The sequence below is a fragment of the Theropithecus gelada genome, chromosome 4 (assembly GCF_003255815.1).
Source record: "Theropithecus gelada isolate Dixy chromosome 4, Tgel_1.0, whole genome shotgun sequence".
NCBI classification, from domain to species: domain Eukaryota; kingdom Metazoa; phylum Chordata; class Mammalia; order Primates; family Cercopithecidae; genus Theropithecus; species Theropithecus gelada.
This window is the reverse complement of record NC_037671.1, coordinates 131,729,431-132,017,788: the sequence shown is the minus strand read 5'-3', so window position 1 is coordinate 132,017,788 and position 288,358 is coordinate 131,729,431. Positions and strand designations below refer to the sequence as shown.

The 288,358-nt window shown below is 43.6% G+C and overlaps 6 protein-coding genes, 3 non-coding genes and 1 pseudogene across 24 annotated transcripts; 4 read left to right on the top strand and 6 right to left on the bottom strand.

Moving 5' to 3' along the window:
• Positions 1 to 131,741: 131,741 nt before the first annotated feature.
• Positions 131,742 to 175,418, bottom strand: SOD2 (superoxide dismutase 2). Of its 7 annotated transcripts, none has more exons than XM_025383713.1 (6): positions 174,920 to 175,020; positions 144,496 to 144,698; positions 139,916 to 140,032; positions 136,676 to 136,855; positions 135,088 to 135,252; positions 131,742 to 131,922 (listed from the first exon to the last, which is right to left on the bottom strand). In XM_025383713.1, exons 1-5 carry the CDS (start codon positions 175,009 to 175,011, stop codon positions 135,107 to 135,109), a joined length of 738 nt encoding a protein of 245 aa, XP_025239498.1. In that variant the 5' UTR covers positions 175,012 to 175,020; the 3' UTR covers positions 131,742 to 131,922; positions 135,088 to 135,106. The 7 variants fall into 7 exon arrangements, with proteins under 7 accessions (XP_025239498.1, XP_025239499.1, XP_025239503.1 ...); XM_025383714.1 differs by lacking the exon at positions 174,920 to 175,020 and adding an exon at positions 144,980 to 145,161; XM_025383718.1 differs by lacking the exon at positions 174,920 to 175,020 and adding an exon at positions 175,335 to 175,418 and having other exon boundaries at positions 131,742 to 135,252.
• On the bottom strand, positions 159,249 to 161,709 carry LOC112622140 (annotated as a pseudogene).
• On the bottom strand, positions 168,175 to 168,298 carry LOC112623993. Its single transcript, XR_003119324.1, has one exon. It is a non-coding gene; the product is annotated as a U4atac minor spliceosomal RNA (small nuclear RNA).
• WTAP (WT1 associated protein) lies at positions 174,319 to 204,918 on the top strand. 6 transcript variants are annotated; one of them, XM_025383708.1, is made up of 8 exons: positions 174,319 to 174,921; positions 184,244 to 184,281; positions 186,651 to 186,706; positions 189,714 to 189,772; positions 191,292 to 191,419; positions 196,181 to 196,359; positions 201,408 to 201,562; positions 203,634 to 204,918. In XM_025383708.1, the coding sequence occupies exons 2-8, from the start codon at positions 184,252 to 184,254 to the stop codon at positions 204,215 to 204,217; spliced, it is 1,191 nt and encodes a 396-aa protein (XP_025239493.1). In that variant the 5' UTR covers positions 174,319 to 174,921; positions 184,244 to 184,251; the 3' UTR covers positions 204,218 to 204,918. The 6 variants fall into 6 exon arrangements, with proteins under 6 accessions (XP_025239493.1, XP_025239491.1, XP_025239496.1 ...); XM_025383706.1 differs by lacking the exon at positions 174,319 to 174,921 and adding an exon at positions 175,066 to 175,402; XM_025383707.1 differs by lacking the exon at positions 174,319 to 174,921 and adding an exon at positions 175,527 to 175,758.
• Positions 204,919 to 210,576: 5,658 nt separating this feature from the next.
• Positions 210,577 to 225,199, top strand: ACAT2 (acetyl-CoA acetyltransferase 2). Of its 2 annotated transcripts, none has more exons than XM_025384240.1 (9): positions 210,577 to 211,465; positions 211,605 to 211,739; positions 215,194 to 215,375; positions 216,700 to 216,817; positions 220,946 to 221,089; positions 221,927 to 222,049; positions 223,451 to 223,605; positions 224,325 to 224,435; positions 224,805 to 225,199. In XM_025384240.1, exons 1-9 carry the CDS (start codon positions 211,324 to 211,326, stop codon positions 224,973 to 224,975), a joined length of 1,281 nt encoding a protein of 426 aa, XP_025240025.1. In that variant the 5' UTR covers positions 210,577 to 211,323; the 3' UTR covers positions 224,976 to 225,199. The 2 variants fall into 2 exon arrangements, with proteins under 2 accessions (XP_025240025.1, XP_025240026.1); XM_025384241.1 differs by having other exon boundaries at positions 210,634 to 210,828.
• TCP1 (t-complex 1) lies at positions 224,645 to 236,526 on the bottom strand. 2 transcript variants are annotated; one of them, XM_025384239.1, is made up of 12 exons: positions 235,596 to 235,938; positions 234,266 to 234,351; positions 233,950 to 234,078; positions 232,123 to 232,220; positions 231,610 to 231,720; positions 230,903 to 231,084; positions 230,186 to 230,312; positions 227,111 to 227,286; positions 226,609 to 226,732; positions 226,063 to 226,255; positions 225,796 to 225,959; positions 224,645 to 225,405 (listed from the first exon to the last, which is right to left on the bottom strand). In XM_025384239.1, exons 1-12 carry the CDS (start codon positions 235,657 to 235,659, stop codon positions 225,189 to 225,191), a joined length of 1,671 nt encoding a protein of 556 aa, XP_025240024.1. In that variant the 5' UTR covers positions 235,660 to 235,938; the 3' UTR covers positions 224,645 to 225,188. The 2 variants fall into 2 exon arrangements, with proteins under 2 accessions (XP_025240024.1, XP_025240023.1); XM_025384238.1 differs by lacking the exon at positions 234,266 to 234,351 and having other exon boundaries at positions 235,596 to 236,526.
• Positions 226,416 to 226,547, bottom strand: LOC112623977. Its single transcript, XR_003119312.1, has one exon. It is a non-coding gene; the product is annotated as a small nucleolar RNA SNORA20 (small nucleolar RNA).
• LOC112623983 lies at positions 231,816 to 231,955 on the bottom strand. Its single transcript, XR_003119317.1, has one exon. It is a non-coding gene; the product is annotated as a small nucleolar RNA SNORA29 (small nucleolar RNA).
• MRPL18 (mitochondrial ribosomal protein L18) lies at positions 235,379 to 241,855 on the top strand. 3 transcript variants are annotated; one of them, XM_025384244.1, is made up of 4 exons: positions 235,379 to 235,795; positions 237,126 to 237,312; positions 240,701 to 240,932; positions 241,470 to 241,855. In XM_025384244.1, the coding sequence occupies exons 1-4, from the start codon at positions 235,777 to 235,779 to the stop codon at positions 241,539 to 241,541; spliced, it is 510 nt and encodes a 169-aa protein (XP_025240029.1). In that variant the 5' UTR covers positions 235,379 to 235,776; the 3' UTR covers positions 241,542 to 241,855. The 3 variants fall into 3 exon arrangements, with proteins under 3 accessions (XP_025240029.1, XP_025240030.1, XP_025240027.1); XM_025384245.1 differs by lacking the exon at positions 235,379 to 235,795 and adding an exon at positions 236,638 to 236,826 and having other exon boundaries at positions 240,701 to 240,783; XM_025384242.1 differs by lacking the exon at positions 235,379 to 235,795 and adding an exon at positions 236,638 to 236,826.
• A 1,807-nt stretch (positions 241,856 to 243,662) lies between these two features.
• PNLDC1 (PARN like, ribonuclease domain containing 1) lies at positions 243,663 to 266,945 on the top strand. The gene is made up of 19 exons (XM_025383114.1): positions 243,663 to 243,794; positions 244,198 to 244,255; positions 244,534 to 244,607; positions 247,033 to 247,072; positions 247,729 to 247,852; positions 248,306 to 248,394; positions 249,742 to 249,842; positions 252,501 to 252,577; positions 252,770 to 252,913; positions 253,781 to 253,850; positions 256,151 to 256,236; positions 258,063 to 258,118; positions 260,414 to 260,478; positions 260,991 to 261,044; positions 261,511 to 261,553; positions 264,801 to 264,900; positions 265,207 to 265,382; positions 265,515 to 265,613; positions 266,698 to 266,945. The coding sequence occupies exons 1-19, from the start codon at positions 243,719 to 243,721 to the stop codon at positions 266,759 to 266,761; spliced, it is 1,596 nt and encodes a 531-aa protein (XP_025238899.1). The 5' UTR covers positions 243,663 to 243,718; the 3' UTR covers positions 266,762 to 266,945.
• Positions 266,946 to 288,358: the final 21,413 nt, after the last annotated feature.

The following is a 288,358-nucleotide window of genomic DNA, read 5'->3' as shown; positions in this document are numbered from 1 at the left end:
TGTAGTTGTCAGGGTGCTTGAAACCATACCCCAGCCCCTGACCTCCTTCCCAAGTCCTACTGAAATAAGAACGTTCTAACCAATTAGACAAACTTTACTCCTAGACAGTGTCTGTCTGACTCCTTACTTCCTTCAAACAATTCTCCTCATCTTCCTTGACATCTCATCACTTTGGTGCTTCTATTTGCTTTCCTTGACAAATCTCCAACTGCTTGATCCAAGAGCTACCTACTTTTCCCCCATCTCCTTCCTCTGAGCATCCCTGGGATGTCTATATAAAATGTGGTTGTATGATGCAGACTGTGTCAAAGAAATCAGAAGATCTTACTTGTATTGGGCATTTACTATCTGCACATGGCACATTTTATGTACATCTTCACTTTTTTTAGAGATAAGGTCTTGGTCTGTCACCCAGGTTGAAGTACAGTGGCACAATCACAGCTCACTGTAACCTCAAATTCCTGGGCTCAAGTGATCTTCCCACCTCAGCCTCCTAAGTAGGTGGGATTACAGGTGCATGCCACCATTCCCAGCTAATTTTGTTAAATATTTTGTAGAGTTGGGAGTCTTGCTACATTGCCCAGGCTGGCCTTGAACTCCTGGCCTCAAGGGATCCCCTTGCCTCAGCTTCCCACAGTGCTAGAATGACAGGTGCCACCATCCCCAGCCACACTTTCTCATTTCATTCTCCCAGTCGATCAGAGTGATTTGTAGCGATATTCCCATTTTAAAGATGAGAAAACTGAGGCTTTGAGTAGATAAGAAACTTCACCAGGATCATAGCATATACTAGAATTGGCACTTAAAACCAGGCTTATTTTATTTCAAAGCTAAGTAACTAGCACACTTCCTACAACACCATTAGAGATTATATTTGATAGTTATTATTTTTTATTAATTAATATTTGATAGTTATCTAAAACTACAATACAATTTATCTTACTCTGGATCCTTGGAATTAGGACAGTGAAGGAAACACTTTGTCTGACTTGGAAAAGATAAAGAAGGTTTTTTTTGTTGTTGTTTTTTGGTGTATTTCATTCTAAAGTTACTTCAGAAAGTAGCACACCAATTTTTACGACCAAGCCAAGAAATAAACATTGAAATCCTAATTTCATTTTTTTTTAGAAATTAAGAATTTCATTAAAGCCAAAACAGAGCTTAAGAACAGAGTCCAAAGTTTAGCTAGCTTGCATTTTAGGTAGAAACAATACAACCAAAAAGAATTTAAGTAAGAATATGGATAATTTGAGGAAACATTTTATATGTGATACAAATAAAGTTTTGCAACAGGAAGTCCCCATTTCAAATTTATGATGTCAGCATTGCCCTAACCACATCACTTTGAACTCATACTTCACTTTCTGCGGCAGCCCATTTTCTCTAACACCAACACTTAAGAGAAAGAAAAGAAACGCTTGCTTTCTAATATGTGCCTTCTTTGTTTAAAAGGAATGAAAGGAGGAGGGTTAACCTAGGTGAACATTTCTAAGATGCCTATTATGTAGAAAATAGGCCAAAACTGTCAAGAAACTGATTTATATAAAACTGGGAGGTCTGCAGGCAGGAATGACTGCAGATATTCTCAGCAGTTGAAGTCACTGGTTTATCTTTTTTTCAATAAATTTTTAATCTTCAGCTTTCAGCACTGTTGCCAAATTCCATGAGAATATACTCAAAGATATGTCACTGGGAGCAAAGGGCCTGGTTGTTTGAAAGCAATCTCCCTGATCTCCTGCCCTGTAACCCCCAAGGCCTTCGACAAACACATGAAATACATCATGTCCATTTCCGTATGTGGCATGGAATGCATACTGTCATCACACTGTTGTGTCTGCTGCAAACATTTGTGTTCTGGAAAAGTAACAACTTGCAGCCGCCTCAGAGGCACGGGAGACCCATGGTCTGTAGTCTCTTCCCATGAGTGTTATTATCACCTCCGTTTCCTCCCACCTCGAGAAGTGGTAGGATCGCAGAAAGCCCTCAAGTGAACAGATCTCTACTGTACCAGGGATGCAACCGGAAAACGCATCTCCAAGCTGCTACAGTTCGTATCATGAAAGCACGAGAAGTGCTTCGGCACAATTGCCCTTATTCAAGAGGTGATTAGCCAGTCGAGAGCTAGTTTAATCCTAGTGTCAGCATGAGTAAGAAGGGTAATGAAGTTCTGATAGATAAACAGTACATCGAACGCAGCCAAGCGTCGGTGGATGAATACAGCTACGTCACGGCCTGTCGTTCCCCTACAGTGTGCGAGATCACTGCCATCACCATTTGGTGTGTTCCTGTGGGAAAAAGCAGCGCTGAGTCTCCATCATTTGATCATTTGACAGCCTCTGTTTTCTGCTGTTTACATCACCGGTACCACATCATGAGCCTCAAAGAAAATGCCTAGAGATGCTTCAAGCTCATGTCAGTATGACATTTCTTAAAGCTTTATTAAAAGAATGAATGACATATTGCTGAAGTTTGGAAATTCGGTTGGGTTCCATGCTTTTTCTCCCATTCATGTTTGCAGTTGATGTGTGTGTCTGTGTGTGTGTCTGTGTGTGTGTGTGTGTGTCAGTGTGTTTTAATGTATCCTAAAAGACATAAAACAAAGTAACTTAAATATTGTTGATATGATATATAACCTAATAATTGTGTCTAGATTAAAATGGCAAGCATGATACTGCCACTTGTCAAATAAAAACAAAGAAAAAAACAAATAAATGTGGACTTTTTTTACATTATTATTTTGTATTTGTAGAAATCTACCTGATAAGTAGTTCAAAAAAATCTCTCATTAAACATCTTTAAAAGTAGAATGGTTGGTGAAGAATGACTCATTTCACATCTGTTTGCCAAGTAAAAAAAAATATTCACAGATGTTATAAGAATTTTCCTTCTATTACACCTATAATTGGTCTGATGAGATTAACGCCGAGCACCACAGAGTCACCAAATAACTGATGGCTGAAGTGAAGGGAGCACGAGGACAGGCATCCAGGCCATGTGTGCACTAAGCCTTCTCCATCTTCTGAGGCCACAATTTCTAGAAGATACTAGACAGGAGGAGATGGGAGAATAGATGGAGAAAGTTAAGGAGAGGTATCAAGATTAAAAACAGAACTGAAATACTACAGCTATCTTTGAAAATGACCAGAAACCTAAAAGCATAAAACCTTTTCAAGCTTGCAACTGAAAAGGAAAAAAAGAAAAAAGGATAGTGATGAGTGAACACCTGCCAGCTCTTACCTAAGCCTGTCCTGGGTGTCCTCCTGAGAGAGCACTGCAAGTCCCCGTGCTGAGAAAAGTCCCATCTGGACACTTTGGACATGTTCCTCCTGACCTCATGCTCTTTCACTGAGCTCATTCTGGACGGCTTCGCGGAGGCACAACTCATGTTTGATGTGCTGCTTTTAATTTCTGCCCTTGTTTTATGACTTCTTATTGTATAATCTCCAGAGCAGCTTCATCCCAGACTTCCCTGAAAGACTAATTCCAGGGCACTCTGATTTTGCCATTCTGATTGTTCATCAATAGACCCAGCAGAAGTCACTTATTTTGAGGACTTCTGCCGTGTAATATCCCCCTTGCCATGTCATATGTCCTCCTGGGGACACAGCCAGCCTCCCTTGCTGTTGGGTGCACCTGCATGCCTGAGTTCTAGCCAAAAGAATGTGGGCAGAACTATGCCTGCCATTTTCAGGCTGGCCCATTAAACCCTTCTGCAATGCGGGGATGAGTTTTGCTTTGGGTATGTTGAGTTTGATGTGCCAGTGATACACCCAGCTGTGTGCGTTTGGAGCTCATGAGAGAAGTCTGAAACTTGAGATAGAATCATCGATAGAGATGTGTTTGCCCAGAGAGACTGGAGAATAAGAAAACAACCGAGGATGGATCCATGAAGACCACTGGCACTTCACAAGCAGGACTACACCAGGAAGCGAGAGACGTATCAAAGAAGGAAGAGACATAGGAAAGCAGACTGACGTTTTCACAAAAATTAAGAAGGACAGAGTTTCCAAGAGGCAATAACCAATAGTGACAGCTGTCACTACAAGTTCTATAAGGTGAGGAATGAAAAACATTCCTCCCAAGGCTACCAACACCATCTGCCAACTTCTAGTCAGGGGCCGAGAGTGTGGGGGTGTAGAACACAGTTTTTAAGAGCCCGAGGACCAAATGAAATGGAGGAAGTGTCTACAGGACGTGTAGACTTTTAATGTTTTTGAGGGAAAGGAAGACTCTGCAAAGACAGAAGGAACACAGCAACAGAGAAAGATGTTCCCATGGGAAAACAAAGTAAACTAGAATTAGATCTACATTACCATTCTGTTGCAGGACAGGCAAGCCCCCAAAATTGAGGCTTAGCCCAGAAAGGTTCTTGGCATTGCCCAGGAAAGAATTCAAAGGCGAGCCAGTGGCGCTAACCAGTAACTTTTATTGAATCGTCAGTGGACAGCAGCACCAAGCGTACCCTTCAAGCAGTGTGCACAGAATAGCCGCTCAGAGGTAGCGCTCCACTCATATTTACACCCACTTTTAATTATATGCAAATTGAGGGGTGGCTTATGCAGAAATTTATAGGATGAGGGTGGTAACTTCCAGGTAACCAGGTGGTTGCCATGGAAATGGGTGGTAAGGTTCAGGAGTTGCCATGGCAGTGGTGTGGACGTGTCTTAAGGAAAGCTGTTTTGGCTGGCACCTGTTTTAGCTAGTCTTCAATCTGGTCAGGTGTCCAAGCCCCATCTCCACAGTCATGTCTTGCCTCCTACCATAATCCCATCTTTGTATGTAGGAAAAGGAGTGGATAGAGTGAGAGAGAACACACAAAATTCAAAAACAAAATTCAAAAAGTAATATGCAAAACTGCTAGAGGTGATTATCTTTTGGTGGTAGGTTTACATGTGGGTTTTATTTTTCTTCTTTGTAAAAAATGTGTAAATGTCTGTGTTTCCAAAACTTCTATACTGAACATTGTATTGCATTTGTAAGATGAGAGGGGGCTGTTTTTGTTTTTGTTTTTGAGATGGAGTTTCACTCTTGTTGCCCAGGCTGGAGTGCAGTGACACAATCTCAGCTTACCTCAACATCTACCTCCCAGGTTCAAGTGATTCTCCTACCTCAGCCTCCCGAGTAGCTGGGATTACAGGCATGAACCACCATGCCCGGCTAATTTTTGTGTTTTTAGCAGAGACGGGGTTTCTCCATGTTGGTCAGGCTGCTCTCGAGCTCCCGACCTCAGGTGATCTGCCCTCCTTGGCCCCCTAAAATGCTGGGATTACAGGTGTGAACCACCGCACCCAGCCTTTTTTGTTTGTTTGTTTCTTAATGGATTCACTTAAGTTTGCTTATAAGCAAGAGAGAAAAGAGCTGGTAGCAAGGCGAAGGGGAAGGAGCAGCTTGTGGGCCAAGTTCTCAGAGAGATGGGAGCACAGGAAAGGTTAGTGGAGAACATTCTCATCTAATACTTTATTTTCCCTGTTAAGCTGGAGGTAAGGATGCCTGCTGAGGAAGAAGAGGGGAGGCATGGTGTAAGGGGGTCAGAGTTGGGGCATTAAGAAACATACTGAAGCACACGGTCAGCACTCCACACCCCCACCCTGACCACCACCACCACTGCCAGGAACCAGGGCTCTCCTCCCAGCACCTTCCCATCTAGAGTGTACCTTGTTTCCTCAGTCTGGATGGCCTCTTGGGGCAGTGTCCCTTGTTCAGAATCTGTCCTCCTTCCTCCTATAAAATTAATTTTCTTGGCCAAGCATGGTGGTTCATGCCTATCATCCCAGCATTTTTAAAGGCCTATGCAGGAGGATAACTTGAAGTTAAGAGTGCAAGACCAACTTGGCAAAAAAAGCGGCAAGACCAGCCTGGGCAAAAGAAGAAGAAGAAGGAGAAGGAGAAGGAGGAGGAGAAGAAGAAGGAGAAGGAGGAAGAGGAGGAGGAGGAGGAAAAGGAGGAGGAAGAGGAGGAGGAAGAGGAGGAGGAAGAGGAAAGTAAAAATATGAGCTGGGCTAGTCATGGTAGCAAGTGTCTGTAATCCCAGCTACTTGGGAGGCTGAGGCAGGAGAATCCCTTGAACCTGGGAAGTGGAGGTTGCAGTGAGCCAAAATCGTGCCACTGCACTCTAGCCTGGGCGACAGAGTGAGATTCTATCTCAAAAAAAAAAGAAAAGAAAGAGAGAGAGAGAGAGAGAGAGAAAGAAAGAAAGAAAGAAAGAAAGAAAGAAAGAAAGAAAGAAAGAAAGAAAGAAAGAAAGAAAGAAAGGAAGGAAGGAAGGAAGGAAGGAAGGAAGGAAGGAAGGAGAAAGAAAGAAAGAAAGAAAGAAAGAAAGAAAGAAAGAAAGAAAGAAAGAAAGAAAGAAAGAGAAAGAAAGAAAGAAAGAAAGAAAGAAAGAAAGAAAGAAAGAAAGAAAGAAAGAAAGAAAGAAAGAAAGAAAGAAAGAAAGAGAGAGAGAGAGAGAGAGAGAGGGAGGGAGGGAGGGAGGGAGGGAGGGAGGGGAAGAGGGGGGGAGGGGCTGGGCACGGTGGTGCATGCCTGTAATTCCAGTTACTCATGAGGCTGATACAGGAAGATTGCATAAGCCCAAGGGTTTGAGGCCACAGTGATCTGTGATGGTGCCATCACACACCAACCTGGGTGACAGAGCAAGACCCAGTTGCAAAAAATAAAATAAATGTAATTTAGATTTACATTTAAAATTAATTTAAAATTAATTTTCTGAAGAAGAAAAAAAGAATAATTGTCCTGTTTATCCCTATGTGACCCCACTCCATCATTACCTGGCCCTGTCATAGAAAATACTCCATGAATTAACTCACCACATGTGGCTGACTGTGAGAATTAACTATTTCTTCCTTCTGATGAAAAGCTGCATTTTAATAAAAGACTTGTAGAACCATGTGCTTTAATCAGGAGGTGAACATTTCCAGCTCTGTGGTGCTTGGGACAAGCAATGGACAGGGAGGAATTGTTGCAGTTTTCTTTAAGCCCACCAGCTATGGAAGGGTCCAGCTTGCCTCCATATGAGGCCACCACACTAAGGTAGATTCTAAATGCTCATCTGTTATAGACAAACTTAATCTAACAGAAAGATAAATAATGGCATAAGAAAAGAAGATGGTATTCATCAAAAACATCTTTCAAGACCAGGGAAAAATACAAGCCTTTTAAGAAACGCAAAGACTGAGAGAGTTTATAGCAGCAGAGCTTCACTAAAGGAAATTCTTAAGGATGTACTTCAGGAAAAAGGGATATTATCCCAGATGGAAAGAATGAGATACAAAAAGAAATGAAAGCCAAAAAAAAGGGGGAAATATGTGGATAAATCCAGAAAAACATTGACATATAAAATGAAAAGAAGGATGAGATAATATGAATAATAATAACAATGTTCTTTGGGAGTCATAAGAAACAAAACAATTAAAATAAACAAGAGCACAATCTTAGATGGAGTAACGGACACAAGCACATTAAGGACTTCATATATTTGCTGAGAGGGTTTAGATGGTGATGAATTTTCTTCTTGCATGATTTAACTACGCATGTTAAATTCCACGGCAGTCAGGGAAAGACTGGAAGTGAAGTGCATAACTTTAAACTACTACAGAAAAAGATGAGGAAAACCAGCCAATTGGCCCAAAAGAAGACAAGAAAGAGGAGAGAAAGGAATGTGGAAATGGTAAGACAAGTGGAAATCACAACGTAATCAATGCCGTGGGGGCTGGAAACCCAGACATATCAGTAATTTCCATAAATGTATACAAATTCAATTATCCAATTAAAAGACAATGATTAATAGACGTTTTTGAAGATACACGTTAAAAATATATGAAAACAGAAACATTAAAAGGAAAAGGATAAACATATATGTACAGGTTAATAGTAGTCAAAAGAAAACCATGTAGTTATAGTACTTTAGGGAAAAAAAAGAACTTTAAAGCAAAAAGCGTTGCCAAAGGTAAAGAGAATCACTATTGGTGACAAAAGGTTTAATTTGCCAGCAAGTTTAAATAATTGTAAACTATTATACACCTAATCACAAAGCCTCAAAATACAAAAACATGTAAAAATAGATAAATCTACCACAATGGTAACAGATTTTCATGCACTACTTTCAAAAGTTGAGTGCCCAAGCATTCAAAAAGATCATTAATGACAGAGACAATTTGAAAAGAAAATAATTAGAATGCTTGACCTAATGGGCACAGAAAACATTGCACCCAATCACTACTCAGAATACACATTAAAAACTGACCATAAGCTGGGCCATAAAGCAAGTTTCAACATATTTAAAATAATTGGTATCACACAGAACACATTTTATAATATTATTCATATAAGTCAATAACAAAAATAACTAAAATCACCATATGTTAAAAGACAATGGTAATTTTAGTTAAATCACTATTAAAAAATTTTCTGAAATTAAGAAACACTTCCAAATAATGTATAAATTGGAAAATTCAAATTGGGAATTGAAAATATTTTAACAGAATAATGATGAAAAGACTATGTATCAAAACATTCTGGATGCAGATAAAGTAGAACTTAGATGGAAATTCATGACCTTAAACAGATTAGGAAAGAAGAAACGCTGAAAATGCACTGGGGAAGCATACATCTCCAGAAGTTAGAAAAAGAACTGCAAGATAAACTTCAACTCAGTGGAAAAGGGAAACTGTAATGAAGCAGGATATTTCCCTGATCCCTTCGTGGGCAGGAACTGGAGTACGTGAGCAGTGCTGGACTCTGCCAGCTGCTCCGTTCCAGCAGGGGCAGACTCCACCCATTCGAACCTGCTGCGTTCCACCCCTTGCTGGGGGGAACATGCAGGTGAGTGGGTGCCAGAGCTGGGGCAAATGCTTTTGGGCACCAGCAGGATGAACTCCATACTGGCCACACAGCAGTGTCTGTGCAGGGGGGTGCCCATGACCCCTGAAGCCCCAGAAAAAAAGTGTCACAGTGCTCCTTATTGTTTTTCTTGTTTGTTTGTTTGTTTGTTGTGAGACAGAGTCTCACTCTGTCACCCTGGAGTGCAATGGCACAATCTCAGCTCACTGCAACCTCTGCCTCCGGGGTTCAAGCAATTCTCCTGCCTCAGCCTCCTGAGTAGCTGGGATTACAGGCACATGCCACCACGCCCGGCTAATTTTTGTATTTTTAGTAGAGACAGGGTTTCACCGTGTTGCTCAGGCTGTTCTCGAACTCCTGACCCTGTGATCTGCCCACCTCAGCCTCCCAAAGTGCTAGGATTACAGGCATGAGCCACCATGCCCAGCCTACAGTGCTCTTTTAACTCAGTCGTCCATGGATGGCTTAAGTGTTAACAGCTCAGTGGACCATCTGCCTTTCGCATGAGGCAGCTGCCTTCCACCAGTGAGGGTGAAAGGTCAGTGTGTCAGCCTTTTGCACCTGCACTCATGGCACCTGAGTTCTTGTCCAGCATCCAAGAGGAATGAGGTCACATGAACAAGTTGAAGATAGTAAATGTGGGAGATTTTACTGCCGATGAAAGTGGCTCCCAGCAGGAAAGGGAGCTGAAACGGGGACAGAGTGGTAAGGTAATCTTCCCCTGAAGTCCAGCTGTCCCCGGCCAGACTCCTCTCTGAAGCTATACCATCAAGTTGTCCCTCTGAAGTCAAGCCGCTTCTCTCTAACATCCAACCATGTTAGATGTCTGGATGCTTCTCCTCTGGCTGCTGGCTGAGCCTGGAGTTTTAATGGGCACAGGAAGAGGAGCAGGGCAGGTCATGGGTGGTTTTGGCAACACTTGAGCAGGAAAACGGGATGTAAGTTCTCACTTTGGGGCATGGTATCAGGCTTTTTGGCTTGTGGGTGGGACCTTCACTGGGGCCCCACCCTCTTCTGCCCAGAATTTCCCTGCTTGCTGTCCCTATCAGTAAGATATGAAGAAAAAATAACAAAACTACAAAGAAGCAGACAGTAGAAAGGGACAAAGACTAATAAAATGGCAAACTTGTAAATGTGGTTGATAAAGAGAAAAAGAAAAATTCCAAACACAATTAGGGGCATAGCTTGTAGTGTGGCCAATAGTTTAAAAACACAAGAGAACATTAGGAACAGCTTTGTACAAATCAAAACATAGAAGATTGGTCAAATTCCTAGAGAAAAAATAACTTACCAAAGCTGAGTTAAGAAGAAATGGAAAAACCTTCATAATCCAATGACCATTAAAGACATTGAATCAATAGTTCATTCAAGGCACAGATAGTTATATTTTTGTACAAACTATACCAGAGTACAGAAAATGAGGAAATGCCTCCCAACCCATTGTGTGAGGTCAGTATAACACAGGTAGGTAAAAAACAGAGGAAGAATAGAGCAAGAGTGAGGATAACAGCATATTGTATGGTTAAGAATGAGGAGTCTGATTATTTGGAGTTTTTTGCTGTTGAGTGATATGAGTTACGTCTATATTTTGTATATTAACCCTTAATCAGATACATGTTCTGCGAATATTTTCTCCAACCCTGTAGGTTTCCTGTAGGTTTCCTTTTCAGTCTGTTGATTTTTTTCTTCCTTTGCTGTGCAGAGCTTTCTAGTTTGATGCAACCTCACTTGTCTATTTTTGCTTTTGCTGCCCGTGCTTTGGGAGTCATGACCAAGAAACTATTGCAAAGACCAATGTCAAGAAACTTTTCCCTATGATTTTTCTTTTAGTTTTAAAATCCATTTTGAGCTGATTTTTGTATATCGTGTGAAATAAAGGTCCAAGTTTCATTCTTCTGCATATGGATATCCAACTTTCCCAACACCATTTACTGAAGACACTATCTTTCCCTATGTGGAGTTCTTGGCACGCTTGTAAAAAATCAGTTAACAGCAAATGTGTGGCGAGGACATGGAGAAAAAGAAACCCTTGTGCACCATTGATGGGGCTGTAAATTGATATGGCCATGACGGAAAACAGCATGGAGATCCCTCAGAAAATTAAAAATAGGACTATGAAATGATCCAGCAGTCCCTCTGACAAAGGAAGTAAGTCTGGATCTCAAAAAGATAGCTGCCCTCCTGTGTTCACTGCAACATTATTCAAATAGCCAAGATGTGGAAACAATCTAAATGTCTGTCAACTGACGAATGGGTAAAGAAAATGTTACACACATACACATATGCACACATAAGCACATGCATGCATGCACACACACACACCCAGAAAGGAATATTATTCAGCCTTTAAAAAGAAGATCCTGCCATTTGCAAAGACACGGATGAACCTGGAGAACATTTATGTCAAGTGAAATAAGCCAGACACAGAAAGACGAATACTGCATGATCTCACTTACATATGGAATCTAAAACAGTCAAAATTAGAGAAGCAGAGAGTAGAATGGTGGTTTCCCAAGGCTGGGAATTGGGAGAAATAGGGAGATAATGGTCAAAGAGTACAAAGGTTCAGTATGCAGCATGAATGAGTTCTGGAGGTCCAATGTGCCGATTGGTGACTACAGTTGACAATACTGTATTATACACTTGAAATTTGCTAAGAGGGTAGATCTTAAGTGCTTTCACTTGGAAAACAAAAACAAAAAGAAAGAGGTTAGGCACACTGATGCCTATAATCCTAGCACTCTAGGAGGCCAAGTCAGGAGGATCACTTGAGCCCAAAAGTTTGAGACCAGCCTGGGCAACATAGCAAGACCCCATGTCTACAAAAAAATTTTTAATATTACCCAGGCATGGCTGCTTGTGCCTATAGTCCCAGCCACTAGGGACTACAGGTGAGGAAGAGATCCTCCCTGAGGTGGGTGGGTCACCTAACCCTGTAAATTCAAGGCTACAGTGAGATGTGATCACGCCATTGCACTCTACCTTGGACAATAGAGCAAGATCTTGTCTCTGAAAATAATAATAAAATTAAAAATAAAAAAATAAAGAAAATTGCAATGATGGTTTGGATGGCTAATTAGCTTGCTTGTGCTGATTGATTTACGACGTGTAAAATAAGTATTTAGGAACAACATACATCATAGTTTTTTTAAAGGAAGAAATGAGCTGTCAAAAGGACTTAGGAAAATAAGTATTCAATAATGTATAGCCATTATTAGTAGTACTAGTAGTTATTGATATCAAAACCTGACAAGAACCGTATGAGAAAGAGAAAATACAGGTCAATGTCAATCATGAAAATTGATGAAAATAACTCAAACAAAATATTATCAAAAGGAAAACAGGTGCATATAAATAATAATATCATAATCTAATTGTGCTTATTCTAAAAATTCAAGGTTGATTTACCATTAGTACACCAATCAATGCAACTCTCCACATTAACAACTTAAAGGGAAAAAATTACACATTTATCTTAATAACAATACAAAAACCTTCTGACAATATTCAATATCCTTTCATGATTTGAAAAAGCTCTCAGCAAACTTGAACAGAGCATGTCCTTCTTCTGACAAAAAAGTGCCTAAAACGAAATCAATGATAACCTAATTTTTGATGATGAAACACTGGAATTTATTTAAGGTCAAAAATGAAGTCCTGGGCTGGGCTTGGTGGCTCATGCCTGTAATCCCAGCACTTTGGGAGACCAAGTTAGGCAGATCACCTGAGGTCAGGAGTTTGAGACCAACCTGGCTGACATGGCAAAACCCCCTCTACACTAAAAATACAAAAATTAGCCTGGCATGATGGTGGGCGCCTGTAATCCCAGTTACTCGGGAGGCTGAGGCAGGAGAATCACTTGAACCCAGGAGGCAAAGATTTCACTGAGCCGAGATCACACCACTGCACTCCAGCCTGAGCGATAGAGAGAGACTCCGTCTCACAAAAAAAAAAAAAAAAGAGAAAAAAGTCCTAAGTCCTAGGTCTGCTGGGCAAAACAGTCCCTCCGAAAAACTGACCACCGATTCCCACATATTGCAGTTAACGCTCAGGCCTGGGCCAAGCTTTCTTCCCCCTAGTGAGTAGGCAGGTGTGGAACCAGACTCCAGAACAGTGGGAGAAGACTGGAAGGTATAAAACCCAGGTGTGGGTGGAACAGGAGCTTCTTAGAGCACCTTGACAGTCTCTTTCCCCTTCCCCACAGGCAGGATTAGCTACAGCTGGGGCCTTCTGGGGACACGAAGACCTGGCAAGCTTCTGCTTGTTCTCTGCCGCCCTCTCATTTCCACTATCCCGTTGTGAGTGTTTGCCTTAATGTAAGAAAGCACATCGCCAGGACCTAACAGTACTTTATTTACGCTGTTGCTAAGATGAAAAACGGCTTAGTCTTTAGTTGAAAGGAAACTTGCATATTTACAGCTAATGAAGTAAACAGAATCTTGGCGGGCTGGCTCATCCACTGAAGGAAGGTCCCGAGGAAGATCAAACTTGTCCGTGTCCTGTTCTCTCTCACGAGTCAAGAGGATTTTGTTTTTTCTCTATTGTATTTTCCTCTCTTGTTAAATTATTCTCCTATAAGATATTGTGTTTACCCATCTGAAATATAAACTACTTATAATTGGTTTATGTTGTTGGATTTTTCTTTTTTTGGGGGGGGGGTTTGTTTTATTTTTGGAGACAGGGTCACACTCTGTTGCCCAGGCTGGTTGACAGTGGCATGATCATAGCTCATTGCAGCCTTTAACACCACAGCTCAAGAGATCCTCCCACCTCAGCCTCCCGAGTAGATGGGACAGCAGGCACATGCCACTCTGCCTGGCTAATCTTACTTCAATTTTTATGCAGCAACGGGATCTCACTATATTGCTCAAGCTAGTCTCAAACTCCTGGCCTCAAGGGATGCACCCGCCTTGACTCCACAAAGCAGTGGGATGACAGGTATAAGCCACCATGCCTGGCCCAAACTATTTATATTTGAATGGATATTCAGGCTGGAGAAGCTTATTTGAAATAATTCTCTGGTCAAAAACAGAGTAAGAAATAGAGGTAGCTTATAAACCGAACTTGTTGAACAGTCTCAAAGAGTATTTGAAACTGCCGCCTAACCCCTGCGTTCCCCAGCGATGATTCAGTAAGAGCACTTCCGAAATTGTCAAGCCGTAGAGTTGAACACAAACCCCTGCAATTCCAGGGGTGAGTACATAGTTGGAGGGCTCCTCTGTTCCACATACATTATCTCTGAGACATGTTTTCCCTCTGCCTACGGCCCCTCTGCTCTTTAGTGTCACATTTGGGATTCAGTCGTGTTCAGGATATGAGTCTTGCCACATCACAAGACCATCCAGCTGTCAGAAACTCAAAGATCTCTCCCTGCTTTTATTCCAAGGCAATACCTGCTCCTCTTTCTCCAAAATAAACAGCTTCTTACCTCAAACTTTTTCCTCCCTCTTGTTCTTGCCACAGTAGATATTAACAGTCTATCAAATCTAGAGTCTTAATCATTAGCTACCCCAAAATAAGTTGCCTTATCCTCAAGGGCACAGAGGATTTAATTTCTTAAATGCTCCATGAGGCATAGAGAAATACTTTGCATTCCAACCTTCTAGTACATCAAAGAATGAACAATAAAGCAAAACTGTTTTATTTCCTATTAAAACAGTCTGAGCATTCATTTGGTATCACATAATGGGCATGAACACTCACTTAAATCCACGGTGTGGGGGCCATGGGGCAACCACTGGCTCTGCAGTCCATGATGGAGTGACTTGAGCCAGGGTACAATCACCACATGCCGGAGGCATGCACACCTCCATCGTGGGACTGGCGCTGGAAGGAAGGCAGGGAGAGGCAGGCAAAGGGGAGATTGTTATGAAGAGCACACTAAACAGAGTTTTGTAAACTTTTTTCACTTAAAAATACATTCCTAACATTTTCTCATCATTAAATAAGCTTCAACATTACTTTTTTTTTTTTTGAGACAGTTTTGCTCTGTCACCCAGGCTGGAGTGCAATGACATTATCTTGGCTCATTGCAACCTCCACCTCCTGGGTTCCAGTGATTCTCATGCCTCAGTCTCCCGAGTAGCTGAGACTATAGGCGCGCACCACCACATCCACTAATTTTTGTATTTTTAATGGAGATGGAGTTTCACCATTTGCCTAAGCTGGTCTTGAACTCCTGGCCTCAAGTGATCCACCCACCTTGGCCTCCCAAAGTGCTGGGGTTCAGGCATAAGCCATCATGCCCAGTCTGTTTAATTATAAATGTGCAGAACTTCATTTTTCATCCAGAAAGTTCCTTATTGCAAGATATGTTCATTTCGTTTGTTTGTTTCTGGCTATTATATGTGATGACTCAGTGATCATCCTTGTAAACAAATATAGCTTGCACTATGATTATTTCATTTGAACGCAGTCTGAGAAGTAAAATTGCTAGGCCAAAGGATGTAAGCTTTTTCAAGAAAAACTGCTAAATGTTACCAAAATGCCCTTCAAAGAGTTTGTGCCAATGTGCATTCTCTCTCTCAATACAGAGTGCTGGACAGTAACTCTCAAAAGGCAATGTCTTTTTGCTCATGAACTCTGTCCTCAGACTAATGGGATTTTCTTTGCAAACATCTCTTAAGTCGGTTTTAACACAACTTTTCATGCTTTCAAATGCTAGTGGTTTCTTCTTTTCAACATTAAAATACTCTGCTTATGCAATTTGTGGATTTTATAAATGCTAATAAACTGATATGTATTATGAAATTTTTATTCAAATGAGTAAGAGCTAACCTGTGTCAAATACGTTGTACCAGGCCTTTTTGTTTTGTTTTGTTTTGTTTTTTTCCCAGACAGAGTCCCACTCTGTTGCCCAGACAGGAGTGCAGTGGCATGATCTCGGCTTACTGCAAGCTCTGCCTCCTGGGTTCCTGCCATTCTCCTGCCTCAGGCTCCCAAGTAGCTGGGCCTACAGGTGCCCGCCACCACACCAGGCTAATATTTTGTATTTTTAGTAGAGACAGGGTTTCACCGTGTTAGCCAGGATGGTCTCGATCTCCTGATCTCATGATCCGCCTGTCTTGGCCTCCCAAAGTGGTGGGATTACAGACATGAGCCACCGTGATTGGCTGTACAAGGCCTTATTCTAAACACTATGTATGCACATATATAAATGTTCACAACTTAATGAAGTAGGTTCTGTTATTTTTTACAGAGGAATCAGAGACACAAAGGGCTTAAATGGCTGAGCTGAGATTAAAAGGCAGGCATTCTGGCTCCATAATCCATCCGTAGTGAGTCTAATCACTAACAGTGTTATACTATGTCTCTGACACCAAAATTAGGTATAAATTGGCCTCTCAGAAATAACACAAATAACCTTTTTGACTGCTTGTTTTCTAGACATCAAGGGTACAAAAATGCATCCAAAAGTGAAGTATGAGTATGCTGTTTAGATTCCCAGCCCAAAAAGCTCTTTCGGCCAATGAACTCACAGCCTAACATCAGTCCAGAGTTAAGTTTATTGCTCTATCTTAAACTTTGATTTTAATATGTGCTCTGTCTGGGATGGCTGTAAATCTTAAGAACCACATGAAATCTTGCCCCTTCCCCCAAGTGTACTAATAATTTCTAGTGTGGTTAATATATATTGGATAAGTTAAGGAAATTGAAGGGTAATCCCAATTTGCTCTAGAGTATGATTGGCCCAGTCCCTATTATATCCATAGAGGGTCTTTCTCTGCGTAACTGAGACAAGACAGTATCTGGAAAAGGCAGAGGGTCCTTCTCTATGGTATCGATTCCAGAGGAAGTATAAATAATCACCATCCAATAAAGGCACGTCGATCAGGACCCAGCAGGTTTGGAGGGTCTGGCAGGCAATAGGGACTCACCTTGGGACAGGCCTTGTAACAGCAGACTTGGAGACTACTTGAAGAAATAAACAAGCTTCACAATAAGCACCACATAACCTTAAAGGAATGCTCTAAGCCCTGGAAAGACAAAGGTCCTGTGCCCAGAAGAATCACGTGCCACTAAAAGTGAGTAGCATGGACTACTCAGTCTTGATGCTGGTGCACAAACTGCTGCCAGGGACTGTTGGCCTTCCCAGGAGGTCAACTGACCATGTCCCAAAAGCAGCAAAAAAAGCTCAGTCTTGGGGTAGCCTCTGTCCCCACTTCCATCGTTATCATCCCTGGCCCTGCATGGGTACTGTAACCAGAAGGGAGAAGGACAAGTGCTCCCTGGCAATTCCACATTAGTGGTCAGAAAAGAAACAAGACCCTGAGCACCATCTGATAGAGTGGGGCTCCTGAAATTGTGGACAGGACTTGAGTGACAGTGACAAAGTGATTTGTACTTGATATTATCCAGGATCAAAGACTTTATACCATATGTTCCATGTCATGCCAGTTGTTCAGGTATCCTAACAGTTAGAACCCTTTTTCACTCCCAGAGTTTCTCAGTTTGGCTGATAAATTATGCAATCAGACTTCCCACTCCAGTCAAGATGGAGCAGCCCAATTTCTTACTAGTCTTTCCTCTTACAACTTAAAAACCCTGGATGTAATACAATAAACATAGGAAAATTGAAAGATGGAAAAAATAAGAGCCTTCTAGGGACATCAAGACTTGAGGAACAACACAGAGGTGAGTTCCTGGGTTTTCTTTTATCCTCTCATATATCCTAGATTGGACACTAGAGAAGCCTGCAACCCGGAACTGCCAATAGGTACAGGTAAAGAAACCCATCCCTATAACCAAAGGATCAAGAAAAGGGCACAAGAAGAACCTTTTTGATAATGCTTACCCACCCAAAACACCAAAGGAAAAGCTGTCCATACCCGCCACCACCAGCTGTCAATGGGGCTAAGCAGAGAGCTGAATGTCCACCCACATGTGGTGGCAACAAGCTGGGGATGTAAGTGGGCCTTCTGCTTTTGCAGGAATTATGTCAGCCGGGCCCATCAAAGAACTAAACTTCCACTACTACACAACAGCAGGGAGGCCAAGTGAGACAGTGTGAGGGACTCGCATCAACATTTCCCTTCCCCTGTGTGCTTATGCCAATTGGTACTCTGCAATACAACTCTTGCACAAACCAGCAGAGTTCATGCAGACCCAGAGAGTTAAAGGGATCTCAACAAGACTACTGTCACTTCAGATGCCAGCTGCACCTCAGGGGTCCCCAGGTCAATCACACTTATGATCAAGTGTCTACAAATTCTAGAGGTCCCACAATCCTCTGATGTTTCATAATTCACAGAACTCAGTAAAGCACCTTACTTATGGTTACTGTTGTATTATGAAGGATAAAAGTCAGGACCAGCCAAGTAGAGAGACACATAGGGTGAATTCTGGAGTTCCCATGCCCTCTACCCATGAAATCAGAGTGTGTGAAATCAATGTGTTCACCAGCCAGGAAACTCCACTGAGCTTCAGTGTCCAGAGTTTTTACTGAGGTTTCATGACATAAGCATGGTTGAGTAAATCATTGGTCACATGACTCAACTCAAACTCCATCCCCCCTACTCTCCACAGTGTCAGGCTGGCTCAAAACCCACTCCTCTCATCTCAGCATAAACTAAGGTGTGATCCAAGGGGCTCATGAAAAACAAAGGCACTCCTCTTACTTGGGAATCTCCAAAGACTTAGAGTCTCCTTCTCAGGAACCAGGGACAAAGGTCAGTCAAATCCTTTATTACACAACAACACCGTCCCTTTTCCCCCTCCCCACTCCTGGTATCAGCAGTCCAAGCAAGACTTCCACCCCCACCCATCAGCTACAAGGCAGAGTAAGGCAAAGCAAGGTGGGGCCAGCTGGTACTCCACTCTGGCTGGGCTGTTATCAGTGGAGCCCAGTGAGAGCAGAACATCCATTCCCATCTGGACCCACACAGTACACTTCAACAGGGTAACTGCCTGCAAAAAAGAAGAGTAAATAGGATCAGGAGTCTCATAATATGATACCCAAATTGTCCAGAATATGACTGAAAATCACCTGTCATACCAAGAACCAGGGAAATCTCCACTTAAATGAGAAGGGACCATTGACAAAAACCAACACCAAGCTGACCCATATGTAGGAAGATATTTAAGTTGTGTGATTGACCCAACTATAAATGTAATGCAGATCAATCTCATACTGGAGAAAAGTGTAATTCTGGAAGCAAGATCATTGTGAGGAACGGTTTGCAAGAGGTGGCAGTGTCAGCCTTAGAGTTTTCTAGAATCAGAGTCAAGTTGGGAGAGGCAGAGGAAAGCAAAAAGCAAACAACTTGGACAGAGCTAAGACCCCTCTTGACAAGTAGAGTCCAGCCTCTCTTGCAATCAGGCCAAGGGGAATGAGTGACCTCCAGCTTAATTCTGCACAGGTCAGTCTCCAAAGCATCATCAATATGAGGAAGCAAGTGAGGGTTCAGATGTGGGGCCCAGGCGGTGCTCAAGGATGGTCCAGAGCAGGCAAGATGGTCCAGACCAGGCAGACCTGGAGAAGACGGTCCATTAGGGGTGATGAGAGATGAGGAGACTAGCCCAAACCTAAAAGGTCATTTGCTTGGAGAACAGGGGGATCTTTGGCAGTCAGTTATTTGTGGAAGTTTTCTTGACAGCTAGAATACAAAAATCTTTGTTCTCAGTATTATCCAACCTGGGGTGTGTGTGTGTGTGTGTGTGTGTGTGTGTGTGTGTGTGTGTGTTTGTGTAATTTATAGTGCAGTGTATGATAAAGGCTCTGGAAGGAAAACAGAGGTCAATGGAGACAAGTATGGCAATCCTAGTACTGGGAATGATGTGGGAAGGGAACCTCTGTTGCCCATAGACTTTGGATTTGAGGTTGATATCGAAAGTGGAGAGTTGCTTCCCAGGTGGAGTTTGGGATGATGCTAAGGACGATCTCAGTGTGGGAGAGCAGGGCTGATGATAGCCATGCCATGGCTTGGTCACAGGAGCTTGAAATGGAGCCTGTTCCATGGAGACACACAAACTACTAATTCTACAAGCTTAATATTAATGGGTCAGGTCACGAATCCTTCCTCTGTGCTCTCCCAGCTCATCACAATTGCTTTGAATCATATGTATTTGTGTGTGTGTTGTGACCGATAAATCGCAAGACACCAAGGAGGCACCATGACCTTGCATATTCATGCCTATATCAACCCCTTTGTCCATATACTATAAAATCTGAACACACACACACCAGCTTGGATCATGCTGAGAACAAAGACATTTGCATTCCAGCTCATAGAAAAACTTCCCAAACTAGCTGACTGCCAAAGACCCCTTCTGCTCCAACTGAGTGGCTCCTGAGTTTGGGCTGGGCTCCTCAACTCCCTTCACCCCTAATGAACCATCTTTTCCAGGTAGTCGCCTGGTCTGCACTGTCCCTGAGCACTGCCTGGGCTCCACATCCGAACCCTCACTTGCTTCCTCACATGAGTGATGCCTTGGAGACCAACCTGTGCAGAATTGTGTTGGAGGTCACTCACAGCCTTTGGCCTGGTTACAGGACTTGCTAGTCTCTACCTGGTCAATGAAGGGGTCTTAGCTCTGCTCCAATTATTTGCATTTTGCCTTCCTCTGCCTCTCTCAACTTTATCCTGATTCAGAAAACTCTAAGGTTGACACTGCCACCTCTTGAATACCATTCCTCACAACTATCTTGCTTTCATAATTAAGCTCTTCTTTAGTAAAATCCTCCTGAGTTGGTTTCAGTGTCTGCCATCTTGGTGTTGGTACCTGTTGATTGTCTCTTCCCTCTCGAGTGGAGATTTTCCTCGTCTCGGTGGGGTGGGTGATTTTCAGTCCTACATTGGACACTCTGGATCTCATGTTGCCAAGAGCATCTGATCTTGGAAACACCTGAAGGTGCTAAGCAGGACCTATGCCACACCCAGATTTAAAAAACTCCTTTCTCCCAGCACTTTGGGAGGCCGAGGCGGGCGGATCACGAGGTCATGAGATCGAGACCATCCTGGCAAAGACGGTGAAACCCCGTCTCTATTAAAAATACAAAAAATTATCTGGGTGTGGTGGCGGGCGCCTGTAGTCCCAGCTACTCGGGAGGCTGAGGCAGGAGAATGGCATGAACCCGGGAGGCGAAGCTTGCAGTGAGCCGAGATCACGCCACTGCTCTCTAGCCTGGGCGACAGAGTGAGACTCCATCTCAAAAAAAAAAAACTCCTTTCAGATCTGTATCGGTTTACTAATCACTCTCAGGGCCAGACATATCAATCTTCTCAGGGGATCTTCAAAGTGAGAAGGTCACAAAATTAGGATAATTTATTCTTCCCCTCCAAAGGGTGTCAAATATCATAAGGAAAAAAACTAAGGAAACACAACTTGAAATTCCCCCAAGCTTACCAAGTTTGAAAAACACATTTCTCAAAGGAAAGCCTCTGGTTTCCATATCTCCAACCTATAAAACAGAGAAAACACGAAGTCTGGCAGGCCCTGTGCTAAAGAGCTATTTATTACGGCACAGCCAGTTGTCACCGTCCACATGAAGTCATCTGGGCCTGAGCATGTGAGGCGGTTGGCTTGGAAGGCCGTGACATTCCTTGAGCTATGGAATATTGTTTTGGCAAAATACTGCAAGTGGCTGTATGTTGTCACCCTCAGGAAACCATCCAACGCCTCCCTCATCCAGTTCATCACAAGCCCACCATTCCCCTCAGACACAATCCCCTCTCCCTGGGCGTCCTCTGTGGACACACTCTTTGTGTGCTGGGAGGGGCACCACACCTCCCAACAGAACACAAAGGTGTCAAGGCGACCTGACCAGGGCCTTGAGAAGGAGCCTTTATCTGTGCAGCAAGACGCAGTAGGGACTCAGCCACAGCCAGCATTCCCTCAGAAGAGCTGATGGGGGAAGTGAGGAATAGGAGGTGTTCTCGGCAGGCGACCAGGACTCCAAAGCCTTCCTCAAGCAGAAGGGCCTCAGTGCTGCTTGCCAGGTCATACTTTTTCAGCTGACTAGATGTGAGAGAAAACTTTCCAGAGAAAATGGAAAAACACATCTTAGAAACAAACCAGTGCCAGTCCAAGTTTCTGTTGTATTGCTGTGCCTTGTGGCCTGCCCTGGCCCATGGTCATGTTGAGATGGCTTGCAGTGGCATGCCCTCCCAGCTCTGAGATGAGGCGTGTGACAGAGAGCTCACTTTCACCTGGGTGGGCAGTTATAAAATTGTCCCCTTTTAGAGAATTGGGATTTTAGAGCCGGAAGGAATCTTAGAAATCAACTAGGCTGGGCATGGTGGCTCAGACTTGTAATCCCAACACTTTGGGAGACCGAGGTGGGTGGACCACCTGAGGTCAGGAGTTCGAGACCAGCCTGGCCAACATGGCAAAACGCCTTCTCTACTAAAAACACAAAAATTAGCCAGACATCGTGGCACACACCTGTAATCCCAGCTACTTGAGAGGTTGAGGCAAGGGAATCGGTTAAACCTGTAAGGTGGAGGTTGCAGTGAGCTGAGATCACACCACTGTACTCCAGCCTGGGAGACAGAGTGAGACTCCATCTCACACATACACACACACACACACACACAATCAACTACTCTAACACTTCCTTTCACTGATGAAAAGATGAGGCTCACAGAGGTTAAGTAACGTATACCAGCTTGCACAGTAATCCAGCTGCAGACCCAGGAATGGTGCTGAGGTCTCCAGAAGATGCAGAACTCTTTCTACCTCAGCCATAGACTCTCTACAGTTTTTGTTTGAGCCTGATTTCCAAATTGACCCTAAATTAAAATATTTTGTTTTAAAATTAAAGTATTTTAGTGTAGATACCGAAAAACAATTCAAACCTTTAGATACCTTTCTAAATTTCTGTGCTTCTTTGGAGCAAATAACACATTGTTTTATTTATTTATTTATTTATTTATTTATTTATTTATTTATTATTTTTGTGATGGAATCTCACTCTGCCACCTAGGTTGGAGCGCAGTGGTATGATCTCAGCTCACCACAACCTCCGCCTCCTGGGGTCAAGCAATTCTCCTGCCTCAGCCTCCCAAGTAGCTGGGATTGCAGGCACCTGCCACCACAACCAGCTAATTTTTGTATTTTTAGTAGTGATGAGGTTTCACCACGTTGGCCAGGCTGGTCTCCAACTCCTGACCTCAGGTGATCCGCTCGCCTCAGCCTCCCAAAATGCTGGGATTATAGGTGTGAGCCACCATGCCCAGCCTCGATTTTAGAATTTAAGCCATCAAAATGCAAAGTGCCCAATGTAACCCTATTCAACTGAATCAAATGATTTCAGACTTTGAGATGATTAGAATGGTATTTAAGTCAACCTCTGGTTTGGGGCCAGTGCCATAAGTAAACATGCCATGTTTGCGATGTCCTGTGATTTATTTGGAACCTTTAATTTAGTCATGACCTATTCAACTAGTGCCTCATCCATTTTTTTTTTTTTTTGAGACGGAGTCTCGCTCTGTTCGCAAGCTGGAGTGCAGTGGTGTAATCTCGGCTCACTGCAACCTCCGATTCCCTGGTTCAAGCAATTCTCCTGCTTCAGCCTCCAGAGTAGCTGGGATTACAGGCACCCACCACTATGCCCAGCTAATTTTTTGTCTTTTCAGTAGAGATGGTGTTTCACCATGTTGGCCAGGCTGGTCTCAATCTCCTGACCTTGTGATCCACCTGCCTCAGCCTCCCAAAGTGCTGGAACCACAGGCGTGAGCCACCATGCCCGGCCAAACCTCATCTTTATTACAGGAATCAAATAATCATAGTAAGAATGGGATTGAGGCAAGATAGGTAGTCAAGGAAGTGACCATGTCCTCAAGACACAGCAACCTTGGTGACCACACTATCAACAAAAATGAGTCAGCGTTCACATTGTAATTGAGCTCATTCCAGCAAAGCTATCTTCAGGTGAGAATTTCCCCCGTAGAGGGCATGTGCCCTTTGATTTTACCTGTCCTCAAACGGACCCTTTGCTCATTTTAATAGTAAAAAACATAGCCCGGGTGGAGACATAAGATGCTAGTGAGACCTGAGATGTATGAACAAGCATGTACAGCTACTGTGTGTGTGAGCCCAGAGGACCACCTAGAACATGCTTACCAGCAACACCTCTTCCCACCTCCTTATGAATAATCATGTAGGACTCCCATAAAGGGAGCCTCCCTAGTGTCAGTCTCTGCTGTCTCATCCTGAATCTAATCTCTCTCAGGGTATACCGCCATGCTGCCCCTAACTTTCAACATATTCTTTTTCTTTTGCAATAAATTACTCTATGCTACACCTTCTTTGCAGTGTGTCTTTTTCAATTATTTTAAACTAAGAAGACAGGAACTGAAATATCTCAACAGTCATCAACAGGGTTAGTACGTCATACATGCTGATGACATTCCTGGCCAATAACACAAAGCCAAGAAAGTGGATACTAGGTAGGACATATGTTTAACCTAATGTAGAACATTCACAAACAATACACAGGCAGTTCTGGGGTTTGTATGTTTTCCATAAACCAATCATTGGTGAATACCTGTACTGAAAAGAAGATAGGGTTCATATTCCTTAGAGAATATGTTATTTAGATAAACGCCAGCTGCTCATTGAACAAAGTCTTTATGAGTCTGTATTTTGGAGACATCACCCATCCCAGACTTGTTCTCAGAGGCATTGGTATCTCCAGGTGGTTGATGATGGCCCCCAAAAGCTATGTCCACCCAGGACCTGTGAATGTAAACTTCTTTGGAAAAAGGGTCTTTGAAGATGGAATTAACTTAAGGATTTCAAGATGAAATCATCTTTGATTATCTGGATGGGCTCCAAATCCATTGATGTGTTTGTTTGTTTATTTATTTATTTATTGACACAGAGTCTCACTCTGTCACAAAGGCTAGAGTGCAGTGATGCAATCTCCACTCACTGCAACCTCTACCTCCTGGGTTCAAGCAATTCTCCTGCCTCAGCCTCCCGAGTAGCTGGGATTACAGGCACCCACCACCACACCTGGCTCATTTTTGTATTTTTAGTAGAGACGAGGTTTCATCATGTTGGCCAGGCTGGTCTCCAACTCCTGACATCAGGTGATCCCCCCACTTCAGCCTCCCAAAGTGCTGGAATGACAGACATGAGCCACCCTTGCCCAGCCATGATGTGTCTTTATAAGGAGAGAAGATAACATAGACATACACGAGAAGACACAGAGAAGCCCATGGGAAGGTAGAGGCAAAGATTGGAGTTGGAGAGGTTGGAGCTGCAGCAAGTCAAGGAATGCCCAGAGCCACCAGAAGCTGGAAGAGAAAGGATTCTCCCTGCAGCTTCAAAGGGAAGGTGGCCCTGCAGACACCTTGATTTGGGCCCAGTGAGACTGATTTCAGACTTCTGGCTTCCAGAACTATGAGAGAATAAACTTCCTTGGCTATGGCCACATCACTCCAGTTTCTGCCTCTAAGGTCACATGGTCTTGTCCGCTGTGTGACTAATCTCCCTCTGCCTCTATCTTATAATGACACTGTGATAGCATTTAAGGCTCACCCAGATTACCCAGAATAATCTCATCTCAAGATCCTTAACTTAATTATTCCTGCAAAGTATTGGATCCTTTTTCCAAGTAAAATAACATGTACAGGTTCCAGGGATTAGGACCTAAGATCTTTGGGGAGCCATTATTCTGCGTACAACAACTTCCAAATCACACTGACTTTAACATAGTTTAAGGCCAACATGGGTGGTGGTGGCCCCCCTCCATCTTGTGGTGTACCATCTGGAACACTTGGCTGCTGGGGTCACAGCAACAAAGAAGAGAGATGGGAAAGGACTCCGGGCTCTTACCTACCTTTGCCTGAAATTGACTAATGTCAATTCTGCTCACAGCTCATTGGCCAGAAGTAATCATGTGAACCTGAACTAACTGCAAAGAAGGCCAACATATGTCAGGAGGCAAGTGGGCATTTGGTGAACACTGACTATCTCTGCAACATGCTGAGGGAGGTCATCAAATTAGGTGGGGTCTGTGCCATGGCAGACAACTACTGCTCTCTCACCCAGCACCATCCCCTCTTCCTCCACTATAGCATCCCTCTCCTTTGCAAAACTGCTCCTCCCCACACAACTCAGCTCCAGTCTCAAAGTTGGCAGCATTACCCTGTCTGTCCAAAGTGTTACCATGGAGTTCTCCATTTGGATGCTAAGAGGAAAAGAGATCCTCTTCCTTTGCCAAGCTGGTGCAATGCAGTTCTGACACTCACTACCCTGTGCCCTGTGTTAAGGGCACAGTCCTCCACAGACCACCCTCCACAGACCGCCCTCCCTTCAGACAAAAGCTGGAAGTTCAGAAGTCCCAGGGTTACCCACGCTCCTGAGCAACTGCTACAAATTTAAAGTTTCCCACAAATTATCGGGAATAATCAGGTTAGATAATTCACTGGAATAACTCACAGAACTTAAGAAAACACTATACTCAGGATCCCAGATTTCTTATAGCACAAAGATACAAATGAGGACCACACAAATGAAGAGACACATGGGCTGATGTCAGGGAGGGCTCCAAACATGATGCTCCCATGTCCTCAGGAGGCATCACCCTCCAGCACATGGATGTAGGATCATCAGCGTTTTTATTGGAGTTTCCTTCTGTAGGTCTGATTGCCTCAGTCATCAGCTGTGTGATTGAACTCAGCCTCCACTACCCTACCCTCTCAGGAGGTTGGCTGATATCTCTGGCTCACAGCCCCAGCTCTCTAAAGGTTGGTTTTTCTGGCTGAGTAGCCTCCATCCTGAAACTATCTAGGGGCTGACCATGAGTCACCTCTTTGGTATAAATCAGGTGTGGTCTAAGCAGCCCACAGTGAATAACAACGGCACTCTTATGACTCGGGAAATTCTGAGAGTTTAGAGGCTTCTTCTTGGGAACCAGGGACAAAGGCCGGCCAGATTCCTTAAATAATAGCTGGGTGGTAAAAGTCTGTAGCCGTATGCAGCTGGGTCCACTCACTCCTCTGCCCACCCCACCTCCTACCATCTAGAGGAAACCACCTATAATAAGAGAGAAGAAAACCAACACAGAAGGAGAATTGGAGATGAGAGAGGCAGAATGGGAACAAGCCCTGGCAAACACAATTGGATTCCTTTGGGGCACCCCTGCCTTTCCCGCTCACAGGCAATAAGTTCGACCCTTGCTTAAGCCACATGCAGTTGAATTCCTGTCACTTGAAACCAACAGAAATGGATATCTCAGCCCTTCAGAAGCATACCGTCTCACTGAAGGCTGAGACATGCAAATGAGAAATTAATTAACAACTGGTAGGCAAACATTTAAGGATAAACACACAGCCATTTATGAGTAAGAACCCAAACAGGAGGACAAAACTTTTCCCTGCAAAGGCTTGAGAGCTATGAAATTCACCTTTGTTCCAGTTCTCCCTTTATTCTACAAAACGCCAGTGTGTGAAACGACAGGACAAACTATGAAACCTACCTACCTAAGAGTTGGCAGAAACAGAACACAAGGAAGAGAGGAATCCCCGCCATAATCCACCTTATCCATACTGCAGGCTGTTTTTCGTTATCTCCAAGGGAGTGGAGGAGGTTAGAAGGAGAAGCAGAATCACAAAATTCTAAAAATACATATTGATGTTAAAACAGAAATGACCATTAAGTTTCACTTGCTTTTAAAAAATATTAATTTACATCCACCAAAATAAATCGAACGGTGCATTTCAGCAAATCAAAGGTGGGGAGTGGTGATGACAAACCACACACGTGACGATGTTTCCTCCTTACGAAGTACTGGAAATCACTGCTTTATACAATAGGTGCGTTTTTGAGAATCTCTCAGACACTGGACGACTCGAAGCCTAGTTTACCACTGATTTCCAAGATGACTTCAGCACCGCAGTCTGCTCCATTCAACCTGGCAATCAGCTCTGTGCAGGCGATGGCCCCACCTGCCCCTGCTGGACCCATAAGTGAAGCAAAAACAAGTACTGAGGAGGCTTCGCTTCTCTGAGAAGTATGTTCCATGGCACCAGCAGAACCTTAAATCTGCTGTGGGTGTGCTGGGTGGAGATAGGCAGGCAGAGCTCCAGTCTGGGTGTATCTCACTAATGTCCTACAGAAAGCTCCCTTCCTCAGAGGCCAACTTGTCAGCTTCAGGGTGAACTGGTGGGTCCCCAAGGGCAGGTTCCACCTCCAACAGCAGTTCATAGACCTTTGGCCAGGAGTTTCAGTGTCCATAAACCTGAGGACACTGGTCAGGGCTGGTAAGAGTGTGATTATTGGCCAGGTGCGGTGGCTTACGCCTGTAATCCCTACATTTTGGGAGGCTGAGGCAGGTAGATCACGAGGTCAGGGGATCGAGACCATCCTGGTTAACACGGTGAAATCCCGTCTCTACTAAAAATACAAAAAATTAGCCAGGCGTGGTGGCAGGTGCCTGTAGTCCCAGCTACTTGGGAGGCTGAGGCAGGAGAATGGCATGAACCTGGAAGGCAGAGCTTGCAGTGAGTGGAGATCACCCCACTGCACTCCAGCCTGGGCGACAGTGCGAGACTCTGTCTCAAAAAAAAAAAAAAAAAAATTCGCAGGCTCAGGAACTGGTAGATAGTATTTGGCAAAATGGTCTGCTGAATAAGCACCTCCAACTACATGCTGAGATGTCCTTTTGTAGTGCAAAGCATGTCTCACACCCATAGGCCTATAATTTTGATAAATTTTGAATCCTAAGATAATAGATAATATACCTCACCTCTACCCAATTGGTGTATCAATAAGCCAAAAATTAGTTTCCATGGTAACCAACTACTTCCAAGGCTGTGGTTTAGAAAATGGGAGCTTCAGAACATAACAACAGCACCTAGGAAACCAGTATGAACCATCTGCCCAGCAACGGGGCCAGCTGAGACTTGAGAATTGAGGAAAATAAGGATCATTTATTTGTGTTCCCTATATGCCAGGTACAGTATTAAGAATTGTATACATGTTTTCATTAATTCTCACAGTAATCCAACATAGTAGATATTATAATCCCCATTTTCCAGATGAGGAAACTGAGGCTGAGAGATGTCCGATAGGTGGTGGAACCAGGATGCAAATGCCTGTCCAGCTCCAAAACCCACATTGCAAACTCCTGCTCCTGGGCAGCCAGCACGGCTGATTGCCTTCCACCTGCCGTTACCTGTCTTTTCAACATTTGCAGAACCCCAGTTTCATACTAGCCAGTAACCTCTCCCCAATTATCCAAGTACAGTATTAGTGCTCTAAGCCAGCGCTGTCCAAGAGAAACAGAATGTGAGCCACAAATGCAAGCTACATGTGCAATTTCAAATTTTGTGGTGGGCAAAACTGAAAAAATAAACATAAAACAATAAAATAATTTTTATAACCTATTTCATTATTTGTTTCATTAAACCCAAAGTATCCAAAATATTATCATTTCAACATGTAATCAATCTTTTTATATCACAAATGAAATATGATTAGATTATAACTAGGTAAGTACAGTAAAGAGGAGAAAGTAAAGCAAGTGGACAGAGGGTGATGGTTGAGGAGGGTGCTATTTTCACTGGACTGGTTTGCACACTTTGAGCAGACACCAGAAGGAAGAGAGGAGTGAGCCACGAGAACTGAGAGCACCTGGGAGGCAGCCTCAGTTGGGGGAAGGCAGTGCAAAGGCCTGAGCAGGGACTTCCAGGCAGGCGTGGGGGTACGAGGCATGCCACGGAGGGTCACGTTGCTTGAAGGAGGTGAAGGGAAGAAGGAGGGGCTGACGTCAGAGAAGCAGGGTCTAAGGCCAGAAGGGACTCCCAGCCTACTCCAAGGACTCTGGCTTTTAGCCTGAGCAAGGTGAGCAGCACGGAGGGTTTTCAGAAGGTTTTACCATGCTCACTCCTGAAGTGGGCAAGACTGGAGGGGGCAAGTGGGATTCTAGAGGCGAGTCCGGAGGCTGCAGCAAGGCTCCAGGTGAGACGTGGCAGCGCTTTGAACTGGAGTGGCAAGGAGCTGTCGGAATCTAGATATAATTCGAAGATTTGCTGGTGCTTGGGAAATGTCAGGGAAAGAGAAGAGTCGAGGATCCCTTCAAGATTCGAGGGTGGAGAAAACGAAAGAATGGGGTTGCCATTTACTGTGATGGGGACATCTGGAGGAAGAGCAGGTTTGGAGCAGAGAAGAAATCAAGAGCTCAGTTCTGATGTGTTAAGTTTAAGATACCAATTAGACATTTCATAGGCAGGCTGAATCTGCGGATTTGTTAGGTGGATTTGTGAGTCTGGAGTTTGGTAGTGAGGTCCAAGTGGAAGGTCTAGATTTGGGAGACAGCAGCATATAAATGGCATTTAAAGCCAAGAGATAGGATGAGACCCCCGAGAGAGAGAATGTGAACAGAGAAGAGAGGTCTGAGGACTGGCCCACTGGTATTTCCATCGTTGAAGTCCAGAAAATCAGAAGGATCCCACAAAGAGACAGAAGAGGAATCTGTGTGCTGCAGGAGGGGAACGGAAAGGTCACAGAGGGAGTGAGCAACTATGTCACGGGCTGCCAACCACTCAAGCAAGGAGCATTAGCCACTGGGCTTGTCAATGCATCTGGGACCTTGATAGGTGTAGTTTCAGCAGAGTATGGGGCACGAAAACTTGACTGGAGATGATCAGAAAAAAGCTGAAAGGAACAGAGGGGGAGTCAGCAAGGGAGGGCAACTTCTTGGAAGAGTTTTGCTATAAAAGAAATAAAAGAAATTGTGCTTTCACATGTATGTTCATTGCAGCACTATTCACAATAACAAAGACACAGAATCGATCTAAATGCTCATCACTGGCAGATTGGATGAAGAAAACATGGTGCATATACACCACAGAATACTATGCAGCCATAAAAAGGAATGAGATCAAGTCCTTTGCAGGAACATGAATGCAACTGGAGGCTATTATCCTTAGCAGGCTAACGCAGGAACAGAAAACCAAATACGGCATGTTCTCACTTGTAAGTGGGAGCTAAATGATGAGAATACATGGACACAAAGAGGGGAACAACAGACACTGGGGTCTACCTGAGGGTAGAGGGTGGGAGGAGGGAGAGGATCAGAAAAAATGACTATTAGGCACTGCACTTAGAACCTGAGTGATGAAATAGTTTGTACAACAAACCTCCCTGACACGAATTTACCTATTTAACAAACCTGTACATGTAGCCCGAACCTAAAATAAAAGTTTAAAAAATAAAAAAGGAAATAAATAAATAAGTTGTTTTTTCAGGTTGGGAGATGTCTCAGGGTTTTTGTGTGTGCCATCTTGCTTATGTATAACATTATTCAGCAGAATGGAAACTGGATTTTGAAGAAGGGAAAGGTGATAAGGGAACAAATGAAATCTTTCGGTAGGCAAGGTGGGAGCATAGGGGTGCACAGTCCGGAGGAGTGAGAGTTAGATAGGAACACAAACAGCTCACCCATTGCGCTCCAAATAACACTCCAAATAATAATCTGAATTAACAAGTACAAAGCTAGCAGTGAAGATTTGAGGTACTTTCCAAAAAAGATTATTGCTGTAAAATATAAGTTTGAAACCTCTTGTCATGCGAGGTGATCAGTCTTACTGCATAAGCCATTTCATTTGGGTTTTCTGCTGTCTACAGCCAAAACAACAGCCTAACAGAAACACTTCACTCAACCTTGCAAAAGTTTAACAGGTGATTTGCATGATCAGTCAAGGTGTGGGTTTTGAAAACAAAGAGGCCAACAGGCAAAGCAAAGATCTGGGAGCTTCAGAAAAAAAGAGACTCAGCTGCCTTATGAGGCCGCCAGATAGAAGTTTGAACCAAGAGAATTCCAAATGCTCTAAGTCTTTATAATTTCACTCTCTTACCCCTTTGTTCCAGCTAATGACCCTCTCCGTGAAAACGAAGGCCGACCCTCTCCCAGCACACTTGTCCTGTTCTGGGGTAATTTCCCTGGAGTGACCCACTCCTTCGCCGGAAGTGGAGGTGTCTGGCAGGAGACAGCAAGAGTCAGCAGAAGGCCCCGGACGCCTCCTACGCCTGAGGCATTTCCAGCATCCATAGACGCATGTCATTCTTAGTCACACTTTCATTTTAAAGATAGAGGAATGGAGGGAAATCTGTTACATACAGTTTCCAGCCACTTATTCCTGTGGAGCCATCCTGAGCATCAAGGGTAGAAAGAAGGCCTCTGAAAAACTTTGGTCTTGAGAACAAAAGGGGAGTGGAAGGGGAACTCATTAAAGGACCAGCTTTAGCATCTACAGTCTTTCCACAGAATTTAGCCCTGAACTTTTCAGTTAATGACAATGATTAAATTCATCTCCTCGGCTACAGTGCAAGTTCTTATTAGAGACCATTGTCTCCTGCCTCTCTGTTCCTCTAACGCCACTAATTGATTGACCAATTGGTTGGTTGATTGACTTATTGGCTGCCTTTGCTGGGCGATTGGTTGGTTGCTAGAAGGAAGGCCTTTTCTATCAACACAAAAGAACAGTTTAAACATGCCTGTATTTCAAGAAATTTGTACAGAAAACGGAAAGTGATTTTGATATTACACAGATGGAAGGTGGAGCCAGGCAAAGTGGTGATCAAAACTTTCACATGTAGGATGGAACTGTTATCTTTTTTCAAGTGGAAAAGAGAAAATCATCTGACAAAAGGTGAAATTAGGCCAGGTGCCTGCAATCCCAGCACTTTGGGAGGCCAAGGCTGCTGGACTATCTGAAATCAGGTTTTTGAGACCAGCCTGGACAATCTGGTGAAACCCCGTCTCTACTTAAAAATACAAAAAAATAGCCAGGGGTGGTGGTGCATGCCTATAATACAGCTACTATGGAGGCTAAAGCAGGAGAATCACTTGAACCCGGGAGGCAGGGGCTGCAGTGAGCTGAGATCATGCCGATGCATTCTAGCCTGGGCGACAGAGCAAGACTCCATCTCAAAAAAAAAAAAAAAAAAAAAACACTGAAATTAGGTAAATTGATCTATGTTTTTGCCTTAATAATAGTGACTCTCAAAGTTAACTTATGGAACAGATATTATTATTCTGAAGTAACAATAGTACTCCAAATAATAATCTGAATTAATAAGTACAAAGTTAGCAGTGAAGATTTGAGGTACTTTCCAAAATAGATTATTGCTGTAAAATGTAAGTTTGAAAGCTACATAAAGAGAGTTAATCATGGAAATTGTAAGGTTTTAGTTTTAAACATTTTATATGGAGAATTTCAATAGTATAATAATATATAATTTCAATAGCAGAAGAGTATATAATTCAAATAATGTAATAGTATATCATTTCAATGGTATCATGGTACATAATTTCAATCATATAATTACAATAATATAATGAACCCATCCCCCAGTGTCAAGAATTGTCAACACATGAAAATCTTCTTCCACGTGCCATCCCCATTTTACCTCATTCCAGCCACACTGGAGCAAACCCGGATACCCTATCATTTCATCCAAATACCTCAGTATGTGTTTCAAAAAGATCATGAGTTTGCTGAGGGTTTGTGGTTTGACATAACCACAACACTGCCCCCACATCTAAAAATTACTCATTTTTTAATATCACAGTCACTGTTTGAATTGAGAAGGAATCTTTTGAGAGGGTTCCCTCTAAGTAATGGAATATGTTTTACTTTAACATATTTTTAAGTTAAAATGAATGTAAACATTATGCACAAGCATAAATAGATAATATAGTAAAATGTAAACTGTGCATAAATTTTTTTGGTTTGTTTTACTTTCTAAAAATTTCTTCAAACATACATACATAGAATTTAACATAAATAAATAAGTGTGGTAATACATATGCTGTTTGGGTTGAGAGGGGAAATTTTTTTTTTCTTGGACTTTTTTTACCCATTTGTCCATATAATAGTAATCCATCAATTTAGTTGCTGCCTTTCTGATTTTTTCCTCCAACTCTACACTTCTCACTTCTTTTCTAGACATTGAGGTTCCTGTGGTGAACAATAAACAAAGTCTCTTGTTGCTTGAGCTTACTTTCTAGTGTTACAGGAATTTATGCATGTAAACATAGACTACACATAGAAAGAGTGATATCTAACTGTAAACATACTAAACATCATTTTCTGAATCTTGCTTTTCTTCCTCAACACCATCAAGTCAACTGGTTTAGTTCTATTTATCCTTTTTGATGCTTGTGTAATACTTTAATATATCCCATCAATTGTTTAGCCTTTCTCCTAATAATAAATCTGCCCTTTGTCTACAGGTTTTTTGCAGATGAGCCACCAGAGGCATCCTGACTCTAGTGTCATTACCTCTGGTGTTTTTTGTTTGTTTGTTTTCTTTTCCCTATGGATTAGATTCCAAGGAGTACAATTTCCAGGTCAACAGATATTTACATTTTTAATATATAAAGATCTGGTTTTTTTAAAAAAAGAACATGTTGAAGGAGAGATACCAAGAGACTGGCAGGCAGGAACAAAGGAAAGAATTTTCCAGGAGGGTGACGATCGCCTGCAGGGCCTGGGAGGCTCTTCTCATTCTTTCTGCTCAGAAACACTTAAGATTTTTCTCTTTCCGCCACAAAAAAAATGATAAGCATGTGAAGAAATACATATGTTAATAAGCTCGATTTACAACGTATACATATTTCAAAACACATGTTGTACAAAATAAACATATACGATTTTATTTGTCAATTTAAGAAATGAATAAATAAGTAAAATTTTTCCCTTAACATAGTTAATTTTTTTCTAAAAGGCAGGCTCTCAAGAGAATGAGAAGACAAGCCACAAACTGGGAAAAAATATTTGCAAACGACACATCCGAGAAAGGACTGTAACCCAAAATATACAAAGAACTCTTAAAGCTCAACAATGAGAAAATGAATAATCCAATTTAAAAATGGGCCAAAGATCAAAACAGACACCTCAGCAAAGAAGCTATATAGATGATAAACAAGTATACGAAAAGATGGGTCTACGTCGCACATCAGTAGAGAATTGCAAACCGAAACAATGAAATACCACTACCCATCTATTAGAATGGTGACAATCCATGACACTGATGATACCGAATGCTGGGGGGATGTGGAACAACCGGAGCTCTCATTCGCTGCTGGTGGGAATATGCAAAATGGCACAGCTACTTCAGAAGACAGTTTGGCATTTTCTTATAAAACTTAACATGCTCTTAAAATATAATCCAGCAACTACAGTCCTTAACATTTTCACAAATGAATTGAAAAACTATATCTACACAAAAACCTGCACATGGATGTCTATAGCAGCTTTACTTATAATAGCCAAAAGCTGGAAGCAACCAAGATGTCCTTCAGTGGGTGGAAGGATAAATGAACTGTGGTACGTCCAGACAATGGAATAGTGTTCAGTGCTAAAATAGAAATGAGCCATCAAGACACCAAAAAGACGTGGAGGAACCTTAAATGCACATTACTAAGTGAAAGAAGTCAATCTGAAAAGGCTACATGCTGAATGATCCCAACTATACGACACTCTGGAAAAGGCAAAGCTGTAGAGACAGTGAAAAGATCAGTGGTTTCCAGGGACCTGGGGAGGAAGGGCTGAGTAGATGGAGCACAGAGGATTTTTAGGGCAGTGAAACTACTCTGTATGACACTATAATGGTGGATACATTCCTTAAAACCCATACAGAATGTACAACAACAACAGGGAACCCTGGGTAAAGAAACTTTGATAATGATTAATGTAGGCTCATGGATTATAACAAATGTATCGTGCTGGTGAGAAATGTTGATAGTTCGGGAAGCTATGGGGGGGTGGGAAGGAGAATGGGTACATGGGAATTCTTCATTTTCTGCTTGATTTTGTTGTGAATCTAAAACTTGTCTAAAAAATAGTGTATTAAATTTGAAAAAAAGAAACAGAGGCTCAGGTTTGCTTCAGTTCAGGGAAGTGTTCGTTTATTGTTGGTATAATGGTCACTGATCCTCCGCTGGTTCTATTTTTTCCTTTTTCTGCAAGTCAAGGTTTCTCTATTCACCAGTCAAGGTTTTAGGATCCACCCCATGTTCCTTATCCATTTCTACTTCCTTCCCATCTCTTTCTACATTTGCTCTATACCACCCTTTTCATCAAGGGGTCTATCTGTTCTTTGGCCTTCCAGAGGGCTGACCAGACCTCCATGGTGATCTTCCTCTTTTTCAGTTAATCTACTGAACGGTATTTAGTTAGGAAATTATGATTTTCAACTCCAGAAAGTCTTTTTGTGCCATATTTGAATCTCCTTCAAGGCTCTGCTTTTGAAATTCACACTGTCTTGCGTCTCCTACACCAGCTCTGCCTGAGCTGCCTCACCGTTCTCTCCCCAGAGCAACGCCCCTCCAAGAGGCTGTCACTTTTCTTTGTTGGCTCCTGGTAGATGCGCTCCCGAAGGCAGCTGTCTCAAAGGTGGGAGGAGGCAGCGCACACTTGCCAATGTGGCTTGGTTTATGAAAGCACAGGTTTTCAGTCCTCCGCTGAGGATCCTGGACAAAGCCTCCATTTTCAGTTTCAGGGCCAGGAAAGACTCAGTCCACACATCCAGTTGCCTCTTGACCTCTTCAGGTCCAGCAAGAGCAGGTCCACTCGCTCAAGACTCATGTCAGACTTCTCCCCAGGACTCCATAGAGCCCCAGCTCTCCTTGAACCCAGCTCCCTACTGAGCTCAGCAGTAGCCTCCCTTAGAAGAAGGGAAGAGAGACTAGAGCCAGAGCAGAGGGTAGATGAGCTGGGTTCACTGAGGGAGCGCCAGCATGAACCCTCAAACAATCATGACTTCCACCCAAAGTCCAAGCAGGGGCAGCTTCAGGAAACACCCAAGCCTTCTGGTCGTCCACATTGTTCCTCCTTACTGTTGATGGTATTTTGGTGGAAACAGTTGAGAGAAACTGAACCACTGAAAGCTGAAAGAATAGGGAAGTGAGAATGACCAGGTAGACTGAAAACAGATGCTTAAAAACATGATGGTCTTTAAAAGGAGTTCTTAGAGCAGGACTAGCTGGTTCAACTGCACTTAGACAGTCATGCAGATTAATATGCGTTGCAGCTAAATGCCTGTAGCAGGCAAACCCCCAAATCTCACTGGCTTAACCTTGTAGAAGGTTATTTCCCACTTACATAAAATCTAGTTTATGTAACAAACCTGCACATTGTGCACATGTACCCTAGAACTTAAAGTATAATAAAAAAATAAAAAATAAAAAAATCTAGTTGGAGAGATGGTATACTCTACAGTCACTCAGGGGCCCAGGCTGACACAGCCTCTGCCTCCTTCAACAGCTGATACTCAAGTTTATTCAAGAGTCAATATTTAGTCAGCAGACATGGGGAAAAATCAAGACTTTTTCCTGGGAGGTGTTTCTGTGCCCATCATTGAGGTTACCCACATTAATTCCATTCATATTCTATTGGCCAGAATTCCATTACGTGATCTTACCTAGCTGCAGGGGAGGCCAGAAAATGCAGTCACAGGACGAAAGGAAATCAGGTCTGTTGAGTATGTGGCGCATCTTCCCAGAAAGCCCGATTCATGAAGATATATCGTGCTTATAACCCACTAAGATCCTCTATTTCCAAACCATATTAATTACCTAGACCTCCACAACTAACATAATTATTCAGATTTGAGCTTTTGACAAATCACGTGTTTTGTACGTTTCCTCATTATTGTCAGCTTCAAGGGAATTCTGCATTTATCCAAGTGATCTAATGAAAATCCTAAACAGTAAATGTTTTCAATAAGTAGGATATTACTTATGAAATGTATTAAAAGCTTAATAATATAAATGGACCTCCAGGCATGTTGCATTACTATTTTAGAAAGAAAAAGAAATTTCAACCGAATGTAGCAGCAGTCAGAGCAGCCAGCTTTCTCAGTCAAGTGCAGCAGGACCCGCCTGGCCAGAGGATGCCAGACCAGAGGCCACCTGGTCAGCAACCTTGTTGTTTTTTGACCCAAGATGCAAAAACGATAGCATAGAAGTGCCATGTTCTGGCAAATGAACCAGTGAGTCCACAAACACGAACCACACACCCCCAGGGAGGAATTCCTTGAATCATCCTTATCCATGGGAGCCAGCAGGGTGTCTTAATCCACATCCCTGAACTCTAGGGTATGCATTTAGATTTTATCCTTGAAATAGCTCTCGAGTTCATCCACCTCTCTCCATCTCTACCTCTGTCATCTTAATTCAAGCCACCGTCATCTCATCTCTCACCTGGACCATGCATGACCTTCTAAATAATCCCCTACGTTCATTCTGTCTCCTTCCAATCCATTCTGTCCCCTGGTTAAAACAACAGAACAGTTTCTCATTGCTCTTAAAATTCCAGAATCCAAACATGACCTATGAGAGCCTGCACAGCTCCTTCCAGCACCTGCAACCCCATCTCCCTCCATACCACACACTTTGGGCCCAACCTCCTGTTCCTTACACACATACCTGGTCTTCCCTTTGCTCACAGCACTTCTCCTTCCACTCCACCTCCTGATCTCTGCTTGAACCTCATTTTCCAGCCAAACTTTCCTAACATCCTTGAGTAGGCTGTATCTCCACCCTGCGCTCTCCTTACCCAGTGCACATCTCCCGCACAGCATACAGTGACCCGCTTAATATTCACAACCCCTATAGAGATAAGGTCCAAGGAGGCATTGTACATCCACAGCCAGACAAGTCACCTGGCACAGAATAGGTAATTAGTAAATATGTGTTGAATAAACAAAATGAAAACGGAAGTGCATGCGAATAGTTCTCAGTAAAGTCCTTTTGCACAGATTACGGCATGTGTCCCTCACACCTTTACTTTGAGTTCAATACTGTCCCCTCCTTTCTACAGATGAGAAAGCTGGGAGTACTCAGATTTAGTTTAGTTTTAGTACCCTGTGGCTTTTTAAAATTCTGTTTTGTTATTCCTGCTCTTATCATTATTACTTCTGTCCTTGTCTTTTTGGGTCTGCATTGCTGCTTTTTACCTTACTTTTTTTTTTTTTTTTTTTTTTGAGACAGAGTCTCACTCTGTCGTCCAGGCTGGAGTGCAGTGGCTGGATCTCGGCTCACTGCAACCTCCACCTCCCAGGTTCACGCCATTCTCTTGCCTCAGCCTCCTGAGTAGCTGGGACTACAAGCGCCTGCCACCACGCCCGGCTAATTTTTTGTATTTTTAGTAGAGACGGGGTTTCACTGTGTTAACCAGGATGGTCTTGATCTTCTGACTTCATGATCCACCCGCCTTTCCTTACTTCTTAAATTGAAACTCAGCTCGCTGTTTTATTAAACATTTAAAGTCAAAAATCTCCCTCCATATATTCCTTTAACTACACCCTATAATTTTTGATAGTGTATTTACAGTTATTTAGTTCAAAGTATTTAAATTCACTATTATGATATTTTCTTTGATTTATAAATTATTTAGAATTATTTATTTAACTTTTGAAACACTGATAAAAGACATGATCTTTTTTGGCTATGTTTTTAGTTGTTGCTCTTAAATTCTGCGCTATTGCAGTCAGACTTGTGTTATTAACAATATTAAATCCTTTGATTTTGTTGAGATTTCGTTTATCATCAAGTACATCATCAAGTATTTTTAAATGTTCCATGAGTGCTTAAAAGACTGAAAGTTACATTTGGTGGCCCATCTTGGGTTAGGGGCTGCTGGATTTAAAGCAACCTGCTATTTCTGAGGAGAAACATAGATTTAGAAAGCCTTTGCTTCCATTTTAATAACACTGCAATAAAATAGTAATACTTCCACTGATGTATATTTTTGGGCCGTTTTTCTCATTTGCTGTGTTAATTGCTTTACAAACATAACCTTAGTTAATTTTTACAATATCTTTAGAGAGTAGTGTTCCCAGTTTACAGATGAGCACATGTGGCTTATAAAGGTTAATCAACTTTCCCAAGGCAGCTGTGCAGTAGAGCTGGTTTCAATCTGGATTTGTATGACTCCAAGGTCCATACCTGTGAGTACAACACGCTGGACTGTCCACAGCAGTGAGCTGCCAGGTCTGCGTGGAGTTGGAGCCATGGGAAGTAGATAATCCCTCTTCCCTCCAACTCAAGGAATGTGGGCTCTGTAGGTTATGGGCATCCCAGATAAAAGAAACACATGGTTCCAGCAGGGACTGTTTCCCTTGCTTGATCTTACAATGGCAAATTATTTTCTCCTAATTGTTTCCAGTAGGGATTGAATCAAGTCTCAGCTGCTTATCAAAACCAGAAGCATCGTGTGTTTTGGAATGAGAAAGACTGGGCAAGAGGGCCTTGGAGCACCAGGCCAGGAACTGCCCACCACCATCATGGGCAACTCACTTCCTCTTACGCGCAAGGAGGTTTCTTCCTCACCTGGACTATCAAAGCAGTCAAGTGGAGCTTCCCTGTTTTAAAATGTATCCAGCTTAAGGCCAGGCACTGTGGCTAACACCCGTAATCTTAGCACTTTGGGTGGCCGAGGCGGGTGGATCACATGAGCTCAGGAGTTTGAGACCAGCCTGGGCAGCATAGTGAGACTCTGTCTGTATAAAAAAAAAAAAAAAAAATACAAAAATTAGCTGGGTGTGGTGGTGTGCTCCTGTAGTCCCAGCTACTCAGGAGGCTGAGGTGGGAAGATCACCTGAGTCCAGGAGGTGGAGGTTGCAGTGAGCCGGGATCATGCCACTGCACTCCAGTCTGGGTGACAGAGCCAGACCCTGTCTAAAATAAATAAATATATAAATAAATAAATATATTTTTAAAAATAATAAATAAAATGTATTCAACCCAGGATTGCGTGTATTGAGATACAGATATAATAATACCATTAAGACTGAAACAGGGTTGAGCACAGTGGCTCATGCCTGTAATCCCAGTCCTTTGGGAGGTTGAAGCCAACGGATTGCTTGAGCCCAGAAGTTCAAAACCAGCCTGAGCAGCATGGTAAAACCCTATCTCTACAAAAACTGCAAAAATTAGCCAGGCGTGATAGCGCACACCTGTCGTCCCAGCTACAAAAAAAAAAAAAAGACTGAAGCAGAATATATGTGAAAGGAGAAATAAATATACCAAAAAAATCTGTTACTACAGTTACTTTAAGTGAGCATTCAAATACACTGTGAGCTTTCTGGTCACTTTGGCAAAAAAGGAAAAATGGTGGGTTCTGTAATTTGAAATACCTGAGGAAGGAATGCAAACTCATTCAACAAGAGACGCTTTTTTTTTTTTTTTTTTTTTTTTTTTTTTTGGTAGAAGATCTCTAAAATCCCTCTGCCTGTAGGTTTTTTAAGAGCTCGAAGCACATGAAATTAATTCATCTCACTTGTTTAAACTTCTTCATATTGCTCACTATTATTGACTACAAACTTCACCTGACGCGAATATTAAACCAACCCATGTGGAAATAATAATTAGCTTTAGCAATAACTAAGAAACTAGTGAAGCAACTCTGAGCCACCACTGCATATGTAGGGTACTGGTTAACACTATGGGCTTTGTAGTCAGAAAGACTGGAATTGCTGTGAATATTAAATACATCTATAAAGGTTACCATAAAGCCTGGCAAATAGTTCTCAATAAACTATGATTTCTACATAATGGGAGATTTGTATTTGACTTTAGCATGCCGTAACGCTCGACCATTCCGACCATCTGTCTAAACGTAAATGTCACCAGTTACAACCTAATCATCTCACCATCTGTCTAAGCCAGGGGCTGAGCATGCTCTAGGTCTCGACTGCCTGGGAAGTCTTGGCTCTGCCTCTTACCAGCCATGTGTCCTTGGGCAAGTCTCTTAACCTCTCTGGGCCTCAATTTCCTCGCATATAAAATGACAATGATAGTGGTACTCACCCAATAGAATTCCTGTGATGATTAAATAAATGAATATATGTAAAGTGCTTAGGGCAGTGCCTGGTGCTTCATAAGGGCTGTATAAATATTAGCTATTGGCCAGGCGCAGTGGCTCATGCCTGTAATCCCAACACTTTGGGAGGTCAAGGCAGATGGATCACTTGAGGTCAGGAGTTCAAGACCAGCCTGGCCAACATAGTGAAATCCCATCTCTACTAAAAATATAAAAGTTAGCTGGGCGTGGGAGTGCACATCTGTAACCCCAGCTGCTTGGGAGGCTGAGGCAGGAAAACTGTTCGAATCCAGAAGGCAGAGGTTGCAGTGAGCCGAGATCACGCCACTGCACTCCAGCCTGGGCGACAGAGCAAGACTCTGTGTCAAAACATAATAAATAAATAAATATTAGCTACTGTCACAGTTATTTCCCAACAGAAGAGAAACTAGGCTAACAAATGAAATATTTGCCCAATATACATATTTTGGAAGCTCTTTACCACCAGAAAATATGCCAGGAACTGAAGTGGGAACTTGAGTTTTGTTTTTTGGTTTGTTTGTTTGAGATAGGGTCTTGCTCTGAGTCTCGCTCTGTCACCCAGACTGAAGTGCAGTGGCATGACCATAGTTCTCTGCAGTCTTTAATTCCCAGGCTCAAATGATCCTCCCACCTCAACCTCCTGAATGGCTGGGACTACAGGTGTGGAAACTTGAGTGATTTTTATGTTTGTGTTTCCACTGGAGTTTTGTGGAAGGCCAGATAAGATGTCTATATTCCAAATGCTGAGAGGTTGTATTCCGTAGCTGAAACTCTTAGTTCCATATTTGAATGATTCTTGAAGCAAATTTGGATCCTATGTGAACATACAGAGCTATTTTCAGTCATTAATTAACAGAGACTTACTGTGGTCATGTGGACATGGACTCCATTTTCTTTTCTAAAGAATTTACCTACCACAGTTTCATCTGGAAACTGGCCAGCTGGATGAGTCTCATGTGGTTAGTGCTTAAGCAGCAGGAATTAACCAGGGACCTTCACTAGAGTGGACCTACCCCAGTTTGGAGACCACTGGAACACAATACAATCTTCAGATTAAGTTTCTTCATCTTTCTGACTCTGTGTTTCTCCTTCTCTATAATTAAAATAACCATTTCTGCCTCACAGGGTCATTTACATGATGAAATAAGATGACAGATGAATAAGACACCTCCTAGCTCAGTGCCTGGCCAAGAGCAGACACTTGCTAACTATGCTTTTCATCTATTTTCTTTCCTAACAGATGTGGCCTCTGCCCGGAAGTGAACCTTGAGGTGACTGACCCTTCTTAAATAAGCAGGGAGCTGTGGTTCAGGGCAGGAGCCCAGGGAGCAGGGGTGATGCAGGGTGTGACTGAGCTCAGACCTCCTGAGTTTGTGAAGTCCAGGAAGCCCCAAGTTGGCAGCAGCCACACAGGCAATTGTCTGAGCAAGGGGAAGAGGCTTCTGGGCCACTCTCAGTACAAACAGGGGCTTCCTCAAGGGCATCAGTCACAGGCCGAGGAACGGGAGAGTAGGATGAGGCAGCGAGGGTCTTTGAAAGCTTGTCTGGGGTCCTGCTTCGTCTTTATTATTGTTACAAATTAGTTCCGTGAATCAGTCAGGTCATTCAGTTTACTCTGAAAGGAAGCATTTGAGAAGTGGGAGGATTTCTTCTTTCATTGTTGGGTGACTAATAAAACAATCTTTATTTATATATTAGTCATGGGATTCTGTGAGTATTTTAGGAAAGAATAGGGACCTTTCAAGTCTCTGTTTTTAAACTCCTCGGAAGGCCCTGGGAGGAAAACACCTACCCAGCTATCTTTTCCACCCAAGTAAGAAAACAAATGACGCTGAGAACAACTTCCACATGATATAGAGATGCTGAATTCATCCTTGGTTTTTAAAGCATCCACGGAGAAATTCTCAGAAAATGGAGCAAATGGCTGTTGTGTTCATCCACAGGCACTGGAAGAAACAGAAAAGGAACATTCTTTAGTGAAATGAAACCCTTTGAGTTCTGGGTGCTTCACAGTATTTGGGGAGCCCCCTGTGGCAGAAGCTGCAGTAGGAGTTACAGGAATTCAAGAGACAGAAGGAAATCACCGGTCAGGGGAAAACTGGGCAGAGAGGAGGGCAAAGTACCAAATACATCCTCACCAGACTGGGCGGACTTTCAAAAGCTGAGCAATGACTGTGGCATTGCTGCCTGAGCGCCCAGATTTTACTCACCCTCGTGTGTGGGGGTACAAAACATCATTTGTGGATCTGGAAGGACAGATACGCTCATGTCATGGTGAGAGTTAAGTTTAATCCTTCAGAGATACAATAACCCAGTGATTTCTAAAAACAGCCTTCATATCAAATGAGCCCCCTGCTGTAGAAATCACTATCTTCTGGCTGAAAAGATTTCTTTCTCTTTTTTTTTGAGAGGAGTCTCTCTCTGTCACCCAGGCTGGAGGGCAGTGGCGCGATCTCGGCAAACTGCAACCTCCGCCTCCCAGGTTCAAGCGATTCTCCTGCCTCAGTCTCTTGAGTAGCTGGGACTACAGGTGTCTGCTGCCACACCTGGCTAATTTTTATATTTTTAATAGAGACAGGGTTCCTCCATGTTAGCCAACCTGGTCTTGAACTCCTGACCTCAGGTGACCTACCTGCCTCAGCCTCCCAGAGTGCCGGGATTACAGGCGTGAGCCACCACACCCCACTTAAGATTTCTTTTTTAACTGTCAGTTTCTAATGTATCATTACTTCTTCCCCAAATCACTTAAGTCAGACTGTTGATTTCAGCCAATCAGTAGCTTCTACAGGAAGTGTGGCCTTAATCCTTTGCTTATTTTCCAAAATGTGCCCATGACACACCCAGTGTGTAATCAATACATATTTTTGCCTGTGTCTACCTGGAGACTGAGCCAAGAACAGAGTAATATAAACAAAACATAAACACACAACAAGTCAAATAACAATCCCAAACAATGAACGCTGAAGGTACTACAGAAAATCTATGTTTAATTTGCAAATAACACTAGAGAAGATGAAACACCAGGTTCCATACAGAGAACCAGCTCTGTGGTCCATAGTGGGCCGGAAGTCTTAGGGGAGAGATAGATGAGTCTTGACATAAACCTTAAAATATAAATAGAAGTTGAAAAAACATGAGAGGCCAAGAGAAGACATTCCAGGGCAGAATATATATATATGAATAAAGGCAAGAAATCTGAACAGTGTTGGTAAAGTTTCTTAAAGGGAAGCTTTATCGCCTGAGACCAGGACCAACCAGCAGAGAAAGTAGTAAGTAGAAGAGCTGATCTGCTCCCTACCTCTTTCATGAAAATGCAGAGCCTCAGTTGGGGACACAAAGGAAATCTCTGCTTCCCACGGGCCCACAGCCTCAACCCTGGGGATTGTGTGGCCCCAAGGGATTGCAACCTCAGCTCTTGGAAGTGCCCAGTACCTAGACTAGGAGCAGACAAGAGGCCCCAGAGTCGCTCACCATCCCAGGGCAGGCCGAGGCACTGAGGGCCCATGCTGCATCCGGACCATGGACCTCCCCACCAACACCCCTAGGCAGAGGGCGACAGGGCTCCGGAGGAGAGTGCAAAGGGAGGCTGGGCAGGGCCAGGTACCCCAGGAGGCTTGGTGCATGAGACTGAGAGCAAGTCCCAGAGAGGCAGTGGGAATACCTGGTGCACCCCTCCCATCAGACTTCACGTACAAAATGCAAATTCCACCAGTCACAGTGGCTCACGCCTGTAATCCCAGCAATTTCAGAGGCTGAGAAAGGCAGATCATTTGAGGTCAGGAGTTTGAGACTGGTTTGGCCAATATGGTGAAACCCCGTCAAAAAAAAAAAAAAAAATACAAAATTAACCGGGTGTAGTGGTGCATGCCTGTAATCCCAGCTGCTCGGGAGGCTGAGGCAGGAAAATTGCTTGAACTGGGGAGGCAGAGGTTGCAGTGAACCGAGATCACACCACCTCACTCTAGCCCGGGTGACAGAGGGAGACTCCGTCTCCAAAATATAAATAAATAAAACACAAACTTCAACAAGATTAAGAATCTCAGGATGACAAACACAGAGCCTTAAGCCCCAAGCGTAAAGCCCTTTCTGAGGTTGCAGCCCTGAGTGACTGCACAGGTCTCCATTCATGAGGGACTGCTGGTATTCCACGCGGGCTGCCCTCCCCACCCCAGGGACTCCATCTACTCCCCACCCAAATTTATATTATGACCACTTTCTAAACAAGCCTGAAAAGCTGCCCTGCCGATGGTTTACCAGCACACCCAGGGGTGCGTATGCTGCGCTCACCACGGGAGTCAGTCCCTGGTGGATCCAGATCTGGGAGCGAAGGTGGCCCTGCACCTTCCCAGGAAAGAATGAAGAACCTGCTGGGAAAGTGCCCTTTCCCAGTGAACTCGTGGACCTGCAGTGATGCACAGCCCAGAGAGAAGGACCTAGGGCTCACGGCAGCACCTCGAGTCAAGGCCTCAGCTGTCAGTGAAGGCTCGGGCAGTTTATTCTTGCACAAACCACAGTCAGCCTTGGAGACACCGAGAAATAGTCAGAGGACCCTGAAAGGAGTTGGAGTTTCAACAGTTCACTTGTCTTTACCAGAGTCAGAAAAATGCCATTTATGGTGAAAACAATTAACTTCTTCTCACTTCTTTGGTTCATGTATCCAAAGTTTCTGGAATGTCTTTTAGCTAACCCATTTATCATTTAATAAGGGCCTTCTAGAGACATAAGCTTCCTAACACCAAGAGGTGACCATTTGTAAGAACCTGAGACATTGTTGCATGTTGGTAAAAAGGATCTTTTTAAACAGAAGCCTTTAGGCTGGGCTCAGTGGCTCATGCCTGTAATCCCAGCATTTTGGGAGGCTGAGGCCAGCGGATCACTTGAGGACAGGAGTTTGAGACCAGCCTGACCAACATGGTGAAACTTCATCTCTACTAAAAACACAAAAATTAGCCAGGCATGGTGGTGGACACCTGTAATCCCAGCTTCTTGGGAGGTTGAGGCAGGAGAATTGCTTGGACCCCGAAGGCAGAGGTTGCAGTAAGCCGAGAACACACCACTGTACTCCAGCCTGGGCAATGAAGCAAGACTCCATCTCAAAATAAAATAAAATAAAATGAAAATAAGCCTTTATATTGCAACCCAAGAATAGCAGAAGAGTCCTCCTATCCCAGGAACATAGATGCTGTTCAAGTCTCTGTATGACACAAGAGACTCATCACTCACTGCCCTAGTGCGATTTCTCTCTGCCTCATAGATAAGGGGAGCAAACTCCAGCATAGCCAAGCAAGGGTGGGAGGGGCCAGGTATATTTCCATGACGCATTGTCGGCAGCCACACAGACGGGTTCTGGTTATTTATTCCTCATCATTCCAGAGGCAGCAGGGACAGTGACTCCCATAGCCTGGCACATCACATCTTGTTACTCTGTCAGGGAAAACTGTCTACATAAGAAATGAAGGACAGCATCAAATCCTTTTCATACATCACCAACTGACTCAGTTTGCAAAACCCAAAATAATAATAAAGTTACACAAAGTCAGAGTGTATGCAACTTCAAGAATTTTCCCATTTTTGCACCTCTCCTTTTTTTAGCCTACCAGGATCAAAGGTCAAATATCCTATCTGGAATAAGAAATTGTTAAGAAAAATGAGTATGGATCTTTTTGGGGTGCATCTATTGTATCCCTCCATATTTCATATCTTCCCAGAGAACTAGTGCTGGCTGTTATTCCCCACACCTGAGAGAATTCTAGAATCTCAGTCTGTTTCAGTTGTCCAGAGAGGAGAACTGAAGGCCCAATAGCTTCCTAAGAATGGGTCCAGGTTTAAACACAAACAAGGCTCAGCTCTCATGAACTTTATCACACAGCAGGAGGGGGGCAAATAATAAACTAGGATTTATTAGTTTATTTATCAGATAGGATTATCAGATCAAGGTAAATGCTCTGGAGGAAACAAGGTAGTATTAGGGGGACGGGCGGTGACTCCAGCCAATTCCTTTGGGGCCACAGGAACAGTGAGTACAAAGACCCCAAGGCAACCAGTCACATCATCCTTATTCAGTGGGCCGCTGATGCTGAGGATAAGGAACAAAGCCGAGAAAAGTATGGGATGAGATCAGAGCTAGCCAGGACAGGTACATGAGGCCTTGCTGGTGCTGGTGAAGAGTCTGGTTTTTATCCTAAGTTCAGAGAAAAATTGACAGAGGTTTTGATGCAGGAGGAGGAACACTCTCTGCATTAGGTTTGAAAAACTCCCTCTGGCTACTGTGTGAAAAAGTGGTTGTAGGGCCTGTGTGTTTTGCTAGAGCTGCTGTACCAAAGTACCACTACTTGAGTGGCTTGAAACAACAGATACCTATTTTCTCACTGTTCTGGAGGCTTGGACTTCAAAACCAAGGTGTTAGCAAGAGCATGCTCCCGCTGAAGCCTCTAGGGGAAGATCCTTTCTTGCCTCTTCCTAGCTTCTAGTAGCCCCAGGCAGTCCCTGGCCCGTGACAGCATCACTCCCACCTGCGCCATTGGCACATAGCGGTCTTTCCTGTGTGTCTCTGTCTCTTCTCCTCTTGTTGTAAAGACAGCAGTCCAATCGGATTTGGCTCCACCCTCATAACTTTGTTTCACCTTGACTATATCTGCAAAGGTCCTATTTCTACAAATAAGATTACATTCAAAAATCACCTGAGGGTTCGGACTTGAAGATAGCCTTTGGGGGGACATCTTTCAACCAATAACAGGGCCAGAGGAGCAGAGGCAGAGGCTTTAGGAAGGGAGGAAGAGGCGAGATTCTAAACACATTACATCTTGACTATGTTTTTGTTGTTGTGGTGGTGGTGGTGGTGGTGGTTTTTGTTGTTGTTGTTGTTGTTGTTGTTTGAGACAGAGTCTAGCTCTGTCGCCCAGGCGGGAGTGCAGTGGCGCGATCTCGGCTTACTGCAAGCTCCGCCTCCCGGGTTCACGCCATTCTCCTACCTCAGCCTCCCGAGCAGCTGGGACTACAGGCACCCACCACCATACCCGGCTACTTTTTTTTGTATTTTTAGTAGAGACAGGATTTCACCGTGTTAGCCAGGATGGTCTTGATCTCCTGACCTCGTGATCTGCCTGCCTCAGCCTCCCAAAGTGCTGGGATGACAGGCGTGAGCCACCGCACCCAGCCATCTTGACTATGTTTTCTAACTCTACCCACAAGACTTATGCACCGTGAAGGAAAGAGGACAATCAAGAGTGACCTCTAGAATTTTGCATAATGCAGCTGGGAAGATGGTGATGCCACTTACTGAGATGGGAGAGTAGGGGGTAGGTCAAGATTGGAGGGCAAGTCAACAGCTCTATTTGGGACAGGTTAAATTTGAGATCCCTTCTAAACACCCAAACTGCACTGTGAAGAACATGCTTGGGAATAACGTCTAGACCTCAGGTGAGGGTCTGGACTGAAAATGTAAATTTGGAAATTAGCAACATGCAGATCTTCATTTTGATTTGAATTCCATCGTGAGACTGTCGAGATTTTGAATAAGGAGATACTATTAAAACAAATGATAAAAATTATTTTCATCATCTCATGTTTCCCAGCAGAGTCATTACTTTACACTTCCAAGCGAAAAGAGAATATCATGAGGCCAGAATATTTTTTGGCCTTGGTTTATGTTGTGTATTTGAAAAAGTGACTGAACCCCGTGTTGCTGGCTTTGTTACTCAAGAACTTCGGAACTCCTGGATTTGGTTGTCTGTCAAGGATAGGTATATCTTGTCTGGCACCAATTTTTTCACATTTTGAACAAATATTTATAAATCTAAAATAAGCCTGTAATAAAGGGTCTGGTTCCATGGATTGGTGGGGCTTTTAAGCCTCACCCACCCCTCTCCCGCTCCCACATCTGAGCAGGCTGATAGGAAGCCTGGGTGCTCCCTCTTTGGCACCAGCAGGACACGCAAACCGTGGGAGCCCTTTCCCATGCACTGGAACCCTCACCCCAGCCCCACCAAGAGCCATAATAAAAACTTCAAGCCGGCCGGGCGCGGTGGCTCAAGCCTGTAATCCTAGCACTTTGGGAGGCCGAGACGGGCGGATCACGAGGTCAGGAGATCGAGACCATCCTGGCTAACACGGTGAAACCCCGCCTCTACTAAAAAATACAAAAAACTAGCCGGGCGAGGTGGCTGGCGCCTGTAGTCCCAGCTACTCGGGAGGCTGAGGCAGGAGAATAGCGTAAACCCGGGAGGCGGAGCTTGCAGTGAGCTGAGATCCGGCCACTGCACTCCAGTCTGGGCGACAGAGCAAGACTCCGTCTCAAAAAAAAAAAAAAAAAAAAAAAAAAACTTCAAGCCAGTCTCCTTTCCCTGCTCTCACAGGACATTTTCAGACCAACCCGGGAAGCTTGCCTTGCTCTCCCCAAAAGCTTGGTCGTGTGTGTAATAAACCTTTTTACAGTATCTTGGTACTTATGTGGCATTGTCAGTCTCAGTATCCAAATTTTGGGTGGAAGCCTATCCTGCTTCTTCAAAGCTAACCTCCCGGAAATCAGGGAGGAAGCATTGTCTAGGAAAGAAAAGACATGCCTAGCACTACAATAGAAAAGACAGAAAGCAGCTTGGGGGCCTGATGAAACAGCTGGATCCATGGAAGAGGAATCTCTTGAGCCTGGGGTCACTCAGTAAGACCCCCCGCCACCTCCCTAGCCTGGCTTTTCCATGAGGCAGTAAGACCCTCCCAACTAGCCACCGCTACAAAAGCCATCGGAGGCAGCCATTCTCCATAGAGCAGCCGCAGCAAAGCATGGGTGGAAAGAGGACTGGGGGCTGGCCGGCCTTCCTTGGGGAATTCTTTTCCAATACAAATCAAAATCTAATTTGCAAGGGCAGTGTTTATAAATTGTAGAAATTCACCTCGTGGTATGGGTGCCAGATGATGAGTAGGGGAGGAAAAGCGATGGAGAAAGGATTATGAAGCCTTGGGAAGCCTTGGCCAGAGCAAGAGGGCCAAAATGACACCCTCTAGCTGGTCAGAATAAGACAAAGGCTCGAATTACCTGGAAAGCATATGCGTCTGTGCAGTGAATATTCTTTCCTCTAAACCACTCAGAGTTTTCAGGGGAAGCCCTTGGAGAATCAGTAACCTCTATAACACATTACATCTTGACAATGCACCTGTTTCGTACTTGTTTGCAGGAAATGTGCACTCAGTTGCAGGAACGCACAGCCAGGAAGGAGGGGTCTGGGTCTGGTGCAAGTGGCAGATGTAAGGTCAACGTGGACAAAACCCATGGAGGTCGCAAAAGACACAAGAGAACACACCCTTTGGTCTGGTTCAGAAGGAAGCAGGAAGGAATACACGGGGAACTTTGGGTGCTATAGAAAGAGGACAAGATTGCTGGGACTGCACCCTAACAGTCAGGAAACTCAATGAACGACTCTCTTCCTTGATTTCTTTTCTTTAAAATAATGAGGTTAAATTGGATGATCTCTAAAGTCTGAAATCACTACCTTTCTGCAATTCATGGTCCCTAAATCAAAAGCATCAGACTTAACAATCCGAAAGGAGGCAGGAAGGGAATATGGCCAGATTCAGTCCCCTTTCAGCAGATCTTTATTACTATTTTCTCTTTTTTCTTTTCTTTTTTTTTTTTTTTTTTTTTTTTTGAGACGGAGTCTCACTCTGTCGCCCAGGCTGGAGTGCAGTGGCCGGATCTCAGCTCACTGCAAGCGTGGCCTCCCGGGTTTACACCATTCTCCTGCCTCAGCCTCCCCAGTAGCTGGGACTACAGGCGCCCGCCACCGCGCCCGGCTAGTTTTTTGTATTTTTTAGTAGAGACGGGGTTTCACCAGGTTAGCCAGGATGGTCTTGATCTCCTGACCTCGTGATCCGCCTGTCTTGGCCTCCCAAAGTGCTGGGATTGCAGGCTTGAGCCACCGCGCCCGGCCTATTATTATTTTTTCTTTAATCTGTGAGTCCATCTGAACAAGATGCCAACCCTCAGACCCCAGGAGTAAAGTAAGATCCCCCACTGAGTCCCGGGGGCCCTGGGAATCCACTGCCCTCCCTGGGGCTGGAGCGCTGGGTGCCAGTCTCCACTCTCCACCACACTCCTCTTTTGACCCCACCTCCAGTCACGAGGCCGCTGGGAAATAACTCAGTCCCTTCAGCTCCTGGAGATAACTTACACAGGGTTTCTCCACGGGAACTGCCAAAAACATCTAAGCTCCTTCCCGCAGTTGGGAATCGCTGCCCTGCAAATGAAAAAGGAGACTAAACAAGAGCAGGAAGGCGGTGCAGGCCCCCGGCAGCCCAGAAGTCGCTGGACCTGCAGCCGACTGAAGCCCACAAAATGCGGAGCAGGAAAAGGTTGGTTTCCGCTCCGTTTTTAGAGCATGAGAGAAGCTACTGAGAACTGAAAAGTGAAGTCAGAATGCTTTGAAGGATATATATGTTAATGTTTTTACATTATGCTTTTGGCCAGCAAGCCACCAGAACATCTGTTTCTAGCTAGGAAACTGCTCTCGGGAAACACTTTGGCAAATGTTCTCCTCCCACCGCGGCTGCCCCACCCTTAGGCCAACCCCTCCTCACCACCAGCTCCACGTGAAAACCAAGAACAAGGGGCACGAAGTCCAGGAGGTCTGCGGTCCTGGCTGCTGGAGCCCGCGCCTGGCTCTGGGTGCTTAGCGCTCAGTTTCCGTGAGGCTTCCCAGGTGAGGACCAGCCAGAGCACAGCAATGCCACATGCATGGGCAGGCACCTCCAGGCCTGGCTGGCAGCGCACTGGGAGTGGTTCTCTGGTCCCTCTGTGGCAGAAAGAGGATAACAACAGGCCTCACCCCCAGGTCGATGTACCAGGTCTCCAGCTGCTATTCTGACTGCCTCCATCTCCAGCGGCTGTGTGATTCCAGGAGCCCCTGTCCTCCACTGCCAGTTCCGGAAACTTCTCAGTGAAAGATACAAGAAACAGGGAGAGGTGGCTGTCTTATTCCGATTTGTGCTGCTCTGACGGAATGCCTGAGACTCGGTAATTTACAAAGGAACAGAGATTTATTTCTTACAATTCTGGAGACTGGGAAGTCCAAGATCAAGGGCCTGCATCTGGTGAGGGCCTTCTTGTGGTGTTACCCCATGGTGGAAGGTAGAAGGGCAAGAGAGCCAGAGAAGAAGGAGGCGAATTTATCCTCATGTCAGGATCCCATCCTTGATAATGGACCCGCTCCCTCAGGAGCAGCATTCATCCACTCACTAGACCAGAGCCCTCATCTCCTAATCACCTCTCTTAAAAGTCCTGCCTCTCAACACAATGGTGTTGCGGACTGAGCTTCCAACACATGAACTTTGGGGACACGTTCAAACCATGGCAATGGCTGTCCTCATGTTGAATATTAACGGAGATAAAGTCTATCTACTAGACTTGAAGACCCTGCAAGAGTTACCACTAATTCATATGTCTAAACTGCAATGTGTTATACCAGGAAATAAAATGGAGTTCCCAGGAGCTAAATGAGAAGATCTTATGAACACAAAGAAGAAAGCAACAGACACTGGGGTCTACTTGCATGGGGAGGGTGAGGGAGGAGAGGAGAAGAAAAGATAACTATTGGGTACTAGGCTTAGTACCTGGGTGATGAAATGATGTGTATAGCAAACCCCCGGGACACATGTTTACCTATGGAACAAACCCTCACATGCACCTCCAAACCTAAAATAATCATTAAACAAATAAAAATAGAAATAGGATAGAGTTCTGCTTTGCCTCCTTGACATTATGAGTTTTTTCATAATCTTTTATTTTGTGTGTTTAATATTTGGATCTTTGAAGTGTGTGATCATTTCAAACACCAGCTCTCTCTTCTCCCTCAGCATGGGAATCATGTTCTGGAATTTGCTTCCCCCTTCTTCTCTGCACACTTAAAAGTCTTTGCAAAAATGTTTAATTCTCTTTACCCCCTCTTGTCTATGAAGTTCTTCATCCCATAGAAGGGATGACAGGCTAGGAGGCTGAAGGACATCATGCATTCTGACACAGAAAATAACACTTCCACTACAAACTAAAAAATATACCCCTTGGTCAGTATTTCCCTCATGCTATTTACACAGTCCTACGAAATAATGAAACGTGGAAAGATTACTCCACCTTGAGGGCCCAGAAGAGTGAGCGATGGCCCTCTGGCTTCAGGGGAGCCCATGGTTAGCAGGCCACTTCGGAGGAGAAGGCCTTCCTGGTTTAAAACTTCATCTGTTTCATGTTACCTTCATTTCTTTCCAGACCATTCTTCACCCTCCTTGCCTTCTCCCTACTGGCATCTCAGGCCTGATGTCATGGCTGTGTGTGGGGTGTAAATGTGTGTAGTGTATGTGTAGTGTGAATGTGTGTGTGGTGTGAATATGTATGTGGTGCATGTGTCATGTGTGGTGTGTATAGTGTGTATGTGTATGTGGTGTGTGGTGTGAATGTGTGGTATGAATGTATATGTGGTGCATGTGTCATGTGTGGTGTGTATAGTATGTATGTGTATGTGGTGTGTGGTGTGAATGTGTGTGTGGTGTGAATATGTATGTGGTGCATGTGTCGTGTGTGGTGTGTATAGTATGTGTGTGTATGTGGTGTGTGGTGTGAATGTGTGTGTGGTGTGAATGTATATGTGATGCATGTGCCGTGTGTGGTGTGTATAGTATGTATGTGTATGCAGTGTGTGGTGTGAATGTGTGTGTGGTGTGAATATGTATGTGGTGCATGTGTTGTGTGTGGTGTGTATAGTATGTATGTGTATGTGGTGTGTGGTGTGAATATGTGTGTGGTGTGAATTTATATGTGATGCATGTGTCATGTGTGGTGTGTATAGTATATACATGTATGTGGTATGTGGTGTGAATGTGTGTGGTGTGTGTGTGGTGTGAATGTGTGTGTGATGTGTGTTTGTGGTGTGAATGTATGTATGGTGTGTATAGTGTGTATGTGTGTGATGTGTGTGGTGTGAATGTGTATGTGAGTGGATGGTGGGTGTGGAGTGTGTGGTATATGTGTCTGTGTGTGTAGTAGTGTGTGAGTGCATGGGTGGCTGTGGTGTGTGTGGTGTGTGTGGTGTGTGTGGTATATGTTGTGAATGGATAGTGAGTGTAGTGTGTGGTGTGAGTGTGAGTGGATGGTGGGTGTGGTGTATGAGGTGTGAATGTGTGTGTGGTGTCTGTTGTATGTGTGCAAATGGATGGTGAGTGTGGTGTGTGTGGTGTGAATGTGTGTGTGTGGTGTGTGAGTGGATTGTAGGGGTGGTGTGTACATGGTGTGGTGTGTGTGTGTTTGTGGGTGGGTGGATGTGTGTGTAGGGGATGTTCCTCTGATTCTCACAGCTGCCATGCCAATGTCTTGTTGACACAAAGCTCTGTCTTGGAAGTCTGCTTCTGTCTCCACTGCCAGGTTTCTCAGAGTTTTTAATATGCCAGTGTGCATCATGGAATGTAGTACTTGACACAGGTGCTTATTGGCAGGCAGGGGTCCTGCTGGTCCTGGTCATCGAGTTATCTCTTCTTCTTTAACATGATTAATACACTGCTTTTGGAAGCCCTACGTTGCCCTCAGAATCACCAAGGAACATGCAGTTAGTAAGCAAAAATTAAGTACCGGCCTATGGCAACACTAAATCCAAATATATCCCCATTACTAGGTACAGTATAGTTGCCCCACAGGCAAGGGATGGGACTACCTGCATATAAATAACCAGCTGTCTCACCCAGATTAGAGTGCAATGGCACAATCTCGGCTCATTGCAGCCTTCGCCTCCTGGGCTCAAGTGATTCTCCTGTCTCAGCCTCCTGAGTATCTGGGATTACAGGCATACGCCACCACGCTTGACTAAATTTGTATTTTTAGTAGAGACAGGGTTTCACCATGTTGATAAGGCTGGTCTAGAATTCCTGACCTCAGGTGATCTGCCTGCCTCAGCCTCCCAAAGTGCTTTCTATCAGAGCATTTTGCAACTTAAAAGTTGTCCTCACTGTTGAGTTGTAAAGATACTTGTCTCAATGGATTAGCATCCTACATGTTCTGCCCTGAAATGTAACCTTAGATAGAAATCTAAACTTGAACAACCATTGTTCTGCAAGTCCAGGACAAGACCTATTGCCAAAACCCTAGCTGAGTTTTCCAGAAAGAGCCCATCTGAAGACTAGGGATGTCCTATCTTCTTCTAATTGCCTCCTAACCTCTTCCCCATTCCACTCCACCAGCTCATTCCAAAATGGAGGAGATGAATCCTTTTATAATCCATTAGAGGAAGCCCACAGCGGCCTCACCCAAAGCATATCTGCAGTGAGCATTTGTGGCTAATAAAGATGCTAAAAACTGCCAACTCACCCTCATCAGAACCAGGTGAACAAAAAAGGGGGAAGGGTACTTCTTCAATGTGTGTAAGCAGTGCTAGGCAGTGACATAAGATAACTTGTTTGTACCACAAACAATTTCAAAACATAGGCTTTATTATCTGTTTTACAAAAAAGAAAACTCAAGCTCAGAAAGGCTATTAATTTACTTATTATTATTATTTTTAGAGATGGGATCTCACTATGTTGCCCAGGCTGGTCCTGAACTCCTGGATTCAAGTGATCCTCCTGCCTTGACCTCCCAAGTGTTGGGATTATAGACATGAGCCTCCGTGACCAGCCAAAAAGGCTATGTAATTTGTTTATGATCACAGCATTAAAAAAGCCATAATTTGAACTCAAGTTTATTTCTGACCTAGAAGGTTAAACTAATTCCACTATATCCACTGCTCTGTGTGGTACTTGTTTACGAGGCAAATGAGAATAGAAAAGATCTTTTGTACAGACACCTTTAATCAGGTTGGAGTTTCCTTCTATTTCCAGTTAACTGAGAAATGTTATCATAAATGAATACTGACTCTTACAGTGCTTTCTCTTGGTCTATTGCAATAAAAATATGATTTGACTTTGGGTTTGTTTTTTTGTTTTTGCTATTGTATTTTGTTGTTTTTGTTTTAGTTTGTTAATGTGGTGAATTATATAGTTTTATTTTTACATTTTAAGCTAATTTTGCATTCCTGGGATAAACTCCAGTTGGCTGTAACATGTCATTCTTGTTATATATTGTTGGATACAATTTGCTAAAAATTTGTTAAGAATTTCTGCAACTATGCTCATGATGATATTAGTCTGTAGTTTTCTTATAATGTCTTTGTCTGGTTTTATTATCCTTTATCATTTATTATAGGGTAATGTTAGCCTCATAGTGTGACATACAAAGTACTCTCTAATTGTATGGAAGAGTTTGGGTAGAACTGAAATTTTTTTTTTTTTTTTTTTTGTAAACAATTGGTATGACTCACCAGTGAAACCATCTGTGCTTGAAGTTTTCTATGTGGGAAAGTTTATAACTATGAATTCAATGTCTTTAATATGTACAAGAATATTTAAGTCATCTATCTCTTTTTGAGTGAACTTTGGTAATTTATATCTCTCAAGCAATGTGTCCATTGCATCTAAGTTGTCAAATTTATTGGTATAAAATTGTTCACAATAATCCTTTATTATCTTTTAATATCTGTGGAATCCGTAATGATATCACATCTCTCATTTTTTATATTGGCAATTTGTGTCTTCTGTCTTTTTCTCCTGGTCAGTATGGCTAAGATTTATCAATTGTATTAATTTTTCTCAAAGATAAATATTCTCTATTGTTTTTCAAGTATTTATTTTATTAATTTCTTTATTATTTCCTCTCTTCTACTTACTTTGAAATTAATTTGCTTTTTAAGAAATTGTTTGTTTCCTGAGTTGGAAAAGGAAGTCACTGATTTAAGACTTTTCTTCTTTTCTGATGTAATTTAGTGCCCTAACTTTCCCAAGTGCTACTTTAGCGGCATGTCACACATTGTTATATGCTGCATTTTCATTTGATTCCACTAAAAACACTTTTTAATTTCTCCTTTGAATTCATCTTTGATCTATGAGGTTTTTTAGAAGTGTGCTGTTTGATTTTCAAAGATCTGAATTTTCTAGACATTTTTCTGTTATTGATATCGAATTTAATTTCATTGGATCAAAGAACATTTACTGTATAAGTATACTTATTTTCAATGTATTGAGACTTATTTTATGGTTAATTATATGATCTATCTTAGTCAATGCTCTGTGTGCACTTGAAAAAAATGTGTATACTGCTATTGTTAAGTGGAGTGTTCTATAAATGTCAATTAGGTCAGGTTCATTAACAGTGTTGTTCGGGTCCTCCTCTATATCTTTGACAATTTTTCTGTCAACTTGCTCTTTTCATTATTAATAAAGAGGCCTTGAAATCTCTAACATGCTTGTGGTCTGGCTATTTCTCCTTGTAGTTCTATCGGTTTTTGCATTATGTATTTTGAAGCTCTGTTATTAGGCACGTAAGTGTTTATAATTGTTATAACCTCTTGAATTGACCCCATTATCTTTATGAAATGATCTTCTTTATTTCTGTTAATTATTTTGTTCTGAAATCTACTTTGTCAGATATCATTATAGCCATCCCAGTTTTCTTTTGATTAATGTCCCCATTAGCATAGTGTTAGCATCCTTTTTACAATAGTTTTACTCCAATTTGGTGAGAATTCAGTCTTCTGGACATTTTTTTCTCTTTTTCAGACTCTGATTCTAAAAGACAATTGACATTGCCTTTCCTTGGTCTCAGCTACATGGGATACAGTGGAAGCGGGAGGACTTTTCAGGTTCTTCCTAGCCTGCGACACTTCATATCAGTGGGCCTGGTGAGGCTAGGATAGCTCCGTAAGCTCCCATACAGTTAGTTCCCTACTGGAGTTAGAACATTTGACCTATGAACCCCATTCCACCTTTTATCCTATTTGCTTCTGAATCTTCGTATTCAGCCCAAGAAAACTCTCTCATTTTCCTGATTGGTCTCACTTTTCTAAGTGTAATCATGGTGTACCTAATTAGACAGTACCCAAAGGTAGTACAGGGAACAGGGTGGAGGCCCCCTTATTTGAAGTGGGCTTACAATCATGCAAGAAATTCAGCTGTGAATGCAATCAACTCTAAATGATCAGCTGGTTGAGATATAACATAAAAAATAAAGTGGCGTTTAATGAGGTAGTGAGGCTGGTGAGGAAGAGAAAGGTAACAAGGTGCCCTGAAGACAATTAGTTAATAACTACAGACATTTATCTTTCTGTCTTGAGAGAGCTAAAAGCACTACCCAGGAGTAGATATTTGTCAGATATTGGCATTAGCCAACTCTTCTTCTAAGCTCCTCTTCGGCCATTCATCAATGTGATGCAAGCTCTCTGGTAGCCATGGCTCCAGATCTTCTCTTCTCATTGGAACTCACTTTTCGCCTCACCTACTTCTACCCACATGTGCACTGCTGCATTTTCTGACTTCATCTTAAAGTTGTCTCTCATTCTTCCCACTTAAACTGCTGCAAACAGAGATAGTACAAACCTTACTCCCCAACGCTGAAACCCCAATGTATCTTGATGAGTACTTGTCCCATCCTTTTGCAAGGCCAGTGGGGCTCTGCTGCCACCTAACTTTTCAGACCAGCAGCACACCTTGCAGACCAGAGATTGCAAACTCATAGCCCCAGGCCAAGTCTGTCTTTCAAGGGTATATATTGGATGACGCATTGTACTTCTCTCATTAATTTCCAAAACTTGAAAACTCAGGAGATTTTACATTAAAATGTTAATTTCCAGCATATCTTGAAAAATCAGAACCTCTGGCAACACAGGATTGGTCTTTCTAAGTGGCAGCTCTCTTCAAATGGGCACTTGCTCTCCTGGTGGTCACAGTCACTACCAGCTGGCTTCCCTCACATACTTTATCTGCTTGGTCCCCATGAACATTTGGCACTGTTACTTCTGCTGCAGATGGAAACTTGTGCAGGATAAATATGGGCAGATGCTTTTTTTCCTCTTTGTTGGATGTCACAAACATAATGTCCAGATGTAAGAATTATTCTTAAGGGAGCAGGCGTATAAGACATTTGGACTAAATTATAAAGTGCAATGACAAAACTCATCATTTTGCTTTGAGAAATACTACTTTAAGCCATTTCCTTTAGGCTGCTCACCTGCCTCAATTCTCAGAACTATGATTCAGCCCTGTGTTCATCCTTCAGAATTTTTATGTTTAAAAGATTTGTTTCAAAACACTTAAATACTGACATACAAACTTTTTTTGGCCACAGCATTTTAAACTAAAATAGTATGGAAAGTACCTCCCAAGGAAATTCTGAACCTTAAGAAAATGCATATTTTACCACATGTTTTCAATTATTTTGGAATGAAGTTGAAGCTGTGGAGACCAAGCTTGGCACTGGGAACCACTGGCCTGGTCACCATCCCCACAGCTTTCATCATATGACACACACCAGCCTTCCAAACAGAGCCTTCCGAGGTCAGCTTCCAAGTGTCATCTGGCCCAGTCCAGGCCTTTTACAAAGAGAGGAAAATATGTATTATCTACCCTCAAGCTCATGCCCCAGTGAATAAACCAGGATGTGAGATTCAGATGCTTCATTTGTTCTGCACATTGACTCTCAGAGGTGCCAGCTGCCTTCCCACCATCTTCCAGGTTTCATTCTCCATTGGAAACAGAAAAGCCTATTAGGGTAAAACTTTATTTTTCTACATGTGTTGGCTTTGAGAGATGGTTTACTTTGAACACCCACCTAGGCTGAATGAGAGTCTTCTCATTCAACTCAAAAATGGCACAGCATTATTTATGGCCAAGTACAAAGTTTCTTTGGATGAATTATAGCAGAGAGATTCCATGAACCAACACTACATTCAAGGGACACTCGAATGGTCCAGTAGCCATCAATTTAGTGTGTACCAGGAGATCTCAAAGAGTCACTCCTTTAGATGTGTAGGGGAAGAATATTTTTTTTTCAACCCCCATGGGTTCTTAGTTGGAATGGACTCCTTATAACAAAAGACAGATTAATAAGAGAAAAACAAACAGAAGCTTATGAACATGTATGTCTTATACATACTTGGCATATAAAACACCCAGAGAATGAGTAATTCTCCAAGAGGTAGCCTTGAGTTCAGCTTATATAGAGTCTTCAACAAAGAACAGTTAATTTTTACGGATGTGACAACACACACAAGAAAAGGACAAAACAAAGGAAAAGTCTCTAGGGGCAGCAATTAGTAAAAGGCAAATAACTGGCAGATAAAGGCTGGTTAGCAAAGCTTGCTCCTATAGATTCTTCTGGTACCATCTCCAAACAACAAAGGTCTAAAGTTGTGTTCAGTGGTTAACCTTCACTCTCTCTGGTAGAAGCACAGCAGGACACCTTTTGTCTTTGCAAACCTATGTCCTGCTTTAGGCAAATAGAGGCGGGCAGAGAGCTCTCCCGCATCCGCTTTCTCTTGTCTTCAGCTCAACAAACCTTCATGTTCTGGGCTGCATGTTCCGGTCTCCCACAAACGGATGGTATTCCAGCCACTCCTCAAGAGCCCCGGCAGTTCTGCAGAAGTGTTCGTTGGGCTGCCTCAAGGAGGAAAAGCCAAGAATGAAGGCTCAGCCCCCAACCCAGGCCTCAACTAGAGCAGCTCTGTCTTCATCTGATTTAATATTAGCCTTTAGAGTGATGTTTCATTTAAAGAAAAAATCAGGCCAGGCGTGGTGGCTCACGCCTGTAATCCCAGCACTTTGGGAGGCCGAGATGGGCAGATCACAAGGTCAGGAGATTGAGACCATCCTGGCTAACACAGTGAAACCCCGTCTCTACTAAAAATAATACGAAAAGTTAGCTGGGCATGGTGGCGGGTGCCTGTATTCCCAGCTACTCGGGAGGCTGAGGCAGGAGAATGGCATGAACCCGGGAGGCGGAGCTTGCAGTGAGCCCAGATCGCGCCGTTGCACTCCAGCCTGGGCAACACAGCAACACTCTGTCTCAAAAAAAAAAGAAAAAGAAAAAGGAAAAAAGCAATGAATGAAACATTCGAAAACCACTGCTTAGGTATAGATAATATTTCGCCACCTAAATACACTCCCACAAAAAGTGTTGTTGTTGTTGCTGTTTTTGAGACAGAGTCTGACTCTGTCACCCAGTCCGGAGTGCACTGGCGCAGTCTCGGCTCACTGCAACCTCTACGTCCTGGGTTCAACCAATTCTCTTGCCTCAGCCTCCTGAGTAGCTGGGATTACAGCCATGTGCCACCACTCCTGGCTAATTTTTTGTATTTTTTAGTAGACACAGGGTTTCACCATGTAGACCAGGATGGTCTTGATCTCCTGACCTTGTGATCCACCTGCCTCGGCCTCCCAAAGTGCTGGGATTACAGGCGTGAGCCACCGTGCCTGACCCTTGTTGTTTTTAAACACCACGCATGACCTAATATAATTATCCGTCACTCTTCGAGCTACTTCTTCCCTGAATTTAGTCAAGGAAGCCCAGATTGATGTGTCAGGTGGCCTCTATTGAGCGACTGCTACCAGGCTCACAGTGTCATATTTCCACCAAAGCTTCAATGAATCATATATTTTTGAGCTTGTCATGTTTAACACTAAGCTACAAACATGAAATTCAGGAAAGATTACTGACATACAGAAAATAACGTGAACAAAGATTCTACATATCTGACTCATGTTTAAGTCACATCTAATACTCAAAGTCCCTCAATTCATCATTCTAACAAAGGAAATGGCAACAAAATGCACACACATTTGGATTTCTGATCACCTGGCCCACCATTGAAAACATGAAAACACTTGGTTACCTCTGAGTTGAGAACCTGACTAATCTGTTAAAAATGTGAATCCTCCTGTAAGTTGCCCCAACAAGCCATTCCTCAGCTCTAGCTCCTTAATAAGGTGAAGCAGAAAGCTGAGCTCAGAATCCCAAGGGAATGTGTCGTTTTGGGCCAATGGGATGCCACTATGTGGTTTATTTGTTTGTTTTGTTTTGTTTTGTTTTGAGATGGAGTCTTGCTCTGTCACCCAGGCTGGAGTGCAGTGGCACAATCTCGGCTCACTGCAACCTCTGCCTCCCAGGTTCAAGCAATTCTCCTGCCTCAGCCTCCTGAGTAGCTGGGACTACAGGCACGCACCACCACGTCCAGCTAATTTTTGTATTTTTAGTAGAGATGGGGTTTCACCATGTTAGCCAGGATGGTCTCGATCTCCTGACCTCGTGATCCGCCCACCTCAGCCTCCCAAAGTGCTGGGATTACAGGCGTGAGCCACCGTGCCCAGCCCTACATGTTCTATAACTGTTTCTCAAGTCCAAAACTAGAACCCTTGGTCTAACACATTTTCATGTGCTTTGGGGGATATTTATGCTGAATATTTAAAATCTGGACTGTTTGGAAAGTTTTGATTATACTCCCACCAAAAGCCCAGTGTCCCAGTGGGTAATATGGAAAGCCAGAAGACAAAAAAGGATGGACTGGAGGGCCCCAGCAGCGAGGCAGACATATACATCGCATGCCCCACCACTCACTCACCCTGAGCCCTGAGCTTCACCACTGCTTCTTCCCACAGGTAGCAGAACTGGGGACAGGTATTGGATAATGTATTAGTCCCTTCTCGCATTGTTATAAAGAACTACCTGACACTGGGCAGTTTATAAAGAAAAGAGGTTTAATTGACTCACAGTTCCACAGGCTATACAGGAAGCATGGATGGGGAGGCTTCAGGAAACTTACAATTATAGCTGAAGGTGACGAGAAAGCAGGCATGGCCTTCACATGGCCAGCAGATGGGGTGTAGGTGCCATACACTTCTAAACAAGCAGGTCTAGGAGGATGGTGCTAAACCATTAGAAACCATCCCCATGATCCAATCACCTCCCACTAGGCCCCACCTCCAACACTGAGGGTCACAACTCAACGTGAGATTTGGGTGGGGACATGGAGCCAAACTGTATCCACTAAGTTGGGAAAATGCCCTGAGCTGCTTAGAAACACCACCAGGACTTGGGCTTAGGAGCCAGTTTCTAAAACTATGCCACAACGCAGAAGATCCTATATGATTTCTTTCAAACGGAATCAATATTCCTCACTTTATTTTCCTTCTTGCCAAGGTATGGGTTTCTTTTCAATATTTTCTATATGACCCAACCCCACTTAATTCTGTAAACATTTCTGTTTGACTTTAGCAGACACTCACCACACACAAAGCAACAAAAACAGGCACACAAGGTGGGCTGAGAGAGGCACTGATACAGAAGAGCACGGGACAAACCAAAGGATGGAGGCTCCAAGGGCGCTCCCCGCCTGGGTAACAGCGGCTGGAAGGCAGAGGCTATGGGCAAAGGGAAGACCCCTGGAGGCCCCTTTCCCAAACCACAGCCAAACACCAGTTTCTACTTGAGTTTAAGATTATTCATGTTCTTCTTATCATAAAGGATGAGTGTAGAAAGATGATATCCTTGAGTCCTGCTAAATCCACCCGCTGCGAGTATAGTTTACCCACGCAGGAGCAGGCACAAATATCCCAGCTCCTACTTCAGGGAGCACAGCGCAGATGTCTGCATTTAGCTAGAGGCTAGTCATGTGCTTTCTTAAGCCATTACATAGAATTATCAACACATAGGCACCAAGGAAACTGGTTTTGGTGAAAGTTCAAGGGGAAAAATTATCAAAGTGTAAATATTCCATTTTGTTTTTATTCTCCCATTTTATGAAATCATTTGTTTTCCTTCCTTTTTTCTTTCACTCAGTGATCATATATTTAATCATCATGCCCCAGTGGGGAAGCCAGAGACTCTAGAATGAGGATGGGAGCTGATGTAGAATTTCCAGACATCCATGCACTCACTTGTTCCACTGGACCCAGAAGAGCTGTCAAGAGGCCTCATTGCCTTATAAGTCACAGAAAGGAAGTCCTAGATCCCTTTTTCCTGGGTCTGAAAGTGAATTTTGTCAAGAAAATCTTTCCAATACCATAATGAAGTTCCTTCTCCAACTGTTCAGCCTAGTAGTTGGCTCATAAGGTGAAAAGGAAATGGAAATGGAAAAGTAGCAAGACAGACATTCCTCAGGGACCCCGGGCCCCCAGCACGCAGACACTATTTCACAAAGTGTTGTGGGTGGTCGAAGAGAAAATAGAGCACAGGAAATAAAATTAAAGAAATAAAAGGATTACCATTTTATCACATCAGAGTTAGGAAAATATATTTTATTTCTTGATTTTGCTAAATGAAGTGCTTCTATAGCTAATGTTGTTAATTGCTTTTTTTCCTATTGATATTTCCATTCTGTGGATTAGTGCTAGAATAGAGCTATGAAAGCAAATAAGCATGTATGTTGAATGTCAGAAAATGTTAAATATTTCTTCACATATCTTTATAAATATCTATCATAATTTATAAATATAATTAAATATAGAACTAAAAATAAAACTACCATTGGATCCAGCAACCCCACTACTTGGTATCTCCCTGTACTAATCCGTTCTCACACTGCTGATAAAGACATACCCAAGACTGGATAATTTATAAAGAAAAAGAGGTTTAATGGACCCATAGTTCCATGTGACTGGGGAGGCCTCACAATCCCAGTCACACGGAACTATGGGTGGAAGGTGAAAGGCATGTCTTACATGGTGGCAGACAAAAGAGAACTTGTGCAGGGAAACTCCCCTTTATAAAACCATCTGATCTTGTGAGACTTATTCACTATCACGAGAACAGCACAGCAAAGACTCACCCCCATGATTCAATTACCTCCCATCAGGTCCCTTCCACAACAGGTGGGAATAATGGGAGCTACATTTCAAGATGAGATTTGGGTGGGGACACAGCCAAACCATGTCACTATCGAAAGGAAAATAAATCATTGTATCAAAAAGATACCTGCACTAATATGTTTATCACAGCACTATTCACAGTAGCAAAGATGTAGCATCAACCTAAGTATCCATCAACAGATGATTGGATGAGGAAAATGTGGTATATACACACCATGAAATACTAGTCAGCCATAAAAAGGAATAAAATTGTGTCTTTTGCAGCAACATAGATGGAACTAGAGGCCATTATGTTTAGTGAAATAACTCAAACAGAAAGTCAAATGTTCTCACTTATAAGTGGGAGCTAAATACTGTGAACACACGAGCGTAGAGTGTGAAATAATTGACACTGGCAACTCAGAAGGGTAGGAAGAAGTGAAGGATGAGAAATTTCTTAATGCATACAATGTACATAATACAGGTGATGGTTTTACTAAAAGCCCAGACTTCACCACTACACCATATATCCATGAAACAAAGCTACACTTATACCCCTTAAATTTATACAAATAAAAACCATACATTCATTATGTCATTATAAATATTAGCATATTTATAAGTTATTATTTATAAATTAATGTTATAATTAATTATATCATGTTTATTGATTAATAATTCGATATTAATTTTAAGTATTCATGATGTCTTTATAAATATTAGCATACTAATTTTAAATTAAGAGGAGTAGAGAAATAGAAAAATATGACTGAGGGCACATCAGAGGCTTCCCCTATTTCCAGAGAGGAAAAAAATTGAGGAAATAGGAATAAGGAAGAAGGAGGGTGGGTAGCGGGGTGGAAAGAAGCAAGCTCCAAGTCGTTTTGTTCTCCTGGCATCATCTCAGCTGATGGCAGCAGCCAACTTCTCATTCAATGTCATTCTCTATCAGCCCAGGCAGGGCCGGTGGATTTCCCCTAGAGGATCATCTTCTCTTGGGAATAGTTCATATTTCAATGCAAAAAAAAAAGTGATTGTTTATCTCTCAAAATATGAACAAAGAAAAACTAAGGGTGGGAACAGAAATTTGCAAATGAAAGCCAGATTGCAGCCTCTTAAGTTTTCAAAGGATGATATCATCACCATGCTATGTACTAACAAGCTCTTGACTATCGGTACTATTTCCATTCTTATAATTACAGCAATCTCTTCAAGCTATCAGAGCTGTGAACTTCTGATCCCAGTGGGGCTGCGGAGTTACTACCTTCCAGCAGAAAATCCACATGCCTATAGACAAAACAAGCAAATAAAGTGCTATATGTACCACTGTTTTCAAATATATGTAAACACTTTGTAAATAATAAAATATAAGGTTATGTAAGGCATTACTAAAATTAATCTGTTTTTATCTTTACATTTTTTTCTGAGTGATTCAACATAAAAAGTATAACTACAAAGCAGATGCACTGGAAATGTCATATTTACTTTCTTTAACTCAGCTTAATTCCAGTTCTGAGTTCCCATCCCTCTGCACAGGCGGGAAATTCAAATTGTTTTTTCCCAAGTTCCCCTCACTCAGATGCAGTGCCAGTGTTCCCTCATCAGTTCTCACTCATTCTCCCCAGAGGTTTCATCAGATGCAGAACTCTTCAGTGAGTCTGGGTAGCAGATGGCTGGGGTCCAGCCCCACTGGATGCAGCTGGCAGCTTCTAAGGGCATGCACCTGTTAGGGCCAGCACCACAGAGCTCCAAGCTCCTGCCAGTCTCCTGAACTCTCCCTACTGTAGGCTTCAAATAAGAAGGAAATAAACTACATATGGGAAGAAACTCAACATGTCTATCGATTATGTACTATCATCTTTTATCAGTTAGGATCTAATTAGGAGACAAAAGAAACCACACAAGAGTTTTAACAGGGAAAGTTTAATATAAAGAAATGTTAATTATAACAGAGGATTAACTACATCCTAGAGATAAATAGAACATAGGGACAAAGAAGGGGTTTAATAAATATTTCACTGCAAATTTGGTTGAGTGTCATATACAGTTTTTGTCATTCATAGAGGTAAGGAGAACTTTAAAGAATCCCCAAGGGATGAAGGAGAGTCCTCAATGAAAAAACAAAGGTAAAAAGGAGAGGACCCACCTCTCCAAGGCTGGGATTCAGATCTCACTGGAAGTGGTGTGCTTGCAGCCCATAGGATGGTGGAGAAACTCCCTGGGTTTTCCTGAGCCAGAACCAGTCCACCAGGGCTAGGCAGAGGGTGGCAGACAGAGTAACATGAGCTGGGATTGGCAGGCTAGAAGCCTCCCACTGGCTGCTGGTGGTCCAAGCTATGGGCAAGAAGCTGCAGCTGGGACTGGCAATCAGGAAACACCCTGCTAGGGTGAAGGAGGCTCAAGGCTGAGCAGCTCTAGCAGCACTAAGGTGCCTGCTAGACTTACTAAGAATCTGCCTGTAGGGATGCCCCTGAAACTCAGTGAAGGCGGGCACCACTGGATGTCCTCCATTCATGCCACAGGCTGCCACAGTAGGATTTAAAAGAAACAAACAGACAAAACCGGAACACTGGAACCTGGAAGTGATGCCCATTCTTCTTTACTGTCCATCTAGTGCCCTCTGCTGACAAAGTTTAACACCATGCCAACTGCAAAGGGGAGATACTCACAAGGACCAGCTCTATTACCATAGAGCAGGCAATGAAGGGTGGGGTTAGAGCTGAGAGGCCATAAATAGGTAACTGGCACACTTATAAAGAGATCTAAAAATGCCTTGTGTTGCAAACAAATCCTCATGTTCAAAGTATTCATCATAGACTTTCCATCCTATTGTCTATGTCTGAGGTCAGGGCCCCAGCTCCGGTGGACATAATCTCTGTGAACCACCATCTCGTCTCAGAAAGACCTACACCACAGACGCCTATTTTCTTTTCCAGGACCCAGTCCTCGTCCCACTCTTCTCCCAGGGACTAGCCTGTTACATGGACCAGATGCCCAGGAACCCAACATATTTAACAAATATGCAACTTGAGGATTAAAAGGCAAAGACAAAAAAGTTAATACATGACACTTAATCAAACTTTCAGTGAAATATTTATTATACCCCCTTTCTGGTACAGTTACTCTATAAATATAATTTCCAAAAGTAACTTACATGCTGGGATGTACGTTTCTCTGGCAAGACATAAAATTGAATTATGTTAAACCATTGCAGCCATCTACAAAGAACGTATTTCATCATTACATATTATGCATCCACATACCCAAATGTATCATATTAGTTCTAATGGAAATAAAGTAAATTTTTGGCACATTTTATAATTTGAATTAAATGTCTCCACGGAATTACAAAATGCTTAGAAATTTTATTCAGAGATATAAATATTGCAAATAAAGAGAAAAATTCACAAATGATACAGTCCTATGCCACAAAGGGCAGAAAGTGAGATTTTAAAGTCAGAATTAACAAAATTTTTCAATGAAGTGGTAAGAAAAACATTTAAACTATTTTCCCATATATCAGCAAAAAAAATTAAGATGTAATGAAAAAAGACATTATATTATTAAAGTATCAGTAATGGTAAATACTTAAAAAGAACTCTATAACTTTTGCAAGAATAACTAGCACCCAAAGGGCATTGGTAAGACGACAGGGCTTGAACCAGTGCCTGAAACATAGCAGACTCACCAAAACGTTTCCTGCATTGACTGAAATTGAAAACTTAAGACATTTTGGCAAACCGACTTTGATTTACCCAATCATCTTTAAAGATAAGCAGAGTTGGCTGGGCGTTGTGGCTCATGCCGGTAATCCCAGCACTTTGGGAGGCCAAGGCGGGTGGATCACGAGGTCAGGAGTTCAAGACTAGCCTGGCCAACATGGTAGAGCTTCGCCTCTACTAAAAACACAAAAATTAGCCGGGCGTGGTGGCGGGTGCCTGTAGTCCCAGCTACTCGGGAGGCTGAGGCAGGAGAATTGCTTGAACCCGGGAGGCAGAGGTTACAGTGAGCTGAGATCACACCACTGCACTCCAGCCTGGGTGACAGAGCGAGACTCTATCTCAAAAAAAAAAAAAAAAAAAAAAAGGATAAGCAGAGCTAACCTTTAGTAAATATGGCATCTGCAAAGTTTTGTCCATGAGGATCTATGCTTGACAATGTTGTTAGGGGCTGGCTCCCTTTGATAAAGGAGAACTATGTGTGGCATGTGACTGAAATAGCACGTGTGCAATGTTGAGTGGAATGCCACCTCACAGCCCAAAAAGGCCAGGGCAATTGCCTGGGCTGAGTATATGAGTTGGGATGTGGGGAGGGTGTGCAGGAATCTTTATAAAGCTAGGAAGGAAATCAGGCTTGGGGGGCATTGTGGAAGCTGATGGAAAGCCCGTCGAATGAGAAGCTGTGCGCTTGTGTCTGCAGCAGCACAAGAGGCAAGGCCACTCACCTGTTAGGACTGAGAAGAGCATCTAGATGCACTGACACGGTGTGCAGTGGGCAGGCTTGTCCAGAGCGTGGGTAAAACCCGAGGCTCCTCAAAGCTTCGCCAGTCTATGGGTGCAAACAAGACCACATTGATTGTAAGAATTCCAAGTCGCGCCGGGGCTGGCCTACACTTCCTGACACAAGACTGGCCCCCACTCCCCATCTCCAAGTCCCACCAACCCCCTCAACCGGCCCCCAGCCCTGGCCACCCACACAGATGTCCCCCTCACCCCCAGGCTTCATATTTCCTGGGGTCCCCTCGGGGTCTCTCACATGTGCCATGAAACGCCCACCCCTCCCCTGCACGTTGGTTGATGCCCGGAAGCAGCTCTCTCCTTCAGTGATGGAGATGCGCAGTCCTGCTTCCCCTCCTGTAGAAGGTGAGCGTTCTCCCAGACTCAGGCAAACATGCTGGCCTCGCATCTCCCGTCGTCAGTTTGCCAACATACCCAGGCTCCAGTGGGGTCAAGGTTCAGATTCTATCCCAGGAGGCACCTCTTTGGTGGGGGACTCCGTGAAAGACTGAAAGGATTGACTTCTCTCACCCAACCCCACCCACAGCCGTCAGCGACTGCCCTCTTCTGCATCCTTTGATCAGTAAAAGAAGTACAATCTGAATCTTGTAAGAAGCCTTACACACACGCAACTGTCAGACACCCCTCCAGCTACCCCCTTCTAGCTTGGTGGCCATCCTTAGGCCCCTCCTACATAAAATTCTGGCATCTCTGCCTCCCAGGATCCCCATCCCGACCCCCACCATAAAGGCTTCTATGGGGCCCATCCTGTTTGGTGATAAATTTGTAGGAACACATCTCCAGCTTTCAAAGATTCCAGCCAGGACCCCGAGCACCTACAGCATAATGCCCCACCAGCCACTACCAGATACTTTCTGAAAGAGCAGGTAGGCAGGAAAGCAACCACCTCCCAAACTCTTGCTCCCTTTCTAATGCTATTTCTAAGGCGAACCTTAGAAGAAAAAGAATTTTATAATCATAAAGAGCTGGAAAAGATAATGAATATTTAAAGGATAAGAATACCTCAAGAATTACTCATCTGTAAATTTTCATTTGACCTTTTTTTCAGAGAGGTACCCTCTATTTACAGCAGGAGGAATTAGGCAATAGGTCATCCGGATTTGATCCAAAGTGAGGACCTGGGTTACTTGGAGAGGTTTTTCGTTAGATTCAAGCTTTTCGGATCATTTTTCATTTCGAGGGGATGAGTTGGTTGGTTGGTCGGTTGGTTAGTTAGCTGGTATTTTATTTTTATTTATTTATTTTTTTTTTTTGAGACGGAGTCTCGCTCTGCCGCCCAGGCTGGAGTGCAGTGGCCGGATCTCAGCTTACTGCAAGCTCCGCCTCCCGGGTTCACGCCATTCTCCTGCCTCAGCCTCCCGAGTAGCTGGGACTACAGGCGCCCGCCACCTCGCCCGGCTAGTTTTTTGTATTTTTTGCCCGACTCGGCCTCCCAAAGTGCTGGGATTACAGGCTTGAGCCACCGCTGACCTCGTGATCCGCCCGCCTCGGCCTCCCAAAGTGCTGGGATTACAGGCTTGAGCCACCGCGCCCGGCCAGTTAGCTGGTATTTTAAATCGTGGAGGCTAGTTTAGTTTTGACAGAACAACCATGCTCATGGGTGCTAGTTTTACAAAACAAACAAACAACAACAACAAAAAAAACCAGTGACTCAGGACTCAGGGATCAGAAGGGAACATAAATATATCCACCCACCTCTCAAACTTCTAGCACAGACATTAAGGGATTATTTTCTCTTGAAACATCCTAAAAAACAAAAAAGAAAAGAAGGGATGGATGGAGGGAGAGAGAGAGGGAGGGAAAAAAGGAGAGAGAGAAGAGAGAAAGGAAAATAAAGAAAAGGAAGACAGAGAGAATGAGAGTATTGGTTTGTGAGGGATTTTTTTTAGATAGGAGTGGGGAGACTTCTTTTAAAAATCATTAAAATATGCATATATTCCAAAAGCATAAACAGATGTTGGAGGAAGATTAAGAATTTAGCAGTTTACTATTTTGAAACTTTAATCCTGTCTATACAAGGCTTCTGGGGGGGAGAGAGAGAGACAGAGAGAGAGAGAGAGAGAGAGAGAGAGAGAGAATTGGATCTAAATTCAGAATAGGCAGCTGGGTGGCATGGCCAGAACATTAAAATAAAAGTAGGGTTTGTTCTAAACACACAAAAAATGTTTAGAATAATAGAATTATACTCAGCAAAGAAATTAGAACACAGCTGTTACATATTCATATTTGAAACACATTACTGCTTTGCGGTTTACTTTTCACTGGACTTCATAAATTGCAAAACCCAGGATTAATTACCGTTCTGCTTGACAACGATTTTGTTCTTTTGTTAAAACACAGGCGGCTTTTGCTCACAGAGAAGTTCTCAACAACGCAGTCAGCTCCTGAAAGTTGATCATAACCTCACCGGCTCCAGTACAACACAGTGTATCAAGCATTTAACTAGAAAAGCAAGTTTCTTTGTCTATAATCCTTCTACTGAAGCTGAGTAAAGTGGAAAAATAATAGTACTACCTCTTAAGGTTGTTGTGAGGATGAAATGGGTTATCAGCTGTGCAGCAAATGCCTCTGTGTCCCACACATAATAGGCACCCAATAAACGCTAGCTCTAACCTCACTTCTCCTGTCTGGCTACTCTATTTCAAAATTCTTCAAGACCATTCACAGCATTTTCCAACACTTCCTACAAAAGCAGAAAATCTCAGCAATCAGAAGTTATAAAATCTCTTTTTTAATAATTTTTTAAACTTTTTTTTGAGACAGTGTCCCACCTCAGCCCCCTAAGTAGCTGGGACTTCAGGCATGTGCCACCATGCTAGGCTTTTGTTTGTTTGTTTTTTGGTAAAAAAAAAAAAAAAAAAAAAAAAAAAAGGAGGTCTTGCTACTTTGCCCAGGCTAGTCTCAAACTCCTGACCTCAAATGATCCTCTTGCCTTGGCCTCCCAAAGTGCTGGGATTACAGGCATGAGCCACTGCATCTGGCCATCATCCTAAAATGTCACATATCCCATAGAAAAGTGAAAAGTCTACCATAAAGGAGAGCTTTAAGCAATGTACATGCACAAGTATCTGTAAGCAAATCATCCAGAAGAAAATATCAAGCAACTGTCTAATAAACTGTTCCTAAACTCCATCACATTTATCTCAAGCATCAAAAAGGAAAATTATTTTTTTCTAAAAGAAAATAGCTTTTTTGAAAATAAACCTTCCAACAAAAGTCTCCTATTTTTAGTAGAGGCGGGATTTCACCACGTTGGCCAGGCTGGTCTCAAACTCCTGACCTCAGGTGATTTACCCGCCTCTGCCTCCCAACGTGCTAGGATGACAAGTGTGAGCCACAGTGTCCAGCTAAATTCTTAATTTAAAAAAAAAGAAAAGCAGTAAACTCTTCTTACAGTTATCCAATGAAATAAGCTAAGACATCTGAAAGACATATTGTCTTAACATGTTTTGTGCTACTATAACTGAATACCACAGACTGTGTAATTTCAAAAGAAAAGGAATTCATTTTTTTAGTTCTGGAACCTGGGAAATCCAATATCAAGGTACCAGCATCTGGCAAGAGCCTTCTTGCTGTGTCAGCCTATGGTAAAAGGGAAAAGAAAGGGTGAGAGGAGAGCAAGAGGGGACTGAACTCATCTTTTTATAAGGAACCCATTCCCACAATAATGGCATTAATCCATTTATGAAGGCGGTGCCTGCATGACCCAAACACCTTCCGTTAGGCCTCACTTCCCAAAACCACTGCATCTGGAATCAAATTTGCAACACCTGAACTTTGGGGGACACGTTCAAATCATAGCAGATGCACTGAAATTTCTCTTGCATTTGCACAAATCTCTTCTATCTATTTACCCAGGGGAATGTTTCTCTCACATGGGCCATTAACATGTGAGGAAGAAAAAGGAAAGAAAACAATAAATGCATAAGTTGAAACAAAACGTATAATGTAGAAATGCAAATATTTGAAAGTCTGCTGCATTTAAAAAGCTGTATTGTGTATAGATGGAGATTTTTCTTTACTCCACTTTCTCCTCACCAATATGTGATGCAATATTTTTCATTCAATGTTCACAAAGTAATTTATCATCAGATTGTCAAGTCCTTCACCAGCCTACCATGAGGAATTTGCAACTGCACATTCTGAATTTGGAGAATCTTATAAACCTATGACAGGAGACTATGATCATACGAGCAAAGAGAGAGCTTAGATTTAAGCCAACCAGGGGGATGCACAAAAAAACACCTTAGACATCACGTCACCGTGCTTCAGAGCCTCTACCTCCTCCAGCTCTTCAGATACTCCCAAATCTTCTTCCTCTTTGTGGTATTTTTCTTAACTGATTTAAAATATGAAAGAAATATTACAGCTTTTTACAATATTTAAAATAGAAAAAAATGAAAGAGCTTGAATACACAAAAATTGAAGAGTCGTTAAATTACAGTTCACCACTCCAGTTGAGTACTAGGAAGGTATTTAAAATGATGGTGATTGATGCAGTTTGAATATTTGCCTCCTCCAAATATCATGTTGAAACATAATCCCCAATGTTAGAGGTGGGGCCTGGTGGGAGGTGTGTGGGTCATGGGGGCAGATTCCTCATGAATGGCATGGCATCATCCCCTTGGTGATGGGTTCTCACTCTATTAGTTCACACGAGAGCTGGTAGTTTAAAAGAGCCTAGCACCGGCCGGGCACGGTGGCTCAAGCCTGTAATCCCAGCACTTTGGGAGGCCGAGACGGGCGGATCACGAGGTCATGAGATCAAGACCATCCTGGCTAACACGGTGAAACGCTGTCTGTACTAAAAAATACAAAAAACTAGCCAGGCGAGGTGGCAGGCGCCTGTAGTCCCAGCTACTCGGGAGGCTGAGGCAGGAGAATGGCGTGAACCCGGGAGGCGGAGCTTGCAGTGAGCTGAGATCCGGCCACTGCACTCCAGCCTGGGCGACAGAGCAAGACTCCGTCTCAAAAAAAAAAAAAAAAAAAAGAGCCTAGCACCTCCTCCCCTCTCTCTTGCTCCTTCTCTCACCGTGGATATGCCCAGGTTCCCCCTTTGCCTTCCACCATGATTGTGAGCTTCTTGAGCCCTCACCAGAAGCAGATGCTGGAGCTGTGCTTCTTGTGCATCCTGCAGAACCATGAGCCAAATAAACCTCTTTTCTTTATAAATTACCCAGTCACGGGTGTTCCTTTATAGCAAAGCAAAATAGACTAATACAGTGATAAAGACTATGGAAAGTGGGTAAGTCAGAGCACCTTACACTTGGGATGTGTGATGGCCATAGTCTGGAAACATAGACAAATTAACATAAGAAATGATGCATTGTATTCCATTATCATACATGAGGTATGAAATAACCTCACATGTTATGTTCACTTTGTTTCCTGTCACCATGATATGCAATTGATCACAGTGGACACAGTGCTAAGGCTGCATTTCCACCTGTCCCTGCATCAGTGATGCACTGCCTCAGATTATTTCTGTCTGATTTTTATGATGAAACCTGTCCTGGGCACAGTGGCTCACGTCTGTAATCCCAGCACTTTGGGAGGCCAAGGCAGGAGAATCACTTGAGCCCGGGAGTTTGAGATCAGCCTGAGAAACATGGCGAAATTCTGTGTCTACAAAATATACATATTTTTAATTAGCCAGGCATGGTGGCACGTGCCTATAGTCTGAACTACTCAGGAGGCTAAGGTGAGAGGATCACGTGAGCCCAGGAGGTTAAGGATGCAGTGAGCCACGATTGTGCCACTGCACTCCTGCCCAGATAATAAAGTGAGACCCTGCCTCAAACCAAAAAATCAAAGTAAAATTAAATTAACTAAAATTTTAAAAACCTGTGCTTTTAGCACATTCCAGAAGTAATCAAGGGCCTTCAGATCTAGCAAGCATGGCACCCTCTCCAGTTGGCCACATCATTCACCAGTTTGGGAAATTAATCATCTCACCACTCTGGTATAACGGGTGATGTACATTTCTATTAAAATCACTTCAAATGACTTTCTCCACTCATTTAAAAACAGGCATTAGGATCACTTGGGGCCAAGAGTTTGAGAACAGCCTGGCCAACATGGGGAAACTTCATCTCTACTAAAAAAAAAAAAAAAAAAAAAATACAAAATCAACCAGGTGTGGTGGCGCATTACTGTAAACTCAGCTACGAGGGAAGCTGAGGCACAAGAATTGCTTGAACCCAGGAGGCAGAGGTTGCAGTGAGTCAATACGGTGCCATTGCACTCCAGCCTGAATGACAGAACAAGATTCTGTCCAAAAATTTTTAAAAATTGGCATTAATTGGCCACTTTAAGGGGATCAAATACATTGGCTGGTTGCCTGTGTTATCAGACTTTATGGGGCTATCTATTGAACCAAGGATTCTGACATATCTCAGTGTGGCTTCAGCACTCTTCAGGGACTCAAAGCCTCCTGGGGAAAGACTTGTCCTCAAGGAGAAGGAAATCAGTGTTCAGATCTTGGCCAAAGAAAAACTGCTTAGCTTTAAAGGAAGGTGCAGTTATGAATACAGCCCCTCTCTCTAATTGTCCTCGGAAGAGCTCTCAAGAACAGACTTTTCTGAGACCTAAAGAGAACAAGGCCTTGAATAAAATTGACATCTTTATGAAAATCCTGGGAAGGTACTGAGACACAGCTGTCTTCAGATCATGTAAATGTGTAAATGGGGCAGATCCATTGTCCCTCTGAAACGATGGCTCCAAACGTCCTTGGGTAATGAACAAGAAGAATCACAGAGACCATCTGGCTGGCGGAATCTTTGGAGAAGCATATTATGAGAGTCAAGAAATACTTGAGGGTTTCTTACGTCTTTCGTGAACTCCAAAATTACAATGACATCCTCCACCATCGTACACCCTATTTCATCGTCATCTCAACAAACACTGTGACTATGACTGGGGAGTGAAAGGCAGGGGACAGGTGCTTACAGATATCATGAGCATATAACTTATCACCCAAGCCAGGAAACTTCTGAAGCTGTGAAAAAGATGCTATCAAGAATGACATCAGGACAGCAGGTGTAAGCCAGGACTGACGAAGGGAAGCCAGTATACATCATCACCCCATGAATCTACAGGCTGCAGAGAGAAAGCTTTAATCTCTAACTTCAGCCTTTTGTTCTCATCAGTTTTGTTTTGTTTTGTTTTGTTTTGTTTTTAATCCTGTCTCAGCTCTTGCTCTTGTGTGCACATCTTTAGTCAAAGAAAATATGCAGGCTGGCCAGGCGTGGTGGCTCACGCCTGTAATCCCAGCACTTTGGGAGGCCAAGGCAGATGGATCATGAGGTCAAGAGATGGAGACAATCCCGGCCAACATGGCGAAACCTCGTCTCTACTAAAAATACAAAAATTAGCTGGGTGTGGTGGCACATGCCTGTAATCCCAGCTACTTGGGAGGTTGAGGCAGGAGAATCATTTGAACCCGGGAGACAGAGGTTGCAGTGAGCCAAGATCATGCCACTGCACTCCAGCCTGGGTGACAAAATGATACTCTATCTCATAAAAGAAGAAAAGAAAATAAAAGAAAAAAGCAGGCTTTCCTAGACATCTTAACCTGCCAAACTAGAAAATCCCTAAATAATAGTCCTATATACATACATTATTTTTGTTTAAAAAAAATTTTTACCCTTATTTTTTGAGATAAGGCTTTGCTCTGTCACCCAGTTTGGAGTGCAATGACACAATCTCTGCTCATTACAGCTTTGACCTCCCGGGCTCAAGCTATCCTTCTGCCGCAGCACCTCCAAGTAGCTGAGACTACAGGCTCACGCCACCATGCCCGGCTAGTTGTAGAGACAAGGTTTCGCCATGTTACCCGGGCTGGTCTCAAACTCCTGGACTCAAGCAGTCCACCTGCCTCAGCCTCCCAAAGTGCTGAGATTACAGGCATAAGCCACTATGCCCAGCCAAAAAAAAAAAAAAAAAAAAACAGTTCTTAAATGCAAGGCACTATCCTAGATGTTGAGTAACATGTCACTTGGCTCTTGGAGCTTGCACTCAGGGAGGCAGATGATGACTAGGTGGCAAATAAATCATTGAAGAGGTGACTGATCAAGGTGTTACCTCTAGAAAGAGTCTATTTATTTATTTATTTATTTATTTATTTAATTTTATTTTATTTTATTTTTGAGACGGAGTCTTACTCTGTCTCCCAGGCCGGAGTGCAGTGGTGCCATCTTGGCTCACTGCAAGCTCTGCCTCCCGGGTTCACGCCATTCTCCTGCCTCAGTCTCCCAAGTAGCTGGGACTACAGGCACCCGCCACGACACCTGGCTAATTTTTTGTAGTTTTAGTAGAGATGGGTTTCACCATATTAGCCAGGATGGTCTCGATTTCCTGACCTCGTGATCCACCCGCCTCGGCCTCCCAAAATGCGAGATTACAGGCATGAGCCACGGGGCCTGGCCTATTTATTTTTATTTAATTTTTTTTGAGATGGAGTCGCTCTGTTTCCCAGGCTGCAATGGTATGATCTTGGCTCACTGCAACTTCCACCTCCCGGGTTCAAGCCATTCTCCTGCCTCAGCCTCCTGAGTAGCTGGGGTTACAGATGCCTGCCACCACACCCGGCAAATTTTTGTATTTTTAGTAGAGACAGGTTTGCCATGCTGGCCAGGCCAGTCTCGAACTTCTGACCTCAGGCGATCCACCTGCCTCAGCCTCCCAAAGTGCTGGGATTACAGGCGTGAGCCACCACCCCTGGCTGGAAGAGCCTACTTTTAAAAAGGAAGGTCAGGAAAGACATTTCTGAGAAGGTGACATTTGAGAATGTGACATTTGACCTGACTGCAGGACAGTACTGACCAGTCTGACAAACCCCTTCCACAGGCCTACGTTAGTTTTGTTTCCAGTCCTACACCACTTTTTCCTATTTCCTCCCTGTTTGCTTAGATCTCATGTAGTAATGGTAGTAGAAGTGACCCCTCAATGGTTTCCTCATGAAATGGAGTGAATACAGACAAAAACAAAAGAGCTTTCCGTTGCAGGCTTAGGAAAACCAAGGGGAATAGAATTATCACCATCAATCAGCATTGAGCAGCCGTAGGGGTGCCTGGAATGAGATGCACCCGAGTTTGCTTTTAATCATCTACAAAATTATCATGATCTTCTAGGAGTCCTTGGCTTTGAGATCAGTAAAGGAAATTTACACTCAGAGAAAGAGGGAGGACAGACCGTCCTGAGCTGGACTTAAGTGATCAAGTATTCTCTCAAGTTTGAGTTCATGTTTACACTGAAGCCAGTGTGTCTCTGACCCCATAAGACTCCTAGGACTATTCCTAGCCTCTGTTGGCTGCAAGTCCCACTGAAAGATACATTCTTGTGGTAGGATATTCCTGGTGGTCAATACGATTCCTCCTGCAGGAATATTACATTTCAGTTTCTTATCCCATTGTTCATGGCTAATTAGAATAATCAATGTCTCTCTCTTCCAAACATTAGCCACATGGGGTCAAGTCAGCATCAAGCTAGTTTTTGTGCTTATCATAAACTTTCCATGTTCCTCTTTTCTTCCACACACCAGGTCAAGATTGCTACACTCCTCTCAACTTTTTCCAACATGTGAATTTTGGAAACGTAACAAGAAGAAAGACTGAATAGACTTTTCAACTGGGGACAAGCAAGAAGCAAAGGAAATGGAATAATGAAGCATGTTCTGCTATTGAGCACGGGTCTGTGACTGTGTCCAAATGAGGCTTTTACTTTTTATAGGATGCAGATCATATCATTCACCCATGCTCCATAAGACCATAAGATTTATCCATAAGACTTATCCATAATATTTGCTCCAAAAGATTTATCCATAATAGCCTATTCTACTCCCCACTTTCTCGCTCACTCTTTCCCCCTTTCTCTTTGTGAACCTTCTGCTCCAAGCCAGGTTTTCATAATGGCACATTTATGAGGCTATTGTTCACAGATAATTTACCCAATTTTTCTTTATTAATTCTCCTTTAATTGCTTTCAGATGTTGTCTCCTATTTGTCCAGATAGGTAATATGTTTTCCAATCCTCATCTACACAGTAAAATATTGTCATTTGCCATATTATTTGGATCCTCAATAGATTTTTTTTCAGGTATATTTACTACTACTTGATATCCAGGCAATGTCCAATAATAATAGTAAACTCCTAAATAGTATTTACTGTCTTCCAAGCACTGTTTCAAGCACTTTGCATTTATTAGCTCATCAGATCCCCCAAACAGCCTTGTGAAATAGGTGGTGTTATAACAATTTACAGATGAAGAGTCTGAAGCACAGAGAAGTCAAGTACGATGCCCAGTATAAATCCCGTACAAGTCTATTGTGTTTGGTCCTTGGCACTCCAACTTAGTAAAATTACATAATGTTTTTGTCCATGTTAATCTATCAAATTCCTATTTATCTCTTTTCTGAAACAGGAGAAATAGGTCAGTTCAAAATAATCATTAACAGTCAAAACAGAACCAGACATCTTTTTCTGATTGGCTGGTTGAATTGGATTGGTTGTAGCTCTGCTCTTCCAGGAGAATGGATGGGTAGCTCCCTTGCAGGGAAATGACTGTGATTAGCTTTTCCAGGCTACTGGGCTAACTCATTAACATTTAGGATTTTTTTTCTACAGCTTGGCAAAGTGAACTTTTCATGACCTGCCTCCAGCTTCCTTCTCTCCTTTTGTTTTTTTTAAAAAATAATTTCAGCTTTTATTTTAGATTCAGGGGGTGCATGTGCATGTTTGTTACCTGGGTATATTGTGTGATGCTGAGGTTTGGGGTACAATTGATCCTGTTACCCAAGTCATGAGCATAGTACTAAATAGTTTTTCAGCTCTTGCCCTCCGCTCCATCTCCCCACTCTAGTGGCCCCCCAGTGTCTACTGTTGCCATCTTTATGTCCATGAGTACCCAAGGTTTAGGTCCTACTTATAAATTACAACATGCTATATTTGGTTTTCTGTTCCTGCATTAATTCACTTAGGATAATGGCCTCCAGCTGTATCCATATTGCTGCAAAGAACATGATTTCATTCTTTTTATGGCTGCACAATATTCCATGGTGTATATGTACCAGATTTTCTTTATCCAATCCACTCTTGATGGGCACCTAAGTTGATTCCTTGTCTTTGGTATGGTGAATAGTGCTGTAATCCCAGCACTTTGAGAGGCTGAGACAGGCAGATCACCTGAGGTCAGGAGTTCGAGACCAGCCTGGCCAACATGGTGAACCCCATCTCTACTAAAAAAAATACAAAAATTAGCCAAGCATGGTGGTGCACACCTGTAATCCCAGCTACTTGGGAAGCTGAGGCAGGTGAATCACTTAAACCCAGGAGGCAGAGGTTGCAGTGAGCTGAGATCACTCCACTGCACTCCAGTGTGAGCGACAGAGAGAGACTTGGTCGAAAGCAAGAAAGCAAGCAAGAAAGAAAGAAAGAAAGAAAGAAAGAAAGAAAGAAAGAAAGAAAGAAAGAAAGAAAGACAGGCCGGGTGCGGTGGCTCACGCGTATAATCCCAGCACTTCAGAAGGCCGAGCCGGGCAGATTGCTTGAGGTTAGGAGTTCAAGACCAGCTGGCCAATGTGGTAAAACCGGGTCTCTACTAAAAAATTACAAAAATTAGCCAGGCATGGTGGTAGGCGCCCGTAATCCCAGCTACTCAGGAGGCTGACATGAGAACTGCTTGAACCCAGGAGGCAGAGGTGGCAATGAGCTGAGATCGCACCAGTGCACTCCAGCCTGGGCAACAAAGCAAGACTCATCAAAAAAAAAAGGAAAAGAAAAATAGCAGTCCCCTGCCCCATTTTCTCACCCCCAAGTCTTAGCTACTTTCAACTCTTAATTGTGTCTTCTCCATATTTCTAAACAATATGTTTGTTAAATGAATTAGGATTATGTTCATTTGCAAGTAACAGAAAACCTTCTACAGTGACTTAAACAAGTAAAGAGTGTATTTGTCACACACAAAAAGAAACCCAGGCACGAATCTCAACAGGGCCTTCAGAAGCCAAGCTCCTTTCACCTTTCTATGATGCCATCCTTGGCTTGTGACGTTCATTCGCATGGTCACAAGGTGGCTGCTGTATCTCCAGGCATTGTGTCCACATCCCAGGAAAAACAGAATGGAGAAGGACAAAGGCATCTTTCCCAGAAAAGCTCTGTTTTCTTTCTTTCTTTATTTTTTTGAGACGGAATCTCGCTCTGTCACCCAGGCTGGAGTGCAGTGACGCGATCTCGGCTCACTGCAAGCTCTGCCTCCTGAGTTCACGCCATTCTTCTGCCTCAGCCTCCCGAGTAGCTGAGACTACAGGTGCCCGCCACTATGCCTGGCTAATTTTTTGTATTTTTAGTAGAGACGGGGTTTTACTGTGTTAGCCAGGATGGTCTCGATCTCCTGACCTCGTGATCCGCCCCTCTCGGCCTCCCAAGTGCTGGGATTACAGGCGTGAGCCACCGCGCCCGACTGAAAAGCTCTGTTTTTAGTTTGAAAAGGAATACCCACTGCAAAAACTTCTGCCTGTGCCTTTAGTCTTTTCAAGATTAGAGTTGCTGGGGCTTGTGAGGCCGGGGCGGGGGTGGGTGCGAGGCCCAGGAGGAGGAGTTTTCTGCGCTTTGTATAGTGTCTCTATTTTCTCCGAATTCTTTTTTTCTGTTTGTTCATGTCTTTGCCATTTGTTTCTTACTGATCTGTCTCTAATGTTCAGAACTTTCCCCGAAGTCTTGTGATCTTTGCCTCCTCATTCACGTTTAAGAGTAAATCTCAGACAAAGTGGTTGGAATTTCTCCGTGTTGGACAGGACGTGTGGACGGAGGTTTTCACCGCAGGGAGAATGAGTGTAACTTTTTACTGGACATATACTGTTGTCAGTATCTGTAGGCCTTTCCCTTGGCTGCTCAGTTTCCCCAGAGAGAACTCCTCCAGTATCCCGCCGGTGACCTAGGAGCCTGGCTGACATTGTCCTGAACAATGAGTGGGGAAGGCTTTAGGGGATCTCACCATCAGCAGATCTCTCGCCTTAACTGTGCCTGGCATCCCTGAGTCCAGAGTTCTTGTGGCCCAGTCTCTTCACAGAGAACCACACAGCCTTCTACCAGGAGAAGGAAGGGGTAACTGGATGAGGGGACCCACTTACTTCCACAGACTTTCAACCAGTCCCCTAGCTTAAGCCCCACCTGCGTCTTCAGAGGATCCTGGGTCTCTGGGTCTCTGGGTCCTGAGCCTCTCCAGGCCCTGCTACATGGTCAGCTTTAGCCTGGGCTTCCTTCCCCGCTGCTGTACCTGCTCTGCTAGGTCACTTCCCAGTTATGCAGAGCTTTTCTGGCTTCCAGAATATCTCAGCTTCCTCTCTATCCCTGTTTTATCATTTGCAATTTAAAGCTTTTCAAAATCACTATGTGGTTGTTTGAATGGGAATTCCAGAGAAAGGAGAGGTATATCCACTAAGTTTATCCAGAAGTCACTTTTTCCATATCATGAAGGCAGTCATCCCTCAAGGACAAGTGCAAATGTCCGCTCCTCTGTGAAGCTGTCACCAACTTTCTTTCCATCCTTCTCCACCCTAAAATTAATCCCTTCCTCTCTTACATGTCCACAGCACTCAGCACACACTCCCATCCTCCCTCTGATCACATCTCATCACATCAGGATTGGGGATGCTAGAGAAAAACCTCGTAAAGGCAAACATATTTTAGCAGTCATCTTTGTATCCCTACCTCCTGCCTGCATGCTTGACCTAAGTAACTTCTTAAGTTTCTGTTTTTTATAAATTAATAAAGGTTGATATAAAAAATAATGGACTAGGGCCAGGCATGGTGGCTCATGCCTGTAATCCCAGCACTTTGGGAGGCCGAGGCAGGCGGATTACGAGGTCAGGAGTTCAAGACCAGCCTGGCCAACATGGTCAAACCCTGTGTCTACTAAAAATACAAAAATTAGCTGGGCATGGTGGCAAGTGCCTGTAATCCCAGCTACTTGGGAGGCTGAGGCAGGAGAATCACTTGAACCCAGGAGGTGGAGGTTTCAGTGAGCCATGATTGTGCCATTGCACTCCAGCCTGGGCAACACAGCAAGACTCCGTCTCACAAAAAAAGAAAAAATGGACTAGGAGGCAAGAGTTTCAGGATTTCAATCCCAGGTGCCGTGCCGAGAGCCATTATCACTTTGTGTGCACTCTCCTGGTTCAAAGTGCTCAGTAAATGATACTATTCTTATTGTCAGTCTCTCTAAGTGGTGCAAATGTTCACATCTCATAGTAAGTATAATAAGACAGACAACACACTTACCAGGAAGAGGAACTCCAAGATTAGGAAGACATATCAGATAGCTTTGAGCCAATGTCTCAAGAATAGAATAGGAAAAATTTCTGGCGTCAGAACCGGCTTGAGCACTAAGACGGCCAGTTATTTGTATTTTTCAATAGCTTTCTACGTTGTGAATTAAAAGTAATGTTCACTTTTAGTCAGTAGGTTTTTCTTTAGCCTAAATTACAGTCTTTTAATTAAAAGTATTAGCATGCCTTCCTTAAAATTATTACTAGTTAGTGACTTCAGTTATAAGAAATTTTATGTAATTATTTCTATGACACACTAGTCTTGTAATTGGCCTCATTTTCAAAAGAAATACAAAAGGCAAAAGCGGTACCTCAGTGTCCAGGATGTACAGAAACGGACATGCCCGGCCTCTTGATGCAAATTCTTTCCTCTAGGTGGCACTGGGGTACGATTGTATTTTAGGAGTCACATCTCATCTTTTTAGTAATGGTGTTCATAAGCACTGGTTATTAAACTGAACAATCACACTTCAATTACAAGTGATAAAGACCAGAACTGATATCATCTGATTAAATATTGTGCTTACTCCTAAAAACCATCCCAGGAAAACGATATGAAGTGACTGGAGACTCACTGGTTCCAGTTTTATATGCCGTAATACTCTCAACTCACTTCCACTATAATTGAGCTCACATATTCAAATAAAGAAGAAAGAACAGCTGGGTGAGGTGGCTTATGCCTGTAATCCCAGCCCTTTGGGAGGCCAAGGTGGGCAGATCACCTGAGGTCAGGAGTTCAAGACCAGCCTGACCAACGTGGTAAAACCTCATCTCTGCTAAAAATATGAAAATTAGCTGGGCATGGTGGCACGCACCTGTAATCCCAGCTACTCAGGAGGCTGAGGCAGAAGAATCGCTTGAACGCAGGAGGTGGAGGTTGCAGTGAGCCAAGATCGCACCACGGCACTCCAGCCGATTCTGTCTCAAAAAAAAACAAAAAAAAAGTCACAGAAAATTGAGCCCTTTCATTGAAGTTTCACCAGACATTACAATGCCACACGATGCCTGATAGCTTAGCACAAACTCTCTGAGGATAATGTTTGGACTTCCAGTGGAGATCCCTCATCCATATTTTTTCTTCTTCAAACACATAGAAATCTGGGTAAAATTAGTTATTCACTGGTATATACCCAAACTCAAAAGCAAGAAGGAGAAAGTGCTAGAAGAAAGAACCTTGCACAGTGGGCAGGTTGGAGGAAACCTCCAGCTGGTCTGTAAGGGAGGAAGCAGAGGTACATGGAAAAACACTCTGGGGCAAGCCACTCATAGGCGGAGACTGAGAATGAAAGAGCCAAGGAGTGCCAGCTCCTGCAGTGGGCCTGGCCCAGGGTGGGGAATTACTGTTACCACCTCAGCAAGAAGAAAATTTAGCCCAGAAGCGAGAAGAGTGCATGAAGCAATGAGCTTAAAACAAAACAACAGAAAACTTGGAAACTCTAAATAACACCTATCTCAAAAATAAAAATAACAACTCCTTTTGAGATTCCAAACAAATCTGGAACTAAAATAATAGACAACAATAACACGGAAGATGATAAGTGGATTCAAAGGGAAGTTACAGCATTCTAAGGTCGCTGTTCATGAGTAGGATCAGGATATTTATTAACCTTAGACTTTGTTAGAAAAATAAAAATTATATATGTGAATAGAAATAGAACTTATATTAATAATTTCCAAATCTACAGAAGAACAAGAGAAACTTTTTATAAAAAGAAAGAAAACAAAAAGAGAAAAAAAAAAGAAAAAGCTCTTTTAGGAAAGAGAAAGAGAAAAAAAAGAAAAAGCTCTTTTAGTTCAATAGAATGCAGTAAAGAAAAAATAAGACCTTGGCCGGCATGGTGGCTCATGAATCTCAGTACTTTGAGAGGCTAAGGCAGGAGGACTGCTTGAGCCCAGGAGTTCAAGACCAGCCTGGGCAACATGGCGATACTCTGTCTCTACAAAAGATAAAAAAAATTAGCTGGGCGTGGTGGTGCTTGCCTGTGGTCCCAGCTACTCAGGAGGCTAAGGCGGGAGGATCACTTGAGCCCAGAAGGTTGAGGCTGCAGTGAGCTGTGTTCGCAGCACTGCCTTTCAGCATGGGTGACAGAGCAAAACGCAATCTCAAGAAAAAAAGAAAAAGAACCAAAGAAAATCATAGTCGACACAAAATAAAATGATAGAAGTCCAAATGCATAGTAATTATAGCAAACGTAAATATATTTTGACTCACTAGTTAAAAGACAGAAACTCCCAGAGGTTTTTTATAGAATATCTAGGCTTTTTATTCAAAAACTGGGCATAAAAATTTGAAAATAAGGCCAATTTAATAGTATTAATTTAGTCAAATATAATTAAGGCCAACTATACTAATAAAGATAAAAAGGAGCTAATAATAAAAGGTAAACATAACTAATGAGATATAGAAATCATAAATTTGCTTCACCTAACAAAATACCCTTGAAATACATATGCCAAAAATTACTAGAATGTAAAAGTACAAATTGACAAATACACAATCATAGTGGGTTTTTTTTTTAACACATCTCCATCAGAAACTGTTCCATCAAGCACGATAAGAGCACAAATGATTCAAGCAATACAATCAATAGCTTGATATACATCCCAATAAATACAATATACCGTCTTTTATGAAAGCAATTCTCAACACAGTTCAAAAAAAATTATTTCACATAAACCAGGTTCTGTAATTGCAATAACATTACAAACAACAGTAGTTTTTTAATTGAAAGAATAAAAATACCTTTAGAAATTAAGAGGCAGATTTCTAAAATAATTTATGGTTTAAGGAAAAGCTCACATGAAAGTTACAAATATTTAGTACTACAACAAAAACATAAGATATCAACATTTATTGGATGCCATTAAACCAGGAAGCATATTTTAGGAAACAAAAAAAACCAAAACGATGAGGTAGAAATTTTCAATCAAAAAGCTAGAGAAGCCACAAACTGAAAAAAAATTTGAAAATCACATATATGGCCAGGCATAGTGGCTCACATCCGTAATCCCAGAACTTTGGGAGGCCAAAGCTGGTGGATCACGAGGTCAGGAGTTCAAGACCAGCCTGGCCAAGATGGTGAAATCCCATCTCTACTAAAACTACAAAAATTAGCCAGATGCAGAGGCAGGCGCCTGTAATCACAGCTACTTGGGAGGATGAGGCAGGAGAATCGCTTGAACCTGGGAGGTGGAGGTTGCAGTGAGCCAAGATTGTGCCACTGCACTCCAACCTGGGCAACAGAGTGAGACTCTGTCTCAAAAAAAAAAAAGAAAAAGAAAAAAGAAAGAAAATCACATATATGATCAAGTATTTACAGCTAGAAAATATAAAGGACTCTCAACGCTCAATAATAAGAAAACAAGGCCAGGCATGGTGGCTCACGCCTATCATCTCAGCACTTTGGGAGGCCGAGGCGGGCGGATCACGAGGTCAGGAGATCGAGACCATCCTGGCTAACATGGTGAAACCCCATCTCTACTAAAAATACAAAAAAATTAGCCGGCGTGGTGGTGGGCGCCTGTAGTCCCAGCTACTCGGGAGGCTGAGGCAGGAGAATGGTGTGAACCCGCGAGGCAGAGCTTGCTGTGAGCCGAGATCACGCCACTGCACTCCAGCCTGGGCGACAGAGCGAGACTCCGTCTCAAAAAAATAAAGAAAAGAAAACGAACAACCCAATAAAAACACTTGGGCAAAGTTTTGAACAGATGCCTTACCAAAGAAGACACACAGACAACAAATTAGCATGTGAAAAGATGCTCGACATCTTTGATGCTAGTTTTAATTAGGTGTCCTAATTAAATGGATATGCCCAGGATAATGGATCCCAGGATAATGCCCAGGATATGGATAATGCCCAGGAGACCCTGGGCAAATGGCAAAACCCCATCTCTACAAAAAAATACAAAAATTAGCTGGGCATGGTGGCACACGCTGTAGTCCCAGCGACTCAGGAGGCTGAGGTAGGAGGATTGTTTGAGCCTAGGAGGTCAAGGCTGCAGTGAGCGGAGATTGTGGCACTGCACTCTGGCCTAGGAGACAGAGTGAGACCCCTATCTCAAAAAACAAAAAAACAAAAAGTCTGTAATGAGATTTCACTACATACTAAATTAAAAGAATTGACCATTCATAGTGTTGGTGATATGCGAATGAGTGTTGGCAGGAAGTTTCTTTAGGAGTCATTCCATGACTAGATATTTATTTATCCAGGAGAAATTAAAACATATGTCCAAACAAAACTTGTACACAAATGTTCATACCACCTTTCTTTATAATAACTAAAAATCTAGTGAATGAGAAAAAAACATTTTCAGCCCACAAAAAATTGTAGTTAGACCAGGCACAGCGACTCACGCCTATGATCCCCACACTTTGAGAGGCCAAGGCGGACAGAACACTTGAGACCAGGAGTTTGAGATCAGTTTGGCCAACATGGTGAAACCCCATCTCTACTAAAAATACAAAAATTAGCCAGATGTGATGGCACATGCCTGTAATCCCAGCTACTCAGGAAGCCAAGGCACAAGAATGGCTTGAACCCGGGAGCCAAGATTGTGCCACTGCACTCCAGCCTGGGCCACAGAGCAAGACTCTGTTTCAAAAAAAAAAAAAAAAAAGTTTGTAGTTGGGACAGACTTTTGTAACAAAAGACAGATTAACAAGAGAAAAAAAATTACTAATGTGTGCAGTGCCTCAGTGGAAAGTGACTCAGGCAGCAGTTTAAGTGTGTGGCTTATATAGTATATCTAACAAAAAAAAATACATTTTAGAAAAGTGACAAGACAAAATAAAACAGTCCCAGGCTTCCAAAGGCAAGAAACTGTGGGAAAGGAGAAGAAAATAATGGAGTAAAGTCTGTTCACAGGTTTCTCTAGTGCCATCTCTGAGCTAATAAGGGTTTATTTAATAAAGGAGAATGTACATCGTGTCTTCAGGAAGAAAAGTTGGAGAGGGAAATAGAAAGACCTTTTGTATGTAAATTTCTGTCGTGCCTTTTTTTCTTTCTTTCTTTTTCTTTTTTTTTTTTTTTTTTTTTTTTTTGAGATGGAGTCTCACTCTGTCGCCCAGGCTGGAGTACAGTGGCGCAATCTCAGCTTACTGCAATCTCTGCCTCCCAGGTTCAAGAGATCCTCCTGCCTCAGCCTCCCATGTAGCTGGAATTACAGGTGCCTACCACCACACCCAGCTAACTTTTTTATTTTTACTACAGAAAAGGTTTCACCATGTTGATCAGGCTGGTCTCAAACTCCTGACCTCAGGTGATCCAACCCCGTCAGCCTCCCAAAGTGCTGGGATTACAGGTGCGAGCCACCACACCCAACCTCCATCCTGCTTTTAAGCAAACAGAGAGAAAGCAGAGGACTCTCCTGCGTCTTAATTGTCTTTAGCTCAACCATCTTTTATATTTTGGAAAGGCATTTCCTGGTCTCTCACACCATAAACAACCCTAATGTCCATCAGTAAATGGATCAACAGACTGTGGTACATCTGTACAATGGAATACTGCTATGCAGTGAACAGCAGTGTGACTTCCTGATGCACACAACAGCATGGAGAAATTTCAAAATAATTATGCCAAGCAAAATAAGCTATACAAAAAGAAGTGCCTACTGTATGATTCCACTGATACAAACTCTAGAAAATACAACCTGCGCTGTGATGGAAAATGCTGGAACTCAGAGAATGATATCCAAAGTATGACACTTTGACATGCTGAGTGCTTTGAACTAAAGAAGCAGCCTCAGAATCAAGGTCTCTCTGACCTTTCGCCACCCTGCTATCTATTCTCTTTTTCTCTCAAAGCATGAGAAGGGAATTTCTCTGAAGTTTTCTGTATCTAAGGGAAGTTCCTCCAGAAGGAGGGCCATTGTCATGAACCCCTTCCCTGAAATCTACATTAACCAGAGAAGTTGAACTTGTATTGCAGGAGAGGAGGCAAAAAGTCTCCATCCAGGTCACCATGCCCAGACTCTTCACCTATTCTTCTGAAGGTAGCTACCTGAGAGTATGCCTGCATTATAAGCCAGCCTTTGTTTACAGTGCAGTTCCTCCCCCTATTCTCCCATAGCTTGTCACCATTGCTCTCCAGGAGCCTCCAAGCCCCATTTCTTTCTGTATCTCAAAATGATATTTAAGCTTCAACAGTCTGGCCCATTTCTGAGTCTAATATTTTGTGTGGTTCCTGTGCACATGTGCATGTAATAAACTTGTATGCCTTTTCTCCTGCTTGTCTACTGTCAGTTGATTCCAGAGACTTAAATTATTGAACCTTTAGAGGATGAAAGGAAAGGTCCCAACACCCCTATGAAAGCAAATCATGAGTTGCCGGGAATCTGAAGTTGGGAGAGGCAGAAGGAAGGGATTGCCAGTGGCACAAGGAAACTTTCAGGGGTGACGATGTGGTTGTGATTGTGGGGATCGTTTCATGGGTATATAAGTCAAAACTTATGTAACTGTAAACCAAATATGTGCAACATATTGTATAATTAAGAATTATACAATACGTGCAATGTATAATTGACAAATCATACCTCAATGAAACTCGTTTGAAAAAACAGTTTGGTGTCTGTGCAAGTGTTGATTAAAAAAAAAAATGAGTGGATCTGAACAGTGAGTCCATAAATTGACCTGTATATGTATAAAAATAACATATAATGTATACATTATATATAAATATACATATATATTTAGAAACTTGGTATAGGATAAAGATGGTATTACCAACAGTGGAGAACTGATGACATTCAATTAGTGGTACTGAGTGAAAAGTTAAAGTAGATGCATACTTCCAAAATAAATACCAGGTTGATCAAAGACTCAAATGTGGACAGAATAAAAGAGGTTAAAATTATCAGTAAAGACAAGGAGCAATGACTCATGCCTGTAATCCCAGCATTTTGGGAGGTCAAGGCAGGAGTATCACTTGAGGCCATGAGTTCAAGACCAGACTGGGAAATGTAGCAAGACTCTGTCTCTACATAAACCAAACAAACAAAATTAGCTGGGTGTGGTGGTGCATACCTATAGTCCCAAGTTACTCAGGAGGCTGAGGAGGGAGGATCCCTTGATCCTAGGAGTTCAAGGTTGCAGTAAACTGTGATCACACCACTGCACTCCAGCCTGGGCAATAGAGCAAGACCCTGTCTTTAAAAATAAAAAATAAACATGTTCATGACTAATCCTTTTTCCCAGGCCAATGCGGAGTGAATGTTTAGGGGGAAAAAAACTAAGTTGGCAAGTTTCTCAGTTTTCTGCAGTTTTTGTTCTCTCTTTAGTTTTCCTTCGGGACTTTCAGGATTAGTTGATCCAGAAGGCAAACAAAAGGATTTCGATTGAAGATAATATAACTGATTGCCAGGAAATAGGACAGAGACATGCACCGGAGTTTCAGCTGACCTTGACTTTCGGCTGAGAGCCTCTTGAGCACCTGCAGGTGACAAAAGCACAGGGACGAGTTGGTGTCTTCTTACTCCCACACCACCTCCTTCTTTCCTACAGAAGCACTTTTCTGCACCTGGGGGAGTAGGACCACTAAGTCTCCAGTAATAGAAGGACTCACATGTCCCGAGGTCACATTTCTGATTTGTTGCAGTGCCCTCTATGAATCAGACCCCTGCTGGGCTGGCCTGCCCATAATTCAACTCTTACGTTAAAAACGTACACATCAATAATACAAAGAAAAACTGCCCAATAAAAAATATGCCAGGCAATCAGTGGGCAAATTCTTGATTTTCTTTTAGCCAGAACCTCCCAACACAGCCAAGTGCAAGCGGCAGGACAGCCAGACCAAGACGTCCCAAAGCATGTCAGTTGCCATGTGCAAACTAAAGGAGAGGCCTCCTCTGGGTGGATAAGGTTAAGGGCTGGACTCTACAGCAGCTGAGCTCAGCCCCACTCACCCTGTCTTCCAGGTGCCAGGTGCCTTTTGGCCATGCAGAAACTTCATCATTTTCCACTGTATCCCTGGTCAGAATCCCTCTTCCTCAGCTTACAGACTATTCATTAGCCCAGTTTTTCTCATTTGCCACCCTTCTCTCAAGAAGCCTTTTAGACATTTTTTTTCCTAATCACTCCCTCCCATAAAGTGGTAATGATACAAGATATAGAAAGAAATTACTTAGGCAGATAGTGAGGGCAAAATAGTCCTCAGCAAAATTTCCCTTCCAACAAAAAGCAGCCCCAAAGAGCATTTTCTTCTTACAAAGAGCAGCCAGAAAGATCAAGCTTCAAATATAGATAAGGAAGCTGGAAGCTTGCACGAGGGAATGCACGAGGGAATGCCAGCAGTTGTGCCAACAGAAAAAAGCTACCTGGGGCAGAAAAGCCTGTCCACTGTGGAAGCTCCACCTTCCCTTTTTTGTCAGCATGTGTATAGTAAGGAAGAAATGGGCAACATAGAGAAGCTCAGGCAGAGAACCCACCTGCATAATAAAAGATTGGGGTGGGGACTGCCAGAGATTCACACCCTATGTAGATGGCACATCTGGTTCTAACCACCTCCCCACTAGCTCATCTACAAAAACCCCTGCATTTCACTGAGGATCGGCAACCCATTTTTTCCCGGACTCCTCTCTGTAGCAGAGAGCTAGTCTCTTTCTTTCACCTATTAAAGTTCCGCTTTTAACCTCACCCTTTGTGTGTCCGCATCCTTGATCTCCACGGCCATGAGAAAACAAACCTCGGGTGCTGCCCAGACAATGAGGCTGCTTCAGTAATACACAGATATACTGCATATTGGTCACGCACTGAAGGACTTTAGAGGGCCATAAACCACTGGTATTTCCAAGACTTTTTGCCCCAACTTTTGAATAAACTTTTGCCCCCATGGGGTGATACCACCCTGTTGAGAGTTCACATATTAGCTGTTAGCTGTGGAGCCTGTCCTCCATCACCAGAGGAATCCACCCACCTGCAGTGAGGTCAAACGCATCCTTCACATTGATGGCACTAAGACAACCAGCTGGTCCACTCCAGGACCAGGCACCCTGTGACAGTCCTCCAGTACCACCTGCAGGCAGCAGGAACCTGGCATAGACCCCACCACCTGCTGTGCCCACTCTTCATGCTCCCTCCACCTCACTAACCTCCACTCTCACCTGGTTTTCTTCTATTCCCACTTCCTGGTTTGCAGGAGAGAGAGGGAGAGATTCAGCTCACAAGGGAATCTCATGATTTTGGAATGCTTGACCAATAAAACCTCATAGTCTCTAAACTGGCCAGCTGATAAAGCAACAAATTCATTCATGTGCTAACTAGCTCATTCAACCAATGACAGCAGAAGGAGAGGACCCTGTGCTAGGCTCGAGGCTGCGTGGAGGGGCAACAGGAAGTTGTCCCAAAACACAGGACATTGGGGTGTGAGCGATGCAGCGTCAATTCCAGAAAGAGCTGATGCTTGAGCACAGTCTTGAGGAATGAGCACAACTTGGTTTAGTGAATAACTGGGGACCTTTGTGCACAGACCAGGAAAGCAGATGGGCTTGGGAAACTGCATCATAATGCAATGGCCGTGGTGTGGAGTAAAGGCACAGAAACCAAGGGACTGAGGATGGTGGATAAGGGGCTGGAAGATGCAGGCTGTGCCCAGTTGGTTTGTGTTATTAAATGGATAAGAAAAGATGTGGTGGCTCTTGACAAGTGATGTCTCAGGCTGTGCCCACAGAGAGGGGCAGGACTCCTGGGGCAGCAAGAGCTAAGCAGGGCTCTGCTAGAGGCTGCAGAGACAGAGATAGCCTGTCAGGCTCAGATCAGACAGGACAGGCTGACAGGGAGAGAACTAGACCAGAATCCATCCAGACTCATGGGGCGGCTGAAGCCCGAGGGTCTAAGCCTAACGCACTGTCTGATTTTAATAATTTCAGGAAGTCAGATAGGCATATGCACTTGAAAGTAGATTTCAGCCCATCAAGATTTAGGAAGAAAAGACACAGAAACCACTGGCCAAAGGCCTAAGCTGATTCGAATATGTCTGGTATTTAAGCAGCGACTGTGCAGGAAATCATCAGAGTTCAAATGGACAATCCATCTTCAGACCAGAACGGAGGAGCAGTGGGAATAACCAGCAGCCAGAATGAGCACATGAGCTTCCAAACAACAGCTTTCTGCATTCTCCTCAATAAGGAAAGGAAAGCAATGAAAAGAAATGAAGTGAAAAAGAAAGTCTGGGTCTTCAGTTGGATTTGTGCCTTTTGCTAAAGAGTAGTATTCTATCTTTTCTTCTTTCCCTCCCCATGCTGCAGCAAATACATGGAGAGAGGGTTGACTCCCCCACTGAGTTGCAATAGCATGATTTGAGGGGTTGATACCAGCTCCATGGATGTACTCTGACTGGTCTACACTAAACAATTGTAATTTGGTCCTCTAAGTAGAGATTGGTTCAGGAACCTAGGTCTAAGCCTGTTAGGGAATGGATTGATTCAGAAACGGGCACGTGGCTCAATTCAAACCAAGGCAATGCAAGAAGTTTGGGTTTCTGGGTTTCTGCTATTCAGAGAACCACAAGACATAAAACTATCTCCCACTAGATGTGAACAGAGAAGCATGAAGCCCTGACTGAGCTGCAGCCAAACCACGACTCCTCAGAAAGCTAGTTTGTGGATGAAACTGATATTGCAGATGTCAGAACAAACAGACAGAAGATACCTGGATGCTTGAAGACCAACCACACTGAGCCGCTGGATCAAACAGCCCCGGAGTGTATCATAGCCTTGGATTTCTGCATGTGAGTCATTTCATTTTCTCTTAAAGCTGTCTTGAGTGGAGTTTCTTTTTCTTTGCAATTAAAACACCCTAATGGTCCCCCCCTCAATTTGGACCAACCCTCAGTCTCATGGTTCAGCATGCTTCTCACTCAATGTTCACCTAAGTGTGGGTGCTTGTCTATTAGCACCTTGAAAAATGCAAATTTTGAATTGAAATTTCTAACATGATTTTTTTTTAGTTTGTTCTTTTATACTCTACAATGTTTCAACAAATTTAGTGTTGTACACCATAAAGACTGTGTAATTGCAAGTACACACACACGCACAAACACATTATTCCCTCTAAAACGTTGATTTTTTTTTCCCCTTGTTAAGATTACGCCAAGTAGACAGTAGGGCTCTAGTAAAAACAGTGAGCAAAAACTATGGTAATAGGCATGACACCAAGGATACCACAATGGCCCACATTCTACATGAGTAAATACATCTGTTTGCTGTGCTACTCTGTGGCCAGGTCCATGGAACGCTAAACATCTGGTTGAAAACTAAAAATAATCAAGTAATAATGAGGGTTTCCAAATAGTCATGGCTTTCAAATATGAAATAGAATTTTACACATTAAAGTTTTCATCCCACGATCTACCTATAATACAGCTTGTTAGAATTAAATTAAAAACTAAATTTTAACATTTGTGTACTTTTCGAATTAAGAGCTAACATATTGTATTCCTCAACTACTCCATAGACCAGAACTAGAAAATAAAACATAAAATTGAATTTGAAGTCCCTGTGTTTTTCCTTAATAAAGTCATCTAAATTTTGAGACTCCTATACATTTTCCAGATGTAGATTCCACATTAATTTCACAATTTAATTTTGAAACATAAATTTATTTCAAATGTTCACAGATGTTAGAATTCAAATACTCAAATTTAAGACACATACATTCTCTGGCGGTAGTAAATATATACTGTACTTTTGAAGAATTCACAGAACACTTCAAAAAATGTTTGCATGAAGTCAAGGAAAAAAAGTAATGACATTTTAACTGAAATCTGCCTCATAACAATTATGAAAGAACAAAAGCAGATAATTAACCTGTTTATTGTAATATAAACACCAGTAAGTTTTAGGTAAACTGTCTAATGAATGGTCTAGAATATAACAATATGGTAAACATCATCTCCAAACACATTTTTAAATATTTGACTTAAGTGGAAAATAAAAAGCAATGGTATTGGCATTTGCCCAAGACACTCACTTGCAAGTTCTTGTATTTATTTTCTAGATCTACATAGTACCTTTCATCTCAAGAATTCCAATTTAATATTAAAAATCTTGAAAATAACCAGGGGCTAACACACTGCATTGTTCTCCTCAAAAAACTCCCTAAGAGATTATATATCCACCAACATGTGAGAATCAGCTTAAACAATTATATTTAAAGAATAACTCTTGGAGGCCAGGCACGGTGGCTCATGCCTGTAATCCCAGCACTTTAGGAAGCCGAGACAGGTGAACTGCCTGAGCCCAGGAGATCGAGATCAGCCTGGGCAACATAGCAAAACTCTGTCTCTACAAAAAATACAGAAAATTGGCCGGGTGTGGTGGTGGGTGCCTGTAGTCCCAGCTACTCAGGAGGCTGATGTGGGAGGATCACCTGAGCCTGGGAGGTCAAGGCTGCAGTGAGCCGTGATTGTGCCACTGCACTCCAGTCTGGGTAACACAGTGAGACCCTGTCTCAAAAAAAAAAAAAGACTCCTCTCTCTCCCTCCTTCTCTGTCTCTTTCTCTTTCTTTCTCTCTCTCACACACACACACCCCACACACACATGAACACATACATAAAGAAAAAAAATACCAAATTGATTATTTGGATCTGAATAAATAGGCAGTAACAATTTAGCCTAATCTTTTTAAGCTACTGTCCTCTGATATATTTTTGGAGACTCCCAAGTTTTCTGCCTAGATTATTAATTTTCACTTCTTCATTTCAGTAACAATCTGATGTTGTGAATGCAAGCATGCTCTGGGTTATTTGGGTGTCTGATTTCATTTGTGGTTGTGCTTCTTGATTACATGGTCATCAGGTAATATCACTTTAAGTTTGGTGGGCTATGCAGAGTTAGACTTAATAGATCAAGGGGGTTTTTTTGGTTTTGCTTTGTTTTGAGACAGAGTCTAGCTCTGTACTTAATAGATCAAGGGTTTTTGTTTTGTTTTGTTTTGTTTTGTTTTGAGACAGAGTCTAGCTCTGTCACTCAGGCTGGAGTACAGTGGTGCCATCTCTGCTCACTGCAACCTCCCCCTCCCAGGTCAAGCGATTCTCCCACATCAGCCTCCCAAGTAGCTAAGACTACAGGCATGTGCCACCACACCCGGCTAATTTTTTTGTATTTTTAGTAAAGACAGGGTTTCACTATGTTGTCCAGGCTGGCCTTGAACTCCTGACCTCAAGTGATCCACCCACCTTGGCCTCCCAAAGTGCTGTGATTATAGGTATGAGCCACCGTGCCCAGCCTAAGGATTATTTTTAACTCAGTGAAGGTAAATTTCCTTGCAGACCACAGAAGAAATACATATTTTGCAATATTCTGAATAAAGTGTTAACAGAATTGTATCGCCTCAAGAACGGAGCCTGCCAAAGACCACAGAGGAGGGGAGGGGCAGAGAGGAAGATTGTCAATGTTAGGTGCAAATTTGTTTCACTGATGCTGTTAATTTGAATTAGATTGGTTTCATAACTTTGTTTGGATTAAATGATACATTAATCTTATTTTACAGTTGAACAAGATCTGTATAAATAGAGATATATAGGTTTGTATTTTTATATATTCATATTAAATATAATAAAAAATAATTTAAGGTTAAAAAAACAAACAGCTAATAGAGTCTCCTGAATTCTTTCATTTACACACACACACACACACACACACACACAATGGGTTTCTTATTAAAATTTACCATTCCTCTGATATTTCACAACAAATTAGCAGAGTGGGAAATTCCAGACAACTGCTAAATCATGGCCTACGCCAGGCTCCATGGCCCGCATCTTGCTATCATAACATGTAGTCTTACAACATATTCTTAAATACACAGATTTTCATCCAACAATATGTCTGCTTATGGCTCTCCAAACAGAGGTTTCATAACATAGGTTCTGGCATTAAGGGAATAAAAAAATAAAAATAGTCACTCTGATTCAGTTCATTCATTCAACAATATTTATTAAGTGTACAGTACACTGTAGCAGGTTCTGGGGATACAATGCTGATTTTCTTTTCTTTTTTTTTTTTTTTTAGACAAGATCTCACTCTGTCTCCCAGGCTGGAGTACAGTGGCACAATTACGGCTCACTGCAGCCTTGAACTCCTGGACTCAAATGATTTTCTCACCTCAGCTTCCCAAGTAGCTAGTATTACAGGTGAACCACCATACCCAGGTAATTTTTTTTTTTTTTTTTTTTTAGAGGTGATGTCTCACTATCTTGCTCAAGCTGGTCTCAAACTCCTGGGCTCAGCTAATTCTCTCACTTTGGCCTTCCAAAGTGCTGAGATTATATGCATGAGTCCCCGCACTCAGCCACAATGCTGATTTTTGAAACAACAGCAAGGTTTGTGCCTTCATGGAGCTTATGACCAAGTGGAGGAAATAGCTATGAACCACACAATCACATAATCAAGCAGGTAACAACTAACTGTGGTAAGTGCTCCAAGGTCACCTGGTGCTTTGAGAAAGTTATACAGACAACCAAGTCAGGCTTTGTCAATCTAACAGTCTATTGCCAAAAAGGAGCCCTCGCTTTGATCTAGGAGTTGATTTAGACTAGCTTTCTGGCTGGCAACACAATGAACACAGCTCTAGAAATCACACAAATCATACTTTAAATAATCTTTCATAATCTTACCTCTCAACTCTCAGGAACACAGCTGACCCTGACATTGCAATTTAAGGAAAAAAATTTCATGTTGATCCACCAGAAGGAGAAGGAGAAAGAGAGGAAGAGGAAAATGAAGGGGAAGAGGAAGAAAAAAAGAGATAGAGATGAAGCCTGGCCAACATAACAAAACTCCATCTCTACTAAAATTACAAAAAATTAGCTGGGCTGTGGTGGCACACACCTGTAGTCCCAGCTACCCTGGAGGGTGAGTCACGAGAATTGCTGGAACCCAGGAGGCAGAGGCTACAGTGAGCTAATATCACACCATTGCACTCCAGCCTGGGCAACAGAATGAGACCCTGTCTCAAAAAAAAAAAAAAAAAAAAGAGAGAGAGAGAGAGATGAAAGAAAAGAAAGAAGGAAAAAGGAAAGAAAGGAATTGAGGGAGGTTAAAAGGAAGCAAGGAAGGAAAAAACAAAGGGAGAGGGTGGGCAAGAGGAGCGAAAGGGAGAAAGGGAGCAGAGAGAGAGAAGGAAGAAGGATGGAGGAAAGCAAGGGCAGAGAGGAAAGAAGAAAGCTATGATATACAAGCTGAGCAATGTACTCTCAACTCACACCCCTCCAATGGCCCCATCTCATTCAGAGCAAAAGCCAGTGGCCCTCCAGAGGCCAACAAGGCCTCAGAGAACCACTTCCCTAGACAATCTCTCCACCTCAAGGCCTGAGTGGGGATGATCTCCCTAGATATCTGTGTGTCTCACCCCAACTTTCTTCAAGTGTTCACTCAAATGATGCCTCAGGGAGGCCTACCATGCACCCTTCTTACAGTGCCCCCTCTTCCCCACTGTCTTACTCTACTCTGCTCCATAGCACCCTCGCTGTCTCTTGTATTCAGTCATTTCCTTATTTATTATGTTTCCTGCCTGCTCACCCAATGTCAACTAGAATATAAGCTTCTTGAGGGCAGGGGTTATTTAATGTTTTGTTCATTGCTCTATCACCAGCAAGTTAAATTATGCCTGGCATGTAATAGTCAATCAACAAATACTTATTGAATACATGAATTAATGAACATTTTGGCAACAGCTTTAGCATAATACCATAAGGGACTTCTGTCTTACAATGTTACCCCCATGCAGGCCAAGGACAGTACAGGAATGTGTGGTTAATAACTATGTTAAAATAGTTTTAAAAAATATATTAAAATATATCTCAGCTGGGTGAAGTGGCTTATGCCTGCAATCCCAACACTTTGGGAGGCCAAGGAGGAGGGTTGCTTGAGCCCAGGAGTTTGAGACCAGCCTGGGCAACATGACAAGACCCCATCTCACCATATATATATATATATATGGAGAGAGACAGAGTACTTACTATGGGCCAGGCACTGTGTTAAGTGCTGTCCATGAATTATTTGTTTAATCATTGCTACAACCCTGTCAAGGGTATCTTTAACCCATGTGACAGATGAGGAAACTGAGGCAGAGAGGTCAGGTAACCTGCCAGCGGTACATGGCTGGCAAGAGGATAGAGCCAGGATCAGAGCAGGGTTCAGATCAGGGCCATTGGTCTCCACAGTCCAAGCGCTCAGCTGCTTTCTTCTCCCTACCTGTTCAGCGAATGCAGGTCTACAAAAGGCCGCAATACCTCAGTCCATATGGGCAGCAGCCCAGTGGTCTGCCCAGTTCAAGAATAATTTCTAGAGCATCTAGCAAAGTCCAGAGAACAGATAGACTTCATCATCATCATATCAAGGAAGAGGAAGTCCATGTTGGGGGTGGAGAGAGAGCAAAATCTATTATTTATGGATTACCGTGTAATGTGCTAGGCAGTCATGCTTCAGACAAATTCCTATAATTATTATTTCCTAATTTGTATAAATATTGGTCAGCAGAGTTTGGGGTTTTGCTCTGACAATTATCCAAAGTAAAATTACAGTATATGTTGCAAATTACGGACAGGTTCACCCTCCTCAAGAACCAATAGGGTTGAGGCAGGGTCTCTAGAATAAACTACAATGTGCCATTCACTCCACAGGAGGCCGCCCGGGATGGCAGCCATAGGCAGGGCCCTCGTTTCCCAGGGGATGGTTCCAGGGCCCCTCAACATACAAATGGACCCTTGAAGTCCAAGCTGTAGGCCATTAAGGATACCCACAAAAATTCCTACCAGGCGAGTGTTTTTAAATGAATTTTACTAAACACTATTTGTAGCTGGGTTTGTTTTTTTTGTTTTTTGTTTTTTTTTAATCTTAGTAAAGAGCCAGAAATGTCTTTAAACATTTTAACATTTCAGAAGCTTAAATAAACTGACCCAATCATGCAGCGTGCTTAGCAATGAGCCTTTAGAATGACAATCAGGCTTTGGAAAGGGCTACCTTATGTTACATTCCCTGATGATCATGACATGTCTATTTAGACAACCCCTCATTATTCATAATAAAGCCATTGGCATTGCGGTAATGCTTTCTAGTCCGTTTTCCTCAACAAAAAACACACGCCATCTTAACTGAGAAAAACAATGGACTAAAATAAAACGTGAGAAGGAAACACTCAAGGACAGAGTTCTTAGGTTCTAAGTATTCCCCATTTTAAATTAACACGCGCTAGGCGTCAAGCCCTGCGATAAGCTTTCAGGACACAAAAGTGAGTAACAGCCCCATTCCCAACCTGAGAAACTTGAAGCTTGTGGAGAAAGCAGACCTAGAAGCAGATTAAACCAGCAAGTACCAGAAAAGAGGGAGGAGCAGAGCCAGTGATCGATTTGGCCTGGGGCCTCAAAAAGAGGCACCGTTACACGGAATCATGGAGAATAAGGGGATTTTCCCAGACAGAAGGCACAAGTGAAACATTTGAGGAAACAGGAACTGAGGATTATAACCTACACAAATCGGATTACCCTCTTTTGGGAAGAAACTCCTCGGCAGGAAGTAAAGGGAATAAAATAAATACACGCCGTCGTGATTGGCATTCGCACGGGCGGTTACCCTACCGCCCCTTCACCTGTCTGAAAACTGACTATGGCATCCTGGTAACCTAAGTAAGTCAGAACAAAGGATTCAGAAAAAAAGAACTTGAAGCATGAGTTATTGCCTTAGGAAATGTTTTCTAGATGGGTAAGAAAAAGGAGAACGATACTAGTGCGTTCAAATTGGCATGTGATAATAATTCATCCCCGGCAGATTGAGGCAGCCTGTGCGGGATTGTGTATGTAGGCTAAATACTCTACTCAAATGTATCGTACAAGACAAATGGAAAGAGTGTTTTTTCCGTGGTCCCCACTTGCACAGGGTCATGTCAGTGTCCAAGGCAGGTTTCAAGCAGTTTCTAGTGCAGATTGTCAGAGGCCAGAGCCAAGGCCCGCTTCCTAGACGGTGGGACCTGTGCAGATGCACGGGGACCATACCCAGAAAATCCTTGCTTTGTTTAATGCTCTACTGGCACCATCTGGAAATCCTTAATAATTTTATCTTTGAACTTGTGTTTTGGATGTGAAGTCCAACAGGACACAGAACATGTGAATCAGCAGAGGAGACAGGCACAATGCCCATGTCTGCAGTTCACAGATGTCACATTCGTAACACTGGTGATGCCCAGGAGCACAGAATTCCTGTGGCCCATGATGAGTGGCGTTCGGTGACACCCAAACCAAGTACTCGGCAAGTACATGTCACATCTGTGACAGAGTAACAGGGCATTGACAACTCTGCGTTGAAACGCCACACTCTGCGTTTCAACTAGAACCTTTTTCCAAAGTAATGAAAGGAACTCAAAAGACCAAGGAACCCTATCATGTTCATTATGACACGCGTTATTTTGTTTTAACCAGCCAGCTGTGCAGAAAACAGTGATGTAGAAGGAAAAGCAAAGAGAGGGCTCCACGTCATTCCTTCTCCTTTCCGTCCTCCCTTATTCATCAGTAAGCCAAAGGCAGAGAGTGTCATAGAATGTGCATGTATCAGGAGGAAATAAAAACATGTGAGTTAGTACTGTACAGTGTTTCCACCCTTCTGGTAGGAACAAAATTCACCTGTACAATCTACAAATTATGCGTTGTGTCATTATCAGTGAGTCCCCATATGAGTTAAATGCTCTTATATTTGCACTGAAAACTAGCATTACAGCAAGGCGCAATGGCTCACGCCTGTAATCCCAGCACTTTGGAAGGCCGGGGCAGGCGGATCACCGGAGGTCTAGAGTTTGAGACCAACCTGGCCAACATGGTGAAACCCCATCTCTACTAAAAATACAAAAGTTAGCTGGATGTGGTGGAATGCGCCTGTAGTCCCAGCTATTCGGGAGGCTGAGGCAGGAGAATCCTTTGAACCCAGGAGGCAGAGGTTGCAGTGAGCCAAGATCATGCCACTGTGCTCCAGCCTGGGTAACAGAGCAAGACTCCGTCTCGAAAAAAAATTAAAAAAGAAAAGAAAACTAGCACCGCACAACATAAAGATGAGTATTAAAATTAATGCTAGTAATTTACATTTTAAATTATTCTTTCTTAGAATGGCATTAAATAGCAAACAAAAATACTGTGAAAAGCTAAGAGAGGCTGTGAAAATACGGCAAAGGTCTATATTTCAGTAACTTTAATAGCACTTTTTCTGCTTTTTGAACAAAGGACACCACATTTTCATTTTGCACTGTGCCTTGCAAATTATGTACACAGCTCTGGTGTGAATTCATGGTTTTCAATATATAAAAATATAGAAATAAATATAGCTGTATTTGTCTGATATATGTATATCTATATATATACACATATGTATATCTATATCTATACATATGTGTATATATTTTTGTATATGTATATGTACATATAAAAATAAAAATATCTGTGTGTATATGTATATATCTATACATATATATTATATCTATATCTAGATATAGGTATTTAGCTCTGCCCATCAAAAAGACCCACAAGCAATGATACTCCAGTAGCAATGAGCTTACCTGAAACCACTCTACACAAAAAGACCCAGGGATCTGAGGAGAAATGGCTGATTTGGGATCAGAGGAAATACAATTTGAACTTTGAACGTGTTGTGCCAGAAATTATTGATGAGCATATCAAAAGGTCATAAAAGACATCTTGAAGTACTTTCCACTGACTAAATCTGAAACAATTTGAGCATCAAAATACCTACTAAAAGAAATAGAAATTCATCAGTGTATACTTACATAAATAAATAAATGAATAATTTGAAAGTTTGATAATAAACATGATACATAGTCTCAAAGTAACTCCTCACAAAAGTCCTATTAGTTACAAAGGGAAAGAGAATGTGTTTCCAGTGGAGAAATCTGGCAGACACAAAGAGAATCAAGTGATCAAAGTTAACATCACTGATAATGAAACAAATCAACACGGTGTGCCATCTGATAGTATGCAATGATATTTCTGCCAAATACGCATAACTTTAATATTACAAAATTTAGACAATCCTAAATTGAGGGACATGCTACAAAATAAAGCATGTAATCTCAAAAGTGTCAAGGTAACGGGAGACAAGGAAAGACTGTGGAGCCAGTCCAGTTTGAAGGATAGTAGGAGATATGGTAAGTAAATACACAGGGTGATTGTGGACTGGGTTTTGCTATAAAGGGCACTATTGGAACAATTGGTGAATGGTATCTGAATGGTATCTGAGGATTACAAGATGGTAATGCATGAATGTAAATTTCCTGATTTTCATGGCCTACGGTGGCTATGTAGGAGAACGGCCTGGTTTGCTGGAAATGCACATAAAGTATTCAGCGGTGATGGTACATCACATCAGCAACTTACACCCCAATGACTGGAAAAACTAAGGTTCTTGTACTATAATTGCAACTTTTATGTCTCAGAATAAAAAGAATTTAAAAGTTTAATAATGAAAATAAAGTAAAAGATTATCAGTTCTCAGTGAACAACAACAAAAAAAATTCTGGGTAGAGCTCTGCTTTGTGGCACACACCTGCAATCCCAGCTACTCAGGAAACTAAAGCAGGGGGATCTCTTGAGCCCAACAGTTCACGACCAGCCTGGGCAACATAGTAAGGCTCCGTTTTATATTTTAAAAAAAAATTTCTGGGAAATATGCATCTTAGGAGAACTCCTTTAAGGCTGTTCCAACACCCTGAACCCACTCTGCTTTTAGGTAAATCCTAGTACATGAAAGGGAGAAAAGTGTAGAAATACTGCCACCTACCGGTTATGGAACAAATATAATGAAGTTAATAAGAAAATAAGAACTCTGAGATTTACTCGGACAATGGAAAATAGAACTTTTTAGGGACATTGACTTTTAGAAGTTGTTGGAGAGCAAAGGAAACAGAGGTCTTTAACCTTGAGACGTGCCTAGGAATTAATTCTGTCAGAGCAGAGGGCAAATGACTTTTTTATTTTCAGATGAGCCCCAGGGCATAGGGGGAGTTTAAGAGAAGGGGTTCATCTAGAGGGTTTAATAAAGACAAAATAATTTTTCATTCCCCACCCAACCTCAGCAGCCTTGGCGAAGATGAATTCCCTAGAAGAGAGAAGAAATGGGAGTAGCGTACCAGGCCAGGACTCAAGGAGGGAGAAGACTGCTAACAAGGCCTAAGCTAACTCATGAAGCAACTTTGTAAGACCCAGAAGAGGAAAAGAACATCCTCTTCCTCTGAGCAGGTGCAGCTCCATGGGAGAAGTTTCCCACCTTACCTGGAGCTGAGTCAATTTAGAGAGCCGAGTGAATTACAGGGGTAGAAGAAGCAGCGGAAAGGCGCTGGGAGCTCACTGGCCCCCAAGCAGGCCATTCCTGCCTGGCACCACCAGGCACCCTTCAGGAAGGTGGCTGGAGGCATGCAGGTGGTTGGGGGGAGGATGCCACAGGGAGAAGGAAGTCTCCAGCTGAATTTTGTAACAATTTGAACCGGGTGAGAAACCTCCTGGCCAGAACTTGGGGGAGGGTGTGAATCTGCCGTTCAGACTCCACAGGCAGGGGAAGAACCAAAGCCCTTTTCTTTCACAGTTGAGTGGTGGGTAGCCTGGCGCAAGTTCTGAAGCCCTGCTGGGGCTGTTGGTGGGAGTGAAACCAGCCCTTAGGATTGCATGGGAGCTGGGTGAGGCCTATGACTCCTGGCTTTCCCCGACTTCCCTGAAAACCTGCATGACTCTGCAGAGGCAGCCATACTCCTCCTAAGAACACAACTCCATTGACCTGGGAACCTAACCCCCAACCCCTGCAGTGGCCACAGCAAGACCAGCCCAAGGAGAGTCAGCTCAGACATGCCTAGCCCTGCCCCCACCTGATGGGCCTTCCCTACCCACCCTGGTAACTGAAGACACAGGGCATATGCTCTGGGGAGTTCTAGGGTCCCGCCCACCGCCAGTTCCTCTCCATACTACCACCGCTGATGCTCTCTAGAAAGCACCACCTCCCAGCAGGAGACCAACCAGCACAAAAATAGAACATTAAACCAAAGCTAAGAACCCTCACAGAGTCTATTTCACCCGCAGCCCCCCGCCACCCCCACTGGAACAGATGCTGGTATCCACAGTTGAGGGACCCATGGACAGTTCACATCACAGGACTCTGTGCAGACAACCCCCATTACTAGCCAGAATCCAGGTAGACCTGCTGGGTGGCTAGACTCGGAAGAGAGATAACAATTACTGTAGCTCGGTTCACAGGAAGCCACATCCATAGGAAAAGAGGGAGAAGTACTACATTAAGGGAATATCCCATGAGACAAAAGAATCTGAACAGCCTTCAGCCCTAGACCTTCCCTCTGACAGAGCCTACCCAAATGAGAAGGAATCAGAAAACCAACTCTGGTAATATGACAAAACAAGGCTCTTTAACACCCCCAAAAAGTCACTCTAGCTCACCAGCAACAGATCCAAACCAAGAAGAAATCCATGATTTACCTGAAAAAGAATTCAGGAGGTTAATTATTGAGCTAATCAGGGAGGCACCAGAGAAAGGTGAAGCCCAATGCAAGGAAACCGCCCCCCCCAAAAAAAAACAATACAAGAAGTGAAGGGAAAAATATTTAAGGAAATAGATAGCTTAAATAAAAAACAATCAAAAATTCAGGTAACAGTGGACACATTTATAGAAATGCAAAACGCTCTGGAAAATCTTAGCAATAGAGTTGAACAAGTAGAAGAAAGAAAATCAGATCTCAAAGACAAGGTTGTTGAATTAACCCAATTCAACAAAGACAAACAAAAAAGAATAAGAAAATATGAACAAAGCTTCCACAAAGTCTGGGATTAAGATAAACAACCAAACCTAAGATTAATTGGTGTTCCTGAGGAAGAAGAGAAATCTGAAAGTTTGGAAAATATATTTGGGGCAGTAATCAAGGAAAATTTCCTCAACCTTGCTAGAGACCTAGACATCCAAATACAAGAAGCACAAAGAACACCTGGGAAATTTAACGTAAAAAGATCATCACCTAGGCACTTTGTCAGCAGGTTATCTAAAGTTAAGATGAAGGAAAGAATCTTAAGAGCTGTGAGACAAAGGCACCAGGTAACCTATAAAGGAAAATGTATCACATTAACAGCATATTTCTCAGTAGAAAGCCTACAAGCTAGAAGGGATTGGGGCCCTGTCTTCAGCCTTCTCAATAAAACCAGTTAGGCCAGGTGCAGTGGCTCACACCTGTAATCCCAGCACTTTGGGAGGCCAAGGCAGGCAGATCACGAGGTTAGGAGATCGAGACCATCCTGGCTAACATGGTGAAACCCCGTCTCTACTAAAAATACAAAAAATTAGCGGGGTGTGGTGGCGGGTGCCTGCAGTCCCAGCTACTCGGGAGGCTGAGGCAGGAGAATGGGGCAAACCTGGGAGGCAGAGCTTGCAGTGAGCCAAGATTGTGCCACTGTACTCCAGCCTGGGCGACAGAGTGAGACTCCATCTCAAAAAAAAAAAAAAACAGTTATCAGCCAAGAACATCCAGTGAAACTAAGCATCATTTACGAAGGAAAGATACAGTCTTTTGCAGACAAACAAATGCTGAGAGAATTCGCCGCTACCAAGCCACCACTACAAGAACTGCTTAAAGGAGCTCTAAATCTTGAAACATATCCTGGAAACACATCAAAACAGAACCTCTGTAAAGCATAAATCACACAGGACCTATAAAACAAAAATACAAGTTAAAAAGCAAAAACAAAAAACAAAAAAACAAAAAAACAAGGTATACAGGCAACAGATAGCATGATGAATGCAATGGTACCTCTACATCTCACTACCAACATTGTAAATGGTCTAAATGCTCCACTTAAAAGATACAGAACTGCAGAATATATAAGAACCCACCAACCAAGTATCTGCTGCCTTCAGGAGACTCACCTAACACTTAAGGATTCACATAAAGTAAAGGGATGGAAAAAGGCATTTCATGCAAATGGACACCAAAAGTGAGCAGGGGTAGCTATTCTTATATCAAACAAAACAAACTTTAAGGCAACAGCAGTTAAAACAGACAAAGAGGGACATTATATAATGGTAAAAGGCCGTGTCCAACCAGAAACTATCACAATCCTAAACATATATGCACCTAACACTGGAGCTCCCAAATTTATAAAACTTAGTAGACCTAATAAATGAGATAGACAGCAACACAATAATAGTAAGTGACTTCAACACTCCACTGACAGCACTAGACAGGTCATCAAGACAGAAAGTCAACAAAGAAACAATGGATTTAAACTATACCTTGGAACAAATGGACTTAACAGATATATACAAAACATTTCGTCCAACAACTGCAGAATATACATTCTATTCAACAGCACATGGAACTTTCCCCGAGAGATAGACAATATGATAGGCCATAAAATGAGCCTCAATAAATTTAAGAAAATTGAAATTACATCAAGCACCCTTTCAGACCACAGTGGAATAAAACTGGAAATCTACTCCAAAAGGAACCTTCAAAACCATGCAAATATGTGGAAATTAAGTAACATGCTCCTGAATGAGCACTGAGTCAAAAATGAAATTAAGATGAAAATTTTAAAATTATTCAAACTAAACAATAATAATGACACAACATATCAAAATCTCTGCGATACAGCTAAGGTGATGCTAAGAGGAAAGTTCATAGCTCTAAACACCTACATCAAAAGACTGAAAGAGCACAAACTGACATTCTAAGGTTACACCTCAAGGAACTAGAGAAACAAGAACAAACCAAACCCAAACCCTGAAGAAGAAAGGAAATAACCAAATCAGAGAAGAACTAAATGAAATTGAAACAAACCCCCCCAAAAATACAAAACATAAATAAAACAAAAAACTGGTTCTTTGAAAAGATAAATAAAATTGATAGACCATTAGCAAGATTAACCAAGAAAAGAAGAGAGAAAATCCAAGTAACCTCATTAAGAAACAAAATGGGAGATATTACAACTGACACTACTGAAATCCAAAACAACATTCAGTCCTATTGTGAACACCTATGTGCACATAAACTATAAAACCTAGAAGAGATGGATAAATTCCTGGAAAAATACAACCCTCCTAGCTTAAACCAGGAATAATTAGATACCCTGAACTGACCAATAACAAGGAGTGAGACTGAAATGATAATTAAAGACTTACCAACAACAACAACAAAAAAGTCCAGGACCAGACGGATTCAAACCAGAATTCTACCAGACATTCAAAGAAAAATTGGTACCAATCCTTTTGACTCTATTTCACAAGATAGAGAAAGAGGGAACCCTCCCTAACTTATTCTATGAAGCCAGCATCACCCAAATACCAAAACCAGGAAAGGACATAACCAAAAAAGAAAACTACAGACTGATATTCCTGATGAACATAGATGCTAAAATCCTTAACAAAATAATAGCTAACTGAATCCAACAACGTATCAAAAAGATAATCCACCATGATCAAGTGGGTTTCATACCAGGGATGCAGGGATGGTTTAACATATGCAAGTCAATAAATGTAATACACCACATAGACAGAATTAAAAATAAAAATCACATGATTATCTCAATAGATGCAGAAAAAGCATTAGACAAAATCCAGCATCTTTTTTTTTTTTTTTTTTTTTTTTTTTGAGACAGAGTCTCACACTGTTGCCCAGGCTAGAGTGCAATGGCATGATCCTGGCTCACTGCAACCTCCACCTCCTGGGCTCAAGCAATTCTCCTGCCTCAGACTCCTGAGTAGCTGGGCTTACAGACGCTTACCAGCACACCTGGCTAATTTTTTGTATTTTTTAGTAGAGACGGGGTTTCACTATGTTGGCCAGGCTGGTCTCAAACTCCTGACCTCGTAGTCTACCCACCTCAACCTCCCAAAGTGCTGGGATTACAGGTGTGAGCCACTGCACCCAGCCCAGTATCCCTTTATGATTAAAACTCTTAGTAAAATCAGCATACAAGGGACATATCTTAATGTAATAAAAGCCATCTATGACAAACCCACAGCCAACATAATACTGAATGGGGAAAAGTTGAAAGCATTCCCTCTGAGAACTGAAACAGGGCAAGGATGCCCACTCTTACCACTTCTCTTCAACAGTTCTAGAAGCCTTAGTCAGAGCAATTGAACAAGAGAAAGAAATAAAGGGCATCCAAATCGGTAAAGAGGAAGTCAAACTGTCCCTGTTTGCTGATGATATGATTGTTTACCTCAGAAACACTGAAGACTCCTCCAGAAAACTCCTAGAACTTATTAAAAAATTCAGCAAAGTTTCTGGATACAACATTAATGTACACAAATCAGTAGCTCTTGTATACATCAACAGCAATGGGGCAGAGAATCAAATCAAGAACTCAACCCCTTTTACAATAGTTGCAAAAATAAAATAAAATACTTAGGAATATACCTAACCAAGGAGGTGAAAGACCTCTACAAGGAAAACTACAGAACACTGCTGAAAGAAATCACAGACAACACAAACAAATGGAAGCACATCCCATGCTCATGGATAGGTAGAATCAATATTGTGAAGATGAACATAATGCCAAAAGCAATCTACAAATCCAACACAACCCCCATCAAAATACCACCATCATTTGTCACAGAATTAAAAGAAACAATTCCATAATTCATATGGAACCAAAAAAGAGCCTGCATAGCCAAAGCAAGACTAAGCAAAGAGGAAAAATCTGGAGGCATCACACTACCTGATTTCAAACTGTACTGTAAGGTCATAGTCACCAAAACAGTGTGGTATTGGTATGAAAATAGGCACACAGAGCAATGGAACAGAATAGAGAACCCAGAAATAAACCCAAATACTTAAAGCCAACTGATATTTGACAAAGCAAACAAAAACATAAAGTGGGGAAAGGACACCCTTTTCAATAAATGGTACTGGGATAATTGGCAAGCCACATGTAGGAGAATGAAACTGGATCCTCATCTCTCACCTTACACAAAAATCAACTGAAGATGAATTAAATACTTAAATCTAAGACCTGAAACTATAAAAATTCTAGAAGGTAACATTGGAAAACCCCTTCTAAGCATTGGCTTAGGCAAGGATTTCATGGCCAAGAACCCAAAAGCAAATGCAATGAAAACAAAGATAAATAGTTGGGACTTAATTAAACTAAAGAGCTTTTGCACAGCAAAAGGAACAGTCAGTATACAGACAACCCACAGAGTGGGAGAAAATGTTCACAATCTATATACCTGACAAAGGACTAATATCCAGAATCTACAACGAACTCAAACAAATCAGTAAGATAAAAACAAATGATCCCATCAAAAATTGGGCTAAGGACATGAACAGAAAATTTTCAAAAGATTTGCAAATGGCCAACAAACATATGAAACAATGCTTAACATCACTAATGATCAGGGAAATGCAAATCAAAATCACAATAAGATATCACCTTACTCCTGCAAGAATGGTCACAATAAAAAATTCAAAAACAATAGATGTTGGCCTGGATGTGGTGGTCAGGGAATACTTCTAAACTGCTGGTGGGAATGTAAATTAGTACAGCTGAGAGGTGAAGCCAGCTGAGCTTCTGGGTCAGATGGGGACTTGGAGAACTTTTGTGTCTAGCTAAAGGATTATAAATGCACCAATCAGTGCTCTGTGTCTAGCTAAAGGATTGTAAACACATCAATCAACACTCTGTAAAGTGGACCAATCAGCACTCTGTAAAATGGAACAATCAGTGCTCTGTAAAATGGACAATCAGCAGGATGTGGGTGGAGCCAAATAAGGGAATAAAAGCTGACCACCCGGGCCAGCAACAGCAACCCGTTCGGGTCCCCTTCCACACTGTGGAAGCTTTGTTCTTTCACTCTTCACAGTAAATCTTGCTGCTGTTCACTCTTTGGGTCCGCACTACCTTTATGAGCTGTAACACTCACTGCAAGGGTCTGAGACTTCATCCCTGAAGTCAGTGAGACCATGAACCCACTGGGAGGAACAAACAACTCCAGATGCATGAACTTTAAGAGCTGTGTAGGTCTGCAGCTTCACTCCTGAAGTCAGCGAGACCACAAACCCACCGGGAGGAACAAACAACTCCGGACACACCATCTTTGAAAGCTGTAACACTCCTGGCGAGGGTCCACAGCTTCATTCTTGAAGTCAGCAAGACCAAGAACCCACCGGAAGGAACCAATTCCAGACACATTTTGGCAGCTCCGCCGGGACAATCACCAAGCGGTGAGTACCATCAGACCCCTTTCACTTGCTATTCTGTCCTATTTTTCCTTAGAATACAGGGGCTAAGTATCAGGCACCTGTCGGCCAGTTAAAAGTGAGTAGCATCGCCGCTGGACTAAAGACACGGGTGTCAGGCTTTCTGGGAAAAGGCTCTCTGACAACCCCCGACTCTTCGGAGTTGGGAGCATTGGCTTGCCTGGAACCAGCTTCTGCTTTTCGTGTACTTCTGGGCTGAGCTGAGGGTCGACAGAGAGGAAAGGCACTCAATTCCGGGGTCCCAACAGCAAGTTGGTTGACCCTGTGGCCATGAGCAGAACTCTCAAAGTCACGTTGCCCAAGCGAGACTCACCCATCTATCCTATCTATCCTGATCCTTGCCTCCTGAGTCCTAATAACTGTCAGACAAACTTCCTCCTGCCTTTCTTCTCTGAGGCCAGTCCTGCTTCTAAAAACCACTTCCTGTCTCTGGTGCTTTTCTAGTTTCTCCTATAAGAATGATTTCTAGAATAAACTCCAGGACTCTATTCCCTTCTTCAGGCACCTGGGCTCACCAATCAGAAAGACATAATTTTTGCCCAAAGCCCCATTGTAGGGGGTACTAGCTGGAATTTTAGGATCCCTCCTCAGACAAGCAGGCCTAACAAAAGCTATTCCTGAAGTTAGGATATGGGGAGCCTCAGAAATTGTGTCCTTCCTCTTCATATAAATGAATACAAAAGGCATCACTCTTCCAACTCTGGAGATCCCTTCCCTCCCTCAGGGTATGGCCCTCCACTTCATTTTTGGGGCATAACATCTTTATAGGACGTGAGTAAAGTCACAGTACTAACAGGAGAATGCTTAGGACTCTAACAGGTTTTCGAGAATGCATCAGTAAGGGCCACCAAATCCGATTTTTCTCGGTCCTCTTTGTAGTCTAGGAGGACAGGCAAGGGTGCAGGTTTTCAAGAATGTGTTGGTAAGGGCCACTAAATCCAAACTTCCTCAGTCCTCTTTGTGGTCTAGGAGGAAAACTAGTGTTTCTGCTGCTGTGTAGGTGAGCACAACTATTCCAATCAGCAGGGTCCAGAGACTGTTATGGGTTTTTGGGCAGGGGGTGTTTCTGCTGCTGCATTGGTGAGCGCAACTATTCCGATCAGCAGGGTCCAGGGACCACTGCGGATTCTTGGGCAGGGGGAGAAACAAACAAACCAAAACCATGGGCAGTTTTGTCTTTCAGATGGGAAACACAGGTATCAACAGGCTCACCCTTGAAATGCATCCTAAGCCATTGGGACCAGTTTGACCCGCAAACCCTGAAAAAGAGATGGCTCATTTTTTTCTGCACTATAGCTTGGCCCCAATATTCTCTCTCTGATGGGAAAAAATGGTCACCTCAGGGAAGTATAAATTACAATACTATCCTGCAGCTTGACCTTTTCTGTAGAAGGGAATGCAAATGGAGTGAAATACCTTATGTCTAAGCTTTCTTTTCATTGAAGGAGAATACACAACTATGCCAAGCTTGCAATTTACATCCCACAAGAGGACCTCTCAGCTTACCCCCATATGCTAGCCTCCCTATAGCTCCCCTTCCTATTAATGATAAGCCTCTCTAATTTCCCCCACCCAGAAGGAAATAAGCAAATAAATCTCCAAAGGACCACAAAAATCTCCGGGCTATTGGTTATGTCACCTTCAAGCTGTAGGGGGAGGGGAATTTGACCCAACCCAGGTAAATGTCCCCTTCTCCCTCCCTGATTTAAAGCAGATCAAGGCAGACCTGGGGAAGTTTTCAGATGATCCTGATAGATACATAGATGTCCTACAGGGTCTAGGGCAAACCTTCGATCTCACTTGGAGAAATGTCATGCTATTGTTAGATCAAACCCTGGCCTTTAATGAAAATAATGTGGCTTTAGCTGCAGCCCGAGAGTTTGGGGATACCTGGTATCTTAGTCAAGTAAATGATAGAATGACAGCCAAAGAAAGGGACAAATTCCCTACTGGTCAGCAAGCTGTTCCCAGTATGGATCCCCACTGGGACCTCGACTCAGATCATGGGGACTGGAGTTGCAAACATCTGTGTTCTAGAAGGACTAAGGAGAATTAGGAAAAAAGCCCATGAATTATTCAATGATGTCTACCATAACTCAGGGAAAGGAAGAAAATCCTTCTGCCTTCCTCAAGTGGCTATGGGAGGCCTTAAGAAAATACACTCCCCTGTCACCCGACTCACTCGAGAGTCAATTGATTCTAAAAGATAAGTTTATTACCCAGTCAGCCGCAGATATCAGGAGAAAGCTCCAAAAGCGAGTCCTGGGCCCTCAACAAAATCTAGAGGCAGTATTAAACCTGGCAACCTCGGTGTTCTATAATAGGGACCAAGAGGAACAGGCCCAAAAGGAAAAGCGAGATCAGAGAAAGGCCACAGCCTTAGTCATGGCCCTCAGACAAACAAACCTTGGTGGTTCAGAGAGGACAGAAAATGGAACAGACCAATCACCCAGTAGGCTTTGTTATCAGTGTGGTTTACTAGGACACTTTAAAAAAGATTGTCCAGTGAGAAGCCGCCCCCTTGTCCATGTCCACTATGCCAAGGCAATCACTGAAAGGCACACTGTGCCAGAGGGCAAAGGTTCTCTGGGCCAGAAGCCCCCAACCAGTTGATCCAACAACAGGACTGAGGGTGCCCAGGGCAAGTGCCAGCTCATGTCATCACCCTTACTGAGCCCCAGGTATGTTTAACCATTGAGGTCCAGGAAATTGACTTCCTCCTGGACACTGGCACGGCCTTCTCAGTGTTAATCCCCTGTTCCGGATGACTGTCCTCAAGGTCCGTTACCATCCGAGGAATCCTGGGACAGCCTGTAACCAGGTGTTTCTCCCACCTCCTCAGCTGTAATTGGGAGACTTTGCTCTTTTCATATGCCTTTCTTGTTACGCCTGAAAGTCCCACACCCTTATTAGGGAGGGATATATTAGCCAAAGCTGGAGTTATTATCTACATGGATATGGGGAACAAGTTACCCATTTGTTGTCCCCTACTTGATGAGGGAATCAACCCTGAAGTCTGGGCATTAGAAGGACAATTTGGAAGAGCAAAAAATGCCCGCCCAGTCCAAATCAGGCTGAAAGACCCCCACCACTTTTCCTTATCAAAGGCAATATCCCTTAAGGCCTGAAGCTCATAAAGGATTACAGGATGCTGTTAAACATTTAAAAGCTCAAGGCTTAGTAAGGAAATGCAGCAGTCCCTGCAACACCCCAATTCTAGGAGTACAAAAACCGGTCAGTGGAGACTAATGCAAGATCTTAGACTCATCAATGAGGCAGTAATTCCTCTATATCCAGTTATACCCAACCCCTATACCCTGCTCTCTCAAATACCAGAGGAAGCAGAATGGTTCACTGTTCTGGACTTCAAGGATGCCTTCTTCTGTATTCCCCTGCACTCTGACTCCAGGTTCTTTTTGCCTTTGAGGATCCCACAGATTGCACATCCCGACTTATATGGACAGTCTTACTCCAAGGGTTTAGGGATAGCCCTCATCTGTTTGGTCAGGCACTGGCCCAAGATCTAGGCCGCTTCTCAAGTCCAGGCACTCTAGTCCTTCAGTACATGAATGATTTACTTTTGGCTACAAGTTCAGAAGCCTCATGCCAGCAGGCTACTCCAGATCTCTTGAACTTTCTAGCTAATCAAGGGTAAAAGGCGTCTAGGTCAAAGGCCCAGCTTTGCCTGCAGGGGTTCTTGGAATCACCAGCTTTCCCCGACTATGAATCCTCACATACAGAGAGATGGCCAGGCCACTCTATACTCTAATCGAGGAGACCCAGAGGGCAAATACTCACCTAGTAGAATGGGAACCACAGGCAGAAACAGCCTTTAAAACCTTAAAGTAGGCCCTAGTACAAGTTCAGGCTTTAAGCCTTCCCACAGGACAAAACTTCTCTTTATACATCACAGAGAGAGCAGGGATAGCTCTTGGAGTCCTTACGCAGACTCATGGGACAACCCCACAACCAGTGGCACACCTAAGTAAGGAAATTGATGTAGTAGCAAGAGGCTGGCCTCACTGTTTATGGGTAGTTGCAGTGGTGGCCATCTTAGTGTCAGAGGCTATCAAAATAATACAAGGAAAGGAATTCGCTGTCTGGACTACTCATGATGTAAATGGCATACTAGGTACCAAAGGAAGTTTATGGCTATCAAACAACTGCCTCCTTAGATACCAGGCGCTACTCCTTGAGGGACCGGTGCTTCAAATACATACATGCATAGCCCTCAACCTGCCACTTTTCTCCCAGAGGATGGGGAACCAATTAAGTATGTCTGCCAATAAATTATAGTTCAGACTTATGCCACCTGAGATGATCTCTTAGAAGTCACCTTAGCTAATCCTGACCTTAACCTATATACCAATGGAAGTTCATTTGTGGAGAATGGGATATAAAGGGCAGGTTACCATACTTGGCAAGTAACCATACTTGAAAGTGAGCCTCTTCCCCCAGAGACCAGCGCCCAGTTAGCAGAACTAGTGGCCCTTACCCAAGCCTTAGAACTGGGAAAGGGAAAAAGAACAAATGTGTATACAGATAGCAAGTATGCTTATCTAATCCTACATGCCCATGCTGCAATATGGAAAGAAAGGGAGTTCCTAACCTCTGGGGGAACACCTACTAAATACCACAAGGAAATTATGGAGTTATTGTATGCAGTGCAAAAACCCAAGGAGGTAGCAGGTTTACACTGACAAAGCCATCAGAAAGGTGAAGGAGAAAAGACAGAAGGAAACGGTCAGGCAGATGCTGAGGCCAAAATTGCTGCCAGATGGAACCTCTCATTAGAAATACCTATGGAAGGACCCTTGGTATGGAAAACCCCCTCCAAGAGATTAAGCCCCAGTATTCCCCAACTGAAACAGAATGGGGACTTTCACGGGGGCATAGTTCTCTCCCCTCAGGGTCGTTTACGACAGAAGAAGAAAAGATACTTATACCCGAAGTCAGCCAGTGGAAAATACTTAAAACCCTCCACCAAACTTTTCATATGGGTGTTGAAAACATTCATCAAATGGCCAAATCCCTATTTACAGGGCCAAATCTCCTCTGGACCATCCGACAGGAAGTCAAAATCTACGAGATGTGTCAAAGGAACAATCCCTTGGTCCACCGTAAGGCCCCTTTGGGAGAACAAAGAATAGGTCACTATCCCAGAAAGGACTGGCAGTTAGACTTCACCTATATGCCTAAGTCAACGGGATTTCAATACTTGTTGGTCTGTGTTGATACCTTTACAAATTGGATAGAAGCTTTCCCCTGCAAGACAGAGAAGGCTCAGGAAGTGATTAAAGTCCTAATTCATGAACTAATTCCTAGATTTAGGCTTCCCCAAAGCTTACAGAGTGACAGTGGTCTGGCTTTTAAAGCCACAATAACTCAGGGAATTTCCAGGGCCCTAGGGATACAATATCACCTTCACTGCACCTGGAGGCCACGATCCTCAGGGAAGGTTGAAAAGGCAAATGAGACCCTCAAGAGGCACTTAAGGAAACTTACACAAGAAACTCATCTCCCATGGCCTACTCTTTTGCCCATGGTCTTGTTGAGAATCCGAAATTCTCCTCACAAAATGGGGCTCAGTTCATATAAAGTGCTGTATGGGTGACCTTTTCTCACAAATTACCTCCTACTTGATCAGAAAATGGCCAACTTGGTCAAAGATATAACTTCCTTGGCAAAATTCACAGAGATCCCTTCACAGAGAAAAGGGAACAGAGTTGTTTCATCCAGGAGATCCAGGAGATCTAGTGTTGGTCAAATATCTCCCCTCTACCTCCCCATCTATGGATTCTCTGTGGGAAGGACCATACTCGGTAATCCTCTCCACCCCCACTGCAGTTAAGGTGGCAGGAGTGGAATCTTGGATTCACCACACCCGAGTTAAATTTTGGACACCCCCGAGGAACCTGCACGACCGTCCGCTCAGGAGTCCCAAGATCAGCCAGACCAGCCTCGATACACCTGCGAACCATTGGAGGACTTGCATCTCCTATTTCAGAAGGAAACATCCCAGACTAAAAAGGCTCCTACCACTGATCCTGAAGAAAAACCCCTTCCTCCTTAAAACAAAATAAGTGAAAACCTACATAATCTTTATATTTGACACCTCTCCTTGCCCCTTTAATGGAATACTTTTACTATTTCATCATATTATTAAACAGCATACGAACCATACTCTTTGCGATAGGACTATATACTGTAGCTCCTGCTGGGATGAAAATCCTAATCACATCAACCTTCTTTCTATCTGCCTTCCTTCTGACAGCAATTTACTCCTACTTTAACTCAGACTGGATAAAATGATCTCGTCTTGCAGAGCACCCTCTTTACCTTCCTATTTACTCTTTGCCTATCTATCTCTCCTGCTTCCTTGGATACCTCATACAATCACCCCTCCCCTTCCACTAGCTCCTAATTACCTCTGCAAAACTCTCAACTTAACCCTCTCCCTGTTAAACCAGTATAATCCTTCCCTGGCAAACAACTGTTGGCTTAGTATTTCTCTATCAACCTCTGCTTACGTTGCCACTCCCATTCCCACAAAAAAATTGGGTCTTTACTAACTTAACCTACCACCCTCGTTATGAAGGAAAATATCGTTTCCGACTTCTAAATACGCAATCATTAGCCGACTTCCCCATCTCTGAAAGGACCAAGAATACCCTAACATGACTTGCAATCCAACTTTTATGTTCTTACATTTCCAACCTCACCTATTACACAAGCAATGAAAAGCCCATGCATGGCCCTGTAACTATGAATACCATCTTAACTTTCCAAGCCCCTTTATGCATCCAACACAATCTGTTATCAGACCTGCCCCTGGGGCACCTACTACCCCATCAGTGTAATTACACCCTACAACTTCAAGTCCCAACTGATCATAGTAACTTCTGAGTCACCCAAACAGCTCCATTCAGATGGCTTGTCCACTTCTCAAGGCCTCCAAAAATCATCACCTCCCCCCTGCTTAACAAACAGTCCAGGTTTTCTAATGGCAAACATACTCCCTGCATGACCATTCACCCCTGGACCCCCTGCAGCAGCACCACCACCACTAGTGAATGCCTTCTCATCACCTCTTTCAATCACTCTCTTGAATGGTTCCTAGTAGATATAAAATGGTTTTTTCTCCAATTTGAAAATAGAACGCAGGGAGCCACTCAGTTTGCTCCCAACAGCCCTTTCCAGCCACTCACCAGAGCTACCTTGGCAAGTACTCTAGGAGTATGGGAAATGAAAACAACAAACTCACACACCTTTTTAACATACACAACCAGTTCTGTCTACCCATCCAGGTGTATTCTTCTTATATGGAATGTCAGCCTATATCTGCCTCCCCACTAACTGGACAGGCACCTGCACCTTAGTCTTTCTAAGTGCCAACATTAACATTGCCCCAGGAAATCAGACTCTATCAGTACCCCTCAAAGCTCAAGTCCGTCAGCTCAGAGCCATACAACTAATACCCCTACTTATAGGGTTACGAATGGCTACTGCTACAGGAACCGGAATAGCCAGTTTATCTACTTCATTATCCTACTACCACACACTCTTAAAGGATTCCTCAGTTTGCAAGAAATAACAAAATCTATCCTTACTCTACAATCCCAAATAGACTCTGCAGCAGTGACTCTCCAAAACCAAGGAGGCCTAGACCTCCTCACTGCTGAGAAAGGAGGACTCTGCATCTTCTTAGGGGAAGAGTGTTGTTTTTACACTAACCAGTCAGGGAAAGTACGAGATGCCACCTGGCATTTACAGGAAAAGTCTGAAATCAGACAACGCCTTTCAAACTCTTATACCAACCTCTGGAGTTGGGCAACATGGCTTCTCCCCTTTCTAGGTCCCATGGCAGCCATCTTGCTATTAACTCGCCTTCGGGCCCAGTATTTTTAACCTTCTTGTCAAATTTGTTTCCTCTAGGATCGAGGCCATCAAGCTACAGATGGTCTTACAAATGGAACCCCAAAAGAGCTCAACTAACAACTGCTACCGAGGACCCCTGGACCAACCTGCTGGTCCTTTCACAGGCCTAAAGAGTTCCCCTCTGGAGGACACTACAACTACAGGGTCCCTTCTTTGTCCCTATCCAGCAGGAAATAGCTAGAACAGTCATCTGCCAATTCCCAACAGCAGTTGGGGTGTCCTGTTTAGAGGGGGGATTGAGAGGTGAAGACAGTTGAGCTTCTGCCTTGGATGAGGACTTGGAGAACTTTTGTGTCTAGCCAAAGGATTGCAAATGCACCAATCAGCGCTCTGTGTCTGGCTAAAAGATTGTAAACGCACCAATCAGCACTCTGTAAAATGGACCAATCAGCGTTCTGTAAAATGGACCAATCAGCAGGATGTGGGCGGGGCCAAATAAAGGAATAAAAGCTGGCCACCCACACCAGTAGGGGCAACCCACTTGGCTCCCCTTCCTGGCTGTGGAAGTTTTGTTCTTTTGCTCTTCACAATAAATCTTGCTGCTGCTCATTCTTTGGGTCCGCACTACCTTTATGAGCTGTAACACTCACCACGAGGGTCTGAGGCTTCATTCCTGAAGTCAGCGAGACCACAAACCCACCAGGAGAAACAAACAACTCCAGATGCACCACCTTTAAGAGCTGTAACACTCACTGCGAAGGTCTGCAGCTTCCCTTCTGAAGAGAGTGAGACCATGAACCCACCGGGAGGAACAAACAACTCCAGATGCACCATCTTTAAGAGCTGTAACACTCACCACAAGCATCCATGGCTTCATTCTTGAAGTCAGTGAGACCAAGAACCCACCAGAAGGAACCAATTCCAGACACACAGCCACTATGAAAAATAGTGTGGAGATTCCTTAAAAAACTAAAAGTAAAACTACCATTTGATCTAGCAATCCCACTACTGGGTATCTACCCAGAGGAAAAGAAGTTATTATACTTGCACGTGTTTTGTGTTTGTTTTTTTTTTTTCCTGGTTTTTTGGTTTTTTTAGATAGAGTTTCACTCTTGTTTCCGAGGCTGGAGTGCAGTGGCGTGATCCCAGCTCACCACAACCTCCACCCCCAGGTTCAACCAATTCTCCTGCCTCAGTCTCCCAGATAGCTGGGATTATAGGCATGCACCACCACACCCAGCTAATTTTTGTAGTTTTAGCAGAGACGGGGCTTCACCATGTTGGCCAGGCTGACTTTGTACTCCTGACCTCAGGTGATCCACCCCACTAGGCCTCCCAAAGTGCTGGGATTACAGGCGTGAGCTACCGCAACCAGCCCAAGCACACACATGTTTATAGCAGCACAATATGCAATTGCAAAATTGTGGAGCCAACCCAAATGCCCATTAATCAACGAGTAGATAAAGAAACTAATATGTATATACTGGGATTACAGACGTGAGCCACCACATCTGGCCCAAGCACACGCATGTTTATAGCAACACAATTTGGTTGTGGAACCAACCCAAATGCCCATCAATCAATGAGTGGCTAAAGAAACTGTGATATATATGTTCCATCATACATCCATCATACATATATACACACACATGTGTATGATGGAATACTACTCAACTATAAAAAGGAATGAATTAATAGCATTTGCAGCTACCTGGCTGAGATTGGAGACTATTACTCTAAGTGAAGTAACTCAGGAATGGAAAACCAAACATTGTGTGTTCTCACTGATATGTTAGAGCTAAGCTATGAGGATGCAAAGGCATAAGAATGATGCAATGGACTTTGGGGACTTAGGGGGAAGGGTGGGAGGGGAGCGAGGAATAAAGGACTACAAATAGTGTGCCGTGTATACTGCTTGGGTGATGGGGTGCACCAAAATCTCACAAATCACCACTAAAGAACTTATGTAACCAAATACCACCTGTACCCCAATAACCTATGGAAAATTTTTTTTAAAAAAGATTAAATGAAGTCATAAGAGTACAGCTTGATTCTGATAGGACTGTAGCGCTCTCTCTCTCTCTCTCTCTCTCTCTCTCTCTGTCTCTCTCTTGCTCTCTCTGTCGTGTGAAGAACACAGCAAAAATTTAGCCAGCTGTTTGCACACCAGGAAGAGAGTCCTTGCCAGGTTCTTGGACGTCCAGCATCAAGAACTATGAGAAAATAATTGTCTCTTGTTTAAGCCACTCAGTCTGTGATATTTTGTCATTGCAGCCTAAGCTAACTAAGACAAACACTGTTGACTTCCTATCAGAAAACTTGTTCCATGGAGACAGCTACAATTCCAAAATACATGGCTATATATCTCTCTGTCACTCCAACCTACGTGATATTAATTGAGATATCATATTTGATATGCTTTAGTTCAGGAGAATCATTAACCCTGGAATCAATAGGGCCCATAGACAATTTCTAGTCTGGGGGTTTCAAACTGCATTGTTAGAACCTCTCAGGGCCTTCCACAGGCAGAGGAGAGTTTATATTTGAGCATCACTATGTACTAGACACAGTGCCAGGAGAGTCAGCTATGGTACAACGTTCCTGTCATCTTGAAGCTTACATTCTAATGGGGAGAGACAGATAATAGACAAATAAAAGAGTAAATAGCCAAGATAATGACAGAATCTCCTATGAAGGAAATAATAGACTAAATAGCATGGTCAGGGGAGGCCTCTTGGGGAAGTGGGGCCATGAAAAGAAAGAGGAATAACTTCTTAGATGGAGAGAACAACAGGTTCGAAGGCCCAAATGTGCAAAAGGGCTGCAGGTGGCCTGGGAAAGACGGAATCCAGAATACCTGGCACATACTGAGCAAAGGGGGGAAGATGTGAGATGAGAGTGCAGAAGCAGGCAAGAGCCAGACTGTGCAAGACCGTGAACATCTTGGTAGAGGATTTTAGGCTTTAAGAGCAAAAGAATGACACTGGACAGTTTCAGGCGGAAGAATGCACAACTGTAGGATTCTCCTGGTTGCTATGTAAGGAATGAGTTAAGGGGAGGCAGGAATGGAAGCTGGAAGACCATTTATGGGGCCTTTGGAGAAATGCAGGTGAGTGAGCATAGGGAGGAGAAGGTTGTATTTTGGAGGTAGACTTGCTGCTAAACTGGATAAAGGAAGGGAGAGAGAGAGAAGACCTAAGAGTAACCTAGGCCAGGCGCGGTGGCTCATGCCTGTAATTCCAGCACTTTGGGAGGCCGAGGCAGGTGGATCACCTGAGGTCAGGAGTTCGAGACCAGTCTGACCAACATGGAGAAAACCTGTCCCTACTAAAAATAGAAAATTAGCCCGGCGTGGTGGCGCATGCCTGTAACTATTTGGGAGGCAGAGGCAGGAGAATCGTTTGAACTTGGGAGGCAGAGGCTGCAGTGGCCTGAGATTGAGCCACTGCACTCCAGCCTGGGCAAAAAGTGAAACTCCATCTCAAAAAATAAAAATAAAAATAAAAATAAAAAGAGTAACCTAAATTCTGAGTTCAAGCAATTAAGTGTTACCATTCACTGAGGGAAAAGACTCGGAGATGAACAGATTTGGAAACTGGCAGAATCCAGAGTTCACTTTGGAGCAAGTGAGTTTTGAACGCCTCTTAACCACTCCAGTGCAGCGGTGAGATAGGGTGTATCAACTACGAAGTCCAGAGAGTGGAGGCTGGAGCTGGAACTGTAGTGGGGAAGAGTGTAAGTCAGTACTCTTTTGACTGCAAGAGACAAAAATTCAACTCGAGTAGCTTAAGCAAAATAAGTAACTAAACAAAAATTGAACACAATAATATTAGTGAACTTTCAGCTCACATAACCGGTAAACCCAAGGATGGGCTTCAGGCCCAGCTAGACGCAGAGACTCATATAATGCCATGGATGATGCCTCTCTCCATTGCTTGGTTCTTCCTTCCTCAATATACTGGATGAGGTGGCACCATCTCACAGATCCTCTACACAGGAGTCCAGAGAAAGGGGAATCTTTCCCACTGCCCATATGCTGAGGCTTCAGGACAATTCTCATTGGCACAATTTGAGTCATGAGTCCATCTCTGAACTTATCATGCATCCAAAAAATAAAAGGAGAACATGACTAGTCTGGGTTGTGAGCCAAAGTAATGGGTCAAACTGGGGAGAGGAAGCCACAGAGCACAGAGATAAACAACCTTACCAACCCCTGATGAAGCGCAAAGAAGTTGCTTCCCCAAAGAATAAGCAGGGTGCTTTATCAGACAGAGGGGATGGCTGCTAGATGATGAGTAACGTTAGTTATTGTAACAAGCAAATCTCAACATTTCTATATCTGAACACATTGAAGTGCTATTTCCCGCTCACATAATTTTTCTTTTTTGAGACAGGGTCTTGCTTTGCCACCCAGGCTGCACAGCAGTGGCATGATCTCAACTCACTGCAGCTTGGATCTTCCTGGCTCAAGCCGTCCTCCCACCTCAGCCTCCCGAGTAGTTGGGACCACAGGCCTGAGCCACCATGCCCAGTCACTCACATAATCTGTGTGTTCTTGATCAGGCAGCTTTCTTTGAAGCAGTGATTTGAGGAAACGGGTTTCTTCTCTTCTGTATCTGTGCCAGCTTCAACAAGTGGCTTCTAAATTTCTAACACTAAGCCAGGCGTGGTGGCTTATGCCTGTAATCCCAGCTCTTTGGGAGGCTAAGGCAGGCAGATTGCTTGAGCTCAGTAGTTCGAGACCAGCCTGGGAAACTTGGCAAAACCCCATCTGTAAGTAAAAAATAAGAAAAAAAAATTTTTAAAAATTAAAAAACAAACAAAAAAATAAAATAGTAGCACTCAAGCCAGCAGAAGTGGGTGAAGAAGATTAAGAAGACACACCCATTTCTCCACCACCTCTAGTCACATACAGAACTAGCCATGGGGCCCCACTGTGTGTAGGGAAGTCTTGCAAAAGTCAGACCTGGCTGGGCAACCGTTCCCAGCAGCCACTCTGCACAATGGGAGGGAAACCTAAGCCTCTGGTGGACAGCAGCCATGTCTCCCACAGGTGCTGAGCAGACAAAGAGCAGATGTCCACCTCTACCATCCATCCAGCAGTCCTGCACAGGATGGAGAGTGATCAGCGTGGGCTTACTTCATGCTTTTCTGGGCTGGTCTCTCTCACAATGAAGCTCCATGTTTGTGATTTTTGGCCCTAGATGTATATTAGAATCACTTGTTGCTGGGTATAGTGGCTCATGCTTGTAATCCCAACACTTGGGAGGCCGAGGTGGGAGGACCACTTGAGCTGAGTTCAAGACCAGCCTGGGCAACACAGTGAAACCTCATCTCTACTAACATTCCAAAAAAAAAAAAAAATCAGCCAGGTGTGCTAGCACATGCCTGTAGTCCCAGCTACTTGGGAGGGGTGGGCTGAGACGGGAGGATAACTTGAGCCCAAGAGGTTAAGGCTGCAGTGAGCCCTGAGTGTGCCACTGCACTCCAGCCTGGGTGACAGAGCAAGGCCCATATCCATGTTCAGACTGATTGAATCAGTGTTTCATGGGTGGAGTCTGGCATCATTATTTGGGTAAAACTCCTTTAAAGTGGCTCTAATGTGTACCCAGGAATGAGAACCATTTGGCTTAAATAAAAGAAAGACATTTGGCCGAGTGCGGGGGCTCATGCCTGTAATCCCAGCACTTCGGGAAGACGAGGCGGGCAGATCACCTAAGGTTGGGAGTTCAAGACCAGCCTAACCAACATGGAGAAAACCTGTCTCTACTAAAAATACAAAATTAGCCAGGCGTGGTGGCGCATGCCTGTAATCCCAGCTACTCAAAGGCTGAGGCAGGAGAATCGCTTGAACCCAGGAGGCGGAAATTGTGGTGAGCAGAGATCATACCATTGCACTCCAGGCCAGGTAACAAGAGCGAAACTCTGTCTACGAAAAGAAAAGAAAAGGAAAGGAAAGCAGAAAGAAAAGAAGGAAGGAAGGAAGGAAGGAAGGAAGGAAGGAAGGAAGGAAGGAAGGAAGGAAGGAAGGAAGGAAGGAGGGAGGGAGGGAAGGGGGGAGGGGGGAGGGAGAGAGGGAAAGAAAGAAAGAAAGAAAAGAAAGAAAGGGAAAGAAAGAAAGAGAAAAAGAAAAAAAGAAAGACATTTAATAGTTCTCAGTAATAAAGAGAGGAACCAATTGTCTTTTAAAATTGTAGTCTTAAAAATTTGAGGGAGGAAACCCAGGGAATCCCATCTTGGGACAGGCGGCCATCACTAGATTAGGGACCATTGCTGTAGGGATGACTCATGAAAAATGTGTCACACAAAACTACAAATGTTCAGCACGGTGTTCAAACACACACTGGGCGTGGCATGGGGCAGAACCTGCAGCGGCAAGATCAGCGGATGCGAGGTGAGAAAGAAGTGGGACTGAAGGCTACACGTTCAAGGAGTTTGTCTCAGAAGGAAACTGTGAAATAAAGACCATCCCTGACATGTTGACATTGATGCTGAAAGGGATAGAGAAAGCCCAGAAGGCCGGGCGCGCTGGCTCACGACTGTAATCCCAGCACTTTGGGAGGCCGAGGCAGGCAGATCACCTGAGGTCAGGAATTCGAGACCAGCCTGACCAACATGGAGAAACCCCATCTCTACTGAAAATACAAAATTAGTCGGGCGTGGTGGCGCATGCCTGTAATGCTAGCTACTCCGGAGGCTGAGGCAGGGGAATCGCTGGAACCTGAGAGGCAGAGGTTGCGGTGAGCCAAGATCGCGCACTTGCACTCCAGCCTGGGCAACAAGAGTGAAACTCCAACTCAAAAGAAAAAAAAAAAAAAAGAAGGGAAAGCCCTGGAGAAGGAGTGACTCTTGGGACAGAAGGTTTGACACACTCAAAGTGAGAAAATTGATCACTCGGCATACACCATGCACAGGCCGAACCTGGCCCAAAATCTCTCATTTTGTCTGAAAAAATGAAAATGTCACTTTCGACACCCTCCCAACCAAAATCCTTATTTGTTTATAAGAACCATGTAAGGATTCTTACTCCTTAACCATTTGATGGTTGAGTCCCCCCAAAATAGAAATTAAAACCACACACCGTTTTTCATCTGCCCTCTTTGCAGGGGTATGTTCACTTTGGGCTCATCCCAGGTATTCTTTTTATTTTATTTTTTTTATATAAAGAGTTTCACTCTTGTTGCCCAGACTGGAGTGCGGTGGTGCAATCTCGGCTCACCACAACCTCCACCTCCCAGGTTCAAGCGATTCTCCTGCTTCAGCCTCAAAAGTAGGTGGGATTACAGGCATGGGCCACCATGCCCGGCTAATTTTGTATTTTTTTTTAGTAGAGATGGGGTTTCTCCATGTTGGTGAGGCTGGTCTTGAACTCCCGACCTCAGGTGATCTGCCCACCTCAGCCTCCCAAAGTGCTGGGATTCCAGGCGTGAGCCACTGTACCCGGCCACATCCCAGGCATTCTTACAGAAAAGCTTAATCAAATAAAAATAAGCTTTTTAGGAGGTAAAAAACTGTTTTGTAAACACTGATATACTTTGGGACTCATGAAGAAATGAAAGGATACATTTAAAACATGTATACCAAGAAGCAAATAAAAACATTAGTGGAGTTAATTTATTAAATCAGAAAATTACAGCATTTTTGTACATGAAAAAGCTTTCCCCCACAGCTAATAAGGTACAAATGAAAGGCATTCTGTCGGAATTATCATGCACTGTTGTGGAAAGAACACTAAGGCAGGAAGTGGGTTCCAGAACTAGCCTGGTGAATGTTCCATGTGCTGATGAAAAGAACGTGTGATCCGCAGCTATTAGAATGTTCTGTAAATGTCTGTCAGGTCCATTTGGTGTAAAGTGCAATTTAAATCCAATGTTCATTGGTTTTATGTCTAGGAAATCTGTCCGATGTAAAGTGAAGTCCTCAACCACTCTTGTATTAGAGTCTATTTCTAACTTTAAATCTAATAACATTTGCTTTATATCTGGGTGGCCCAGTGTGGGGCACATATACATTTACAATTCTTATATCCTCAGGCCTGGCACAGTGGCTCATGCCTATAATCCCAGCACCTCGGAAGGCCAAAGCAGGAGGACTGCTTTGATACCCAGAGTTTGAGAGTAGCCAGGCAACAGAGCATAACCCCATCTCTACAAAAAAATTTTCTTAATAAAACAAATACAATTATATCTTGCATGAATTGATCCTTGTATCATTACATAATGACCTTCTTTCTCTCTTTTTACAGTTTTTGACTTAAAATCTATTTTATCTCACGTAAGTATAGTTATTCCTGCTCTTTTTTGGCTTCCATTTTTATGCACTATCTTTCTCCATCCCTTCATTTTTGGTCTATCTGTCTACAGGTGAAGTTTCCTATAGGCAGCATATAGTTGAGTCATGGGGGTGGTTTTTAATCCATTCAGTCCATCTATATCTTTTAAGTGGGAGAATTTAATCCATTTACATTCAAGGTTATCATCAATAGAGGTGTGGACTTTAAAAAAAAATATCTTCCCAGGAGAATCGCCTGTTGTTTTAGAGACAGGGTTTCTTTCGCCCAGACTGGAGTGCAGTGTAGACTCACACTATAATCACAGCTCACTGTAGACTTCAACTCATGACCTCAAGGGATCCTCCCACCTCAGCCTTTCAAGTAGCTGGGACTATAGGGGTGTGCCATCATGCCCAGCTAAATTTTAAATTTTTGTAGAGACGGGGTCTTGCTTTGTTGCCCAGGCTGGTCTCAAACTCCTAGACTCAAGAGATCCTCCTGTCTTGGCCTTCCAAAGTACAGGGATTACAAGTAGAGACCACCACACTCAGCCTTGATAGGTGAAGACTTATTTGTGTCATTTTAAAAATTTTTTTCTGGTAAAAATGCTAACAGTAACCAGGAGCTAAAAGATTCATTTTTTTTTTTCCTCTGGGCATCCACTCTGAGCCCCAGTGAAGAATGGTGCCGGCTGTGAGCACTACCAGCAAGCGTACCCTACTGGTGGGAGAACTTTGTTTAAAGGATGTAAGTTGTATGTCTTCTGTAAAGGATATGACGATTTAATAATATCAATATCCACTTATCCACTATAATCATAGTACATACACAGAGAAAACCATAAAATGCCAGAGTTGGCACCTTAAGATTCTCTTTCACAGCAAAGGAGCAGGACTAAAACCAGGCATCTTGACCAATATCTCACAGGTGCTTTGGTAAAATCTCCAAGACCAGGACCCAGGCCTTCCAGTACCTAATTCAGTGTTCTTTCCATGCCCACACAAAGGCAAGCAGCAGAAGGAGGAGCAAGCATAAGGCCTTCCCAGTCACCACAGCCATGCTGTCAAACCTCTCTGTGGATATGCTGTGTTAACTTCTGAGCCTTGGGGATACCCATATTTACAAAATGATAAATACAGTTAGTCACAGTGTTTAATACTTGGATATGGACCCAGACGCACAAATGAACAAGAACCTCATGTCCTGGGACTTCATAGAGCACATGTTATAGTGGGCAGAGAGACAAACTTGGAATCACCCGTGACACTGCGCATCGAGACTACTGGGTACAACAATGGGACACACTGAAAGATGACGAGCATGTCACAGGAACTTGAAAGCATTCATGCTCCTTCCTTTTCACAAACTGAGACATCTTCATTTTTTTAACGTGTCCCAGAATCATCTTGATAACAGAAGCACTCTCATTACTATAAAGCCCACGATGAAAGCAGACGGCATGAATTCACCCTAGACAGGTCATGCCAACTTAACATCCCTTTCCAAATAGTATGCCGGTACTATACCAAATAGTATACCACTCTAAGAAGAGTGGTACCAGGTCGTAAGCTCCTATATTCCAATGACCAGAGTAAAATATCACCAGAACTTTATGTAAAATACATCTTGTAAAAGTATGATTACTTTTTCAGAGTGAAGGCAATATTCTGTGGTTGGTTAATGTTCTAAGATGCTACAAGAACTTTGAGACAGGGTTTCACACTGTTACCCAGGCTGGAGTGCAGTAGCACAATCATAGCTCACTATAGCCTCACACTCCTGGGCCTGTGATCCTCCTGCCTTAGCCTGTTAGTAGCTGGGATGATAGGTGTGAGCGACCACACCCAGTTATTATGAGAAATATATAAAATACTATTTGTGATCATGTTATTTATAAGAAATATATATATTGTCTTAATCCTTGCTTGGTCTCTTGGCTGTAAACCCCTTGAAGTATCTTTTGTTTGCTAATGAAATGATTGGCGGCTGGGAGCCCCTAGGTAGCTTCAGGATGGGGAGCTGCTCACCAGAAAGACCAAGGCAAGACTGGAGAGTTTAGACTCCCAGCCTCAGCCCACAACCTCCATAAAGGGGAGAGGGTCTGCAGGTTGAGTTAATCGTCAATGGCCAATGGTAATCATGCTGACATAATGGACATAATGAAGCCTCCATAAAACCCCAAAGGGTCAAGGTCCAGATGAGCTTCTGGGTAGCTGATGGCGTGGAGAGGGCATGAAAGCTCCATACCCCTTCCCACATGTTTTGCCCTGTGCATCTCTCCCATCTGGCTGTTCATCTGTATCCTTTGAAATATCCTCTACAGGCCAGAGGCGGTGGCTCACACCTGTAATCGCAGCACTTTGGGAGGCTGAGGTGGGTGGATGACTTGAGGTCAGGAATTTGAGACCAGCCTGGCCAACGGAGTGAAACCCCATTTCTACTAAAAATACAAAAATTAGCTGGGTGTGGTGGTGCACACTTGTAATCCCAGCTACTTGGGAGGCTGAGGCACGAGAATCGCTTGAACTTAGGAGGAGGAGGTTGCAGTGAGCTAAGATTGCACCACCGCACTCCAGCCTGGATGACGCAGTGAGACCCCATCTCTAAATAAATAAATAAATGAAATATCCTTTACAATAAATTAGTATTGTACCCAATATGTAGTTTTAATAAAGTAATAAAATTAAAAATGGGTAAACGTAAGTAGAGTGTTTCCCTGTTTATTTGGGAGCTGCTCTAGCAAATAAATCAAAACCAAGGAAGGGGTCATGGGAACCCCATTTTATAGCCAGTCAGAAGTATAGGGACTTGTGATTGGTATCTGAAGTGGGGGCAGTCTTGTGGTCTGAGCCCTCCACTTGTAGGGATCTGACTTCAATTCCAGGTAGATAGTATCAGAATTGAATTATAGGACATCCAGCTGGTGTCCACTGGACAATCTGGTATAAAAGTATTGAGTGGTATGTGACAACAGCAAAAACACTTTGGTTTTGTCCTATATCCCTAATACTATGCTGTCATGTTATCAGATGATGTTATTACAGGTATGACTGGAGATAGAGCTCTTGGTCTTAAAAGTAGTATTTCAACTACCTATTATTTACGATTCCTTTCCCACGGAAACTCAGTGAAAATGATAGAACATTATAGGACTTTTAATGTTTTTGACATGCAAGCATAATGCAGACCTCTTTGATGGTTGACAGATTCCTTTATTAAGTCAAAAACTTCATACAATTGGAAAATAAATGTTTCTTCAATGAATAATCAAACAAAAATTATCCAGGACCTTATAGGATTTTCAGTATGTACCAGGCTTGATGCACATCTTAGCAGACAGGACATTATCTTGCTGAGATCATTAGGGTATGACTGAAAATGAGAAACAGTAATTTTTAAAACATTTGCCTAATAATAGCTTTCCCAAACAGTAGTTCCCCTGAAATTAAAACAGGAAATATAATTTACGTTTATACCTGGTTTTAGATATGACTCAATATACATCAATTTTAACTTTATGGTTTGGTATTACTTTTTTAAAGGTGCTCAATAGAAACTCAAATCTCACTTTAAGACCATGAATTTCAAGCTGCAATGAAGTGTACAATAAAGTTGTAATTTCTCAACATCAAAGTTTAATTATTACAAAATAGTTCAAGCAACAGAATTTCAAAAACAGAATTTGCTTTGCTTCCTTGTTTTGCTCCAACACTAATCATGCTAAGATTTTTGAAGCATAGCTATGACTAGGACAGGCACTGGTGATTCAATCACAAAAACCCTTCTTGGTCTGAACAATACTTGCTCTTTTCAGAAGAAAAGGCAACTTTACTTTTTCTATTTCTATTATGAAAAACAGAGCTAAACGATCTTTTTAAAATTTTTTTGTATTTTTAGTAGAGACAGGGTTTCACCATGTTGGCCGGGCTGGTCTTGAACTCCTTCAAGTGATCCACCTGCCTTGGCCTCCCAAAGTGCTGGGATTACAGATGTGAGTCACCCCACCCAGCCTGTTTTACAATCTTAAAGTCTCCTTTTCTACCAGATGATTAAATTCTTTAGTTTGTAAATTCCCTCAGTCTCTTAAAATCAATCTATCCAGAAGAGAAGACAAACTTAGTGAAGGAAAGAACGCTTCCTCACTCTCTCACCAGAAAGCCAAAGCAAAAATAGAGCCCCATAGAAATTTCAACATTGATTATTTTTTAAATCTTACAGCTTAGTAGGAATCAAAAAGCTTTATGTAAGTCAGCAGATCTGCAAACCTTGTTAGTTCAATACAAACCATGATCTAGCAGACGACTTATATTCAAAAGCTCATCTTCCAAAAGGTTCCACTTGCCCATCTACTTACACAGAGTCACCACCTTGTTTAGAGAGGCAAGTAGTAATCTTACATGACACATAAAAGCCGTTTCACTGTGATACATATATAATGAAAAGCCATCAGTCTCCAAAGTTTTTCCAATCCATGAGCATGCGTACGCACACATACACACACACACAGTTTCGGTACTCCCGTCTCTAATAATTTTTAAAGCCTACTTTTCTAATTGAATTTTAAAAGTACCTTGAATTTAAATTTTTTTTAACTTCAGTCTTCAATATTGAAACTGCTAAGTTACCCCATTTTTCCTTAAAAAAAAAATAGAAAAATAAGGTTGGGGAAAAAATTAAAAATTAAAAATAAACTTGGGAAAACATTACTAAATAGGTTTAAGAGAAAAGTCTATATAGGCCAGGTGCCGTGGCTCATGCCTGTAATCCCAGCACTTTGGGAGGCCGAGCCAGATGGATCACTTGAGGTCAGGAGTTCGAGACCACCCTGGCCAACATGGTGAAACCCTGTTTCTACTAAAAATACAAAAATTAGCCGCGCGTGGTAGCATGTACCTGTAATCCCAGCTACTCAGGAGGCTGAGGTGGGAGAATCACTTGAACCCGGGAAGTGGAGGTTGCAGTGAGCCGAGATCACGCCACTGCACTCCAGCCTGGACAACAGAGCAAGACTCTGTCTCCAGAAAAAAAAAAAAAAAAGCCTATATAAAGAAAATATTCCAATAGGAGATAAACCTATGTGCACAGAGTTACTCACCCCACCCCAGCATGATCTGTAATAACAATCAGAAACAAATGAAATACTCAAAAACAGGAAATTAGGGAGATGATGAAACAACATGGAAATGCATGATAAGCCAAATATAAAAAAAGATCCCTGTGAGATGGAGCAGGGACCCCTCTTTGGGGTGTGCCAGGGGGATTCCCACAAGCACAGAAATAAAGGAAAATCTTGAGTTCCTTCACTGAAAATTCCAGGCACCTAGCTAGCCCTGAGAAGTAAACAAGCAACCTGATAAGCAAGAAGGTAATACAGTTTCAAACAATAGCCAGGGAAGTTAGTCTCCTAGAAACATCCTTAACATGTGTCCCTGAGCTACTTTTCAGAAACCCAGACCCCCACCAAATGGATTCACACAGACGTCAGATAAGGGGGAACACCAGGGACTAAACTCTGACCTCCATTCTTTGTTCTAAGTTTCTTGCTGAGGGGCCTGGCCCGACCTTTTTGTTCCTTTCTGTGGACCCCAAGTTTTTAGACAAAGCTTTGCTTCCTTAACCAATCACAAATCAGGGAGTCTCTGAATCCACCATAATCTGTAAGCCCGCCCACTTCACTTTTCAGGCCAAACCAATATATAAGCTTCATGTATTGATTTACAATTTTGGTATACAGCCATTCCACCCTGAATGCACCCGATCTCAACTGATTTACAATTTTGCCTTTAACTTCTGCTTTCCTGAAATTTACCACTGCCTTTAAAAACTCTAGCTTGGAAGTCATCATGGAGATCGGGTCTTAAGTATGAGCTGCCCAATTCTCCTTGCTTGGCGCCCTGCAAAGAAACATCCTCCTTTCTCCTGCTGCAAAAACCACCTTTTTGCAGTTTTGCTGTTGAAGTTTGCCTTTACTGCGCAGGTGAGCAAACCCCAGTTCAGTTACACCTGCTACATTTAAACAGTATACAGCTCTATTTGCAAAAACTATACAGGAACATTTGACCATAACAAAACCACTGGGTGACTTCTACCGGAAGTATCACTGCAGAGGATTACTCAACAAAAAGTGCAGTTTTCTATAGAAAGCCGCGGGTTTCCCTTGGGAAAGTGTTAATATTTTATTGTTAAGTAACTGGGGCAAAAAGACTAGATTTTCTATAACTGCAATGAAATAGGATTGGAAAGGCATCCCTGCAAGTCCCCAAAGTATAAGGATGGAATATTTTTGATGGTTTTATAATGACAATTATAATTTAGCTCTCTGAAGAAAATGTCCAATCAGACTCAATCACACAAAGCATTTACTATTTTCAATCACTTGCCCAATAACAAAATGTTTAGTAAGAAATTATTCAGAACATTAAGTTGTTTATGAAACATGTGACTAAGCAACATCAAGAAACGCTACAATAGAGCAGCTTACTGTATTCTGCAGCACTCTATACCACTACAAAAATAGTCATAAAGAGCTTAACATACTCAGTATAATGATCGTGGTTTACTTTTTGCAAGCCATGTATCTTTCAGTTACATTCTCCCAGTTGATTACATTCCAAATAGCTTTTAGGTAATCAGGCCTGACATTTTTATACTGAAGGTAATAAGCGTGCTCCCACACATCAATCCCCAGCAGTGGAATAAGGCCTGTTAGAAAGAAGGGGAAAAAAGAACGAGCCATCAGTTTCAGTCTAAAACACTGCATCTTCTCACGTTCAACTTTTATTATTCCACCCATACAAAATTACCCTTTGTAACAATCTCATTCACTTGTTTTTTTAATAGAAATAGGAAATCTAGATAAGAATGAATATTCCTATAGAATATTTTAAATTTATTGTTTACAAACAAAATGTGACAAATACTAACAATAAATAAAATAGACTTAGGAAAATTAATAACAGTATTTTAATAGCTATTCTTAAAAATACCAACAAATTCATTCAAGAGCCAATTCTCAGCCTTCCTCATGGTGGTCTTAGGAGCAGCAGGAAGGGGGTATTACATCCGTGGGAGTGGGCAGAGGCCCCCTGAGAATCTCCTCCAAAGGGTCTGGGCACTCACAGGAGTTTATGAGAAAACAGCTCTGCTCCGCAAGGCTAATTTTAATCTTTGGGAACACAGAGCAGTTGGAGGACACAGTGTTTTCAGAAATTAAGTGAGGTAAATGAAGAATTTGGTTCTAACTGTAAAACATTCATTTAAAAAAACTCTTAGGCCGGGTGCAGTGGCTCATGCCTATAATCCCAGCACTTTGGGAGGCCGAGGCAGGTGGATCTCTTGAGGTCAGGAGTTCGAGACCAGCCTGGCCAACATGATGAAACCCCATCTCTACTAAAAGTACAAAAATTATCCAGGTATGGTGGTATATGCCTGTAATCCCAGCTATTTGGGAGGCTGAGGCAGAAGAATCGCTTGAACCCGGGAGGCGGAGGTTGCAGTGAGCCGAGATTGCACCACTGCACTCCAGCCTGGGCAACAGAGTGAGATCTGTCTCAAAAAAATAAATAAATAAATAGGCTGGGCATGGTGGCTCACGCCTGTAATCGCAGCACTTTGGGAGGCCGAGGCGGGCAGATCATCTGAGGTAAGGAATTCGAGACCAGCCTGACCAACGTGGAGAAACCCCATCTCTACTAAAAATACGAAATTAGACGGGCATGGTGGTGCATGCCTGTAATCCTAGCTACTCAGGAGGCTGAGGCAGGAGAATTGCTTGAACCCAGAAGGCGGAGATTGCAGTGAGCTGAGATCGCACCATTGTACTCCAGCCTGGGCAACAAGAGCAAAACTCCATCTCAAAAGAAAAAAAAAGAAAAAATTAAAAAAAAAAAAATAAATGCAAAACATTTTTGTTAATGTACCTATAAAATTACATGCACTTATTTTATGAAATATCAGGACTTCTAAAACGTTTTTACTTACACAAGATTCTGAGTGTTATCTGTTAAGATTTGCACAAAGTATTACATGATCGTAAGTGAAAACACTGCTGGGTTTCCTTATTTCTAGTTGAATGCTTTACAGCAGAGCATCTCTCCCAAATGAAATGACAATTTTTAAATCTAACCTGTTGTTCCTTGCAGTGGATCCTGATTCGGACAAGCAGCAATTTGTAACTGTCCCCGTTCCTTATTAAAACCAAGCCAACCCCAACCTGAGCCTTGGACACCAACAGATGCAGCCGTCAGCTTCTCCTTAAACTTTTCAAAGGAACCAAAGTCACGTTTGATGGCTTCCAGCAACTCCCCTATTTTAAAAAAATCCAAAAACACCCACAAATGAACAGATTTCAACAATTACAAAAAATGTCGTATTACATGTATTAAAATATTTTTGTCACAGGGCCCAAGAAACTAGACCTCAGAAAGCAACACCTGGATCTAAGTTGCACAATTTTAATTCACGTTTTCGTTTTTTAAACTTTTTTTTTTTTTTAATTTTTTACTTTTTGAGACGGAGTTTCACTCTTGTTGCCCAGGCTAGAGTGCAATGGCATAATCTCGGCTCACTGCAACCTCCGCCTCCCAGGTTCAAGTGATTCTCCTGCCTCAGCTTCCCGAGTAGCTGGGATTACAGGTATGCACCACCACGCCTGGCTAATTTGTGTTTTTAGTAGAGTCAGGGTTTCTCCATGTTGATCAGGCTGGTCTCAAACTCCCGACCTCAGGAGATCCACCTGCCTTGGCCTCCCAAAGTGCTGGGAATACAGGCATGAGCCACCGCACCCGGTTCAAATTTTATTTTAAATTCAGAGGGTACATGCTCAGGCTTGTTACGTGGGTTATCATGTGATGCTGAGGTCTGGGGTGCAATTGATCCCATCATCCAGGTAGTGAGTTTAGTACACAACAGTTTTTCACCCCCTCCCCTTCTTTCTCCCTCCCTGCTCTGTCCCCAGTGTCTGTTGTTGCCATCTTTATGTCCATAAGTACCCCATGTTTAGCTTCCACTTGTGGCATTTGGTTTTCTGTTCCTGGGTTAACTTGCTTAGGATAATGGCCTTCAGCTGCATAGTTTACATTTTTTTAATGAATCATGTTAGAGGGATTTCCCCACTCACCGTGCTATTTTTGTTAGGAAAGAAATACTACTTCTGTTAGCTTTTTCTTTTCCCTGAATAGAAAATTTTCCCTTGACTTCTACCCTGCTTCTTCTATGTCTCTATTTGGGAATAAAGCTATTGTTGTTATCCAAGGCAGCCCAGATCCTTCTGTCTTGATTACATTGTTTTAAAATGGGCGATTTTCTCTATGACTGAACTAAGGGTATACTTTAAGAGCTACAACCCTTTTATTCTGTAGCAATACAGAATATAATTCTAGATTAGTCACATCAACTAAATCAACTGGGTCAAAATCGCACTTCTCTTATTCTACGGGTTTAAAAGTAATCATCTTCGTAAGCACAAATGATGGAATGAAATGGTACAGATTTAAAAAAAAATGGCAGTGTACCAAAACCATTGGTTGCATATGAATATATCTGATATTCTGAATAACTGACAAAACTTCATAAGTATTAACTGATAGTCTAGAAGACTGAACTCAGAAGAAAAATAAGTTGGCTGGGCACAGTGGCTCACACCTGTAATCCTAGTACTTTGGGAAGCTGAGGCGGGTGGATCATCTGAGGTCAGGAGTTTCAAACCAGCCTGGCCAACATGGAGAAATCCTTCTCTACTAAAAATACAAAAAAATTAGCCGGGCACGGTGGCAGGCACCTATAATCCTAGCTACTCGGGAGGCTGAGGCAGAGAATCGCTTGAACCCGGGGTGGGCGGAGGTTGCAGTGAGCCAAGATCAAGCCACTTCACTGTAGCCTGGGCGAAAGAGCTAAACTCCATCTCAAAAATAATAATAAACAAAAACAAAAATAAAAAGTTGCCCAGTTTCCCATGCTTACTCCCCTCAGTCATCATTACCTTAAAATGAAATTGCTTATTTCAAGTGCGTAAGATAGGTTGCCTTCCATAACACTGATTAAAAACGAACAATAAAACCACAGAAACTTAGTGTGCATATCCGGAGCCCAGAAACAAGAGAGAAGAACTACATTTAGGCCTCATGCCTTCCCTGGGTGAGGAAGATAATTGAAGTCATCTGGGCCTCCACAAGCTACACAGGAAGTCAAGGAAACAGTGATATCGAACAAGACCATCCAGCCCTGTCCTCTCCTCATTCCCTGAACACTTTTAAAAAATACCCAGAAAACCTAATTTCCTGGAACAACTGACTTTTTATCAGTTAGGAAGAGTGAAAAATAGCAAATGACACTGTAATTTAATTCTCAAAACAACACCATTGTTATCCCTATATCACATAGATGAAAAAAGGTACAGAAGGTTAACTATCTAATCCAGGCCCTAGAAACTAGTAAACAGAAAGTTCATCTTTTTTAGGCTGGGCGCGGTGGCTCATATCCGTACCACAGTACTTTGGGAGGCCGAGGTGGGTGGATCACTTGAGGCCAAGAGTTCAAGACCAGCCTGGCCAACATGGTGAAACCCTGTCTCTACTAAAAATACAAAAATTAGCCAGGAGTGATGCCACATGCCTGTAATCCCAGCTACTTGGGTGGCTGAGGCACGAGAATTGCATGAACCTGAAAGGCGGAGGTTGCAGTGAGCCGAGATCACACCACGGCACTCTAGCATGGGCGACAGTAAGACTCCATCTCAAAACAAAAAGAAACTTCATAAAACAAAGTTTCTCAGTCTTTCCCTAATATGTAGTACAGTCCAGAAACCAGAAGGTGGAGTTGATGTGATATTCTATGTGTGTGTGAACATAAAATCTTATGACCTAACTCCATGAATGCATTCTCCATTCCTACTTGTGTCCTTTTGAAAGTTACAACTTTTATCGTACTCGTTGTTATGAAAAATATGCCACTATGATACCTCTGGTAAGAATAAGGTAACTTAGGCTGGGCACAGTGGCTCACACCTGTAATCCCAGCACTTTGGGAGGCCAAGGCAGGCAGATCATGAGGTCAGGAGTTCAAGACCAGCCTGGCCAACATGGTGAAACCTCATCTCTACTAAAAATGCAAAAATTAGCCAGGCATGCTGGCAGGCGCCTGTAATCCCAGCTACTCGGGAGCCTGAGGCAGGAGAATCGCTTGAATCCGGGAAGTGGAGCTTGCAGTGAGCCAAGACTGTGCCACTGTACTCCAGCCTGGGCAACAAGAATAAAACTCCATCTCAAAAAAAAAAAAAAAAAAACAAGTATAAGGTAACGTAAGTAAATCAACCATTGACTCCTACTGTGCACAAGATGAAGATAAGGGTGCACCAATATATACTAACCTTTGGGTTCTCCACCACCATTAGGGCTGAGGTTTGTCCAGAAAATGCTATGATTGATATGACCACCACCATTGAACTTCAGTGCAGGCTGAAGAGCTATCTGGGCTGTAACATCTCCTGAAAAGTTAAAATGCAAACACATTTTTTTTTATAACTCTTACTTTTTCAACCACTGTATACATTATATTTTTTTCTTTGTAAGCTATTAGATAATGGGACCAGCTTATCTATAACATCCCTGTTTGTCCTAAAATTTACCTCCCCCCAAAATTATTTGTCCCAGACATGATGAAGGGCCTAGCAGAGGTGGAAAAGCTAGAAAATTCACTCCTGGCTGCTAGGCTCAGGGTCTTTTAGATAGAAGAGATTTCAGGAAATGAAACACCAAAGAGGACAATCAAATAAAATAATAGAATGCCAAAATGTATGGCTCAACACACAGACTGTACAGAAAACTTTCAACTCTCATTTTCAAGACAGACAACCATTCATTGGGAAATATCTCCAAGTCCCATTAACAAGAAACTCAACATACTCAAAACTGAACTCCTGATGTTCAACCCCAAACTTAACTCCTCCTATTATCCCCTCCGATCTCAGTAAATGCCAGCTCTGTCCCTCAGGACATCCTTGGGAACCTGATGTCATTTTTGACTCCTCTCCCTTCACCCCACATCCAATCCACCAGCATATCCATTAGCAAAGCCAGCTCTACCTTTAAAATACATCCAATCTATATAAAAGCACACAGGGAAAAATGAAAGACAAAATACAGCACAAGCAGAACCCAATCCCTTCTTCCTAACTCTACTGCCACCTCATTGGTACAGAGGACCAGTATCTCCCACTGCACTGGTGCCACTATTCCCTGAGTTTTGGGAGGGGGATGGGCTTTGCCCTCTCCAAAAGCTCTCCTTCTCACTGGAGTGAACCCTAGGTGCTTCCACTCAGCTACTCTCACTACCAAGAGGCGCTGCACTTGACCCCGTCATTGAGCACGTGCTTACCCAGCTGCAGCCACACTGGCATTTTTGCACTCACATGACCAACTCGGATGTTCCCTTCAAGGCTAGCTGAGCACTGCTGCTTCTGCTGAACAGTCTTCCCCATGACAGCCTCATGCTGCATTCCTGTTCCTCCTTCAAGTCTCCACCGAAACATCAACTCCATCAGTGAAGCCTTCTCTAAGCACCATACATGAGTTAGCAATTCCCTGCCACCCTCCCAGACCCTTTACTCCTTCTCGATAGGCCCTGTAACTCCTGGCATACTGCATGGGTACCTTGTCAAACAAGTAGGCAAAATAAAATATTCTCTTCTATGCCTTCAAGACGCTACAGATTAACTGAACTATTAATATTAGAAAAAAATGGAAATCCCCTTGTTTAATAAATATTTCATGCATATTATCCACAGGATACCAAGAGAAGCAAAGTAAAGGACAGAGAGACCCACTGAGAGCTCTGCTCTCAAGGAGCTTACATTTTGGAAAAAGTTCTCAACTGCTGTTCTGAAAGTGTACATTAAGAACATATGTCTGGGTCGGGTGCGGTGGCTCAAGCCTGTAATCCCAGAACTTTTTTTGGGAGGCCGAGGCAGGCACATCTCTTGAGGTCAGGATTTCGAGACCAGCCTGGTCAACATGGTGAAACCCTGTCTCCACTAAAAATACAGAAATTAGCCAGGCATGGTGGCGTGTCCCTGTAATCCCAGCTACTCAAGAGCATGAGGCAGGAGAATAGCTTGAACCCAGGAGGCAGAGGTTGCAGTGAGCCGAGACTGCGCCACTGCACACCAGCCTGGGCGACAGGGCAATACTCTGTCTCAAAAAAAAAAAAAAAAAAAAAAAGAAAAAGAAAAAAGATACATACAAGGCCAGGTGAGGTGGCTCACACCTGTAATCCCAGCACTTTGGGAGGCCGAGGTGGGTGGATCACTTGAGGTCAGGAGTTCCAAACCAGCTTGGCCAACATGGAAAAACCCCATCTCTACTTAAAAAACCACAAAAAGTAGCCAGGCGTGGTGGTGTGCACCTGTAATCCCAGCTACTCAGGAGGCTGAGGCAGAAGAATTGCCTGAACCCAGGAGGCGGAGGTTGTAGTAAGCCGAGATCACATCACTGCACTCCAACCTGGGGGACAGATCGAGATTCCGTTATCAAAACAAACAAACAAACAAAGAAAACATATGTCTAGCCAGGCACGGTGGCTCACGCCTGTAATCCCAGCACTGCGGAAGGCTGAGGTGGGTGGATGGGGGAGCCCAGGAATTCAAGAACAGCCTGGGCAACATAGTGTGACCCCATCTATTTTTTAGATAAAATTTTAAAAAACATTTTTTAAAAAAGGAACATACATAGGCAATGCTGCTTTCTGAAACAAGCTCCAGTTGTTCAGCAATTCAGAAAGGGGGAGAGGACCAAGTGATATCTGAATACACGGCTAATCTCGAAGGGTTATTTAAAGACACCAACTTTTTTTTTTCCTTTGCTAGGTTTACAAATAATTTTCTTATAGAACTGTGTTTCCTTTATTAAATTTGATTGAGAGTCACCCTAAAAATAAATGTAAGTTTTCTATTATTTTTAAATAAATCAATAGTAACTCAATTTTTCAAATGGGAAAGATACATGCTTAATGAGAGATAATTCAATAATCTTAACATCTTACAGTTTGCTTACTCATTTTAAAATTAATAAAAATTGAGGGCTTCATATCTGCTTTTAAGAACACTTTTCTGAAATTCAACATTTTATTTGGCTTCAGTTTAGTTTTTGCCTCAAATAATAATAAAAGTCAAATGCTTTTGGTTGAAAAATATTCATTAATCAGTTACATGTGATGAGATTATGACATTGTTTTACCTTTTTTCCCCAAGATTTCAAACATGAAAATCTAACTTTTTAATAATTTTAAAAATATGTGTAAGTAAAAGAAAGCTCTGCAGATACTCACTTATAAACAATATAGTAAAATATAAAGCTTTTTTCCAGTGGGTTGTATTACATAAGTAAAGCTCTGATTCCAGAAGTAAAGGACTGAAATTAAGTTGTTTTTAAAATACTGAAGAGAAAGCTTTCCGGGTGTCAGATGTTGCCTTACAGGAATTACTTTCACAACTGGGGTATTCCCCAGTCTCTCCCCATTATATGTTTCCCAAATTTGTTATTTCCTAAATCACGGGGCCTTTTCCCGTAATTCAAGGTTCATCTGTCTCAAGCAAATCTTCCAGAATGTGGTAACTTCCTCCTCTTTTAGTTTAGTCATTTACTTCAAACACAATCAGGCTGAAATACCGCACTTTTCCACTAGATGCCTCCAGTCAACAAGATGTCACTGTGTAAAAAATTACTCAACAAATTTCATAACCCCGAAATTCAAAACATTTAAGGAAAAGTAAACACTTTGTACTACCTAGCTTACCAAGCAATACAGAGTCTGAAAACATGACTATTGATTATCTTCCTTGCGCACACCACTAACGAATAGATTAAGAGGACACTACTATTTTGTAAAAAAAAAACGTTAAAGCATAACATTCCCACACACACCCACAAACGGCGCAGATTCAAAAAGTCCACATACCCCTGGTTTTACCAACCAAGCTCTTGAGGGGAAAAAAAAAAAGTTAACGCCATATTTTTTAATTGCATTACAAATATGAGTAAATAGTAAATAAAAACAAGCCTATTTCAGTTTCCCACTGAAGGGCTATTTTCCTTGTGAACTTTGACCCCTAACTGAAATCAAGAAAAGTATCCAGTCTAAAGATCCTGAACTGTTCCACAGTTAGGTTACTGCTTTACCAGTTAGGTTACTGCTTTTTTGGTAACGCAAACCACAGTGGTGTGCCTCCTCTTCTTCCACCTGAAGTCAACAAGTGGGCTCAGTGAAGTTTCTCCTGCAGGGTTGCTGGGGACGCAGGGAGTCTCCAAGTCCTAGGCTGGACTCCCGACCCTGTTTGCTCTCAGGAAGATGACCAGGACCACGGTTCCTAGCACAGAGTAGTGTCCTCCTGTCTCCCACCTCAGTGTGACCTGGCAGCAAGGCGCCACTCCCACTTCTATCAGGAGGTGACCCTGACACTCAGAGACACTCACAGACACTTGCGGACCTGATGATGTCTGGGCCACCAGTGGACAGGCGCTCTCAGCCCTCCTGCAAACGGCTGGCACACCTACCTGAGAGACCAAACATTTCGCCAAAACACATTATACAACAAGAACAATTTTAGTTTGCAAAAAAAAACGAGTGACACGGTAGAGCTTTCTCTTCAGGCCTTACAATTCACTAGTGCTGGCAATATGGGTAACGGAATGTGGCTTACAACACTAAGACAAACTCCTTCGCAGGACCCCAAGTTCCCTGAGATGACAGAAGTGTGTTCAAACCCATGGAGGCACTCCTTCTACAACGAGGTAGACCATGTGTTTCAGAGAGACTACTGTGCCTGGAAAACTCGGAACCGGTACAAACGCGAAGCGGGTTCTCCCCCACGGCGAGGCCCATTCGTGTGGGGCCCGGCTCCCCTGGGGTCGCCTCTGCCGGGGACTGCCTCCCGCCGCTCAGCCTGGAACCTACCCTTGGCCAACGCCTCCTGGTACTTCTCCTCGGTGACGTTCAGGTTGTTCACGTAGGCCGCGTGGTGCTTGCTGTGGTGCAGCTGCATGATCTGCGCGTTGATGTGAGGCTCCAGGGCGCCGTAGTCGTAGGGCAGGTCGGGGAGGCTGTGTTTCTGCCTGGAGCCCAGATACCCCAAAGCCGGCGCCAACTGCCTGCCAGTGCTGAAGACGCGAAAGCACAGCCCGGTCAGTCCGCGCCGCGGGACAGTCTACGCAGGCTGGGTTGCCGAGGAACGGCAGCGCGCGGCGTCCCCCGAGACCCCGCGTCCCCTCCCTGCGGATCCCCGCTCCAGCCGCCGCGCCGCGCACTCCCGGGAGAACCGCCCGCAGGTGCCCCGGCCCCGCCAGGCCCGGTGCGGCCACTGTCGCCATCGCCGCGGAGGCCCTACCCGCCGCGCGCCCCTTCGCCCTTGGGGCCTTGACCGGGTCCCCTTTCGTCTCACCCGCAAACTGCCCGGCTCAACATGCTGCTAGTGCTGGTGTTGGTGCTGATGCCGCCAATCTGCTGAAGCCGCTATAGAGGCCGCCACAGCCACAACTGCGGCTCCTGCGCCGCCCGCCGGCCTTAAGAGAGCGCGAGGAACAGCGCCGCGACCCCAGCTGCGCCGCAAGGGCACCGCCGCCCCGCCCCGCCCCCCGCGGGCCCCGCCCCGCCACCGCCGCGCCCAACCGGGGGGGCACGCAGGGCGCCCCCGGGCCTATCCCGCCCGCCCGCGCTTGCCGTACACCCCGCGCCCAGGGCAGGGGAGAAAGGGGACTGCAGGCTAGCCTCGGCCTCGGCAACCTCGCTGCCTGTCTGCCTTACTTGGGCGGCGCGCGGCCGAGGGAAGGCGGCCCCTGTCCCCGTGGAGTTGGTACGGCCCGAAGGCCCTGCCTCCGGCTCCCCCAGATCCGGGGTGCCGGCGGGGATCGCGCTGCACGAGGCGGCTGCGGCACCTGCCCCTGAGCTTTGGTTACGCTGGGGCGGCCGCGGGGTCCAGAGGCCTGACTGCAAGAAGACGTTCGTACCCTCCCAGAGCCCCCGGGGCCGTTCCTAGGGAAGACCGGGCCTAGCTGCCGGTCAGCGCCGCCCAGCCGGCCTATGAGCGGAGGGTAGAGTCAGCGGCCTTCCAGCCCGTATTCAGCACTCCTGCGCCGTGCCCTTGCTTTGCAAATAAGCTGACCTTGGGACCTCCTCCAGGACAGGAGGCACGCAGACTTTGTCCCCACCGGCTGCCTAAGAACAGTTCTTGGACACCTACGACTTGCCCGAGACTACGGCAGGATTTGCACACATTTATCTTTATTTTACCCCTAGGGTTGGTATTGTTGATTCCAGGTGACAAAGAAATCCTGAGGTTAAGCAGCTTCGCCTGGGTATAGTTACTGAGTGAGTCAGGACTAGTTCCTACTTTCCTGACTACTAAGCCCTGGCAGTCATGTTTTGTGTGTTTACAGTAACTCTGTGAACCAACTGTTCAGGATAACATAAAAGGATAACAGAGGATTCTTTCCTGCGCTGTTTTGTAGCCTAGTAAGCTGTTAAGTATCAAGTGCTCTCTCAACAGTTAAACAATCCCGAATGGTGTGAATCTTCCATGTGTAGAGATTAGGAAATCTACACTGCCATTGGCGGGAGTTACCCCTTTATTGAAGAGAATATGATGGAAGGTAGCAGGTGCTGAACCGTTTCCGTTGCTTCTTGCAACCCCGGTACAGCCCTCCCAAGGATGACTAGGCTTCTGGTAAGTGGAATGGGAAAACATTCAGGCAAAGAGGAACCACCTGAATTTGGCTTCACAACAGGAAGGGCTGGGCTTGTTTACAGACATCAGAAGAATGTAACTAGGGCTACGTGTTGGGGTGAAGAAGGAAATTCAGGCTGGGACCAGGTTATAGATACGGTTTTTTAAAATTATTATTTATATATTTTTGAGACACGGTCTCGCTCTGTCGCACAGGCTGGAGTGCAGTGTCGCAATGTTGGCTCACTGCAACCTCTGCCTCCCAGGTTCAAGTGATTCTCCTGCCTCAGCCTCCGGAGTAGCTGAATTACAGGCGTGCGCCTCCACGCCCCGCATTTTTTTTTTTTTTTTTTTTTTTTTTGTACTTTTGGTAGAGACGGGGTTTCACTATGTTGGCCAGGACGGTCTCAAACACTTGACCTCAAGTGATCCGCCTGCCTCGGCCTCCCAAAGTGCTTAGATTACAGGTAGGAGCCACCGCACCCAGCCTATAGATACTCTTAAAACGCAGACAAGAGCAGAGATTTCATGTGGTTGTTAATTGGAAGCTGAGAAACATTTCTGCTGAAGTGAGACACACTGAAAGTGGTTTTTCAGGCAAGGTGGTCTGGTACTGACTTGGGCGGGCGAAGGGAGTGCAGGCTAGTTAGGAAGCTGGTACATTCGTCTCAGCAGGAGGTACTGCAGGTCACTTTTAGGGCACTAGCTATGAGAACTGGAAGAAAAGGGCATTTTGATGGATGAACCAACAGGATTCAGAGACAGATCAGTCATTGTAATGGAAAGACTTGATCTAGTGGTAATAAAATATTCCTATAGGGAGACGGAGCTCAGGCTACTTGCACTTCTTGTTTGTACAGAGAGTGATACTTTGAGATTAAAGTAACTCATAGGACATGCCCTTTAGAACAAGCACCAAACGTTGGGGGCTGGTAGGACTGACAGTCAGGTAGAAGAATCTTCAACATCACACCTGTCATCAGCTACATCATTACAAAACACTACCATGACTGTGAGCGCATCCAAGGTTGTGGGATATGGGAGGTAAAAGAAAAGTTTATCATTTTGTCTACCACACCCAGTGAATAGGCTCCGTTTTCTTTTTCTTTTTGTCGCCCAGGCTGGAGTGCAGTGGCGTGATCATGGCTCATTGCAGCAACTTACTGGACTCATGTGATTCTCCCACCTCAGCCTCCCAAGAAGCTGGAACTACAGGTGCATACCACCATGCCTGGCTAATTTTTTGTAGAAACAGTTTTGCCACGTTGCCCAGGCTGGTCTCAAACTCCTCGGCTCAAGTGATCCTCCCACCTCGGCCTCCCAAAGTGCTGGGATTTATATAGGCTTGAGCCACCTCACCTGGCTGCCTTTTTTTTTAGGTGGCCACTGTAGGGGTTACTGAATGGCCTCAGAAGTTAGATTACAGTCGATTGAGCTGTGTCCCATTTCTCCAGCCAGCTCAGGACGTCCTCTGCAACATCAGGACACCATGAATATGGATTTCCCATACATAAACTTCCTAAGGCTACATCGCAGCCAGCCATCCTGAGACCCACCACAGTGCAGACCTATATATTGTTTGGAAGAGGCAACCAATGTGGGTTGAGATGAAGTCATTTTGAGCCAGGTATTAACTGCATTCATATTCCAGTAACAGATCAGCCACAGTTTCTTAAACACAGAAGAGTGTATTCCCTCATGTAACAAAGATCTGGGGCAGTCAGTCCTGGGTTAGGATGAAATTCCACAGTCATCAGGGATGGAGGCTTTCTGTCTTCAAAGCTGCCTCATGGCCCATAATAGCTTTCACAGCACCAGCAACCTCATCTCCTTTCTAGGAAAGGGGAAGCACAAAAGACTGGCCTCCCACTATCTCCCCCAACCTTTTTTTTTCTTTCTTTCTTTTTGAATCAGAGTCTTGCTTTGTTGCCAGGCTGCAGTGCAGTGGTGCGATCTCAGCTCACTGCAACCTCCACCTCCCGAGTTCAAGTGATTCTCCTGCCTTAGCCTCCTGAGTAGCTGGTATTACAGGTGTGTGCCACCATGCCTGGCTAATTTTTGTATTTTTAGTGGAGCTGGGGTTTCACTGTGTTGGCCAAGCTGGTCTCGAACTCCTAACCTAAAGTGATCTGCCTGCGTCAGCCTCCGAAAGTGCTGGGATTACAGGCCTGAGCCACCGCGCCTGGCCCCACTATCTCCATTTTAAGGATCCTTTGTAGTAGATTCACCCAACAAATTCCACTCACTGCTCACTCGTCAAAATTAGGTACAAGGCTACCTAGCACAGCCTAGCTACAAAGGAAGCTGAGAAATGTAGTCAGGTATGGGGCCAGGTGCAGTGGTTCATGCTTGTAATCCCAGCTCTTTGAGAGGCTGAGGTGGGAAGACTGCTTGAGGCCAGGAGTTTGAGACCAGCTTGGGCAACATAGCAAGTCTCCGTCTCTACCAAAAAAAAGTAGCCGGGTGTGGTAGCACGTGCCTGCAGTCCTAGCTATGCAGGAGGCTGAGGGCAGGAGGATCACTTGAGACCAGGACTTTGAGGCTGCAATGAGCTATGACTGTGCCACCTTACTCCAGTCTGGGCAAGAGAGGTAGACACACACACACAGACGTAGTCAGCTTTGCACATCTGAAGTCAGAAAAAACTTGCAATTCTGTACCTACAAGGGAAAATGAGTTTTAAAAAATCGTCATTGCTACGTATCCTCCTATGAGGCATTATTTCCACATGCTTTGACATAAACTGATCATTAATGGAATTATCTTAGCTACATTCTCTTGTTTTTCTTTCTTCCTGCCTGTGGTTTGTGGGGTTTTTTTCTGCTTTTTTAAAATTTGGGATCACAAATCTTATCCAGGCAATTCTCTTATCTGAGAATTGGTTGTACCAACCTGTCCTTTACAAGATTGGTATTGTTAATAGGACCAAAAGTAGTACTTAAATTGCTAAAATGAAATGATCTAGGCTAAAAGAGAAAATGGTTATAGAGATATATTAAGGTTTCAACGTGAGCTTAATTTTTTTCCCCACTTCAGGCAAAATTACGATTAGATTGCATCAGTTAATAGTTAAAGAACACATTAACTATTAGAAAGGAAAGGAGTAGCTTGGTTCAGAACAAAAGTGTTCTGTTAAACAAAGGGATAAAGTGGACACGTGTGGCAGGTAATCACGAGTTGATTCTATCCATAAAGGGAAGAAGGAATCAGCATCATTGAGCAGATCCTCCATGTTGCTAGCTACTAAGTCAAATGCTTTATTCCTTCTGTAAGCAAAGATAGTGACTTGACTAAGGTCACTCATAGAGCTAGTAGGTAGTAAGGGGGATATGAATGTACGGTTGACCCCTCAACGATGCAGTGTCAGGGGTGCTGATCCCTTCAGTCAGAAATCTGCGTATAGGCCCAGCACCGAGGCTCATGCCTGTAATCCTAGCACTTTGGAAGGCCGAGGTGGGCGGATCACCTGAGGTCAGGAAATCAAGATCAGCCTGGCCAATGTGATGAAACCCCATCTCTACTAAAAATACAAAAATTGGCAGGGCCCAGTGGCTCACGCCTGTAATTCCAGCACTTTGGGAGGCTGGGGCAGGTGGATCATGAGGTCAGGAATTGGAGACCAGCCTGGCCAATATGGTGAAACTCTGTCTTTACTAAAAATACAAAAATTAGCCAGGCGTGGTGGCACGCACCTGTAGTCCCAGCTACTTGGGAGACTGAGACAGTAGAATCGCTTGAACCCGGGGGGTGGAAGTTGCAGTGAGCTGAGATCTCACCATCGCACTCCAGCCTGGGAGACAGAGTGAGACTCAGTCTCAAAAACAAACAAAAACAAACAAACAAACAAACACTTGAACCCAGGAGGTGGAGATTGCAGTGAGCCGAGATCCCGCCACTGCACTCTGCACACCACTCTGGGCAACAGAGCGAGACTCCTTCTCAAAACAAACAAACAAAAATTAGCTGGGCATGGTGGCAAGCACCTGCAGTCCCAGTTACTCAGGAGACTGAGGCAAGAGAGCCTGAGAGGCAAAGGTTGCAGTGAGCTGAGATCACACCACGGCACCCACTGCACTCCCGCCTGGGCAACAGTGAGACTTTGAGCCTGGGAGGCAAAGGTTGCAGTGAGCTGAGATCACACCACGGCACCCACTGCACTCCCGCCTGGGCAACAGTGAGACTTTGTCTCAGAAAAGAAAAAAAAAAGAATCCAATAAAAAATTTAGAAGAAAAAACAAGAAAAGAAATCTGACTATAACTTTTGACTCCCCAAAAACTTAACCACTAATAGCCTGCTGTTGACTGGCAATAACATAAAGATTACACATCACAGAGAGGACAATAACAAAGTTGATTAGCACATATTTTGTATGTATATTGTGTTCTTACAGTAAAGTAAGCTAGAGAAAAGAAAAATGTTAATAAGAAAATCAAGGAAGTTATATTTACTATTCATTAAGTGCAAGTGGATCATCATAAAGGTCTTCATCCTCCTCATCTTTATGGTGAGTAGGCTGAGGAAGAGGAGAGGATGATCTTGCTGTCTCCGCGGGGCGGGGGCCAAGGCAGAAGAAAATCTACATAGAAGTGGACCCATGCAGTTCAAACCCATGTTGTTCAAGGGTCAAGTGTATTGCTGTTAAACCTGTGTAACTCTGTGCCTTTAAACAGCTGCCACTCCCTCTCCCACATTCCTCAAACCCAAAATAATTGGGCCCAGCCTTATCTAATTGGAGCCCAATGTTTGAAACTTTCCTCCTCCTTCTGTCCCTATGCAACTTCCCAACTTATCCCCGTCTCCTCAACTCCCGATTGGCCTATTGTCCCATCTCTTACACATGACTCTGGTCATCACTCTTGGACCTGAAGCTTGATACTGCTTCTCTGCCCTGACCTTGGTCCATCTGCCCCTTAGATCACATTTGCTTGGTAGCCTCAGTGAAGACCCAGTTTCCTGGAGTTTCCCTTCACAATGGCCCAGCTGAGTCTTCGCAACCTAGTCTAGTGAAAGACTCAGACTTGCTGGGGACCCAGAAGGCCAAAAGAGAAGGGTTGTCCCATATTGAGAGTCTGGCAGAGCCCTCCATAAGATCCCTTCATGAGGACTTCCTGCAACATCCTGCTTCCTTTATGGAAATGAACACCACCTCTTCCCCATTACTACTCCACGGAAAAAAAAAAAAAAAAAGAAAAACCATGATCACTGCATTCTATGTAAGGGGTGGGATCTGTCATTATTAAACTGCCAACTTCTAGTTCATGTCCCAGGATTTGTCATAGAGTAAGACTGATTTCAGGTGCACAGTTCCAAGAATGACTCTCAAGAGCTACTCAAGCTACTAAAGAGTGGCCCAGACCACTGAGGGCCGTGATAAAGCATAGGATCTTGGCTGGCTGAATCTCTGGGCCAGCACAACCACCCCACACTGTACATCTACTCGGAGGAGCCAAAATAGGTACACAGGAGGAATGGCCTCGCATACCACCCATGCCAGATCGTGGTCCACTGAGAACAGTATTGATATCAGAGTATTTCTGGGAACCAGTGTCCCATCCAGGCAACTCCCAGGACTCTATCCATCCGGGCCGCATCACCCTCCTCTAGTGCCAGCTTACGTCTGCATTTACCCTTTGGTGAGAAATTAGATAAAATCGCATAAGACTTCATTTTCATGCTAAAGATATTTAGTTTGAGGGAACTAGACAGCTATATGATGGTACACTAGAGGCGAGCCACTAAAAACGATCACTGTTCAGTTAGATGTGGACAAAACAAATATTTAAGAGTGGGTCAATTATTAAACATTTAAGGGATCAGATTGGTTTGCAGGTGTCTAAGTTTCACTCCACTTCAGAGAACTGATGGAAATTAGAGACAACACATTACTAGTATGGTGATGCAGTAGCTCCAATAATTTTCTGGTTCTTCATCTGATTGTATTTACATGTTTTAAGTTAAAATGCGTTGTTAACGTGTGGCATGTTTTCCAACTCCCATTTTTTTTGATGGCATGGATAAGAAGACTTAGTCTCCAAGTACTAAATGAAGAACAGATATCTGAGTCCATTTTGAAAGTAATGCTTAAATGTGTCTGGTCTCAGCCAGGCGTAGTGGCTCATACCTGTAATCCCAGCACTTTGGGAGGCCGAGGTGGGCAGATCACGAGATCAGGAGATCGAGACCATCCTGGCTAACATGGTGAAACCACGTCTCTACGAAAAATACAAAAAATTAGCCGGGCGTGGTGGCGGGCACCTGTAGTCCTAGCTACTCGGGAGGTTGAGGCAGGAGAATGGCGTGAACCCAGGAGGCACAGCTTGCAGTGAGCTGAGATCGCACCACAGCACTCCAGCCTGGGCGACAGAGCGATACTCCGTCTCAAGAAAAAAAAGAAAAAATGTGTCTGGTCTCTGGGACATAACATCTATCTTTGTTAAACTCTGACTTTTTATTGACCTGATTTTCATTTAGGTTCAATCTTAAGCTTTCCAAATCAAGCAGAGACCTAATTTTCTTAAGCTTCCCTGGAACACAATGAAGGTTCCCGACTTTTAGATTGAACTCTAAGAGACATTCTCAGCGATGGGGTGTTCTCCAAAATCTTATATGAGTCCACTTAAAGCAACTGTCAGGCAAGACAGAATGTAAGATTTCCCTGTATTCCACCCACATGCCACCACCGTGAGCAATATAAATATAACCCCACACCTGCTTCCTCTCCAGGCCAATCCCTGGAGATGTGAGGAACCATGGTTAGCATGCTCAAAGATGAGGAGCAGCAGCAGAAGGCAAGACGCTAGAGAAGACACCTGCCAGCTGCCAACATCTTTCTCCCTCAGTAGGCTGCTGGTCTACTAGAGGCCTGTGCTGAAGAAGTCTTGACTGTAAATCACTTTCAGAGTTTTGGTTCTCACATGGGAATGAGCATTTTGGATAGTGAATTGAGCCTGTGTTCTGACTTAAAGTGATTATAAGACCTTTTACTACTAAAGAACATATTTTTTAAAAGGTCATGGGACCAAGCTGGGCGTGATAGCACATGCCTATAGTTCCAGCTACTTGGGAGGCTGAGGCAGGAGATCACCTGAGCCCAGGAGTTTGAGGCTGCAGTGAGCCATGATCATGCCACTGCACTCCAGCCTGGTGACAGAGTAAGACCCTGTTTCAAAAAAAGAAAAAAAAAGTCATGGGACCAGCATTTGCTCCAGGGACAAAGAAAAAACAAACCCATGAAGCAAATTTAATGACCTATTGGGCAATAAAGGAATATCACTTCACGATCTCATCCATGAGTCACTGTTATTCATTGTGTAATAGTCACACATCAGTGCTATGGTGGAATCTCAAAATCTCCCATATTTTTGGTATTTGAACAGTACCCAACATTTCCAGCTTGAATGTGGACTTTTCCCCCCCAGTCTATATATTCTATGAGTCATTTCAGTGGGGATTTTAGGAGAGAACCTAAATTCCCCTTCTTGCCAGAGGATCACCCACCCCCAGTCAGCCCAAGCGTGACCTTTACAGTTAGAAAGTGCTATGCACAGCTGCAGCTTTGGATCTTAAAGACTTCCTGAGTTGTCTTCAAACATTTTTTGAAATTCCTTTAGAAGAGTAACACTCGCTGCTTTGACAGATATATTCCTGCTTCTCCACGGTTTACATTCTCATCACAGTCTCGTGCAGAGGTTCCTTGGCTTCCACTTCATGGCTTCATCCTCCTCTAGGTCCTTGGCTTCCTCTCCATCCAGTTGGAAGAAGGCAAAGAGAGTGAGAAAGGTTGTTGTGGAGTGGAAACATCATATATCCCCTCTGGATTATCCGGAGCTCAGCTACGTGGCCACATTCTGGCCATACCTCTGTGACCAGGAAGAAGAGGAAATGGATTTGGTGACTATTTGACAAGTCTTTGTCACAAAAAGTTGATTAAGGTTTCCGTAACTGGTAATTAGTAAATGTTAAGATATCAATTAATATCCACAGACTATCAAGAAATGTTATGCCACAATTCTAGTCACTTTCTAAAGAATTTAGACATGCAAGAAATGCATGCTTTAGCTGAATGCCTAGTGACCAGCTGTTAGGATCAATATCTGTTCAAATGCAAATATTACCATCAGAGAATGAACTTCTGAAATTCAAGAATGAATCTGAAGTTTTATTCAAAATAAATTATTAAAACATCTAATAGTAGTTTAAAATTAATTAATTTTAAATACCTGACATAATTTCTCAGCATGTCAGCTGCTAGATTACTGCAGAGGTCATTGCAGAACTATTAGATGAAGTGTAAGTGTTGTATGTATTATTGCAAGGGCACAATCCCATAATATTTATAGTGATTGTGAAACTTTTATTTTTTCTATTTTTAAATATTAACCATTATACAATCATGGCTGAAAGTTAGTTTTAATAATTAGGTTTTATGTACAAAGATAATTATTATGAACTTTTAAAAAACCCAAATAGGGCCAGGCATAGTGGCTCATGGCTGTGATCCCAGCACTTTGGAAGGCTAAGGCGGGTGGATCACTTGAGGTATGGAGTTCAAGACCAGCCTAGCCAACATGGTGAAACCCCATCTCTATTAAAAATACAAAAAAAATGTCTGGGCGTGGCGCCTCATGCTTGTAATCCCAGCAATTTGGGAGGCTGAGGCGGGCGGATCACCTGAGGTCGGGAGTTCAAGACCAGCCTGACCAACATGGTGAAACCCCATCTCTACTAAAAATATAAAAATTAGCCGGGCATGGTGGTAGGCGCCTGTAACCCCAGCTACTTGGGAGGCTGAGGCAAGAGAATTGCTTGAACCCGGGAGGTGGAGGTTGCAGTGAGCCAAGATTGCGCCACTGCACTCCAGCCTGGGCAACAAGAGTTACACTCTATCTCAAAAACAAAAAACAAAAAACAAAAAAAACAAAAAATACAAAACAATTAGCCAGGAGTGGTGGTGCACGCCTGTAGTCCCAGCTACTCGGGAGGCTGAGGCAGGAGAATTGCTTGAGGCTGGGAGGCACAGGTTGCAGTGAGCCAACATCACACTACTGCACTCTAGACTGAGCAACAGAACAAGACTTGGTCTCAAAAAAAAAAAACAAACAAAAAAACCTAAATAGGCTGGGCATGATGGCTCATGCCTGTATTTCAAGTGCTTTTGGTGGCTGAGGTGGGAGGACCGCCTGAGGCCAGGAGTTCAAAACTAGCCTGGGCAACATAGCAAGACTCCATTTCTACAAGAAATAAAAATTAGTCAGACATGGTGGTACTCTCCTGTATTCCTAGCTACTCGGGAGGCTGGGATGGAAGGATCCCTTCAGCCAGGAGTTAGAGGCTGCAGTAAGCTATGATCATTCTACTGCCCTCCAGCCTGGGTGATGGAGTGAGACTCTGCTCTCTTTAAAAAAAATAAAAAAGCTAAGTGCAGTGGAAAGTTAATAAAGGCCATTAAAAGAGTACGTTATTAGCCAGATAACTTTAGAAAGACCATTATGTCCTTTTGAATCAACAAATGTGTATACGAAGATAAATGATATTAATCAGAATGAGATGTATTTAGCTCATTTAAAGTTATTGCATAGTATATACACATTTATATTTTAACTGACAGAATTTCACTGAATATAGAACTTAAGAATATTTTCACCCTACACTATATCTATTCACTATCTAGACATTGATAATAATACAAATGGCATGGCATGTTCATATGACTGATGATGTTAACCTGGTTGAATATGATGGTAACCTATGCTGTTACATAATCGCTCATCTAGCACAAGGTCAGGGACAGCCCAAATGACATTAAAATTATCACTTGACTCCAGCTTTCCAAAAGTCAAGGCTGAAGTTACATAGATTTTAGAAAACTACCTAGGTCAAAGCTATGCCATGGTTTATCCTTAAAACACTTATTAAATATATATTATCTTTTCTGTGCCTTCTAGTAAGATTCCTGTATAGAGTAGGCACACCTATCTGCTGACATTTATCCTGTGTATCTTGCTCACTCCCTAATTTCAGTGTTTGAGGCCCCCGAACATGCCCTGGCCCTTGCCAATCCCTTCTTTTGGGGCCAGATTCGTGTCTGTGTCCTGGCTTTCACTTACAGTCCTAGATGGAATATAACCAGCTGGTGTGCCACACAGTTCCACCTCCTGCACTCTCACTGCTGAGCCCTGCTCGGAGAATGGACCTCTGGAAACATTTGTTTGCCCGAAACATGCCTAAGTTTTCCCTGCCTTCTGGCCATAGCCTTAGACAGCCCAGTTTTCCTTATTAAGGAAGCCTCTGGGGCCCTGATCATCTCCACAGCAGCTTCTTTTAGACGCCTCCTACCCAAATCTGCCCTCATTACCATGTGCTCATTCCCGTCAGCGGCACTGGTACTACTCAAACTTACTGGATCATTTGGCTAATGAAGCATTTTTTTTTCTCACTTTTTCCTAGAGAACAAGAACAAAATGTCCTTGCCCTGTATCTAAGGTTTTTTCTACTGAGAGGGAGACTTGTTATTCAGTTCAAAGGTTTATGGGCATAAAATAAGGATGTCCCAAATAAGGGACCTTACTTTTATCATATCAGTCTGATAAGCTTACACATACTTTAGATTACATTCTCTGAAGTTGTGCCTTTATGCTGCTAAGCATTTGTAGTGGCTAACACCTGTAATCCCGGTGCTTTGGGAGGCTGAGGCGGGAGGATCCCTTGAAGCCAGGAGTTCAATACCAGCCTGGGCAGCAAAGCGAGACCCTGTCTGTATAAACAATTTTTTTTTTATTTTTTTGAGACTGAGTCTTACTCTTGTCGCCCAGGCTGGAGTGCAGTGGTGCAATCTCGGTTCACTGCAACCTCTGCCTCCCGGGTTCAAGCGATTCTTGTGCCTCAGCCTCCCAAGGAGCTGGGACTACAGGTGTGCACCACCACAGCTGGCTAATTTCTGTGTTTTAAGTAGATGGGGTTTCACCATGTTGGCCAGGCTGGTCTCAACCTCCCAACCTCAGATGATCTGCCCACCTCCTCAGCCTCCCAAAGTGCTGGGATTACAGGTGTAAGCCACCCCGCCACACCTGTTAAAAAAAAAAATATATATATATATATATATATATATATACATATGTGTGTGTGTGTGTATTTTGTTTATTGTTTATAAAAAAATTTTTTTTTTAAATCAGCCAGCAGCAATACAGGGAGACCCCATCCCTCCAAAAAAGAAAATAGCCAGGTCTCGTGGTGTGCGCCTGTAGTCCCAGTTACTGAGGTTGAGGTGGGAGGATCACTTGAGCCCAGGAGATAGAGGCTGCAGTGTGTTGTGATGGTACCACTGCACTCCAGCCTGGGCAACAGAGTGAGATCCTATCTCAAAAAAAAAAAAAAAAATCCAGGTGTTGTGGTATTTGCCTATAGTCCCAGCTACTCAGGAAGCTAAGGTAGGATTGCTCAAGCCCTGGGGTTCAAGGCTGCAGTGAGCTCTGACTGCACCACTGCACTCCAGTCTGGCGAACAGTGAGACCTCATCTTTGAAAAAAAGGGCTTCTGGCCAGGCGTAGTGGCTCACACCTGTAATCCCAGCACTTTGGGAGGCCAAGGCGGGTGGATCACCTGAAGTTGGGAGTTCAGGACCAGCCTGACCAACATGGAGAAACCCTGTCTCTACAAAAAATACAACATAGCCAGGCGTGGTGGTGCATGCCTGTAATCCCAGCTACTTGGGAGGCTGAGGCAGAAGAATAGCTTGAACCTGGGAGGTGGAGGTTGCAGTGGGCCGAGATTGCACCACTGCACTCCAGCCTGGGCAGCAAGTGCAAAGGGCTTCTGTTTTTGTATGTACATATGGAAATTCTGTTGTGTGTGTTTCAAGGAGTGGACTTGAAAGCAGCTTACTTCATGCAAGTTGAGGCTTTACCTTTTTTTTTTTTTTAAAGGAAGATTTAACAAGTTTCACTTAGTACATTACTTCTAAATGGAAATCACAAGGAAAGATTTAAACGAAAGCCTCAGAATTCCATACAAATGACATGACAAAACTCCTAAAGTATTAGTATTACATCTTAAAATTGTCCCATATCTTAAAAAAAAAGTAAAAGTATACACTCAAGTGTACACTCACATGCCTTAGAGGATATTAAACCAAAAAGCTAAAATTAACAAACATGCCGAATGTTTTCATTTTGAATCGTATACACAGCCTCTATATTTGAGTTTTACAGAAAAGCATGTTTCTCAACGTGTCTCCAAAATTTTCAGTGTATTTGTGGTATAAGAGCAACATTTAATATAAGTGAAACTGCATCAACCTAAATATGCCTACTGCTTAGGTACACTCCTACAACATAACTAACTTGAGGAAAGCTGAAAATTGTTTCAATAGTTATGGTCAATACTGAACTTATTGTTATGTCATAGATGAATGTTTCAGTGTTCAGTGTTCAAAACTACTGAGCTCAAAGTTTTAAAATAATCTTCCACTTTTACAGTAAGCATGTAGTGTCACAAGCCTGTAATGCAAAACTGGTAAACTTTTGCTTGTTTTCTTTAAAAGGAGAGGCTGGGCGCAGTGGCTCACGCCTGTAATCCCACCACTTTGGGAGGCCGAGGCGGGCGGATCACGAGGTCAAGAGATCGAGATCATCCTGGCCAACATGGTGAAACCCCGTCTCTACTAAAAATACAAAAATTGGCTGGGCATGGTGGCGTGTGCCTGTATTCCCAGCTACTCGGGAAGCTGAGGCAGGAGAATCGCTTAAACCTGGGAGGCAGAGGCTGCAGTGAGCCAAGATCGTGCCACTGCATTCCAGCCTGGCGACACAGAGAGGCTCCATCTCAAAAAAAAAAAAAAAAAAGAGAAAGAAAGAAGACAAAGAGAAGCTGACTAAGAGTGATCAGAATAAATTATATTTCCCATTTATCCATCATACTGGATATACTAGATGTCCCTCCCATTCTATTCAACTCCCATAAATGCACATCTTTTATATCTGGAGTAGCTCTTTAGTGCTCCTTCTCTATCTGAGCAAGGTTTGACTGACAGTCACTGGGGTTTTCCTCCAGAACGTGGTCATATCCACTCATATTGCTCTGACCACCATAACCACCACTCACACTGCTCTGACCACCATAACCGCCTCTATAACCACCACTCACATTGCTCTGATCACCATAACCACCTCCATCACCACCACTCAGCTGCTCTGACCACCATGACCACCTCCATCACCACGAATCGCACTGCTCTGACCACAATAACCACCACTCATACTGCTCTGATCACCATAACCACCACTCAGCTGCTCTGACCACCATAACCACCTTCATAACCACCACTCACACTGCTCTGACCACCATAACCACCTTCATAACCACCACTCACACTGCTCTGACCACCATAACCACCACTCACACTGCTCTGACCACCATAACCACCTTCATAACCACCACTCACACTGCTCTGACCACCATAACCACCACTCACACTGCTCTGACCACCATAACCACCTTCATAACCACCACTCACACTGCTCTGACCACCATAACCACCACTCACACTGCTCTGACCACCATAACCACCTTCATAACCACCACTCACACTGCTCTGACCACCATAACCACCACTCACACTGCTCTGACCACCATAACCACCTTCATAACCACCACTCACACTGCTCTGACCACCATAACCACCACTCACACTGCTCTGACCACCATAACCACCTTCATAACCACCACTCACACTGCTCTGACCACCATAACCACCACTCACACTGCTCTGACCACCATAACCACCTTCATAACCACCACTCACACTGCTCTGACCACCATAACCACCACTCACACTGCTCTGACCACCATAACCACCTTCATAACCACCACTCACACTGCTCTGACCACCATAACCACCACTCACACTGCTCTGACCACCATAACCACCCGCATAACCACCACTTAGCTGTATAACTAGACTGGTTGGATAAGCCCTTCCCTCCCATCATTTAGCTACCGTAAGCACCACCACTTGCCCCCGCTGTAGAATTCAAAAAAAGTTCTACAGGCTGGGTGGGGTGGCTCACACCTGTAATCCCAGCACTTTGGGAGGCCGAGGCGGGTGGATCACAAGGTCAGGAGATCAAGACCATCCTGGCTAACACGGTGAAACCCTGTCTCTACTAAAAATACAAAAAAGTAGCCAGGCGTGGTGGCAGGCACCTGTAGTCCCAGCTACTCGGGAGGCTGAGGCAGGAGAATGGCGTGAACCCAGGAGGCGGAGCTTGCAGTGAGCCAAGATCGCGCCACTGCACTCCAGCCTGGGTGACAGAGCAAGACTCCATCTCAAAAAAAAAAAAAAAAAGGTTCTACATAGCTGTGACCATAAACCCCCCTACTCCTTCCTGCAGCATTTAAAAAGATCTCCACATATCTGTGCTGCCTATTAGCTTTGTCTTTTGCCATAGCTGCGACAGCATTCTCGTGAGCAGCAAACTCAACATCTGCCCTACCAGTAAACTCTGTCATTGAGTCCAATTTCAATATGTACTCTCACGGGGTTAAGAGGTGAACAGAAATTATATCATTCTCAGTGGCTCTGTAAGGTAACCCCCTAGTGTGTACACAGTGCCCTGTGGTGCTCTGGAAACTGGACCCACCATCTCCACATCCATGATCAGACATTCCTGAAAAACAGTAAATGCAGTCTTTTCCAAATCTATCAGACCTACAGCCACATCTATCATTACAGCCATGATAGCGATCACAGCCTCTATACCCTCCACCATAGGGACCCTGCCTCATCCTTTCAAACCCAGCTCCTCTGCCAATGCTATTATATCCTCGGCCAGCCCCTGGCCTATCATTGGGACACGGTCACTGCACAGCCATGAGTTTGTGAGGGGGATCATAGTAGGTCTGAACTTCAGCTTGGCTATTCTAGACGATTTCAATGTACCTGTGCCCTGTTCTTTGCCTGTGTTTCTTCAAGGCCTTCTCAGCTATCTCCTGCAAAGCAAACTGCAAAAAGGCTTCCCCTGAAAGTCCACTCGCAGTGTTAATCCATTTGGCACAATTTCCAACCCTGAAAAGAAATGAACAATCTCTTCCTTGCTACAGCCAAACGGAAGTCCCCTAAGCCAGACGAAGCCATCACTGGCAGTATCAGGGCTATTCAGACCTGTGTGCTTCAATACCCAATCCATTTCAACACTGTTAGACTTGAATACTTCAGCGTATCTGTGTCCCATAGTTTCTCTGTCTTCAAAGCCAATTTCGCTTCATCTGCAGATTCAAGTTCAACAAATGCCTCACCACTTGGTCTGCCTTCTCTGATGTAGATGAAACAAATATCTGATGTGCCATTTTGTATTTTGCAATCAGGGAAGTGCATCACTTCATCGGCTGAGCAGGACCAGGGTAGGCCCCTGACCTTTACCACGAACCCCTCCCTGCCTTCCATGCTCAGCATCGTGGCGACTGTTCAGCTCTTGGTGGCAAGTTTGACTGAGTGCAATTTTGGTGTAGTGGGCAATTTTCCTCCTTCTGCCTTCAAATGGGCTATAGTGAGATGACAACCAGAACTACTTATGCTCACATAAGCAAGTGATCACATGAGCACACCAGCTTTACCTCTTATCTGTGCTACCATCTAACTTTTCTGTGCCTCTGCTGTCCCATCTGTCACACGAGACTAATGCAGGCCCTCACTTCCCTAGATGTTGGGTTATGAGGACCAAAGAAACATCATTCCCCATCTCTTTCTCTGCCTATACCTTTTCCTCTATTCTTTTTCCCCTCCAGAAACCCAATGACCTTGGACTTCCCTGAGTCCCGCACTGGTTGACACATTACATACTGATTCTTCCCTCTTAGGGAAGATGAGCCTAGCTTCCATCGGGAACAGACCAGCACATTCCATCAGTCCCTTCTCCTGACTGTACCTTCCCTACTTCACTCCCAGGCTCAGCAGCACAGCCTCTAGATGTTTTGTTCTTGTTTCATCACCAGGTGGTGCTCTTTCCCACAGTACTATAAAGCAATTCCTATTTTTCACTTTGCTGAAAAGGTGTGCCAAATGACTGCAATTCTGTGTGCCCAGATTATGATAAGCCTACCCTGGTGTCCTGCCTAATTAATCACATCACAGCCCACTGGCATTTTCATCAGGAGCCTTTGCTTGAGTGGATGGGAGTAGGCTACAGATTCTTCTCTGTTGTCTGGCTGGAGTAGAGCAGTTACTGTCTAAAGGTTTTCTGTCTTGGTAGACTGCCTCCTTTCCTGGACCTTTAGTTATACATAAGAGGCTTTTGCTGGGGGCTGTTTTTGGTCTATGCTTGTTGACGTTTACAGATTGCTGGCTTCTGGGATATATGAAGCAAAAACGAAACACAGGGAGTCACTCCTGTGTCAGTCTTTGGATCCTGAAATCCACAGCCAGTTTGCCTTTTAGTCTTCTTCTGCTTGTTTTACATATAATACTCAGGATTTTCAGCCATACTTGGTGAGAGGAACATGGCAAAGTATGTCTACTTCATTTTCCCAGGAGTGGAAATCTCCCAGAACTGTGCTTAGAAAAGGCTTGTTGTGTAGGAGACAGTTTTGATGGGAAGCAAAGATGGGTGGCAGAGGACCAACTAGGGGGCGACTATTAGTCAACAAGAAAAGCTGAAGACCTGGATTGGCCAGTAGCACTGGCAGAAAACTATTTAGAGGTTAACAAAGACAGGGAAGAGCAACAAAAACAAGCCTAACAGGCAATGTGGTCCACAGTAGAACCATTGCTTAAGGCAGAATTCCTCTGGCAGAAATATGGATTTGCAGTTTTCAACAGGCGCGTAGTTTTTGAATGGACTGTCTCCTGTTCTAGTGGGTCTTTAATTTGTGGGGAACAAAAAACTGTCCTTTTAGAAACTGAAGAGATTTGACTGAGTGTTCGACCAAACAAGATCTTACTGTTGCATCCATAAGGTTAAACATAATTAGCAAGCATCAGAGGCAAACACAATAGCATTTTGAAAAGTTCTGAAAATAGGCCAGGCATGGTGGCTCACGCCTGTAATCTTAACACTTTGGGAGGTGAGCCCAGGAGTTTGAGACCAGCCTGGGCAACATAGTGAGACGCCTGTTTCCACAAAATATGCAAAAATGAGCTGGGCGTGGTAGGTCACACCTGTAGTCCCAGCTACTTGGGGGGCTGAGGTGGGAGTGTTGCTTGAGCCCAGGAGGTGAAGGCTGCAGTGAACCGAGATCACACCACCGGACTGCAGTCTGGGTAACAGAGTTAGACCCTGTCTCAAGAAAAAAAAAAAAAAAAGTTCTGAAAATAAAATGCTTCAAGACCCTTATATTTTTATTGTAGCTAGCTTTTTGTCTTATAAAAGTTTGGTTTTCTGGAAATGAATAATGACTTCTAAATTTTTGCTTTATTAAATTATAAAACAAGGGCTATGTACATCATAATGTAAAAACAACAACAATAAAGCAAAGTGTCACAGAAAAACCTACTTTTGCTGGCACCTCTCCATTTTATTTCACCTGTTTATCATATAAATGACCTTCCTAACTAAGTTAGAATGTGTTTTACTATGGGTAACAGGAATCCTGATGAACAGGGTTTTAAATATAAGGACATATCTGTTTTACCTAATAAAAAGCCCAAGAACTGGCAGTCCCTTGGTGAGATTGGAAGATTAACAGGGTCATCGAGGATCCAGGGACTTTCCATTCTTGACTCTGAATTCCCAGCAGCCTGCTTTCATTTTCCAACTTGTTGCCTCATCATCATAAGATGGTTTCTATAGGTGCAAGCATCACAGCCTCTCACAGCCTAGTAAGAGACAAGGAAGGGAGGGAGGGGGAAAACATTTCATCTTGTGTGCCTCTCTCTTCTCAGGAAGGAAAATTTTTCTCAGAAACCCCGAGAGATTTCCTCTGATCCCAGTCAGAACTGCTCAACTGTCCAACTCTGCCTGCAAGAAGACTGAGCACCACCACTATTTGGTAAAGACCATGATAGCCATGCTTACCTTAGACCACGGGTTCTCATCAAGGGTATGATGGGAGGGCGCAGTATTGAAAATATAGAAAGGGACACTTTCAGTTGTCACATAAACAGAGAGGTGCTATTGGTATCTAGTGGGTTGGTCTAGGGATGCTAAATGTCCACAAAATACTTTTCACACACACACAAATTGTCTTGTCCAAAAACAACAGCACACTTGTTGAGAAACACTGGCTTACAACGGCCGTAATTCATCTCCTGGCCTGAAGACACTATGACTCAAACACAATTTAGAAGTTCCTAGATTGTGCAAGAGGAGGAACATGGCTCCCAGTAGTGTGTACTGGGATGTTGGAAGGAGTACAGCAACGCCTAGTCATTCTGGCATGCTAAATCCTTTTCAGAAAGCTGCTGTTATTTGTACCGAATGGGCAACCAGGAAAGAATTACAGGGATCAGGACAGGGAAATTCCATGCAAAGTGTGCCTTTATTTTTCCCAGTAAAGGGATTTTTTTCCAGTAGCTGGACAAGCCTGTTTCCAAGAATAATTGACTCTGAGTTACCCATACTTCTGTTACCTCTGTTGACTAACGGATGCTTCTCATTCCCACCAAGGAGTTCAGAATGTTTAAAACCTAATTCTATATTTATTTTTTTACTATTATTATTTTAGAATTAGAGACAGAGTATAAAATTATTTATAAAATAATTTATAGTCATAATAATATTTTTAATGGACACATAATAACTGTACATATTCTGGAGTATACTGTGATGTTTCCATACATGTATACAATGTGTAGTGATGAAATCAGGGTAATTGGCACATCTATCACTTCAAATACCTATTATTTCTTTGTTTGAAAATATTCAAAATCTGCTCTTCTATTTGAAAATATACAATAAATTGCTGGTTATTATAGTTACCCTATAGTGCTGTAGAACACTAGCACTTATTCCTCCCATCTAGCTGTACTCTTGTATCTGTTAATAACCTCTGGCTGTCCCCTCCCTACCCCCACCCTTTCCAGCCTCTAGTAACCACTATTCTACTTTCTACTTCTATGAGATCAACTTTTTTAGCTTTCACATATCAGTGAGAACATGCAGTATTTCTCTTTCTGTGTTTGGCTTATTTCACTTAATATAATGTCTTCCTGTGGCTAAATAGTATTCTTACATATATACATGGATATGTACATGTATATATATACACACCACATTTTCTTTTTGTTTTTCTCTCCTTTTCTCTTTCTTTCTGGGATAGGGTCTCTCCCCTCTGTCACCCAGGCTGGAATGCAGAGGTGCATTCATAGCTCACTACAGCCTTGAACTCCTGGGCTCATGAAATCTTTTCACCTCTGCATCCCAAGTAGCTGGGACTACAGGCACACACCACCATGCCTGGCTAATTTTTACTTTTTTTTAAGAGATGGGGTCTTACTTTGTTGCCCAGGCTGGTCTCAAACCCTCCTTGAGCAATTCTCCCACTTCAGCCTCCTAAAGTGCTGGGATTACAGAAATGAGCCACCATGCCTGGCCATATATACCACATTTTCCTTATCCATTCATCTGTTGATGGACACTTAGACTGAGTCTTTATCTTGACTATTGTGAATGGTGCTGCAACATACACGAGAACGCAGATATCTCATCAACATATGAATTTCTGAAATAGTATTTTAATAATAGCCTAGTAAAAATTATAAAAACCTACTTAATTTTTAAAAAAAAAACTTAGAATGTCAGAAGTCTTTGTCGTCTGCAGAGAAAATGAAGACTAAACATTATTAGCTTTAATTATAATTTAAAAGATCTAAATGTTCACTAAATCTGAAAGATTAGATACATTGGGTTGATATGCTGCATTGCTGCTCACAGTAAAATCACATAAGTCAGTGTAAAATCCGCTAGATTAGAAAAAGAAGACTAGGAAGTTTGGTTTGCCTTCCCTATCTGTAAAACCACAAATCTCTATGCTTGACACAAACTAAGGTAAATAAATAATGTTTCTTAGGCTAATTGCTAATGGTGAATAGGAGATAACCTGGCATAGAAGAGTAGAAAGAGCATTCCAGACAGAAAGAATGGACCCAGCAGAGGTACTAACTGGTGAAACAGCATGACATGGTCATAGTCATACCAGATGTGAGTTCTTGAGAGCACTGTGGATTAACATTAATGTTTTTAACCAACAACTCTGATCTCTCCAGGATCCCTGGATTTCTGGGTGCCAATACCAAAAGCTAGACTTACTGCAAATTTTTTTTTTCCTCTGTACTTCTGCAATAGATGGAATGTTTGCATCCACCCAAAATTCATGTTGAAATCTTAATCCCTAATGTGGAGGTAGGTGGTGAGGCCCTTGGAAGGTGATTAGGTCATGAAGGTAGGGCCTTCAGGAATGAGATCAGTGCCTTTATAAAAGGGATCTCATAGAGCTCTCTTTTCCTGTTTTCACCACATAAGAGATAAGAGAAGTCAGCTGGCGCGCTGGCCCATGCCTGCAATCCCAGCACTTTGGGAGGCCGAGGCGGGTGGATCACGAGGTCAGGAGCTCAAGACCGGCCTGGCCAACATGGTGAAACTCTGTCTCTACTGTCTCTACCCATGTCTCTAGCCGAGCATGGTGGCGCGTGCCTGTAATCCCAGCTACTCAGGAGGCTGAGGTGGGAAAATCGTTTGACCCAAGGAGGCAGAGGTTGTAGTGAGCCCAGATCCAGAGAGGTGGCTTGCGCCTGTGGTCCAAGCTACTGGAGAGGCTGAGACAGGAGGATCACCTGAGCAAAGGAGGTGGAGTCTGCAGTGAGCCAAGATCGTGCTACCTCACTTCAGCCTGGGCAACAGAGCAAGACCCTTTCTCAAAAAAAAAGAAAAAAAAAAAGTTATAGGCTAAGTATTAGGCTTATGGCAAAGAAGTGGCCAATTCACTTAATCTCAATCTAACTCAGTATTATGTTTTGTTTTGTTTTTTGAGACAGAGTCTTGTTCTGTCCCCCAGGTTGGAGTGCAGTCACGCGATCTCAGCTCACTGAAACCTCCATTTCCTGGGTTCTAGAGATTCTCCTGCCTCGGCCTCCCAAGTAGTTGGGATTACAGGCGTGTGCCACCACACCCGGCTAATTTTTGTATTTTTAGTAGAGATGGGGTTTCACTATGTTGGCCAGGCTGGTCTCAAACTCCTGACCTCAAGTGATCCACCCACCTTGGCCTCCCAAAGTGCTGGGATTACAGGCGTGAGACACGATGCCCAGCCTTGTTTTTTTTTTTTTCCTTTTTTGGGGTGGTGGCGGGGGGACAGAGTCTCACTCCCTCTCCCAGGCTGGAGTGCAGTGGCACGATCTCGGCTCACTGCAACCTCTACCTCCCGGGTTCAAGTGAATCTCCTGTCTCAGTCTCCTGAGTAGCTGGGATTACAGGCGCCCACCACCACGTCCGGCTAATTTTGTGTGTGTGTGTGTGTGTGTGTGTGTGTGTGTGTGTGTGTCTACATATATATATGTAGCCTGTAGAATGATACTTTGACGGCATTTCCCAGCAATCTTTCATCTAAAGGTTTTAAAGTCCATTGACAGTCCTCGTCTGAGTCAATTATTTCATTAAGGTTTGCATCATGGTTATTTTCTAATTCTATATTTTATTCTATACTTATTAGCTGGCATCCTATACTAGAGTTTTTCTTCATCAACTGGGGATAAACCACATTTTTTATTTTTAAAAAATGTAAACATATGTATATATATTTAGTAGAGACAGAGTTTCACCATGTTGGCCAGGCTGGTCATGAACTCTTGACCTCAAATGATCCACCGACCTCAGCCTCCTAGAGTGTTGGGATTACAGACGTGAGCCACTGTACCCAGCCTGTATGTACTTTTTAATACACTAATATGTAAATAACTTTGTGTGTGTATAAGAAAGCGGTTTCTCATTTTCCCAAAAATTGCACTAAGGTAAAGCAAAGCTCTAGTTGATTTCAGTGTTGTGCAGGAGTTAGTGGTACTGCCCTCACTAGGCACTCATTGAACAGCAGCATAAACCTAAGAAATGGATGGTTGTAAGTAACTTTCATCATGTACTGATATTTCATTCGAAATGGTGACTTGAAGCTGGTTAGATATTGAAACTGAGACTATAGTATGCCTAACTCAGCTGCTCAATATTTATTGCTTATAATCTTATGACTTTTTTTTTGAATAATTATCTTTGCTAATACTATTAGATTTGCATGACAACCCTTTCTCTTGTATTTTCTGTAAACTAGAGGTTGTCCCACTATTACTGACACTAAATTTGATGGGTTGGTTCAAATGGTGACCACCAGATGGCTCCACTATACAGGTGTATTTTATCTTTTTTTTTTTTTTTGAGAGTCTTGCCCTGTCGCCCAGGCTGTAGTGCAATGGCGCGATCTTGGCTCAGTGCAACCTCCGCTCCTGGGTTCAAGTGATTCTCCTGCCTCAGCCTCCCGAGGAGCTGGAACTACAGGCGCATGCCACTGCGCCCAACTAATTTTTTGTGTATTTTTATTTTAATTTACTTTTTATTTATTTTTATTTATTGTTTTTGAGACGGAGTCTCACTCTGTCACCTAGGCTGGAGTACAGCGTCACAAGCTCGGCTCGTGCAAGCTCTGCTTCCCGGGTTCACGCCATTCTCCTGTCTCAGCCTTCCAAGTAGCTGGGACCACAGGTGCCCGCCATCACGCCCAGCTAATTTTTTGTATTTTTAGTAGAGACGGGGTTTCACCGTGTTAGTCAGGATGGTCTCAATCTCCTGACCTCGTGATCTGCCCACCTCGGCCTCCCAAAGTGCTGGGATTACAGGCATGAGCCACTGCGCCTAGCCTATTTATTTATTTATTTATTTATTTTTGAGGTGGAGTTTTGCTCTCGTTGCCCAGGCTGGAGTGCAATGGCGCGATCTTGGCTCACCACAACCTCCACCTCCCGAGTTCAAGCGATTCTCCTGCCTCAGCCTCCTGAGTAGTAGCTGGGAGTATAGGCATGCGCCACCACGCCTGGCTAATTTTGTATTTTTAGTAGAGATGGGGTTTCTCCATGTTAGTCAGGCTGGTCTCAAACTCCCAACCTCAGGTGAGCCGCCTGCCTTGGCCTCCCAAAGTGCTGGGATTACAAAGATGAGCCACTCTGGCCTTTTTTTTTTTTTTATTTTTATTTTTAGTAGAGATGGGGGTTTCACTACGTTGGCCAGGTTGGTCTTGAACTCCTGACCTTGTGATCTGCCTGCCTCGGCCTCCCAAAGTGCTGGGATTACAGGCGTAAGCCAGCACACCCAGCCTGTAATTTCTTTTACAATTAGGTAAGTAGCCTGTAGAATGATACTTTGATGGCATTTCCCAGCAGTCTTTCATCTAAAGGTTTTAAAGTCCATTGATAGTCCTTGTCTGAGTCAATTATTTCATTAAGGTTTGCATCATGGTTATTTTCTAATTCTATATTTTATTCTATACTTATTAGCTGGCATCCTATAGTAGAGTTTTTCCTCATCAACTGGGGATAAACCACATTCTTTATTAAAAAACAACAACAACAAAAATAAACAGGGTAGGTTGGGAGCAGTGGCTCATGTCTGTACTCCCAATGCTTTGGGAGGTTGAGGTGGGAGCAACACTTGAGCCCAGGAGTTCAATACCAGCCTGGGCAACATAGCAAGACCCCATCTCTAAAAAAAAAAAAAAAACCCAAAAAAAAGCAAAAACACTTAGCCAGGTATGGTGGTGAGCACCTGTAATCCCAGCTTCTGAGGAGGAAGGAGGATCACTTGAGACCAGGAGGTCAAGGCTACAGTGACCCATGTTCGTGCCACTGCACTCCAGTCTGGATGACAGAGCAAGACTCTGTCTTAAAAACAAAAACAAATGAAACAAAAAACAAACAGGGTAAATGCTATCTCCCTTTAATAACTAATTTTCAGAGTATCGAATTGATGTAATAGACACTACTAATGAGGGAAAAATAGTTTCCCTCTTCTTATTCTCTCTTCTCTGTACTAGATAGCAGATTTTTATTTATTTAGTATTTGTAATCAATTGTATTCATTTTCTTTTTGTCGCTAAAACTGCCCTAAATTTGGCCTGTGGGAGATCCTTCAAGCTGGCTCCCATGTCTCTAAAATTTATTTTTGAGAGACTGAAAATACAAATGGAAAATGGCCAGAATATACATAAAAGCAGAATTCTGACCCATTACCTGCAACAACTAGCCCAGTAAACCAACCACCTATCTACCATAAGTGCTGTCCTTCCAGCCTGAAAGCCAAACCTGCTATCAACCAGACTTGTAGGAAATCAGACTCTATCTCTGGTATCTCTGGATTGCTATCTCTGGTAGCAATTCAGGAAGCTAAATAATAACTTCTATGACAATCAGCTCAAAATGGCCAGGACTTGATTAAAAATTGACAGCTTCCCTAATTTTTGTCCCCATTTCTAGCTTATGACCATTCACAGAAAACCAAATATCCTCCTTTAACCAAGCCCATAGGATGCCAACTTGTAGTTAGCTTCCAGCTTCCCCATGCCAACAGCTTCCGATCAGGCATACCTGTGAAACCTTTCCTTTTGTCCACTGTAAAGCTTTCCCACTCCTCTGCATGCCTTTGAACCTCTGCCAAAACATAAGGGATGGTGGCTGACTCCCTTGCTATAGCAAGTTCTCAACAGACTTTGCTTTTCTCATTTGGTTTGCAATAAAATGCATCCTTTATAGTGACACAATTTGATGAATTTTGACAGATGTATACATCCCCGTTAACCATGACACAGAACATTTCCATCACCCCCAAAAGTTCTCCCATTTTCCTTTCCAGTCAATTCCTTCTCTCTTCCCCTCCTAGTCAACCACTGATCTGCTGTCTTTCACTATGGATTAGTTTTGTTTGTTCTCCTAAATACAGCTGGCATAGCCTCATTGGTCTAAGCACTTCCTTTGCATTCAGGCACAATGAAATACCTGGCTCATCTTGTACTTTTCCCATCCCAGAGCTGGAATCAGCCAATTCTCCAAAGGAGCTCTGGATCTTTTTAGTGGGAAATGGAATTTAGAAACCAAGATCTGGGTGTTAGATGTGCTCACTGTTACTGTAGGGTGACCATGCCTGTACATCCTGGTTCACCTGGGACTCTTCCAGTTTTAACCGAAAGTCCAGCATCCAGAGAAAACCCCTCTGTCTGTGGCAAACTGGAACAACTGGTCACCCAAGTGCTTCTAGGCCCTTTCAGTCCACAGAACTAGGACATTATTTTTTTTTTGCAGTTTAACTTTTTTTTCCTTTTTCTTTTCTTTTTTTTTTTCTTTTTGATAGGGTCTATTGCCCAAGCTGGAGTGCAATGGTGATATCACAGCTCACTGTAACTTTAAACTCCTGGGTTCAATTGGGCCCCTCGCCTTAGCCTCCCAAGTAGCTAGGCCTATAGGCCCAGGCTACCACCCCTGGCTATTTTATTATTTTGTATTTTGTAGAGACAAGATCTCACTGTGTTGCCCAGGCTGGTCTTGAACTCCTAGGCCACTTTGGCTTCCCAAAGCACTGGGATTCAAGGTATGTGCCACTGCACCCAGCCCTCCAGTTTAAACTCGGTATTACAGACTTTTTTTTTCTGAACTTCTTAAAATTCTTTTTTTTTTTTTTTTTTTTTTTTGAGACGGAGTCTCGCTCTGTCGCCCAGACTGGAGCACAGTGGCCGGATCTCAGCTCACTGCAAGCTCCGCCTCCCGGGTTTACGCCATTCTCCTGCCTCAGCCTCCCGAGTAGCTGGGACTACAGGCGCCCGCCACCTCGCCCGGCTAGTTTTTTGTATTTTTTTAGTAGACGGGGTTTCACCGTGTTAGCCAGGATGGTCTCGATCTCCTGACCTCGTGATCCGCCCATCTTGGCCTCCCAAAGTGCTGGGATTACAGGCTTGAGCCACCGCGCCCGGCCTAAAATTCTTTATATTAGTTTTCTTCCCCCCGAGGATCAATGAACTTCTTAAAAATTGTTTTAAATTTTTTTAAAAAGGAGACAGATCTCGCTACGTTGCCCAGGCTGGTCTTAAACTCCTGGACTCTTACGATCTTCCCACCTTGGCCTACCAAAGTGCTGGGATTACAGGCATCAGACACCCGGCCCTTTTCTGAACTTCTTTGATCTTGCATTTGTATCTCATTTTCTCATACACTGCAAGTCTTTGTACACAGTAACATTAAAATACTTATGTTATCCTACCATATGCAGTACAGTTTCAAAACCACAGTAACACTGTTACCATTAATCATAAATCAGTGAAGCTGAAAGCTCCTTTGCACTTTTTTCATCCTTAGGATACACAGTTGACCCTTGAATAACACTAGTTTGAACTGCCAGGGTCCACTTATATGTGGATTTCTTTTTACCCAAACACAGTGGGGCCAGGGACGGTGACTCACACCTACAATCCTGGCATTTTAGGAGGCTAGGTGGGAGGATCACTTGAGCCCAGGAGTTCAAGACCAGCCTAGGCAACATAGCGCTCTACAAAAAAACAGAAAAAAATTACCTAGATGTGGTGGCACATGCCTGGGGTCCCAACTACTCGGGAGGCTGAGATGGGAGGACTGCTTGAGCCCAGGAAGTCAAAGCTGTAGTGAGCCATGATCGTACCACTGCACTCCAGCCTGGATGACAGTCAGACCCTGTTCTCAAAAAAGAAAAAAAAAGAAAAGCAAGGGAAGGAAAGGAAGAAAGGGAAAGAGGGAGGGAGAGAGGGAGGGAGGGAAGGAGGGCGGGAAGAAGAGAGGGAGAGAAAGAAAAAAGAAAAGAAATGAAAGAGAAGGAAGGAAGAAAACAAAGCAGAAGTACAGCAGGATGCAAAACACGCCTATACAAAGAACCAACTTTCCCTATGCTCAGGTCTGGGACTTTAGTATGCAGATTTCTGTATAGGCTCCCAGAAGGTCCTAGATGCAATCTCCTGCATATAAGGAAAGACTACACTATCTCAACACAGATACACTACCAGAGTACTGTGTTCAAAAGCTCGGAGGCGCCAGTGGTGGTGGCTCACGCCTGTAATCCCAGCACTTTGGGAGACCAAGGCAGGCAGATCACCTGAGGTCAGGAGTTTGAGACCAGTCTGGCCAACATGGTGAAACCCCATCTCTACTAAAAATACAAAAATCAGCAGGGGATGATGGCACATGCCTATAATCCCAGCTACTCAGGAGGCTGAGGTGGGAGAATCGCTTGAACCCAGGAGGCAGAGGTTGCAGTGAGCTGAGATTACACCACTGCACTCCAGCCTGGGCAACACAGTGAGACTGTTTCAAAAAAAAAAAAAAAAGCCCCAAAGAATAATTATTTTTTCTGTGTATCGCTAGTTGTATTGGTTAAGTTCGTTTCTATTTGCTTTCAACCTTAGGATTTATTTTGTTTTCTTTTTTATTTACTTTTTGGCTATGTAAAACGAAAAATTCAAAGTAGAGAAGTCTTGTCTCCCCTCCACTCTTTCCCACCACTCTTTATAGGTAACTATTTTAAGTTTCAAGGATATCCTTCCAATTCCTCCCCCAAAATAAGTATATATATATATAAATATTCATATTAAATATATTTTTATATATTTAAGTAAATAAAAGCATATATGCTTATTTTTGCTTTTGAATAAAGTGAATACTTAATATACTTAAGTATTTAAGTGAATACTTGATATAACCTGAGACTCATTTCAAAGCAACACGATTATTTTATGAATCTTTTTAATGGCTGCACTGTATTCTACTGTATGGATGCACCATTCCCAATCAGTTCTCTATTAATGGATATTTGGGTTATCCCTAACTTTTGCTATGACAGCACTGCAATAACCTTGTGTACCTATTGTTTCCACGTGTGGAGCTGTACCTTCAGAATAAGGTTAGGGTTAGAAGTATAACTTCAAGGTATAAGAAAAAACAAGTAATTTTGAACTCGACAGAACTTGAACCATTTTTCCATTCCCACCAGGAAAGGCAATTTCAATGTGTATTTCCATTGTAAGTGAGGTGGAGCGACTTTCTATGTTCATGAGGAACATAGAATTACATAGAACATAAAAAATGACTGTATTTTTTCTGAGAATCATCTGTTCATGTGGTTCCCCATTTTCCCCTTTGGCTTTTGGACTTTTTGTTTTCAATTTTTGAGAGCTCTTGTGATACAAGTTGCAAAGATTTTCTCCAGACTGATCCGATTCACTGGGAACACACTATGGCCATCTGGAATGTACTTTAATCTTATCCTAATAGATCACCCTACTACAAGACACTTCTTTGGGGATGAACAGGTTCGAGAAAGCCGGCTAAGGACAGACCAATCAAAAGAATTACGTGCTCCTCTAGTAAGTGTTTAGAGACTGCTTCTCCAGGTAACACCGTCCTTACTCGGCGGTCCAGATGGCAGTCTTGCTTCAGGGAGTCTACTCCCCTTGCAGGACCTCTTTGGTTGGGTTCACTAAACCTCACAGGGCCGCCTTCCCCACGTTCGAGTTAGCAAGGAGCCCTCAGCGCCGCGGACACAGCGCAACCTCCGACGCCAGAGAACAATAGCTCCTTGATGCGTCTCCAGAGATGTCAAGGAGGAACGAATCCAGCGGCCAGAAGGCTGCACCTCACGACTGAAGAGAGGGAGGACATCGGATTCTAAGTTCCCAAAACTTACAGGTGAGCTTCTGCTAAGAGCAAAGGCCCGCGGCTCGCCGCCCACCGCTTCTCTCCTGAGGTGGCACCTGGTTCTCCGGCACGCGGAAGCATCACGGATGAGAGTGGCGAACACAAAGCGGCCAATCACGCGCCGCCTTCGCCCAGATCCCTCCGCACGAGGCCGCCCCCGCAGCCGCAGGTGGCCCCGGCGAGTACGTCCACCTTCCCTTCCCGTGATGCCCCGGGGCTGACCTCCGACCTCGGTGGCCCGCCCCTCCCTTCGGCCGCTTCCCTTACCGCGCTAGCTGAGCTCCGGCGCCCGCGGAGCTCGCGCCAGGCTCCTGGGAAAGGACGGGGCGTATTACCGGGAAGCAGCTGCTCCATTGCGCCTCGAGGCCCCGATCGGGCTAGGCTGGCGGCCTCCCTCCCTTCACCTTTCCTCTCCTGGCAGGGCCCGGCGGCGGGCGAGTGACTGCGGCCACGCCTGAAAGGCGACTCTTCTGTGAGTGGGCCAGAACGCGAACATGGCGGAGCGGGGAGGCTGGCGGGAGGCGGGAGGCAGTGGCGCTGGCCTGCGGCGAGTTTGGGCCGGCTGTGGGGCGGGGCAGGGCGGAGCGGAGCCCGGTGGCGGGGCGGGGCCGGGCGGCGGGTCCTGGTTTCCTCCCTCAGCGCCATTTTGTGGCAGCGAGACCCACAAATAAAGGGGAGCGCTGGGGTTGCGGCGGGACTAGGAGTGCGGCGGGGCAGGCGCCAGAGCTGTCCGGCTGCGCGGGGGCCCGGGGGGCCCGGGCGGCAGGGCAAGCAGCGCGGCCTCGGCCTATGCGACTGGCGGCGCCGGCGCGGCTTCTGCCTGAAGAGGTAGGTGCGGGCCGGCTGGCGGGAGCGGCCGCGGGGGACCTCCGGGGCTGAGGGTTGGGGCGCAGCCGCCCCCGGCCGGTAAGGGGCTGGCAGGGCCCGAAAGGCCACTCGGGCCCGGCGCGGCACCAGTCTCGTTACCCGCTCTACCTTCCCGCCAGCGGGGAACACTTCCGCCGCGTCGAGGCCATTTTATCTCCGTCCTCCGTCCCCAGGGCCCGGGGTGAGAGGGGTGCTTCGGCGGCCGGAGAGACCGGCCACTCACGGAGGTCGGAGGATGCCCTCCCCAGGCTGAGCGGCAGCGCTCGTTTTTTCCTCACCTCAGTGTTGCTCCCTCCACCTCCCTTGGGCCTCTCCCGAGTTCAGCAAGGAAAAAAAGAAACGTTCGTTCCCTACATTTTATGTCACGCAGTAGGATGTTACTGCAGCTACGTTCTCTTGTAGACTTCCATTTTTAAATGAGTGCATGCATTCTGAGGAAAGAAACTGAATTATTTGCAGATTTTTGTGAAATCCAAGTCTTACGTTGGATCCCTGTGAGACAGTTACTACATTATTTTTTTAACCTTTTTTCATAAGTCAGTGTACACGTAGTGGAAAAGGCCAAGTTCTTGTTTTGATAAGGAAGTCACTTGGTTGGTTGATCCCAAAGGACTAGCTTAACATTATCAAGGACTAGCATAGCTGATTATGTAAAAAAAAAAAAAAAAAACTGTTTAGTTTGGTAGGGAAATACTTCGATTGGTATGTTACAGTTAGAAGTTGTATTTGTGCCTATTTTATCTAGTTTTAGTTCATTCCATTGCTTCGGAAGATAAGTGGACGTCATAGATCCATCACAAGGTCTCGTTTTTTGGATTTTAAAATTTTGACCTTTAAGTTTTCTACGATAAACATGTTGTGGTCATTTAAAACCGTAATTTAAAATTATGAGCGAAAAATCTTTTCAAGGTGGATACATTTTAATTCATTCAAGTAGCATCTGATTAGGCAAGTCCGCAGGTTGGCTTGTGATAAGGTTGAGGTTACATTTTACAGGTTTGGATAGGTGTGTTTCTTACAGTGCTTTTAGATCTTAAGGTATCTTAAGCAGACACATAGTTTAAAAGTTCAGTATTTTTAGTACTTTTTCAGTGGCAGAATTTGTACAAGCTACCAGAATGTCTAACTCCTAAAGGATAAAAGTAATAATAATAGGGTGTCCCAGGCACAGCTTATTTTTACATGGCTCTTTTATGTGTAGCTTTTCCAATTCAACGTTGAGTCATGTTTGCTGAAAATATTTTTGTGTATTGTTTGTCAGAAATAAGCTGGTAGAGATGAAACAGAAAATATGTAAAAGCCCTATGATGTGGAGATGAGCATTGTCACAATTTGTACAGTACAGTAAAGCGTTCAAGGTCCCCTGTGGTCTTGTATGTAGTATTGAATCCCTTTGAATATATTGTTTAGCAGTTTAGATCATTATATATTTGTTTCTTGCTCGTCAAAATTGTGTGTTAGTAGGTCCTTCAGCAAAACAAGACTAAGATAGTGTTTTTAATTTTTTTAGTTGTCTCCAAGTTTCTGCCTCTAAATATTTTGTTTCTTGTAGTTACTAAGCTTAACACAGAAAAACTTTTCAGTATCTCCACAATAGTATACTTCATTGTGTATAACGGTATTCCATCTAACTAGAATATAGTGCTATAAATATTTTATGCCTTTGAAGATACAGTTAGTAGAATTTAATCTTTTCTAAGTGCACATTGAAGTTGCCTTTTATGTTCATATTATGTTCATATTTTGTTTGAAAAATCTATTTGTAGCATTTTCATTGTGCTGAAAGCATTAATATTTGCAGCACTTTGTGAGGCAGGCAAAATTATCTTTTTGCTGACTTGAAACTGCAAGAGTTAAAAGACTTGCTTGGAATCAAGTCTTTTGGCAGATAGAGGGTAAGGAAAAGATGGCCTTTCAGTTCCTCATCAGTACCTTGCTCCTACAGTGTCTGAAGATTGATTTCTTACATTCAGCTATGATTTGTTTCACCAAGGTTTACTGTGTCTTCTTACTAAAGTTGTGTTGGCTGGCGATTGCCTCTGTTCAGAGGGAATTGAGTTACCTAACTTTATGATGCTGAGAGCCAGGAAGGTACTGGGATCTGGGATGTTAGGCACCTAACCAGTCAAGACTGAACTCCATACTAAGCTGTTTTTCTATGTTAAGGCATCAAGAGTAGATGGTTGTCCTGATATTCTGAGATATATTATCTCTGAATTATCTACATAAATAACTGAAACCTTTTCGTGTTATAAAACTAGTCAATCATGTTACCACCTTTTTGGGTGGCACCAAATTTGAGACCCTTACCCCAATTTATTAATAGTTGTTTTAATCACCTAATAGCTAATCACCTAATGACTCACAGTCATTTTCATCCTGGAAAATGGGAACTAACTTTGACTTTGAAAAGTGCTGTTATTCAATGTGTGACTCATAAGAACTGAGCATATTTTATTATTTTCCTTCAGGATTCAATTTTAATTGACTCCAAATGATGTTATGGCCATTCTGTTTTTCTGATGTGACAGTAGATTGTTCTAAAAACCTGGAATATTCATTGTCTTTATGAATCTAGAATTGACTTTAAATGGTAATTGTTTTTGTCATTTGCGCTAAAAAAAAAAAAAAAAAAAAATTGCCCTGGGGAATACCAAACTTCTCAGTACATTCTTGTGGTGTGAAAGTCAAAATTGCCAATTAGGTTCTGTTTTGACCAAATAGTTGAATGTTGTTAGATAGTTGTAAATTTTGAACCTGTTCTAATTTGATTTTGCCAGATGGTGCATTTAACTTTGTGACATATCATGGACTTTCAAGGAACGATTTACTTTTCATCAGATAAAAGTTGAGAAAGGATTTTCTTTCTAAATGCTGAGGCTCTGAATTTCCCAAGTTGGATACCCCAAACAGCTGGAGTGATCTTAAAAGTGACTCTGAGAATTGACTTAGGAAGCATACACATTTATCCAAAACCTGTATTTACTCCTGACTTACATTACAAATACAGAATTTTATTTTTACAGAAAATTTCAGTAAAAATCTCCATTTAATTAAAATCTACTCAACATCAAACTTTTTAAAAAGAATGTAAGCCAATGTCAAGTTCGAGACCAGCCTGGCCAACATAGTGAAATAATGTCTCTACTTAAAAAAAAAAATAAAAAATACAAAAATTAGCTGGGCATGGTGGCGCGCACCTGTAGTCCCAGCTCCACAGGAGGCTGAGGCAGTAGAGTCGCTTGAACCCAGGAGGCGGAGGTTGCAGTAAGCCAAGGTCATACCCCTGCACTCCATCCTGGGCAACAGAGAGAGACTCCGTCTTAAAACAAAAAAAAAAAAAAAGAAATTTCAATAACTGTAGGCTGGGCATGGTGGCTCACAACTGTAATTCCAGCACTTTTGGAGGTCCAAACAGGAGGATCACTTGAGCCCAGGAGTTCAAGACCAGCCTGGGCAACATAGCAAGACCTCATCTCTACTAACAAGAAAAAAAAAATTAACTGGGCGTGGTAGTGCACACCTGTGATCCCAGCTACACAGGAGGCTGAGGCAAGAGAATCAGTTGAGTCCAAGAGATAGAGGCTGCAGTGACCCATAATCGAGTCACACTGCACTCCAGCCTGGACGACGGAGTGAGACACTGTCTCAAAGAAAGAGAGAGAAAAAGAAAATTTAAGTAACTTCTGTTTAGAATTCTAAATATTGGAGATGCCAAGAATTCCGCAGTAAGTGTTAGAAACAGTCAGGATGACAGTATGACTATTATCTGCAACCTGTGAATTATCTTTGCAGATGTTTCAAGAAACACTGAGTCTGTGTTTTTGATGGGGAGAAGGAAACTAATAATTAAATGCCCATTTTGTTCCAGTTACCATGCTAAAGATTAATGTCTGTCTTCAGAAATAGCACAGTATTGGGACCCTGGTTGCAGTAATTCTCTTTGAGGTGGGGAAACTGAGGTGCAGAGATTTTGCTACTTTTGTATTTGCAAAGTTGACAGCCTGTTTTAGAATACCAAGGTTATCAGAACTGTCTTCATGTGTTTCTCAGTCCTTTTAATGCCCTTTAAAAAAAGATTATCATCTCGTTGCTAACTAAGCTTACAGTTAATTTTATTTTAATGGAATAAGAATATGGATACCTGTCTTTAAGAAGAGGGTAAGCAAGTAAACTTTATGAAGAAGCAAGTAAACTTTAAGAAGAGAGCAAGCAAGTAACTTTATGATGCTGAGAGCCGGAAGGTAGTGGGATCCGGGAAGTATCAGGTTGTAGAAACATACGCAGACAATCCTTGCCAAAATCCTGGCAAAGGAATTTGAACCCTGGTGTATGAAAAGTCTGCCCTTTGCATACTCAGGTTTCGCATGCCATGAATGCTGTATTTTTGATCCGCGTACTGTATTTTTTATCTGAGTTTGATTGAAAAAGATCCACATATAAGTGGACCCATACAGCTAAAACCTGGGTTGTTCAAGGGCCAACTATAATAACTTTCATAAACTGGAATTTATATTGAATAACATCAATGATACTTTAGTATTACAACTGAAATTGTACATACTGAGTAGGTAGGATACCAAGTAACTAGATAAAAGGTATACCACCTAGCCTTAGTGATAAATACAGCTGTTTTCAAACTGTCACTCTCTTACCACAGTACCTGTTATATGAAGTTCCTGGTTGGTTCTCAAAATTTTGTGTTTGCATATACATAGATACAGATACTGATATACTGGTTAAATATGTACAGCTAAAATAGCTAAAATTGTCTTTTAAGATTTTTTAAATTAAAAATATTGGCCGGGCATGGTGGCTCACGCCTGTAATCCCAACACTTTGGGAGGCCAAGGCAGGCGGATCACCTGAGGTCAGGAGTTCGAGACCAGACTGGTCAACGTGGTGAAACTAAAAATACAAAAATTAGCTGAAAGTGGTGGTGGGCCCCTGTAATCTCAGCTACTCAGGAGGCTGAGGCAGGAAAATCGCTTGAACCCAGACTGCGGAGGTTGCAGTGAGCCGAGATCGCAGCATTGCACTCCAGCCTGGGCAACAAAGACTCCAGGGTGGGTGGGTAAAATTAATATTTCGCTCTAGAAAAATTACAAGGAAATGCCATTTTTGATATCTGAGTTCTAAGACTTCGCAGTCTAATGAAGTGGATGCACCTGTCATGCTAAAATAGAAGTAGTTAGACATGTGGAGTTAAATATGGTGATGGTTTCTCAAATGATTAAAATGACTGCCACCAGGTTAAAGTAGTTACAAAGCTGCTTTCTATAATAGCAGCAGAGATTATAAACTGGGCGACAAGGGTCATAAAGTAGGCAGGAACCAATTTAAAGAAAAAAATATACATTTTATTCATAGTACGATTTATGTCTTCATAGGACAGAGTGACTTGCTCAGTGAAACAGACTGTATACATTTAGCTCAGAAACAAATAATATACTGAGGTTTTTATCAGTTTACTATATCCCTTGAGAAAGATTAAAGAGGGAAGGCAGGGTGCAGTGGCTCACACCTGTAATGCCAGCACTTTGGAAGGCAGAGGCAGTTGGATTGCTTGAGCCCAGGAGTTCGATACCAGCCTGGGCAGCATGGTGAAATCCCATCTCTACCAAAAAGTACAAAAATTAGCTGAGTGTGGTGGCACATTCCTGTAGTCCCAGGTACTCAGGAGACTGAGGCTGGGAGGATCACTTGAGCCTGGGAGGTCAAGATTGCAGTGAGCCATGATCGCACCACTGAACTCTGGTCTGGGTGACAGAGCAAGACTGTCTTTTAAAAAAAAAGCCTGGCACAGTGGCTCACGCCTGTAGTCCCAGCACTTTGGGAGGCCGAGGTGGGCAGATCACCTGAGGTCGGGATTTCAGGACCAACCTGACCAACATGGAGAAACCCTATCTCTACTAAAAATACAAAAAATTAGCCGCGCATGGTGGCGCATGCCTGTAATCCCAGCTACTTGGGAGGCTGAGGCAGGATAATCACTTGAACCCAGGAGGTGGAGGTTGCGGTGAGCCAAGATTGCGCCATTGCACTCCAGCCTGGGCAACAAGAGTGAAACTCCATCTCCAAAAAAAAAAAAGATTAAAAGAGAGAAAGAAGCAAGCCAGTAACCTAGATCAATTTATGATTTTTTTCTCTGAATTCTGCTTTCTTCAACACAATTTACTTAATCTGAAAACCAGGATTTAATAACAGTATGTTTAGAATGTTTCATTTATAAAGTAGAATTGAGATTGTACATAGTATAAAAAATGCTGTTGGAAGGTTATCTCCTTTTGAGGAATCTCAAAATCAAGTGGGAGAAATCAAGTAGTTTTGGTGTGTGTGTGTTTTGTTTGTTTTAATGAGAGACAGGGTCTTACCACATTGCCCAGGCTCGTTTCAAACTCCTAGGCTCAAGCAGCTCTCCTGCCCCAGCCTCCCAAAATGTTGGGATTGCAGGTGTTAGCCACCACACCAGCCTCAAGTAGCTTTCGAGATGGCGCCACAGCACTCCAGCCTGGCAACAGAGTGAGACTCCATCTCAGGAAAAAAAAAAAAAAAATTCAGTTTAATATACCAAGCTTTTGGTCAAAGTTCTAGTAGTTTAGAATTTATGGTAAGTATGGGTAAGTAAAATAAACCATAAATACTGTAAAGTAAGGGAACATTCGTGACTGTGCTATTAGAAATAATAACTAGGGCTGGGCATGATCCTTGCATGTATAGTCTTAGCTACTTGGGAGCCTGAGGTGAGAAGATGACTTAAGAGTTCAAGACTATCCTGGGCACTCTGGTGGGTCCCTATCTCTTAAGAAAGAAAGAATGAGAATAACTAGTGTAAGAACTAATTTCTTAATTTGTATAAATTATTAATATGCCGATTGCAATTTAGATGCTTTTTCAAAAGATCACTGGTACTCAGAACCTGATTCAATTTTTTAATCCTCATAGAATTTTTTATAAAGATTTTATGTTTGTCAGGTTAGCGCTTCATGTTGTATGCTTCTTTTTTCCGACCTTGTATTTTAATGTGATGCTTAAGGTACGTTTATTACACATTTTTTCTTTGTCTTTTTTTAATTGTGTGGATTTGTAGAGTTTAATGAATAATAGCTGCTATTAGCATTCATTCTAAAAAATAGCATAATAAAGTGTTCTCTACTTGAATTCATTAACCTATCTTTGAAATGGGGTTAAGTGAATTTTGTATAATAAGCTAATTTTGAGATGCAAAATATTTGACATAAAATTAAATACTGTAGGAATATTTTTATTAAGGTGTGACATACCCGTGTATGTGAATTTTTGTTGTTTGTTTGTTTGGGATGGAGTCTCTGTTGCCCAGGCTGGAATGCAGTGGCGTGCCATCTCGGCTCACTGCAACCTCCACCTCCTGGGTTCGGGCAATTCTCCTGCCTCAGTCTCCCTAGTAGCTGGGATTATAGGCGTGTGCCACTACTCCCAGCTAATTTTTTTGTTTTTAGTAGAGACCGGGTTTCACCATGTTGGCCAGGCTTGTCTTGAACCTCTGACCTCAAGTGATCCACCCACCAGCCTCCCAAAATGCTGGGATTACAGGCGTGAGCCATCACACCCAGCATATACATATATTTCAAAATATAGGCCGGGCGTGGTGGCTCATGCCTGTAATCCTAGCACTTTGGGAGGCCAAGGCCGGCAGATCGCAAGGTCAGAAGTTCGAGACCAGCCTAACCAACAGGGTGAAACCCCATCTCTACTAAAAATACAAAAACTAGCCAGGTATGGTGGCTCGCACCTGTAGTCCCAGCTACTTGCGGGGCCGAGGCAAGAGAATTGCTTGAACCCAGAAGGCGGAGGTTGCAGTGAGCCGAGATAGCACCACTGCACTTCATCCTGGGCGACACAGTGAGACTGTGTCTCAAAAAAATAAAAATATATATTATATCTTAAAAAAAACTATTGGGCAGTAGTAAATTGTGACTGTGGTAGGTACTGCCTTGCTTTAACAACCTAATGCTATAAAAGGAAGACTTAAGCTGGTATTACCCTTTAATAGCCCCTTAGCAACATGGCTAGGATACTACTTGAGGTCAGTATCACGTCTGTGACGAGACTTTCATAGGGGGATTGTAATAGTGTGATGAGAAATTATATTTCTCTTGACACTTTATGGCGACATCAAATGATTTGAATGGCTGATCAGCTTTTTTATGAGGGAATTTGTAAAAACTACCCAATAACTATAATAATGGAAGATGTTAACAGAGGAAGATCTGGGTGTAGAGTATATAGGAACTCTGTAATATCTTTGCCACTTTTTGTAAATCTAAAACTATTTTTAAATTATTTAAATTGTAATTACTCGACAGTAATTTAGTTCACTAATTGATTTGAAAGAGTCAGTATTTTTTGTTCCTACTTTCACTGGAAGAAAATCAATTGAACTTGTTTTCCTCAACTTTTTTTTTAGGATTCAAGATGACCAACGAAGAACCTCTTCCCAAGAAGGTATGGGTTTTGGTTTTGGGTTTTTTGTTTTGTTTTGTTTTGGGTTCTGTTTTGTTTTTTTAAGCAGTTGTAAGCACTTTTTAAAAAAAATAGACTTGAAGGATTATCATTGTTTGCTTATTTCTCATTTCTTTGCCTTTATAACAATAATAGCATTGGAGTTGTACAATGTGCTATATATTGTATCTTATATCCAGTGTATTTTTAGAATATTTTCAGATTTTGGAAAACTTTAGTTATAATAATATTCCCATGGTCTACTCTTAACGTTCATTATGTGAATATTTCCAGCTACATATATACAAATAACGTCAAAAATGGAAATCATGAGTATATTATTCTTTTCCTAGTGTAAATCCCTTTGATTAAAATTAAAAACTACTTTATTTTTAAAAAATGGTTATAGCTAGTTTTCAAATTCTACTTTTTTCTCTGAAATTTTGTTGTCTAGTCTCAATCTCTCCCTGCTGTGCATTCCTACCTCGAGTTTACTCTTACATACACACACAGTGGACGTTATAAAAGAGCAACATAGTCTCTAGGAGGAATTTGTGATTCAATTGGGAAAGCAGGGCATGTGCTTAACTAAACTGAATATTTAAGTGAATAGATACTACAGAAGTTTCCTGTTGTGGAGTGAAATTACTCATAAAATGAGTAAAGGATTGTACTATACTTTCATAATCTGAGAATTACTATGTGTTCCCTCTGGTAGCCTTTGATTTTCCTGCCTTGGAACAGGGTCTTGCTCTGTTGCCCAGGCTGGAGTACAGTGGTGCAGTCTCAGCTCACTGCAGTCTCCGCCTCCTGGGCTCAAGTGATCATCCCACCTCAGCCTCCTGAGTATCTGGGGACTACAAGTACGTGCCACCACACCCAGCTAATTTTTGTGTTTCTTGTAGAGATGGGGTTTTGCCATGTTGCCCAGGCTGGTCTCGAACTCCTGGGTTCAAGAGATAGCCACCTGCCTCTGCTTTCCAAAGTGCTGGAATAATAAGCGTGAGCTGCCTTTGGCAGCGTTTTAATATATCACACTACGATAGTCTCCACCATTCTATTTTATGGTAATACTATTTTACTGGTTAGTATTATAATTTGAAACATTTTTAAGGAAAAAAATTTAAGTGAAATAAGGAAAATACTAATAAAATAAGGAAATACTAATAAAGCCTTTATTTTCTTTTTATTTTTTATTTTCTGAGACAGAGTCTCACTCTGTCGCACATGCTGGAGTACAGTCGTACAATCTTGGCTCATTGTGGCCTCATACCCCAGCTTATGCAATCCTCCCACCTCTGCCCCCCAAAGTAGCTCAGGCTGCAGGTGTGCTGCTACGCCTGACTAATTTTTGTATTTTTTGGTAGAGATGGAGTTTTGCCATGTTACCCAGGCTGATCTTGAACTCCTGAGTTTCAAGATATCCTCCTGCCTCAATCTCCCAAAGTGCAGGAGGCATGAGCCACAATGCCCACCAAAGCCTTAATTTTATACTGAAGTAGGAGAGGTATCTCACCTTTACAGCCTTTATTTGGTATAGTGAATATACTGTTTCTTAATTTTTGAAGCATGTCAGCTTATGCCCTTGTTTCAACTTTTTATTTTCAAATAATTATAGATGCACAGGAAGTTGCAAATAAATGTCCAGAGAGGTTCTGTGCAGCTTTCACTGAGCCTCCTTCATTGTTAACATCTTGCATGACTAGCAGACATCTCTAATAACTGAAAATCAGGGAATTGACATTGGTACAATCCACAGAGCTTATGCACATTTCACATTATACTTGTACTGTTTGTGGGGGAGTGGGGAAGAGCTATATGCAATTTTATCATGTCTAGCTTTGTGTAACCATCATTAATCGAGATACATATCTGAACTATTAGCATAAAACTTCATTGAGTTATTCTTTTGTAGCCACATCTACCCCCTCCCTCCCCATGCCTGACCCCTGGCAACCACTAGTTTATCTCTATTTCTATAATTGTTATTTCAGAGTGTTTATATAAACGACATCATGTAGTGTGTATCTTTTTGAGACCATTTTACATTCTCACCTGCAGTGTAGGAAACTTCAATTTCTCTGAATCCTCACCAGCATTTGGTGTTGCCGCTAATTTTTATTTTAGCCATTCTAATCAGTGTGTGTTGATACCTGGGATTTTAATGTGCACATTCCTAATGATGATGCCCATTGTTAAGATAACAAATAGTTTACCTTAAAAAAGAAAAAAACTTTTGTAATCAAATAATTTTTTTTAGTGATAAGTATGTACTGAGCTGTTTAAATCTCACACTCAGGAGATGTTTCATAGGTCTCATAGAGCTTTGTGTCTTCAGGAAGATCACTCAATTCATATTGTAATTTTTATAGGTTCGACTGAGTGAAACAGACTTCAAAGTTATGGCAAGAGATGAGTTAATTCTAAGGTAAAATGTTATTTGTTCAAAAATAAAATCTTTGTATAGAACATTGTATTATGCCTCTACACTGTAATTGTCTTTGTGCCAGATACTGTTTTTAATGTTGTTACATCCTCAAATAATTTAATGTACTTTTTGAACATACTATGACCTATTTCTTATATTAACACTGAGGAAAACGTAACACTTTAGAGAACTACTAGGAAGCTATAAGTTTAACAAATATATGGCTTGTTTTGTGTAGTTTTTCTTTTCGTGTTTAACATTTGAAAAAAAAAGTAATCCTAAAAGATAAACTTATATTTTGGAAGAAATACATAATTTACTAATGAAGTGAGGTTACTTTTTCTTATTAGTGTGACCAGCTCATTTAACTTCATACTCTTCATTTTCTCATCTGTAAGTTGAAGGGATTGGGTTAAGTTATTTTTAAAGGTGACTTCCAGTTCTGAATTTCTGTGGTTATCTTATAAATGTCTTACAAAAGCAGACTGTCAGGTACAGCATATAATCTTTATAGATTGTATAAGAAATCAGGAAGTAGGATGTTCTATGTTTTATAGCTTTGATAACTTTTAGATAAAAATAAAATGAGTATTTTAACAAGCTGAAAGCCAGGGAGAAAAAAGATGTTTTGTGAGATAGAGTAACAGATTTTGTTGTTTCCTACAGTGTGACAGTTTCCTACTTTGACCTTTGCACAGCTACTGTATTATGAACACTTTATCTTTTTTTTTTTTTTTTTTTGCCATAATCTCATACATAGGAACAGTTTCCATTGCATACCTTTGTCTTCTTGCACATAAAATTTAAATTGTTGGTATTCTAAAACACTCTGTCTTACGCTGAAGTAGATACTTAAGATACACTACTACTCAATGCTGGGTTTTTTGTTTGTTTATTTAACTATTAAAACAACACATATGTTAAAACAGCATATATACATATATATAATGTACATATAAATTATAATAGAGGTGAGGTGTTGCTCAGGCTAGTCTTGAACGCCTGGCCTGAAGTGATTCTCTCACCTTGGCCTCCTGAAGTGCTGGAATTACAGGCATGGGCCACCATGCCCGGCCATGATTTTTTTTTCCCCTACCTCTGGCATTGTACACTTCTTTTTATGCCTTCTTACATAATTGCTCTGGTTAGTCTTTGCAGTCATTTTCTTGATTTAACTGTAGGAGGGGAAAAGTCAGTAATCTTAATAAAGAATCATAGAAATGTTGTATTTTAAGATACCTTTAAGGTTTCTAAATTATATGCAGTGTATTACCTTGCAGTCAGTTTAACATCTTTCCTTAGGGAATTCTCATGTAAGACTTTTAGGTGGATTTTTTTCTCTTTAATTTCCTTGGTGATTTTAAACCAGCTGCTACTTATTTAACTAGTCTATACCTTCTATCCTTGTGATATGCATGTTCTTGCTTCAGTTTTTATATTTTTCTCTTCTTCTAAAATAAATTGTTCTTTTATTGTCTCCACTGAGACCTTTCTCTTATACATCCCCAAATATTTGGTAAACTGTACGTGTCCTAGGTTGTAAGTGCCATAAAAACAAAGCATGACCTTAGCTTAACAGTAGTGTTTATATAGAAAGTGGATTAGTTTGGTATTAAGAAGGTTTTTCTTTTTTTGAGACAGAGTCTCGCTCTGTCGCCAGGCTGGAATGCAATGGTGCAATCACAGTTCACTGCAACTGCCGCCTCCCAGTCAAGTGATTCTCCTGCCTCAGCCTCCCAAGTAGCTGGGACTCCAGGCATGCGCCACCATGCCCTGCTAATTTTTTTGTATTTTCAGTAGAGACGGAATTTCACTGTGTTGGCTAGGATGGTCTCGATGTCTTGACCTCATGATCTGCCCGCCTTGGCCTCCCAAAAAATCCCCTGTTGGGATTACAGGCATGAACCTTTTTGTTCATTATGTTGTAACATTATTAACTCATGCCAAGCCTGTTTTTAAGATTATAAAATGGTTTTCTAAAGCCAAATTTTAATTAACTGTACCTGAAGAGCAGCTTGAAAACATGGCTCTTAAGTATGCAGGAGAACAGACATTCAGGGCAGGGTACTTTCCATTAGGAACTGCCTAATAAGTCTAGGAAAAATCTTTATTGCTAAGAGGACTTAGCAGTATATATATTCAGGGTAGAGAAGTATAATGAAGAAAAACGGTGCCCTTGTATTCCGATAGCGTGTGGCATGCAGGTTTCTGCCAGTTAGATGTGATTGTTAAATTACAGTCTTGAAAAATGTTGTATTCTCCCCCTGTGTTTACAGGCAGAAATTGATATTACCTTGAGAAGAGTCACATGGTATTTTCACAAAAGAGCCAAAATAAAGAACCTTCAATTCTACATAATTAGGCACATTTCTAATATGCCTTTTGTTCTAAGGGGACAACATATGAAAGTAGCAGTAGGATTTTTTTTTCTATAATCCAGGATTATCCTGAACATCACCAGTGATACCAAAGTATCAAACCAAATCTGGGATTTGATCTCACCCAGAGCACGCTTGGCATGTTCTCAGCAGAAAACACCTTCTCTATATATCTCCTTTTACCTGTTTCTTGTAAAATGGGAAGGAATAATGAGTGGACTACTTTATTATCAGTTAAACTAGATTTGGGCCAGGATGTGGTGACTAAGGCCTATAATTTCAGCAGTTTGGGAGGCCAAGGTGTGAGGATCATTTGAGCCCAGGAGTTCAAGACCAGCCTGGGCAACAGTGAGACCCCCTCTCTACAAAAAATTAGCCACGTGCCTTTGGTCCCAGCTCTACAGGAAGCTGAGGCAGGGATATCGCTTGAGCCCAGACCCTGTTTGTGCCACTGCACTCCAGCCTGGGTGACAGAGCGAGACTCTGTCTAAGAAAACTAGATTTAAAATGAAAAATCATCCAGCAGAATGCTCAGTATTACTAAAATCTGTGAGTTTATAGATATCTTCTAGTGTATTTAATAAAAGCTATTTTATTATAACAACTAATGTATGGATTTTTTTTATTAGATGGAAACAATATGAAGCATATGTACAAGCTTTGGAGGGCAAGTACACAGATCTTAACTGTAAGTTTGAGTTTTAGCTTCTTAAAGACTGAATAATCTCCTTTTGATTGTTGTTACAATCAAAAGGGTAATTGGTTTTATTAAAGCAAATGTAATTTTTCTGGTGTTTTATTATAAGAACTATACATAGGCACTTTTGGGTGCAAGAAAATATAAAGGTGAATGAGACATAGTCATTGGAGAAGACAGACATGTAATACTCATGTAATGGCGTGACTTAGCAAAATTATATGCAAGGTTCTGAGTATAGATACAGTAACTCAGAACTACTTGAAACTTTTCTTACTTGTCCCTAACCCCTTCTACATAGGAATTTGACTTGAAGCGTGAGTTACTAGTCTAGAAGATAAATAAATAGAAGCAACTAGTAACAGATTTATGACAGGTTAAATTAATATGTATAACTTAATTATATGTAATATATATTTACAAATTTTTTTAATCTGAAAATAACAAAGTTTATCATTTTAAGCCATTTTAGTCTCAGTTTTTACTGTTTGAACCACATACTATTTGTTGAGTATAAAAACCAATATATATTGTTTTCTAACTTCAGAAGGGTTAATACCCTGAAATTCTAATTTTACGTGACTGTGTTATCCAAAGAAATCATGAACATTATGAACGATTAAGGCTGGGCACAGTGGCTCACACCTGTAATCCCAGCGCTTTGAGATGCCAAGGTGGGAAGATACTTGAGCCCAGGAGTTTGAGACCAGCATAGGCAGCATAGGGAGACCTTGTCTCTACCAAAAAAAAAAAATGAGTCAGGAGGATCACTTGAGCCTGAGAGGTCAAGGCTACCGTGAGCCCTGATTGTGCCACTGGACTCCTGTCTGGGTAACAGAATAAGATCCTGCCTCAAAGTTTAAAATACAAATTGTCCAGCAGTTACTATCATATTATTTATTTGTTTGTTTATTTGAGACAATCTCGCACCGTCACCCAGACTGGAATGCAGTGGCACAATTTGGACTTAGTGCAACCTCCACCTCCCAGATTCAAGTCATTCGCCTGCCCCAGCCTCCCAAGTGGCTGGGATTACAGACATGCACCACCACGACCGGCTAATTTTGTATTTTTAGTAGAGATGGTGTTTCACCATGTTGGTCAGGCTCGTCTCAAACTCCTGGCCTCAGGTGATCTACCCGCCTCGCCTCCCAAAGTGCTGGGATTACGGGCGTGAGCCACTGTGCCCAGACAGCATTTTTATATTATATAGGTTAAAACATACTCATCAGGATTTTGTGCATACTGTAAAACACAAATGTTTCCTGTCTTCTGTTGGGAATAGATGAAACTATGAAAACATAATTCAGTTGGTAGTCATGGAGCACTATGACACCTTGCCTTCTAAATGAGCTGTCATGACCAGGAAATAATTTGCTTGTTATAAAAGTAGTTAGGATGGAAATTAAAGACTTGATTAAGTTTTTGACCCTAGTTTTTAATTGTTCTTGACAGAAGTATTTGAACTTGATCTTAAAATTATATTTATAATTATTTTTTAAATCATCAGCTAATGATGTAACTGGCCTAAGAGAGTCTGAAGAAAAACTAAAGCAACAACAGCAGGAGTCTGCACGCAGGGAAAACATCCTTGTAATGCGACTAGCAACCAAGGAACAAGAGATGCAAGAGTGTACTGTAAGTATTTCAAGTTACATAAATGTCTTTACTTGAGGAATTGGTTTTTAGTCTGCCTTATTGCTTGTTAATTTTAACCACCTAATACTAAATATAAGAGGTTTTTTTTTATAGGTATGTACACTTAGAGCTTTAAGTATACCAGGTGAAAAATTTTGATAATGTCTCTTCATTTAAACAAATTTCTTTTTTGGCCAAGAAGGCAATAGTTTTAAGTTGTGTTTTGAAATTTTCATGCATTGTGAATATTAGTTCATCAATTCCAGACATTTTTCAGATATCTTGGTGTCTGAGGGTATGATCAATAAAAGAGCATTTGCTCCTTATTGCTTTACTTTCACTGGTTAGGAAAGCCATCTGATGACTTTACCTCTGCTCTCTTGTCCCCTCTATGTATAGAACTGTTTTTCCTAGTGTCAGCAACTTCTTCAACGTGTCCTTTTTAATTGTTAGAACTTTGATGTGTACTGTGTAGTATTTACTATGTCTATGTAGATCTGAAATCTAGTGACATAATTGATCATCCAGCTCTGGTAGTTTAGACTCAATCTTACAGTGTAATTATACAAAATAATTAGAGGCAGCTGTATCCTTGTTTCTGATTTTAAAATCTGAATGTTTCTTCAATTCTTTGGGTACTCTCCATTTGATACATATTAAAGTCTTCTAATGTGTTATTAAAATCTTCTAAGGTAGTATTCTGATCACTGGAGACACCAAAAATCTGTGGGCAGTCTTTTCCTGTTTGTTTTACCAATAGAGTGTTCCTTAAGGCTCAGTCACAGTCCTTTTACTTCCTGTACAGAGATTGTTTAAATTTCCACAAAAGTACCTATTTACTCTTTCACTTTTTACTAAATGACTTCTTTACATTTTGCTTTGCTAAAGGCTGGCTTTTATCATTTTCTTTCCTTTTTTTTTTTTTTTTTTTTTTTNTTTGCTAAAGGCTGGCTTTTATCATTTTCTTTCCTTTTTTTTTTTTTTTTTTGTTTGTTTTTGTTTTTGTTGTTGTTTTAGTTTGTTGTTATTTCCCCCTTTTCTTGAGACAGGGCCTCTCATCCAGGCTGAAGTGCAGTGGTATAATCATAGCTCACTTCAGCTTCCTGAGTAACTGGGACTATAGTCACGTGCCACCAAGCCCAGCTAATTTTTTAATTTTTGTAGAGATGGGGTCTTCCCTACGTTGCCCAGGTTGAACTCCTGGCCTTTGGCAATCCTTACTCCTTGGCCTCCCAAAACTGTTGGGATTATAGGTGTGAGCCATCACACCTGGCCCATTATCATTTTCTCTACCTTCTCACCACATTTTGTTCTTTTGTTTCTGTCAGTTTTGTTGTAATTCTCACACCACTGATACTTTTTTCTCCAGTTACTTATGAATGTTTTTTAACAAATTTCCCTTTTCACGAAAAATGGATCTTACCTTTAGACTGCTAGCACTTGGGAGATAGATTGTGAATAGATGGTGTTGATGGTAATATCTCATAGGATAGGAATGTCTTGAATTCCTTTTCTGTTCCAGATTCCTACTCTTGACATCATAGTTGATGTGTGCACATCACAATGTGTGTGCTATTCATGCACCTCTGATTCTCCATCTGTGCTATATACACTGGCGGTTTTGATCATATTATGCCTGGTCAGGGCCTTTGGTGATACCTCATCACTCTTGTCTGCTTGACCTGGAATTTTTTATTTTTTTTTTTTTGAGACGGAGTCTCGCTCTGTCGCCCAGGCTGGAGTGCAGTGGCTGGATCTCAGCTCACTGCAAGCTCCGCCTCCCGGGTTCACGCCATTCTCTTGCCTCAGCCTCTCAAGCAGCTGGGACTACAGGCGCCCGCCACCTCGCCCGGCTAGTTTTTTGTATTTTTTAGTAGAGACGGGGTTTCACTGTGTTAGGCAGGATGATCTCGATCTCCTGACCTCGTGATTCGCCCATCTCGGCCTCCCAAAGTGCTGGGATTACAGGCTTGAGCCACCGCGCCCGACCGACCTGGATTTTAAAGTTATTTCAACTATAATGGAACCTAACCTTTTCCAGGTTTTTTGTTTTTTTTTTTTCTTTAGACAGCTGTCACCTGCACAGGCCAGCTGAACAACTTCCTATTCTTCCAGTTATAATACAAGTGAGGTTTTGCAGACAGGGCAGGGCAGCAGGAGCAAAATCACAAGGAAGGGGCAAGATTATATATGGCAGATGAGGATGAAGTTTCAGGTGAGAGTGAAAAAACATGAGATCAGGCCTGGAATCTTGGGTATTCTAGAAGAGAGGGGGCCACTGAAGAATTTTTGAGCAAGAGATGTATGTGAGGGTCAGATTTAGATTCACATTTTAGGTAGATCACTTTGGCTTGAGTATGAAAGATGGATTTGAGTGGAACAGGACTTTAAGCAAGAAAACCAATTGTGAGGCTATTAAAATAGTCCAGATGAAATAAATTAAGCCACTGGTAATAGCAGACAGGACAGAGCAGGTGTTTTGGAGGCACAGTCAATAGGAATTGTTTAGTTTGGATGCTGTTGTGGAAGGAATGAAAAAAATCTAGGGAGGAATCACAGCTTCAGGCTTGTCTCGTTTGAGTAACAATGCACTAGGATAGAGCCTACAAAGATCAAATTTTAAAAGAAGAGTAGAGTGTGGTGTTAGGAAAACTGAGGAAATCCAGCATTCCCTCCTCCTTCCCCAAAATATAAAGTGATTAAAACAAAGGCGTACATAAAGTTCTGTACAATACGAATTTAAAATTGTTCGTTAGATTTGGCAGTTAAGAGGTTGTTGGCCAAGGATGCCAAAAGATTGGATACCCCTGCTCTAGGGGAACTGTCAAGTGGGAAGTGAGAGAAACTGAATTTAAAGAGTAGAAAGAATGGGAGTTGTGTAACTATAGGAGGTAGGAGGGAATAGGTTAAGCAAATGGTTGGAAGGATTGGCCCTGAGAAGGAGGGTTTCTTACCCTCTTGCGAGTGAAAAATAGTGGAAAGGTTTGTATTAGGTACTTATCCTTTAAAACAGAGCTGCTGCTTTTACTTTTGGTGTTTCAAATTAAGCTAAGCTTAGAAAAAATAAAATACATCCTCAGGAGTCAATTTGTTTTTGTAGATCTTTTGTTTGTCCAGCATACTAAATCATCTATTTGATTGTCTATGTGCAGTCTTTGCCAAGTACATCAGTAGTCAGTTTTCAGTGTAAGGCATAAGTTAGCCACATAGTTACTATAGTCTTAACTATATACTGTGTTCTTAACTATATGCTATTTTGTTGGTAAGTAAAATCTATCATTTTTGTTCACCTCTGGTATTTCTATTTTTCATTTAGTCTTTTGCCAACCAACGCAAAATAGATTTAGGAATAAAACTAACTTTGAAAACACTTTACTCAGTGTTCTCTTCTGTAGAACATGGAATTTATTCTAGTCAGATTCACCTCTCTTTTCATGATTGAAAGTGTTGACTATTGGGTCTTTGTAAAGCTAAATAGTAACTGAGTCTCAGTCAGTGTTGTAGACTGTTTTAATCAGTCTTGTCTGTACGTGGAGTGCACTGTAAGTCATGGTTTATTCTTGCTCTCTTAAGTTATCTTAGCAGCTGGTTTCACATTGACTATGCAGATTTTTGCTCAATGGAACAAATATATTCCCAAACTACTTAGTATATTTGTTCCTTTACTAAATTTATATTAGAAAATTTCAACTGTAATTCTGTTTAAGCCTTAGTATGGAGTTAGATCTTGGGCCGGATCTACTTTGAGTATGAAGAAAATGATGAATTTAATGCTAATAACTATATTTCATATTTTAGAAATGTATTTTTAGTGTTCTAGTAAATAGTACAACTGAAGTCGAAATTGAAGGTTTCATATGTAAGTAGAAGGGTTCCGGTGTGATGGAAAAAGCTCTAGACTGGGAATCAGAAGGCTGGAGAACTAGAGTTCTTGTCCCAGCTATGGCACTGAACTAAACAGTTGGGTTATTTAATCTCAAAATAAGCAGTTTGGGTTAGGTTAGTTACTTTCCAGCTTTACAATTCTATGATTCAAATCTATTCAGAGGGAGAAAAAATATGAATTATACTTTATTTTGGCTTAAGGTCCTATAGAGTTTTGCTTTTATAAAGTTGTAACGGCAACTCTTGTAGCTATGAGTACTGTATATTTTTTCCTTTAGAAATGCAAATGTGTATTTTAAGTTATAATCCTTCACCTGATGTATTTTTAGGGGACTTTACATAGAATAATTTCCATAGGCAAAAAATTAAAATAAGCAAACCATAAGACTTCATTAACTCTTAGGTAATTAATATTTTAAACTTTGCTTTTTTCCAGTGGGTTGTCAGCATTTTTAGTAAATATAATGTTGATTTTTGTTTGTTTTTTTGGTAATTTTGGATTGTAAAGTAAAATGTATGTAGCCCCTTTAAGATCCAGATTTGGAGATGTAATCAAATGGCCTCAATTCCTAAATGAATAACCTTAGTTATTTTTTAATTGACAAATAATTTTTGTACATATTCAAGGACTACTAGTGATGTTTCAATACATATAATGTATAGTGATCAGATTGGGGTAATTAGCATATTCATCAAATAGTTTTTAATCTGTACTTTTTCGAGAAAGTTTTAAGATTTTTCTAGAGAATTTCAGGATCAAAGAGGGGAGGACTTAATGAAAGAGTTGGTAAATCAAGTGAATGGAGGGAGTTTTCCCCACTTTCTTATGTATGTTTCCTTTGATGTGGTCGTAATTGTTTCTTTTGCTTTGCACAGACTCAAATCCAGTACCTCAAGCAAGTCCAGCAGCCGAGCGTTGCCCAACTGAGATCAACAATGGTAGACCCAGCGATCAACTTGTTTTTCCTAAAAATGAAAGGTGAACTGGAACAGACTAAAGACAAACTGGAACAAGCCCAAAATGAACTGAGTGCCTGGAAGTTTACGCCTGATAGGTAAACAAATCATACTCCCCAGTCAAGACTTCCCTGACAGTCCCACTACGAGAAAGCTGTGGTGGGACAGCCAAGTACTCGTTTCCACACCAAGACTCAGACTTTTTGAGCCAAAAAAAGCCACATTCTTACACTGTCCAGCTTGTAATGGTTAATGTAAAACTTACCAGATGAACCTTGTGTTTCAGCTTTTTTCTTTTCCCCTTCCCCTTGCTTCAGAGGCCTGATGGCGTCGGACTATTCCGAAGAAGTGGCCACCTCCGAAAAATTCCCCTTCTAGAACATGTAGACACTTGAGAAATGTTTCTGTTTGAAGAAAATAGAGGGAGAAACAGAAGTCTTAAGTCTGTGGCACACTGTGTCTTCAGACAGTTTGAAGGAATGAAAACCTAGAGATTTTAAATCATGAATTGAACATGTAAAATTCCAGTAAAATGTAAAAATGGAATATGCATCGCTCTTAACCTTGAGCATAGTGACTTAGAGACACTGTGTATCAGTTTTGCCAATAAGACTGTGGACTTCATGATTGTTGTTGAACTTCTGGGTCAAAACTCAAATAAGGTGAATTTTGCCTTTAAAGGGTTTATTTGCTGAGAACCAACTTTTAATAGTCACGAGAGAATCAAATAATAGATGTCCTTACAAGTAGCGCATATATTTAACCATTTAGTTTGGGGCTCTATATTACTTGCTTGAGCCTTAATCAATGTGGTTTTATTCAATGGTTTGTTCTTTGAATGGTTGCAAAACTGTAGATTATCTTACTGAGGACTGTACAAACGTGAAGGTGTGGTATCAAACTTCAGGTTGAAACTGTTTGAAGCATTATAAACATTCATTTCACAACTAGATTGTATAAGGATATTAGCTGTGATGAGACTCACTGCATTATTTTTTTAGTGAATTTTATGAAATCCCCATTCCATTCAACAGGCACATGTTTAAAAGAGCATTGTCGTTGGTGTTAATGGGGGAATGTGTTCCTTCATTGTATTTGGGCCTTTTGTATTGCACTCTTGATATTAAATTAAATGTGCCTTGAAATAGTTGGTTTTTTTTTTTTTTAAGTTCAAAGAATATTATGATGATTTTGTTGTACTCTAACATTTTAATTTGGGGGGGGGGCCTGTGGAGAGCAGATTCATTTTGGAAATACTGTTGCTGTGCTCTTCAAAGTGAAGGAAAAGGCGCTGTGCCTCATTTTTAAAAGACCTACATAAAAGACAAGGAGACTTGACACTGGTTACTTTTATGACACTTTGTCCCAGGGTACTGCAGTAGAAAGTAATTGCGGGACAGCTTCACAGGGTGCCTGCCAGAAGATAATGTGTTGGAACTGTGGGCTGGCCTAAGTAAGACATTTTGTGAATTGAAAAAAGGTATAGTGATCATTTCTAGCAAATTCATTTAATCATTTAGATAAATGAGGCATTATTTTCTTCATGCTTCCATCCAATCCTGGAGGTGAATTTTTTCCGTCAGATCATTCTATAAGTCACCAATTCAAATTTTCGCTTGGTGATAATGGAGTCTAAGATGAGTGGAAGATAAATGTTCCAGCTTGTCCCAACGTTTAAGTGCAGTTTTAACAAGGGTGACTTAAGTTCTCTCTTAATCATTCAAATCAATTGTAAGTATCTTATATATGTTTGTGCTTTAGGGAACTGATTGTGGGGCAGAGGGTGGGTTGAAGAAGTGGTTTGTGTGACTTTTCAGCAAGAAACCTGCTTCTAAAATTCTCACTATTTGTGAGGGTTGGAGGGTAAGTAACCGGATCTGTTTGAAATTAGCTTATGTGCTTGCATTAACGCTTTTGTATATATTTTATGCCATTTTAAGTTCACAGTAGAAATGGCCTAAGTATCTTTTTAGTAGAATTTAGTAGAAAAGTAATTCATAAAATGTATTATTAACATGTACTCAAATTTAGCAGGCATCTTTCTTTGCCACTTAGATAACAGTCATGAGTTCTATGGGTTTTTTTCTTGTCATTGTTAAAATTTTCTCTTTTAATAATAAGATAATACATGCTTGTATATAAAATTGAAATACTATAGAGAAAGGGGGAGATGAAAAGTGAGTGTCACTCTCTGATGTTACCTGGACATCCTCATTCTGTTCTCCAGGAGCAGTAACTGCTATTACTTTTTCTTGGGTATCATCAAGATAATTTCTATGCATATACAGTCATTTTATGTATATTATTTTAAACAAATGTGATCATACCATAAACACAGATGAGTTGCACCTTTTTTTTTAGTTGGTCTCTTCGGCATTTTTCCATTTTTTAGTGTATCTAGACTACTACATTTTTAATGGTTGCATAGTGTATTTCCATTATATTAAGGAATCATAATTTATTTAAATCACTTATAAATTGATTTTTTTCTGTAAAATTGGCTGTAAGCCAGAGTATATCAGGTACTATAAATACATCACTAATTTGAAACAAATAATGGCTCAGGCAATCCCCTGTCTGGAATATTTCCAGTAGTGGAATGGGTTTTGCTTTGGGGTGTGTGCGTGCGCACGTGTGTCTTCGCTTTACTGTTTTTTTGTTTTAATTTTGAGGAAGAAAGATTCTCAGAAATAACCTGTCCAGTTCAGTTAAAATATTTCATTCATGTGAGAATGCACACATTTTAGAGTGTTTAGAGGTATATCTTTCAAAGTGCTTTCTATTATGTGTGTGGGTTAATTGATTTTAGGAATGGGTTTTTTTGTTTGTAATTTTAAAAAATTATTTCAGAAACAATTACTTGTAATTAAATTATTTTTTCAAAACTGTGGTTTTGTTAAAATTTATTTCAGTAATCACTAGTTTTAAATGTGATACGATTATCTTAGCTTAGACATTTATTTATTAAAAGGTATGACTTTTTAAACGAACCCCTTTTTTGCATTAGAATTTGTGACATTTTTATATGGGGTTAAGTCAGGTCACAAATTAATGTCTCTTATAGTTGTCTTTTTCCACTCTTTAAAATTCATATAATAAGAAGGTTAGTTGTAAACACCAATGAAATAGATATACTTTGCAAGAAGATAGTTTTGAGCGCATAAGCAGGAATTCCATCGCTTTTGACAGTCTTGCATATCTCTCATTTTCCCACTGTTTAATTTCTAAGTGGATGTTCAGTGGAGGCTAACGCCTGAGAGTGCTTATGGGAAATGGTGGAAATCTGGAGCTACAGTAGCAACGAACAAGAACACCAGCTAATAATGTTATGAAAGAATAAAGCCTTTACCACATGCTCACTGGTGACCTTTCACCCTTCGGCTCCTCTGAGCAGTAGTAACCCAGGTTTAACTGTTCACATATTTTCTGGAAGAAAGCTTAATTCCAAACTTCCTTGAATTACATTAGGTTAGAAAACATGCGGCCAGGCACGGTGGCTCATACCTGTAATCCCAACACTTTGGAAGGCTGAGGTAGGCAGATCACTTGAGCTTAGGAGTTTGAGACCAGCCTGGGCAACATGGTGAAACCCCATCTCTACTAAAACTCCAAAAATTAGCTGGGGGTGCTGGTGCACACCTATAGTCCCAGCTACTCTTGAGGCTGAGGTGGGAGGATCATCTGAGCCTGGGGACATCAAGGCTCCAGTGAGCTGAGATCACGCCACTGCACTCCAGTCTGGGCAACACAGTGAGACCCCCATCTCAAAAAAAAAAAATTATGCTGTAGGTGAAAGAACCGTGCAACACTTCTTCAAAGACTGACAATTATTTACAAAATGCTCTCATTTTTAAAGTTCTAAGGCATACTGAAGTAGTGTGTCAGGCAAGTGAAAGCCTCACTAGGAGAAGGAAAGACTAGAATTTAAAAAACATTTTAACCAATAAGGTCATTCTGAACTAACCCCAAGGACAAGAATGTCACACTGTCTTTATCCAAGTCTCAAAGGTAAATATCACAATTATTAGATCCCTTTAAAAGTGATCATTTTTTTCTTCTTGTCTTCATAAATAATTACAAGAACAAGCAAATAATTTCTCCTTTTATTGCTGAGGCTAAAGAAAAGCAGTAAAATTTTATTGGGAAACATTTGAGCTTTTCATTACATATTTGCAATTGCTCTGTATGTGCACATAGGTTCCATTAGCATTTGGAACTAATTTGTGGAAAGTGTGACACTCCTAGATTGGCAAATATTTGCATGTTTGAATTGTGGTACGTGACCACTGGTCTTATTTTTGTGTCAAAAGGATGATCTTTTCTGTTAATAAAGTCTTAAAAAAAAAAAAACTTAATTGTTGAATGTGCCTCAATTAATATAATAGATATATTCTTGAGAGTTATGGAAGATGGATGTACCATAAACTTCCCTCTTTCCTCCTTTTTTTGAGACAGGGTCCCTGTTTCCCAGGCTGGAATGCAGTGGCATGGTCACAGCATCAACCACTTGGGCTTAAGCAATCCTCTCACCTCAGCCTTTCCAGAGGCTGGCACTACAAGCATGTGTGCCTGGCTAATTTTTTAAAAAAAATTTTTGTAGAGTTGGGGTCTCACTATGTTGCCCATGCTGGAGGACTTCCTGTTAAGGAAAATCCTTATTAAATGTTTTTTTCTAGCAAGAATAAATATACTCTCATGCATTTTTATTTGTAGGTACTGATTTTCATAGAGAAGCATTTGTGATTGATGTTGCATGTACCTTTTCAAGAACTTTTCTGATAAAGCACTAGATTCCTTAGTGTAATAATATTGGTATAGCCAAGGTGTGTGTTAAAACTGGCTCTGTTTCCATTTCAGATGATAATTTGAGATGAAAACAGATGGATTTCAGAATTGATTATTGATATAATAGAAACAAGGTGTAGCTGTTTGGGCACTTTTTGTTTAGGGTTTATTTTTGCTGCTGTGTTGGCAAAATACTGAAATGCAGAAGATGGATGTGTCCCAGAAAAGAAGATGGTAATTATGGGGAAGCATCTGCTGTGATATAGTTATGTTTGTATGTGTGACATCTATCACTGTAATAATTGTAAGCAAAGACAGAGTTTTGTCTTCATTTTGTGATGGATGGCTCTTTCCTTTGTAGCCAAACAGGGAAAAAGTTAATGGCGAAGTGTCGAATGCTTATCCAGGAGAATCAAGAGCTTGGAAGGCAGCTGTCCCAGGGACGTATTGCACAACTTGAAGCAGAGTTGGCTTTACAGAAGAAATATAGTGAGGAGCTTAAAAGCAGTCAGGATGGTAAGGGTTTTTTTGTTGTGTTTTGTTTTGTTTTGTTGAAAAGTTCTCTTAACTTTGCATTGGCTTTTTAAAACTGCCAGTCATGAATATTATAGGTTAGATTCTCTACATTGTTAACCTCTGCCTGTGATTGTATATTATTGTGAATGAAACATTTTTAGTTGAGTCAGCAAAAAAAGCCATATAATTTTATTGTGTTTATCCCCACCCTCCTCATTCTTTATTGTTCAAAATTTCTTAAGTTTTTGTTTTTAGTCGGGGGTAGGAGTTGGTAAAAGATAAAAGGGTGTTGTATTATTTAACAAGATGGACAAATTTGTATTCAGTGTTTGAAAGGAAGATATATCTTTAACCATTTCTCATTAATTGTGAATCTTAGAAACCTGGGCAGTTTTCAGCGATCTGAAAGTAATATAGTTGATTGTATCTGTGAAGATTTTATTAGTGAATAAAAGATTTAATCTTTAAATTTGCTGAGATAAACAAAACTTGTCAGCCTCCATCCTTTTTAGTGCAAGTGTAGCTGCATCTCTCCTGTTTCTCCTCTCTGTTTTTGTTTTTGTTTTTTTTTTAAGACAGGGTCTCACTCTGTTACCCAGGCTGGAGTGCAGTGGCGTGACCTCAGCTCACTGCTACCTCCACCTCCCGAGTTCAAGCAATCCTCCTGCCTCAGCCTCCCGAGTAGCTGGGGTTACAGGCGCCCGCCACTGCTCCCGGCTAATTTTTTGTATTTTTAGTAGAGATGGGGTTTCACTATGTTGGCCAGGATGGTCTCGAACTCCTGACCTCAGGTGGTCTGCCCGCCTCGGTCTCCCAAAGTGCTGGGATTACAGGCGTGAGCCACCGCACCCAGCCTCTCTTCTCTCTAAGGTGCATTATTAGTAAGGAAAATATCCAGATTCTTTGAAATTTTAAATTGAAAATTAGTGTCTCAGGTTAATTGCAAAGATGATCAGTAGCCAAGTAATTTCTTCTAAACCACCTACCTTTTCAAAATCTTCAGGAATTATTTCCTGTGACTTTTGTCCTTACATGTATAACAGTCCTTGGTTGAGAACATGGGCCTCTTTGGAGTGTTATAGAGGACCACGCTGTCCTTAAGGGCCAGAGCTGCATGGAACTAAGGCACTGGGTCAGGAATATGGGGACTGGCCATAGTGGGTCCATAGGTAAACGTGAGTCAAACTTTGGGGCTGTAATCAGGCGTATGGCAAGATGGACTAAAACAATTTTAACTTGGTTGCTTAATACAGTTGCCCTCGGTATCCATGGTGGATTGGTATCAGGACCTCCCACAGATAAGCTCTTCATATAAAATGATGTCGTATTTACATACAAACCGATGTACATCTTCCCATTTGAGCCATCTCTAAATTACTTAACAGTACCTAATGCAATCTAAATGCTATGAAAATAGTTGTTTTACTGTATTGTTTGGGGGATAATGACAAAAAAAATCTGTACATGTTCAGTATAGACCCAGTTTTTTCTTCCTTGAATATTTTCCTTCTACGGTTGGTTGAATCCATGGGTGCATGTGGAGGGCCAACTGTGTATTATTTTAAGTATCTGACTTCCCTCAAAACAAACTCAGTCATATTTTAAGATTCCAAGCAAAATTGTTAAATGTAGTGCGATTTTAGAATTGTATTTGTTGGCCAGGCGCAGTGGCTCAAGCCTGTAATCCCAGCACTTGGGGAGGCCGAGATGGGCAGATCATGAAGTCAGGAGATCGAGACCATCCTGGCTAACATGGTGAAATCCCGTCTCTACTAAAAAATACAAAAAACTAGCCGGGCGAGGTGGCGGGCGCCTGTAGTCCCAGCTACTCGGGAGGCTGAGGCACGAGAATGGCGTAAACCCGGGAGGCGGAGCTTGCAGTGAGCCGAGATCCGGCCACTGCACTCTAGCCTGGGCGACAGAGCGAGACTCCATCTCAAAGAAAAAAAAAAAAGAATTGTATTTGTTTACTTAGGCATTTATTGACTGCCTTGCTTTGTGGCAGGCACTAAAGAAACATTTTTCAATGTTATAAGCGATATTAAACTTGGTTTGACTCTCCTTTGCACAGAACTGAATGACTTCATCATCCAGCTTGATGAAGAAGTAGAGGGTATGCAGAGTACCATTCTCGTTCTGCAGCAGCAGCTGAAGGAGACACGCCAGCAGTTGGCTCAGTACCAGCAGCAGCAGTCTCAGGCCTCTGCCCCAAGTACCAGCAGGACTACAGCTTCTGAACCTGTAGAACAGTTGGAGGCCACAAGTAAAGACTGCAGTCGTCTGACAAACGGACCAAGTAATGGTAGCTCCTCCCGCCAGAGGACGTCTGGGTCTGGATTTCACAGGGAGGGCAACACAACCGAAGATGACTTTCCTTCTTCTCCAGGGAATGGTAATAAGTCCTCCAACAGCTCAGAGGAGAGAACTGGCAGAGGAGGTAGTGGTTACGTAAATCAACTCAGTGCGGGGTATGAAAGTGTAGACTCTCCCACGGGCAGTGAAAACTCTCTCACACACCAATCAAATGACACAGACTCCAATCATGACCCTCAAGAGGAGAAAGCAGTGAGTGGGAAAGGTAACCGAACTGTGGGTTCCCGCCACGTTCAGAATGGCTTGGACTCAAGTGTAAATGTACAGGGTTCAGTTTTGTAATATTTTTTCAGCAAATTTTTATACAGTGTCATTTAATTTGGGAGAGGATACTGTCCAGAAAATTAATGCAAACTTTTGTCACAATTTGCCTTTTTGTGGGTGTACGTTTTGGTTTTTTGTTGTTGTTTTTTCTTTTTTTTTTCTTTTTTTTTTTTTTTTTTTCTTTGCTTCAATACCTCTGCCACTTTGGAAAATGTAACAGTTAATTACTTTGAATGTTGCTAAAAGAACATTTTGTGTAGGGTCAAGTTATTTTTATATGAGTTAATGTGAAATTGTAAATGGAAATTTTTCCTTAAAATATAACACAATGACGTCTGTATAAATCTATGTCTGTTTAGAACCTGTGCTGTGTAAGGGCATTCTTCCTCATGCTGTTACTGTACTTATGCACCATTCAGACTTGTTAGAGTAGATGTGGGTTTATGACTGCCAAGTTTGCCCAGTACAGTAGTTTTTTATCACTAAAAGTTGGACTCATTGATGGAGTCCTGTAGTAGTTTCAGTGTTAGATACAGTTTTTTCCACCATACATCTGTGCATTTTCTCTTTAGGTGACTGAATGTTTAAGAAATTTGTGTGCATAGTTACTCAGTTTTTATGAACTGTTGTATCCTGTTAATGCATATTGCTCTGTGACTCCAGTATATCTTACCTGTACTGACCAAACCTAAATAAAGATTTTTATTGTAACTCCTTAATTAGCGTTTTTGTTTTGTTTTGGGTGTCTGTTTAGCATTTGTCATTGATTTTCACTGAGTCACTGAATTTCTACTCATTATCTTTCAAGTACTACAACAGTGAAACTTAAGACTAAGCATCGATTTTGATTTTGCACTTAATTTTTAATTTATGCCTTATTTTGCAAAATGGAGCTGGAGTTTAGGTCTACACTTAAAATTTTTTCTTGACTTATAATTGTTACAAAATATTTGAAAATACAGAGAAGTATAAAGAAAATAGTCATCCAAATATTTCTTAGGGGTTTTTTAATTTTTATTTATTTATTTTAAATTGAGACAGGGTCTCACTTTGTCACCCAGACTCAAGTGCAGTGGTGCAGTCATGGCTCACTGCAGCCTCCAAGTCCTAGGCTCAAGTGATCCTCCCACCTCAGCCTTCTGAGTACATGGGACTATAGGCATACACTACCACACCCAGCTACATTTATTTTTAGTAGAGACAAGGTCTTGCTGTGTTGCACATGCTGGCCTCAAGGGATCCTTCTGCCTTGGCCTCCCAACGTGTTGGGATTGCAGGAGTGAGCCACAGCTCCTGGCCCTTTTTGAGTTTTAATTGAAAAGCAGGATTTGTTTTTTGTGACCTGATTTCAAGTAGAGTATCTTTGTAGTCAGTGATGTTTGTTTTAAAACACTTGCCAGTACTACTGATTTTTACTAACAACATACCTGGTAATATTACATGAGTAAGGGGTGTTAGAATGTAGGTAGGAGAGAATGTTTTTAAGGTGGAAGAATCTCAAAGTTTGCTCCATTTTCTCAGAGGTAATTAAGTATAAAGTCTATGATACTGAATGGCCTTAAAAATGTGTAGCTTTCATATATGGTTGAAATAAAATTCCATTTCTGCTAAAAGAAAAAAGTATTGTTTTAGACATAAAAAGTATTGTTATGTCTAAAACATAAAAAGTATTGTTTTAGACATAACTTGTAATACAATCCAGGAACCCTGGAAGTGGAATTATAATACTTGAAAACTGAGGTACAACTTATTTGAAAGTAACTGCTGCTTTTGCTTGTTTAGCTGATACAGGTATGTCCAGTCTTCAGAAGTATATTAAATACTGTACTGTCTCTTGATTAACCTTTTCTGTTTTTTGTTTTTTGCAACAGAGTCTCGCTCTGCCACCCAGGCTAGAGTGTCACTGCAACCTCCGCCTCTCGGATTCAAGCAATTCTGCCTCAGACTCCTGAGTAGCTGGGATTACAGGCACATGCCACCATGCTTGGCTTATTTTTGTATTTTTAGTAGAGACGGGGTTTCACCATGTTGGCCAGGCTGGTCTCAAACTCCTGACCTCGTGAGCCACCGTGCCCTGCCTTGATTAACCTTTTCTACAATGTGCTCGAGTGCGTAAAAAATCCTGTATTTGCATATGATTAAACATTTTGGTGTTTGATATATCAAATATTGTGGCTTTTGTTATGTACATCCTTCAACTTGACCAATTTAAACAAAAATGGAATTTCTTTGCCCTGTTGGTGTAATCATGAGTTGTGACAAGAAATTAAATTTTTCAACCAGTGATATAATTTTATGACTGAATTTAATATTGACCTGTTAATGTGACATTTTCATGTTTCTGTTGAGTCTGCCTTGATGAATAACTCAGAGCACTTATGCTGTGGTACATAGTATTTCTCATTTCTGGAATTGGATGCTTTATTTTCTGGTATGACTATGGTAAGAGAGGTGATAGAGTGGCTTCTGCATCTAATTGGTTTGAATCCTGGCATTACACTTAACTGATTTGTGGCTCGATGTTTTGTTTTTCTCCCCTGTAAGAGCACTTACTACTGTCTTAGCTCGGGCGGCTATTGGGAAAAAAAAAAAGACTGGGTGGCTTTTACACACTCATTCCTCATTTTTTGGAGCCTGGGAAGTCTAAGATCACAGTGCCCCGATTGGTGCCCCAGTTTGGTTCCTGATAGGAGTCTTCATACAGAGAGCGCAATAGATGTCAGTTTCCTTGGCTCCTCAGCTGTATTGGATTCAACTAACTACTCCAGTTTTTGAGACACTTTTGCAAAACAATGCAAAGCCATTCCTTCTGACAACTTTGTCTCTCGGATGTTCCCTCTTTTCATGAGTAGTTATGCCCTGTACTCAATCATTGCCTGCTGCTCTACAACACTGTCTTGGGAGTTCACCTATCCCTGTAGTTACAGTGAACCTTTCATAGCCCCAGGTAATGTCATTAACTCTGATCTGGACCCACCATGGGGTGGCTGTGCTGAGGCAGTGTTGAGCCACCCCTAGTGGTAAGGAGCACACTGCTGACCTCCATCCTATGGCAAATCCAATTTGGTGATTCACTATTTCCCTCATGGAGACCAAGGAGGAATTTGCTACATGGTAGATTGGTGAATCCAGCCTCTGGCTAAGACCTGGCCTGGACTCCTGCAACTGTTTATGAAACTTAACCAAGAATGACTGCATCTTTACACGGGGCGGAGGGGGAAGATGCTGAGAAGGCCCCTTCAGGATAAACTGGCTCCATAGCTCTGCTATAATGGTGGCTCCTCATGAGTAAGCACTTGGAGATTTTTGTGGCTTCCTGCCCACTCACCCTGCTCACCAGTCCAGGTATTTATGATTCAAGATCTAGACATAATTTTTTTTTTTTGAGACGGAGTTTCACTCCTGTTGCCCAGGCTGGAGTGCAATGGCGCAATCTCGGCTCACTGCAACCTCCACCTCCCGGGTTCAAGTGATTCTCCTGCCTCAGCCTCCTGAGTAGCTGGGATTACAGGCATGTGCCACCACGCCCAGCTAATTTTGTATTTTTAGTAGAGATGGGGTTTCTCCATGTTGGTCAGGCTGGTCTCGAACTCACAACCTCAGGTGATCTGCCTGCCTCGGCCTCCCAAAGTGCTGGGATTACAGGCGTGGGCCACTGCACCCAGCCAAGACGTAATTTTTAAAATTACCTTCAGCTGGCTGGGCGCGGTGGTTCACACCTGTAATCCCAGCACTTTGGGAGGTGGGCAGACCACAAGGTCAAGAGTTCGAGACCAGCCTGACCAACATGGTGAAACCCCATCTTTACTAAAAATACAAAAATTAGCTGGTTATAGTGGCACAGGCCTGTAATCCCAGCTACTCAGGAGGCTGAGGCAGAAGAATCGCTTGAACCTGGGAGGTGGAGGTTGCGGTGAGCCAAGATCGTGCCACTGTACTCCAGCCTGGGCGACAGAGTGAGACTCCATCTCAAAAGAAAAAAAAAATTCCTCTTCTTTCCTTTATTCGTTATTCTTAGCCCCCATCTAGCCCATATAAGTAGGTAATAATATGAGTAGCTATAACGAGGACCCCTCAGGGAACAGATGCTGTTTGGCCACTCAACAGAAGCATGCAATTACCTTCTCAAGATTTGCTCCTAAACTTACTCTAGATAGAGCCTTCAGGCAGGAAACAATATATTTCTTGTCTCCAGAAGAATATATTCATACTCATTCAAATGTGCTAGGCACTGGCCATAAAGAATGTATTGGTGTTCATTCATAATAAAGCAGTGTAACAGGATCATCTTGCAAAGCTTATATAGTCTGGTAGAGGAGACAGATAAACGAGGAATTATATGGTAAGTTGAAAGAGGAAGTTAGGGATAAGATGCTGCACCAAATCCAGGAGATTGGAAGGTTTTTCTAGAAGAAGTAATGTTTAAGAGGAGTTTCAGAGGTAAATTTCTGGCTTGGTTAACAGAGGATAGTTACACTGCTCACTGAGATTAGAGAAGAAACAGGCTGGAAGAGTTTGGTTTCAATGTCAAATTTGAGGTGCTTATAGGGAATTTTATTTGTTTGTTTGTTTATTTATGAGACACGGTTTCTCTCTGTCGCCCAGGCTGGAGTGCAGTGGTGTGATCTCGGCTCACTGAAACCTCTGCCTCCCAGGTTCAAGCGATTCTCCTATACCAGCCTCCCCAGTAGCTGGGATTACAGGCGCACGCCACCATGCCCGGCTAATTTTTGCATTTTATGGTAAAAATGGGATATCACCATGTTTGCCAGGCTGGTCTCAAACTGCTGATCTCAAATGATCCGCCCTCCTCGGCTTCCCAAAGTGCTGGGATTACAGGTGTGAGCCAGGGTGTCCGACCTGATGCGCTTGTAAGAATTTAAATGAAGAGGGTCAGTTTAGGAGACTAGGTTAGATGTAAAGATTTCAGACTTGTCAGTATACAGGTGGTGACTGATGCCATGGGAAGGACTGGTATTACCCAGGGAGCTGGTGCAAAGTAGGAGCCTTGGGGAACATGTTAAGGGGATGTCAGAGTAACCCCACAAAGCCTCAGAAGTGGCCAGAGAGTAAGGCGAAAACGGGATAGAATACAGCAAAAGCCACGGGAGGCATTCCTTGAATTCCTTGGACTCAGATATGTTAGGGGACAGGAAACACATTCAAGATAACTGAAAAGAAGAGACTTAAGTATGCTGCTGAGTTCTTAGCAGGGGAGGCAGCTGATTTCACCACTATTCCAGACCCTAAAGATTTCTCCTGAAATTGCACTGTTTTTTGTTTTTGTTTTTTTTTTTTTTTGAGACGGAGTCTCTCTCTGTTGCCCGGGCTGGAGTGCAGTGGCCAGACCTCAGCTCACTGCAAGCTCCGCCTCCCGGGTTCACGCCATTCTCCTGCCTCAGCCTCCAGAGTAGCTGGGACTACAGGCGCCCGCCACCTCGCCCGGCTAGCTTTTTGTATTTTTTAGAGACGGGGTTTCACCGTGTTAGCCAGGATGATCTCGATCTCCTGACCTCGTGATCCGCCCGTCTCGGCCTCCCAAAGTGCTGGGATTACAGGCTTGAGCCACCGCGCCCGGCCAAAATTGCACTGTTATGCAACTTTTTTCCTTCTCTATTGCCCCACCTCTGGGGCGTACACTCTAGTTTATCTTCTCTGATTTATCTGACTCATCCACATATCTCTGCAAAGTCTTAATGTAGGTTTCCAGGATTTAATGATTCTTTCAATCTACTTTAAAGTTCTTCAGGAAGATTCTCCAGGTCCGTCAACCGTTTTCCCCTTCATGACTTTGTGACCAAGTTTTCTTGTTCCACTATCCAGGTGTTCCCAACAAGTTGCTGTAACGGTGGCCCTGATAAGCTTGCTAGAAAGCTCAGAAAAATTATGAACTTTGCCCAGTAAGAGGCTGGGAAGTCAGCAAGGGTTTTAAACAAAACTGACCCCACTTGTTATATGCTCCTTTCACTGTCCAAACGTCAACCAAGGTAACTTTTCACTGTGGGACGTTAAGACGCTGCCGGCGTCCTCACCCCTTCACCGCCAGAGCTGATCTTCGAAGGCCAGAGGGCGCCAGACCCACGGGGGCTCGCACCGAGACGCTCCCAGCAAGCCCCGCACGGGCCGGGCTCTCACTCGAGATTCTCGCCCGTGGGATTCCAGTCCTGGGCTGAACGAGAGTGAGTCTTTTGTCACACCCCACTCTTTACTGTTTCGAAAAACTCTAAGGTTAAAACAAAAAAGCCCAAAACGTCAAGACGGGGGACTCCAACACTGGGGTGTCTAGAAACACTGGGGTCTTCAGAAGCTCTGCACATGCGTCCGAGGTCCCCGGTTCTGCCCGCAGCCCCAGACCCCAACCTCACTGCCGCCGCCCTGTACCCGTCGAGCCCCGGCCCGCCCCGGCTCTGGCCTTGCGCCTGCGCACAGTGGGATGCGCGAGGAGGAGGGGGGCAGGGGGCGGGGCTACCTCAGGTCCCTCCCGTGGCGCGGCCTGTGGGCTGCGAGGAGGAGCCTTGCCTAACTTGCAGGCAGCGCAGGGCAGACGGCGGCAGGAGAAGCGGTTGTGGGCAGGATGAATGCAGGCTCAGATCCCGTGGTCATCGTCTCGGCGGCGCGGACCATCATAGGTGAGCGGCCGGCGGGCCTCGCGCAGAGTCCAAGGCGCCTGCTGCTTCGGCAGGAGCGCCGAGGGCCGGACTTGTGTAGGAGAGGAGCGTATGTGGAGGAAGCCGCTCAGGCCAAGCCTGGAGGACCTGCGGGATCCTTGGAACCCCGGGCCTCCAGCGTTCCCTAACCTGGCGCGACAGCCCCACCTTCTCCTCTCCCGATGTGCGCACTCCGTCCCTCGTGCTCTGATTGGCTCCCAGGGTAGAGCCATCGCGTGGCCTGCGTCTCCCATTGGTTGGTGTAGGAAGGCGTTCTTCTGCGGGTCCCCTGATTGGCCGACTCCGGGAGGCGCCATCGGTAATGCCTATGGCAGGGGCGGAACTGCTAGGTGGTCTGAGCCGGGCTTTGGGCTGGGGTCGGGCTGTCACACAATGGCTGGAAGTCGCGACTTCGTCTCCTTCGTGCCACATGGTTTTCAAAGCCCTTGATCCGCCGGTTCCTTTTGTTTGGGAACCATGGGGCCGCATCCAGTGCTTCGGATTTGGGGAAATAGAAGGGGTACAGCGGCGTCCCTAGGCCGTTCCGAAGGTCGCTTGTCTGGCCCTCGGCCACTGCGAGTCCTGGCACCCACCTTGACCTTTGCTCAGACCAGCAGGTGTGGGAACGTGTGGGAGGAGGGGCACTGCCTCCTCGCAGTGGCCTTGCCAAACAGCGTCATGAGGCCCAGCTGCTCCTGGGTGGTTTCTACATTACCCACAGGTTTGTGATGTCCGCGCTCTCCGCCTTTCTACTGCAGGTTCCTTCAATGGTGCCTTAGCTACTGTTCCTGTCCAGGACCTGGGCTCCACTGTCATCAAAGAAGTCTTGAAGAGGGCCACTGTGGTTCCAGAAGATGTGTCTGAGGTCATCTTTGGACACGTTTTGGCAGCAGGTAACTCTCAGTGATTCCAGGAGAAGTCAAGCTTATTAGAAACAGCCCATAAACACGCGCACACGCACACACACACACACAAACACACACACACACTCCCACTCAAGTTCTTGCCTCCATGCTTTTGCTCAGAGTTCCCTCTGTTAAGATTCCTCTTGTGGCCCCTTCTTCCAGCCCTGTCAGTAGCTTCTATCCAGTTTGAGACTCAGCTTCTTGGCCAGGCAGGGTGGCTCCCATCTGTATTCCCAGCACTTTGGGAGGCCGAGGAGGAAGGATCACTTGAGGCCAGAAGTTTGAGATCAGCCTGGGCAACAAAGCAAGACCCTGTCTCTACAAAAAATAAAATAATTAGCCAGGCATGATGGCCTGTGCCTCCCAGCTACTGGAGAGGCTGCGGTGGGAGGATCACTTGAGCCCAGGAGTTTGAAGCTGCAGTGATTGTGTCACTCACTGCATTCCATCCTGTGTGACAGACTGAGACCCTTTCTCTAAACAAACAAAAAGCTTCATTAATATGCTTTTTGTGAATGAACTTCATTAATATGCTTTTTGTAAATGAACTTAGACCACTGACCTATACTGCCTTTTCATTCTTAAGACGCAGGGCCAGCCAGGCATGGTGGCTCATGCCTGTAATCCCAGCCAAGGCGGGTGGACCATGAGGTCAGGAGATCAAGACCATCCTGGCTAACACGGTGAAACCCTGTGTCTACTAAAAATACAAAAAATTGGCCGGGCGTGGTGGCGGGTGCCTGTAGTCCCAGCTACTTGGGAGGCTGAGACAGGAGAATGGCATGAACCCGGGAGGCAGAGCTTGCACTGAGCTGAGATTGTGCCCCTGCACTCCAGTCTGGGTGACACAGTGAGACTCCATCTCAAAAAAAACAAAAGCAGGGCCAGCCTGATGCATTGGAAAGTATGCCTGCTCCTCCTTATTACCTCAGAGTGTCAGTCATTCACCAAAAACTTATTCAGTTCCTCCTGTGTGCCCCATATTGTGCTTAGTGCTGGGAGTATGGCTCCAACAATACAGGTAAGTTCCCTGCCCCTCTTAAGACTCAGTTCTGAGCTTGGAAAATAGGTGCCACATCATGCCCCTTGCAAATGGGTCATAATACTCCCTAGAGGAATATAACTGAGTCCTGAGAGTGCCCCCATCTTCTGATTCTTTGGGTTTCAACACTCCTAATTAATTAATTATTATTATTATTTAAAGAGACAGGGTCTTACTCTGTCATTCAGGCTGGAATGCAGTGGTGTAATAAATCAGAGCCCACTATAACCTCAAACTCCTGGACTCAAGGTATCCTCCCACCTGAGCCTCTGGAATAGCTGGGATTACAAGAGCAGGCCACCACACCTGGTTAATTTTTAAAATTATTTTGTAGAAGTGGAGTCTCTGTTGCCAAGGCACGCGTGCAGTGGCTGTTCACAGGCACAATCATGGTGCACCATGGCCTTGAACTTCTGAGCTAACTGGGACTACCAGTGCATGTCTACTAAGTTTAAGGCTTTTAAAGCACTGTGCTAAGTGCTTTCCTTTCATTACCTCATTTCATCTTCCCCACAAGTCTGTTATATCCTATTATCTTCATTTTACAAATGAATAAATGAGAGTTTGAGAGGTTAAATGACTTACCAGGGTCACAGTTTGAAGTGGAGCTAGCACTTGAACTTAGATCAGTCTTATTCCTTAAGCCAGATACCTTCTACAATCATGTAACAAATGTTTATTGAGCACCTACTTTGTGCCAGGCACTATTTTAGCAGCTGGAGATAAGCAATGCTCATATCAGACAGAAATTCTCATTCTCATGAAGCTCATAGTATGCTAAATGCTAGCATTATTAATTATGTTAGCACCTCATTTTTTTTTTTTTTGAGATGGAGTCACGCTCTGTCGCCTAAGCTGGTGGAGTGTAGCCGTACGATCTTAGCTCACTGCAACCTCCGTCTCTCAGGTTCAAACAATTCTCCTGCCTCAGCCTCCTGAGTAGCTGGGATTACAGGCACTTACCACCATGCCCAGCTAATTTTTGTATTTGTAGTAGAGACGGGTTTCACCATGTTGGCCAGGCTGGTCTTGAACTCCTGACCTCAAGTAATCTGCCCCGGTTGGCCTCCCAACGTGCCGGGATTACAGGCGTGAGCCACTGCTCCCAGCCTGAGGCGCTGCGCCCGGCCTGTCTTTTTAATATGTATGTGATCCCGCATATATTTTCAGTCTTAAGTAACCTTACCTGTTTTTAGTTTCCAGCCTAATCCCAGATTGATAACATTGTGATGAATATAATCTCTAAGTTTTTGTCAGTAACTTATTTGCTAGTTCTTCCCCACAAACTCACCAAGGAAGGGTGGTAGGTATGAATATATCTGAAACTTGGAATAGAGTAATCACTGTATAGACATTTACCATTGACTCTGATAACAGACAGTGGTGATTGAGAATATTTGAAACTTTTAACTCCATTCTATTCTGTGCTACTTTAAGTAAATTATGTATTTTTTCCCAACTCAATGAAGTCCCGTAGTTGAATTATAAAAAGGTATTTGTGTTTCAGTACTCAGAATAAGAAAAAAAAGGTATTTGTGAATTCTGAGTTTGTATATATCTTGTTATATAACCATTTAAGCATAGTGTGATGGATACAAAGCAAGAACAGAACTGCTTATTGTCAAAGGTTTTCCTTTTTAAGTAACCTCTTTTCTTCTGAAGTGTCTTAAGCCATGATCTTGGGAGCAAATGGCGCTAGTTAGAAACACTGATAATGCCTAGGTTATATCCTGTGTTTATTAGACATAGGTTTGATAATGCTTATTTAAGCCCTATCTTTCTTTTTTTTTTTTTTTCCTTTTTTAAGACGGAGTTTCACTCTTGTTGCCCAGGTTGGAGTGCAGTGGCACAGTCTCGGCTCACCACAACCTCCGCCTACCGGGTTCAAGCAATTCTCCTGCCTCAGCCTCCCAAGTAACTGAGATTACAGGCATGCGACACCACGCCTGGCTAATTTTGTATTTTTAGTAGAAACAGAGTTTCTCCATGTTGGTCAGGCTGGTCTCGAACTCCCGACCTCAGGTGATCTGCCCTCCTTGGCCTCCCAAAGTGCTGGGATTACAGGCGTGAGCCACCGCGCCTGGCTATTTAAACCCTATCAAAAGATGAGGATGACACTTCTTTCTTAAGGTATTAATGACTTCTTTATGGAGGAGAAAGCTTATATCTATGAAATACCTACAGAGCAGCACAAGACAGTATATATTCAAGGGCTAGAGTATGACAGCTGGAGATTGTAGACAGGCCTTTTTGCCTCCAGTGGGCACTTACCTGACCTGTAGGCTTTCAGAAGTGGCAGGTAACCCAACTGGTAATTTTACACACACTTTCACTATGACATTTTGTCTTTCTCCCTGATTGCTAAGAGTTCTCTGTGTTCCTCTGTGTTCCTCTTTCTAGGCTGTGGGCAGAATCCTGTTAGACAAGCCAGTGTGGGTGCAGGAATTCCCTACTCTGTGCCAGCATGGAGCTGCCAGATGATCTGTGGGTCAGGCCTAAAAGCTGTGTGCCTTGCAGCCCAGTCAATAGGGATAGGAGACTCCAGCATTGTGGTTGCCGGAGGCATGGAAAATATGAGCAAGGTAAGGCCTCTCTGATGAGATGGCTTTCACTGACCTCACACCAGGAAACTCATGTCTGTGCCAGAACAGAGTAAACTGATGCATATCAAAGCTGGAACCAGTGAACAAATGCACGGAAATGACAACCTTGATCCCTACTTGATGTGAATTATTCTTCAGTTTGGGTGGGAAATCCAGGTTGATGAAAAAGTTTATCAACCAGTGTGATTGGAATCCAATATACTTTTTCTAAACTATTAATGAAGCATATAATATTTTCTGAATTAAATTCATAATATTAGTTGCTTGAGGTCCTTGGTTTTAAATTTCTTTCCCATTGTGAGTAAAAGGCAAAAAACAAATGTTGCCACTTACCTTCCTGCACGTGACAAGGAGATCCTGGGGACCAGACTGTTTTGACCTTTTCAGGGTATAGAACATGGAAAAGAGGACCACCAAGTGGTGCCCTTCTCCAGTAGGTTTGCCAGGCACGAGTTATTTCACCAAGTTCTATACCTCAAACTGGCATAGCAGTTGAAAGAAAAAGTATATTCCCTCCGTCCTACTGAGGCAGCTCAGGGGCTGAGCAGCACATTCCCTAGATAGAAGCTGATTCAGCCCAGCCATTGCTGAGGTTCAGGAGGAGGCAGGCTAATGGTAGCAAAAATAATCGGAATGATTTTAATAGGATGACACTGACATCTGTGTAGCACTTTACCAGGTGCTCTTGTACATGTATTCACAACATCCCCATATAGGGTAGATGATATCATTCCCAGTTTACAGGTTAGGAAACTGAGGCCCAGAGCCAGCATTCAAATACAACTCTTCCAACTGTAACTCCCATCAATAACTCTTTCCATTCTAATATACCTGCAATTGAGTTGGTGAGAGTTAAGACTGGCCGCTACTCAGAAATCCCTCCCCATCATTTAGTTAGGCAGCCTGATTATTCTCACTGTAGATATCATATCCATTAAAACGGGTAACACATTGCTGGCTTTACTTAAGCCCTTAGAAGGTTTCTTCATTTAACAGATAATTAATTGCCTCGATGGAAAGAATAAATGGGACTCTTAAGGAAACAGGACACAGATGGGTAGTTTTGAGGGAGAATTGGAAATGGGTAGGTAGGAGACTAATGGTTCCCAACAACAGGAAAGATGAAGTCTGCTAATTCCAGGGGTCTTTAGACCCTGGCCTGGCTGAGAACCTGGAACTGGGGAGAAGGGCTGCAAAGGGACCTAGATGAAGACTTAGGAAATATTAGATAGTTTTGAGTTGTGTTCTGGGGAAAAGACTAATTACAACTAAGCCTAAATCCATTTTTATTTCTGACTTCTAGGCTCCTCACTTGGCTCACTTGAGAACAGGAGTAAAGATAGGTGAGATGCCGCTGACTGACAGTATACTCTGTGATGGTCTTACAGATGCATTTCACAACTATCATATGGGTATTACAGGTAAGGCAGACATAGATGAAACTATATTCACTTTAAAAAGGTTAAAAAGACCATATAATAATCTGCTTCTTAGGTGCTTTCGTCCTTATCGCCAGAGACTGTCTTAAGGATTTTTGTATCTCTTCTTTGATTAACTGAAGTGAAGTGAGTATTCTCTTCTTTGTGAACCCTTGATTATCAGAGAATGTTAGAAGTGGGAAGTACCTCAGAGTTCTTCTGGATCACCCCGTCATTTTACCAAATGAAGGAACAGGGCCCACAAATAGTGAGAGGTAGTAACAGAGATAAACCAGTTTTTGTTTTTGTTTTGTTTTGTTTTGTTTTTGATACCTAACTGTATTTTTTGTACTATACAGTTGGGTTATTGGTCATTCATGTTGAAGGGTCCTGTGGTCTAGGTTTAATGGCAAAGCAACTGGGAAATCAAAGGAACTCATTTCTTTAGTATACATGTAAAAGTTAGGAAACAGAATGGACATTTTAGAGTTAAAGAATCAAACCCTGAGGACTTAAGCACCTTGCTCCAATGCTTGCAGCGGTGGTTCTGGTTCTATGTAACATATAAATACGTGAAAAAGGTAATGGGGAAAAGTACAAGATTCCAAGAAGAGGGAACTGTGTGCATGAATGCAAGGAAGGAAGGAAGGGCTTAGAGATATGGGAAGCAGTGAGAAGCTCAAGGCATCTTGGCCACTTCTCAATTTAGAGCCACAACAGAGAAGGCTATGAGAACACAAGCAGACCGTGGAAGATACTGTGTGACCAACTGCCTCAACCATAACTAGAGGTGGTCATTAAAAATGCTGATCCCGAGCCCTTTCCAAGGTGTACTGTGGATTGAATTGTACTCTTCCAGCCTCCAGAACTGTGAGAAAATAAATTGCTCGTTTAGAGGAAAAAAAAAAAAAAACAGCTCAGGTCATGATGGAGTAATTGACAAAGATTAGACTTCCTACTATAAACAAGCATAGAATTTGTGAAAATATATGAAGCCACTGCTTTCAGGTTTTGACTAATACTCATGTAAGACTGAGATCTTGAGAGAAAGGAAAACCCCACTGTCACTGTCTCTACCTGGGACACTTCCCAAACTTATGGAGAGGCAGAGCCTAAGCTGGGAACAGTGGTCTCAGTGATCTGAAGAGGCAGAGAATTTGAGGCTTCTGAGATGGCTGGAGTTTGTGGGGCAGAATAAGGGGGAGAAGAAAAAAAGAACCCCAGAAATCTGCAGAAGGGTCCCCTTAAGTCTTTGATCAAATACTAAACTTGTAGATAACAGCTTATAAGGCCTAGTAGAAAAGAGCTGCAAGGGAGAGGTGAACTGGAGATTTTATAGATGATAGCTTTTATAGGGTGCAGTGGCAGGTGCCTATAGTCCCAGCTACTAGGGAGGCTGTGGTGGGAAGATCACTTGAGGCCAGCAGTTTGAGGTTGTGTAGTATACTATGATTTTGCCTGTTAGTAGCTGCTACACTCCAGCCTGGTCAACATAGTGAGTCCTCATCCAAAAAAAAAAAAAAAGAGGAAGAATAGCTTGGTAAGTAAAGACAAGACATGGAACGCAAAGCAATAACTTTTTTATTTTTTGGTGGAGACAGGGGTCTCGCTCTGTCACCCAGATTGAAGTGCAGTTGCTCAATGTTGGCTCACTGCAACCCCCTGAGCCACCTCAGCCTCCTGAGTAGCTGGGACCACAGGTGCACACCACCATGCCTGGCTAATTTTTTGTACTTTTTGTAGAAATAGGGTTTCACCATGTTGCCCAGGCTGGCCTCAAACTCCTGAGCTCAAGGGATCCTCCTGCCTCAGGCTCCCAAAGTGCTAGGATTACAGGTGTGACCCACCACACCTGACCAATTCTCACATTTGTAGAAGAGAGTTACAAATATGGAAAGAAAGAAGAATGTAGCTTATGGTGTGAGGTTGCATTTTGGAGAACTCAAAATGCAGTATGAACTCAAGGTGAGTGTGTGTGCATATGTAAAATTATAAATTACACATATGGAAGTTTTTACTGAAGAGACCTAGAAACAATGACAAACCATTCACAACAAGCGGTCCTGACACCCAGATCTTCTAAAAACATTTCTCCACTAAAAGGAACTAAGGTTGTTTGGAGAAATGACCAAATTTTCCAAGGCTGGGGAAAAATGCTAAAAAATTCAGGACATGCTCAGGGACATGTCGAAAGTACACAGGAGGCGGCCTCCAGGGCTTCCACTTTCCTGTGGTGGAATTTTGAACAATGTGAGCATCAAGGTCAGTAATGATACTAACGGGTTATAACTGCCCAAAGTTTGAACAATTTGAGCATGCAAGTAAGTAATGATACTAATGGGTTATAACTGCCCAAGTTTTGAACAATTTCAGCATCAAAGTAAGTAATGATAGTAATGAGTTATAACTTGTTCAATAAAATGAAAATGTATGAGTCCATCCTGATATAAATAACTGAATAAATGGGAGAAAAGGAACAGCTTTTTTTTATGGTAAAATGCAATTAATACCTTACCAATAGAAGGAATGTTGGAGTTAGAAAATCATGAATGAATGCTAAAACTAGTGGGTGAAAATATGATGGGGAAGAATATATTTTGATAATCTAAAAAGAGCCTCCCATAAATTATTGATTACTTATAAATGAAAAAATGGTACCTTTAAAAGCTAGAAACCTGGTGAATACCAAACTGTTTTAACCAAGTGATCAAAGATGACATCACCTGGGATAAACTGATTGTCATTTATGTCCTAATAAGATTCACTGAGAAGGCCAGGCGTGGTGGCTTAAGCCTGTAATCCCAGCACTTTGGGAGGCCGAGACGGGCAGATCACGAGGTCAGGAGATCGAGACCATCCTGGCCAACACGGTGAAACCCTGTCTCTACTAAAAATAAAAAAATTAGCCAGGCCTGGTGGCGGGCGCCTGTAGTCCCAGCTACTCAGGAGGCTGAGGCAGGAGAATGGCGTGAACCCGGGAGGTGGAGCTTGCAGTGAGTGGAGATCGCGCCACTGCACTCCAGCCTGGGTGACAGAGCCAGACTCCGTCTCAAAAAAAAAAAAAAAAGATTCACTGAGAAAAAGCATACTATCATTCAGTGGTATACCTCCCTTTTGGCAGAATCTTAATCTAATCCTGAGGAAACATCAGACAAATCAAAATTGATATCCTTAACAAAAGAACTGGTCCGTGTTCTTCAAAAATATCAAGCTTAGGAAGCATAGTCTGAAGAACTGTTACAGATAAAAGCAAACTAGAGAGATTGGTAGTTGAGTACAATGCATGCTTCTTTATTGGCTCCTGGACTGAACAAATAAAGGAGCTAGAAGGACATTACTGGGATAATAGGTGAAATTTGAATGTGGACCAAAGATTAGATAATAGCGTTTGATTCATGTTAAATTTCCTGATTTTTGTTTTGTTTTGTGAGACGGGGTCACCCAGGCTGGAGTACAGAGGCGCGATCATGGCTTGCTGCAGCTTTGAACTCCTAGGCCCAAGTCATCCTCCTGCCTTAGCTTCCCAAGCAGCTAGGACTGCTAGCTACATGGCACACACACCGTGCCCAGATAAGTTTATTTTTAATGGAGACGGAGTCTCACCATGCCCAGGCTGGTCTCAAACTCCTGGGCTCAAGTGATCCTACTGCCTCAGCCTCCCAAAGTGCTGGGATTACAGGTGTGACCCACCACACTTCACCCAATTTCCTGAGTTTTATAACTGTGCTTATGTAAAAAAGTGGCCTTGTTTTGGGGAAGTATACACTAAAATTAAAATTTAAGAGTAAAAAGGCATTGTATCTCCAGCTTTCTCTCAAATGGTTCAGAAAGAAAATGTTAAAGGAAACGGAGGGGAAGTATACTTGGTGACTCTAGGTGAAGGAAATGTCTGTTAAGTTTACAATTATATAGAAAGGGAAGGAGAGAAGTATGACTCCTGAGAGTCTCTGCAACACTTCTAGACCCACTGTCGGTGGCAGGCAGGGCCACCCCACACAGAGCATTGCACAGGCCACCATGAGCCTGCTAGCATGTGTGGTCAGTCAGCGCTTGGTCAAATATGGGCAACTTGATCTATCAAATGCCAGTTCATGAAAATGTTGGTTTTTTGCTCTTTTTCTCCTTTCCCAGCTGAAAATGTAGCCAAAAAATGGCAAGTGAGTAGAGAAGATCAGGACAAGGTTGCAGTTCTGTCTCAGAATAGGACAGAGAATGCACAGAAAGCTGGCCATTTTGACAAAGAGATTGTACCAGTTTTGGTGTCATCTAGAAAAGGTGAGTATATCATAATGGTTTAATTAAACATCAACCTATTTATAGGTAAGAGTAACATCTAAAAGAGTAATACGTAGGAATCTTTAGAAATTATATCTTAGTTATATTTTTCAGGTTGCAAAGATATGTCCTGGATACATGAAGGTAGGGAGGGGGTATGCTGGGTTTACAGGACACGGTAACATGGGAACTGTGTCAGCACTCAGGCACCCTTGGTTCCAGAGTGTCCATGACTGCTGTGCACATACAGCAGGTTTCATGAGACACTGGAGCACTGGCGCATGGTTGTTAGGAAGCACCAGCTGACCTGTTTCCTGTATAGGCTCAACCTCCTCAGAAGTGGACACCCATTACTTGTCGCTGCTTCTGTGTGATCTCCCTTTCCCATTTCTAAAGGGTGGATCTTTTGGGGTCACTTGCTATTTTCTAATACAGAGTGCTTCCATCAAGCTCCCTTATTGATAACTGACATCTCTTATGTCCAGCCAGCAGTGCAGGATTGACTTTGAGACTCCCTGATCCACTCACTTGTAACCAATCAAGTACTATGACCCAAACCATAGCAGAATTTGGCACAAACAGGTCCCTGGTAGCTACTTTCCTCAGGAAGGCCTATGGATTTGGAAAACACAGGTGTCTTATAAGGACATACTCATACATTGTTTTCATGTACAATAATTCTTGTGTGTACTTTCCTCCTGTTGTAATCAAAGTGGTTATATATTAAAACTTTTCTGCTAAATATGAATCCTCATGTTTCATGTCAGAGAAACCCACCATTCCCAGCACACTTCTGTCCCTGGACTAATCTTGAGTAATTGGTTTTCCTTTGTTTAGGTCTTATTGAAGTTAAAACAGATGAGTTTCCTCGCCATGGGAGCAACATAGAAGACATGTCCAAGCTAAAGCCTTACTTTCTTACCGATGGAACGGGAACCGTCACCCCAGCCAATGCTTCAGGTTAGATTTTCTGAAGGAAATACTTCATCTGGGAGAATACTACGTTCTATAAGGTCTACCAAGTGAATATTTTTCTCTTTATTTATTTATTTTTTTGTTTGTTTGTTTGTTTTTTTTTTTTTGAGGCGGAGTCTCGCTCTGCCGCCCAGGCTGGAGTGCAGTGGCCGGATCTCAGCTCACTGCAAGCTCCGCCTCCCGGGTTCATGCCATTCTCCTGCCTCAGCCTCCCGAGCAGCTGGGACTACAGGCGCCCGCCACCTCGCCCGGCTAGTTTTCTGTCTTTTTTTAGTAGAGACGGGGTTTCACCGTGTTAGCCAGGATGGTCTCGATCTCCTGACCTCGTGATCCGCCCATCTCGGCCTCCCAAAGTGCTGGGATTACAGGCTTGAGCCACCGCGCCCGGCTTTTCTCTTTGTTTATATACAAAAGTACTGTTTTTTTGAGACAGGGACTCACTCTGCCAGCCAGGCTGGAGTGCAGCAATATGATCTTTGCTCACTCGCAGTCTCAAACTCCTGGCTGGGCTCAAGTGAGCCCCTGCCTTAACCTCCCAAGTAGCTGGGGGACTACAGGCATGAGCCACCACACCCAACTCATATTTAAATACAAAATTATTCTTAAAACAGTTTAAGGAAACATATCATTTCTCTGTATTTGATCATTGACTTAACCTATACTGAAAGAATTAATTTGGTTTTTTGACATCCCAACTAGACTTGCAAATGAAGAAGTAAATTAGGGAACTTAAGTTTATCTACCTTTGTATTTTTCCAGTACCAGAAACTCCCAATACTTCCTTGTGAGGCCCAGGCTTATTCTTCCATTTCCTGTCAGAGATCTCTCCTCCCCAACTGCTGTAATTTTTTTTTTTTTATATATATAATTTTTTTTTTCTTTTTTTTTTTGGAGACAGAGTCTTGCTCTGTCGCCCAGGCTGGAGTGCAGTTGCGCAATCTTGGCTCACTGCAACATCGGCCTCCCAGGATCAAGCAATTCTCCTGTCTCAGCCTCCTGAGTGGCTGGGACTACAGGCGCACGCCACCACGCTGGCTAATTTTTCTATTTTCAGTAGAGACAGATTTCACCATATTGGCCAGGCTGGTCTCAAACTCCTGACCTCGGGTGATCCATTCTCCTCCACCTCCCAAAGTGCTGGGATAACAGGCGTGAGTCACCACGCCCAGCCCTGACTACTATAATCCTATCACTTTCTCTAGTTGGAAAGTTTTGTGGTCACTCTAATTGCCAAACATGATTTCTATGTATAAAGTCTGTTCAGTTACAGTAAATGCCTTAGCCAACAGGTAAAACCATTTAGCTCATGTCTTCAGGTGGTAAAGACACAGATATGTAACTGCAGTTAATGAGCACTGTAGAAATCAAGTCACTCATATTTTACAGGAATAAATGATGGTGCTGCAGCTGTGGTTCTTATGAAGAAGTCAGAAGCTGATAAACGTGGGCTTACACCTTTAGCACAAATAGTTTCCTGGTCCCAAGTGGGTGTGGAGCCTTCCATTATGGGAATAGGACCAATTCCAGCCATAAAGCAAGCTGTGAGTATAACCCTGTTCCCCTTTATGAAATTTGTCTTCCTGTTAGCCTTAAATGAGCTTATTCATGTAGTTACCTTTCCCTACCAGAAGAGTAACCAAGAGCATTTATTTCTATTTTTGACACAAGGTCTTGCTCTGTTGTCCAGGCTGGAGTGCAGTGGCATCATCACAGCTCACTGCAGACTCCAAACTCCTGGGCTCAAATATTCCTCCTGCCTCAGCTTCCCAAGTTACCTTGAACTATAGGTGCACCACCATGCCTAACTTAATTTTGTAGAGACAAGGTCTCACTATGTTGCCCAGGCTAGTTTTGAACTTCTCAGTTCAGGTGATCCTCTGGCCTTAGGCTCCCCAAGTGTTGAGATTTCAGGTGTGAGCCAATACCCCCAGCCACTGAAAGCATTTAGATCATATGCTTTTTAGGGGAACTGATTCTGTTACATTACCCTTAGATACATGTAACAGATGCTACTGGTTCAAAATTTAAGACAATTTAGAATTTCTAAGGGATCTTTTAGATCACATCCTTAACCTTCTGGATGGAATGGGTATCACTAATGCAAAAATGTGTGAGAATGTCACTGTATTAACCTAAGAACAAACGAAAGTAGCAATTAAGAGATCAGTATCATGCAGCATATTTCATATTTATGTTGACAAAGGATGTTTTGGCCTTTCCACCCAAGTTTAGACATCTTTTCTATGAATCTGTCTTCTAGGTTACAAAAGCAGGTTGGTCACTGGAGGATGTTGATGTATTTGAAATCAATGAAGCCTTTGCAGCCCTCTCTGTTGCAATAGTTAAAGAACTTGGATTAAACCCACAGAAGGTAAAGATGCACAAGTAACCCTGAGTGCTTACCAGTGAATTTCACAATGCTATTTTAAGATACTATCTTCCAGGTGTTGGCCATGTGGGTAATAAAGAAATACTAGTTACTAGGACTGAGTTCACGTATTTTGTTACTTCCCATGGTTTAAAAAAAAAAAAAAAAAAAGCTTACTTGGCATAAAAAGAATAAGGTTACATAGGCAGGGATGAATTTTCACAAAGGTGTAAATTTATTCCTAAACAGTTAAAATGAAAATTTGAGTTTGAAAGGGTAGCATGCTGATACATTAAGAGGATAAAGACAAGTTTAGGATTTTAAACTGTGCCCACAGAAGAATAAACAATCTAAATCTTTTCTCCCCCTTAGGTCAACATTGAAGGAGGGGCTATAGCCTTGGGCCACCCTCTTGGAGCATCTGGCTGTCGAATTCTTGTGACCCTGTTACACACACTGGAGAGAACGGGCGGAATTCGTGGTGTTGCGGCCCTGTGCATTGGGGGTGGGATGGGAATAGCAATGTGTGTTCAGAGAGGATGAATTGCTTCAACTTTGAACAACCTCAATTTCTTTTTAAACTAATAAAGTACTAGGTTGTTATATGTGAAATCAGAGGACCAAAACACAGATGGAAACCATTTCCTATATCACAAAAACCCAAGTTTACAGCTTGTTGTACTTTAATGTGTAATACTTAGGTCAAGGTACAAGACAATTGCATTTAACATTGTTATAAATAAAAGAGACATCAGATCAATCATTAAGGGCTCCAGAGTGAACAGCATCTTCATAACTTCCATGTTTATCATCTTTACTTTCTGGATGTAATTTAATAAGATCATCAATTCGAAGAATGGTAATTGCAGCTTCTGTTGCAAATTTCAAACTCTTAACTTTAACTATGGTTGGTTCAAACACCCCTGCTTGTTTGTTGTCTCGAGGTTTACCATTGCTCAAATCAAGACCAATCCTGCAATTAAGAAAGAACTATTAAAATGGCCGCTTACAACTTAATTAGGTGACCCATTAACTCCAGCATTTCATTCAAGTATTAAGCTTGATTTTTAAGTCAGACTAGAGATCTTGTAGGTTGTCTTTCTACCCAAAGCAGCAGGGAGAGATTAGCAATCAGAGTTGTTAACTAAGGCACACCAGTGCTAATAATTAGTCATTATCCCTTGAATTACAGTGACTAACAACAAATGCTTGCTGTGAAGTTTTTCATGTTAAGTAGTTGACAAGTCCGTTATTTATGTTTGCTGACATGTAACTGACTACTATCCTTTTTAATGGAAACTGTTTTGCAGAGGTTAACAAAGGGCTAAAAAGATGTCTAAAAAGAGGGAAATTGTATGCTTACCATTTTAGATTTTTACGTTCTGGGTTAACCTGAGCCTCATTATGAAAAGCTCTTAATTTTGCAACCAGATCTGTGGAGTCCTGGGCAGCATTAACTGCTAGGGTATTGGGAATAACAAGAAGTGATCTTGCAAACTCTGCAATAGCAAGCTGTTCCCGAGACCCCTAGGAAAAAAGGACAGTTAGGTGACTTCACAAAAGGGAAAAAAAATTAAAGCCCACAGCTACTGCTCTAGGGCCTCTTAAGACAAGGAATAACTGTTCTTACCATGCTGGTTGCATAGTTTTCAAGGTATATGGAAAGGGCTGCTTCTACAGCACCTCCACCGGGAACCACGGATTTTGACTCCAAAACTCTCTTCACTACACAAAGTGCATCATGTAAAGAGCGCTCCATCTCATCACACATGAAATCATTTGCCCCACGTAAGATAATCGATGCAGATGTACGAGCCTTAGTGCTGTTCAAAAAAAAAAAGTGAAATTCTTGTAACAGCATTTTTTAAATGTTTTTTTTTTTCCAATACCATCAATTTCTCCAAAAAATTCTCTTAAAAATAAGTCTACATAAGTGCCCTTAAGTCCTGCCTACAGAGGATATTTAGATACACTATACAGAAACAATGTCTAGTCTATGCAGAAGAGATGAAAATGGTTACTTCATCTCAATTCACAGTGACCCAATGTTATTTTATCCCACGCGTATAACTGCTCATATCACTGTGAGACTACAAGCAGCAAATAAATGGGAAGAAAACCTACTTTTACTTAACAAAATCTGTATAACTTTACAATTTTAGAAAGTAGCTCTTACTTTTTGATTAAGATCAGCTCATCATCACAAATTCTCTCCTGTACCACTTCTTCTGCCTGTCCCAACATTGCAGCTTCAAAAGTTTCTTCACCTTCCAAATTGGCCAGGGTTGACAGAATAGTTGCTATTAAGAGTTACAAGGGATCTGTAAGTATCGCTCTTTCGTGATTTTAATATCCTTTAGACTCAGTAGCATTTGTGATAAAAGTGCTATATTACAAGTTTAGAATTTAGTTAGGCAGCACACACTAACTCCTTTTATCCTAAGATAGAACTATGTCATTTTTGAAGTGAACAAATTCAGTTCATGAATTTCCAACAACCTTAATGAATTTCTCCAGTTACATGAAAAATGGCTCTATAAATGTGTTGGCAGCACAAAGCATTAAGAGGATATAAACGTTTTTGAAGCTGTTTCTTATCAATATTCCAATGTAAAAAGACCTTTGATGGGGTCAGGTATAATGAAAGTCTTTTATGTGACAGCCAGCACAAGACATACCTCCAGAAGCTTTTGCGATGCGTTTAAGGTCCCTTTTTAAAACTCTTCTAACTGCCATAGCACCAGCCTCCACAAAATACTTCAGACACATATCATCAATTCCACCAGTGGTTAGAATAACATTGGCACCAGTCGCCAGGATCTTCTGAATTCTCTCCTTGGTGATATCTGATTCTCTGCAAAGTATTTTTGTAACCCAGAGTTACCTTCTGTGATTTTTAGAAATAATTTAGCTTTAACTTCCATTAAGTATTTATCACAAGATAATCATAGACTAAATTGTATTAACCTTTGTTATCTCTGACCAGAATTTACATTAGTCCAATTCATGGAATATTAGAAGGAATTAAAAATTACCACTTAGCTCTCCCCAACCTGAATTTGAATTACTAATCGAGAACTATGGTAAAACAGGGAACACAGGTCCTGCCTGCCTTCAAGGATCCAGTGGGGAGAGGGATTACCAATCACACTCCAGGGCAAGCGTCACTGAAGTGGTATGCAGAGACTACAAGCACATAAAAGACATAAATTTAGCCTAGGAGGCAGATAATGAAGTCAAGAGGAGTCCAGGCCGAGTGCAGTGGCTCACACCTGTAATCCCAGCACTTTGGGAGGCTGAAGTGGGCAGATCACCTGAGGTCAGGAGTTCGAGACTAGCCTGGCCAACACGATTAAACACTCTCTACTAAAAATACAAAAAATTAGTCGGGCCTGGTGGTGGGCACCTGTAATCCCAGATACTCAGGAGACTGAGGCAGGATAATCACTTAAACCCAGGAGGCGGAGGTCGCAGTGAGCTGAGATCGTGCCACTGTACTCCAGCCTGGGCAACAAGCGCAAAACTCCTCAAAAAAAAAAAAACAAAAAAACACCAGGAGTCCAGAGTTGGAAGCGCAAAAGCAGATAGAACCAGAAAAGTGAAAAACCTTGTAGGTTACACCAAACAGTCTAGATACTAAGAAGCTTAACATTTTTAAGCAAGACTAGTATAATGTTATCTGCGTTTTCAAAAGGATTCCCTGGTATCAATGTGGAAATTGCACTGAATGGCTTAAGACAAGGAGATAGTAACGTGAGATATAAGCTGACAGACAACCTAAACAGAAGTCAAACTTAATGGCTTGGGTGACTCCTGGAGTAAAATAAATACCAACAGTTTGGGGGGCAGGATGGGAAATCAGAGTTCAGTTTGGGACAATATTAAGTTTGAAGTCTCTGTTGTTACTCAGATGAAGCTCCCAGGAGGTAGTCACTTAACATCATGGAAACCACAAACTATGGGAGATACAGATTTGAAGGGACAATATGAGTGAAGCCATGTGAATAGATCATTCGAATAATTTTTAAAGTAAAATGAATTACAGATCAACCTCAAAGGCAGCTTATCTACTAAACAAGTACTGTGTGCTATACACTGTACTAAGGATGGGGCTACGATGCCTATGGAATCATTCTGTCTCTACCATTAGAGCTTACAATTCATGAGTTGGATAAACTCACAGTGAAAACTGTAGTAAGCCCCAGGAAGATAAAATACAGGAAGTTACAAAAGAATATAATTTAGATTGAAGAAGAAAGAAAAGTTTCTCTAAGAGACTAGCTTGGGTGTGTTTCTACAACAAGTCTAGACAAGAAAATGAAATGTAGGTAAATTTAATTTGGAGGTAGAAATCAAATGATGTTGGTGACAGATTTGGAGAAAAGGTGTTGGTAAAAAGGAGGAGTTAAGGACATTTCCTAGTCTTCTGCCTGTGTGGAGAAGTCCCATCACTAAAATGGTCAAGAGCAGATTTGCGGTATTATCACAAGTTCAGAGACATGTTTACTTTGAGATGCTTGAAAAGCATTCTGTTAGATAAGAGGTGTGTGACTTTGGAGCTCAGAGAAACAGCTTAAACAGTCTCTGGCATAGAGAGATAATACATGAAGTCATGGGAACAAGGGGCTATTCTGGAGAATATTGTGAGATGGTGGCCCAGACAAAGCAGTATCACAAAGCATTTCAAGAAGGACGTAATCAAAGGGTTGCTAAAGGTCAAGTAAGAGGAAGGCTGAAAATGTCTTCCGAATTTCACACTAGAGACCTTAACATGCAGTCCCTCAAATGGAGAATAGGGCTGAAAAGGGATGAGAAGAAAAGCACCAGAAAAGTTTTGTGTAGTAAATCACTCATGACATCTGGCTGTAAGGATGTAGGATAGGGAGTACCTACAGCAGGAGGATGTACGAAGAAGCCTGAAGGGACAAAAGAGCCACATGAAGATTCCAGAAAGAGCATAATTAGTAGGTATGAAAGAAGAATCAAAGACAAGGCTCTAGAGCAGAAGGAAACAGATTCTGGAACACTTACTGTAGAGCGACTGGCTTTGATGGAAGAAAGGACACTTTGTTGTATCAGGAAGGAAGGAAAAAAGAATACGCATGCAGATTGATTTAAAAGATGAGAGCACATTTCTTACCCTCGGCAAAGCTTTCTTGTAGGTTTGGTTTAACTACTGTTTAAACTATTCATTGTGTTTTTTTTGTTTGCTTTTTTAGACAGGTTCTCGCTGTCACCCAGGTTGGAGTGCAGTGGTCCAATCACAGCTCACTGCAGCCTCGACCTCCTGGGCTTCAGATTCTTACCACCTCAGCCTCTCAAAGTGTTGCGATTACAGGCATGAGCCGCTGTGCCCAGCCTAAACCATTTATTGTTTTAAGTGACTATTAGGCAGTCAAATCTATAGCAGCGGTCACACTACCTCCACCATGAGCTCTTCAACCACTAATATCACCTGTACCTCCAGTATCTAGCAAACAGTAGGCTACAGTCAATACCACACTGCTGAGTTCTGTACTGCTTTGAGGAAATTAGATTCCTGTCTTTTGTATCTTTAATATTAACAGACTCATACAATCAAAATTTCACAAAAAGACAATTTTCATATAGGTTGTATAACCCCAAATCCCTCTAAAAACACCACCAGGCTAATTTTTCTGGAAGTTTAAGTAAAATAGTTTGACTTGGCTAAAAATGTTAAAGTCCTCCAAGACACTCACACTTAAAAGCCCAAAAATAATCTCTCAACATACCTCTGTCTAATTTGGTCCAGTTTTTCAGGGTCTGTAATGACCACCTGTACACCAAGCTTCATTTTTGTTTTTTGCAGGCTAAAGTCAAGGCAAGCAATTTTTGCATTTACGATTCTCTTGGGCATGCCTACAATAGAACATAAGATTAAGTTAATACGTCTATCCTTAAAAGCATAATAAAGAGTACCCATAATTGATTGTATGTAAATACACAAATTTAGACTGTAATTCATTACATTTTCTCTTAGAAAAACTTTATGGCATTACATGCACGTAATTTCTTTTAATTCACATTCCTTCTAACGTGTTGTATGTGCTTTAAATTACAAAAAGATGTACTGCACATAATCCACAAGTTAGTTTTTTTTTGAGACGGAGTCTCACTCTGTGGCCCAGGCTAGAGTGCAGTGGTGTGATCTTGGCTCACTGCAATCTCTGCCTCCCAGGTTCAAGTGATTTTCCTGCCTCAGTCTCTGGAGTAGCTGGGACTACAGACACGTGTCACTATGCCTAGCTGATTTTTGTATTTTTTACTAGAGATGGGGTTTCACCGCATCGGACAGGCTGGTCTCAAACTCCCGACCTCATGATCCACCTGCCTCGGCCTCCCAAAGTGCTGGGATTACAGGCACGAAGCACTGCGTCCCGCCAAAGGAAAAAAAAAGCTAGTTTTAATCTGTAGCAATCTCATTGTATAAACCAAATCCCAAACCTTACCCTGGGATCCCACCACACAGTTGAGTGCATAGCCACTGATGAGCATACTCTCCGTTTGACTTCTCCCATGGGCTTTCAAAATATTAACAGAATTGACTGGATAGCGTGGCTGGCCTCTTGTGTCTGTGTATTTAATAGCAAGTACAGCATCTACTACCATGTTAGCAAAGAAATCACCATTTCTAAGCCAAAAGTTAAGGACAGTAACAGGCTTGGAATGGACAAAGGGTACACAAGTGAAAAATCAAGGATAATTTGAAAGGACTTCCTTTTAGTAACCTAACCTATCAAAGAAGCAAGCATTACGTCACCAAAATATTACAACATTATCACTATCTGCAATTCTTATCACTTTTAGACATGCTTTTTATTACCTTTTCACCCTAAAAAAGCAGGGAAAGCAACAGACAATTTCAATACAGCATTACTCCTCCCGACTGATATCAATTTGCATAAAATTGGTATTTAAAATTTTACTGCACAAAATTGATTGCTGCTGCTACTACAGGCGCGCGCTTATGCACACACCCCCACTCCCGAGACAGGGTCTTGCTATGTTGCCCACATTGGACTGAAACTCCTGGGTTCAATTAATCCTCCTGCCTCAGCCTCCATAGTAGCTGGGACTACAGGCACACACCACCATGCCCATCTCAAAGTCTTATGTTTTAAAAAGCCTAAATTTTATCTGACAACCACAAGGATACATTCCAATGATTTTGGAAGACATGGATGTCTTAGCAGCATTAATCAGGCAATCTCTTCCCAGTTCATCTGTGTTAACAATTAGGTTTTCATTGATATAACGCACTGCTTCCCTGTTTAAAAGTGTGGGGGAGAAAAACGTTTACAAAGTCACTACTCAAACTCTTTGCAATCATCATGCTTAACACAGAGCCAAAATGTCGTTAAGTAATATCTGTTCAGCCATTTCATATAGGAGGAGGACATGAAAAAACCCTCCCTCTTCAGATCATGGCAAGTTTAATCTATCCCATAAGCATAGCCACTAAAATCTATGATTAGGAGAAAATGTGGCAGTCAAATGGGAAAAAAGATACCGGTACAAGTTTTTAACTTCAAATATTACTACTTAAATGCTAAAACATTTAAATGGAATGTTTTCAAATTAAAATTTAGTTATTAATCAAAACATTAAGACAACACACTTTACAACTATTACATCAAAAAAAATTTTCTCTCTATGCAAACAATCTTACTTGCAAGCAAGTCGATAGCCACTAATAACTGATGTGGGATGAATTTTCTGTTTGACTAATTCATCTGCATTTTTTAGGAGTTCTGCGGCAATAATAACCTGTTGAGAAAACATTCACTGATCTCAGTATGCCAGATATTCAACATGCGCAATACACATGAAATGACACTAAAATGGCCATCTATTAGCCAAAATGGTGGTGGTGAAATGAATTAATTGGTTATTAGAAACCTGGGGGGTGAAGGGAGAAGAACGCTACAAAACACTTCGTCCTCAATGTTACTCATAAATTTTTGGAAACTGCCACTTTAAGCAAAACAACGGACAGCAATTTCTCAAATACAGTTGTTTATTGTTAACGCTGATGGGGGGAGGAAAATTTATTTTTTTATACATCGTTTTTCCTCTTAAAGTCAGTTTCCACAAATCCATTGTGGAGTGAGGTCTTACTGTATTATAAATGCAAATGGCCAAAACTGGGTAGGAGCCAGAAAAACATTCTAAGAAACTAGTACACCCAATACAATCGTGAAAGACAACACACCTATTACCTTTAGAGGGAGTGCTCAATAGAAGCTAAACCGTGTGACTATCCATATGACCTATATTAGGCTATTATATTATTAAAAACAGTTCTTATAAGTTGACATGAAACAGTAACAAATACTTTTAAACTAAGAAGACTTAAAATCTTGTCAGCTTCTTATGGGAAGAAAACTACACTTGTTAAGTCACATTATCATAAGTTAGACAAAGATCATATTCATATTTTAGGAGTACATTCCATTCTTTCATGGCTGAAGTTTAATCTAGAAATACATGTTCCCCACAAACTATCTCGTTTCTCCAGAATTAACACCTTTCTCACCAAACAAGTGTTTCTACTATACCAGCATGCTGGATGATCTATGAAGTTTATACTGTATATCAAGTTTACTGACTCGAAAAGATCACACTGTCCTATCATGATGTATTTATTAATTTCTCACACTCCCATTTTGAATTCCTGGGATTACCTGTCAGGATTTAAAAAATAAAACAGGCTTAGTGCAGCAGCTCATGCTTGTAATCCCAGCACTACAGAGGCTGAGAAGGGAGGATCACTTGAGGCCAGGAGCTCAAGACCAGCCTGGGCAACATAGTGAGACCCTGTCTCTACCGAAAAAAAAGAAAAGAAAAAAAAAATTTTTAATTATTTGGTTGTGGTGGCATATGCCGGCAATCCCAAGCACTCTGGCAGGCTAAGGCGGGAGGATTACTTGAGCCCAGGTGTTCCAGGCTGCAGTGAGATATGACAGCACTGCAGCACTTCAGCCTGTGCTACACATGGTCTCTTAAAAAAATAACACAAAAACATTGTTTCTCCCCCAAATTGGTAACATTTTGTTCTCTAAATAATTACACTTTAGAGCTTTCCAAGTCTCAAGGGGTGATGCGGGAGGAAACAAGATTTTTGAGAGACCATAAAAAAATCTGTGTGATGTCTGAACACTGCCATAAAGAGAAAAATAAGCCCTCAAAACTTGTGAATACCAACATTTAAAACAATGGGGCTATGTTAAATGAACTCAAATTCTTTCCTACTTAAACTGTACAAACAAGCTATAACTACCAACTTACAAATTGTGTTTGTGAATCTGTACCTAAGAAGCTTATTTTCCCTCTTAAATGCGTTAACTTCTTTTGTTTTTTCTTTTTGCTCAATCATCCGGGCATTCAGAATATGTAACTTATTTCTGACCCAGCACAAATGACCCACTTATGGCTTCAACTTTCTCAAAGTCGGTTGTTTTTAGAAAAATGATCATTCTTTAGGCAGTCTACCTACCACTGATGTAGTTCCATCTCCAACTTCTTTGTCTTGCAGATCAGCCAGCTCACAAAGAACTTTAGCTGCAGGATGTTCAACTTCCAGTAACTTGAGGATGGTTGCACCATCGTTAGTAATGGTCACATCCTAAGAAATTAGCAGGAAAAAATATGAACCACTCATAGAAATCAACACAGCCCCATTATAATACACATTGACCTTTAATATCACCTTCCAGTACCTGGATTCTGATAAAATCAAAGAATGAACACAGCAAAACACTGAAAATAGTTTTACTTTAAGGCAACTAACACAACAGTTAACGTGTACTTACACCGATATCATCCACCAGCATTTTATCCAAGCCAACAGGACCAAGAGAACTTTTTACAATATTGGCAATCGAAGCTGCAGCCATAACTGTAGACAATTAAAAACACAAATAAAAAATAAGAATCCACAACTCTGAAAGACAGTAATTTCAACCTAAAGGTAAATGACATCCAACAGCCCCTGTATTTCCCAAATCTACAAATCTGCGTTATTTAAAAACCACTTACTAGGAACCTAAATGGGGCGGACACTGTGGCTCACATCTGTAATCCCAACACTGAGATGCTAAGGCAGGATAGCTTGATGCCAGGAGTTCGAGACCCCCTTGGGCAACATAGCGAAACCCATTTCTACAAAAAATAAAAACAAAGCCAGATGTGGTGGCGCGGGCCTGTGCTTGGAGACTGCAGTGAGCTATGCTGGCACTCCCGTCTGGGCGACAAGTGGGACCCTGTCCCTAAATAAAGCGAGCCTATTTGGCACAGCTTTGATGAGGGGGTGGAATCTGATGGCGGGAGAAAAAAAGTAATAACCACAATTTCATGCTCTGCCACTTCGTACAGCTATGCCAGCCTTTTCCTTCAGATCCTGCAAGGTTTTGCTCATTAAAACTCTTTTTATCTGTGAGGAGAGAAATCGGTAACCAACGGGGAAGGTACTTTCAGATTTGTTTACGAAAAAAAATTACGAATCTATCAAAAAACAGTGCGCTCTGTAGGTATACAAAGGCCCGACAGCAAACGCTCTGCTAAGTTGGCGCTGCCGTCTCCTGGGGTCAACTGCACTCCAGTGGCGGTTCCCGTGCTAACTCTACTTTAAGATGCTATCAACCGAGAGAGAGCCGGACGCCGGGCGCCCGACCCCGACTGCCGCTACGGGCGGACAGGGCACCGGGCTCATCCGCAGGGGCGCGGATGAACCTACTTTTTCCGGTAAATGGTCCTGAAACGAAACCTGGCGTTTAACATGGACGCTCAGGGGGCCGCCCTGAAACAAAAGAGGATGCGAGGCGTGGCCCGCACGTGCAAATCCGGGAGGCCCGCTTTCCCGCGGAGGGGCGCGTTTCCAGCGCCGCCCCGGACACCACATCCACGCGGTGCCGGTCTCAAAACCCGGCTGCGCGCTCCGGGGCTCCTCCCCGTTGTGGGGAGAGGGGTCGACAGCGCCCTGCCCCAAAGAACGGCGGGTAGGCCGGGTCCGGCTGCGGGGCCTCCAGGCCCTTTCTGCAGAGGTAAAGGAGGAGAGGCACGAAGCGGTCAGCCGGGGTCCGGTCGCGATGGGACTCGGCCCTCCCAGCCCGCGAGCCCGACCCAGGCCCGGCCCTCCCTTACCGTTCTGGGAGCGGATCGCTTCCCCAGTGCTGCGGTCACCGAACACGGACAAAGGCCCCTCCATCTTCGCGGCAGCGATACACGTTGAATTCTGCTCACAACGCGGGAAACCAGTATCGCGGTCCCTCGGGTGACCGGCGACCACAGCAGTGGCTGCGACGGCGTGGAGGGTACCCGAGCGATGCCCCAGGAGCTGTTGGGTAACACCGCCCTACCCGCTTCCCGGCTGCCCCGGCCGGCCCGCGGGGCACGGCGGGAAGGAAAAAGAGGCGGGGGCAACAGGAAGAGAAACGGGAGTGTGCCGGAAGTGAGGCTCTCGGGAAGGGGCGGGATCGGCATTTTTATCCAATTAGATAGCCGATGGGAAGGGCGCGAAAGCGGAGAACGGAAGTCGGATCTTGGACCGCTGGAAAGAGGCGGAACCTTCGCTGCAAACAACCTTGCGCAGACGCAGTGGGCCATTCTAGTGCCTTCTAGAAAGGTTGTAGGCGGGTGGAGCTTGGAGCTGGGGTGTAACTGGAGGGGCGGGCCCTTCTCCAAGGTAGAGTTGAGGTTCTGAGCGAGTCTTGCGTTTTAGCTTTAATGTCTTTTCCTCGTCCCTGCTCGGGGAGCGTAAGGCAAATCGGCCGGCTTTGCTCCAGGCCTCAGGAGTATAAGTTTAGGGGCGCGAACCTGGGTGGGACGGGGCAGTTTTTCCAGCGGGCCATACGGAAAAATTTTTGGTTCGAGGAAGACAACTACCCTTTTTAAGGAGAAAACTGCACCGTGCCCTGCCTCATTTCTACGCGGTGCCCAGTAGGGGTGTGTATGGACCAGTCAATGACCGCCCAAGATCTCTTAGTAGACAACTCAAATATGGTTAGGTGAAGTTGTGGGTGCCTTTGACCCTGGACTTCAGCAAAAAGCGTGGTCGTGGGCGTAGCTACGAGGTGATTGGTGGGTTCCAGGGCCTGCGTGCCCCTCCACGTGAGCGGTGATTGGCGTTGCCGGATAACAGATCCTCCTCCTGGCCACTCAGTGGCTGAGGACTTGCTACTTCCGGGTCGGGGGCGTCTGGTGTGGAGAGTTTGGGGGTCTACAGCAACCAAAGGCTTTTCCCTGACTTCGTATAATTGCGGCAGGCGAGCGAGTGAGTCGTGCGTGAGGAAAGAGAGGCAAGGCTTTTCCGAGATCGTCTCGGCGATGGCGCTTCGGTCGCGGTTCTGGGGGTTCTCCGTTTGCAGGAACCCTGGTAATTAGACTTGGCCCCCTTCGCCCAGCTGATTGGCCAGGGTCTGCACAGTACTTTGGAACGTGCGGATTCTATTGTGTATTCGACGTGCCGGATCGAAATAGAGTTCGCGGCACTGCGAACACCTCAGTAGGAAGTTAAGGACGGGGTCAGTGCTGATTCCACCCCGTGGGCACACGTATTTTTCGTCCGCTGGGCCTGAAGACTGGGGGTGTGAAAGGGGATAGACGTTAGAGCGAGTTCGTGTGCTGTCCGTATCCGTCATTTTTAAGCCCCGTGCGGTTGTTTCCGTTGCCCAGGGTGCAGGTTCGCAGCCCTCTCAACCAGCTCCAAGCCGGCGGCGAAGCCTGAAGTGCACCCTGTGGAAAATGAAGCTGTCGCCCCAGAGTTCACCAATCGGAACCCCCGGAACCTGGAGCTTCTATCTGTAGCCAGGAAAGAGCGGGGCTGGCGGACGGTGTGGCCCTCCCGTGAGTTCTGGCACAGGTAATTAAATCTGCTTGTGATTGACAGAGAAGGACACTGCACCCTACGGACTATTTTAATTCGTTCAACGCCAGGCTCTCTCCCAGGTAGCTGCCATGCGGCGGGTAGAGGCAGGGTTCGCGGAGGGGCTGGAACAAACAGCAAATAGGTGTGATGGCGGATATTTAAAGAGGATGTTAGAGTAGCGGACAGGATACCTACTAAGGCCTGTCTGAGGAGGTGACATTTAAGAAGCTGAGATCTGAAAGGAAGAAGCCGAGTCATCTGCCAGAAAGAGCATTCCTAGCAGAGGAAACTGCTGGGGTGTTTGAGGAACTGAAGGGCTTGTGGATGTGAAGCTCAATGGGCAGAGGGTGAATGGCCTAAGATGAACATGGAGGGGTAAGGAGGCGACAGATCATTAACTTTGTAAGTCAGGATGAGCACTTTAGACGTTTTTTTCACTGTAATGGGAAACGACGAGAGGATTTAAAGCTTGACCCCGAACTAGTTTTGCAAGATCTTTCTGACTGGGCGCGGTGTCTCATGCCTGTAATCCCAGCACTTTAGGAAGCCAGCCAGGGAAGGCGAATCATCTGAGGTCAGGAGTTTGAGACCAGCCTGGCCAACATGGTGAAACCCCGTCTCTACTAAAAATACAAAAATTAGACGGGCATAGTGGTGCACGCTGTAATCCCAGCTACTCTAGTGGCTGAGGCACGAGAATCACTTGAACCCAGGAGGTGGAGGTTGCAGAGATCTGAGATTGCACCAGTGCACTCCAGCCTGGGCGACAGGGCAAGATTCTGTCTTTAAAAAATAAATAAATAAATAAAAATCATTCTGGCTGGTTTTTGGAAGACTAAATTTTTAAGGGAACGGGAATAGAAGAAAGACCAGCTAGGAATCTAGCATGACATGAGATACTTTGTTATAAAGGTGGTTGTTTAATGAACACTTATATTTGCCAGGAATTATGCTACTTGCTTTATATTTTCTCATTTAATCCTTAAAATTACATCATGAAGCAGTTATTTCCCCCATTTTACAGGAGCAAAGAAATTGAGGTTTAGGGAGACATGATTAATAAGTGCCAGAGCTAAGATTCATGTATGTTCTGACTGACCTCAGAGCCAGGACGTTAAGTTATTACGACTATACTACAGCATGTAGGTGTTTATCAGGTTTCTCTGCTGCTGATCTCCTTGGTGAGGATTTGTTAGAATTTCTTAAGGACTTTAAGGGCTATATAAAGTTATACGAGTAAGTTGGAAATCATAACTATGTGATGTATTATTTATTTATTGACCAAACATTGTACCTATATCACTTGCTGGGCATTGTGTTAGATTCAGGAGGTACAAAGATAAAGTAGAAGTTATCCCTGTCACCAAAAGTCCAAGTTTCATAGTGGAAAGTGGAATGGGGATAATGATGTGTTACAGTTGCTGTGATACATTTTTACTCATAGAGGAGGGAGTCTTTCAAGAAAGAGATAGGCAGTTCAATTTTTAAATAATCTGGATCTTAAGGCTAAAGATCTTTTGAAACACCCAACCTATTACTTTCTTTTTTGTTTGTTTTTGAGACAGGGTCTGGGTCTGTTGCCCAGGCTAGAATGCAGTGATATGATAACCTGCTTACTGCATCCTTGACTTCCCTGGGCTCAAGCAATCCTCCCACCTCAGCCTCCTGAGTGACTGGGACTACAGGCGCATGCCACTACTCCCAGCTAATTTGTTTTATTTTGTTTGAGACAAGGCCTGGCTGTGTCACCCAGGCTGGAGTGCAGTGGTGCAGGTATCAGCTCACTGTGACCTCCGCCTCCCAGGCTCAAGCGATTTTCCCATCTCAGCCTCCTGAGCATCTGGGACTGCAGGCACGCACCACCATGGCCGGCTAATTCATTTATTTATTTATTATTATTATTATTTTGCTATTTTTTTGTAGAGATGGGGTTTCACCACTGCCCAGGCTGGTCTCGAACTTGTGAGCTCAAGAGATCTTCGTGGCTCAGCCTCCCAAAGTGCTGTGATTACAGGCATGAACCACTGTGCCCAGGCCCAACGTATTACTTTCACTTAATATTTGGATCATTTAAATAACTAGAGATGTGTTTTCTCATTTTTTTCTCTGTCTGCCCTACTCGCAATATTAAAAGCAGAGAATTTCAGAATGTTGTAGTAGGGAATGACCTTTGACATAATGAATCAGGCCCTTCATTGAACAAATGGTTTAAGGTGGCTCAGCAAACTGTGGCCCATGGGCCAAAGATAGCTTGTGAGCTAAAAATAGCTTTTACTTTTTTAAGTTAAAAAAAATCAAAATAACATTTTTTAACTTGTGAAAATTAAATGAAAATCAAATTTCATTGCCCACAAGTTCTTAGAACACAGTTTCTTAGGACATAGCTGTAACCATTCTCATTTGTTTACACATCACTTGGCTGTTCTAGCACTACAGTGGCTGAGTTGAACAGTTTCAACAGAAGCTGTGTGACCTAGAAAGCCTAGAATATTTACTATTTGGCACTTTGTGGCAAAAGATCGTTGACTCCTGGTTTAAGAGATTGTGATTTTTCTCTAGCCTGAGAGACAGACCCTGTCTCAAAAAAAAAAAAAAAAAAAAGGCCATATGAAACTGGACAGGACACAGTGGCTCATGCCTGTAATCTCGGTGCTTTGGGAGGTTGAGAAGGGTGGGTCGCTTGAGGCCAGGAGTTTGATACCAGCCTGGGTGACATAGTGAGACCTTGTCTCTTCAAAATAAAATAAAAATTAGCTTGGTGCAGTGGCATGCACCTGTAATGCCAACTACTTGGGAGACTAAGGCAGGAGAGTTGCTTGAGCCTAGCAGTTTGAGGCTACAGTGAGCTGTGCTCCAAACTGGGTGACAGTGAGACCCTGTCTCTGAAAAATAAAGCCATATGACATGGTTTGATGTCATATTTAAATATGCATACCTTGAGATTATAAAAAAAATTTAACATTTTCTGTTAGTACTGTTATGATTTCAGTTTTTACATTTAAATTTTTGCTCCGTCTTATATTTATTTTGGTACTAGCTGTAAAATAAAAGCAAAGAGTAAGTATATCCACATCATGTGTATGTTTAGTAACTTAGGTCTGCCTCTTCAAATCTCTTTTTGAAGTAGATCTGTAAATGAAACTCAGCTCTTCAGAAACAAATTTCTTCATGATAATTGAACTATTTAGTTTGTTATTATTGAGTATATTCTCATAAAGGCGGAGGAAAAACACTTCCCAAGCAAAATCCAAGTTAAATATGTTGAAGTAAATTAACCAAACACTGGATTGTTGAAAAATATTTAGTCATTTATTCACCTGAATTAACGTAACTTTAGGATACAGATTTTTCTGTGATTTTATTATCTTCTCACCCCATTTAGGTTGCGAGTTATAAGGACTCAGCATCATGTAGAAGCACTTGTGGAGCATCAAAATGGCAAGGTTGTGGTTTCGGCATCCACTCGCGAATGGGCTATTAAAAAGCACCTTTATAGTACCAGAAATGTGGTGGCTTGTGAGAATATAGGACGAGTACTGGCACAGAGATGCTTAGAGGCGGGAATCAACTTCATGGTCTACCAACCAACCCCATGGGAGGCAGCCTCAGACTCGGTATTTTTGTTTTCATGTACTTATTGAAAAAGTATTGTGTTAATTCTTGGCATTAGATAACTTACATAATAATAACAGTTTTTACTTAACAAATACTTTCCATATGTCAGATCCTTTGGTGAGTACTCAACAGTGTTACTTAATTTAATCCTCACATCAGTCCATCGGGTAGGGACTAGTATTCTCATTCTATACAGAAATAAACTGAGGCTTACTTGCCCAGAGTCAATGTATGGTGGATTTCAAACCCAGGGTGACTGAATCTGTAGTCCATGATGTCAGCCACTATATTTCCTGTTCATATGTTGACATCTTGTCCATATAATATTTTGAAATGCTACTGAACCTTGACATCTCTACATTTCCTTTTTACTTAATTATGTCATTATTAAGATTACTTTCTGAAAAACCATTGTAGGCTGGGAAGTTAGCAAGAATAAATCAATTTATTTCTGTCTTTTGGAAAGTGAAAGTATTTTCAGCCTACTGGTGCTGCTGACTTAATCTTTTCCTTTGTTTTCTGATCTTCAAAACCAGATGAAACGACTACAAAGTGCCATGAGAGAAGGTGGTGTGGTTCTACGGGAACCTCAGAGAATCTATGAATAAATGAATAAATGGAAGCATTAATTGTTTTGAACATGTAAATATAAAACTGTCAGCCACTACAGCCATCAAAAGAGAGCATCTGGAAGAATAGCCAGCTTGGAAGTTTTACAGCAATAATGTTGCAGTGGAATATTATTTGTAGTTAAGGTCATCCTCCTCCCCTTTCTGTTTTTTTAAATCAAGAACTACATTCTGCCCCTGTCTTGGGCTTCAGAAGCATCTAAGAAAAGCAGTCGTCAATTATAATTAACTTTCAAAGGGCAAGTCAGAAGTTGTTTATAAATTACAAAATAAAGGCATGTTATGAACTCTTATTTTCTGGTTATATAACATTTTGTGTCTGAGCTCACTGTGGCAGTGGAGCACATACGAGGTTTATGTAAAGCACTTATTACCATGTCTAGCTCATGGCGAGTGATCTCAGTGAATGATAGTTGTTTGCTGCTCTGAGTGTGGGGTGTTTTTTAAAATAAGAAATGTCAACATCAATCTAAGCTTATTATAGAACAGTCAGTATGTGAAGATGAAAGGACCAAATGCCAACCTCACTTGGACTCTTGGTTCCCAACAGTAAGAGAGAGAAATTTGAAAGAGGAAGGAGGTGGCATGAGGAACTGAAAGCAGAGGTGGAAATGGATGGGGTTAGTGGGCACTCAATTTGCCATGAAGTGAACATTTTATTAGATAGGAGATGAAACTTGAAATGCATGCAAGTTAATCTAAACTTTGAGCTTGGGTAGATGGGAATCATGGCAGTTCTCTGAAAGGAGCTGATGAAGGTGTTGATTTTTGGCTATTTAATAAATGTGAGGAAAAAACCTGTAGGCAGTTAAGGTGGCTTCTAGAGCATTGTTTTCCGATTTTTTTAAATGTATACCCCAATTACACATTTGTTTAGAAGTGAAATATGTTACTTCTGCCAATTTGAGTATTTGTTGTGTTATTTTAAATAGAATACAAATCTCTATGAAGTAGGATTGGTTCTGAGAGGCCTTCAGAATCATGTGGCTTAATACTCCCCTTTTGCTTACTTAATGTCCTAGGGAGACATTTAAAAGTATAACTGAAGAGCAGTGCCTCACACCTGTAATCCCAGCACTTTAAGAGGCTGAGGCAGTTGAATCACTTGAGGCCAGGAGTTCGAGACCAGCCTGGCCAATATGGTTTAACCGTATCTCTACTAAAAACGAGTTGGGCGTGGTGGTGCATGCCTGTAATCCCAGATGTTCCAGAAGCTTACCTGGGAGAATCGCTTGAACTCAGGAGGTGGAGGTTGCAGTGAGCCAAGATGGCACCACTGCACTCCAGCCTGGGTGACAGAGGGAGACTGTCTCAAAAGGAAAAAATAAAGTATAATGGTAATGTTTTCTCCCCTAACCTTAAAGATTGATTTGAGTACCTCAGTTTGAGGACCATAGTTCCAAAATAATAGAAGCCTAGAATTCAAGGGAGGACACTGTAAGGAAGACCATAGACTAGTTGCACTGGAAACAGTAACAAAAGTAAAAATTAAGTTCACATGTAAGTGAAGGTGTAGGTAGGGATTTCTGCAAGGAGTGAGTGCACGAGATAATCCCTGGGGGCCAAGGATTCCTTAAATTTAATGGGCAGTTCTTGAGGCTTTGCAAAGTTTGATTGCAGGTGTCAAGACAGTGGTAAGGTGGACAGCAGAATGAGGAAAAAGATGTCCAGGGGCGTGGGAGAGGGAGTGGGGACAGACTAATATTGGAAGTGATGGAGAAGTTGGGAAGAGGTGATTTAGAAGACCGTGAGCCACAGGAAAGAATCTGCTTGTTGCAGTTGCGTTCGGGGTCGTTCCTGCTCCGCTTTTCTGCTTTCACCCTTTCTGGGGACTCTGTCTTCCTCTCCTGCCACGCCTCTTAACATTCTAAGTCCATGTAAATGACATTTTCACGTTAAGGGCTGCAAAGAAATTGCTGAGGAGCCAGGTAAACAGGCATTGATTGCAATTGCAATCAAACCTCTGTAGCAAACCGTACAATTAAAACACCCGCAAGCAGGTGTGGGCGTCGCCAGCCGACAACGGCGGAGCCACGCACGTGGGGCGGAGGCGCCTGCCTGGTTTCCACCCGCGCGCCCTTTAAGACCCGGCTGCGCGACGGCAGCGCGTGGGCAGCACGTGATAGCCCTGCGCGACTCGGCAGAGCTGCGCGGCCATGGACGTGGGCGCCGACGAGTTCGAGGAGAGCCTCCCTCTGCTGCAGGAGCTCGTCCAGGAGGCGGACTTCGTGGGTGAGGCGCCTGGGATTCGCGGCTGTGCAGGACAGAGCCCCTTGCCCCGGGCGAGCTTGGGGAGGGGGTGGCGGGACGGTTGCCAGGCCACAGGGGCTCAGAGAGGGCCTCAGGAAGGACGGGGGCTTCCTTCTCCAGCCCCGGGGCGGTGGGACTTTGAGCAGCAAGTACACTCCAAGCCCCACGTGCCTTTTGGCCAGAGCCGGTGCGCACAGGTGCAACCCGGGACGGGGGTGCCTGGCTGCTCCTTGCCTCGGTTCCTCCATTTTCCCTTCCTGACCTCCCCTGGCTTCTTGAGCACAGGGGTGAGCCCAGGTGCCTCGGCCGCCTGCAGATCTACAGTGTGTGGAGTGCTGGCGATGTTCTGCACCCGAAGACTGGTATTTTTTTGCCTTCCCGGCAGGTCTGGACATAGAGTTCACGGGCCTTCGATCTAACCTGTCTGGACCCCAGCAGATCAGGTAAAACGAAAACTGTTCCCCTCTGTATAAGATCCGCTCCAGACCAGCATGGTTTCTGGCCAGCAGCCTGTTGACATCTGGGGGGCAGGACGTTTTGTGTGGCTTGCTCCTACGTGTTGGGGAACCTTGCTTTCGTCCACTAAACGAAGGTAGTGTTCCCTAGTTGTTGTAACAAGGAAAAAATCCTCCCCGGTTGAGAGTGGTGATCCTGCCGCGGAGGCCATAGTGCCGGGATGGGATGTCATTGCCCGTGGAGTGAGACGCCTGTTTGTTCACAGTCTTTTTGATTTGCCATCGGAGTGGTACCTAAAGACCCGTCAGAGCGTTCAGCAATTTACAATCTGTCAGATTGGTGAGTTTAATATCCAGCTGTTAGAGTTTTTCAAGAAGGTATTTTTATTGTCTTTGCGTTTCCTACTGTAATAACAGCTCTGAGATTTTTCAAGGATATTGAGTATCATTTTTGTATGCTTGTTTTGTTTTGCGCTATTTTATACATATGGAATGTTTTGGGCCATTTTATACATATGGAATCAACACTTCGGAGCAAACAAACTTTAGCGGCATTATTTCCATGCTTAAATAAGTCAGTGTTAAGGAACAATCACTGTTACTCTTTCAAGTTAAGCTGTGTGTGTGCAATTTTTATTTTATTTTATTTTGAGACAGGGTCTTGCTCTGTCACCAAGGCTGGAGTGCAGTAGCATGGTCTCAGCTCACTGAAGCCTAGACCTCCGGGCTCAAGTGATCCTAGCACGTCAGCCTCCTGAGTAAACTGAGACTCACTACCACACCCAGCTAATTTTTAAATTTTTTCAGGTGGGTTTTTGCCATGTTGCCCAGGCTGGTCTTGACTTCCTGGGCTCAAGCAATCTTTCTGCCTGTGCCTGTCAAAGTGGTGGAATTATAAGCATGAGCAACCACACGTGGCCTGTGATTTTTTTCTTTTTCTTAAGAAAATTTACACACAAAAATAATTTTTTTAAGGTCATCCCAGCTTCAGAAACTTTTTTTTTCCTTGATGGGGTTTGGAGCTTTCTTTTCTTTTCTTTTTTTTTTTTTTTTTGAGATGGCATCTCGATCTGTTGCCCAGGCTGGAGTGCAGTAGCGCAATCTCAACTTATTGCAACCTCCGCCTGCCGGGTTCACTCCATTCTCCTGCCAAGTATCTGGGACTACAGGCCCCTGCCACAATGCCCGGCTAATTTTTTGTGGTTTTGGTGGAGACGGGGTTTCACCATGTTAACCAGGATGGTCTCAATCTCTTGACCTCATGATCCGCCCGCCTCGGCCTCCCGACGTGCTGGGATTACAGGTGTGAGCCACTGCGCCTGACCAAGGGTTTGGAGATCTTTCTATATCAGCTCATACAGGTCTGTTTGTTGATTGATTTATTTATTTTCTGAGATGGAGTCTCGCTCTGTTGCCCAGGCTGGAGTGCAGTAGCGTGATGTGGGCTCACTGCAACCTCCACCTCCCAGGTTCAGGCAATTCTCCTGCTCAGCCTCGGGAGCAGCTGGGATTACAGGCATCAGCCACCAGGCCCGGCTACTTCTTGTATTTTTAGTAGCCATGGGGTTTCACCATTGTTGGCCAGGCTGGTCAAGACAGAGCTGTTAACAGTTGCATATTGTGGTTTCTTTTACAACTATTCAATCCCGCTTTTGTAATGTGAAATTAGCTGTAGATAATACATGACCAAGTGAGCATGGCTCCATTCCAGTAAAATGTTGTTATATTTACAGAGACAGACCCTGGGCCAGATTTTACTTTTCTGGGTTTGTCTGTGCCCTGCCCCAGCACCATGGGGTTTTGCTATGTTGCCCAGGCTGGGCTCAAACTTTTGGGCTCTGGATATCCTCCAGTCTCAGTTTCTCAAGTAGCTGGGAGTGCTGCCATGCCCAACCCCTGCTTTTACTATGAATGATGCTGAACGTGTGTGTGTTTTCCTCTCTAGCCTGATCCTTTACTACTTTCCTGTTATGGTTTTTTGTTGTTGTTCATTTGTTTTTAATTGTAAGACCTCTTTGAGAAGTATGGGAAACAGTTGTAGTTATGTTTCCATTATTGTACCCAAATTTGAAGTCCTTTTTTGGAGGGTGGGGGGAGGAGACAGAGTCTTGCTCTGTTGCCCAGGCTGGAGTGCAGTAGCTCAATCTGGGCTCACTGCAATACCCCCACCTCCCAGGCCCAAGCGATTCTCCTGCATCAGCCTCCTGAGTAGCTGGGATTACAGGGGTGCACCAACACACCTAGCTAACTTTTGTGTTTTTAGTAGAAACAGGGTTTCACCATGTTGGTCAGGCTGGTCTCAAACTCCTGACCTCAAGTGATCCACCTGCCTAGTCTCCCAAAGTGTCGGAGTTACAGGCGTGAACCACCGTGCCCAGCCTGAAGTCTTTTTTTACTTTGCGTATGGTTTTCTTTGAGGGGGGAGGAATAAACATTTTAAATGAGTTAAATATATACATCTTAATGGTTTTTGGTATTTTCTGTGGTTAGTTTTAAAACTATGAGAATGTGACTTTAATATTTACTTCTGTATTTGAAGAACAGGCCACAATTAGATTTTAGCAAATTCAGTATGAATTACAATTTGACATTTCTCATGCTTCCAGTCTGTCTGTTCTTTTTTGTTTGTCATTAAAGGTATTATCCTGTTGTAGAGCCCACGTAGTATCTGTGGGCCCAAAGTACTGTTTGAATTGTTTTGTCTTTGTAGTGAAATTCAGGGCGCTTTTCCTTGGCATTCATTCCCTCTACGGTCATTCTTTCAGGATTGTCTGTGTTTTCCGCCATTGAAGGAGAAGCAAACAAGTATGTATCAAGAGCTTCTGCAAAGGATGTTGCTTGCCCACTTACATTCCACAGCTGCCCCCTTCAAATTCTGCCTCAGATGCCCCAATCACTTTTGCCCTGGATGTTCTGTCTTCTCTCCTGGGTCTGTTCCTCCACTCACTCTGCCCTCTGTGGATTCCATGTCGTCTTTGACGTCTCTCTGGAAGCAGTACCTTTCGCGCCAGATTCACTGTGTACCTTAAGTGCTCCTGTCCCCATTTCTATCGTTTCCAGTATGCACCTATATTAATAAAAGCACCTGACACAGTGTTGTATAATGAAAGTGATGTTTGAACTACCTGACACAGTAGGCGGAAAGGATGCCTGAACTATCAGGATGTCTGCTCACCCCCCATGAGTAGTTGAGGGTGCCAGCCTGCACACCCTAACCTGGCATCCCTGGGCGACTTGTGGAGGGGCTGTCTCTGTGGTAGACCCTGGCCCTGAAGGCAGGCTCTCTGCCTTTTTCGTTTAGCACCCCCAGTGCCAGTCATAGCTCCTGAAACACAGCAGACACTCAGGCACACTCTGATTCTTCTTACCTAAAAGAAAGCGCCCACCCTGAAGCCTGCCCTGGGAACCAGAGGTTTTTTAAATGGTTGTGACTTTTTTCCTGTATGTTTCTTTTATTATAGGTATATAGCCCATTCGTGTAACTTTTTTCTCTTCCCCACAACGTTTGGGATTTTGGACTCAGAATTCTCTTTCCAGGCTTCCAGTGTTCAGTTTTTGAATCAGTATGGCTTCAACTATAACAAGGTATGGCACTGGAGGAGGGGAACGGGAATGTCTTTTGTTTGTTTGTTTTTTGAGATAGAGTCTTGCTCTGTTGCCCAGGCTGGAGTGCAGTGGTGCAATCTTTGCCTCCCAGGTTCAAGTGATTTTCCTGCTTCGGCCTCCTGAGTAGCTGGGATTATAGGCATCCGCCACCATGCCCAGCTAATTCTTTTTGTATTTTTAGTAGAGACGGGGTTTCCCCATGTTGGTCAGGCTGGTCTTGAACTCCTAACATCAAGCAATCTACCTGCCTCGGCCTCCCAAAGTGCTGGGATTATAGGCATGAGCCACCGCACCCGGCTTGGGAGTGTCTTAAAAGTGATCTAGACTAACTGGCCTATACAGCCCGTCTCCTTTCCCCTTTCTATCTGTCCTCGTGAGATCAGGCACAGAGGATCCCTCTGACTTGTCTCCTTGTTCTGTTTCTGTCTTAAGTTTCTCAAGAACGGAATCCCATATATGAATGAAGAACAGGAGAAGAAAATTCGACACGATATCCTGACTGGGAACTGGAGAGTTCGCAGGTATGGCCTGTTTCTCCAGGTGCCTTTTGGTTGCCTTGTTGCTGTTGTCCGCATTTCCCGTGGGCCGGCATGCTGTTTCCAGGAATGTGGCGACCTCCATCCATACCTGGCGGGGATGGCTTCAGTCGCCAGTGCGACTGGTGCTGCTCTCCATGTGGCTGAGCTGAGAATGACTTTCACCTGTCTCCATCGTGTGCCACTCCCTCATGAACCTCTTACTGCGTCGAGTGTGAGTTTCCGTGTTGAAAAAGAAACTGACTCCTAATTTGGAACTCAAAGAAACAAGAATTCCATTCCAGTGCTAGAGGGGAAGAAATGGCTCTGTTGGACTTGCTGTGAGATGTTATGTTGATCCCCCATGTGATCTTCTGAGGGATTTTTCAAGGATATCTCACTGGGAACCTTGACTGTACCAGTCGTACTGGGCACTGACTTCAGATGTGCACCTTAGTTAGGCTGTGTCTGCCCCACTGTGCCTGACCCTGCTGCCCTAGGCCGGAGGCCGGGAACTCTGCCTTTTTACTTTGGCTATCTGTGGCGGCCCAGTCTCCGAAACCTCGTATTCCTGTAGAGCTGGGGTCAGGAGTGACCACAGTGAGAGCAACAGCGTTGTGGGTAGACGGGCCAGGGGGCCTTGGGGCTGGCACCCTCACCTGGAGCCAAGTGCTGTCAGCTAGGTGTGGGTTTGAACAAGGCATGGAAGCTCTTTGCCTTTATCAGGAAAGGGAAGATTAAATGAACAACTGAAACGAGATGAGTGATGATCTCTTCCAGATAATTCTGTTCTGTTGGAGGAATTTTTGTCTCTTTGTATTTTTCCTGCTGGTTTTCATATAAAAATGTAGCTTTTTGTAAGGGAAAAACAAGTTGAATTTTTAACCTTCTTTTATTGTCAAGAGTTAGAGAAAGCCCTTTCCTTATCTCAAAATGATATTAGGTTCTGTGTCTGACACAAGAGACAATGTGTTTACCAAAGTCTTTGTGTTTTCCTGATTGTCCCAGATAAGGACTTTATCACCCCTGAAAACTGAATAAAGAAGACGGTCCTGATAGCAATGCTTGGTATTGGCTGGATCCCAATAGCTTTTCCTCCACACATCCTAGTGAAGCAGGAGGGGATTGAATATATGCCTGGATCCTATGGAAGGGTGTGGGCTATTCTTCTGATTGTTTGGCTTCCTATTGCATAAGAGCCTCAGAGAAGAAACCGTCTTCTTTGGGTTCCTTTTCTTTGTAGATTGCAACATGAAAACCAGAGGGCTCAGAAACTGCTCTCATGTTAACATAGTCATGCGGTTCTGATGTGTTTTTCTCTGACATTTTCACTTTTCATGCGCCCATTTTCAGCTCTCCAGATAAAGACCAAATCAAGGCGGTGATTGACAAAGTGACACGGTGGCTGGACCTGGCCAAGGAAGGTGACTGGATGACTCTTCCTGGGATCGCTGGTAGGCAGGGGCTGTTCCTCCCAGCGCAGGAGCATTGGGACAGGTCACTATCACCTGCCAGGAGTTGGGGGAAACACACCCTTTCTTGGGATCCTGGTCCCAAATGCCTCATGACTGAGTCTGATGCCAGCCAGCATTTGTTTGGGAGATACATAGTCTTTGTGGTTAAAGCTGTGACCTGCATTCACATGTTGAAGGCTTTCAACACACTTTGGGTTTCAAGACTGAGAAGGTCAAGTTCCATTCCTGAGCCATCCCTTTTATCTCAGATGCATTATCTCAGTCCTGCATACCCTGTATTATTTTGACTTTTGTTAATCTCTAAACTTTTCCCCCACCGTGTGGTGTGGAGACACAGTGAACATGCCATAGCTTAGCAGTTCTCAGAGGCTGGTCTGTGGATCCTAGAGTCTCTGGGACCTTTTCCAATGGGTCTATGAGGTCAGAACAGTTTTCCAAGCATCCCTCAGCTGTACTTGCTATTGTCATTGTGCCATTTTGGTGCCCAAGCAATGTTGGACAAAACTGTTGGCACCTCAGCACAAATTAAGGCAGGAGCATCATACTGTGTTCTTCGTTACCACTTACTCTCAGTTAAAAACGGAAAAGCCAATCTTACTAGCAGCCTCATTAGTGAAAAAATAATATTCTTGGTTGTATTAAATCTCAATCTTTTGATTGCTCATCTTTTAAATATTATATGTCAATATAGGTATGTAAAAAATAAGTATGCATAAAATATTGCTTGGCTGTGTGCCAAAATACGGTGATTGTGTCAAGGAAAAGTGCTTGTGCATGCAGTCTTTTGAGTTGAGAGCTGAATTAGCTGCTTTTTTTTTTTGGTATGGTTTTGCTCTTGTTGCCCAGGCTGGAGTGCAATGGCATGATCTTGGCTCACTGCAACCTCCGCCTCCCAGGTTCAAGTGATTCTCCTGCCTCAGCCTCCTGAGTAGCTGGGATTACAGGTGCCCACCACCATGCCCAGCTAATTTTTTCATTTTTAGCAGAGACGGGGTTTAACCATGGTGGCCAGGTTGGTCTTGAACTCTTGACTTCAGATGATCCTCCCAAAGTGCTGGGATAACAGGCATGAGCCACTGCACCCGGCCCCATGAAATATCATTTTTACTGGAAAGAACTGATTGGTTGCTTAGACTTGAAGGTTTCACAATCATTTTCTCAATGAAAAAAGCTTGTTGGCCGGGCACAGTGGCTCATGCTTGTAATCCCAGCATTCTGGGAGGCTGAGGCAGTGAGCCGAGATGACGCCACTGCACTCCAGCCTGAGCAACACAACGAGACTCTGTTTCAAAGAAAAAAAAAAAAAAAAACCCTGTCACTTCAAGGAAGATAACTCGCAGTATTTCCTAGTGATAAAATTACAGCTTTCAATCCAAAACTGGAATTTTGAAGAATTTAATCCAAAACTGGAATTTTGAAGAATTTACATGTGCCACCATAAGCTTGACAGCTTCCCAGTGCCACAGCCTTTCTGATGAGATCAGTGATCATATTTTCCAGCGTCTTCTGTTGGTGTTGTGTAATAACAACATGTGCAAACATTCGAGAGACCTACATAACCCTGCCAACCAGTAGTTTCCAAACTACTAGCACATGATGTTACTATTGTGCACTATCTTTTCTCATGGATAAGGGATCTATTCTAGGTATGAGATAGGCCAGTGGATTGTCATGTAGCAGTACAAGAAAACTCATTAATGATGGTTTCAGATTCCACATTGCAATTAATCTTTAAGAAACTACCACTTGTTGAATTTGGTACAGTTTTAAAGAATATCCAAAGTCATTTGATAAGGCTGGTAATTCTGTTCCCTTTTCCACCTACATATCTGCTTGAGGCTAGATTTTCTTTTTCTTTTTATTTTATTTTATTTTTTTTTTTTGAGACAGAGTCTCACTCTTGTTGCCCAAGCTGGAGTGCAGTGGCACCATCTCGGCTCACTGCAACCTCCGCCTCCCAGGTTCAAGGGATTCTCCTGCCTCAGCCTCCTGAGTGCTGGGATTACTGGCACCCGCCACCATGCCTGGCTAATTTTTGTATTTTTAGTAGAGTCAGGGTTTCACCACGTTGGCCATATTGGTCTCGAACTCCTGCCTCAGGTGATCTGTCCTCCTTAGCCTCTGAAAGTCCTGGGATTACAGGCATGAGCCACCACGCCCAGCCTTGAGGCTGGATTTTCTTCTGTTTCAACGGTCACATTCCAGCCAAATGTTAGAGATTTGCAAAAATGTAAAACTGTCACTTTTCTCTCTAAAGTTTTTGTTTTAGAAAATAGTTATTTTTTATAAGTGTTACTGTTGTTCTTGTATACTGGGTTTTTGTTATTTAAAAAACATTTTTTAAATGTAAGAGTTTTAATTTCTAACATGCTTAATAGCTGTGACTCACATAAACACAGACTCTATGGCATCCCCTACTTAAGAGTGGCCCTGAGATAAATAACTCTTAGAATGCTGCCCCAGATCCCATCATGACAGGCCAGACCCTGCCACATGGCTCGTGGGCTTAGACACCCTTCAAGCTGCCTTTCCACTTGACCTCTCCGTCTCTCAGCTTCTGCTCCTCCCGGGCTTCTCTTGTGAGGAACATGCCACAAGGTTCCAGGTACTGTGTGCCCCTGTGTTTCCCTGCTGCAGGCTTCCAGGCCTTTGAGGTCCAACTGGTGCTGAGGCAGGCCCTCCCCGACATCTGGACGGTGCTGAAAGATGAGGGGGTGAGTTTTCACCTGAGACCAGGGCATCAGTGGCTCCATCGTTTCTCTCTCATTTGGCCAAATCTGGCCTCTGAAAAGCTTTTCTCTTGCACACTGCTAGTTTTTCCCCCTTTTGTTTTGAGATGCAGAGCCGTTTCTTTAGGCCTCATTCCCAGTAACCCAGGATTCAGGGCATTTGTCCCTGCTTTTCAGGTGGTAGTGAAGAAAGTGAGTAAACAACATCGTTGGTATCTTCAGAACACCTCTTGTGACCGAGAGAGCTGTTGGAAGGAAAAGATTCTTCTCTCTGCAAGGGGTTTTTCTGTCTTTTTCCAAATGCTGGTGAAAGCCCAGAAGGTAGGAAAACATGTCTCTCTTCTCGGCCTAAAGGCAGTCTTTTGTATTTCTGGTCAGAGATGCTGAAAGCTCCTTCAACAACAAGATAAAATTCCTTAAGATAAGTGATTCCTTCTCATTAATGTTTTTCATGTTTTCCTTTCAGACAGGGTCTCACCTGTCACCCAGGCAGGAAGGAGTGCGGTGGCACGAACACGGCTCACTGCAGCCTTGACCTCCCAGGCTTAAGTGAGACTCACACCTCAGCTTCCCGAGTAGCTGGGACTCCAGGCACATGCCACTATACCTGGCTAATTTTTGTTTTGTTTTTGTTTTTGTTTTGTAGAGAGGGAACCTTGCAGTGTTGCCCAGGGTGGTCTCGAACTCCTGGGATCAAGTAATCTGCCTGCCTTGACCTCCCAAAATGGTGGGATTACAGGCGTGAGCCACTGCACCTGGCCTTCCTTCTCATTTATAACTAGCTTCGTGGATCTAACCTTGCTTTCACCAAATCATGATAGGTTAATTTGGGGCAAGAGTATCCATAAGAAACAGTACTACTTCTTTGCTCCTTTCCGTAACGCAGGAATTTCAGTACTAACTGATCTAAAACTACTTGGGAAACTGCAAGCGCCTGCTTCACAATATAGATTTCCAGCGCAGACCCTGCCTTACATGCCTCCTACTTGCGAATTATTTTCTTTTTTCTTTTTGTTGGCATTTAAGCGGTTGAACTACCTTTCATAGAGGCAAAGGAAGGTTAGGCTGGAACTGTCAAGTGATCAGAATTGCAGTGGGTTCTAATGCTACATCTCTTGCAAGAAACAGTCTGTAGTGTCTGTATTACGTTTTTTATTTTCTCTCACTTGTTGATTTACTCCCAAGTAGCCCTTAGTGGGACATAATATGATGATGGACCTGCTGCACCTCCATGAGAAGTTCTTCAGACCCCTCCCAGGTAGGGGCAAACCTATCATTTCTCTTCCTTCATGCTAGTTTGCCATCTGGCAGAGGGACGGGTCCAGGATCGTACTCCTGAGGCAGCCCCTAAAATGCACATTCCTCCCCAGTATCTGCAGGTTTCTGGAGAGTTCGGGCAGAGGCCTGTACTCTGATCTGTTACTGCCTCCACAGAGTGGAAAACCAGGAGACTTTGTCAAGGGGAAAAAAATTAAATTTGAATTGATACCTCTCTCCCCATTAGTGAAGCTGTTCAGAGTTACTGTATAAAACTTGACAAAATCAGAAATGCGTGAAGTCAGAAGTCACCTTTAATCAGCTAGTATCCTGAATTTTTTACATATTTGATTACACTGTATGTAAATATGTAAATGTATGTAAAAATGTAAATATGTATGTAAAGATTTGATTTTTGTTTGGCTTTTTTTCCACTTACCCAAAGCATTATTTTATGTTGTTAAAAACCTAATAGGCCGGGCACGGTGGCTCAAGCCTGTAATCCCAGCACTTTGGGAGGCCGAGACGGGTGGATCACGAGGTCAGAGGATCGAGACCATCCTGGCTAACCCGGTGAAACCCCGTCTCTACTAAGAAATACAAAAAAACTAGCTGGGCGAGGTGGCGGGCGCCTGTAGTCCCAGCTACTCGGGAGGCTGAGGCAGGAGAATGGCGTAAACCCGGGAGGCGGAGCTTTCAGTGAGCTGAGATCTGGTCACTGCACTCCAGCCTGAGTGACAGAGCGAGACTCCGTCTCAAAAAAAAAAAAAATAAAAAATAAAAAAACCGCCGGGCGCGGTGGCTCACGCCTGTAATCCCAGCACTTTGGGAGGCCGAGGCGGGCGGATCACGAGGTCAGGAGATCGAGACCATCCTGGCTAACATGGTGAAACCCCGTCTCTACTAAAAATGCAAAAAATTAGCCGGGCGAGGCGGCGGGCGCCTGTAGTCCCAGCTACTCGGGAGGCTGAGGCAGGAGAATGGCGTGAACCCGGGAGGCGGAGCTTGCAGTGAGCCGAAATCGCGCCACTGCACTCCAGCCTGGGCGACTAAGCGAGACTCTGTCTCAAAAAAAAAAAATAAAAATAAAATAAAAAATAAAAAATAAAAAAACCTAATAAATGCTGCTTCAGTGTCATGTGACACTGTCTTCTGGCTGTCCCCTGCTCTTCCATGGTTGATTCCATTACTGGACATGCAGTGGTGCAGCCTAGTGGGTAAAAGTGGGGACTCGAGCCTTGGTGGTCTCCTCCGTCCCACATTCATGACGTGTGTAGTCACCAGCGAGTTGACATTACCTTAATTGTAAGATTGGGATAATAGTGCCAATATCAGAGTGGTTGTGAGATTAAATGGATTAATATATAAAGAACACTAATCTAGATTAAAAGGGGTAAGAAAGTCTTAGGAGACATTTCCCCAAGAAACGATAAAACACCTGAGTTTAGGCATAATGAGAGAGTTGGAGGAGAATTAGCGGTGAAATTAATAATATGCATTCACCAAAAAACTAAGTACGACAAAATAATCGCTGGGAGAACAAAAGCTGTGCAAGAAAGGAGAAGTCATTGTAGCCACCACAGAGCCTTTTGTGAATGACGTGCGTGGAGGCGACAGAGATGAGCACGTGGTTGGAGGTGGAATGAGAGGGGTCATTACCCTGTCAGCTGGTGGGAGGTCAGGAGTGAGGTGTCTAACACTGCACCGCGCATGTGCTAGAGAGATGGGAATAAATACCAAAAACAGGAACAGCAAGTGGTTGCCTTTGGGGAGTAGGAAATGGGAGAGTAGCGGGAAGAGAACACAGGGTTGTGTTTTTGTTTTAGTGTGTGTTTTGCAATAACCCTCTTTAGATGCAGGTATAATTTTACCAGCTGAGTTCTTACATAAATTTTCTTTTACCAGGACACTTTGCTAGTTATAATTTTTAGTTGATTTTTTTTCTTGGATTTTCCTCTGAGCAGTTATTTACAAAGGATTTCATGTCTGCCTTTCTGATAATACTTCTGTTTTTAAGTCTTATCCCATCGGCTAGAACTTCGCAAACTACGTTAAGGTTGGCAGTAGAACGCATCCTGAATTTAAAAGAAAACCATTCGGCCTCTACTATTAAAAGTGGTGATGGCAGGTTGATCTGAGTTTAGAAATCCTTAGTGGCTAGGATTAATGGTGTTTTCAATTCCTGTTTTGTTTCAGTTTGCTTTATTAATCAGTGCCGGTGGCAAGCTAGGTTCAAGACGTTCCTTCCCATTTTTGCCAACAAACAAATTCACTGTTGACTACCTGGGTTTTTCCCCTCAGAAAGCTACAATCAATTTAAGCAGAATATCCACAGCCTATTTCCTGTTCTCATTGATACCAAGAATGTAACAAAGGATATCTGGAAGGTAATGAATAGAATTGCTTCGGGTTAAGGACTGTTTTTTCCATACCAGTAACACTTGGCTTTCTCTTGTGGGGTTTTTTTTCTTGTTTTTGTTTTATTTTGTTTCCTGGTTTTTTTGTGGTTTTTTTGGTTTTTTTGTTTTTTTTTTTTTTTGAGAGGGAGTCTTTCTCTGTCACCCAGGCTGGAGTGCAATGGTGCGATCTTGGCTCACTGCAACCTCCGCCTCCCTTGTTCAAGCGATTCTCCTGCCTCAGCCTCCTGAGTAGCTGGGATTACAGGTGCGCACCACCATGCCCTGCTAATTTTTTGTATTTTTAGTAAAGACGGGGTTTCACCGTGTTAGCCGGGATGGTCTCGATCTCCTGGCCTCATGATCCACCCGCCTTGGCCTCCCACAGTGCGGAGATTACAGGGGTGAGCCACCACGCCCGGCCAGCCACTTGTGTTTTTTAAAGTTGTTCCTGGATACTTTTCTGTCTTCAAACCAGTATCAGTTGCCTTTTGTATTTTGGCAGCTGTGGGTCATTGTATTAGCTTATGTATGAATTTTATTCCCTTCCTCTCATTCCAGTTTCCACATTTTGACTGATTTGTATAGAGTTTCTGTGTTTAGATCAGACAACAGAACAACTTATTTTAGAACTTAATGCATGCCTTGGGAATATTTGCAAGATGTGTACAGAGCACAGGGGGAGGAGGTTCCCTCCTGAAGAATCTTGAGAAAACCTCTTCTTTCTTGAGCCCCCCAGTCATGGGTTCTCAGCCCCGATGACATGTTAGAATCACGTGGGAAGTTGAAAATGCTGATAGCCAGGCTGCACTGGCAGCTTCTTGTCTGACCTAGAGTGAGGCCACATGGTATTTCTAAAGCTCCCCCGGTGATTCTGTTGTGGGGTCGAGGCTATGCACCATGTATAGACAAGAGAGACCCAGCTGGTTTACATGCTGCTTAGAAATGAAACAGAATAGCCAGGCACAGTGGCTCACACCTGTAATCCCAGCATTTTGGGAGGCTGAAGTGGGTGAGTGGCTTGAGCCCAGGAGTTTGAGACCAGTCTGAGCAATGTGGGTGAAACTCCATCTCTACAAAAAGTACAAACATTAGCGGGGCATGTCGGTGCATGCCTGTAGTCCTGGCTACTTGGGAGGCGTAAGTGGGAGGATCGCTTAAAGCCCGGGAGGCAGAGGTTGCAGTGAGCTGAGATTGCACCACTGTCCTCCAGCCTGGGCAACAGGGAGACCCTGTTTCAAGGGGAAAAAAAAACAACAACAACTGAGGAACAGAGAAGGGGGCATCAGATCAATGATGTGAAGCCTTAGGGTGATCCCTTAGAGTGAATTATCCAGGAAGGGAGCCACACAGATGGGAGTGGGGTATGTGGTCTGTGTCTGCCCAGAGGCTGTTATTATTTGTACTTGGCATATTTCCAGCTACTATGAACTTTTAGGGTTTAGTAACTAGGCATTGTCCCTCGGCCCTCGAGGCCTTAGAGTGACTGTATTCTAAATGTATGTCCCTGGCCTTTGTCCTAGTGCCTTGCTTTCCTTTGTTTATAGATAATCTCTTGAACACATCTTCTGAGGGAGATGGTGTGTGTAGTTTTTTTCTAGCATGGGTTTATGGGAGCCCTTATAGGAAACCCAGGGATACTGGGGTACCCTGACCTCTTAACTAAGGAATAAGGATAGTTGCACTATTTGAAGAGAAAGAGGAGGTTGTAGGACTGAGCATTTTCCAGGCCGTTTTAATGACCATTTGGTCCTGCCTGAGATAGAGAATAACAAAAGCGCAAATGTTTTCCTCTGGTTTGTTTTCCGTCATCGTAGGAGATGAATTTCCCGAGGGTGTCGAATCTTTCCGAAGTCTATGAAGTCCTGAACAGGTGAGGATGGCCATTCCTGGAGCTGCTGCTGGAGCAAAGTCTGCAGCTGTGGCGGCCTCCCTGTGCCCCGCAGGGCTTTGGGCTCTCTAGGCGCGCTCACCCTTCACAGTGATGCCTGCTTGGGACTTGGTCTCCTCCAGCTCCTCCTGCTTCATGGCCCTCTTCCTCCGATGACCCTCTTGCCTCAGTTTCCAAAGAGAGAGAAGCCAGAGACAGGAAATCTCTCAACCCCTGCCTCTCAAACAGTTGTACGCGCCCCTTTTTCATTGTCTCGCCCCTGTCACCAGCAAATGGGGCACCTTCCCTGTGTGAGGCCAGGCGGGAGAAGCTGCCACCTACTCGTCACCTTCACCCTTGCTCGGTGGCTCCCCACCCCTACCTGTCCCTTCCTGGGGTGTCTCCACCTCTTTTTGTCTCCCTCTCATTTCCTTCCACATCAACAAGTGTTCTCCTAACTTAACAACAAAACATCTTGAACTCTTCGTGCTCTTCTTCCCCACAGCCCGTGGCAGGCAGGGCCTTGTCTCCTTCACTTCTGCTCTCTGCAGGGGCACCCAGAGCCACAGGTCTGTCCCCACTCAGCAGGACGCGGCACAAGAGGCGTTTGGAACAGGGGTGGCACCCTGTTCTGGATGTGCGTGTGCGATTTTTTAAAACCCATTCCTTGTGGTTCGTGTTCTCTACCTGTCTCCTAAGTTTTCCCTCAAGGGCCCCTCCTCAGCCCTCTTCCTGCTCATTCCCAGGCTCCCGTGTGGCCTTGTCCATGCGCTGGGCTTCAACTCCCAGCACCTGTGTATGGCTGCAGTCCAGACCTCAGCATCTAGGACGCTGCGTTTACAGTGTCTTGTTGATGTTCCCACCCCGCATGACTTACGGGCACCTTCAACCTGACACTCCTGTCTGTCCCTCAAGCACACTCCAGTGCCTGGAAACTTGGAAGTCTTGATGGTACCAGGCGTGATACTGGGGGCTGTGTGTGCATGAGAGGGTGAAGGGCAGAGGGAGTTTCGTTGTAAATGCACAGGCTCTGATTCCAGACTTCCTGGGTTTAAATCACAGCTTTGCCACTCACTGGTTTTGTGAGTGACCTTGAGAGAATTACTCAATCTCTCTGTGCCTCAGTTTAACCATCTGTGAGATGAGAAAATCGTGTGTCACTCCAAGGTTGTCGTGAGGATTAAATGAGTTCGTAGATGTGGAAGGACTTAGCCCCTGGCATGGAGTCCAGGTCTGTTGAATCTTAGCTACCGCTGTTGACAACTATCCCGATCCTAACGGACAGCTCAGTCCACACCCACGGCGACAATGCCTGTTTGACAGATGGGGACATTAGGGCTCAGGGAGGCTAAGCACATGAGGTTCCAGAACATCTTATTGAGAACCAGTGAAATGAAGGTTTCCTTGTCATACGCCATCTCCATTCACCCAGGTCCCGGAGCCAAGACCTAGAAGGGGTCACAGAGCTGAGTTGCTCACGTCTATTGAGTCAAGTTTTATGGACTGGACCCTGTAAATCTCTCAAACCTCTCCTTTCTCTGCATTCTCAGGATTATTATCTTTTCATTCCAACCATGGAACTGTGGTAGTAGCCCCGGAGTGGTGTCCCAGCCTTGTGGCCTGCCCTCTTCATACCCCACACCACCCTTGAATGATGATCTAGAATGTGAATTTGAATGAGCTGTTTTTTCTGGTCAGAGTCTTTCTGTGGCTTCTGAAGTCCCTGTCTGTGGTAGGGGCTCTTCCCCAGCCTCTGGCCCTCCCTTCACATGGAAGCTTCAGCCCCACTTCTCACCTCACAGCTCCTGGGGTCAGACGTCCTTCTTTTCCTCACTGCCTTTGCCTGCTCGAAATGCCTGCCATCTTCCCATTCCTTGAACCCCGTTGGTTCCTGTGGTTTGGGACTCTCCATGAGTGCTGTCTGCTTCCAGAAGCCTGCAGGGTCCTGGCATGGCTGTCATACCTCAGGCCTTGCGTTTACAAGAGACAGGCGTAATTGTCTCTGTAGTTGTCACTGGACAGGCCACTGGACAGCTCCGGAGGACAGAGACAGTGTCTTGTCTGTCTTGGTGCCTGGGCTCAAGGGAAGCATTTGATAAATGCCCCTCCTGCACCATTGTTCTTTCCCCTGTCCGGTTGCCCAGTTACCAAGACGTTACCTGTCCATGCCTAGATTCGCACCTTGAAGATATGTCCCCAGTACATTTAAAAAAATTTATATTAACTTAAGGGACTGAGGAGAAAACAAGGGATTACTTTCAGCAAATTGTTTTTTATTCTATTTTTCTTTTCTAATAGTGACTTGAATCCCACCAAGAATTCTGGACCAGAGATTGTTCACGCAAGCAGGTGTGAGAAATACGGTACGTTCCCATGAGCCACACTCCTTGCACGGTCAGCAGAGTGCTGAGGTGCTCAGCTGAGCTTGTCCTTGACCCTGGTTCCCCCGCCCCACCCACCCCCTCGCCCCCCACCCCACCCACCCCCTCGCCCCCCACCCCCACCCCCACCCCCACCCCATCCCCGCCCCATCCCCGCCCCGGACAGCAATGGAGGGGGAGGTTTGTGTGGGGTTTTCCTTTGCTTACTCCACATAACTCCTGCCCCAAATGAGCGAGCCCAGAACGCATCCAAGAGCCCTGGGAGTTGTCCGTTTCCTCCTTAACATGGTCTTTAGTCTACAAGGCAACTCTGAGCTTGGGGCTTTCTCCACCATGGGGAGGACCAAGGTGAAGTTGGTGTGTGGGCCCACAGAAGGGTATGCAGGACCATGGGGAGGTTGTATGAGCTGCCGCTGCCGTGGATAGTGAGCTAGGATGGGGCGGGTTTCTCATGACTGCTCAACTCTCTCTCCTCCTGGTGGAAAATGCCTCAGTTAAGACAAAGTGCCCCCACGAAGCTGCGTATGATGCCTTCCTCTGTGGGTCAGGTAAGGATTGTGGTTCCTTTAAAAGGAAACTGTCTGTCTTTTTTTTTTTTTTTTTTTTTTGAGACGGTCTCACTTTGTTGCCCAGGCCAGAGTTCTGTGATGAGGATCTCGGCTCACTGCAGCCTCTACCTCCTGGGCTCAAGCGATCCTCCCGAGTACCTGGGACTACAGGTGCATGCCACTACACCTGGCTAATTTTTGTATTTTTTGTAGAGATGGTTTCACCATGCTGCCCAGGCTGGTCTCAGACTCCCGGGTTCGAGCAATCTGCCTGCCTCGGCCTCCCAATGTCCTGGGGTTACAGGCATGAGCCACCACACCCAGCTGGAAACTTACTTTTTGTTGGCACTATGCCCCTGCTGTCCCTAGATTCTGCGTTTATTTCAGATTGGCTTGCACATAATGAGAGAAAGCATGAGCATGCACATTTTGATACGCTCTGTTGTACTTCTTTTTTCCATCCTAGTTCTTTTGAAAGTGGCACACTTGCTTCTACAGAAGATACATGGGTAAGTGTTCTTTCTTTTCATCCTGCTATTCAATCAGTGGTCAGGATTTATTGAGCCTTTGCTGGAAGCCAGCACCTCCCCAGTCCCAGGGTCCTACCAAAGAATGGAGAATGTGAAGTGTCGCTGGTATAGAAATCTTGTTCCTGACTGGGCGACAGCCCACAAATGGCCCTGTGCCACAGGAGTAGCCCTTCCTACCACCCCTGCACCTGCCTGTATGAGTCGTGGCCCCTCATCCCCACAGATGTCAGGAGGCCAAGGCAGTGGGGTTAGGCTTAGGTTCTGACACCTGTCTCAGTCCTTCCCAGCCTGGTGTGTGTGCTTGATCTGTTTCTCACTTGTTTTCTTATAGCCACGTAAGCAACAATGAGGTACGAGGAGAAAGTGTTCAGGTCAATGAATGACATATCCATTGTTGGGGGGGCACATAGGTGGGGAGAGATGAATGGAACCCCACATTGGAATCTTCTGTGCATTTTCCCATGGCAGTACCATCCTTGATGCCTGTAGCCCTGGGCACATAGGCACCAGAAACACATTTGCAGTGTACACGCTACAGCACTGTCCTTGGCATGCACATTTGTTATGTAGGACTTAGCCGGCCAGGTGAAGGGAAATTTGGCTTTAGTTCTCTTTGTGAAATTGTTTCTAGCTAATTCATTATGCAAAAGGTACAGGGGTTAGTCCTTGCTACTTTGTGCTTGTATGGTTTTCTATCTTTCCCGCCGCGCCTGTCTTTGATTCCTAGTACATGCCATTGTTGATCGCACCTACGTTCAATATTCCAGTCCCCCGCAACCATCATTAAGGTGTTATTTAATTCATGCTTGTAGGACATAACAATAACCAACTTCGCAACCTCCTCCACCACGCCACAAAACCACAACAAAAATAAAATTCTATCCAAACCCCCCCACCCCCATCTCTGACCTTTACCTAAACCCACTTTTGCCAAACCCCAAAAACAAAAGCCTCAATTTACCCAGCCAGAGCTCGTATTTTCATCTTTTAGGTATGCACGACCTCAACTGCCACTCCCTCAACTAATATAAATTTACTTCACCAAACACTCTTGACACCAACTCACGACCCTCCGCCCATTATCAAACCCACCCCTTCCCCTCACAACCCTAAAGAAATTGCCCCACAATCACACTCACACTGACGTTTATGTAGCTTAAACCCACCTAAAGCAAGGCACTGAAAATGCCTAGATGGGTTCGCACACCCCATAGACACATAGGTTTGGTCCTGGCCTTTCTATTGACTCTTAGCAAGATTACACATGCAAGCATCCCCGCTCCGGTGAAGACGCCCCCCAAATCACCATGACCAAGAGGAGCAAGTATCAAGCACGCACATGCAGCTCAAAACACTTTGCCTAGCCACACCCCCACGGGAGACAGCAGTGACAAATCTTTAGCAATGAACGAAAGTTTAACTAAGCTATGCTATGTTAAGGGTTGGTTAATTTCGTGCCAGCCACCGCGGTCATACGATTAACCCTAGCCAATAGAAATCGGCGTAGAGGGTGTTTTAGATCTAATACAATAAATCTAAACCCCATCTAAACTGTAAAACTCTAGCTAACGTAAAATAAACTACGAAAGTGGCTTTATAATTTATGAACACACAACAGCCAAGGCCCAAACTGGGATTAGACACCCCACTATGCTTGGCCTTAAACCTCAGTAGTTAAAACAACAAAACTATTCGCCAGAATACTACAAGCAACAGCTTAAAACTCAAAGGACTTGGCGGTGCTTCACATCCCCCTAGAGGAGCCTGTTCTGTAATCGATAAACCCCGATCCACCCCACCCTCTCTTGCTTAGTCTATATACCGCCATCTTCAGCAAACCCTGATGAAGGTTACGAAGTGAGCGTAAACGCCCTTCCCCGCAAAAACGTTAGGTCAAGGTGTAACCTATGAGACGGTAAAAAATGGGCTACATTTTCTACTTCAGAAAACCCCACGATAGCTCTTATGAAATCTAAGAGCCCAAGGAGGATTTAGCAGTAAATTAAGAATAGAGTGCTTAATTGAACTAGGCCATAAAGCACGCACACACTGCCCGTCACTCCCCTCAAATATACTTAAGGAATATCTTAACTAAATGCCGTAATATTTATATAGAGGGGATAAGTCGTAACACGGTAAGTGTACTGGAAGGTGCACTTGGATAAATCAAGGTATAGCTTAACATAAAGCATCTGATTTACACTCAGAAGATCTCAACGTCGCTTGATGACCTTGAGCTAACACTAGCTCCAAGTATAATCAACACTAATATCAGACCCACATATACACCAAACCATTCACCCGCATAAAGTATAGGCGATAGAAATTTTAACCTGGCGCTATAGATACAGTACCGTAAGGGAAATGTGTGCTGTGGGATTCTAATGTGTGCTGTGGGATTGATGTAGAAACATCTTTTTGGATTATAATCTATTAACTTGGGTCTTGCCTATATTTGTCCATTTTGGCAGTGGATGTTATAAATACAAACATTCTGTGACACATGGATGGGAAGCTTATTTCTTAAATAAGAAATGCGCCAGCCTCACCCTCATTCTTGTGGTTTGGCTGTTTATGGGCCCCTGGTGAGTATGTGTGTGCTGGACAGGGAAGGCGCTGGCAGTAGTGGAGCACCTCAGTGCCCCGGGTCACACATCTTCTATTTCTTTTAATCCCCGTGGCCTAAAAGCCCTCCCTGCCTGTCTGTGTGGCCCGTGGTTTTGCTGGGGCCTGTGCTCGGGTGTGTGTGCTCCCTGGACACTGCGTGGCCCGTGGTTTTGCTGGGGCCTGGGCTCGGGTGTGTGTGCTGCCTGGACAGAGGGGGCGCTGGCAGTGGGAGGAGGCTGTGGGATGAGGGATGCCCTTTTGAAATCAAGGTTGATGTCATGCCAAGTGGGGACAGCATGGGGCTTTCTCTGAATCGTGGTGTCGTGCTGATTCTCTGAGCCTGTTGCTCTTTGTCAGCAGTGGGACCCTCACCAAGCCATCACCAGCAGATGGTGACTGTCCGGAAGCTCTGTTTCCGTGTGGGCCACTGAGAATGCTTTAAGGTCGGCCAGCTGGGGAAGCACCCAACCAGAGCCCCAAGACTTGTGAGGGCGGGAGGGGGAGAGAGCCGTCCGAGGCAGTGTCCTTCTCCTGTTCTGTCACCGGATTCTTGGCTGTGACCGAGGAAATGGATGAACTTCCATGTGCCCGACAGCTTTGGGGTTTTCTGTCCTTGCAGCATCGACCCCGTGCCCGAGTCGTCCTTTCCTCAGTACCTCGACGTGCTGGCTCCTTACGTGAACCAAGTGAACCTCATCCGCGCGGGGGTCCCAAAGATCGTGAGTTGGTCTCATTTAGCCTCCTTGCCCTGTTCAGAGTTCAGAGCCTTCGCTGGGAAGCGGCCAGTGCTCTCTGGTACTCGTGAGAGGGATTTCAGTGGTTGAAGAAATAAGAGCTGGCTTTTCCTTTCCTCTCATGTATCTCCACCAAAGCCAATATGGACTCATCCTTCCTTCTCTTCCCCTCCCCACCCCACCCCACCCCACCCCAAGCAGAGCCTTTCCTAGTTTCTCTTGAGATCTTTGGACTGGACAAGAAGTCAGGAAGCACTGTGGAAAATCTCTTGTGTTCTGCATGTTTTCTAGAATTTTTCTGGTCCAGATTATCCCAGTATCCGACCTCCCATCCTCATCCTCAGCATCAAAAGGTGGTCCGGGGTCAGCGAGCAGCAAGTCTATCATAAGTTTCAGAATCTCTGCAAGTTTGATGTCAGGCGACTCACAAGAAGCCAGTTCTTACTCCTGACCAATAAGTTTAAGGAGTAGGTGCCTCTAAGTCCGCGTCCCCCACGCCTCCTGCATTCATCCCTGTATGTCTCTGACTCCACCCGCCTGATCACAACAGGCGGTGCGATCCTGTTGCCTGGCTGACCATAGCAAACTTGTTTTGGCAGCGCGCGGAACGTCCTGAAGGAGTACCGGGGCCACCCGACCCTGTGCATCTCCCTGTACCGCTACTGGAGGCACTCCCCAGACGTCAACTGCGTGCTCCAGTAAGTGCTGGGCTGAGGCCGCCCGCCTGTCCCGGGGTCCCAGCATCCCAGCGTGGTCTGACTCGAGCACAGCTCGCTCACTGGTGTGTGTTACCAAGGGGGTTGTTGACGAGTGTGGTGCCCTGAACATCATTCAGTGATACTCACCGCTTGTCTGTGGAGTGCCTGGTGTGCTGGGCACCGTCGTAGTTCTGGGGCCTCGTCAGTGAAGCAGAAAATTCCCGCTCTCATGGAGTTTATGTGCTGGGGGAGATAAACAGGATAAACAAGTGTATCCTATAACGTATTGGGTGACAAGTGTTTATTAAAAATGAGAGAAGGGTCAGGGGTGGATGGCAGGCTGCAGTTCAGAGGAGCTGATGGGGGTCCTCATTAGAGACTTGGAGTGAGCCAGACAGAGGGGACAGCAGGGCGGGGCCTTCCAGTCAGGAGGCGCCAGGAGAGTCACAGGGAAAGGCTGCTGTGAGCAGAACAGCAAGGAGGGGACACGGGAGAAGGAACCGGGGCCCCCCAGGTGGGGGCCACCCAGGGAGGACTGGGCTTCTCTCAGGAGAGAGGGAGTCGCGGAAGTTACGGCAAGAAGGTCGATGACCCGACTCAGGTTGTCTTCCATGTGTGGGGTAGACCATAGAGGCAGCGCTGTGAGAGCGGTCAGGAAGGAGATGCTTCAGCTGGGTCACAGCTCAGTGCAGCCGGGGGCAGCGGGGTGGAGTCGGCGACAGACCAGAGAAGGATCAAGTGGGAATCCAGGGTTCGGGTCCTGAACAACTGGAAAGGCAGAGTTGCTGTCAGTTGAACTTGGTGAGGTTCTGGCTTGTGGGTTAGGGGCCACATCCGTTAGAAAACAACATTGCTGAAGAAACACACTGAGCTCCGCTGCAAACCCTTTTTCTTTCAACCTGCGGTTTGCATCCCAGAGCCAGCCTAACCTCGAGAGGCAGAAGTTCAGCGTTGGCACTGGGAGAGTGACGAAGAGGAAGAACATCTGAGTGCACAGGGCTGGGAAGGAAGAGGGGCGAGCCTGCGTCGGTGCCTCTCGCCCTGCTGGGTGCCCCGGCCACTGATACGTGTCATTGTCTTGCAGAGTCTGTGGCATAGTGACTGCCTGGGCCCTTCTCGCGTTCATCTTCGGAAGATCTGGTCCCTGAGCGCAGCGAGGCCTCCTGCGGCCACCCTCAGGTCCCCGTGCTCTCTGGAAGGTGTGCTGGGTGTGTTTGTGTAAATCAGATTCTGTTTGCAGATGGATCTGTTTGGTCGTTTCTAGAAATTCTGTTCTGTCCTGAACACGAAATTCTGTCAGCACTCTCAATGATAAATCAGCCGTTGGGTATCATACCTGTATGTGTGGCCAGAACTTTTCTTTCTGTAAATGCAGGCAGAGCAGTCAGCACCTTGGGATTTAAGCTCATGTCTCACAAGCAGGTCATTGTGCTAGGAGCTGGACACCAGATGAAGAAAAGGCGACGTTATTTCTGGGAGAAAAACTAATGGCTTATTACTGGCTGTTGTTGACTTAGTTCTGAGAAATGGCCTTCCTAAGTTTAGTAAAGGAAGGAGGTGAAGCTCGGAAGAGGGAAAGTCGTGTGCAGTGGGGACATTTTTGATAAGCGTTGTAAACTGTAAAACGTTCCCGTGCATTTAGAAACAGTGACCTGCAGGCAGCCCCAGTGTGCGCCTTCGATGCCGGCACCGCCGGACGCTGCGTCTCCTCCGCAGCGGTCTGCACTACACTCAGCTTTCTCGGTAGCTTTTCTCTGTGGGGATCTACACTCGGCTGGGCTCTTTGCTCAACCTGGAGCTTCACTTTTGAGGGCTCTGCAAAGCTGATTTAAATTCAGCCTGGGAGACATTTTTCCTCTAGAAAAACAAGCATTCGTGGTAGTAGCTGTCCACAGGAGGGCGTGGGAACTGCTTTTCCAGAGGTCACACCCCTTTCCTGAGGGATGAAGGGCCCAGTGGCCCCACAGGATCCTCTGCAGCTCATGGTCCAACCAGCCATGCCACACCCCAAACAGCAGCTGCTTCCTCACCTGCTCAACCCGCATCGTCGGGGCAGTGTCAGGGTGTTGGTGTTTTTGTTTTTTGGGTTTTTTTTTCACTGAATGTGACTTGTTTTGAGACAGGGTCTCTGTCACCCAGGTTGCAGTGCAGTGGCACGATTGTGGCTCACTGCAGCTTCTACCTCCAGGGCTCAAGCAGTCCTCCCACCTCAGCCTCCCGAGTAGCTGGGACCACAGGTACATGCCACCACACATGACTCATCTAAAACAATTGTTTTCGTAGTGATGGGGTCTCCCTATGTTGCCCGGGCTGATCTTGAACTCTTGGCTTCAAGCCATCCTCCCGCCTCAGCCTCCCAAAGTGCTGGGATTACAGGCGCGAGCCACCACGCCAGGCTGATTGAATGTAGCTTTGCTGAAGATAATTCCACTTTTCTTTCATGGACTTTGGGCTTGACTGTTTGGGTAAGCCCTGCATTAAGTAATCTTGCAAGTCCCTCTTAGAGGCCTGGCTTGAGGGCTGTTTGGCATCCCAGCGGTGGAGCAGGGTCAGGCACGTTAAGCTTTTCCATTGAGCTCTGGAGTTGGAGGCACTCAGCACTTTTGTAAGGCCTTGTTCATTCACCTCTTCTCTGTCCAGCATGTCTTCACTGGACACCTGCTGTATGTTCTTCCGTGCACCACGCTGTGGGCAGGGTCCTCATGTCTGTGGTGACCTGGCTGACCCCACAGCCCTGCATCGCACCTGCTGCTCCTGCATCGATGCTGCTGCATCGCACCAGGACACCCCTGAGCTGGAAGAGCCGGAAGCTGTGCCACAGCCAGGCTTTGTTGATCAAGTTTACTTTCTGAGTTTACTGCTGACCAGGGCACTGCTCAGAATTGCTGAGTGGTTTGGGGCCTCCCGCCCTTAGCAGCTCTTGCCTTGCCTAGGTGGTGGTAGGGGGACAAGGCAGGCTCTGCATCTCTCCCAAGGTGTTCTCCCCGCTCCCGTAGCTCTTCAAGGCTGCGTTTTACCTGTAGGTCTCTCTCCCATCATTAAATGAATAAAACCGAAACAAGGCAAAAAGCCAGCCGTTCTTCTCTCCTTCCCTAACTCTGTCCCCTCTCCCTGTGGCCCAGCTGCTCTTCCCTTTCCGTTCAGGCTTTCGAGCATGTGCTTTCCATCTTTCCCGCCCCTACGTGCCCGGGGGCCCATGCCAGTCATTAGGACCCCCTGGCTTCCTTCTCACTCCTCTCCGGCCCTGGATGGTGCAGCTGCTCTGGACATTCTCCCCGAGTCTCTGGTCACTCTCTTCTTGGTTGCCCTCAGCTCTTCCCCGGCCCTTTAGATGTTGATATTCAAGGAACTGGCACCATCTGCCGTGACAGTGCCAGGCCCTAGCATGACTCTGAAGTTTGTTCTCAGCTAACGTCTGTCTCCTGGGTCCCAGGTCACCTACTGAGCCTCTGGATTTTCCCAGACATGCCAAGCTCCACACAGGCAGGATGGATCACTGTCCTTCCAAGTCACCTGCCTTGATGGAGGTTGTGAGCATCTCCCCAGCTGTAGTCTCCGGCTCCTAAATTCTCCCCACCTCCCTGCCCCGCTTCTGAGCAGCCACCCACCTGTAGCTCCTAGACTCTCCCCCCATCCCCGCCCCTCCTCTAAGCAGCCACTCACTGGCAGCTTCTGTCTTCCTGCAGTCCTCCTGGCTGTCCAGACCCCCTTCACATTACCTAGACAGTTTCAGGGCTCTCCTCTCTGGGAGAGCCCTGCCTGCCTCCTCGTCTCCCTTTCCTGCTGTGGCCCTCACAGACATAAGTGGGCTCTGGAAGGCAAATCTGGTCATCTCTCCTGCCCAAGGTGCTTCTGTGGATTCTGCACCAAGTCCACAAGCCTTTTCTCTCTGCATTTGGGGTCCTGCCGTCTCTCTGGTCCCCCACGGGTGTCTGTCCTTGGGCTCACTGTTTATTTCTCTTCCTCTTCCCTGAGTCACCCACTGCTCAAGACCCAGCTCAGCGGACATCTCCTCTAGGTTCTAGGCCACTGTCGCCTGCTGTACCTGTCAGGTGTTGGGGGCTCACCCTGCCTCTGAGCACCTCTTGCCTGTCCCTGCTGGAGCACTTGGTGCTGTGTGGCAATGTCCCCTGGCCTGGCCCTGCACAGGCGGGCACTGGAGTCCTGGAACCTGCAGGGGCTCTCAGTATCCTCACAAAACAGTGCTCCCCGTGGCTGGAGCCTCTGCTGCGTTTTTCGACAGGGATTTGAGTTTGTTGCTGCTGCTCAGGTGAGGTGCTTTGAAAATGGCATTGAGTAATGATGTGCTTCTGCGGCAGAGGGAAAAGACAAATGACAGCCTCCAAATCTCCCCAGCCCACGGTGTTCTCACTGACCCACACAGCCTGATCACTTAGAAGTGATGTGATTTCATGTCCTTGTTCTTATAATTTTAGTTCTTGTTTGTGGTTTAAATTATTTCCATGAGATTTTTTGGTATGAGAAAGAAGTGACTAGAAATAGCCTTAAATGATCTTAAAATTAGCTAATCTTTCTCTTTGCATCCTTCAAGTACTAAGTTCGGGCTGCTGTAACAAAAATAACCATAGACAGGGTGGCTTTAAAAACAGAATCTTATTTCTCACAGTTCTGGAGGCTGGGAACTCTGAGATCCGGCACCAGCTGATCCGGCTCCTGGAGAGAGCTCTCTTCCTGGGCTTGCAGAGGGTGGCCTTCTTGCTGCGTCCTGACGTGGCAGAGACAGCAAACATCTGTCTCACGTCTCTTCTTATAAGGGCACTAATCCAATAAGAGGGCCCCACCCTCATCACCTCATCACCTCCCAAAGGCCTCACGTCCTAAGGCCATCCCCTTAGGGGTTAGGATTTCAACCTAGGAATTTGGGGGAAACACAAACATTCAGTCCATAGCAAGTATCTTTCCTTTTCTCTGAAAGATACAGAGGTTCATGCCACTTATTGTTACTACAGAAACCTTTTCTCTTTCTCTGTGGCCTTTTTAGCTCATGAGACAGCAATACTAATTTTCTTGGCATGAAATATGCGGTAGAGGTTGTAAATTTTGAGATACTTTCTGACTAAGGGGGGAAAAAGGCTGTTACTTTCTAACCACGAAAATCCTTGGTGTAATTTTCTATAAGTTTGTCTGAAAATCCACGGTAATACTAATTAAAACCTCATTTTTTTGTGTGGTGGTGACTTGCCAAATTAAAAATTATCTGGGGCCAGGCATGGTGGCTCACGTTTGTAATCCCAGCACTCTGGTAGGCCAAGGCAGGCGGATCACATGAGGTCAGGAGTTTGAGACCAGCCTGGGCAACATGTTGAACCCCTGTCACTGCCAAAAACTACAAAAATTAGCTGGAAGCAAGGTAGAGTGGCTCACACCTGTAATCCCAGCACTTTGGGAAGCTGAGGCAGGTGGATCACCTGAGGTCAGGAGTTTGAGACCAGCCTGGGCAACATGGTAAAACCCTATCTCTACAAAAATACAAAAAATAAGCCAGGCATGGTGGCGGGCACCTGTAATCCCAACTACTCAGGGAGCCAAGGCAGGAGAGTCACGTGAACCCAAGAGGCAGAGGTTGCAGTGAGCCGAGATGGCACCATTCCACTCCAGCCTGGGCAACAAGAGGGAAACTCCACCTCAAAAATAAATATAAAAATAAAAATTACCCAGACGTGTACATGCCTGTGCTCCCAGCTACTCGGGAGGCTGAGGCCAGAGAATCGCTTGAACCTGGGAGGCAAAGGTTGCAGTGAGCTGAGATCATGCCACTGCATTCCAGCCTGGGCAACAGAGTAAGACTCCATTAAAAAATATATATATTATTTGGGAAAAATAAACATAACAATTGGGAAACTTCTGAAAAAGAAAAGTGACCAAGATGACTTGTCCCACCTGCCGTATGGCAGTACATTGATCAAAGCTGTGCATTTTCTACCATTTTCACATCGCTGAGATTGGGTTATTTCTTACAGTCAATGGTGTGTGTTAATTTAATTGGTGTTTTCTTAATGTGCACAAACTGGTGCCTCTGTGATTGCATGTTGATGAAACTGGCAGAAAGTTATAATTAATACATTGTGAGATTGGCATAGTGATAGAATATAGGTAAGAAATAGACTGTGTCTGGGAATTTTGCTGTGATAAAGGTGACATATGAAATCTGGGACAGAGAGCCGTTTAGAAAAAAGCCAATTCTTTAGTCCTTACACCAGAATAAATTAGACATGTCATATACTTAAGGTTAAAAAAGGCAAATCATATAAAATGAAATGAAACGATTTAATCTTGGGATGAAGAAACTCTTTCTAAGCAGAAAACAAAAGCCTCAAGTGGTAACGAAATAGTTAATTGATTTGGTGCAACCGAATCTCATGTTGTCTGAGATATCTGGAGAGGGACCACTGTTTTGTGTTCCACTAAGGGAAAAATGCTGCTGGGGAGGTTTTTGCCTGATCCTAAGATACACCCTGATCTCAAAGATGTTGAAATGGAGGGAAAGTATGTCTTGGAATGGGTGAAATACAGAAAAATAAGCTTACTTACAACTAAAAAACTAAAAACCACCCGAAACTACTTGAACATGGGAAGCAAGCATTGTCACGGTGAGTTAAGTTGCAGGACAGTTTTGGCAAAACTGGGGTGTCCTTTCTGCTGCCACTGCAACTCCTAGTCTAGTTTTTGGCGGTTTACCCTAAGGAGGGGGTTACGAGGATGATGCTGGTGGTGGTGGATGAGAAGCAGGAGCCCGCGCCAGGGCCGGGCGGTCTGCAGACTCTCGTCCTCTCCTGTGCCTCCTCACGTCGGTTAGAGCCAATCGGCTCTCCTCTGTCCCCTTGTACTTTCGTGTGCTTATAACACAGAGTGGTAGGTTTGTGTCCCTAACTCCACAGTGTGTGTCTTCTCTACAACGCAGCTTCGCTCCAGAGCAGGGCGCCTCCTGCTCATGTGGGCTGGCAGCATCATTGAGGGCCTGGGGCTGGTCCAGTCCCTGCCTACTGTCTAGTGGGGCGACAGTACACAAGCAATGGCTATAAAAGTCAGCACATCCTGGCTAGGGAGGGGCTGGGGCGTCCCTGCCAAGGGTCTAATCCAGAACAGTTCCTAAGGATGAGTGACAGGGAGGATGTTTTTGTCATCAGCACAGGAAAACCACTGTGTTAGTCTGTTCTCCCACTGCTATAAAGAAATACCCAAGACTGGGTAATTTGTAGGAAAAGAGATTTGATTGGCTCACAGTTCTGCAGGCTATACAGGAAGTGTGGTGCCAGCATCTGCTGCTGGGGAGGCCTCAGGAAGCTTTTACTCATGATGGAAGGGGAAACAGGAATCGGCTTCACATGGTGGATGCAGGAGCAAGAGAGGGTGGGGAGGGGAAAGTGCCATATTACTTCTAAACAACCAGATCTTGGGTGAACTCGGAGCCAGAGCTCACTCATCATCCAGGGGATGACCCAGGCCGTTCATGAGAACTCTGCCCCATGAGCCGGACACCTCCCACTAGACCCCACCTTCCTTCAGCATTGGGGATTACAGTTCAACGTGAAATTTGAGGGGGGACAAATATTCAAACTGTATCAACCATATACAGTGTGATCATGAGTACACTGGAAAAACCTGAGAAGGTTCACCCCAAAATGTTAGGGGATGACATTGCTGAGCAATTACTGCACACCAGATGCTGAATAAAGTACTCTGCGGTTATTAATTCATGTGCTTCTCACAGTAACCTTCCAAGTAAATACGGTAACTGCCCAGTGACCTTCCAAGTAAGTACTGTCACTGTGCCCGCATAGGACGGAGACGCCTGACACCCACAGGGCGGGTGCCTGGCCTCAGCATGCCCCGGCCGGAGGTGGGCAGCTTCTCTTGGTGCCACACTGCCTGCGGGGTCGTGAGTTATTTCAATTTCCTTATTTTTTTGTTGTTGTTTTATATTGGAGTTGTCTATCGTGAATATATATGGTGTAATTTCAAACTGGTTTAAAAAAACAAGGCAAGTCAGGCAGCATCCACAGGACTATAGCTCACGCCTCAGGCTCAGGCTCAGGCTCAGCCCCGGCGCCTCCTGGCAGAGTGTGGCCCTGGGGCTCTCCCGGGCTGCTCTTCGACTGCGGCTTCTGTTCCAGCTGCAGCCATATGGCTCTTGTGTCCCACCTGTCATCCTGAGACTCAATCCAGCTCTTGAAACCACCATTGGTGCTGAGCTGCTCCAGCACTCAGTCCAGGTATGGAGGGAGAAGTGGTTCTCAAGACTGCTTCTCTTCTCCATAGGAACAGAGCTATGGAGTATTTGTCCATTCTTGTACTGCTATCAAGAAATGCCTGCTGGGCACAGTGGCTCGCGCCTGTAATCCCAGCACTTTGGGAGGCTGAGGCATGCAGATCACTTGAAGTCAGGAGTTCGAGACCAGTCTGGCCAACATGGTGAAACCCTGTCTCTACTAAAAATATAAAAATTATCCAGGTGTGGTGGCATGTGCCTGTAATCCCAGCTACTCGGGAGGCTGAGGCAGGAGAATCACTTGAACCCAGGAGGCAGAGGTTGCAGTGAGCTGTGATCACGCCACTATACTCCAGTCTGGGTAACAGAGCAAGATTCTGTCTCAAAAAAAAAAAAAAAAAAAAAAAAATCTGAGATTGGGTAATTTCTAAAGAAAAGAGGTTTAGTTGACTCATTGTTCCACAGACTGTACAGGTAACATGGCTGGGGAGGACTCAGGAAACAAAATCATGGCAGAAGGCAAAGGGGAAGCCAGCACATCCTACATGGCTAGAGCTGGAGGAAGAGAGAAGGGGGAGGTGCTACACACTTTTTTTTTTTTTTGAGACAAGTCTCACTCTGTCGCCCAGGCTGGAGTGCAGTGGCGAGATCTCGGCTCACTGCAAGCTCCACCTCCCAGGTTTACACCATTCTCCTGCCTCAGCCTCCCGAGTAGCTGGGACTACAGGTGCCCGCCACCACGCCCGGCTCATTTTTTGTATTTTTAGTAGAGACGGGGTTTCACCGTGTTAGCCAGGATGGTCTCCATCTCCTGACCTCATGATCCGCCCGCCTCGGCCTCCCAAAGTGCTGGGATTACAGGCGTGAGCCACCGCGCCTAGCCGCTACACGCTTTTAAACAACCAGAGAACTCACTGTCACGAGAACAGCATGGGGGACGTTCACCCCCAGGATCCAGTCACCTCCCACCTGGCCCCTCCCCCAACACTGGGGATTCCAATTCCACATGAGATTTGGGCGGGGCACAGAGCCAAACCATATCAAGGGTCGGTCATCTGCTGCCTGTTTCTATGGCCAAAGAACTTGGGTGATCTGAATCTTTGGATCGCTGACCTTTAAATAACTTGGACTGTTGTTTTGTGATGGAATCCGGGGGGGATAGTGGTGGTTGGCAGGAAACACTAATAACCTATCATCAATCATCTCCTCCCTCTTCTAACACCTGTGATTATTCCTGTGTAGGCAAGAAAAGGTGTACTGTATAAGCTATTCTCAATTATCCTTTAAAAAGACTAATAAAATATGTTAAAGTGTTATCTCTCAAGGGGCTCCTGGTGGTTTCTCATTTCTCTGGCATATATTTTTCTGTACTCTAAAAATTTTCGTGAGTGTGCATCCCTTCAAAACCAGAAATGTGCTATTTTTAAAAAATTAGTACGTATAACTTAGCATCTGAGTGATGACAGTTATATTTTAAAAGTGAACTCAGCCATGCATGGTAGCTCTCGCCTGTAATCTCAGCACTTTGGGAGGCCGTGGCGGGTAGATCCCTTTAGGTCAGGAGTTCAAGACCAGCTTGGCCAACATGGTGAAACCCCATCTCTACTAAAAAAAAAAAAACAAAAATTAGCTGGGTATGGTGGTGGGTACCTGTCATCCCAGCTACTCGGGAGGCTGAAGCAGGAGAATCACCTGAATTCAGGAGGTGGAGGCTGTAGTGAACCGAGATCGCGCTACTGCACTCCAGCCTGTGCAATGAGCAAAACTCCATCTCAAAAAAAATAAAAAATGAAAGTGAACTCAAAGGCTGGGCACAGTGGCTCACGCATGTAATCCCAGCACTTAGGGAGGCCGAGGCAGGTGGATTGCCTGAGCTCAGGAGTTCCACCCCAGGCTGGGCAACATGGCAAAACCTCGTCTCTACCAAAAATACAAAAAGTTAGCCAGGCATGGTGCCTACCTGTGGTCCCAGCTACTCGGGAGGATGAGATGGGAGGATCACTTGAGCCTGGGAGGTAGAGGTTGCAGTGAGCTGAGATCGTGTACAACTCTACGCTAACCTGACAGAGTGACACCCTATCTCAAAAAAAAAAGTGAACTTAAATCTGAAAGAAAATGCACAGAAGTGTCGGTGGGGGGCTGCCCCAGAACAGGTGGACCATATGGTTTTATTTTCTGTAGTTTTAGGGACCTTTTTACCTTTTTATTATTTATTTATTTATTTTATTTATTTACAATAAGCATGTATTTCTATCATGTTAATCATGAAAATGCATTAAAATTTTTCTGTTGAAAATAGAGCTCTTGGCCGGACGTGGTGGCTCAAGCCTGTAATCCTAGCACTTTGGGAGGCCGAGACGGGCGGATCACGAGGTCAGGAGATCGAGACCATCCTGGCTAACATGGTGAAACCCCATCTCTACTAAAAATACAAAAAACTAGCCGGGCGAGGTGGCGGGCTCCTGTAGTCCCAGCTACTCGGGAGGCTGAGGCAGGAGAATGGTGTGAACCTGGGAGGCAGAGCTTGCAGTGAGCTGAGATCCGGCCACTGCACTCCAGCCTGGGCGACAGAGCGAGACTCCGTCTCAAACAAAAAAAAGAAAAGAAAAGAGAGCTCTCTTGTCCTGCTTGCAGGGACAGCCCTATGAAATATTTTTAGTTTTTATTTAATTGCATTTTAGTCATGCCTACTTCTTTACATTAGTTTCCTATTTCCTGCTGTAACAAGTCATCACAAATGTAGTGGCTTAAAATAGCACAAAATTACCATTTTGCATTTCTGGAGGTTAGAAGTCCAACACAGGTCTCAGGGCTAAAATCAAGATGTTGGGGTGAAGGGCTGGCGCCTTTCCAGAGGCCTCAGGGAGAAGCTGCTTCATCCCCTTTTCCGGCTTCTAGAAGTCACCTACATTCCCGGGATTGTGGCCCTATTCCTCCATCTTCAGCAGCAGCGATGTGGAATCTCTCTGATCAATCTTTCTGTAGCTTCATCTCCTCTGACCACAGCAGGGAATGCTTTGCCATGCTTTAGGACCCATGTGATTAAGTGGATCCTCCTCCCGGGATGACCCTGGATAATCTCCCCATCTCAAAGCCCTTAGTTATGTCTGCAGAGTCCCTCTTGCCACATCAGGTGCCATATTCACAGGTTCTGGGGTTAGGCTGTGGGCATTGGGCGTCTTTGGGGAGGCATTATTCTGCCTGCCACGTTCTCCAGTGACACATGATGAAGCACCTGCCCAGGTAAGTGCTATGCCTACCTCATACTCCCCAGTGAGTGGGGTTAGCCCTGCCCAGGAAGCAAGGTCTGATGTTACAGTCCTTGCAGACTGTACGGCCACCGCAGTGACCCAGCACCCACCATCCACACAATCTCCTGCAACACTGTTCTGGAAGCTCTGCCGTGGTGCTGGATGGCTTCAGCCCGATTTCAGCACTTGGAAGCTCCCCCAGAGGTCCCTCATTCTTCCCCATCCCTGCCCCAGCTCTTGCTGTTGTTTGTCTTTATCCCTTTTCCCTACAAGAAGAACCAGATTAAAACATTTGCCTGCTGGCAATAGCATTTCTGAGGAGGATACTGCGAGGGGAACCGCAGGCCATGTGTGCTCTGAGCACAAGATGGTAGGAGAGCTCTCTCACAGCTGCCCACTATGTCCCTACTCTCCCCTGGGAGAGAATCCCCGGTGTAGACTTAGTCCCAATCCTCAGAAGAGCTCCTCCAGTGTGTGCTGTGGCTCTGCCAAAGATTGTGAGAAAGTGGAGATCCAAAAATAAGTATTCTCTGGGCAGCACAAGCCAGATAAAGTTGTTCTCAAGTTGGCTCTGGCTGGTCTGTGGAGGGCACGGAGGTTTTGACATGTGAACTTGTAAAGATGCTTTCTTTCCTATCCCAGGGAGCTGCCTGACCACTCCTGGCTGCCGAGGCCCTGTCCTCAGCCCAGTGGAGAGGCAGCAGTGGCCACTGCCTGCGTGACCCTGCTGAGACCTGTGCTCGTGGTTAGATGGGATGTTCTGAACTCTTGGAAGCCAGAGGTTATAGTTTTTTAAAGATTAAAAGAGGAATATTGTGTTGTGTAAAACAGAAAAGGAAGGGAAGCACTCATTCTCCCATTCCCTTATTGATCAATTTGGGCTTGCTCCTGTCTCTAAAATCTGCGTATGTTTTACACTGGAACACCCTGGAGAGCAGGCTTTCATTCCATGCAAATGCACCTGCTCTACACCAGGCACTGTTCCAGATGCCCCAGCTGCAGCCAATTAAAGCAAAGATTCAAGAATTTGCATTCGTGTGGAGTCGTTAGACAAGAAATGAGATGAGAATGCCTGTGAGGTGATCAAGTGCTGGTTATGGAGAAACTTCGAGGAGAGGTCGGGTGCTGCCTTCCAGTGCTCAGGCAGGGCACACAGAGAAGGGACTGCCTGAGCAGAGACCTGGCAGAGATCAGGGCTCAGACACCTGTGCAGCTGTGGACGGAGCTCCTGGCACTGCCTGGCCCAGGGCCCAGTGGGAGCACCTGGCGCTGCAAAGAGGCTCCAGCCACCAGGATGGCTGAGAGAACTCAGGTGGGTGAGGCAGGAGCCGAGACCAGGGAAGAAGTGGAGGGCTGGTCAGGTGGGGCACAGAAGGCACTGGTGATTGCTTTGACTTCTCAACAGAGGTGTGAGCCACTGAAGGGCTGCCAGCTCAGAGTGACAGGGTCTGGCTGACTAGGGAAGGAGGAAGGCAAAGGAGGTGGCTGTGGCCTAGTGGGGAGGCCTGCGGGGGCTCTAGATCTGGGTGTATTTTGGCAGTGGAGCCACTATGATGTCCTAACAGAGGAATGTGGAGTTAAGAGAAAGAGGGGTCAAGAATGATAAAGTTTTGGCCTGAACCAAAGTGTGGAGTTGAGGTAGGAGGTGGGACTTAACTCTGGAGGCAGGGCTCAGACACTGGGCCAAACTGAGGACTAGCTAAACTAGGTTATAGGGGAAGCAGTTTTCCAGAAGACACACCCATCAGTGTGCCATGTCAGTTTACCATTGCCATGGCGACACCCAAAAATTATTGCCCCTTTCCATGGCAATGACCCAGTGATCAGGAAGTTACCACCCTCATCCTAGAAATTTCTGCATAAACCGCCCCTTAATTCACATATAATTAAAAGTGGGTATAAATATGAGTGCAGCCCTAAATCTGAGCTGCTCCTCTGGACACACTTCCTGGAGAGTGCCCTGTACCGCACAGAGCAGTGCCTCTGTGCTCCTGGACGCTGTGGCTTCAATACAAGTTGCTGTTGAACACCACTGGGGAGCTCTTGAATTCTTTCCTGGGGGAAGCCAAGAACCCTCCCGGGCTAAGCCCCAGTTTTGGGCTTCACCTGTCCTGCATCAGAGTGGCCATCTGATTGTGTCTAAATTGTTTTATCTCTGTGCCTGTGAATGACACAATGCTGTTGTTTCTCCTTTATTGGGGATTAGGGAAAGCAGAAAGGTGGAAGAAGGAGATGAGAGCCTCATCCAGAGCCGCAGGGCCAGGCTGAGGGTCAGGGTGCCTGGGTTCCCTAACAATGCACACTCCTCCCACCATGTACAGGTTATTATGTGGTTAGCATGTCATCCAAGAAATGGTTTAGCTTCAAGAGGGTTTCAGGGGAAGAAAAGCAAAAGGCTGTTGTCCTCAGGGGAAGAAATGTCTCATGCCCTGCCTGCCTCTAGGAGACTCTGGATGGGTGTGACTGCAGCCCACTGGCTGGGCTTCATGTCTTTGGAGAGTGGTATGAGCAGCAAAGCCACACAGCACTGAGGCCATTTCACATGAACAGTTTCTGCTTCTCTTCTGGCACTCATGGGAATAGCTGTTGGTCACAGCATCAACATCAGCTTGGGCTCTGGGCTTGGAAATAAAGCCAGGTTCCCTGGCCACTTAGGTCCAGGTTCCTGAGGCCAGGTCCTTGCAAGAAAGGCTCTGCATATTGTGCTCTGCACAGGACTGCCTGGCAGGAAAGAGTGGGCCCAGAATCCAGCACCCCGATGTGAGGCTGCATCCCTCTGGAGGAAGAGAAACCGCTTCCTAATCCACACAAAGGACTGTCTAGTTTGTGGGAGGCTGTGACCAAGGCCTTCCCAGCAGAGGATAGCTCTGCATAGCTCATCCAGGGCTCCCTTCCTGCTCTGTGTGGCTCCCACAGCAGCCTATGAAGAAGGGTCACAGGCAAGGAGTGTCTGAGTGTTCCTGGGAGCCTTGGTTAAATGCCATCACTAGATCACCCTTTAATCACACCCTGGATGTTTTTAGTAGAATTTCAGACATTTGGGAAGTAAGCTGGGGAAAAATGGGGCCGTCTGAGTGTTTCCTATAAATTCACCAAATTGGTGATGATTTACTAACCTGTGGATGAAGCTTGTGCAAAAGCTTGTAGCAGAGATTGGGTGACCCATCCCCACAGAGATCACAGAGGAAGCCCCAGCCCACATACAGATGGGAGCATATGAAGGCCACCCAGGTAAGTCACACCCTAAAGGCTGCTGGCTTAGAATCAGGACAGAGAGAAGTCCAAACTGATCCCCCCCTTCCCCCACCTCATGTCTTTTGTATCTGCCTCTTAGAGCTTAGCCTCTGTCTTAGGGTAGGGAGGAGGGTGGAGACCAAAGGAAAACAGTGGGGTTTGGAAAGAAAATATGAGAACCATATATATTTTTATTCTCCTTTAAATTTCCTATTCTGTGGGCACAATGGTTCACACCTGTAATCCCAACACTTTGGGAGGCTAAGGCAGGAGGATTGCTTGAGCCCAGGACTTCGAGATCAGCCTGGACAACATAAGGAGACTCCATCTCTAAAAATGTAATAATACATTTCTTATTTTGTGTGTTTTATCATATATGCAATATATTAGTACATGGAATACATGTATGTACCTTATTACATGTGCACACGCATGGCTTGTCCTCAGCTTTGTTTCAGTGATAAGCAAACAGGATTGAAATAGTTTGGAGACTGTTTCTCTAGTAATTTCCCTGGGTTCAACGTCAATGTGAGGAGTTTGACAGGGATTTATGAGAAGCCTTGGAGGCTGGTCCATGGCTAGCCACACCCAGACCTACGGGCGCGATGTCTTCAAGATCTGATGAAGTCTGACTCTGCCTCCTGAAAGAGGCACCCTCAATCCTGGTCATCTTCCCTTCAGCTATTTTTTGGGTGGAGCAGAAAAGAGGTTTAACTGTCTGGCGGGTGAAATTAAACATACTTCACAGGTGTTGTCTCTCTTCTTTGGCTGGCAGTAAGGGAAGGAAGGCCCTCTGCAGCATAAAGCACGCTCATCATGCCGAATCAGCGTAAGCAGGCGGGAAACAAGTGGAACCTATCAGAAGGCAGAGTTGGACAGTCCTAGCATGAAAAAACCATTCAAAATATTTATTCATTTATTTTATTAGAGACAGGGTCTCAATCTGTTGCCCAGGCTGGAGTGCAGGGGCATGATCATAGCTCACTGCAGTCTCAACTCCTGGGCTCAAGTGATCTCCCTGCCTCAGCCTCCTTAGTAGTCGGGACTATTGGCACCCACCACCGCTCCCTGTTAATTTTGAAAAAAAATTAGAGATGGGATCTTGCTATGTTGCCCAGGCTAGTCTCAAACTCCTGGCCTCAAACACTCCTTCTGCCTCAGCCTGCCAAGGAGCTGGGATTATGGGCTCAAGTCATCATGCCCAGCCAAAATACTTATATTTAATGTAAGATTTCAATCAGTTCTATCCGAGGACCTAATTGGAGAGGGCCCTGGGACTTAGGAAATCCAGTTCTATAAAAATTGAAGCTGCAAACTCCAGTCAGGATCCAAGCTTCCATGATCCTGCTCACCAGATTTCTACCATGGGAAGCACATTCTGAAATTTGCCTCACTGCTTATTCTAGTGGCCAGTCTGAGAACTTCCACAAAGCTTCACTCTAGAGATTTAAAAGGTTATAAATACAGTCAAAATAAGCCAAACCATGAGCTCAGATGTGCACATTTAAGTTCCTTTAACTCAATTTAATTCTTTCCTGCAAGCTCCCATTCTGCCCAATGCAGAACCCATAATTTAGGCAATACCAGGTAAATGCTACATATTCAGGGCTGTTTCCCTTTGGTCTCCACCCTCCTTCCTACCCTAAGACAGAGGCTAAGCTCTAAGAGGCAGATGCAAAGAGCATAAGATCGGGGGAGAGGGGTGGGAGGTCAGTTTGGACTTCTCTCTGTCCTGATTCTAAGCCAGCAGCCTTTGGGGTGTGACTTACCTGGGTGGCCTTCATGTGCTCCCACCTGTATGTGGGCTGGGAGGCAGGGGCTTCCTCTGTGATCTCTGTGGGGATGGGTCCCCCAATCTCTGCCATAGGCTGCCCTTATCTCAGCTGAAAGGCCCCCAAAGATGCTTCGGGTCCCTCATATTATCTCTCTCTCTCTTCCCCTTCTTCCCACTGCTGCCTCCCCCACTCCCCACCATTTTCTGTGGCAGGTGGAAGGCCTGGCTGGCTTCCTCCACACCCCTACAGCTCACTCTGGATACCTCTTGCAGCCTCTCTGTGAATGTCACATGAGGGTCCTGGTGACGCTGCCATGTCCACTACCTGAGTTCTAGAAAGACCAACCAGGTGACAGGTACACTCTGCATGAGGATCTATTAAGAAAAAATTATCCAAAATGTGGATGTCAGGCAAAAACAAACCACATGACTTTTTTTTTTTTTTTTTTTTTTTTTTGAGACAGGTTCTTGCTCTGTTACCCAGACTGAAATGCAGTGGGGCACAATTGTAGCTCACTGCAGCATCAAACTTTTGGGATCAAGCAATCCTCCCATCTCAGCCTCCCAAGTAGCTGGGACTACAGGTGTGCACTACAATGCACATCTAATTTTTTAGGTGTTTGTTTGTTTGTAGAGAAGAGGTCTATGTTGCCCAGGCTGTCCTTGAACCCCTGGACTCAAACTCCTGGCCTCAAGCCATCCTCACACTTCAGCCTCCCAAAGTGCTAGGATTGCAGGTGTGAGCCACTGCGCCCAACCCACATGACTTTCATTGTCATACTGTATCATTGTCTAACAAGCTCAGCTGGAATCATTTTATTTTAAGCCAATGTAACTTTGATTGGCTTATTAGTTTCTACCGATTAGAAGCCAAACATTTTACAATTCTGTAAAGTTAGATGTTCACTTTTTGAAAACTGATAAGATGCAAATAATTGTTGTCCAATAACAATGAAAATAGCTCTTGCTCGTAGGAGACGATAACCCCAAAGCCTGTGATTTTATTGTCCTATAGGACACTAACCAGTCTATATGTAGCTTTGCAATTTCCTTCTAGCATTCTCTTTGTTGTTTTTGTTCACTTACCAATCCACACTTCAGTCTCTCACCTCCCCTTTAAACTGGTTCCCATCGTTATTCTGAGGCCTGGAGGTGACTATCTTCATTCTCACTCCTTCTCTACCCAATGCCAGGGATCCAGCAACAGACAAAAACTTAAGTTTTCCTAACTCTTTCCTGGCTCCTTTTTCCTCCACCTGAAGTGGAGGCGCTGCAGGTGCTGCCTGAGAAGCCAAGAGGCCAGGAGGAGAGGAGGAGGGAAAGCAGTTTTGTTGAACAGGACAACCTTGCAAATCTTTCCTGTTTTATTTTTAACTTAAAAGCCAATAACTGATTTCTTTGTTTCTCTAGTTCGCCCATTGCCCACCACGTCTAAACGAGAAAGTACATATCCAGGCCACCATACAATTGTCCAAAAAGGCCTTTGATATGGAGTAATCCTATTTATTATCCCGTGGCTGCCCTCCTGCCTGGCTACCCAGATGGGGTAGGCGGAGCCTACAGTAAATAGCACATGAGAGAAGGAATATATCAATGGATCCTCACATAACGCTAATACATGAGATTTGTATCTGAGAAGGCCCCAGGCGAACTGTTTTCTTCTCAATTTCATTGCCATTGGCCAGGAATTTTCTTGAATGCCCAACTGTCTTTATCAAGACAGGAATTGGGATACAATTTGCTCAAACATTAAAGAAAATTGTTGATTTGCCAGTAAGTTGGCAAGAGAAGAAAAACTTTTCTCTATTTCTTTATTTGTAAAATGGCAATAATAAGGTAACACGATACATTTTAGAGATTTTAAAGCTGAGGTTCCTGCTCCTCCTACCACAGCTCTTTATCCGCCATAATCAGGAATATTAACTGTCCCAGGGGATGGTAGGCTACAGCCTCTACCAGAAAGTCAAATTCTTGGCTTCTGAGCCTAATCTGTGCAGGATTTTGGAAGACAGAGCAGAGGCAGCTGTATGAAAGCCAAGGTGCTTTTGATTTGCAAAAGCTGACTCTTGAGAGAGGTTTTAGTTTATGTTTTTCACAATTCTGAAAACTTGGAATGGCGTATCCCCAGCAGAGCCTCCTGGATGCTGCCCAGTTTGTGAGGGAAATCATGGGTAGAAAAATGCACGATGATAAAGGAACCATTTTCCATCCAAGAAGAGAGACGTGCTCAAGCAGCCAGACTGGTGGGAGGCCAGGGCTGGAAGGCCCAGGGTCTCCAAGGAGCTGTAGAAAAGAAGCCTGGAGGGACGGACCCCGGAGCAGAAAGGCTACTGGGGGCTTCCCAGGGAGTGATTGGGACCCCACAACAAACAGGAAGGGCGAGGCATGGCGTGGGGCGGGGCCCGGGGGAGTGCGAGGGCAGGAGCGGCTAAGTGTCCTGCGACTTGCTATCAGGCAGCTTCGCATCAGGAAAACCGAATCCACATGAGGCAATTGGATGCGCTGTTTCAGTTCTACAGATGATGGAAGAGCCAAAAGGCTGCACAGGGAACGAGATGGGCCCCAGAGCTTAGTAATACCCGAAATCCCGATGGCCCCCTTGGGAGGGCTGGGAGGGAGGAGGGTGCTGCGGGGGCTGTGGAGGTCCTGCAGGTGTTGCCTGAGAAGCCAAGAGACCGGGTGAGAATGGATGACATCAGCTGGCTCCCCTATTCCTCCTGCCCCCACCTTCCCGCAGGGCGTCCCACTGACTGAACCCAGCTGAGGGTAGCTGGCAAGTCACCCAGGGCGGGCGGCCTCGAGGCAGAGCATGGGAAAAGTGAGGTGTGGCTCTCAGGGCGCAGAACTAGCTCGCCCCAAGGGAACCATATCAGCTCTGGGGAACCAACGATGCAGGAGGGGAACGCCCCGTGAGCAGGAGCCCAGGCCAGGACATAGGATCTCATCAAGGAGCCAATGCATGACCGTGAGGACCAGCAAGAAACATATTTCAATAAAAGCCAGCAGAGGAAGCCAGAGGACCGGGTGCTCCTTCCCTGTGGCAGGAGGAGAAACCGCCCGCCCTCCCCAGGGGACTGCCATCACCTCCAGGGAGACGGGGAAGCGTCGGAGGAAGGGACTTCTGAGAAACTGAGTTCTGAATGGGTAGGACTGAATATTTTCCACCTCACCACCTGGGAAATGGAGTTCTTTTTAATTCTGGAGAAATTATGAAGGGACATTTCTTCACATCCCAGTCTGTGGTTGTATAAGTAGTGCCAGTAGTGTTAATATGAACCTTGTCGTTTTCGTGTTTGGTGAGATGGTGTAGATAAGATGCTTATAGTGGCCGGGTGCAGTGGCTCACGTTGGAAGGCCGAGGCAGGGGGATTGCTTGAGCCAGGGAGTCTGAGACCAGCCGGCACAACACAATGAGACCTCCATCTCCACAGAAAATGTTAAAAGTTAGATGGGTGTGGTGGTGCACGCCTGTAGTCCTAGCTACTTGGGATGCTGAGGTGGGAGGATCTCTTGAGTCCAGGAGTTGGAACAGGCTACAGTGAACTATGTACCACTGCACTCCAGCCTGGGCTACAGAGCGCGATCCTGTCTCTAAAAAAACAAACATGCTTAGCACAGGTGCATAGAGTGGTAGTTATCATCCCTTTCTAATCACCTAAAAATATATTTCATGTGTGAGTTTGTTACTAAACACCAGGGGTTCAGTCTACGTCCCACTGCTTACTGCCCAGAAAGCTAATACTGAGGCAAAAAGTATTGCCAGGGAAGAAGGCTCTAATGTATTATGGATGATACCAGCTGTAGAATCCAGAGCCAAACCTCAAATCCATCCCTCCCTCCCAACAAACGTCAGGGGTTTACACAGCCAGGAAGAAAAACAGGCAGGGCGAGGAGGATAAGTTGGTTAATAGGCAGGAGGTGGTTGAATGAGGTGCGGGTCTAGCCTCTCATTGTAGCTACTTGTAGGAAAACAGGAACTAGGGAGTAGTAAGGAAGAGGAGTTGGTCAATAGGCCGCAGGTGTGTCTTGTGCAAATGTAAGTTTCTCAAACTTCAGTTCTATGGGCATCCAGATTGTTGGAAAATTGGACCTGTTTCAATTTCAAATACAGCCTATGATGCTTTTCTCTCCAGGCAGAGTCAGTGCATGCAAAGCCCCATTCAACCTCCAGGTCTCAGCCTAAGTGTTGTCTCCCCAGAAGGGCTTGCCCTCCTCCCCAGGTCTGCATTACTCTCATTACCCTACTCTGTGTGACAGCACCTTGTGCTTTTCTTTCACTGAGTTTGTCACAGTTGGAAATGACTTGTGTGTTAATCTGTTTGACGTTTATCTTCCACCCTCCTGTCCTGCCACTGTAAGCCCCATGAGAGTGGCAACCTGGCTGATTTTGTTGTTCATGTTATTCCCAGTGCTAGCCCAGGCCTGACACAACGTGGGTGCCTAATATTTGCTGAATGGAAGAAATGAATGAGTGGAGGAATAGGGGTACTGTGAAGATGGAGTGAAACAATCCCACAAGGCACCACACAGCACACGCAAGTACTTACTAATAGTAGCCATGATTATTAGATCTGTTGTGTGCTCAGATGAAAATTCTCAGGATCCTTGGATAACATAAAGCTCTTAAAAGAAATTAAGAGATCCTCGAAGTATCTTATTCTTCTGAATCACCCTATATCATCAGTTCAACTCTTCGGTAGGCATGACTCATAGTTAGGACTTCTGTGATAAGAGTTAAGGTGATAAGACAACAGTCTCTTAAGTCTGGAGTACCCCTCTAAAGAAAGATCATAGAAAGGGTCTAAGTGTATTACAATCTAGACAAGGTCCCCAAGTTCCCATTTTGCTTTTTTTTTTTTCTTTTGAGATGGAGTCTTGCTCTTTTGCCCAGGCTGGAGTGCAGTGGCACGAACTCAGCTCACTGCAACCTCCACCTGCCGGGTTCAAGCAATTCTCCTAACTCAGCCTCCCCAGTAGCTGGGACTACAGGCGCCCGCCACCACGCCTGGCTAATTTTTTGTATTTTTAGTAGAGACGGGGTTTCACCATGTTAGCCAGAATGGTCTAGATTTCCTGACCTCGTGATCTACCCGCCTCGGCCTCCCAAAGTGCTGGGATTACAGGAGTGAGCTGGCCCCATTTTGCTTTGAATAGCTTTCTCGGCTTATTTTGGCAGGTAATTTGCCCAGATTTAATTATTCTACATCCAGTAAGTAAACTAATATATTCACTGAGAGGTTCATTGGCAACCGATTCATATTAATGGGTTGATCTGGAAGTTACATTCTCAAATTCCAGCTTTTCATGGGTGCGTTAATGTTTTTCTATGATAGTGGTAGGCAACTGCTAACTGCTGCTCTGAAAGTCTTCAAGATCAAAGTCATCTGAGTGGGGCTTTAAGCCGTGCAAATTTATTTTTCATTCACAAGCCGTGGAAGACTCAGAACAGTTTGTTTGTGTGTATGTATGTGGTGGGGGGGGGGGTTTGTTTTGTTTTTTGTTTTTTTGTTTTTGTTTTTTTTTGAGACAGAGTCTCACTCTGTCACCCAGGCTGGAGCACAGTGGCATGATCTCTGCTCCCTGCAGCCTCTGCCTCCTGGGTTCAAGCGATTCTCTTGTTTCAACCTCCCGAGTAGCTGGGACTACAGGCGCGCGCGCCACCATGCCTGGCTAATTTTTTGTATTTTTAGTAGAGACAGGGTATCATCATGTTGGTAAGACTGGTCTTGAACTCTTGACCTCGTGATCCGCCTGCCTCCACCTCCCAAAGCGCTGGGATTACAGGCGTGAGCCACCACGCGCGGTCCTCAGAACAGTTTTCTAAGTAAATCCCTGTCTCAACCTGCCAGGGCTCCCATGACCTACCTTCATGCACAGATGGAATGGTTGTCTTTCTAAGTATACATCTTCATTAGGGTCCTTACTTTTCACAAAAGGTTCTTTCTTCATCTCATCTGATCAGTTAATTTTTGACATTTGTGAGTCAACCTTCAGTATGGCTAAGCATGTGTCTTGCTTGTCCAAGCCTTTTTAGTCAGTATACTCTTGGGCTGTTCTCCATTCAATTTTGATTGACTATTCCCCTGGAAAAGTTTAGGAACATAATTGAAGAATTTGTTGTACATCTCATCTCTTAGATACTCTGTTAACTCCATGGGACCCAGCTGGATTACCAGAAAGTCTACCCACCCCGACCACCCTAGAATTACATTCTCTGTGTAACTTTATAAGAGACATAAGATCAATCCATATGGTA

Coding starts and splice junctions, on each gene's coding strand:
- MRPL18 (XM_025384242.1), top strand. CDS start 236,778: ATGGCGCTTCGGTCGCGGTTCTGGGGGTTCTCCGTTTGCAGGAACCCT. Junction 236,827..237,125: donor CTCCGTTTGCAGGAACCCTG/GTAATTAGACTT, acceptor TCCGTTGCCCAG/GGTGCAGGTTCGCAGCCCTC. Junction 240,933..241,469: donor GGGAGGCAGCCTCAGACTCG/GTATTTTTGTTT, acceptor CTTCAAAACCAG/ATGAAACGACTACAAAGTGC.
- SOD2 (XM_025383712.1), bottom strand. CDS start 175,011: ATGCTTCCGCGTGCCGGAGAACCAGGTGCCACCTCAGGAGAGAAGCGG. Junction 144,699..174,919: donor CTCTTAGCAGAAGCTCACCT/GTAAGTTTTGGG, acceptor TCGCGTCTTCAG/CACTGGCAGGCAGTTGGCGC. Junction 135,253..136,675: donor TCCACTGCAAGGAACAACAG/GTTAGATTTAAA, acceptor TCTTTCTAACAG/GCCTTATTCCACTGCTGGGG.
- ACAT2 (XM_025384240.1), top strand. CDS start 211,324: ATGGGGCCGCATCCAGTGCTTCGGATTTGGGGAAATAGAAGGGGTACA. Junction 211,740..215,193: donor TGGACACGTTTTGGCAGCAG/GTAACTCTCAGT, acceptor TCCTCTTTCTAG/GCTGTGGGCAGAATCCTGTT. Junction 224,436..224,804: donor TTGGATTAAACCCACAGAAG/GTAAAGATGCAC, acceptor TCTCCCCCTTAG/GTCAACATTGAAGGAGGGGC.
- WTAP (XM_025383708.1), top strand. CDS start 184,252: ATGACCAACGAAGAACCTCTTCCCAAGAAG. Junction 186,707..189,713: donor AGAGATGAGTTAATTCTAAG/GTAAAATGTTAT, acceptor TTTTTTTATTAG/ATGGAAACAATATGAAGCAT. Junction 201,563..203,633: donor GCTTAAAAGCAGTCAGGATG/GTAAGGGTTTTT, acceptor TCCTTTGCACAG/AACTGAATGACTTCATCATC.
- TCP1 (XM_025384238.1), bottom strand. CDS start 236,057: ATGGCCCACTGCGTCTGCGCAAGGTTGTTTGCAGCGAAGGTTCCGCCT. Junction 231,085..231,609: donor TCTTCCAAAATCATTGGAAT/GTATCCTTGTGG, acceptor CTTTTGGCTTAG/AAATGGTGATTTCTTTGCTA. Junction 225,960..226,062: donor AAAACTATGCAACCAGCATG/GTAAGAACAGTT, acceptor CTTTTTTCCTAG/GGGTCTCGGGAACAGCTTGC.
- PNLDC1 (XM_025383114.1), top strand. CDS start 243,719: ATGGACGTGGGCGCCGACGAGTTCGAGGAGAGCCTCCCTCTGCTGCAG. Junction 247,853..248,305: donor ATGGCTTCAACTATAACAAG/GTATGGCACTGG, acceptor TTCTGTCTTAAG/TTTCTCAAGAACGGAATCCC. Junction 265,614..266,697: donor GACGTCAACTGCGTGCTCCA/GTAAGTGCTGGG, acceptor ATTGTCTTGCAG/AGTCTGTGGCATAGTGACTG.